Genomic DNA, 267,611 nt, shown 5'->3' with positions numbered 1-267,611 from the left:
ATGGAATGCTACATTTCTCCAAATCTGTTCTGATGAAGAAACAAACTCTTGGATGACCTGAGTATGAGTATATTTTTTTGTTTTATTTGTATTACTTTATTATTAGTATTATTTTAAACTATTCCTTTAAAACAGATTTGACACTTGTTGTGAACTTTTGGTAGGTATTGGGATCAGATGCATGTTTGATTTTTCTTCTCTGAGCAGCTCGTTTAAGCTCAATGTAACACAAGCACATTGCCTGGACAAAAGTGCGAGTCGTTTTTGTTGGAAAGCCTGTTTGAGGAGAATATCCTGGGTTTCTTCATGACAGCTGAGTATCTGGGGCCTGGGGGAGGAATGTTTTTGTTGTGGGGGGGTGTTCAGACAAAGCCGTGACCTCTGGGGTCAAGCAGCACTGGGGGTTTCTCTCACGCTGTGTCATCGATTGGTTGTGTAGAGAAGAAACGTTTGACATGACCGAGTTTAGCGCTGACTACTTCACTAAGTCTGTCCAGGTCATCATTAATGATGTAGTTTAGTATCAGGCCACATTTGAAAACAGTTCAGTCTAATATAGCACAGTTTGAACAGTACAACTGAACACAAACTGAACACAGACATGTTCATTTTATTTTTAATCAATTACAGTTTAGCTTTAGACATTTTATATTCAAGTCCAATGGTAAAGCAGGGTTAATTTTAATGTGCTTTAAAATATATAATATAGTGGCAAATACGCACATCCGTATTATTTTATTTTATTAATTCAGACCATAGTATGTAAAAAGACAGTAATCTCTAACTAAAGTAGTATCATTGTTTGTTGTTCATATTTTGGGGAAAATATTTTATTATTAATATTATTATTATCATAAATTATTTAATTTATTAATATTTTTTTAAGTGGGATGTTCCATGACTTGTATCCAAAATCCACAATGTTTAATATGATTGTTTATATATATATATATATATATATATATATATATATATATATATATATATATATATATATATATATACATATATTATTATTAATCAAGCACAATATTTGTACTGTTTTACTTCAATGCTCATAAACCAGGTATATTTCAAACATTTCAGGCCAGTGATGAAACAGGATATATCCAAAAGTCCATCATATTTAATTTGAATAAAAATGTATCTAATTAAATCTGAATTATAATATAACTTAATATTTTATATAAAAACTGTATAATTTTCTGTTGCTCAAATATTAGACCATTTTGATTAGTATTAGTAGTATTGTGAGCTTTAAGTGTACCACAGTTCACACTGTTTATCTTTAATGTTTTTTAATTGAATTCCATTTATTTATTTGTTATTTTTTAAATATTACTTAACAATTTGTACACAGATGTTACATAGGCTATATTTAATAAATCTATGTAGGCAACATTTCAGACATTTCATTTTGGCCCAGTGATGAATGTACCCAAAAATGTATGTGATGTATTTTAAAATAGCATAAAGTAGCCTTTCAAAATGTATGAGCTTTGAGTAGGGTGTGATATTAATATTCTCCAGTGCCGCTATGTTTAATTTCCATGTACTGTTTAATAATACAATGGGGGAAATTTTGTTTAACATTATTTCCAGACTCAAGACCATTAGAAAAAAACACAACACAAAACCAAAAACACGGCTAGACCAATTCTTTGTTTACTTCATTAAGCCTAGGATTTGACAACAACGTTATTATATTATTATTATTATTATTATTATTATTATTAATATAATCATCCAACCGACAAATAAATATAAGTTAAATATAATTATAATCTTAAATTAATAAATTATATTCTTTAAAAAAAAGAATTCTTAAATATCATTGCTCCTTTGCTGATTTGATTGCTTCCACTGTCCTCATTTGTAAGTCACTTTAGATAAAATCATCTGCTAAATGACTAAATGTAAATGTAAATGTAAATATGTGACTCTGGAGCACAAATCCAGACAAAAATTTGCACAGGCATATTTGTAGCAACAGCCAACAATACAGTGTATGGGTCAAAATAAAATTTATTTATAACAAAAAGACCATGTTCCATGTCGATATTTTGTATTTAAAAAATAATAATAATTAGCAATATGCACTGCTTCTTCATTCAGACAACTTTAAAGGTGATTTTCACGTTTTTTTTTAATCTATCCTTATGACTGATTTTGACACATATACTAATTATAATTTAATTAATTACATAACGAAAATATTATAAGTTATTACAACATTATTGTTCAGGTTTATAGGATAATTTGTTTAATATTTGATAGATATATTGTTTTAATGTAATTTAAATAGTTATGTTACAATTAATAAGAAACTTTTTATCATTATTCCTCTCGATCGCTTTCATCGGACTGATGATAAAGCAGCAGTGGGTCCCCAGTGGCCCTGATGAACATCCGGGTTTCCCGCTGGCACCGCTGCTGTGGCTCTCAGGAGCCATTTTGGACGCCGTTCAGGTTTTCTCATATCAATCCCTCCTTCCACCTCCAACTGGCCCGACAGAGGGGGAGAAACACGCTCCAGGACACACACAGGGGGACTTCGCTTCTTCTCCAAGCGCCCAAACTCTCGCTCTCACCGCTGCCGCCTGGTCAGAATGAAAAGCTGGATGTTTGCGGCATCAGGGACTTTGTTTCCGATCCTTGCGCTTCTGAGGGAAACACCGTGTTGTTGTGAAGAGCTCGTGTTGTTATTGTAGCGGGTGAAGAATAGCGCGCAGGCCTTCGCCTTCATCTGCTTCATTTCATTCTTAAATGCTTTCGCGGAATAAAAGACACCGTTTATCGCCAGGATCCTCGAAGGAAGAATATGATTGTTACCTGGCTGACTTTTGCACTCGTCTGGTGCACAGGTAAGGCGCTCATTTACAGAGATTCTGTTCAATCAAATCGTTAGTATCTGATCATAGTGTCACTGGCTGTGTTCCTTTCCCCAGTCAAGAACCTATCTAGACAGCGTTCTAGTTCTCACGTGAAGCCCACGATGCTAACTATTTAGGCAGCACACTAGGATTTGAGACGCATCCAGAGTGTTACCAAACCAATCCACTGAGCTTTGGCTTCAATGGAGCACGAATTAGACATTTATTTTAACTCCGTTTGAGATATTTCGTTATTTAGGTTTGATCCAGCTCTAGCAATCTGTTTTAAAGTTGTTTGTGTGATATTTCTGGTTGTTGAAAGGCAGCGAGGGCACAACGAACAAAAGTAAAACAGCTGGTGGTTTGTTGAAACAATCGATCTCCACAAAACAACTTGTTTTCATGTAACGTTTGGTTTGCCAATTTAGTGTGTTTTCATTGCAGGTTTATAAGACACTTCAAATATAAAATAAGCATTTTTCATATCTTTAGGATGAAGTGTTGCCTTATATATTGTCAGTGCGTTTAGTTCTTGTGATAATTTGTGGACTTACATTTGTTTATTTATTTAATTTAAACCTTTTTTTTTGTCATGAGCTGCCATAACAGATTAAGTGTTTATTGTTCAAAACAGTGGTGTACTTTGACACAAATTAAAATTAGTGTTGTATATTTTATGCATCAGGTTCAGTGCCAGTGTTGTCAATTTAATATGAATAATAATGGGTTGAGCATTGAGTTGAATTAAAAGCAAGGCAAATAACAATTAGCTAATAATAATAACATGTTGGTTTAAGTGACGAAGTTGGTTAAAATGTTATTCAAGTGTGATAAAAGCATCAGGTTAGTGGGTTTAAAAAAAGAAAAAAGAGAAACAAAGTTTGACGGGAAAATATATCCTTTTTATTTTGTGTATATATTATGTAATTTAATAAGTGTATATAAATAGATAAAAACACACACATATATATATATATATATATATATATATATATATATATATATATATATATATATATATATAATTCAAAACTGTCCTTTTATTTATTGTGCTTTGTCCAGTTGTTGATGTATTGATTTTAATCATTGTTTTAGGGGAACAGTGAGGAAATCTTCTTATCCTGAAAGCTGATTTGTAATGTAGTCCCTTACAGGTCCCTGTGAGGAGGAAACCCCCTCAAAACAAAAGAGTCCTTGATACAAATGTGTGTGTGTGTGTGTGTGTGTGTCAGCTGCGGGGTGGTGAAGGAAGGTAAAATCTGGGCACTTTGGCGTGAAAGTGCACCACAGGGGATCTTAGAAATACACTTTTTCTGTGTGTGTGTGTGTGTGTGTGTGTGTGTGTGTGTGTGTTTGTGTGTGTGTCAGAATGAGGAAAGCGGAGTGCTGTGGGTTTTAAGTAGGGGGCTGCTGATGTAATTCAGTCTTATCATGTGACGCACAGTATCAGTGACAAAGAAGCCATACATTGATCTGTTAATGTGTGTTTAGCCAATAAACGCATGATGACCATCAACTCATAACATGAACCCCTGTGCTAAAGCTTCTGTTGCCCCGTCTCTCTTGATCCTGGGGGCTTCAGTGAGTAGGTGGGCTCATGTTTGCAGGGGGAAGGGTGGCAAGTGGATATACGTCAAATTTAAAGGGACAGGCTTTGTTTTTTTATGCATGTAATGTGCATTAACCTCCTTACTTATGTAGCCTGTCAAACATTGTCATAATATGCAGTTTTTTCCCCTAGAAACAGACACTTTTATAGTTTTATTTGTAATGCTTTTCAAGTGACAAGCTTTCTTTAAAAAAATAAGGGGGAAAATATTATATATATATATATAAGTTATTTGTTGACTAATACCTGGATAGATAACAAATGCAAAACCAGCCACACTTTTTATGTCTCATGGGTCATGCATAAGAAAATATCAAAACATCATATATTTAAAAAATGCACAAGCAAAACATTTTTCAATTTGTTTGCATAAATTGAGTTTTCCAAGGCATTAATGTAAATACTGTGCATTAAAGGCATCGTTCACCCAAAAATGTAAATTCTCTCATCATGTACTGTCCTCAGGTTGTTCCAAACCTGTACGAGTTTCTTTCTTCTGTTGAATACAAAAGAAGATATTTCGAAGAATGTTGGTTATCTTGACAGTACCGTCAACTGTTTGGTCAAGGAAATGCATTTCAGTCTCTTCCTCTCTGTGTTTTCTGTCAGGAGGCAGTCAGGCGGAGGTGGAGACTAGAGAGTGCGTCTACTACAATGATAACTGGAGGACGGAGAAAACCAATCAGAGCGGTTTTGAGAGGTGTGAAGGGGAGAAAGACAAGAGGCTGCACTGTTACGCCTCCTGGTTGAACTCCACTGGAACCATCCGTCTGGTCAAAAAAGGCTGCTGGCTCGACGACTTCAACTGTTACGACAGGTAACGTCAAAACTTCCTTTATATGATGTCACTGTTTGATTCTACTGCTTTTTGTCATTGTTGTGCCAAAATAAGGTTTAAGGATATGCAAAGTTAATTAATTTATTGTGTTATCTCAGGTTTCTTTTAATATAACAGTCAGGAGTTAATTAAACATACAGTTGTTTTAAAAGTGTGGGGTCAGCTAGATTTGTGTATTTTTTTGATGCTCTCATACCCATCAAGGCTGCATTTGTTTTGCAATAAATACAGTAAAATTGTGAAATATTATTGTAATTCAAAATAACTGCTTTCTTTGTGAATATATTGTAAAATGTAATTTATTCCTGTGATGCAAAGCTGAATTTTCAGTGTAACACGATCCTTCAGAAATCGTTCTAACATGGTGATTTGCTTCTCAGAAAGCATTTCTGATTATCAATGTTAAAAACATTTTATTCTTAATATTGTTATAGAAACTGATGATTTAAAAATGTTAATCTTTTGTAAAATTATAAATGTCTGTACTGTCTTTTAATCAATCAGTGTTGATTTATTCAAGTATTCAAATGTAACTGACTCCAAATGATAGAAATCAATAGATATCAATTATTCTAATGTTTATAAATAAAATCATTTTATTTCAAACTGTTAGGGAAATTTAAAGTGCTTGAATAGCTTTGGAAAAAAAAACATGTTTGTTGGGTATAATAAAAGCTTATGCAATTATTGAAGCCAAGAGCCATATTCTCTTGTGAAAACATGCAAATGAGTCACAGACAGTAGATATTGATCAGTGAGGATTGGAAACATGTAAACTGTTCTGAACGGCTGAAAACAATAGTGTTTTTGCACATGTGCTTTCCTTGCAGACATCACAGTTGCTACATTTAGATTTATCGCTCTAATTTAGCAATTCATTCAGTTAAGAATTCAACAGTCCGTGCCATTTTACTATGGCTAATTTTAGATCTACCCCTTTAATCACTGTCTTCTCTCTCTATGTGTGTGTGTGTGTGAGCAGACAGGAGTGTGTGGCCACGGAGGAGAGTCCGCAGGTGTTCTTCTGCTGCTGTGAAGGAAACTATTGTAATGAGAAGTTCACACACCTGCCAGAAGCCATCACTCCTGCAGGTAAACCAGTCTCCATATGTCCCCTCACAGCCGAGTGGCCCGGTCTTTAAAATATCTTCATGTGAAATGTTCTTCGATTAATGCTCTTTGGCTGGCATGTGAATAGTCATAATTCTCAGTGTTTTGTTGAATAAAGCAATGTGTTGTATGTTACACTGATATTACCATGGTTAAAAGGTAAAGCTTTAATGCAAAAATGTCAGTGATTGCAATAGCAATCTGATCAATATTTGCATCTGTTAACAAAAAATATCTCCTAGTTGTGTAACTGCAGGTGATGGTAGATACAAGAGTTAGTGCATTAATATAAAATTGAGGTTTACCCATTGCTTGTTTTTTTTCATAATTGAGTGATTTTTGTCGTTTTCTTTTTTACACTTCTCTTATTGTTATTGCTGGCGTTATGTTGTGTGTTTTCTCCCAGTAAAGATCCAGCCTCCTCAGCCCGGGCCGTCTCTGTGGGGTGTGCTGGTTTACTCTCTTCTTCCTTTGGCCATTCTCTCTCTGGCCCTGGTGCTCGCCTGCTGGACGTACCACCAACGAAAACCACTCTACAGACACGTCGACATCGGCCAGGTCTGACAGCCATGTATATGTTTGCTTCACAGTTTCCTCAAATCTGTAGGCAGCACGACTGTTTTCAACACCGATAATAATCAGAAATATTTCTTGAAGCAATATAGCATAAGTATACTTACAATATATGATTTCTGAAGGATTATGTGACACTGAAGACCGGAGTAAGGATGCTAAAAATATATATTCACATAGAAAGCTGTCGTTTTTTTGTTTATAACAATATTACTATTTTTACTGTATTTGTGGTAAAAATAAATGCAGCTTTTGTGAGTCTTTTCAAAATCTTACCGACCCCATGTTTTGCATATCCTGAGATTATTACTGGGTTATGCTTGTAGTTTTCTTTTAGATGAATGACTGTTGAAAAGATTTGAAGGATTGTAATTTCGTCCTAAAGATTGCATTTTTTCCACACTATATGTCCTCTTAAGTTGATTTACTTTGAATAACTTGTACTATTCATTAGATACAGTTTCTTATCTGTGTTTTTGTGATTAGGAGGCTGGTCTTCCTCCCCCGTCTCCTCTGGTTGGCCTGAAGCCACTTCAGTTGCTGGAGTTGAAGGCCCGAGGGCGTTTTGGCTGTGTCTGGAAGGCCCAGTTACTGAGTGAATATGTGGCGGTGAAAATATTCCCCATCCAGGTAAATATTCTACTCATCCACTGTTCAGACTGGATTGTTTGTGTTAGATTTTTTCCCAAATTAAGTGTGTGTGTGTGTGTGTGTTCAGTGCTTGATTCTGAAATAATGTGTTTATTAACAGGACAAGCAGTCGTGGCAAAATGAAAGAGACATTTACCTCACCGAGGGTTTTAAACACGAGAATATTCTTCACTACATCTCAGCAGAAAAACGCGGCACAAACCTTCAGATGGAGTTGTGGCTGGTCACAGAATTCCATGAACGGGTAAATGAGAGTTTATTTTTCCCAAAAGGTCCCTAGAGAAATGACAAAAGCCTATTGTGGGGTATAATGGACCAAATAATGTTTTAAACGTGCACCAAATAAAAACTGCGTATGTTAAGATATGCATATACATATTTGGTGTTCAGTTAACCTCCACATTATAAAAAGTCAAAATATAATGGCAAATGTAAAGAAAAACTAGGCTAATCTATCTTATATTTGAAACTTGCCATTGTGCATTGTAAATGTTGCTCTTATGATAAAGTGTTTGTGATGATCAGTTTTTGTAAGTGGCTTTGAATAAATTTATGAATGTAAGAAACATTAAGCTTTGAGTCTCAAATCAAATCAGTTTTACTGAAGAGTTTTAAATTAAGATTATAAATTAAATGCATATCACTACATATCAGCATTGCTTCAAAATGTTTTATTATTTTTTACATGTTCCTAGATATGTAACTCATGCTTTTTAAGAGGCAAAATGTCAAAATATATTTTTAATATGCACCAAATAAAAATGCTGTATCTAAAGATATGCATAGACTGTTTTACCAGTTAATTTAGTATAAGTGAGGGGTTTTATTAATAGTTTGAATTCATTGTTTTATAGTTTCTGTCTGTCTTCAGTTTTAGTTAAAATCTTTTTTTTTTTGTATATCAAGTAAATAATAAAATGAGCAACAATTCCTTAGCAAATAGTTGAATTATTATTTTAATTAAATTAAATTCATTTATTCTTTTATTTTTTTCTTTATTTAATTTCAGTAATTTCAGTAAGTATTTTATTTCAATATTGCATTTTAAAAAAAAATAAAAAAGCCATAATCTTTATCAAAAGCCCAAATTGAATGCATTGCAGGGTTCACTAGCAGATTACCTGAAGGGAAACCCGGTGAGCTGGCCTCAGTTGTGCCATATTTCTGCAAGTATGTCCCGTGGCCTGGCGTACCTTCATGAAGACCTTCCTTACCGAGCAGAGGGACCCAAACCCGCCATCGCACACAGGTACATGAAGTGAAGCCAATCAGAAGCTTTTACAACATCAGTACAGATCTTACAGGAAAGTGGTTGATATGTAATTTTAAAAGAGATTTGCAAATATTGTGCTCTTGCTGTTAAGTGATGAGCAAGAGGAAGTCTGTAGATACTGGGTGATTTGAGGTCTGTGATTTGCAGAGACTTCAAGAGTAAGAATATCCTGCTCAAGACTGATTTGACCGCAGTGATTGCAGACTTTGGGCTGGCTGTCTGCTTCGAGCCTGGGAAACCGCCTGGAGACACACACGGCCAGGTGAGAGATGAGGCCAAACCTCAGTCCATATGCCTCTTCATATCCGTGCTAAATATGGGAATTAATGCACTGAAGCTACCTAAAAAAAAAGTAATATTGTGAAATATTACAATTTAAAAGAGCTTTTTATACTTGAATATGTAATTTATTTCTGTGATCAAAGCTGAATTTTCAGCAGCATTACTCCGTGTCACATGATCCTTCAGAAATCATTATTTTATGCTGATTTGCTGCTCAAGAAACATTTCTGATTGTCAATGTTGAAAAAATATGCTGATTGATGTTTGTTGAAACAGTTACACAATTGTGATCCATTTAATGCATCCTTGCTGATTTGCCTTAAAAAAATTGCTGACCCTAAATGTTTAACTGGAAGTGTTTAAAAACATTGTTTGTTGGTGTTCTGGTGCATCAATTCAGATTGAATAGATGAAGACCAAATAATAATCCACACACCTAGTCAAAATAGATAATTTGTCTTATACTTGGCACTGTGTACTGTAAATATTGCTGCTCTTATGATGAAGTGCTGGTGATGTTCCTTATTTGTAAGTGGCTTTGAATAAAAGCATCTGTTAAATAAATAAATGTAAGAAATCTGTTGCTTTGAGTCCAAGATCAGGTCAGTTTCCCTGAAAAGTTGTGCAGTTACAACCACAAAAATGACAAATGTTTTACTCTCTTACGATTATCCAGCTATATTTAAGTTAAAATAAGTGTCAATTTGAAGCAGGTCATTATAGTCCCCAGACTCCACTGGGATGGCGATGAAACTGTGTCTAGTGAATCACTGTTTGTGTTTTCGGTCCCGCCGCAGGTGGGAACTTGGCGTTACATGGCTCCAGAGGTGCTGGAGGGAGCCATTAATTTCCAAAGGGATGCTTTCCTAAGGATCGACATGTACGCTCTAGGACTGGTGCTGTGGGAGCTGGTGTCTCGCTGCACCGCCTCTGATGGTGAGTCCACACAAACATACGGCTCTCAGAGTGTGTGTGCGCACCATCGTTTACATTTAGGAAGTAATGTGTTTATATAATCAAATACACACCATATTAATTGAACTTTGAAGTACAGAGCTGTTAATGTTTTATATTTAATGATTGACTACTTAAATAAAAAATCTCTGGCTATAAATTCAGCAAAAGTTATTTTTTTGTTTCATACAAATTTACTTATTCTGACTTGAGAAGTATGACCAATGTGAATTTTAAATTGCACAAAAAAATTGCTAAACATTCAGCCCAAAATGAGCAATAATAATCTGTACAATTAGGTACAGTTCAGCTTTTCATTTTTTGTTTGTCCTTAGCTGATCACACATGACTGTGTATTGTGTGTTTTACACAGCTAATGCTTTTGCTGTCTCACTCAGGTCCTGTAGGCGAGTATCAGCTGCCCTTTGAGGAGGAGGTGGGCCAACATCCTTCACTGGAAGACCTTCAAGATGTGGTGGTCCACAAGAAGATGCGGCCGGTCTTTAGAGACTGTTGGATCAAACATCCGGTGAGAATGAATGTACTTTTGAATAGACGTTAGAGCCAAACAATTACCTACTAAATAAAAGAAAAATTGCATTTATGGTTTAGTGTGTGATCTATAATACTAATAATTTTATGCACTGATTGTTTCAGAGTAACATGTGAGCAGCTAATGATGCAGTGTTTGAAGCTGCTCTGAAACACTCAAATCTAAACTCTGCGTCCGCTTTGAGTTTGGGTCACTTTAAAGTGCTTTTGGGAATACAGCATGCACCAAACATCTTCTCAAAATCAACAAAAGGCTCCCTGCTGTTTTCTGTCCAAATAAATATTTGATCGTTTGAAGTTAAGACGGAGATAAATATTAGTATTGTAATATCTTTTATTTAGTTTTCATTTTAGTAATTTACTGTAGTTATAATGGAGATAAGAATATTAATGTTCTTACAAAAATGAAAGTAAATTTATAAAAAAAATACATTACTGTTGTAAAATGATTCTCAATTTAATTACATTTTTAATTGTTCTTTAGTGCCTGATTAATTTTTTTACAGTGAAATATTGAAGTGTTATTTTTTTTACTTCGTAATTTATTTTGTAGATTAGATTATAAAGTCAAATCTATAATTATCTTATTTTAAACTAGTTACTTTTCTAATATTTATGGATTGCATTCTTTCCTTTCAAATGTTCGAACCGTCAAGCTTTAAACATTTCACATTTATGAGCTTTTATTTTAAAGGAATTCTACTGAAATGCTATAAACTTTTGCCCACAAAGATGTTGAAAATTGTAAGGTATGTTGTGTTCCCAAATGCACATTAAACTCCCAGCACATTCAGAGATGTTTTTTTTTATTTTTTTTTACAGTTGTTAAATTGCCACCTTTTAATTTGAGAACCACATTTTGATAAGAAGTATTAGGAGGTTGCCCATATAAATTTAAATAGGGCTTTTTATTTCTCATAGCCAGTGCATTCTGATCCAGCATGTGATACCTTCCAGTTTTGAAATCGAAAATTCATATTGCAATTTTGATTCTCAAGCTAATTTTGTCCTCTTTCTCTGCGGTTCGCTCAGGGTTTGGGCCAGTTGTGCGAGACCATCGAGGAGTGCTGGGACCACGACGCAGAGGCGCGACTGTCAGCAGGGTGCGTGGAGGAGCGCATCTCCAGCTTCTCCAAGACCTCCAACACCATCAACACGTCTACCTCGGAGTGCCTGGTCTCCATGATGATGACGTCCCACAGCGACATGGACCTTCCTCCCACCTGAACGCTCCTCTCCAAACATCAGGGACTGCCGACCACTGCGTTCATCATCCAGTAAATGTGAACTTTGCTGCTAATTTGATCTCTGGATCGTCATGTATTTAATTTCTTGGATGGCTTTCACCAGCACATTCATCTACTGTACTCTTCCGAGAGGAAGGCATACACAGAAAAACCTCAACCGTGAGAAGCCTGAACTCTCAGAGGGTGTTCAGGGGATCTTTCAGACTGCTGGGAAATGAGCACACGTTACCTCATCGGATTTAATGCCATTTTTATGTTGTTGTTTTGCCTTCACTCCATGAATACCTCCATCTGAACCCTCAAAGCTACGAAACGATCTGATGACTGTTACACAACCTTCCAAGAGCACACAAGGCCCTTTTTGTACTCAGTGATTTTTAGTCTAGTTTTACTGTACCCTTTCTTCCTCAAAATGTCTCGTGGGATGTTGTTATTTGTCGTGTTTTTCCGGGAGTTGTCTGGGACACTGGAAGCTGAAGGCAGCGGGACTGTTATGATTCGAGTTGCCTTTTGCAGCATCGGGATTGGTTTTAATGTAGCATCCGCTTGTGTTGAAGTATTTAAAGTCAGACGTGCCATCAGTTCAGCGTTCGTGGTTTCCGAGTGACGAGTCGCAGTCGAAGTGTTAGTGAAGAGCAGCGCTGCGTCACAGGTTTGATTTCAGTCACGAGTCAATGTTTCGGTGCATCAGGAAAGCGCGTCATGTTTATCCGCTACACTACTCAGGTAAACTCTGTGCATGTGATTGTGTGACCGCTCACTCTTACAGCAATAGTTCTCAACAGTAAGGTGAATCTCACCGGGAAAAATCTGGGTCATGAGTCATCTGAAAATCAAAAATACAGAGTTAAACATTCATGAAAATGTAGTGTGTTTTCAGGGCCAGAATTTTTTGCCCATCTTTATAGATTATCATTAGCATAATTCAAAACCAGTACTTTAATAAAGATACCACAAATACGTTTTTATTTTACTTCAGTTGTTCCTATTATGCTCTTTTAAAAGGTCTCGATTTTGTTTTGGGGGTGTACTAGAACAGTCTCACATACTAGATTGTTCAAAAAACACATTATTTTTCACATATTTTACATAATAGCTCTCTATCTAGTCTGGCATGTACAGCTGGAATAGTTCCTGTATCAAATGAAGGCCCGCCTTCTGAAATAAGAAATGTGTTGTGATTGGTTAGCTGGGCCAGTGTGTGTTGTGATTGACAGCACTCGGCGCCTGGTCGGGAAATGTAGTATTTTGTTTTCTTACATGGCACAATATAAAACATCATATAGTGGTCCTAAAATAGTTTTAATTTTCTTTTAAATGTTGATTTTAGATACACTTGTGTTTAACAATTTACATATATTTTTCTTGCATCAAAGTAAACTCAAAAAAAAAAATTCTCCTCCAAAATTTATCATTACTGTAACTGAAAAATACAGATTTTTTTAAAAATGTTTATGGTAAATACAACAAAATGTAACCAAAAATATACTTTTTTCATCACAGTAATAATAATTCAGGAGTATTTTTTGCTTTTTAGAATAATGGGAAAAAAGTTGCTGGAATATCATGAAAAAAGCACAATATTAGAAACTTGTCCTAAAATAGGCTTTGTTGTTTTTCTGCATCATTAGATTTGAGAATTGTGATTTATTTTTATTTTTTAGGATGTACTATGACCCGGATGTTTCTCGGTTTTCATCTCCATACTGGCGATATCTCGTCTGTTTCCTGCAATAACGTCAGCATGGAAGACTAACTGTCTGTAGTGCTGTACTCAGTCATCTCATGGACTCCAGTGTTGTTCAGAGACGGGCAGCTTTTATCAGAATCACTGGTCAGTGTAACACTAACACCATCACTGAATCTCCTCCGTCAGGCTCTCAGTGATCAGATATACCTCAGATATGGTGACTTTTTTTTATATATATATATATATGAATATATCTAAAGTATTTTATTCTGTTTTGTGGTAGCAATATGATTTAATATCCAGCTGCTTTTCTGTGATTTCTGGAGATTTTCTGCTGTTTTAGTTTTGAACAGAAGGTGCTCTGAATTTGATTGCCAGGTGCTCGGTGCGTTTCACAAAGTCTTTAGCTTTGAGTCTAGCATCCGCAGGTTCAGTGTCTTCTGAGGTTCAGATGAACTGTTCTCTGAGGACGTGCAAACCTTCCTCACTTCTCTTTGATTTAGGTTATGTTTGTTTGTGTGGTACATTTGTCTTCTTCCCTCGTCTACATCTTATCAATTGAATTAAGTTGGAATTTCTCGATTATCAAATCAGGGATTTGAAATATGATTAAAGTATTGCAGTGCAAGTTGTGCAAATTTAGTTGAAGCCAAACTTTGTATGCTATCAGGTGTTGATGTGTGATGTATATAAATGACGTCTGATGTAGTTTAGCATCTTTTATTTCTCTATTTCACACAAATAAACCCTGAAGAAGTGTTCGTACAGAAGGACTACCTGAGGAGATTTCCCATGATCCTTTGCTGGCTCCGTGTCGGCTGGCTTCTCGTGAAGGATCAGGAATGATGGAGGTCTGTTGATGTGGTTTTATTTACTGCTGCTAATGTAGTAAATGTATGTTGTGTTACCCCGGTTTGGGAAATTTCAGATTCTGCTGCCATGTTCAGTATTTTGTTGAATTATTAAACATTACCAGTGTTTATCACTTACAGGTCCTGTTTGCCTTTTCTTTTTATTGATAACATTGTGATTTTTTTTTTAGTGAAAAAAAAAAAAAGAACAAACTAATAAAAAATGCATAACACAATTGAAAGAAAAGACCATAACTGCTCGTCCAGTTTGAAAATATTTTTTATTTTATTTTTTATTCAAATATAAGGCCACAATTGCTGGTCAAACTTGACCTATTATTGTATTTTATTCCATTTTCTATAGTTAATTTATTTTTAAGTGTTACATATGTACAAATTTTTTTTTTAAATAATAACTTAAAAAAATAATAATACTTAAAATACCTAAAAACTTAATTTTTTTTAGTTTATTCAAATGTAAGAGGCCATGACTGCTGGTTAAAATTGCTTAAATATTTCATTTTATTTTAAAGACCTTGACCACTGGTCAAACTTGACCTCTAAAATGTGTTACATTTATTTACATTTTATTTTTTATCTAAAAAAAATTTGAAAATTTTATTTGTATTTAGATATTTGGCACTTTTTGTTTTACATACCAAACCATTTATGTCAGTGAATCATATCTTGTTTAGACAAACACCATTTTTTTCTGCATTTGTTGAGCAGCGTATTGATTACATAAATTCTTTTTTAAAATAGATTGAAAATTGACTGGGGTTCTGAGGCTTTTGGTGTTGAGTTGTTATGACTCTGTCCAGCACTGGAGGACAGTGTGTGTTCAGCTGATCTCAGCACACACTCATGACAGATGTTGACTGCAAGGTTAGGAGACAGGACATATTGACAGTCCAGATATTTAATACATGCAGTTATATCTCGTCTGAGTCCTCTGTCCCTGTAAGGATCGAAAACAAGCCCTCACTTTCATTACTGTATGAAAATAATCATCTATGGATCATTCATACCTGGACCATATACAAATTAAAGGCCTTAAAAGCTCTTAAATGCATAAACAGAATTAAATATTGCATGTAAAAAAAAAAAAAAAAAAAAAAAAAAAATCTTCCTCAGAATTTTTGTCATGTTTTTCAATATCCAAATATCTTTAAATCAATAAATTTACTTGGAATGTGAACTGTACACATGAAATCTTGTTTTCTGTTAAATTAAGCACAATTAATTCTTAAAACAAAAACAAATATATTTGTGAGGTATGAAAATGAATGAATATTTTGATACATTTCTCGGACAATAATCTATATATAACTTTCCCTCTCAAGTAAATGTTTTTGGATTTAAAAATCAGTATTCTAGTTTTGAAGCTGAGCTATTCAAACTTAAATATAACCAAAATTCATCTGGCTTGACGTGTTAACAGCATGACTGTGGGCAGAAAGAAAACACCTCTCAGGAGAAAAAATAATGTTAGTAATTTACGTGACACAGATGAGATGAGATGAGAAATAGACTGCAACTATGTAAGCTAACAATTTACATTATAAAAAGATCAAAATTAAGGCTTTTGTTGCAGGGTGGAATACTTTCAACAACTATTTAATAGCTATAGTTCATGCTAAAGTCATGACTTGGTCGTACATTGTTTATTAGTCATGAACATTCAAGATTAAATAATGGTCAGAAAGAAAAATGGAATGAATTAAAAAGAACAACAACAACAAAGTGCTTTTTCAGGAAAAGTCTCTTTCTGAGTTCAGTGGAAATAGTCAGGTCAGGATTTCTCCAAACCTTTCTAAGCCAGCACTGCACTGCAACAGATGGATGGCGTTAATTGCATTTTTCCTTTTTTTTCCATGGTGGATTATTATGATCATATTTTTCTTTTCTCGGAAAATGGTGCTGCATACATTTGCTTTTGTTTTTCAAGAATTGGAATCACATTTCCGGCTGAAGTGTTCCATGATGTCACCACATGAATGTTTATTCATTCATGCATTTGTTGAAGGATTAGTTATTATTTCCTATTCCTCAACATACAAATATGCATTACGCACATATATATATATCTCACATGCTGGCTGATTTGGTGCTTTAGTGTTGCTAATTGAAAAACCAAATTCATAATGTAATATTATATATAAAATATAATTTTATGTTTATTGTGCATACATAATATAAGTTTAATATATGATGGGGTGTGCATAAATTATCAATAGTACCATTTCCTACAGGCTTTGACTTATTTGTCATTTCTTTTTTTTTTTTGCTAACTTAATCATCAGGCGAGACCAATCAAGCGGAGCTTTTTGATTATTAGCACAGGGTGACCATGGCAACGGGAACAAAAACACATATATCCTGATTAAAAGGGGTTCACATCCTTAAATCCAGGAAGTGAACAAACTTAATCAGTCACTCTGGGACTAATCTAGCACTAATCACATTTACTCGTTGATTGTGTTCTTTTGTGCTCCAAATCAAAAATACAAAAGCACTTTCTGTTTTTTTATTTTCTTTAAAAAAAATGTGTTAATTTAGATAATTTTTTATAGAAGATGACAAATGTGCATGCACGTGTGTATGTAATTATTTATAGTGCATTTTAATCTCTAATAATGGGTTTCCTGTATTCGAGCTTAATCCCGGCCACATGTTCAGATGTTTAAACATCAGCTCAATTACGCAGACACATTCATTAAAGTGGATTTCTTTAAAGCGATATAGAGACACAAAGAATTCAAATGAAAGCATGTGCAGAAACTGAATAGAGAAACCAAAAAAAGTGTCTTAGCATGAAGTACCAAATAAAATGTAAAAAAAAAAGTATACTTTTTAAAGCACTTGAAGACATTTTTTCCCCAAGAGAATGTAAAAATCATTGAAAATAAACTGTTAAAACATCACCTTTCCAAAATGGAAAAGGCAGCTGCATTTGTTAAATGAAGCAGTTTCTGTAGATCTGAGACTGAGCAAACTGAAGTATGAGTGCATTTGTGTGTAATTAAAACAAGTGATTATTTTCCGCTGAGATTATCCTGGAAGTCCAGCTGGTCTGGAGGATTTGAACACCCTCACCCTGCCCTGGAGAAAGGGCAAACTCCCAGGGGACAAAGCCAATTTGGCTCCCTAACCAAGAGCTGAGAGTACAAACTCTATAAAATCAACAAAATTTAGAATGCAGCGCCCATTTTCTGGTCAAATGGTGATTAATGTTCAGAAGACAGACAGTAGCTGCTTACAGACCCATATTCAGGTTGAGAAATTATGAACTTAAAATGGGCCAAGAAAGTATTGTGTTTGTTTGGTGACACAAAAATATTGAGGATTTCTATTGTTTACAGGACTGTATAAAATATATACAGTATGCATTTAAATGTGCCCTAAAATAACAATGTCCCTTCTAACTACTTGTGTAGCAAATCATAATTCATTGGATCTGTAGGACATTTAAAACAGGATATTCATTGTCATACCACAACATCCTGCTTCATGGAAGCACCACAGGCAAGAACAATGTCAATCTACCGTATTCTATCATTCTAGGCTTTCAGCTGCAATTTGTGTGTCAATGTAACATGACAAAATTAGATTGCAATCTATCCCTCGGTCCATCAGGATTTTATTCAAATGTAGCCATGATAATTATTATTTATTGTGTTTCATGTTCCATAAATGCCCCTTGAAATAAAATACAACAGAGAGAACAATTTGCGGAAAGGACAGCAGTGTTTCATAAAAAAAGGAGTTGAACACAGAAACTGGTATACCTGTACATGAATGTTGATGATACATCTGTACTTTTCTTCCCATTTGCTTATGTATATTATATTAGTTAATATATAGTTTCAAATGTCACAGAAATGCATTTAATGCTTGTAAATTCATATTCCTGTCTTGGAAAAAAAAAACATTGATGAGGTTATGAGTAATTAGAACCCTCTGAAAATCTTCTTTTATCCAGACTTAAGTATTTCAATGTGCAAAGCTCTTAAATAAAACATAAGAGCTAAAGGTAATTTCAAAGTTTGTATTAAATATAGTAGTATATCCATTATATTTCAGTTAATTCAAAATTTTACTGCTGTAAGTTTAGTGAAACAGGATATTTAACCCAAAATAATTTAGGCAATTCTGGATTTTTATCCATTGGGAATTGATTGAATCATAAAAAGTGGGTGTTGAATGTCAAAATGGAGCTAAGCTGTTGGAGAGAATGGGTTGAGAAATACATAACATCAGCCAGGAAAGTAGTTTCATTTTGATGAAAGATTACATAGATTCTTTCTTTGGAATAACGCACTACTTGTGCATAACAAAATCAGGAATATGTATACATGTATTTACTTAAGTAGTCCATTAAACCATTTTAAAACACAGTTTCCTACTTGTGCTCAACAAGAAAACAAAAGTTCCTCAAGCGCTGATAAAAATGCAAGATTATTCACTTTGTAAGAGGAAATTTCCACTGTAGTCAATCCAACTGCATTTAGGGGCTTTTTGTGGTACCATTGTGATAGTGATAACATTTCTCACTTAATCCTGAAAAATGAAAAACTCTGGGGAAAACAACATGTGGCTGTTAAGCTTTATAGCAAACAACCAAAATAACATCTGTGCAATATTACAGTTGCGATATGTGCAACAAATCTGAGCTCAAATATATTCTCTACCTGAAAAGTTAAAATTTTCGCATTGATATGTCCATGTATTTTTTTCAGTTTCCAATGATACCATGCCATATCTTGTGACAAAAACAACCGGTTGTCCAAACATTTTCTTACAGATTATAAAAGTGAAATCTTGTTTTTGCATTTGGATTCCTCTTGATCGGACACTTACACATCCAAACATGGTAAAAAAAAAAAAAGCAAGCAAAGATTGGTTACTTAGAAAAGAGTTCCTAAAGAAAGGTCTCATCATATGTCTCTTCTGATTTATGAGGCTCACTGGATTGCAGGTCAGGTTTTAACATCTTCAAACGGTCACTAGGATCCTTTGTTACAGCGTCATTGGACAGCAGCCCCTTCTTGGGACCATAGAGCTCTTTAATCATTGATGCTATAAGTCCTTCCCGCTCCAGAGCGCTGTTCTCTTCCAGCCAGTGTGCGTCTTGGTTTATGTGCCTGTACAGGTAAGACGCCTGCTTCATTTGCCGTCTAATCAGGTGCCGCCGGTAGGCGCGCTGGATCAGGAATGCCGAAATCTCCTCCTGCTTGCGCCGCAGCGTGGTGGTGATGGGCTCATGGGATAACTTGGAAGGGTTTGCCATCATGAACTTTTCCTCCATTTGCTGCTTCAAAGCGTCCATTTCTCCTGTCTCCCCGAGGACCCTCTTGGTGAAGGCGAACAGGATGTCCAGGCAGTGGATCCTGTCGCCACTGACCATAGGTAGATCCATGTTGATGAGTTTGATTTTGTTGGGTTTGGCGATCCTCAGAGGTTCTGAAAGACTGTCTGCGAAACTCGAGAGTTTTGAGTACTCAATGAAGTGCGTGGCTTCAGCGTCAAACTTCTCCCAAACCTCGTAGAACATCTCAAAGTCGTCCTCGCTCAGAGGTTCAGAGCTCTCTTCGGTGGCCACGCTGAAGTTCTCCAGAATGATGGCGATGTACATGTTGACCACGATCAAGAAGGAAATGATGATGTAGCTGACGAAGAAAGCAATCCCTACCGATGGGTTGCCGCAATTGCCCTTGGTATTGGTTCCGGTGTTGATGTAACTCGAGCTACATTCTTCCGGAGAGTTGTTGAGAATGGGATCCAGTAGGTTATCCCAGCCAGCCGATGTTGTGATCTGGAAAAGGCAGATCATACTGTTCCCGAAGGTTTCAAAGTTGAACATGTCGTCAATCCCACCCTGCTTCTTTACATAGGCGAAGTTTGCCATGCCAAAAATGGCATAGATGAACATGACCAGGAAGAGCAGGAGACCGATGTTGAACAATGCCGGCAGCGACATCATTAAGGCAAAAAGTAACGTCCTTATTCCTTTAGCTGCTCGTATTAGTCTGAGAACTCGTCCTATTCTTGCCAACCGGATCACTCGAAACAGAGTTGGGGACACAAAGTATTTTTCTATTATGTCAGCGAGGACAATTCCTATGAGGAAGGACAAATTAAAACCAGATATCAACACACAGAAGGTGGACTCGCTTAAAAAACTCTTGAAGAACTGAGAAATGGCTCTATGAACATCTCAGATCACAACAACCCAGTTGAAAAGACAAGCTGGTGTCTCTGCTTGTTTCTTAACTAACTCAACCAAACCAGCCATCCTTCTTTGGCTTCACCTTAACGGTGACCAGATGGACCCGTACCAAAGAGCTAACCAATATAAACCAAGTTGGTCTTTTCAGCAGGGAAGTATCTTGAATTAGCCACACGTATCACTTACCAGAGTGTAAAGTCGTGCACTTACCAACGATGGACAGAATAACGACTACAAAGTCAAATATGTTCCAACTAATGGTGAAGAAATAGCAGCGGAGGGCAAATATCTTGATGAGGCATTCGGTGGTAAAGATGACAATGAAGGCCAGGTTGATGTTATTGAGGATAGTCTCTTGGCGAGCAGATTGTTCATCGGTCTCGACCATCATGGTTATCATGTTGAGAATAATGAGCATCATGATAGTGATGTCAAAGGCTTGCTTGGACACCAAGTCGAAGAAGAATCCTTGTAAAATGTTCTAGATGGAAAAGTGTTTATGGTGAGATATTTGGAAGTGAACTTGGTATGAGATTTGTTACAAAGATATTCAAATACTTCATCTTACCACTGGTCTTGGAATTGGTTTCTGTGGCTTTTTCGATCCGAGTTTCTTCATTGCATTGTAGTACTTTTTCTGCTCTTCAGTCATGAATATATCCTGACCACCTTTAGTACAGAGAAAAAGCGGCTGTTATTTTTTCATGGAACACAATAAATATAAACGAAATGCTTTTAGAAGAGAAGTTCAACTTAATCACCTATCATTCTTTTCTGTTGATTGAAGTTATCGATGATGACACCGATGAACAGATTTAAGGTAAAGAAGGATCCAAAGATAATGAAAATGACGAAGTAGAGGTACATGTAGAGGTTTATCTCTTTGACGGGCTGCTCCTCAACCTGACAAACAAGAACAATATAAATCTTAGATACTCATAAATATGGTTTTCTGGACAGTCTAAAGCTCTAAAATGAACTTTCTTCAATGGGTTTTTGCAACACCTTGTGTTGAACCCTCAGTATTTGGTTCTTTGTGGCACCTTGGGTTTACCCCTGCTCAGGGACTAGGGACTTTTTACCTTAAACCACATAAACACGTTACATTACCCCAAATACACAAAATAATGTTCTTTTTAGCAACATCATATGACCCCTTTAAAAAGTTCTAGGCTCTCTGAATGGCTTTCTCGACAAACCATTATTTTTTCATTGGAGAACTATCTTTTAATTGGAACTATTATTTTTAAAATAATGATAGTTTGTAGTTAATAACTAGGTTATTTTGTGAATTTGGATGCAAATCATTAATTTTAGGAACGAAATGAACATGCTTACTCCACGGGAATCGACAGCAGCGTACATGACTTCCATCCAGCCTTTGAATGTTGCCTGAAAAACAAAATATTTAAGAATGCTTGAATGTCCATCATAAAAGAGAAAGATTGTCAGTTTATTCAAATATATGTTCTGCTTCTAGGTGAGCACATTTCTTTTTATGCCTGACCATAGCGAAACTTGGCTTTTTAGTCTGAGGTAATTACGCATTTAAGTTTCATACCTTCTGTGAAGACAAAGAGTTGTGACTCACCAAGAGTCAGCATGAACGCCATTAAGCTAGTCCATTTTTGGATGTTGTTGCCTTGGTTACAGAAATTATAACCTGTGGTGATTGAGAGACTGTTCCTAGAGGTAAATGATAGGTTAAAGCCCAGCGAGGAGTTGCAGGCCCATGAGAAAACTCGGGTCGCTTGCTTGCCTACCTTAACAAATATGATGATTCTACAGCACACTCACTAAAAGTCCTTCTTAGACTGACTAAAACTGTTAAAAATGCCCAGAGTTCAGAATTTAAGAATTGGCTCCCTTTACATAAATGATTTGAATTGGAATGGAACAGCGTCAGAAACAAGCTTTTCCCTTTTTTGGCAAATTTCCTTAAATGTATAATTAGCAGAATTTCCTTCAGTTTTGTCTTTTATGTCAAATACTTGAATTTAAACAATTACTTCAATACAGTTTTAACAACATCAACAAAAAGCCACCTTTACACTACAAAGATGGATGAAGCTGCATAACAGATATACTTTAAATGTGCATGAGCATTTTTTGTTCCTTAATTTTGAATTTGGGGTTCATTTTTCCAAAACTGACATAATCCTAGATTCTTAGTTCAGTACTAAAACTATCAATACTAGTTCAGTATTTGGTGACGTACGCAATTAGGAAGGCCATCAAAACAAGATGCAATGGTTTAAAATTAAATGAAAAATAATTGTAAAATGTTCTAAAAACATTATGTTTTATGTAATGTAATACATAACATTATGTAAACAATATGTTTTGATATTTAATTTCTAATAATAAATATTGACATCAAAATATCTGCAGAAAATGTTTCTAGCCCAAGTTTTATGTATGATAATATGAACGAGTAACTAATAAAAAAAGGGTTTCTGAATGCATTATTTAAAACTTTAGTTTCCACTATAATTCTCCTCAATACTTAATGTTGTATTCCAGTCATTTTGATTTTTGTTTTCTAAAACATATTGAATTGGCCCTGTAGCTCACATGGGGAAGAAGAATACCCTCTAAGTTTTTATACTTTTTGGGGAATTGTTTTCTTACCTTATTATACTTGTTGTATGACAAATCTCCAAAAATGCTTATAAATTTACTGTTTCGCTACATTTTTACCAAATATTGGATTAAATATTTTTTTATATTTAATCCAATCAATTTAATGATCATCGGTCTCATAGGTCTGAGCTTACATATGTATTGATATTATAGCATAATAAAAGAGATTTTCAATTAATTATTAAATGACCGGTCTTTTTTTTTACTGGGAACAAGGGTTAAATTTGAATTTGAATTATAGTTATGCTTCCTGTTTGGCAGCTCGGTAGAATCATTCTGAGGGCAATTCTGAATGGAGCACAGCCCTGGAGACACTCACCACCTGCAGAAGTGAGAGGTATCCAAGACCCACATTGTCAAAGTTGACTTTCACTTTGGTCCAGTAGAACTGGGTGTCATTCATGGCCTGGCAGTCACTCTTGTTGTTGACTAGGGTTAAGCTGTGAATGTATCCTGTCCTGTTGACACATTTCCCAAATTTTCCAGCGAAGAGATTTACACCCATGATGCTAAATATGAGCCAGAAGATCAGGCACACCAGCAGTACGTTCATGATGGATGGGATGGCCCCGATCAGTGCATTCACCACCACCTGGATGACAGAAAATTAGGAACGTGATACCATTCAGGAAGCAATCATAATGTAACTTCATCCAAACACAGTGCTAGATCACCAAAGCAAATAAAAAAAAACATATAAAACTTTCTGCATTTCTCAAGACATGCAAATGTAATAAAAAAAAGTCTGGCAGAGGAAGACAGGAATCATGTCTTTGTGGCAGTTTTTCTGACGACTTCACCTTATTGCTGTCACAAAAGCAAAAATGCAACAAAATGCATCATATTTTATGAAAGTGTGATGTGTTCGAGCAAAACAGACACTACTATTGCAATCAGCAGTCCAACATTTTTAAGAAATGTATTGGACATTATTCAACATATACAGGGTGGTATAATCTCAGTGAATTTCCAGTAAACCTGACATGCTTTAATGTGCATCACATTTAGAAAGTTGAAGCGACAGAGAAGACAGGATCTTACCCGCATGCCTTCGAATCTAGACAGGGCCCTCAAGGGCCTCAGAGCTCTGAGAGTCCTCAGAGATTTAATGGCCCCAAAGTCTGAGTAGCCAAGAGAGTTAGCAACCAAGCTAATCAAAGACACCTGCAAGTGGAGAGAAATAAATTACTTTTTAATAAAACACCTTAATAAGAATGTTTAAGTTAATATTTATAAAACGCCTGAATGGATTTTTATGTTCAAAACTATAATATGTAACTAGATGCAATTTATGTATAAATATTTTTTTTTTTTTTTTTTTTTGCACTTTTGGGACATTCCATTGGAACACATTTCTATAGGATCAGTTTTACAAATCAGTTTAAAACCACAATAGGTTTCCACTCTATTCTACAGTCAGAGAAGGCAGACAGTGTAGAACAGAATGGTTTTCTGTTGTCATGGCGGGTTGTGGTCACAGGGACGGCAGGAATGTGTTCGATGAGGTGAAATGAAGACAAAACATGGACAAGTATGCATATTTACATCAATGTATATACCTACATACTCAACTATATATGCATAAGCAATATGCATATATATAAAATAGAGTGAGGTTTTATAAAGAATTTGGGTTTTTCTTAAAAATCATTTATTTTGATCAGATTGTCTTTTGCTTTTTTAATAATGTGATTTTCATCAGTCCAAACAGCGTTTAAGATTCATTTTATAGATTCCATCTATGGATTATCAAATGTAGTCCCAAGAATGGTCAGTTCTTTATAAAAAACAATTTCTATAGTTTTCCTGCAATATATCTAAAGAAGATACTTCTGTGCAATTTGCTCTCAAACACAACTTTAAATAAAATACATATAAAAGTACAAAATTGAATAATAAAATAATATAAAAAAATGTAAATACAGATTTCAGCTTAAATGCTCTTTAAATGTATCATAATAAGACGTCTCACTGTAATGTACCTTTAAAATATCAATTCTTGATTTTATTAAAACAACACTATGTAATTTTTTCTTTGTTCAAAATTTGCTAAGTGTATAAATTAATCTACCAAACCGCCTTTTTCTCTCCAAATCTCTACGGTACATTTAGAATAAGTAATTATTTTTCCGCTGTGGAGTAACACATAGCTGCGTGAATCGCCATAGATATACATTTGTAGAAGTAGCTCCGGTTAGAATGTTCTTCCGCGGGACGCGTGCGTTTGTGTTTATTAGCCGCTAGCGCGCCAAAATGTACATAGTGTTGCTTTAACAGTCCTAAATGTAACGAATCTTCTCCAGATAATTATTTGATACAGTGAGTATATTCTGATATAAAAGCCAAGGTCCTGTGGGAATAATTAACATTAAACATATCAAGCTTGACACCATGTTAAATTACAGGTCGAAATGAATTGCTGACAGAGAGACGGTGGCATTTATATCTCGGCGTGGATGAGAAGAGAACCTCAGCTGAGACACATGTGAACTGTGAACTTACCCTATGGTTAAAGGTGTGTGTGGAGATCTGTGTGGGTCAGATGAGCATCAGGTGAGACACACTTGTGTTTATTTGAGCTACTCCAGATGCTGTGCCAGCTGTTTTATCCAGTGTGTTCATTTGTAGTCGTTTTATGTGTATTTTGTGCAGTTATCTCTGTGTCTGGATGTTTGCCATAAAATCTTAATTCTGATTTCACTCTGAATACACCATACATTGTGCCAGTAACACAAAACCAGAATGATACAAAACTAAAACTTGCAAACAAAAGTCAACAAATTCAAAACTTCATACTGAAACTGTATTATCATGTCTTTAATCTCAATTATGGATGGCTTAGATAGATACTAAATTCTGGCTAGATTAAGTTACATGCTTGTTATACATAAACAGTCTACAGTTTGACAAATGAAATTTATTATTTGTGGATGAACTGTTCTAGAATCCAACATTTGTGTTCAATCAATAGGCCACGTCTGTTTCCATTTCACCAGTTTAGCATGATAAAATTAGTTTTAGACACTCATTCATTCATTCATTCAGGATTTGTGCTAAAATTGCTGTAATGAACAGCCTTCGCTACAGCAAATGGTTTTTACAGTTTTCTAGCCAGAAATGTCCTCATTTTAAACCAGTCGAATTCGTTTTACTTTTATTTCTTGTGCAATAGCTAAATATAGTACACTGTCAAAAACATTTTTTTGAGTCACCTTAAAAAGCTTTGTCACCCCACTGGCTTAAAATGTTTTGTTATTTTATTTTTTTCTGTGTTAAGCAGTTGTTTCAATGTGTTTTTTTTTTTTTTTTTTTTTTTGAAACAACAGTGAAGTACTTTCAGCTTAGTTAAGGGGGGAAAAACTTTCTTTTTCTTTTCTTGTTTTCTGGACAATTTATATATATATATATATATATATAATTAAATTGTCTACCAAAAAAATATGCAGTAAAATCTCAGTGTATTATACTAAATAATACACTTAAATGAATACAATAAAACATTATTATTGTGAAATGTTATTGAATTTAAAATAACAGTTTTCTATATATACATATATATATATATATATATATATATATATATATATATATATATATATATATATATATATGTGTGTGTGTGTGTAAAAGAATAATTATTTATTTTCATTCTCAATGTTGAAAACAGTTGTGCTACTTCATATGTTTGTGGAAATTGATACATTTTCTTTTTCAGGATTCTCTGATGTAAGTTCAAAACAAACGCATTTATTTGAAATAGAAGTCTTTTGTTGCATTATATACAGGTGCATCTCAATAAATTAGGCCAAAAGACTTCAACCAAAGACTTAAACTACTTCAGTCTGTGTGCATTGAATTTATTTAATACACAAGTTTCACAATTTGAGTTGAATTACTGAAATAAACCTTTCCAGGACATTCTAATTTATTGAGATGGAGCTGTCCGTCTTTACTGTCACTTTTGATCAATTTAATGCATCACTACTGATTTATTGTTACTGTAAAATATCTATTTCTTTTTTTTTTGTACTGATCCTAAACTTTTGAATAGAAGTTTATTACAATTTTGACAAAAATATTAAGCAGAACATCTGTTTATGGACGTTGATTATAATAAGAAATGTTTCTTGAGCAGCAAATCAGCATATTAGGAAGATTTCTGAATGATCATGTGACACTGAAGACACTGAAGAAAATTCAGTTTTGCGCCACAGGGATAAATTACATTTTAAAAATGTAATGTAAAAATGTAAAATGTTATTCCAAACTCTGCCTAACATATCAAAGTGCAACCGTTCTACATCGCTCCAGAGAAGATTCTTCTACTCACATCCACAATCAGGAAGTCCAGCCAGCACCAGTAGTTAGTGAAGTATTTCTTAAAGCCATACGCGATCCACTTCAGAAACATCTCCAGCACGAAGATGTAGCTGAACACCTTATCAGCATATTCCAACACCACCTTCACCACCTTCCTCTGTTCAATGTAAATGTCTTCAAATGCCTGACCACAAGAAGAATATCATACTACAGTGAGACCAGGACTAGCTACACATTCAATTACAATATGCATGAATTACATTAGTATTTGACTTCACAGAATGGAATAGTTAAAGTTCACTGTTCAGCATGTTTCCTCACCAGAGCTCCACTGCTGAGGAGGATCATGAAGATGATGAAGGTCTCAAACCAGCTGTGTTCAACTATCTGATAGCACGTCTTCCTCAACCTCCACCATGCTTGACCAAGACCTCTCGTCGTGTTGATATTGCAACACTTACAGCGCTGTATACAGACTGGAGAGATACAGAGAGATCAGCTCCTGACAAGATACAGTATGTCAAAGTGGAAGCAATGGCCACATGTGTTTCATTATATCCTTACACTCAGGGAAACACTCTTCTGGATCCATGCCATCATCTGCCATCTCCGAATATTCCTCCTCATCTTCCCCAGGCTTCCTCAAGTCCACAGTACTTCCTTCAGAGAGGCTGACGACTTCCTGTTGAACAAGACCGCAAAGCTTGCATTGAGTTTCAAATAAAAATGTACTTCAAAACCAATCATTTTAAATGGAAGAGGTCTCATGCTCACCAAGGCTTCATTTATTTGATGAAAAATACAGCACAAATATGAATATTGTGAAATATTATTACAATTTAAAATAACAGTTTTCTATTTGAATATATTTTAAAATGTAATTTATTCTTGTGGTGCAAAGCAGAATTTTCAGCAGCCATTACTGAAAGGATGTTCTGTGTTTATGTGCTCAAATCCCATGCAAAGTATATTCATAGTCCCATATTCCATCATATCCCCACTACAACTAACAATTAATGTGAGGCATATGCTATCATTTATGTTCTTGGCTTCATATAAACTAGTACTGAATATGTTAGTTAAATATTTTAGTTGTTAAATGCACAATTTTGGTATATATTTGTACATATGCTGTAAAGCCAGGAAATCAGCATTGATTGAAAAATCCTCAGGGTTTGGCATGGAAAATGCAGTTAATAGAATGCATGCATCCCAAGTTACATATGGTGCAATGCTAGCATATGCATCTAATCCACTAGCGCACAAGTCAAGGTCTGTGACCTCCAGTATAATCTGAGATGGTGATAGTGAGAGAGCTGTTCTAAATCTGCCTGAATGCACACTCATTCTTCTTTCTTTTTCTACGTAGACAGTGGGCCTTCTTAATACAATTTTGATGGGATTTTCTCTGCATGTAATGGCAACATATTTAAAATGATTTACAGAGATTACTGGCCCAAAGGTGCCAGCACAATCCAATAGCGCTGTTTATGTAATCCCACATTACGAGACGGGCAGTGTGTGTGTGTGTGTGTGAAGCTGGATTACTCTTAATTTTCTGTCCCTAAAATGTCAAAATGGTTTTGGTAGAAGTTTGCAACCAGACAAATTAATCAAGTTCATTCTGGGATGGATTTTATTCTGTATTGAAAAAGTTTGCATGTCTGATGCACACTTGTTGGCTGCTTTTACTTCAACCCACCCTACTCTGACCTATTTAAAAATAATAATAATAATAATAATAAAAAATTAAGGGAAAAATTTAAATTGTGGAAAAACTCCTACATAGGCAAAAATGAAACTAAAAGCTATACAGTGCAAACTACAAAATGTTTAAGCCTTTCAAACTTATTCAGTCGAAACTAAACTTATCTGATGGAATGTATGTAAAAATGACCTCCTAAATCTATGCTTTATGATTAAAAAGGACTTACTCTGTATCTGTTCATTCTTCATCTAATAATTAATGCAATGCATATAGCATATGCTACCATTTAGGTGCTTAGCTTTGTATGGTGCAGTTGTTTTTGCACACAAATGTTGAGGCATTTTTGCACTGATCAGCCAGATTCAATCTCCCAAGTAAATGCGTAGTAACATGTTAATATTGTAAAAAGAAAAAAAAAATCATAATAATAATAATAATTACTGCTGTATTTTATGTTATAATGTTGTTTTCATTTCGAATTGTGCATATATTTAAAGGTTTAGTCAAAAGTGGTATCTTGAGGACTCATTAAGACTTTGCTTGCATGCCTTTATAAAGTCCACAAGGACTTTTTGCAGCAATATTTGTACATTTCGAATGAGTCACAACAAAATCTGTCACCAGGTCAATGATTCAACATCATTTTGACAGGCCATAAAAAAAAAGTGCATTTTTAGTGAATTGTTGGTCTTCTGGAAAGAATGTTAATTTACTGTACATGTACTCAGTACTTGGTAGGGGCTCGTTTTGCTTTAATTACTGCCTCAATTCAGCGTGGCATGGAGGTGATCAGCTTGTGGCACTGCTGAGGTGGTGTGGAAGCCCAGGTTTCTTTGACAGTGGCCTTCAGCTCATCTGCATTGTTTGGTCTCTTGTTTCTCATTTTCCATTTGACAATAGCCCATATATTTTGTATAGGGTTCAGGTGTGGCGAGTCTGCTGGCCAGTCAAGCACACCAACACCATGGTCATTTAACCAACTTTTGGTGATTTTGTCAGTGTGGGCAGGTGCCAAATCCTGCTGGAAAATGACATCAGCATCTTCAAAAAGCTGGTCAGCAGAAGGAAGTATGAAGTGCTCCAAGATTTCTTGGTAAACAGGTGCAGTGACTTTGGTTTTCAAAAAACACAATGGACCAACACCAGCAGATGACATTGCACCCCAAATCATCACAGACTGTGGAAACTTAACTCTGGACTTCAAGCAACTTGGGCTATGAGCTTCTCCACTCTTCCTCCAGGCTACTTCCTCCAGACCACTGGGCAACAGTCCAGTTCTTCTTCTCCTGAGCCGAGGTAAGACGCCTCTGACGTTGTCTGTGGTTCAGTAAATCTCGTGACACGTCTGTGTGTGGTGGCTCTTGATGCCTTGACCCTTGAAGTTCATTCAAATTCTTGAATACATTTTTCTTGACAATCCTCATAAGTCTGTGGTTCTCTCAGTTGGTTGTGCATCTTTTTCTTCCACCCTTTTTCCTTGCACTCAACTTTCTGTTAACATGCTTGGATAAAGCACTCTGTGAACAGCCAGCTTCTTTGGCAATGAATGTTTGTGTCTTACTCTCCTTGTGAAGGATGTCAATGATTGTCTTCTGGTCAACTGTCAGATCAGCAGTCTTCCCCATGATCGTGTATCCCAGTTAACCAAACTGAATTTTGAAGGCTCAGAAAACCTTTGCAGGTGTTTTAAGTTGATTAGCTGATTGGCATGTCATCATATTCTAATTTGTTGAAATTGGTAGGTTTTTGTTAAATGTGAGCCAAAATCATCACATTTAAAAGAACCAAAAACTTAAACTACTTCAGTCTGTGTGCATTACATTTATTTTAATTTGAATTACTGAAATGAATGAACTTTTCCACAACATTCAAATTTATTGAGATGCACCTGTATTTCCTTATACTGAGATGTAATTTGGAATTTAACTGTTTCACATGGACCTATATTGTTGTAGTTTTATAATTCACTGTCCCACCATTTTATACCGATATTCCCTGCACTCCTCTCCACTGGCCGTTTCTCTTATATAACAAATATGGCGTCTGGTGGGTTCACCTTGTCTGCTTTTGCAGCTTATCAGCTTATGAATCTGTATGCCCCCCCGCCCTCCACGTCTACGGCCGCTGGCTCGCTCACTCACATGTGACATCATATCATCTCTCTGACCTCTGACCCCACTTGCTCGTTTGAGCTCCCGGTCACTCACAATAGGGATAAACCAATGAACCATTATATGCTGTAAATGAAGGATTTAGGGTTATATAACTAATTGGTCCTGATGTTAAATTGAACAGTAGAAAAGCAAGTCAGATGGCATTATATCAATCTAAAATATTATATGATGTCAAACCACTGTTAATTTCAAATTGTAGTGCTTTTATTATTTTTTTTTTTCTTTATCAGCTGCACCACACTAATTGGGGATTGTTGTCAAATTATGAATTTTAGATCCACTTCACAGAAGCAAAATAAAAATTATGGTAACACTTAATTATAGGGTCCAATTCTCACTAATAACTAGTCACTTATTAGCTTGTCTATTATTAACATATTGGCTGTTTATTAGTGCTTATAAAGTACATACAGTATAATGCATGACATCCATAATCCTACCCAGTACCGTAAACTTAACAACTACCTTATAAACTACTAATAAGCAGCAAATTAGGAGTTAATTGAGGTGAAAGTCATAGTTAATGGTTAATGGTGCAGCTTAATAGTGAAAATTTGACCTTAAAATAAAGTGTGACCAAAATGATTCTGGTTTCCATTAACAGTTCTTTTTATACTTCTATGTTGTCTGTAATTTGACATGACAAAAGTAGCAGCCAATCAGAGTGAATTACCCAACCGATTCAAAACAATAACTCATGAATTTCAGACTAATTTGTTTTGAACAATGCAGAAATGGTTCATATAGTCATTTTCTCATGAACCAGACTACACAACAATATTTATTTTATTTTTTTTAGTATTAAATTTAAAGTACTCATTTATTATAAACAAGAGTTGCAGCGGTTCAGAGAGTGAATTGACCAACCTATTCAAATCAATATCTAAGGAGTTTGAGATTCATTTGTGAATTAATGCTAATCCATTAAAAAGAATAATCTCATATGAGTCATACAGCCTTACAAACTAAATAAATGACCTCATAAACAAAAAAAATGACTGTTCTATTTGTGAATTTCAATTAAATTTATTACATTAACAATTCTTTAACAGTTTTAAGAAAGCAGAAATAGTTGGTCCTGACTATCCTAAACAACAATGACTTTGTTCAAATAATAAAAAAGAAAAAGAAAACTTTTTATTTACTTTACATGATAAAGTTTAAGTGAATCAGAGAGTGAATTAACCAACCGATGTGAATCACTATGTAACTTGTGTTTTGACCAGTGCATTGAAGGGATAGTTCACCCAAGAATTAAAATTATGTTTTACTCACCCTCAAAGCATTAATGCATATATGATTTTCTTATTTCAGACGATTTCAATTGAAGTTACATTTTTTTTAAAAAATGTCCTGGATCTTCCAAGGATATTTTTTTTTACAAAAATGCATCAATTCATTTCAGGAGCTCTTTATTCTCTCCCCGGAGCCATGTGAGGCACTGTTCATTATGGATGGATGCGCTTTTATTGGGCATCTTTTTGAGTGTTGAGAAAAGCACCCACCAACTCCCATTATAAAGCCTGGAAATATAACTCAGATTGTATTCGTCTAAAAGTCACATAGACCTACATGCACATAGGATTCCTTAAGGGTGAGTAAATCATGGGGTAATTTTCATTTTTGGGTGAACTATACCTTTAAAAGGAGTCGGCTCATATGAGTCATTTGCTCATTGATCGGAATAAACAACCTCAAGGACCTTATGAACCAAACTAATAAATCACCTCTAATAACCTCTCACCGGTTTTTGATCTTCATCCTCTGATGACTCTGTCTCCTCATCCTCGTCCTCCTCAGTGAATTCCACATCTGACTCTCCTGGCGCAATGGGGACACAGATGGTGAGGTTGGGATTGGTCATGTAACTGTCCTCTCCTTCTGGAGTAATGTACTTCCCTCCATGCCGCTCTAAACTTCCCACGCCGCCGTTGCACTCAGTGTGGTTCTCTTTCATTGACACCTGCACCTCTTTGGCCTTCTGTCTGTGCCGTGCCAAGTTCCCATTGAAGAGATCTTTGATGGCATCCAGCAGCCAAGAGAAACCAAAGTGGATTCGACTGATGGCTATCTGAAGGTTGTTCATTTCTCCGTCATCATCGGGTGCTGACAGGTTATCAGAGCTGAAAGAGCTCAGCAACAGGGCCAGAAACAGATTCAACACCTAAAGAGAAACCAAGAATACAGATCTGTAAGCAAATGATATGGTTTGGATACAACACATTTGGAAAATGTTTTGATGAACAGTGGTACATTTACTGAAATGGCATTTACTAAATCTTTATATCCGACTAGGATATTGTAAGCGAAGCAACATATTTTTGGTTGATCTAAAAACCTTCAGTGCAGTCTGTGTTTCTGGGAACAACAGTCTTTATAAGATAAGCCTTTGTTCAATTGCAGGAACGTCAACAATTTATCAAACAAAAAAAAAACCCCTGTTCATCATAACAGGCTTTTTTTCTTGCAGTCTGGTCTATTGTAAGAGCCACTTTGTGGGTTGCATGGAAACCTGATTTGTTGCACTCTGACCTGTAATCACACTACACAGCGAATATAATCCCAAACTGACTTGTGCCAAGAAAGAAGGAGAAGTGATAACAGATTCCTGTAAAGCTTGATAGAAGTGGTCACCATGAGCTATTGCTTTCAGAATATGTAAAAACAACCTAATGTAATAAAATATATATTTTTAATACTAATCAATATCTGTTTGACATTACGTCAGATTCAAAAATGTATTTTACCATTGTTGAGGTCATCCAACTTGCATCATTGTAAGATTCACTGCTTCTAAGATTTAAACCGTGTATTAAAATAGTGTAGACAGAACACTAATCACATCCTTTCAACTACACTGTTAGAAATGTCTGTAAATTTAACAGTATTTAACTGTAAAATGAACTGTATTTTACTGTAGGACAGTTATACAGCATATTACTGTATTTTAAAGTAACATTTTGGGGAATACCCTCTTGGCGACACTAAATTACAGTATTTTTAATTTACTGTAAATGTAAATACAGTAAAGAAAAAATGAGCGCGAAACCTGACCAATCACAGATCAAGTTTTATATCCCACTTGGAGAAAGAAGAAAACAAGACACACAGATGCGAAAAGAACCAGTCAGATGCAAAGGTGGGTACAAATATTACTTCTTTTACTTTAAATATATTATATCTTTGGTTTAACTAAAACAAAAATATAAATAAAAAAAAACGCTGCCACTGTATGGCGCGCAGTCACCTCACATTTATGCTGTGAAGAGAGCTAGAGAGAGTTGTGGTGACACTGTGCAAACATTCATATTTCTTTCCTTTCTTTCCCCTTTCTGAACGTTTCACCGTCAAAATATGGACATTAACGGGTCTCTGCCTTGGGTTTGACCACTCCAGGAGCTGGTGAGTGTTCATGTGAACTGTTAGCCGAACAACAAAGCTTTCGTGGATTTAGCTTAAAGTCAGTCGGATTTTTTCCCGCTATTATCGCTTGCTGTTAACTGATTACCCCATATACGTTAAATGCACGTCATGCTTGTAGTGCTAGAGTAAAACCCGCAATGTTCGTGTCGTGTGCAAACACTGGCGTCTCTGTGGAGACATTATACGCCTTTATTAATCATGCCAAAGGGCATAAAAACACGGCGAACTTAAGGTTTTCGTGTGCAGTTCCTGAATGCTCATACACTTTCCAAAGCCTCTCCGCCCCTCAGTCTCACATTTAACGTTACTGCAAACACATAAAGTTAAGGAAACTAAACAACCAAGAGAAAAATATGTCTACTTCAAATGTAACATTTGTTCCGTACATCAGCATCGGGAGAATAACATAATCTCGTTCGCGAAAATGCGCCGCAAATGGCACAGAACACAATGGAAATGTTTTCAGGGGACCCCAATAAGTGACGAACCCGACTGTGTACATCCAATGCGCGATCAACGGCTGTCCGAATTCATTCACAACTTCAAGTGAACCGTATTAGTGGACTAATGTAGAAATGAGTGAATGAGTGTTAAGGGGGCGATTTCGGATTTAGCCAACGTAATTTCCTCATTATTTTAACCTGGGATGTTCTCGTGACAAAGCAGCATGGTGTCTATCAGCTTAATAGCTGTACTTAGGACATAAATGTCTTATTATTGCTGTTAACATAACTGTTGCAAATAAATACATTTTATACAAAAAAAGTTTTCGTAATATGCTTTATTTATCTGTGTGTGTCTCAACTTTAAAATTAGCTGTTTCATCTTTGGACCCTACATTACCTTACATTTCTTACCTATGAAACTTATTTAAACATAACATAAATTTTTTTTTTTACAATGTTACTAATGTATAGATTAATATCTCACCCTCATGTTCTTTTTACATTTTTTATATTGTATATAAAGTTGTATGTCATAAATATGTAATCTCTGTATTTTTTGCAAGAAAACAAAAGTAGACATTGAGTACTAAACATGCTCCATCCGGGTTCGTCACATATTGGGTCCCCTGGAAATATTTCCGTTGTGTTCTGTGCCATTTGCAGTGCATTTCTGTATTTGGTTGTGTTGTGAGTATTTGGTTGTTTTGTTAGACATTTTTCACATCAAATGATCTAACTTTTTTCTCTGTTATGTAAAGGTTAAATGATAACCCTGACAACAGCAAGTGCTCCTCAAAGTTCCACGTCATCAAAAGAAGTGGGAAGATGGTGCAAAGGAAGAACTCTGGTCTGAACCCTCATGTATCCTCCTTCATTAAAGGGATAGTTCACCCAAAAAATTAATTCACCCATTAATAACTCACCCTCATGTCGTTCCAAACCCGTGAGACCTCCATTTATCTCCTCTGTCCCTCCATTGAAGCTGTGTGTTCGGTCTGCTGTCCATGTCCAGAAAGGTAAGAAAAACATCATCAAAGTAGTCCATGTGACATCAGAGGGTCAGTTAGAATTTTTTGAAGCATCGAAAATACGTTTTGGTCCAAAAATAACAAAAACTACGACTTTATTCAGCATTGTCTTCTCTTCCGTGTCTGTTGTGAGAGAGAGTTCAAAACAAAGCAGTTTGTGATATCCGGTTCGCGAACTAATCACTCCATGTAATTGGATCCTTTTGAACCAGTTCACCAAATCGAACTGAATCATTTTAAACGGTTCGCATCTCCAATACGCATTAATCCACAAATTACTTAAACTGTTAACTTTTTTTAATGTGGCTGACACTTCTGAGTTCAAACAAACCAATATCCCGGTGAACTGCTGTGAGGAGAGAACTGAAGATGAACACCGAGCTGAGCCAGATAACGAACAAAATACTGACTAGTTCACGAGTCAGCCACATTAAAAAAGTTAACAGCTTAAGTAATTTGTGAATTAATGCGTATTGGAGACGCGAACAGTATAAAACGATTCAGTTTGATTTGGTGAACTGGTTCAAAAAGATCCGGTTACATCGAATGATTCATGAACCGGATATCACAAACTGCTTTGTTTTGAACTGTCTCACAACAGACCCGGAAAAGAAGACAATGCTGAATAAAGTCGTAGTTTTTGCTATTTTTGGACCAAAATGTATTTTCGGCGCTTCAAAAAATTCTAACCGACCCTGTGATGTCACATGGACTACTTTGATGATGTTTTTCTTACCTTTCTGGACATGGGCAGTATACCACACACACAGCTTCAATGGAGGGACTGAGAGCTCTCGGACTAAATCTAAAATATCTTAAACTGTGTTCTGAAGATAAACGGAAGTCTCACGGGTTTGGAACGACATGAGGGTAAGTTATTAATGACCTAATTCAGATTTTTGGGTGAACTATCCCTTTAAGGAGTTTCTGGATTTCAGCTGGCAAAACTATTAAGCTACTAAGAGCAAATACATTCTACACAGGAGTTTTCTGAATTAGTAAATTTTTAAGATTGTTCTTATGACTGAATCTGTTCATGTCTGTTGTTTTAAAATGCTCTTAATATGAAACTTTTATGTATAAATGAAATGTATTCAAGTTTTTGGAAAACTGAAAGTACAATCTGCAAGAATATTAAAATGTTATTTCAAGTATTACAATTTAACTATTAAACCAATAAAAGAAGTTAAACAGTCTTTTGTTTCTTTTTATAGTTTTTACTACTGAGACATGAGACCTGTTGAAATACAATAATTTGTAAAGTTTTACAATACATAATAAAAGTGAACCAAATACAGTAAATTTCACAGTGTAAAGTAATATTTTATTGTATTAAAATATATAAAAGGAGAAAAAAAACATAATTGTGTTTTACAGTAAAAAAATATATTACTGCAAATACATTTACAGCAAGTTAAATGGTACTGTAAATATGAATACAGTATTTTTACTGTAAATTTAATTTACAGTAAGTTACTGGCAAACTGCTGCCAGTAAGTTACTGTAATTTCTACAGGAATTTTTTTACAGTGTAACTAAAACTAAACAAATTATTAGTGAAAATATTTATAACCTTTTTACTATACAAAACCATTTAAGTGCTCGGAATCTGTGTTGTACTCGATGCGCATTTCTCACACAGAATGAACCAACTATGTGATTCCCACTAAAAATGTAATGTTTGTTACTAGAAAAATATCCTCACAAGTAATTATCTAAAATACATTGTTGAATGCTGAGAATTTCACGAACTAGAAGCGCACAAGTGCACTTCATTTTGAGACTGCCAGTAAATATAATATGCAGTTGAGAAAAAATTGACAGATGTTGATACAGTAACAGCCATGACCGATTTAGTGAGCCATAAGTGAATTTGATTCAAAACATTGTGTTTGACTGAGTTTTTGCAAGAACCGATTCACACAAGTCATTTATTCGTAAATCGGACTGCACTGGTTACGTGTAGCCCACCCTACTTCAAACTCATATCCACAACTATTCGACCTCGTTAATCAGTTGTTGGTGAACTAGTCGACCATACTGATCCATCTTTGGAATGACATGATTGTGAGTAAATAAATATGTTCTGGGTGAACTATTTGTATAAGGCTCAGTTTAGATTTAGGGTAATACCTTGAATACTGATGTTTGATGAATTATAGCACCAAAGCACCAAAAACAGACAGTACATATAGTATACTACAAAAACATACAGGACATATGTATGTTTATTTCACAGATCAGACTCTTTTTTTTTTTTTTGTCTATTTCAGAAAGAACCAAATCTAGTGACAAACAGCTATTTCTGATGTGTATTACAACATTTCTAGAGTACATAAGTTGCTAGTTATGATTTGGAAAAGCCAGAAGAGGATAATAATGTATACTTAGTGTACTTAAGCACAAGCCTGTGCACCTATTCCACAAATGTGTCTCTAAGCAACACACAACAGGGGACTTCTGGGTAAAATATGGAGGTAAAGCTAAAATTTGCTGATTTATTTTCTTGGAAATGACCTTAGTCAGGGAAAAACAACTGTATAGCCAATGAACCCAAACATTTCTATCCCTCACTCATCAGCCTAAATATGGTTAATTTATTTTATGTTTACAGTTATCTGCCAAATACATTTGAGAATCTATAAATACAGTGTGATGATAAATGTCAACTATGATTCACACACCTTTTGAGAAGAATTTTCTGGTTTGTGCATGATGTCTTACTATTTTAAAACTTGTCACTTTATAGAACAAAATTGCTAACATGACATCATGTGCGCTTTTAGAACAGTCGTCATGTGAAAACAGGAAAACTTAGGAAGGGAAGCTTAGTGGCATCTCATTTTCCGGGAAAAGACCCTCAGTTACTCTTCTTAGAAGTATTTTCTGGTCACGACTGGATCATAGAAGAACATCTGGGAGAATTAAGCAATATTTCTCTAATTCCATCTTGTGTATCCTCACAGTCTGAGATTTTTCTTTTTCTATGATGGTTTATCTTCAAAATATATTGAAATGTAAAGAATAAGAAACCAGGCATCCAAAAACTATTCGACAATTGAGAGATGCACAAACTGACATGCATATTTATGGCGATTGAATATTTCAAAGCTGCTTACATATTATTTTTATTTATAGTATTTAACAGAATATGTAAAGGGTTAATGAACAGTCAGCTGGCTACTGTTGCAAGTTCTAAATTATTTATGGTATGCCATATAAATAATGTATTTTTTAAATAACGAATCAATGAATGGACATGAAATGTTGATATGAGATAAGATTATTTTATTATGTGAGAATAAATCATTCTTACCACTAGGTTTCCTATGACCATGACCAGCATGAAGACCAGAATGCAAAGCGGCTGTCCGGCCACCTCCATACAGTCCCACATGGTCTCGATCCACTCTCCGCACAAGACCCTGAACACGATGAGGAACGAGTGGAAGAAATCCTTCATGTGCCAGCGAGGAAGCATGCAGTCGTAGCTGATCTTACACACACAGTCCTGATAGTTCTTTCCAAACAGCTGCATGCCCACCACAGCGAAGATGAAGACGATGATGGCCAAGACCAGAGTCAGGTTTCCCAAGGCACCCACAGAGTTACCGATGATCTTTATCAGTGTGTTGAGGGTGGGCCATGACTTTGCAAGTTTAAAAACTCTCAGCTGAGGACAAAATACAGAATACGTTTCATTTCAACGTGAAATCAAAATTTATCCTATTTACTTTCTTAAAGGAACAGTTCACCCAAAAATAAAATTTGCTGAAGTATTCACCCTCAGGCCATCCATTGTAAATGAGTTTGTTTCTTTATCAGAACAGATTTGGAGAAATTTAGCATTACGTTACTTGCTCACCAATGGATCCTCTGCAGTGAATGGGTGCCGTCAGAATGAGAGTCCAAACAGCTGATAAAAACCTCACAATAATCCACATCTTGATGTTAAAAGCTGCATGTTTGCAAGAAACGAATTCATCATTAAAGTGTTTGAACTTCAGTTTGTCATTTCTGGCCTAAAAACACAATAATCCATAATAACGCTTCATCCAGTGAAACAGTCCATCCCCCTGTTCTCTCTCACATCGAAATCCACTGAATTAATTGTTTAGAAATATTTGGGACTGTTTTAAAAGTATTTGGATGATAGATTTGTTTCACTTCACAAAATGTTGACTAATGGACATATGGATTATTTTTATGTTTTTATGAGCAGTTTGGACTCTTATTTTGACGCCACCCATTCACATAAGAGGATCAATTGGTGAGCAAGTGTTGTAAAGCTAAATTTCTCCAAATCTGTTCAGATGAAGAAACAAACATGCATGCATCTTAGATGGCCTGAGAGCGAGTACATTTTTGGTCAGTCATGTAATTTGACACCAAAAATAGTCTTTGTTTTCAGTTCACTGTTTTTCATTCTCATTTTAGTTTAGCTAAAGCATGGCCTATATTCAGTTTGCAGTGTGACCGATGTTGAACTAAAAGAAAGCGTAGCCCACTTTTTGAGATCTCAACTCCAACATATTTAATCTCACTAATGGATAAAGGATTAGCGCTCGGCCAAATATGCACATGTGGGTGCAGCCATGAAAAAAGTCATTTTTAATATACATACACAGTGCTACTTAACAACAGTATTTATCGCAATACAAAAGGATGTTAAAAGCTCTGTGCAGCTTTAATCTGATAATAAATAGCAAGACACTCAAGTTTAAAGGGGTCAGACAAATTCAGATAGACTGCATGCTGCGTTTTTGTCACACAAACTGCATTTTACATCACATAAACACTGATGTGTTGTTATTTAAAACTTTGTTTTGAGTATATATTCTAATGCCATCGAATTGCAGACTATACACTGATGTCAGTTTAATAGGTAAGTTTCAAGATCATTGCAATACTGAATTGTTTAAAGCTACCTTTTTTTTTTACTGTGCTGCAAAAATAAACTAAATTGAATATTGTGATTAATGCATTTTTTTTTGTTGGCCATAATGACATCTAGTTTTACAATCCTTGCCTTGGGATTTGTGTTTATTTGAGTGCATTTAAACAAAATAAATTGTGCTCATTTCTGTGAAACAGTTCAAAGACACTGCTTCAGTTACTTCACTGATTCCAAACTCTGATTCAATGATTCTTGTATCTATATGGCATTTTTTCATAAATTGCACATGTGGCAATCCTCTGTGTCCATTCTAGTGAATTTACTACAGTATGTCTATTTCCAAGCAGAGTTGACGCTTACCAGTCTGAACGAGCGGAGGACAGATAGACCCTCCACGTTGGAAAGCCCCAACTCCATCAGACTCAAACAAACAATAATTCCATCAAAGATGTTCCAGCCTTGCTGAAAGTAATAGTATGGATCCAGAGCAAAGATCTTCAACACCATCTCTGCCGTGAAGATTCCAGTGAACACCTGGTAAACAAGAACAAAACTTTACAATAATATTAAAGAAGCAAATAAACAGGGCTGTTTGAGATGCCATTGTTTGTCCTCACCAGGTTTCCAACACTCAGCATGCTGTTGAATTCATCAGTCATGGGGTAGTGCTCCAGCGCCATGAACAATGTGTTCAGAACAATACAAATGGTGATTGCAAGGTCTAGGAAAGGGTCCATCACCATGACTTTAAGCCCTTCCTTCACTCTCAGCCAGGCAGGAGAACATGTCCAAATCAGGTACTTCTTCGCAAATTCATACCAGCATGGAGGACATTTCTGATTGGCCTCTTCTAGTTCTAAGAGGAGAAATTCAAATCATTAAATGAGACGCTGAAAAGAAACATGGACATTAAGGTAAGCTGATGTTTGATACTTCGAGTGTTTTAGACTGATTTTAAATTTGAAACATCCTTTCGTAGCTAAATTATTTCTCCTCGTTAGCCATAAGATTAAATGGAGAACAATCAGAAAGGTACAAACATCAGCAATCAAAAGTGAGAATTCTCAAACATTTCTCATTAAAATCTTCTGAGATTTTATAGATTACAGCATATCAACAGTTGTCTCATTTGTGTCTTTTTTATTTTTTTCGAAACAATTTTAATCCGTCACACCCTCTATAGCGTCACTGAAGAAGCTGACAGAGCTCAGTCCTCTCTTCCTGCGAGGGGGCGGGACTTCCTCCTGTAAGTCGACGGTCAGCTTGGCAGCTGGAGAGCTCTGCTCATTCTGAAACACTGGCTCCTGTCAATCAAAGTGGACATCAATACGTCAAATCTTTTCCAAAACCTACAGTAGTAAAGCTTTATTCAAACTAAAGTGGGACTTCGTAAGTGACTGATTTGAAACGTTCCTCAAAAGCTGCTACTATTGGCACGATACTTTAACAAGCTTACACTCTGTTGGTTAACCCGGATATGTGAAATAATAGTTAGAAAATAGTTTTTTTTTTAAGATTACTGTATCTTTAGATTAAATATAAAAAACAGTTGCTGATATTTATATGATCTAAAAGTACAGTAAAATTCTCATAACTTCTAATGTAAATAAATGAAATTTAGATTGACACTTTTGAAATTATACTAAAGGGCCTTTTACAATCTAAAAAAGTATGAACTATCAATTAGAAGAAGTGTTAGATTGCATACAACAGGATTTTCAGCAAAGTTTTGATCACTGATAACTTAGAGTCCTTAGAAATGTGAATATAATACAATAAGCTTTTTACAATTAAAATAGTAATTTTTTCATTGAAATGCTTCCTTATCAAATTATCATTAATCAAAATGTTTTTCATTTTATCCATCTAGTAGCCATCCTCAACTCTTTTCCAGCATGCCTTTTTACATTCACATTATCATTTACATTTACATTTTATCATTAAACAGATTAATCATTTAGCACATGCTTTTATCCAAAGCGCCTTGAATAGAAGCAAGCAGAAACAATCAGACCTATGAGAGAACAACAATATAGAAGTGCTCTCAGTTAGTCTAGCACATTGCACATACAGTAGAATAGAATAGAATAGAATAGAATAGAATAGAATAGAATAGAATATGTTAGTGTTAGTATTAATTGGTCAGGGGGTGATGGTGAAAAAGATTTGTCCTTAGATGTTTTTTGAAAATGAAAAAAAAATTTTTGTGTTCTTTGGAGAACAAACATATAACATTCCAGTAACATGACTGTGAGTAAATGGCATGTAAAATTAAATTTTACATGCAAAAAAAAAAGTTGTAATGAGATAAGACCATACCGTGTCCTCCCTGACCTTCTCCATGCTGAACGCTGGAACAGAGGTCAGGGTGTGCGGGCCGATGCTGGTGATGCCGTTCTGGTCCAGGGAAAGTCTGCCGTTATGGGTGAGGCTGGGCATGAACACCTGCGACGAGTGACTCTTGATGCTGCCCATACGACGCTTGTTCCACGGTGTCGCCATGGAACCCGCTCGGCTCCGCCCATCACCGTGGATGCTGTGTTCGTCATCTGCAAAGTCAGCCTCTGAACTGTTGCGTGGCCGGAAGTTAAAGGTACTGAGCTGGCTTCCTCGACGGGTGCTCAGAGGATGGGAGGAGAGAGTGGCTAGGAGAGGGTGAGCTGGCTGGAGGACGGGAGTTAGAGAGATCAGGGAGTAGATGATAAAAAGACAAGAGGGTTATTATCGTTAACTAAAACTAAACTCATAAAAACTTTATAACAAAATGTAGACAAACTTAACATTTATTTCAGCCAGTTTGAAAATATTTTTTTTTTTAAATATTAATAATTATTAATAATAATTAATTAATATTAAATATTATTTTTTATACATTTTTATTAAGTTTTATTTTATTTGTATTTTATTTTTTGACTATAAGCCTTTAAAATCATTTTAGATATTTTTATTTTTGTTGTGATTTAAAATTGGTCCTTTTTCCAAATAAAAGTTTTTGAGACTGAACTGTTTTTTTGTTTGTTTGTGTTTTGGAAAAAGGACTGAGTATAGCTTAAAGCCACATTTAAATAAAACTGTTGTGAAATAATACTTACTTTTTCATCAAATGGGTCAAATTTTGGAAAAAAGTTGTCCTCCATCTCCTCTGAAAGCGTTTGGTGGGATCTCGTTCTACTTCGGCATTTCACAGAGTCTTTCCGTAAGAAAGGTGACGGAGATAAATCTGCATTCAGGGCCATCTCAGCCTCCTTTCTGCGCTGTTTTGCTAATGCCTAATACCAACAAGATCAGAAAAATCAGATGTGCTTGAGCCTAATTAAATGTAATGAGTTTAATAATTCTGTATTCTGATAATATACATATTTTTGCAGTGTAATGCAACCCATTTTATGTAGGTACTGGGAAAAAAGCATAATTTCAGTATTTGAATTTGCTTTCAAAATCAACATAAAATGTTGTTTGCAATCAATTTTACTTGCTTTTATCCACTAGGAGCCGTAAAAGGAATGGAAAAATGTATCAAGAACTACAAGAAGTTGAGATTCAGCTAATGATTATTTCAGACAGCGAGTTATAAAGTTTAATTACTCTCTGTTCCTTGCGCAGGTGTTCCATCGCCAGCTGAAACTCTCTTTCTTTTGCCCAGGCCTCTGCGATGGTGGCTTGGTTTTGCTCTTCATATGCCATGGCCACGACAGCCAGGATCAAGTTCACCAGGTAGAACGAACCCAGAAATATCACCAACACAAAGAAAATCATGTAGGTCTTCCCTGCTGACCGTAAAGTCTGTCATGGAGAGGAAGAAAAGACATTTGTAATAGTATTTAGATAACCGATGATTATTCCTTCGGTGTCACGGCTGGTACCTGATGGTAAAGGTTTTCCCAGTAGTCTTGTGTCATCAGTCTGAAGAGAGCCAGGAAAGCCCAGCCAAAGGTGTCAAAGCTCGTGTAGCCATAGTTTGGGTTCCGGCCTGTTTTTAAACAGTCAAATCCATCAGGGCACTTCCTGTTCATGGAGGAAACACAAAGACACTTAACAATGTGACAATGTGATTCATATAGGAATATAGCATATAAACATGAGTTTAAAATAACTATTTTCTGTTCTAATATACATTTAAAGTGTAATTTATTCCTGTGATGCAAAGCTTAATTTTCAGCATCATTACTCCGGTTTTTAGTGTCATGTGATCTTTCAGAAATCATTGCTGAAATCGTATGCTGATTTGCTCCGTTCTTGTTATTATCAAAGTTGAAAATGGTTGTGCTGCTTCATAATGGACTGATATGGACTGCCTAATGTGTTAGGAACGAAATGATGCCACATCGTTTGATTGAAATGAAAATGATCAACCTACAGAGGGGTGAATTCAAAGACACCCAGAAAATCAAAGTGAAAAAATGATGAAGCAGGCTAGTCCATTTTGATGAAATTTAATTGCAAATCAGTAGTTTGTATTGCCCCCATGCACTTCTATGCATGCCTGACAATGTCCTTTTGAGACAACGGATGGTGTCCTGGGGTATTTCCTCCCAGATCTGGACCAGGGATCTCAGACAGTCTGAGGTGCAATATAATGTCCCAGAGGTGTTTTACTGGATTTAGGTCAGGCGAGTGTGGGGGCCATTTCATGATATCAATTCCTTCATGCTGCATACTCTAGCCACCTGAGGCTGTCATGCACCAGGACCAACCCATAACCCACTGCACCAGCGTAGGGTCTGACAATGGGTCCAAGGATTTCATCCTGATATCTAATGGCACTCAGGGTGCCATTATCTAGCCTTTAGAGGCCTGCATGCGTCCTTCAATGGATTTGCCTCCCCAGACCATCACTGACCCACCACCAGACCGGTCCTACTGAACGATGTTACAGGCAGGATAACGTTCTCCACGGCTTTTCCAGACACTTTCACGTCTGTCACATGTGCTCAGCGTGAACCTGCTCTCATCTGTGTAAAGCAGAGGGCTCCAGTGTTGGACCTGCCAATTCTGGTGTTAATGGCAAATGCTAATCCAGCTCCAGGATGCTGGGCAGTGAGCACAGGGCCCACTAGAGGACACTGGGCCTCAGGCCACCTCATGAAGTCTGTCTCTGATTTTTTGATCAGAGACATTCACAATACTGGCCTGCTGGGGATCATTTTGTGGCTCATCCTGTTCCTCCTTGCACAAAGGAGCAGATACTGGTCCTTCTGATGGGTTAAGGACCTTCTACAGCCCTGTCCAGTTCTCCTAGAGTAACTGTCAGTCTCCTGGAATCTCCTCCTTGCTCTTTAGATTGCAAACCTTCTAGCAATGGTACGCATTGATGTACCATCCTGGAGGAGTTGGACTGCCTGTGCAACCTCTGTAGGGTCCAGGTCTCATCTCATGCCACCAGAAGTGACACTGACCCTAGCCAAATGCAAAACTATTGAAAAAAACAGTCAGAAAAGATGAGTAGGGAATAAAATGTCAGAGCCCTCCACCTCTAAAACCATTTTTGTTTTGGGGGTCATCTCATTGTTCCCATTTAGTGCACCAGTTGTTAATTTCATTAACATCAAAGCAACTGAAAGTGATTAACAACCCCCTCTGCTACTTTACTGACCAGATCAATATCCCAGGACTTGATGCTATACTTTATTGAGCAGTGTATTTATTGCATATTCAAATATAGAGAAAACCATTTCCGTTCCAGTAAGAGAGCACACAGTCACATGCATTGAGGCCCAAAAGGAAGATTATAAGTAAACAGATGGGTATCGAGTTGCAGTTATTTTTTCCCCTCCCATCCTCAGTCCACCCTCTCTTTCTCTGCGTTACTATGGTGACATTAAGTTTGAGTGACAGGGCAAGCAGAGGACAGATGCATGTCAATCTGACAGAGGGATCATTTAGTAATGGAACTGCCAACAGCTGGACAGCAGAGCCGCAAAACCAGGCCATCTGTAAATCTCTCGCCCAAAGGCAGAAAGAGAGAGAGGCTGTGCAACCATGATCTGCCTAACAATGTGTTCAAACACACACAGGTTTATATAATACAGTCCAGCACAATACCACGCTCATAAAACCTGTGTCATAAATCTAGAACATTATTTCTGATGATCCTCCTCAAATTCTCTTAAAATGAGAATTGATGACAATTTTATATTTGAAATATCTTTATGCGCTACTGGTTAAAAGTTTGGGGTCAGTTTATTTTTTCATGTTCTTGCAACAAGGCTTTTATGTTCACCAAAACTGCATTTATTTGATCAGAGCAGATAAAAACAGTAATATAGTAAAACAATTTTTTTAAAAGAACAGTTTTCTGTGTGAATATATATAAAAAATGTAATTTATTTCTGTGATGCGCAGCTGTATTTTCAGCATCATTCCTCCATCCTTCAGTGTCACATGATCTTCAGAAATTATTCTGATATACTGATTTGCTGCTCAAGAAACATTTCTGATTATAATCAATGTTGAAAACAGTTGTGCTGCTTCATTTTTTTGTAAAAACCATGATATTTTTTCATAAGTTTTTGATGAATGGAAAGTTAAAAAGCTGAATTTATTTGAAACAGAAATCTTTTGTAACTTTTTAAATGTCTTCACTGTCACTTTTGATCCATGTAATGTGTCCTTGCTGAATAAAAGATTAATAAAAAAACATGTTGGCCCCAAACTTTTGAACAGTAGAGTTATATATAATTTTCTATCTCTGCAGCTGATGCTAAAATATTGCTTACTTAAGAACTCAATTATGTCTCATGAGCTATACAAGAGCTTTCTTTGAGCATTAAACTTTTTCTGTAAGACACTGAGATCCCTGTCTAGGCAAGTCTGAGCACAGTTTGAGATATCTTCTGAAACTCTAGTTTTAGTGGAGATTTAGTACTGAATAAGTATCCTCTCTCTTTCTCTTTCCTGTAGATCTGTTCCAGTTCAGCATCAGTTAACAGGTTAAATCTGTGCATTAGTCTCAGGATTGAGGTTGCCATGAGGATGGAGGAGCTCAGGTCTCTATAGTAACTGTGTCCTGGAGGAGAATGAAACGATGGTAATAAGAGTGTCTCTCGGGATCTTCCTACTCACATGTAAGTGCTGACCTTTCATATCAACTGCTGAAGAATTTTGAGAGTATGTAAGCATTTAACAGCAGGCTATTCACACGTATATTTGTGTTTCTGTTAAATAAAACTGTGGGATAGACACAGGTGTACAATTATTATTTATCTTATAAGTGAGCAGGCTTATGACTCTCACTTGGTACACTATAAAACAACCAAACTAATCTCAAAGACATGCATTGAAGAAACTTTAGCAAAAATAAGTGCACACATTTGGAATTAAACCAAATGTCATGGGTTAGCATATTTGAAGGGACAAATAGCCCATCATGTTGACAGAGGATATTTACACTAGCTCCGCCCACAAATGTCTAGTGGAATAGACAACATTAAAAAAGATGCATATCAAGCAACAGGAACGGGGGCATAGGATATGAGGCACGTGGCTGTAATTTTTGACACAATCGACCTGATTACGAACCCACATTTTGCCAAAATCGTTCTTCTCTCCTTTCCAATCACATAGCATAACCTATAAAAACTGGAAACATTTTATTAATAAGTTTAGGAGGATGTTAGACACCAATGCAATTTTTACCCATTTGACTTTTTTTTTTTTTTTTTTTGAAAATACTATATACAGTATAATGGCATTTTGACTATGTTTTTGATTAGTCCCCAATTCCTAAAGAAGTGGTTTTACAACAGAAAAGCCAAATGAATTTAAGCCGTATTTAAGCCATACAAATAAGCTCTCTTTGCACATTATTACTTTAATTCCATTCCAAGAGTAATTAATTGGTCTGATTTTAATGCATCTAATGTTATATACTGTAGGTTTTCTGTTTGTATCTCATTACATCTAATTCTCTGTTTCTCATACAGAAAGAGAGAGAAAAGATCAGTGCAAATCCACTATGTTCTGTTGTCGTGAAAACAGCCATTAACAAACCTACAAAAGGGCTTAGGAGGGATCAGATGTGAATGTAGAGGGGAAATCCTCTCTGGGTTGTGTGCCTTGAGCCGAGGAGAGCACTGATGGGAACTGAAAGTGTTAAACCCTGATCACAGACAGACACACGGATCATTGTTTCTTCTTACTGGGTGAGGCTGATATGAGCTGTAAAGGCTCACAGGATGAGGTTTGAAGTAGTGAAACTTTGAATAATCTTGAGAAATTACAAAACACTATGTTAAGTAAAGAATGCTTGCTTTTTGTGCATTTTGTTTGTTTAATTCAGCAAGTAAATTAGTTGAATTTTCAAGATAAATGCAAGGAAATTACATCTTGCAGTTTATAAAATGATTCCCTCAATTGTTCTGTTTTTGGTTTATTTTTGTTTCAGTTCCTCATAGTCACTAATACCCCTAACAGTGCAATATTTCACATTAACACATGGTATTTAGCACAATAAAATCCTTGAACTAGCCCTGACACCACAAATATCATCCTGTGGCTCTGGCATGAACAAGGTTGGGATTTGCAGGATTATGTCTCTGCACTGTGGAGACGGAGACGGTTAGTGAGACCCACAATGAAGGACTTTCACTCGTAATTCAGTGGATTATTGGTGTGGATTGTTTATGCACAAACAAAATAACTCTCAGCGTTCATGAACTGAATACATTACAGTGCTTCTTTTAAAGTGGAATTCTTTTAATGCAGACATTTTTTTAAATAAGTAAACAGAACTTTTGCTCATTTTAAACCTTTGCAGTAATTGCAGTAATTTAAGAGAATAATCAGGTGTTAAAAAGGTATAAACTGATCACTCTTCCACAAATTAAGACACTGGGGTTAAATTAATAGTGCATTTTGGGTAAACCATCTAGCAAACCATCTTTTTGTTGATGTTTTGCAACGTATAGCGACAACTATATTAATCCATTCTGATGAGTGTAAATGCTGTGATTTATTTATTTGATCATCATGGGTGTGTTATTTTAGGGACACTAATATATTATTGCTTTTGTCAATATTATAATTTAGATTTTATTTTTATTTTTATATTTTCTTTTAACTTTTCGTTAAAGTTTTGGTTATTTTGTAGTGTATTTTTGTAATTTTTATTTATATAACTGTAAATGTCTATATAGTTTTAGTGCTAATTGTTTTAGTACTTCAAATTAAACTAAATTAAAATGAAAATTGATGAAGAAAAATCTTTTTATGATTTTCTATATTTTTATATTCTATATTATTTTTTAGATTTATATTGTATTCATTTATTAGATTATATTTTATAGTTTATTTTGTTTCAAGTAATGACTTTTTTATGTTTTTAGTTTGTAGTTAAATAACTCTTCTTTAGGAAACCTGTATGAAAACTCTTATTTTTATTTTATTTTATTCATTTTTTGCTAAACATTTCCTAACATTATAATAAAGCTTTAAAGCTTGCTCTCCTAATGACAGCTGCTCATTTTGTCATTGTGGTTAACTATCACAGACCTCCGATTATAAGCCACATGTCACCATCCTGACCGCTCAGTGTCCTCACACGCAGAGACAGTGCTGTGTGTTCTCAGATAAATCATCATCCCTTTTAGGATTTATGGAAATTATTTTACCATGGCTGTGTTTCATTTCATATTAATGACAATGGGTTTGATGATCTCATGGTACACTCATACTGAGTGATTATGTATGAGGCTGAGCTGAAACCAGCATAATAGATCTACATGGTCACCTTGTACAGAAATCATTAATTAGACATTTTATATACACTATTTCACATTATTTATCTAAATGTAATCAGTGGGATGGCTTACCCAGCATCACTGCTGTATCCGCATATTAAGGCATCCTTGGATCCTTCAATTTTGTAGAAATTGTCTAAAGGAAGAATTAAAAAATTATTAAATCTCAATTACTTTTGCAAGACACTTTTGTCAGACTGAGAGTTGTGAATCACTGAAAGCATGATTCAGGGTTATATTATTGTTAACTCAACATAAAGAGCGTGGAATTGGAAGCTTGTGATTGTTGAGAGGATACATTTAAATATTGTTGTAATGTGTACTTATGGTTTTTTAAAATTCGGAACCTTCGTTAGTTAAGAAGTCCTTGATGGAGAGCCAGGTCTTGTTGTTACAAACGAAGCTCCCGTTGCCAGGGTAGGTGGAGTTAATGCAGAGGGCGGGGCTACGGACACACTTCTGTCGTAGGATTCCCATAAAGAGCTGTAGACCAATCAGAGCGAAGACACTGAGACAGAAAACAGAGAGGATCATCACGTCCGCTAGCTTTTTAACCGACTGGATGAGAGCACTGACAATGGTCTTTAAACCTGAAGAAACAAACAAAACAAAACAAATATTACATTCAAATGAACAAGTGAATTGGCTTATCCAGTGCCTGTGTGAAAGTAAAGTGGATAACAGGACTGAACACATCCCTCACCTGGGATCACTGATATAGTTTTTAAAGCACGTAGAACTCTGAATGTCCTTAATGCTGATACATTGCCAAGGTCCACAAACTCAGTCACATACCTGAAAAAAAAAACAGTAGTCAATCTCCAAGAGAGCTCAGCTCTTTAAAATAGTGCAAAAAAGTGTGTGCACTGATTTATGTTCATGCAACGTTATGATCATTTTGACTCATGCCTCAGAAACGTGAGACTTATACACACAGTGAACTCTCCTCTATTTAAAATAATGTTCTATTAATTGAAAAAAAAGTGAAAATAATTAAAATACATATTAGATGAAGCAATTTAACTAAAAGAATAGAAATGTTGCTCGACCAACTAACTGAAATTTTAAGTTGAAGCTTCAGGAACTGCAATAAAAAAGAAATACATTTACATTTATTCATTTAACAGACGCTTTTATCCACAGCGACTTACAGATGAGGACAGTGGAAGCAATCGAAATCAACAAAAGAGCAATGAAATACAAGTGCTATAACAAGTCGCAGTTAGGTTAATGCAGTACACTTAGCAAGGGCTTACATAATATAATAAATAAAAACAAAGCAGATAGAATAGAAAAAGAATAGAGCAACCTAGTGTTAGAGTTCTTATATATACACACACACACACACACACAATTGCAAAATTGAAAAAATAGAATACAAAAAAGATTAGAAAGGTAGTTAGATTTTTTTAAAGAATACAATTAGAATAGTGAGTGCTAAAGTTAGATGGTCAAATAAAGATGGAAGAGATGGGTTTTAAGCCCATTCTTGAAGAAATAAATAGAAATGTTTAAAGAACAAAAACTGATACATATGCACATAACAAAATTACTAATAAATAAAACCAAAAATAAAATTGAAATATAAAAATAAAAATAAAAGCAAAATATGAATAAAAACTATCATGTATGTATGTTATAATATATCATATATTAATAATACTAAAACTAGTTTTGTGTAATTCACCTTGTTAATGTGGTTGGAAAAGCATCTTTTTATATCTTTATGCATATTGTGTAAACTCCTTCTTTACACAGACAAGGCAAGTAATTCATTTATCACACTAGTTTTATGTTAACAAATGCAATGGTTGTCTTGTGGTTTTGAAACTATGTAATTTTATATATATTTTTACCTCACTGCATTACCCCATAGACTTCTACTTTAACTGCTTATTGTTCAAAATATTCCCAGTGATTATCACATTTCACACAAGCTGTATTAAACTGCATAACTTTGTCAAAAATCGTTATATGCCGCCTCCATCTCCCCACAGTATTTCACTAGTTAACGGCTTTGCCAAAGGATGTGACATTTAAAATCTACTCCATCTCCTCGGGCACCACAATAATCTAATCAGCTGGGCTTTATGAGCTTTGACCATTTTGCTTAATTAATAACAACCAGAGTTGATATTTTGGTGTCTGTCACACACCGTTGACAATATTTAGTATATAAATAATCATATAAAGTTAATATATTTTTGTAAGAGCCACAAATTTCAAAGTTTCTTCTGAAAGACCACATCTGAAGTTTCTCTTACCCCACAAAAGTTCATATGCTCAAAGCATGAGAGGAGATAAACCATTTAAACTTTGAAAACAGCTTGGAAGGACAAACTAGAGCAGTTTGTTAATGAGGGGAAATGTTCGTCCTGCAGTAGTCTGTCTCTCTCTTTCAGTTAATCCAGTCCTCTGATTTGGTGGAGCTTTAATGCTGGATATTTAGGTCACCTGACAAATCCCGATCTGGATACCTGCATCCCTTGATTTACATCATTCTTGGTTCCTCTCTCTTTAGACTCACACTCAAATGCAGTCCTGGGTCTCATTGGTTTGGTGTTCAGCACCATGGACAGCTCCATGAATAACTGAATCTCATGGGAATATAATCTTTTTAAAGAACAGTCTGTTTTTGTTTCTAAACCCTAGTTCATATTTCCAGTCAAATAGATTCACGCACAGCAAATCTAAATTTGCACAAGAGCCTTCCTTTAACATTTCCAAACATTTCAGTGTCTGCTGTTTACACAAAGGGATCATATTACTTCAGAAAACATGAAATTCAATAAATAAGTAATTTGAACTATTATAATGATAATTTCTGGTGGTGTTTTGACTGAACTGATATGAGGACTGATATGAGGGTGAGTAAATTATGACACAATTTTCATATTTGTGAACATTGTTTCAGAACACTCAGTACTTTAAGAACTTATCCAGGATGAGACAATTAACCATTTCAAGTCTGACATATACAATAATAGTTGGACATTTTTTATTTTTTATAAATGGAACAGTGAATCAAACATCTAGACACATGATTTTTCTAAAAACATGATGTCTGGTTTATTAAGTAAACCTATAGTTTATATTGTTTGTCTTGAAATATTACTAACACTATAAAAGTTATTCTTGCATTTATTTTATAAAAACTCAGTAATGATTTCTCAGCAAAGACGCCACAAGCTGAAGGTGGATGTTTTTAGAATGATACTAAAAGGACTTTTACTTGCTAAAAAAGAATAAACAATCAATCAGAGGACAGAAGCCATGTAGTCAATTGTATACAACACTGTGTACAATCATTCCAAGTTTTAAGAAATTTGCTATCAAATATGATATATGGGGTTAATAAAAGCAAATGGCAAACTCACGCCATGGAGATAACGCTGAAATCCAGCCAGTTCCATGGGTCTCGGAGGAAGGTGAAGGGCTCTACGCAAAACCCTCTGGCCAAGATCTTTATTAGAGACTCAAAGGTGTAAATGCCAGTGAATGTATACCTGCATGAATACAAAACAAACAACTATTCACACTGAGTTGTGTAGCTAGCTGTGGACTTGTCGTGTAACATGCATTAAATTCGCTCAGTGATTGTTTTGATGCAAGTGGTGAATCAATAACATGCTGCATGCTCAGATTCAATCTACTAGAAATATATTGCATGCATGCATATGATGTTTGATTGGAGCTGGGTCATCGTGGCCTTGTATTATGATGTATAATCAGTGAATATGGAAACTCTGGTCATCTGTTAAAATCTAGGCCATGGCTTGGACCCCAGAAACCTGTGTTATGTAGCTTTAATTTAAATGTAACACTGTCACGCTCCCATGTGAATGAGCTGCAATGCTATAGCTCTTCAAAACATAACAGGAAGTGACATCATGGGAATGTGGCATTCCTGATGCTGCAGGCAGAATGGTTAAGATGTGACTCTTACCAATGCGGTCATCGGGACCTTAGCAAAGCATTAAATTAAGATGGAAAGTCTTTTTAGCATTTTAGTACACATTCTGAAGCACTTATGAATGCTAACATTGCATGTTCTTGTGCATTAAGTCAACAATAATGTACATTAGAATAAATGCACAATTATTTCTCTGTAAATATCCTATTTCACTTGCATCATTTTGGAAGTGTTGGGAAAAATTTTTATATATATATTCGAGTTTAAAATGGTTCAAAAACAAATATTAATATCTACACAGACATATTCTAGAGATCACCAAAATGATGATTAATCCAATATTTTCTACAAAACATCATTTGTGTGTGTGTGTGTGTGTGTGTGTGTGTGTGTGTGTGTGTGTGTGTGTGTGTGTGTGTGTGTGTGTGTGTGTGGTTGTGTGTGTGTGTGTGTCAGTTACTCTATGTTATGGTAAAAATACAAAAAAAAATTATTACTGTATTATTTATTAAGGTTTTTCTGATGAGTATCATTATGATTAATTATTATTTTTTGCGTTTGTGATGTTATGGTAAAATGTATTTAATAATGCATTTATTTTAAGTATTTTTTGTCAACACAAACAGGTTGATTAATAATTATAAAAAACTACAATTTGTCGCAACCTTCTTTGAAAAAAATTTCAATATTATTTAATGGTGAACAAATAAGAATATCTTAAAATAAATATAGAGATCACCAAAATGATGCGAAAGTAAATACCTAATGTACACTGTATTTTTAAATATGCATAATCATTTAAAAATAGAATAATGGTATTGCTCACTCTAGGTATTTGGTCCACAGCGGAGGATCTGACATGGCCATAAAGCAACAGTTTGTCAAAATTGTGCACATGATGAACAAGCTAAACAAAGTGAACAAGTTAAGGAAATGAGCAGCAGTTCAAGGTTGAGAAATACTTAAATATTACAGTTACATTTCTCAAACTGAATTAAGATAGCAAAAAGCATAAAGACTAGTAATTAGAACTTTGACCGAAGGAAGTAGAATTAAAATGATATGGATTTTTAAACAATTAAAACTGGTGTGTTTTAATATGCCTTTTCAGTACATACTCTATAGCATTTTTCTGGACTTTGCTGTTATCCAGGTCTATGTCATGTCTTTAAAGAAGCTTTGAAAGAAGTTGCTAGCCTATAATATTCATGATGTCATTTCTGTTTATCATAACTGAAAATATGGAAGGATTTTACCCTAGTGATAGACAAGCATCTGTTCCTTCACTCTGTTTTCTGTATTTTGTATGTGAGGTTTTAATAGAGCTTGAACATGGACTCAGCGTGGGGATTTTCAGAGCCTGTGGCATTTGGGGATAACACAAGATATCCGATAGCTGAACCTGTCTGAACTGCTTATAATAAACATCCAGTCAGAGGACACGGCATAGATTTTAAACTACAATTTAGTATGGACCATGTTCCTAACATCATGATGTTATTAGCACTTTTGAAAACTTTTTTCTTTGTAAATTGCTTAAATCATGAAAATCTAAATTGTTAAAAGATTATATAAAAGTATTATTAAAATTCATTTAGCAAGAAAATCAAAATAAGGTTTTCTACTTCAAATTTTAATGTTAAAATCAATGTTATTTGAACTTGAAAATAGTTTCTACAACTTTTCTTTTTTTCAGTGTAGAATATGGGCTGGGATATAATACATTTTATATTTATACTGCATAAAACAACTGATAATGCTTTTTATTTCAGATTAATTAAATATTTCTTACAAAACAGTATTTTAGTGTCAGTTATGTTATAATAATAAATTGATAGAAATAATAATTATTAAAAAAAATTGTCAATGTTAACAAATAAATGGGATAATTATTCATGTTACCTTGTTTGAAATTATGTAAAATGTCAGTATGTTAATATTAAAGTTAACACTTTATTCTAAGCTTTTATGTATTTTAAAGGTATTCATAGTCTATATTATAATGCATTATATATTTTAATAAATAATTGTATACAATGTTAAAATGCATTATAATGTCTGCAGATTCCTTGTTATGTCGGAAACTGGTTGTTTGTTCATGTGTTTTAGTGCATTATACTTACTAATGTTGCCCTGTAAAATAAATAAATACATAAATAAAATAAATTAACTTAAACCTTAAGTTCACTTGCAGTATAAGGTTCATTAAAATGCACAATTAATTGTGGCATTTCATAATGCATTTCACTGTATATAAAGGCATTTAGTAAAGTGTAATACTTTTTAGTATTAAAATTATTATTATTATTAAAAAATAAGAAAAAGCGTACTTTGAAATGTCATCAGAGTTTAATGTAGAATTAAATAATAATTTGTACTGGTAAAGCATGAAGACAGTAACTTGGAGTGACATTGTGATACAATAAATACTCTGTCCTTCTCTCTGCCTAATAGGTCTGAATTGTTTCAACACAGAACCGACTGCCACAGGACCAGACACCTGCGTGCATCATGACTGCAGACGCTCAAAACATCTGTGCATGTGGTGCGCTGTAATGTGCAGCTGTCACATGATGCCAAATCACTTTCATTTGGGGAATTAGAAGAGGAATCTCAGCGGATTTGGTTGGCAATGCCAGAGAAGAACATTACAGCGCTGTTTCAGAAATGAGACCAAATCCAATAGAATTCTGATGATAAGCATTTTAGATTTGCCTCAAAGTGTGAGCAGCTGGATATCATTGTGCTGTTGGGCCAGATTTTGGGATTTTGATGCCTAAATGATTAGTTTAGGAGGCCTTATGTGAAAAATCAAACTGCTTTTTGCTATATTTTCTGATAATATATGTGGTGTTTGTTCATGAAGAAGCAACCATAATGATACTACAACGACTTTAATGTTTGGATGGTTGCTAGTGCATTGCATTTGGTACACCCTCAGAAAAAAGCTACAAAAGCTGTCATTTGTACCTTTTCAAAAGGTACAAATACACACCCTTGAGGTTCTAAAAAGGATACCACCCTAGTGACAGCTTTTGTACCTTTTTTTCTGAGAGTATATGGTATTTAGATGTACTGCGTGGTTGTATACTAGCCCAGGCCAAATACCTGGCTTTTAAAATGATGCTTTGGGAAACCAGATTTATAAAATGTCTCGCAAATGAAAAAAGAAATCAGTGTAGCTGTGTTTTTAGAGAAGTTAGAGGTCTTAGGGTCTGATATCTGTGCAAAGCTAAACACAAATCAGAAGCACGGCTGTAAACAGACCAAATCTCTCCGTAATTCTCCAAGCAATAAACATGCACACATAGAGAAAGAGACAGTGGAAGGATATGAATGGACTAGGATTCTTATGGCGATTCTTCTGATGCAGTCAAATGGAGTGAATATGTAGAGCGCAGATGTGGCACTGAAGCGGAAGATGGCTTTTCCCTTGTTTAGTACTATAAAGGTCTGTAAAAAGAGAGACAAAAAAAGGAAAACAGATCAAATGTCACTTTTCTGCTGTCATAGACACATAATACTGTTCAAAAGTTTAGGGACAATGTGTTTTTTTTTAAGTATATTGATACTTTTACTGAGCAAGGATGCATTCATTAGATTTCTATTTCAAAAAAATACTGGTCTTTCAAATGTCCTATTCATCAAAGTTTCCACAAACAATATGAAGCAGAATACTGTTTTCATCATTGATAATAAATGGATGTCTCCCAAAACTTTTGAACAGTTGGTTTTGAACTGTTTGATGGTTAAATAATCCAACACGGCAAGGTAAGACTAAAAGAGAAAGTGTAAATGTTCAGTTACAGTAGGTAGAATATTTCAATCATACCAATATATCATAATACATCAGTGACCATATTGACCTATATTTTAGTTTTTAAATCATATGCATCAGACATGCAATTGCAATTCTAATGCAATTAGAAGTAGATAATCACATGGCTATCTGTAATACTTGATTCTGATTGGTCAGTTAAAGTCTTCAACTGGCAATTGTGATAGTATGGTAGTGCTAAACTGTATACACTGTAAAATAAAAATTTCCTCTGTACGAATATATAAACATTCTTCAATCAAGATACATTTATTTGAGAGTCAAATATCTGCCAATGGGGTTAACAAGATTATTTTTCTTTCCCCAAAACCTCACATCCATTAGACTTCAGTTACAGCACTTACTCCTCCTTTAAGTTGCACTAAAACATCTGAAGGGTGCTTGTGACCTCAGACTGACTCACCCTCTGATTTTTGAAGTAGAAAGGGTCGATGTCCTCCAGTGGGACTCCGACCAGTCCTGCGGGGATGTCACCAAAGATACGAGGCAGCACTTTCCCGGCCTCCAGGTCAGCGCGGGGTTTGGGCTCCTCTGTGTTCCCCGGATCCGTCTTGTTATCCTTCGTGTTCTCGGTCCGCTCTTCGCTGATCCTCTGCTCGATGGCCGCCAGAGACTCTCGAGTGTACGGTCGCAAGCCATCAGGACCCGCTGGCAAGAGCATGGTCGCCATCTTTTCATCCTGATCGTCCTGTACTAGAAGTTACTCAAAGCTAGAGAGAGTCAGACAGAAAAATAAAGAATTAGTAGTCACTCTTTGAAGCTTTGTTTACAGCCCAGTGTCTGCGGGTTCAGTCCCTCTGGAGTCTGTAGGTGCTGTACTCAAGGGCTTGATGCTTTTCCCTCAGTGACTTTTAAGTTTACTGGATGTACTTACCAGGGATCAGACCTGTAACATCTAAATTCCCAGTTCACAATGTAAACCTCCAGACGACCACAACCACCGGTCTCTGAGTGCTTTATAAATGTGTTCTTCATGTGACTTCAGAAACTATTTTGGACTGTTTACAAGATGCAATATGTCAAAACAAGTGTCATTTATTGTAAAAAAAAAACAACTCCAGTGGGAAGTTGAGGAAAACTGGCTTCGAAAATCCACTCAAAATCACCAAAAACAACATCTGGTTCAGTGAAAATTAAGAAAAGTAATGAGAAAAGATCCTGCAGAATGTAAGACGCATATACAGACAGTTGATCTGAGATTTTATGTGATGCTAAATATTATCTTCAAGTACCACCTGAGATTTTAAGCTCAATAATGCACTTGTATGTTCATCATTCTCTGAAGTCAGTTAATGATGACCTGCAAGTAAACAAATCAAATATTTAGGAGTGTATTTTGAAAATACTAAAACTTAAAGTGTTGTATATTATTGTTTTTATTATTTTTGATGATTTCATTAATCAATATCTTTTCATCAACTTACAAACCCCAGATTAAGATACCCTGATCTAATGCAATGATTATTTTTTTTTATTATTGATTGATTTATTTATATTAGTGCTGGCCAATGTTTGTGTTCTGTGTATATTTGTAATGTATATATAATACAAATACATACAGTATATATTTTGAAAATGTTTACATGTATTTATATTTATATGCTTATAATTTATATTATAAATAAATATATAAAATATATAAACATAAAATATTTTTCTGAAATAAATTCATGAATGTGTGTGCATTAAAATGTAAATAATAAATATACACAGGACACGCACATATATTATGTAAACAAAAACTTTTATTTTATATGCAATTTATCATTTGACAGCACTAATTTTTATACACTCCAATGTTCAAATGTTTCAAAAGTCACTCGTGCTGACCAAAGCTGCATATATTTTATCAAAAATGGAGTAAAAACAGCAATATTGTGAAATGTATTATTATATGTAATAATTTAAAATATATTTTTTTTTTATTATTTAAAATGGATTTTTCAATCAGTTTAATGCATCCATGCTGAATAAAAGTAATAATTAAAGATTTAACTGACCCCAAACTTATGAAAAGTAGTGTGATTTTTCTTCTTCATTAAAATCTGAATAAATTATAGGCAATATAACAAATACAAAATGATGCATTAATAAATATTTAAAAAAAAATTGTTTTTGCAATAGTAAGAGTTTAAATAGGAAAGTTTTCATGAAAATGCATGCATTTTATGCAGATATTAATGTCCTTGACATGTTCTTGACAGGTTTATGTGATTTATCCACATAGTTCATAATGACACTGAAATTCTAGTGATCATGTGTAAAAAGCGATTATCAATTCCATCTAGCAATTTCTTGAATGTTCAGTTCATAACATTCAAGAAAACTGCAGATTCGTGACATTCCTTTTAACCAGGACAGGATTCATTTAGTACAGTTTTATGTTGTATAAGGAATCATCCACTAAGTCCAGCATGAATAAAAGCTTATCCAGCTTTGACCTTCTCAGCTTCCTGCTTCATCTTTCATCTTGAATGGAACATTAGACTAAATTAGTGTCAGACAGGACGTCTATTAGTCAAACTGATGACTAACAGGACTGACCTGCTCTCATTAACAGCCTGTGCTTTTACTGAAGCTAAAGAGAGAGGAGAAGGAAGTTCCTGTTCCTCTTCTGGCAGACATGTTTTGATTTCTTCACCAGAAAGTGTTATCTAACCCACAGCCTTAAAGTGGCTTACAGCGGCTTGATCTGACCCACAATTCTTAGCTGTAGAGAATTACTCAGCTGTCAGTTTAGACACATTAATGTGGGACATGGCTTCTGATGTGCGTCTACTGAAAAATTTATCATCAATTTAGCACCACTTCACTTGCTCACCCATGGATGCTTTTCAGTGAATGGGTGCCGTCAGAATGAGAGCTGATAAAAACATCACAATAATCTACAAGTAATCCACACCATCCAGTCTAATATTGTTTTGTGATGTGAAAAGGTGTGTTTTTATCAGCTGTTTGGACTCTCATTCTGACGGCACCCATTCACTGCAGAGGATCCTTTGGTGAGAAATTGATAGAGTGCTTCTCCAAAATTGTTGCTATAAAGAAACAAACTCATCTACATATTGGATAGCCTCATGGTGAGTAAATGTTCAGCAATTTGTTCATTTTGGGGAGACAAAAATGAGGGTAGACAACAAATGGGTAAACTTAAAAATTACCCTCATGCATTCTGAGCAGATGTTGCATACAAACGCAACATTCTTTGGGATTGAAACCCATGACCTTGCCGTTGCAAGCACCCTGCTCTACTGTTTAAGCTACAGGAATGTTGCATTTTACATATGAATTTTGCTTTTTAAATCTTGGAAAGAGACGGCTTAGTTGCCATTCACTGTTTTCAGTATGACTTCATGTAGCCTAGTGACTTTTAAGTTGGCTTGAAATGGAAGTTGTCTGACTCACTACTGTACTGTGACTCATCAACACATTTCAGAGTGAAACAGCTTATTGAGCAAGAAAATATGTGACCCTGGAGCACTTAAGTTGCTGGGGTATATTTTTAGCAATAGCCAAAAAAAAAAAAAACACTGTATGGGTCAAAATTATTGATTTTTCTTTTATGCCAAAAATCATTAGGATATTAAGTAAAGATCATGTTCCATGAAGATACTTTGTAAATGTCCTATCAGAAATATATTAAAACTTAATTTTTGATTAGTAAAATGCATTGCATTTGCACAACTTCAAAGGCAATTTTAAAAAAATTTGCATCCTCAGATTCCAGATTTTCAGTTTTCAGTAGTAGTTGTATCTCGGCAAAATATTGTCAGATAAAATAAACCATGTAAATAATAAACCTCATAAACCATACATCAATGGAAAGCTTTTAACCATTGCTTGTTGATTGGACTGTGAAAAGTAAGCACTGCATACCAGAATGGAGACAGATGTGAATGTGAAGTAAAAAATATATAATAAATAAATGCATGGATGAAACCTTCCCCATAATCTTAATAACATGCATTAGGAAAATAAAGAGGACCATGAAAACTGGATAATTATGGCATCAAACCCAGCTAAATGTTGATTATTATTGTGTTTTTAAGCAACACACTTTTAACCTCAAGTTACTCCAGGGGCATTGAACCTACAATAAGGTGTAGCATACTGTAAGTTGCAATAAACATTTCTAATGTTGAAAACGATGGTATCGCTTTAAATTTCGGTGGAAACCATAATTACATATGTCAGGATTCATTGATGAATAAAACGTTCAAAAGAAGAGAATGTGTTTGAAATACTGTACAAACTTATTTTTGTTCCAACAACCTATTTTGTAGGAAACCAGACGCACAGATGATCTGCCATATGACTTGTCTCTGATCTCATTTAATAATAACAGGTCTCTGTCCTTGTACAGTATTTCTGAAGCTCTACAGCCATAACAAGGTCCATTCAGAAAATAAAAAGAGTTATTTAAATTACAAATGTGGCATATGTCTGATTTCCTGCCCTTTGATCAAGCTGATTAGTGTTCAAATTAATGTTTGAAAATACCTGTGTTCATAATATCAAACCATCTTCAACTAATAATGCAAAATCAGTGTGATGTGAGTGTGTCATAAAGCCGTTTGTTTGCTGATGTCAGTCGAAATGACTCACATTCTCTCAAACATAATGTAATCAAAGTAAGTCAGGATTTTGTTAATCGTCTTAACAAGTAGTACTTACACACACACACACAGAGAGAGAGGTTTTTCTCTCTCTTTCGTGCCACACTCTTGTTTTCTCTGGGTTCTTCATCTATTTGTATTGCTTCGGTTGACTGTATTAACTTTTTCAGCAGGTTATTCAATATTTTATAAAACTTAGGCTGATCATTCAGTGCAACTGATTTAGGCAGTCCTCACCAAAATTCTGTTGAGTAGAATTATTGTTTTTGATGTATAATTTATTTTAATCGTATTTTTATTTATTTCATGATTCACATTATATTTCCATTTTTGTTGACAGAGGAGAAAACAGTCAAAATTGTTGACCATATGTACATATTCAATACAACATCCAGCTTGTGTTTTTTTTATTAATTGCACAAAGCCAATTGTGATATTTCATCCAACAGACAAAAGTCACCTGACACTTTTTAATCAAGTTCACGCAGGAATTGCTTGTTCCTTCAGAGTGGAATCAATGCCAGCATGCTGAAGCACAAATATTTCCCCACAGCAAACAGAGATTGTATTACCTATTTAGTCACTTTTATTGAGACATTTCTGAGAATTAAGACAGGCCTTTGAGATCACTGCAAACACATCCATCCATCTATTTTCTGTGCCCATTATATCATTTTAAATTTATTCATAATGGTGTATAATGAATAATGTTATGCATTCTTTTTGCATCATTGATTCTGTTATTGTCCTGTTAGCTGTTTTAAAACAATCTGTACTATATAAAACACAATATAAAATAAGATGACTTTTAAATAAACAATTAGTGATCAGTCATACCGATAAATCATTATTTGCCCATTTTAAGATTGTCAGCATCAACTCTTGTATTCAGCTTGCATTCAGAAGTTAGTCATTTTTTTCATTACATTAAATCAGTTTTATGTACATTTCAGTTCCTTATTAACTGTATAATTCAAACGGTTGGTGTTTTATTTGGCCAGACTGCACTCTAGATAAAATCATTAGAATCGACATCTGTTTAAAACGAATCAAAACTCAGTAGCCTATAACGCTTTGCAATCCATTCTTACACTGTTTAAAAAAAAGCATTATAACATGCTCTAACTTTATAAATGAGTAAAATATTACTGTTTAAAATTAATGATGCATTGTAAGGTATAATGAATCATTTTAATGCATTAGAAAACATAGAAAATGCATTTTATTTTTTTTTACTGTGAAAGATATGACAGTCCTTTCCTCTAAAATGTATTAAACTCGCAACAACACAATTGCTAGCTTTCACTGATTCACTGTTCTGACTGGCATGATAGAACGAACAGATCCATACAGGATCATTAAATGGGAGGTGTCATGTAGAGTGCTGTCCCATAATGCATTATATCACTGTCCTCCCTGTAGGCCATCTGAATTAGCTGCTAAACTCCGACCGATGAGAGACAAGTGAGGGACAGAGAGGACCAGTTGAGTTCAGACACTCAACACATATATATCCTGCTCTACATTAGTGTATATAGCAGATTGTTTTGTCCAAAGTGCATTCAAGGTACAGGGATGAAACCCACAAGCTCAACATCACAAGGGTTTCTGCAGCGAATAGAAGGACCATTTTAGTTCCCCAAAGAACGTTTTGACTTTACATTTAAAACTCTAAAGAAGCTGTTTTCTGCTGTAAACAAGGATCGTTTTGGCAATCTGGTCTTTGATAATGTTCTCATGAAGGTAACACAAAAATGTTAATTATATTGTTCATTGAACTTCCTATGAAATGAATTTTAATGCATTCACAGAACATTCAAAGGTAATAATCACAAAATGTCTGTAAAATGATTAAATGGATTCACTGTAAAAAATAAGTGTAATTTTAACTGTAAAATTTTGTAAAAACGCTACGGAAAAAAACTGATAATAGGTTAACAGTAAGTTCCCGTACTATATACAGGGAAAAACTGTAAAAGATCTAACAAAGCATTTAATGTAAATTTACAGTAAAATTATACAGCTTTTAGAAGTAAAAAAAGAACAAATCAATGTATAATTTACAGTCTAAAACTGTAAACTGATATTCCCAGAATTCCCTGCGTGACACTCCACGTTTGAAAGTATTTTGTTTAAATAATCATGTTTTTAAATAGTTCTTGTTATCAGTTATGTACATTTGAGCTTTATGTTACATCTTCTGTTGCTTAATGAAAGTTTTTTGCATTATTTAAGTATCACGTGTGTTACCATGATGGTGTTTTGTGTTTCCATAAATGTGCACCTTCTATATGTTAATATATACTTCTGCTTGTGGTGAAGCTACTTGTGATGAGCTTTGATACTTCATGTGGCTTTCTCTTATACAGTACCATCTTTATTATTATGGTGGTTGTCAGTATTTTCAAGGTACAAAACAGATTTAATTTTGTGTGTTGTTGAATTTACTGGTTTATATTCACATTTTCTTGTTTGTAAATTACAGCTTTATATTGTAAAATTAACAGTTTTTGACGTAAATGTGTTTACAGTTTTCTGTATTTTTACAAAATTATTCTGGCAACCACAGCTGCCAAAAAGTTTTTGTAAAAACAACAAGAAATTTTTTACAGTGTTGTTCCCCCAGCATTCGTATAACCAAGAAAAAAAAACATTTTTAAAATATAAACTGGACATTAAACTGGGTTTTCAAAACTTCTCAGGCATTCTAAGAACATTTTGTGGAATGGAAAGGTTCCATGGATGATAAATATTCCCTATAGAACCACAGATGCCAATAAAGAACCTTTCAGAGTGTAAAATCAGGCTCTGTTTTGCAAAATGTGAAAAAGTCACCATAAGGTCAACAAACAACTGACATTAGTTTCCAGGTTGCATTCACTGTTTAGACTTCCTGAAACCAATCAGCACTGTAGTTTTGCAAATTAAGATGAATTTGATACTGTCTCTGAATTTGGACTGAATCTGGATGGAGCAGACATGAACAAACTCTCATTACCCATCAGAGCATTTTTTCCCCATCAACATGCTTTCCTATGTTTTAAATTGTTCTAAATACTCAGATCTCTCAATTTATTTGCAAGTTGAATTGAAAAGGAAATCCAGCATTTTCGATATGGACTTAATATGTGCTGAGCACCGATAAGATTTTCTGTGTTAACAGAAAAAACTAATCTAAAGAACCTATTAAAACAACTTTTAATGTCCAAAGAAACATATATCCACAATGCATCTAAGAAAAGAATAAGGTTCTCTGAACCATGAAGAATCTTCACTTTTAAGAATTTCTTTCTGTTATTTACATAGTTTAACATGCATTTCCCCTTTTAATGTATGCATTAAATTATTGCATGTGTAATTATACCCTCCATTTATAACATTTATACCCTAGAGATATATTATCAACTTTTACCCTTTTTACTGGTAAATAAAATATTTGTCTTACATGTAAACTCCATTAATCGCAGCACTGCGTCCATGCATTTTCCATTTATTGCGCTGATGTAAATCCAAAATCCCAATCTGATCCATGATGGGTAGGTAACCACAATCCAAGAAAAAAATATATATATAGCCTATTTATATATATATTCCGCAAAGGACTCTGGTAGATTTTTCAGACTGTCTCTTCTGGTGTAGGTACATAGATTTTCACTGAAATCTGGATTCCGCACAAATGCATCACTCTCAAATCCCACGCAACGCTCATTTTACGCGCTCCGAATTTAAAGTTTAACTCTATTTTCCCAGCATTCATATAAAAAGAACTCTATATCCCAACGTCGACCGTGATTGCAGAAGACCAGAGTGCATTTTAGCCCATTTGCTAATTTCTCCAGTTTATTTGGCGCACAGCAGCAGTTTGCGCGTCTCTCTGTGCGTAGGAACTGTTGCCAAACCCCTGCGCGCGCCCTTGAGCTGCGCTGCCGGATTACGCACATCATAACCAAACATTTGCGCACGCCAAATGAGTTAAACCGCCAGAAAATATGACTCTGCGACTCTTTTATTACACGTATCGATTGTATTATGTGTTTATCGACTGCTTTATAACTGTGTACACTTCGGGCGCAGCTGGTTAGACACAGAATAGTTTAAACGTAAATCTCTTGTTTACATGTTCTTAAGGTTTAAATTAACTATTTAGTCTATTTTAGTACAAATGACACTTCTGATTTACTTTCCTCCATGATATGAACATTACATCTTGTATTTTAATAAGAAGCAACATTAAAACTCTTTCCTTTTTTAAGAATTGATTTATTATAAAGCTTCTCCCTCTAGTGGCCTCGATGTATAGTTCTATTTTTAATATCTAAATCACCTTTCTCTCCTTAGCACCTTCCGGTTTATAACAAATCTATATACTATTCATAATTTAACCCTACTTGTATTCTATAAATATGTACTTCTTTATCTCGTCTGCACTTGCTTCCTCTGGTCGCGTGTAATACCTGCGCTCTGCCGGCGGTGGCAGCACCGTGGCGCATGAGAGACTGATATACACACAGCGTATGACGTCGAGGAAGAAGAAGCGTAGCGTACAAGCGTACATTTGAGCAGTAATTTGTCGTTTATTTGTTTACATTTTAGTCATTTAAAGAAAACAATGTCGGAAAGAAAAGTTTTGAATGTAAGTACATCCTTATTTAATTATTATATTATTGTTCTGTATCTTTTTTTAAGTAAGATAACGTTAGTTCTTTGAGTAACTTTAGTACTATCCGCATGCTATGAAGTAGCTACGAAATATAGGCATGTGAATTTGTTTTTCTAATTAAATGTGTGATGTTTTCGATGTTCATAACGTACATAAATTATATGTTGAAATAATCTTGAATACACCTCCTGAGGTAAACCTTTAAATACGTTTCTGTTTACAAATGTCATTAACGTTTCTGTGGTAAACTGTCACCTTACAGCATCTTTTCTTGTTTTGCTTTTGTTTGTTTTTCTCAGAAATACTATCCTCCGGATTTTGATCCGTCTAAAATCCCTAAACTCAAACTGCCCAAAGACCGTCAGTATGTGGTCAGATTGATGGCACCCTTTAATATGAGGTATGTTTTATTTTATATTTATATATTGTATATATATTATATATATTTTTTTATTTTTACAGAATAAAAGTGTAATTCAGTGTAACAATAGTTAGTATAAAAAATGTCAGTCGAACAAGAGTTATTAAATGAAATTAAAAGACTTTAAGGATGACAGCGCAGCCACAAAATGTAAATCTTTTGCCGCTATATCTTTCAAACCACTAGGTTTTTCCCCATTTGTCAGTGAGAAGATATTAATAAATTAAAATATAATATAATTTACTTTTTCTTTTTTATATTTAAGTAAGTGCAGGTCAGAAAAAGTATGTTATTTAATTTTTACATAAATTTATCTGTTAGACTGTATTATGACGAAACATAATTTCACCCATCTTTTTGAGTTTTACATTTTTTTTTTCCCACAAAAGTTATTTGAAACATTTAAGTAGACAATTTATATGCATTTAATATGCTTCATATATATATATATATATATATATATATATATATATATATATATATAAACTAATTAATTGCAAAACTAATTGATTTAATTTGATGTAGACACAAAAATAGGATCTCTCTTCTTTGACCAGTGCATATCACTAACTTTATTAAATGTGAAACGACACATAGAAAATTCTCTTGATTTCTCTAGTAGTGAGGACAACATCTGGATTTTAATTTCTTAGAGATTATATAATCTTTGAGAAAATAATGCTTGTTGGTACACAGGTGTAAAACATGTGGAGAATACATTTACAAAGGGAAGAAGTTCAATGCCCGCAAGGAGACTGTTCAGAACGAACTGTACCTGGGGCTTCCCATTTTCAGATTCTACATTAAATGCACCAGATGCTTGGCTGAGATCACTTTCAAGGTACTAGAATAAACACGCACGTCATACTCTTAAAAACACTTAAGGATTATTTTATTATTAATCTTTTGTGTTTGTTTCGTTGCATTTAATCTGATTGCTGTGTTTCACAGACAGATCCAGAGAACACAGATTATGCCATGGAACATGGTGCAACAAGAAATTTTCAGGCCGAGAAACTGATCGAAGAAGAGGAGAAAAAGATCCAACAAGAGCGAGAGGAAGAGGAACTCAATAACCCCATGAAGGTCTGCTAGAAACGTTGAAGACTGCATGTGTGTTTTATAATATTAGTAGTTTTGTTATGGATATATAGTTGTATTCTGTGCTTCATGAGTCTTTTTTTTTTTTTTTTGATAAAAACTTTATTTATTTATTTATAAATGGTTTTCCCATTTAATACATAAAGTCTTAAAAGCATCTTTGTAGGGAAGCAAACAAAAGCCCATACCGAGTTAAAACCTGATTGTTGTCACAGGTCCTGGAGAACCGCACGCGGGACTCAAAGTTGGAGATGGAGGTGCTGGAGAACCTGCAGGAGCTGAAGGAGCTGAACCAGAGGCAGGCGCAGGTGGACTTTGAGGGCATGCTGGACAAGTATAAAGAGATGGAGCGGAGACAGAGAGAGAGAGAGCTGGAGGAAGACGAACGAGAGACCAAGTAAGAAACTTTTGAGCTATTTGAAGTAATTGGCCTTTTTGCTGCATACACTATATTTTGGATTTTTAAAACTGCATTGGTCACATTACAGGTTCATGTAAAGTCAGTGTGAACCGGAAGTTGCTGCCGACTTTATTTCAGTCTGGTGGCGTATTTCCAACTAAAACAATATATTTAATAGAGGGCGGGGATTTGTTTTAGTGCTCCTCCTCTCTGTCTCTCGCTCACAGCAGTTAGAGGGAGGGATGTGGTTAAGGATGACGTCATCAGAGAAGGAATGCCATTCCAGAGTGGAAGCAAATGTTCCTATTTTGATTAAATATTACCAAGAAAAAAAACACAAAAATGGCCAGGGGAGGGGGTTAGTGTGACTTGTAATAAGCACTTATTTTTTATAAGTGGTTCCCTGTAGTTTCTGTCAATAGAAGTTTGATGATTAAATGTTCAAAATGTTAAATCTGTGAGAATATATATATATATATATATATATATATATATATATATATATATATATATATATATATATATATATATATATATATTATTATTATTATTATTATTATTATTATTATTATTATTATTATTTTTTTTTTTTTTTTTTTTTTTTTAAGCCCTACAAACATGCAAAGCATTATTTTTTTTATTGATAAAAATAAGATTTTTTCACCTCAAATCGTGTGGCTGTAAATTGCTGCATCTAAAATATGCTTCATGCACAAAATGTAAATATTCCTATGCATGTTAACCTAAAAAGTGTCCATATTGTTTACCATGTACATTTGCATATCATAATTACTGCACCTTTATGCGGTCGTATGCATTCACAGTGAAAGATTTTTTTTCCCGAAGCATTTCATGTCAAAATTCAGAAGCATAAATGACTTCTCTTTTCTCTTGCTCCACATAGAGAGATGTTGGAGAGAGCTCTGGTCAAACGACTGAGGGACTCGGACTCTGAAGAAGAGACAGAAGATGCAAAAGACCAAAGCAGGAAACACGTGGCTGATAATCCCACAGATATCCTCACCACAGACAGGAGCACAGGACCACAGGTGGAAAGAAAGACAGCAGCAACTTCTCGCATAATAATTTCAGCTCAAAATGATAGTTCATAACCATTTGTTTATTTGTCACCAAAAATATAAACCAGGATAAAGGTCAGCCAGACATTGCTGCAAAATAAACACTCACAAGGGTTGGTGACTTTACAAAAATCAATTGTTCTTTTAGCTTACATGTGTTTTCCTGATGTCTTTCTGTTCATCAAACGCCCGTCTGTTTCTCTCATTAATGTTTATGCTGTTCCTGTTGATCTCCACAGGGATCATCGTCTGTGGGCGTAAAGAAACAGAAGGTGGAGAGCTGGGAGAGGAGTGTCGGAGGTCTGGGTGTGAAGGGAGCTCTGGGGTCTCTGGTGAAGAGGAAGAAACCGGCAGATTCTGCCTGTAAACCTGCTGCCGCTGCGCCACGACAGACCACTGACACACAGACAGGTCCATGATGATATGATTTGCTGCTCATGAAACCGTTCTGGTTATCAGTAATGTTGAAAACCATTGTGCTGCTTCATATTTTTGTGGAAACTGTGATCATTTTGTGAAAACTTTTAATGAATTGAAAGTTCAAAAGAACACCATTTATTTGAAGTAGATTTTAAATGTCTATTCAAAAAAAAAGAAAAAAAAGTCCATTAAAGTATTAATCTCTACAAAAAAAGAAAGAAAAAGTTTCCCCAGATTATTGAATGATGGCGTGTATATATAAATGTAATTTTATATAATAAGCATATAAACAAACAAAAATAATAAATAAATATTTGTTTTATTAATATTTTGTATTATTATTAACTTTTTTTTTACTGTTTTACTAATGTAAATTGTATTAATATAACTAATAAATAGACCTTTTAAATATTATTAATAAATCTAAACTGCAATTTTGTTTTATTTATATAGTTAATAGATAGATATTTATTATTTAATAAACCAAAATGGCAATGGGTCTATATCAGGATGTAAAGAGTTATTATTATGATTATTATTTCTCTAGATTCAAGGAATGGTACAGATGTGAAGTACGCAAGCCATTTTTTTATTATTAACTGGTGGTGCAAAAAAAATTAAAGGGATTTGGTACCTATGATAAAACCCACTGCAGTTTCCAACATAAACCTTAATGTTTTTTTTATGTATCAGACATAGTTCAGGATTTTGCCATCTTTATTAACCTGTGCTTTCTCTGTCTTTCCAGATCATTCAGGCGCAGGTGCTGCCCAACCTGAGTCCTCCAAAGCTTCAAATAGACAGCCAGTCGCATCTCAGAACGGTTCTTCTCTCAGCCTCTTGGGGGCGTATACAGACAGCGACGACAGCAACTCTGATTAGGATCGAGGGAATGCTGTGGCATTTTGAATTTGTTTTTAGACCAGCAAAACTTGACCACCATTCTTTTCACAGACCACTTTAAGTTTTATTAACCTGGTCTCTTTCAAAGTGCAATCCAAAAGATTAGTATTTTTCAGTGATTAACTTTTTAGCTGGAGGAGCATTGTTTATGAGAAGCTGTTTCCATTGCCTGGATTTCATTCGGTCTGTTAGATCTGCATCATCCCGCTGTCTCTAATGTTCTCTATAATGTGCTTCTAATGTTTAATGCACTCTATAATGTAGTATATGTTTCTCCATGTTAGCTCAATCAATACGAGGAAATGCATTTGAGGGAGATAAGTGAATCTGAATCTAATTTCCACTGATCATCTCTAATCCCTCTCTAATCTCATTTCATCTTCCCAAACATCCAACAAATAAAACGTTCCTCGTGTTTTGTTTCCGAGCACAGAATGCTTTTTCAATTGTGTTGGTTTTAGCAAGTATTTTGAAATATATTTCAGATATATTATTGTTTATCAAATATTTTCTGTATTGTAAGCTTCAGAAAGGGCATTCTAAAACCGCTGAGTTAAGGCTGCTTTGTGCCTGACCAAAATTCAGTGTAGGCACAATGCAGCATAACAATTAGACTAAATTATGTTGTCTCACACCCACTTCAGCCCCTAGTATCAAAGTATATGCATTGTATTGATGCATAGTATCATTATAATGCATCACATTGTATGCCGTCTTTGAGCAGCATTAAACTATGAAAAGCCATTTCTGCCATGGAAAAAAAATTATAAGATAGGAATTTGCAACTTTTTATGTGATGTCTTGCAATCCTCAAATTTCTCACAATTCTGAGGAGAAGATCAGAAATTTGAGATTTAAACTCGGGATAAATATAATAATGATAAATTTTATGTGCAATTCTGATAAAGAAGTCAGAATAGTGAGGATAAAAAGTCAGAAGTATCTGATAAATACTTCCGGGTCATTTTATTATTTGAAATAGGCTTTCATATTAACGTATTGTATAGAGACACTTAAGCGCCACTTCAGAAGTGCTTCTGTGTAATCTCTGCAATGTAAATTTGGCAAAAGTTACTCAATTTGACATTCAGCTAATGGCATTAGTGGCTTGTTTTGGTGTTAAAGGTAACACTTGCTAATGTGACGTTAACGCAATCCATGTGTGGACTAGCCATTATTTACCATCTCCCATATTGATCCACCAAAGTGCCGGTGACCCTGCAGTTTGACCTCTGTATGCTGATGGAGAAGGTGTTAATGAGAGCTGGTGTGACAGATGGGGCATGCATTGATTTGTGGGTGTGTGTGGTTAAATCGAGGCCCCTGCTTACATGCATTTTATTGCACTTATTGCAAATATTTTTAAATATATTTCAGATATATTATTATTTATCAAATATTTCATTTCAAAACCTGCACTTTCTTACTCACTGTGCTTTGTAGACACGTGCATCATTTTGCACAGTACAAGCCAAAGCACGAGTCAGCGTGAGAAATGAAATGCCTCAGCAAGAACAAAGACAATGCAACTCTCCATTGGGCTTCAACAGCAAGCTTATGTGTTGTTCATCAGCTGAGCTGCAACAGCCGATGCAACTCGTCCAGCCATCTGCACGTGCACACGCTCGTCACTTCTGAGACTCCTCTCACAGCTGCTTTATATATACAAACTTCCATCCGTCATCATTGAGAGGTGAGTGTTTTGCAAATGTTCTGGGGCTTTATGAACTGTTTTTATGAGTTATAACTGTCGTGTTAGACGAACAATTTGCACACACTCGTCTGCGAGTAACATTATCCATCGGGATCGCGTTGCATAGTTAGCCAGCAAGCAAACCGGCTAGCAAAATGCAGCTTGAATTAGTTGGTTTTTACTTTTGTGCTCCAAATGAGTTCAGCATTCGAAATCGGTGTTGAATTTATTGGAGTAATCATGTATATAATCTCATTTATCGACAAACAAAGGGACTATACTATGAGGTAACGGAGTTTACAGACGTTAGCCTGGCTGCTAACATTATTTTTAATCTTTAATGACAGTTTTTGTCTATTGCAGTCTAAGAAACATCCAGATCTCTGTTATGTGCTGAATTAAAAGGGGAACAATAAGAAAGTGGGTGTGTACAGTTGGTGCATGTTCATATTTTGACAGGATTCTTTACAAAGATTGAGCAGTGAGAGTAAAACTTTATTTTTGAATAATATTGATTTATTTGACGATTTTAAATAAATAAAACACTTATTTAAAATAATCGCCAACACGTTTAATTTATCACCCAAGTGCAAATACGTTAGTTTAAAGCTTATCAAATCATATTTATGACGATAACCGTTTGTTTAAAGGAACCGCTCGCCAGAATTTTAAATTATGTAACGTTAACGGTTCACTCACGTGGAATTTGTTCCAAATCCTATTGTTTTCCATCGTCCTTGAAACACAAAAGCAGTTATTAGGCAAAATGTGAGCGGGACTGACAACCTCAGTCACTATTTACCTTCACTGCATCATTTTTTATCCAATGAATCGTGTTGTTTAAACAGTAAAATGAGCATCATGAAAAGTTGCTTTTATAACTAATTTGGTTTATTCTAAGTCATATGAGAGCTTTCTGTGAAGATAAATACCTAAATTAAGTTATTTTTGACTAAATTCTCGATTGACAGACATAGTCAACATTCACTTTCATTTTGAGAAAAAGAACTGCTTAGTCATTCTGCTAACTAATTACTTTAGTGTCCCATGGAAAAATGTAAGTCATACAGGTTTGGACCAACACGAGGTTGAGTAAATTATGACAGTGTTTTGAGTTATTACTGTAATATGTCTTTTCCAGTGGGGCTAAGGGTGAAGGCTTAATTAAAATACCCCACATCTGCCTTACATTTCTAATGCTTTTTTAATACATCATGGCCATGCTTTTGCTTTCCAGATCAATTTATTCCAAGCAAATAGGTGCTGGATATTCTATAGCATCGATGCATTTGGGAAACTGAGGTGAGGTATTGCACAATATCATATTTGCCATTTATTGACAATCTGTGAGTAATAAGTGACTTATTGGTTGGGTGTTTCAGGATTTATGGATGGTGTTCAATGGAAGAACTAGGATAAAGTCCTTTAAGCGTCTCCTTTAGCGTATTTTTGGATCAGTTTCGTTCTTGTCTTGGTCGTAGACCCATGGCAAAGTGGTTTAGAGATCACCTAAGTTTTGGCAGCAGGAAAGGACCGCCACAGCCCCCGAAACCCGACTACACCGAAAGCGAGATCCTACGAGCCTACAGGGCTCAGAAAGAGCTGGACTTTGAGGACCCTTACGAATCCTTGGAGAACCGGGTGCTGAACCGCTCCGGGTCGGTGAAAACATTCCCAGCGTTTGGCACGGTGCTGTCTAACGGCGTGGAGGTGAAGATCGTGTCTCCCAAACACAGACTGATAAAAGTGGAATCTCAGGAATTTGGGTGTAGCAGAATACCACTGAACATCGTGACCTTTGAGGAACCGCAGGCCCCTGTAAGTTCTTGTTTTCTTAACACAAATAGAGCTTAACTGGGTCTTACTGGTCGCTTATCAGTAAGATTGATGTGCTTTAAAAGGTTTTCTGTGTTGATGTTTGGAAAAATGATTGAGCTTGAGCAAGAACCAATCCCAGAAAGTGTAAAAACATAGTTTTGTACTTTATTTCTTCATGGTAAGTAATTGTGATTTCATGCATTTTTCCTCTTCTAATGTGTACTTGAATGACAAATGTTTGTTTCAATGCACATTAATTATGTGGTTGTTTATCTTGACGTTGAGACCCTCCATTTAATTTCTTTCATCAAGAATAGGTCGGTATATCATAAATAAGGTGGTTATGAGTCGCAGGCATTGTTTTACTAGAATTACATTAATGTGTGATTGGTTTAGAGTAGATTTGTTTGGTGCACGTTTTATGGATGGGTTTTGTGGATGTCATAACAAAGCACCCAGTCACACAACTCGCTTGTGTTTCCTGAACTGATTGTCTTTTGTCATCAGAGGTGAAGGGTGGGAGCATTGGGAATCAATTTCATTAACCCAAATACATTTAATCCCAATGCCTGCGGGATTTATAGACTCTCACACCAGCCCCCCGTCCTCTCTCTTTCTTGCTTGTTTTGGTTCTTAAAGGCATTGTGTCCAAAAATCAAAATGTTATGTCACTAAAAAATTTGGTTCATATATCTCCTTTGTCTCAGTGAAAGAAAAAAAGAGCAAAATGTTATTTTCTGTGCAGTGTAAGCATAATGCAATGGCTGGACATTTTCATACTGGGCAAAAAAAAATTATAAGAATAATTTTAGTGTTATTTATGTACTATTAGGCCTATAGTGTACAAATATTGTCCTATCCTAACAAACCATACATCAATGGAAAGCTTATTTATTCAGCTTTCAAATAATGTATAAAGCTCAATTTTGAGAAAATCTCAATGACTGGTTTTGTGGTCCAGGGTCACACATGTAGTTAGTTCATTTTATATTTCAGGTTACGTTTATTTCAGTACATCAAGTTAAACTAAATTAAAATGAAGTACTAAATGTTTATAATGGTTTTAGATTAATTTACTATGTGTCCCTTATGGATTAAAATGCTGGGTTGAATATGCTTCATTTGTTTTTGCTCAAAAGCTGCATTCTGTGTAAAACTCTGCAGCTGTCTTCATTTCTGATCATCATGATCACTCATCATGCTTGTTCTTTTTCCCCAGGTGGTTCCCTCGGCTCCTGCGGTCGGGGAGACTGATTACTCGGACCCGTTTGACGCCAGGCCAGACCCGCGGCCCAGACCCGGCTGGGAGCAGAACGCCGTGGAAGCCTGCAGTAGTTACATGGAGCCGTTTGAGGCCCAGCGATTCATAAGCGGTACAGCAGCTCACCACTGGATCTCTTATGATACCAAAGAGAGCATTTATTCAGCCACTGGTATTCCAGTCGCTATAATTTATGGTCTGGACTGTGGTATGTGGTAATTTTGTGTATGTTTTTGAAGCTTGACAACTCCAGTCCTCATTCAGTGTCTTAATACTCATACGTAATGTAATATTGTGTCGTCTGGTTCAGTTGAGTGTGTCTGTCGTATGTCAGGGCTCCAGCACAGCTCAGATCAAGGCAGAAACAGCCCGCAGCTCTACGACAGCCCGTACGAGGAGAGAGTTTGGCCCCGTGCGGCCCCTGAGGAGGACGAGAGAGAGAGCCGTCTGCCCCAGGACGATGAGAGACCGGCGGATGAGTACGACCAGCCCTGGGAGTGGAAGAAAGAGAACATCTCCAAAGCCTTCGCCGGTAAGACTAATGTCGCTGCTGGATAGAGAAGGGCTCCATCCACACCAGTACGTTTGCGTCCTCTTTTGAGATTGTAGTTTACACACTATAAGAAGGGTCTGAAATAAACAGACAGCAAGTGGCAAATATGAGTAAATCAAACAGTGATATTTGACAGTCAGCCGGTGTTTGGGGGCAGCTTCATTTAGTTTTTTTGCCAAAATAAAAGCCCTTGAAAGCAAAGTAATAAAGATGGCCATTAATACTAGTAATCAAATTGACTATTGTTCTGTAGAAGACTATTATATATAATTGATAGTATTATAGCAAGAGTTACAGTTATTTCTTTATTGATTTGTGTATTTTAAAACAAATAATTGTTGTAATAAAAATAACATATTTTGAATAATAAACTTATTATTATGCATTACATGTTTACTGTTATAACAATAATATTTTTTCTTTAGTGATTCTTTTATTGTTAGATTAAAAAATAAATATTTATAATTATAATAAAATAATTGGTCTACTCAGCAGTGTTATATTAATGTATGTATTTAATGAGTCTTTATTAATATTTTTTTAATATTTATAATATACATTTTCTTTATATGTTCATATAATAATTTAATGTAAAAGTGTATAACATTTTAAATATAAATAAAATTTGAACCTTTTTTAATGTTTTGTAGTAACTTTTGAAGCCAGAGACCGGGATCAATGCACGCTGCCCCGTGACGAGGCATCGAGGAAGGCAGGAGCGTCCAGAATCAGTCCTTCGTCCAGCAGAGCCACCAGCCTGCACAAACCCAACAACACGCACGGCATCCTGGGAGAGAGAGTGGATCCCACGCTGCCCCTGGAGAAGCAGGTGTATGTATTAACCCATGAATAGCCTGAGCTGTGCTGCTAACAGGAAACTGTATTAAATACTTCAAAAGTGATTTAAAGCATTATTAAATATGTGTAAAGATGAGTACACGTGTGATGTGGTCTGGTGAAACATTTAGGGAGGTTCTGTGGTGTGCATATGTAGCCAGTTGAATTCAAGAGAAGAGCATTCTGCTAAAATGTCATGTGCCATCACTATTTATTACACCACCCAGCCTCATATTTGCAGAGTGAAACCCAATACACGTTGATTCCAAAAATAGTGTCTGTTTTGCTCGATCACAATCCATTTCATTGCATTTTTGCTTCCAGCAATCATTTGTAAGGTGGAGAAGTCTTGTTCTATCCCTTTATCAGCAGAACAACTGCCACAAAGACACGATTCCTGTCTTCCTTTAAGCCAGATGACTACTATTTTTCATTTCATGCATGTTTGAATGATTGCGAAGACATTATTTATGCCTAATCCTGACTTCAAGGATAAAATTAAGAAGAATTATGCCCGGTTACTGAAGAAATTACAAACATTTACCAGATGTTTCCTTCCACATCTGTGGGTCTTTAGTACATGCAAACAGCCACATAAAATGACAGTTTTTGTGGGAAAATGTTTATTTATAAATCAGTTTTTATACATTTCTTTGACATTTAAATGTATGAATGAAATCCGTTGCAGATTGTAAGTTAAATTATACATTTTGAATACTACTTTTTGTCACCAAAAGGTTTGATATTTAACTTTAGTAAGTGAATTGCTTATCTATAATTTGAACATTTGTTTGCTGTTTTTGTGAAAAAACTATATTTGATTTTCCTTTGAGATTCATGGCTGTGTAATACTGTCAGTGAATTGTATGCAATCACTCTCCATTTTTTTTTATATAACAGAAGTATTGATTCTCGTGATACTTCCCCGGTGTTGATATCAGCTACTGAAACCCTAATAGATGGCCATCTGTGTGTGTTTCAGATGGTACCATGGTGCACTGACTCGCTCAGAAGCTGAATCTCTGCTCACGCTGTGTAAGGAGTGCAGTTACCTGGTGAGGAAGAGCCAGACGAGCCGAAACGACTACTCACTGTCTCTCAGGTACACAACCTCACAGTCTCGGGTGTACTCTACAACCCCAAAATTCTTCAGGAGCATGGTTTACAGTCTTTAATGTTCAGTCATTCAGTCACATGTGTTGTTGTTTTGATGCTGCTGCAGTTCAGAGTCATGTTGTTGTGACTTTCCTCCGAGCGGTTTGGTTTGGTTCAGTCCCTGAGTACAAATTAACATCTTTGTAGAAACAAGGCCGCTGATGACTTAGTGTGCTGTAAATGTCCATTAAAGCGCCAGCCACTGTTTCGTGCTGTGAACTGTGATTACTTTCAGATGTACAATAATTGAAGTATTCATCCCACATTCACATTTGTTTCGTCAAACAGTCTATAAATAGAGCAAACTGTTCTTGCTAAAGTAGGTTTCTCTTTCTGCATTTTTATGGGAAATGTTTCTGTGGTTATTTAAAGACGTTAAAATAACTGTTAAGGTTTCATGTTTCTCTGGACACTAAATTACCGCCGATATTAACATGATTATGTACTGTAACTAGTCTAAATGTACATTTTTATATACTGCTCCAGCTATTCTAAGTGAAGCATTTAATATTTACATTCTTTTGTAATTTTGAAACCATACTATCATAGAGACTTGAGGGATGTTTTGATTAGTTTTTGGCAAGTAAGAAACCAATTAGTAACCAATCTGAACACCCTAGCAACCATATAGCAACACCCAGGCAGCCATCTGGTACTTTTTTGCAGCCTCTTTCTATTTCTCTTCATCTAGAACTGCTCTCATTTATTGATTTAATTTTATTTTATTTTTATTTTTCATGCTACCTACATATTGTACTGCTGGAGGGCAGTTACGTCTACCTATTCTAGTTCATTGCAACCATTTTTATGTGTAAACATCTTTTATGTAAAAGATCTTATTCGGGACACTACTAAATAAAAAATAACATGCATTTTGTATGATTTTGTTAAAATTATTTAAATTTTCAAAGATTCTGCAAGGGGTTCACAAACTTTCGCATTCCTGTGTGTGCGTGTGTGTGTGTGTGCTCTTGTTTTTGTGACCTATCAGGACACAACTCTGTATAATGACATGGGTATGACACAGGTATTACAAGGAGAGGGTGACTTATGAGGACATAACCCATGTCCCCATTTTTCAAAAAGCTTATAAATCATACAGAATGAGGTTTTTTTGAGAAAGTAAAAATGCACAAAGTTTCCTGTGAGGGTTAGGGTTAGGTGTAGGGTTGGTGAAGGACGATAGAATATACAGTTTCTACATTATAAAAACCATTACGCCTATGGGATGTCCCCACTTTTGACAAAAACAAACTTGTGTGTGTGTGTGTGTATCAGATGTCTCTCTGAATCTCCCAATAATGTCTTAAGATGGGATTTAAATGCTTAGTTTGATAAGTTGATTAATATTTCACAGCAGAAACACATGAAGCACATGATATCAATCAGATGACAGAATGCATTTAGCAGATTGTTTTCAACAGCAAAGTTTTATGTTTATCTTTTAGAGGCCTTGTAAATTGTCATATGAAACTGTAAGCTTTACAGGGTTAATATAATATATTTTAGCTTATTCAGTTAACAGTAACAACACCGTTTCACCTACTACTATTGTTGTATAAACAGTATAGCAGCGTCTCTGCCGTCTGACACATTTCTGCTGTTCCAGGTCGACCACACAAGCTCAGTGACTTTCTCTCTCCCCCACCATCTGTCTGTCTCCGTGTCTCTGCAGGAGCTGTCACGGGTTCATGCACATGAAGTTCTCGCAGTCTCGTGATGGGAAGTTCATCCTGGGAGAGAACAGTCCTCCGTTTGACTCCATCCCTGAAGTCATTCATTACTACACCACCAACAAACTGCCCATCCGCGGAGCCGAACACCTGTCTCTGCTGTTCCCTGTGCTGGTCCAGACGCTCTGAGACCACACACACACACACACACACGGTTATCACGCGCTCGCTCGCACGCAGACACACTCAGGGCTTCACTCAGACGGCTACTACATTCCTTCATTTTCAATCACATATCACAGGCTCTTCCAGAGTTTGATTCGTGTTTGGAGTGGGAATATGATTTTTCAAGCGTGTGATCAAATTCATACCTGGTGTGAATGAATACACAGGTGGCCTGTAGTGACACTGTATCGATGAGCGACACGCGTGTGAAGAATATTTTCCACACCACTGGACTCTAAAGTGTCTTCGTGTCACACTGGGAACTGCAATATTATTACTCTCTCTGCTCCAAACTCTGCACATGATAGATTTAACATTTGAGGATAAAATGTAGCCCGACCAAAGTATTTCTAAAGACTTTGCTAAATACTAAAAAGCAATGATGTACAGTTAAAATCCTATTCTCTGTAGGATTTCTTGATTTTAAAAAGTGAAATAATTCACCTGAAGAGACTGTTGTCATCATTTGCTCATTCTCATGTCAGTCAGAAGAACCTGTTTCTTTCTGTTGAACACAAAAGAAGATATTTTGAATGATGTTTTTTGTTTTTTTTCATGCATGCAGTGAAAGTGGATGGTGACCATGGTTGAAATACTCTACAAAGGACAAAATCTGCATAAAAGTCTTCTAGAGCCGTACATTAACTGTGTGTGAAGAACATTCTCATTTGTGTTTTTGCATATCCAAACTAAGGCAGAGGGAAATACATATATAATAACTTAAATTCTGGTATGTTTATATCATTATTAGAGCATGCTGTTGGTCACCATCCTCTACATTGGTATTGCAAATTTAGTACTGCTCTAGTAAATTTCTCTTTTTGTGTTCTGCTATATAAAATCATGCTGGTTTGGAATGACATGAGCATGAGTGAATAATGATTGGATTTTAATCTTGGGTGACTGTTAGGGAAAACGAGGGTCTCTTTTTAGGTACAGGAAGCCAGCCCTTAACTTCCTTTTGTCACTAACTAGAAGCAGTGAATCATTGTTAAGCTGTAAGGAAGTGAATATATGACACTGGAATGTTCCCAATGTGACTTTCGCTTGTCCGGATGTCCATCTGCAAACATGGATTTGTTCTGCTCCCAGAATCCCGGGCGGCTGAGGATGATGGAAACAGGAAGTGATGTCCTCTGACCATCTAAAGCTGCACTTTCATTCGCTTCAGTGCTTGTCGCATGACAGAAAGCAGTCATTACTGTGGCATTTGGCTTCACTTAAGGCAGCTGTCTCAGTGCTACCCGTCATTTCACTCACGCTTAGTGTCGCCGGCTCGTTTCTGAGGACTTCTTAGCAATGCTTAAAGCTTCATGAGAAACCTTACATGAACCGTCTCTTCTTAGTTAATCTGGGTTTACGTGATATTTGAAATAAGGTCACATATAATCATATGCCGTGTTTGTTAATGCAGATGAAACTGGAGCATATTCCTCTGAAGAAAAACACAATCTTCTGCTGTGCAGTGAGTGTTATAGTAAACCGCTTTCAAATGAATTAGGGTTTGGGATCAGTTTACTTGCACGTCCTCCGAACACACACACACACACACACACACACACACACTACTTTGTTTAGACACAGGGTTTCTATTGCTATAGAGATCCACACGGTAGCTATTGTTTGTTATAATCACTAATTTTACTGTGTTTTTGTTTTTTCTATTTGCTGTTTTCCAGCTTTTCATTTCTTTGGAATAAATTAGGAGTTGTTTTCTAAAAATGAAGTGTGTGTGTGTTGAATTGTCGTCAGATCCTGATTGGATGTGACGTTACTGGGCTGAAGGGTGAACCGTGTGTCTCAGCAGAAGGCAGCCAAAAGGCTCCTTCTCATAAAGCCTTCATGCAACACACTGTAAAAAAAATAGGTCAGACCTCCTCCATGTGACCGAGCTTTTACACACTCTGTTGGTGACTGAGCGCTAGTGCTTCTAGGTGTGTGTGTTAGTGGGAATCAGATTCAGTACAGCTGATGTATGCAGTCAAGACCATGCTCATCTGAAACCTCTCATATATCACTCGGTCGCAGATGAGAACAACCAGCTTGGTGACTTTTGTAAAGCGCTGTTCTCATAATGCTCTCGTTTTTGTTTGTGCCTTTCTCTAAACCAACAATTACTGGTGTTTGCTTCAAAACACCAAGCCTAAGGTCAGAAACCTACTCTTATGTATGCAGATGTTTGACCAGGATCTTGAGGATTTTTTGTATATATGTGATATGTGTTCTCATCCTACTGTGGCTGTGATTAATCTCTCCCTCCCTTCCTCCCTCTCTCTCTCTCTCTCTCTCTATATATATGTGTGTGTGTGTGTGTGTGTGTGTATACACAATACGCTAGAAATTCAGGTAGTCAACAGTCTTAACTTGCTTATCAAGATTCTCAAACTGTTGCTCTACCATGACAGTAGTTGATCTGAAACAGTTTCCATCTATAGGTAGATGCCAGCAGAATGCTATCTGGCAGTGCAACAACATACAGTTATCTTCTTGTGATTTACACTACGTTTTACCAGTGACCATTTTTGACTTTTGACCATGTGACTTACACAAGTTTTTCTATCTATAGACTGATAGACACATGGCATTTATGGCTCAGCGTGATCGAATGTTTCTGAAAAGATGGCAGCATGCAAGTTGCATTCATCTGGACACCTCGTTGTCAATGTCTTCACGCTGAGCATCTCAGGACCATCTAAATGTTTTTTGTCTCTTTGCTTTCTAACGTGTTATCCTGAGGAAACAAGTGCCAACATTGTCCTGAGTGAGTCACACTGTAAGTAACCGACCGTCTTGCATCCTTGCATTGTGTTATTGTCGGTATGTTGATTGCATGTGTTGATGCAATACTATGAGTAAGTGTCAAGAGGAAACAGACTGTTTATTGTTATAATATTAATACTTATAATAGTGTTTACATTTGCATAGTTGTGACACACTATGCTCTTATCAAAAACATTTTAACCATCATTATTATTTATTCTTAAAAATGATAAAAGACATGGTGACAGTCACATAAGCAAAGATTTAAACATTCATGAAATGTTCATCCTAAAATGTTGATGGGTGTTACACTTCAAAAACCCGTTTATGCAGTGTTCGTGCATGTGCATACAGTGTGTGGAAGACAAATTTAGGGTTGAGATCGAGTTATTTTTTGTTTGATTTGTGATGAGTGTGTTTTTGGCTGTAATTGTTCGTGTGTGTGTATGTGTGTCAGTGTACTAGCTGTTCACCGAAGCAGGAACATTTCATCAGTGTCGGGTCAAAGAAAATTCCTGAACAACCACCAGGGAACCATTCCGGTCACCACGGCAACAACTGATCCTGGAATCCAGCCTCCCTTTGGTCTGGTCCAGTAAGACCTTCACGTTTCAGAAAGCAGAGAAGGGCACCTGAAGGGTATGGGCAAGTTAAACTTCCTGCAGAATTACTAGCATATATACACGTTAACACAAGCACTGTGATAGTTTTTGCTGAAGGATTAGTTCACTCTAAAAATGAACATTTGCTGTAAAGGTACTCACATTAAAGAAGTAGATTAGATTCTTCATCAGAGAACAGATTTTGAGAAATTTAACATTGCATCACTTGCTTACCAAAGGATCATCTGCAGTGAAATGGGTGCCGTCAGATTGAGTTCAAACAGCTGATGAAAACATCACAATACCACCACACCACTCCGGTCAGTCAATGTCTCGGATGGCCTGAGGTTTCTAGCTATTCCTCTAAGACAAGCATCAGTTTTAATTATTTTTTTATTTCTGTCGTTAGTTTTTTTGTTTGTTTGTTTGTTTGTTTTTTTAAGTTACACTCAATAATACTATAGTGAATCTTGATGATAGTTAGTTTTGTACATTCAACCATGTATATTTAACCCCATTTCTGTATATGAAATGAAAAAGTATTTATTTTAAATCTAAACTATGTGACTTTTTTGGTTTAAAATGAACAGAATTTAAATTATGAGTGAGCAATACGTCATAAAATCATCTATCAAACCATATTTTTACTCTGAATCACTATTCTGAATTTATACATTGTTATGTAATTAATCATATTTTTGTCGAGACATAATTCCTGAAAATCTGCATCATTCATCTCTGTGTGTTTCTGTTAAATGTTTAAATGTTGTATCAGGCTACCAATACGCAGCGAAACTTGAAGTGACAACAACTGAACCTTGAACCGAAAAAAAGGCAACGCGACATCCGTAATAAAACAGGAATCAACAGTATCCAGAGCATCACATCTGCTGTGCATTGAGATTCACAAACAAGTTTTTGTTGCTAAAAATGGCAGCCTATAAACCAGTCACTTTGATCTGTTTGCAAAAATACAGTTTCCACCATTATTTGATAAGAATAACAGTGGTTATGTCGAAAGACAGCATTGTGAAATATTAGTAACATTAAAACTGATTTCAACAGTCATAGCAACAGCATATAAGCTGCTTACCTGCTCACAAGGCAGGTAATAATTTATTCATTATTAATGCAATCATCCGCCTCAAGCCATCAGAGCCATCCACGCAGAACAACTGCCGTTTTCTGCAAATAACATGTTTTGAGCTTGAACCGCCAAAGGGACAAATTCAATTCATTATTTACCTGACCCAAAACTCTCAGAAGACATTACAATTATCTGTGCAAACACAGGGTTAATTTTTCTTTATTTTCTTAGAGCATCTGTGAAATGTATTGGGCAAGACCAATTCTGTGGTAACTTCTTAACTCGTGTCTAAATGTAGGGTGAATTGTGCTCATCTAAGCATACTTCAACATGTTCAAACACACCTATGTTCAGGGTTTTGCCCTGCAGTGATATTCACCTCTATTCTTTAAATATCTTCAAGCTTCAGCAGGGTTTACCTAGCTTATGTCTAACACATTTTAAGATGTCGTAATTATATACTCACCGTATGATTCAGCAAAGAACCCTCTTTGTTATAAGAGCCATTTCTTGCTGTAGGATTCTTGCTTTTTCATTGTGTGAACTTGTTTATATTTTGGCTTCTTGCTGTTTTATAGTTGAATCAGCATGCACTCTTAGCCCATATTTTCTTCAATTACATGTTGTGCAGATACATTCAGAATGTTTTTATCTGTTGATACATGTTAATACACAAGCAATGATGAATAAAGATGAACTACTGATAGGACATGACATTATTTTATTATGTGAGAAGAAAGTGTGCTATGAAATTGGTTATCATAAACATTACACACTGCGTTTGGTCGATCAGAAGTGAGTATGGTACGTATTCATTTCAGGAGGGTAGGTCATAATACATTTAACAAACTGAAAGTGCACCAAGCCAGCAGCTGCTGATGGGGGTATTCTCCGATGCATTTGTTTTTTTCTAATCTCCAGCATTGTTCTCATGGTTAACCCTCTCTTATGCTCAGTATTCAAGCGTAGCTCCGGCTCCCATCTGCTGCCAGTCAAGAGTCTTTCACAGACTGAGGCCCTCAGGGGTCCGACACAGTGTTTCTCATCATTTATCTGGTGTTCTTTTTTCCCCCACCTGAGGAGAATTATCTTAATTTCATAAAATTAAGTAGATTTTTATTATTATAGTTTTAATATATTGTATATTAGGGATTGGAACTAGTTTTTGCATAGGCTGTATCTTGCAACCTAAAGCTTTTTATTTATTTATTATTCTATTTTTTTATTTTTTAACCAGTGGAATGGTGGTTTCACTTTTTTTTTTTTTTTTTTAAATATTCAATTTTGTTCAAACTAGAGCTACAATGTCATCATATTTTGTTAAATCTGTAATCAAGTGAACACGATGAAACTACACTAGAATGAATTCAGACAAGATACATTATAATTAAGATATATTGTAATTAAACAGTTGAATTTAGTTTTTTAGGACACGGTTTATATTTACATTTTCCCTTTTAAATATCGCTTTTAAATGTTATGTCTATGCATATGCCATATGCCTTTTTAAAAACACGTTTATTCGACTTTAAACCTCTCTATATGTAGCATGTTTACAAACTAGGAGTTTTTTTAAACACAAGATCCTGGTTAATTAGAGCGCGCGCACGTGAGCTGTTGCTGTGGTGACACGTAACGCGCTGCAGCGCACCTGACGCTTGGATCGGTGAGTGAGTTGTGGAAGCCTCTGTTTATCTAATAAAACGCTATAAAAGTGATTTAAATATGAAAACAATACTTGCTTTTACGTAGTCTGAACATGTTTAATAACAAGTGTTTTATAATTCTGCATTAAATGATTAATAGGGCGTGGAATTCATTTGCAACATTCACTCTTATGTAATGTCTCATTTAATTAATTGTTTATGCAGATACATTTAGGCTCGAGGAACCTGTAGTGTTCAGTGAGCAGTGATGCCTGCACGGATAGAGCAGCTCTCGAGGCCCAAACCAAACCTGCTCCAGTTCCCTGACAGGTACATTAACATATGATTCCTAATATAGATCAACACAGAGGGCTATGCCTTATATATATATGACACTATTTTTAAATAAAGCCTCTTACTGCCAGTTTATTCAGTGACATGCTTATAGATACTAAAGAAATACATTTTATTTTATTTATTTATTTATTTTTGTAAATGAATGCAAAAATTAGTGTTCCAAACAGTAAACAAAATTTGTTTTTTTTTTGGTGTAACTTGTAATGCATGAAAATAGGCAACAGCATAAATGAGAGAGTAATAACAATCCAGAATATTTTCAGATAAATATCTCCATGTGAAATATGAAAATGCATGTACAGCATCCTATCCAGAGGAGAGGACATGCATGATTAACGTCTTTCATGTAAAAGGAAATCATACTGGGCTTTGAAATGTCACTTTAAAAATCAGTTAAGAAAAGATATACTGCATATATACTGTGGCAACATCCTCTACAGAGGACAACACTGAACTGCTGCATCCCAGGAGAGTAAAGACTCATTCTCTCACACATGGTCATTACCTCAGTCAGTGTTTGACCTAGTTTTTTAAATGAACTCGCATATTTCTCCACAAGGGGGCTCGTTGACTCATTCAAACAGAAGATAACTTGGGCTTCCTTTTGTGAATCTTCAATGCTTTAATTCATCTCAGCCATGTCCCCGGGCATAACACTGACTCCAGAAATACTTTTGTATATTTATGATGAAATACAGCAGTTATACGTGTTCAAACCACCCATTTATCTTTCTGCATTGATGCAATAATTATTAAATTTTTTTTATATTTATAGGCGCTCAGTATACTGGCTTGATGAAATACCAACCAGGTCAAAGAACAACACTACTGCCTTTGGTATGAGAATTACTTTATTTACTGCCTTTATGCAATGTGAAAATGTTATTGTTTCCATTTTTCCGGAGTTTCAAGTCATGCATTGAAATTGTTTCCACAGAACTGACTCCTCGCTTGGAGCAGCTGGCCCAGAGCAAAGAATCAAGCCGTTTCACCGAGGCGAGCAGGTGACTCCATTAAAAGTGATCTCCATTAAAACTACTCACTTATTAAAGCTACAGTTCTTCAAGAAATAGTTCACTCAAAAACGAAGATTAGCTGAAAATGTACTCACCCTAAGGCTATCCAAGGAGAGGAGTTCATTTTTTCTTCAGAACAGGTTTGGAGAGATTGTATTATGTAGTATTGCATCACTTGCTCACCAACGTATACTCTGCAGTGAATGGGTGCCGTCAGAATGAGAGTCCAAACAGCTGATAAAAGCATCACAATAGAATAATCCAAAAGTAATATATTATACAGAATAGTCCGTTAATAATGTCTTGCGAAGTGAAAAACTTTATGTTTGTATGAAACAAATCCATAATATTAATTTCTCCAGGAAAAAGTCATCTCGTCTGAATGCACATATCAAACACTGTTTACAACCGAAAACAGTCCGAATTAGTTTTAAAGAAATACATTGGTGGATTTTGATGTGAGAGGACAACAGAATATGGACTTCAAAAAGTGGCAGTTAACAACTTAATGATGAATTAGTTTCTTACAAACACACAGCTTTACATTTCACAAGATGTTAACTGATGGACTGGAGTGGTGTGGATTATTGTGATGTTTTTATCAGCTGTTTGGACTCTCATTCTGACGGCACCCATTCACTGCAGAGGATCCATCGGTGAGCAACTGATGTAATGCTACATTTCCCCAAATCTGTTCCTATGAAAAGGGAATATGCACACTGTACTGTACATGTATATTAAGTATTTATAACCACTTTACACATTTCATTAATGTGAAGATGCAATAGGCAGTAAGAGTTTTACATTTAATCATTTAGCAGACACTTTTATCCAAAGCAACATACAAATAAGAACAATAGAAGCAATAAACTCTATTAAGTTAATTTAAGAATAAGTTAAACTCTTATTCTTTCCATTTTATCTTTGTTAAAAGATACAAACAGTGATTTCACTTCCACAGTGTCTCCTGATGCACATCTCATCAGTTCAGTATCTGTTTAGAGAATCACACAGCAGCACAATGACTGACGTCTTCGTGTAATAACAGCTCTCCCTGTCCGACTGTACTCACTTGTCCTCCTGGTTTCATTCAAACCCTAAACTCAGTCTCAAAGCTCATCACAGAGCTTTAATTGACTGCGTTCTTCACTGAGGATGGCATCTGTAATAAGTTCAAATTAAAATATGAATCTGGCTCTCTCAAGTGAGGTGTCATCTAGTTTATTTGAAGTAAAGAAAGAGGCTGATGGCAAATAAATCAGAATCACAGTCCAAAACAGAACAAGGTTACTGCATACTTCATTTGTTTTATAGCTTCTAGAAAACATAATGCAAAACCTGGCATTTTATTCCACAGTTAAGTGCTTTGCCTTGCATTCGGAATATTGTGCTCTCGTCTCATCCTACATTGCACATTTGGCAACTGGAGTAGGCCACAAGGGATTTTTTTTTTGCATAAAGAGAATTTGCATCCTATGCACAGTGTGCTGCAGAAAAAGCATTATGGGAGTGTGCTGTTCTGAACATAGCTCATATGTCTGTCCTTACAGAAGGTCACCGGAGTGGATGATTAGTGCAGCAGCGCTAAAAGCATGTCCTTCTGAAAGAGTGTGTTCACTGGCACTGCCTCGAATGCCAGCTGATGGATGGCAGCCTGAACGCCCTCTGCTTGCCGCTGTCAGTAAATGCATTACATATTATGCACTTTTGCAAATGAATTTGTGATCTTGCTCTCTTTAAAAAAGTTCTTCACTGGTCCTATAACTGAGCCAAAATATGCCACTTGATGCAATTGCTGATATTTAGATGAAATTCTGATAACTTTTAAATCAATGAAATCTGAATAACAGTATAACAGACTCTGAGGTTACAAAATATATAATGCAATGCAATGATGACTGAGAGATGAAAGAATGCTAATTAAATTCAGTGGTCTACATGTCAAGTCAAGTCAAGTCACCTTTATTTCTATAGCGCTTTAAACAAAATGCATTGCGTCAAAGCACTGAACAACATTCATTAGGAAAACAGTGTGTCAATAATGCAAAATGACAGTTAAAGACAGTTCATCATTGAATTCAGTGACGTCATCTCTGTTCAGTTTAAAGAGTGTCTGTGCATTTATTTGCAATCAAGTCAACGATATCGCTTTAGATGAAGTGACCCCAACTAAGCAAGCCAGAGGCATGTTTATCTTGAAATATATTTTAAGTATTTAAGTATTTAAATATTTTAAGTCTATTTTATAAAAAAATCTGTAAAGATTTCACTGCAAAAAGACACATAAACCACAAACTAAATGCTTCTACAATTGTAAAAGGCATTTTACTTGCTAAAAAAATATACGATCAATCAGATAACAGAAAGTTGTTTTTGCAGATTGTGAATTTTTTTTTTTTTTAAGCAAAGATTTTATCATGTTGATCATTTAGAGGCATTAGAAATGTGTGTGTCAGATATGACTTTATAGGGACCCAAAAACCAAAACAGCAAAGAAGTCTTTTCATCCTAATTTCTGTTCTCGTGCACATTTTGTCAGATTAATGTTTGGTAGTATTTAAAATCGGGTGAATGCATCATTTTTTTTTTTTATCATGCAATCTTCAAGTTTTAAAAAGCCCACAAATATCAAGAGCTGAGGCAGTTCTGCAAGGATTCAGAGCATATGTAATATGCTTCAGTTTGCATCATCATGTCTGTGGTCTGCACTACAAGCTATTTTTAAATGTCAATGGCTCAGCGCAGGATTCTCTTCTTATCAGTAAGTGTGGAAATGTGATTTCCCCCTCAGCATCAATAACGGCACCCAAACACTTCCTGTAGTTACTTACGCATGAGTGGTTCTCACCTCTGTGGAGGAAGTTCCACTCCTCTTGGCAAAAGTGACATTTGAGGGTTTTTTATACCTGCAGATGACGGAAGTAGTCCTATCATACACTTTATCTCAAGTCTTGATGATTTATTACCCTGATTTATGGCCTGATTTATGGCCGTACAGTCCGTGTAGATTGACAGGTAGTCAGAAGTGTGCATGGTCAGTTTGGATTGATGTATGACTATAAGGCCTGTCAGTCAAAGCGGTTGCCATGCCACTGGGTCCTGTGACCCTTGATTGACATGGCAGAGGTGTGTAAATCAAAAGATCAAAGAGATCTCAGATTTGACTTGTGTTGTGTTTATTACTGGATATATGATGGTTGTATCTGTAACCAGAGCTGTGGGGGGGTTTCTGTGAAGTTCCTTTCTGGCTTGTTGTTCACACCTAAAGACAGTGGGAGGTGTTTGGGTTCTTCCTGGGGAAAAAAAAAGGCTGTGCAAAAGTGAGGGTTTTGACACCCTGACAGGATCAATGTTTGTTTGATCTATATGGTGTTGATACCTAGGCACCGACAGGCCACATGCTCCCCATCTACAAACACATTTGAAAAGGAGGACGATGTCTGGTGTCTTTCCAGGTGAGAATTTCAAAGAGTGAGAGAGACAATTATCTAAATCATCAACTAACCAAGCCGCTGAAGAGATAAATAATTGAATGTTATCTGGAATTAATAAAATCAAACAGGCATTCCTTAATGTTATGAAAATACTATCCATAATATGTGGTGTTTAAAAGGAGTTGAAATCTCACGTTAATTTTAAAACCAACTCTAAACACACACACACACACACACACACACACACATTGGTTTTCCATGTTCTATGGGACATCCCATAGACGTAATGTTTTTTAGACTGTACAAATTGTATTTTGCATCACCAAACATCAACCTTACACTTAAACCTACCCCTTACACAAAATTTCTTTCATTTTAAGATTTTCAAAAACACTTCATTCTGTATGATTTATAAACGTTTCCTCACGGGGACAAAAACAATTCCCAAGGATTTGGGATATTGCCATCATTGTTCCCCATAACATGGGGTATACCTGAACCACACACACACACACACACACACACACACACACAGTAAAACTGAGTAAACTAAATTTGAATTATGAGCAAAACCTTATTTGTTGTTTTTACGTTGTGTTATGTACATATTTTTTCATTTAATAATCTAACCTGTAGATAGTATGTGTACTGTAAATGAACAAATATACATTTGACTTAAACTCAGTAAAATAATTACACCTTCCATTTTAAACATGTTTAAAAGATTACACATTGTGTGTCACTAAAGCAAGGCACACTGTCTATTGTCTTAATTATTTTTTAAATAACCTGATGACCAGCATTGTTTCTTTAGATCATTTATGCACACAAGTGCTTTTTTCACACGACTAGAAAACTCTTAGGATGTGTTTGGCAAACATCATTTCTACATCTTAAATGCATGACTGAACTTTTCTCATTCGACAGAAATACTATTTTCTAATTATTTCCCCGGCCTATAACACGTGGTGTAAATGTTCTTACCTAGAACAGAAAACATACACTTTGACTATTTGATTATTTTGTAGGCATCGTGTAATGTTAAATGGTTTACAAAAAAAATTTAGCACCAGCAGCTGTGATTTTCAAAATGAAAGAAATGTACAAGCTAAGGATGTTTCAACTATTATCATCATTTCCTTTTGACTCTGATAAACTGGTAATGAATTTTCTATGCAAGTGACACGATATACAGTTCTCATACTATTTGTGTAGATAGCTGTGCTAAAACATTTATGACTATTTTTGCATGCCAGCAGATTATGTCAAGGGTGTTTCACATCTAAGAATCACAATGTTTTTTAAATGACATTTTTCTTACACCTCAAGATTTAGCCATATCAAGATTTTGGACGGCCGTTCACAATTTGTTTGTTGGACTGTACGTTTTTAGGTGATCTCTGTGTGGTGTCATCATAATAGGAATAAATGAAAATTAAGAACTTAAGTTACAGTTTTTCTCTTCGAGATATTTCTTTTAGTGCAACTTTGTGTCTGTCCAAAAAGTGTGATCACATGAAGCATCGACACAACAAAAAATTAAGTCTAGCTGTTTTACACTTAAAACTATTACAACCTAAACAAATGAAACGGTTCCACTGAAAGATGCCCACTCGTTTAAGTTTGAGCATGTTAAAGTTTCCACACTCCTGTGTAGAGATAAATTTTATCCATAACCTTTTGTGTATTCACGTGACCAAATCACTAAGAAAGAGAGTATAGCAAGAAAGCAAATGTTTACAATGCATATAAAGTTCAGAATACAATTGTTAAAAAAAATCATGTTGATTTGTAAATGGTATTTTTTATTAATCCACTAGATTAAGTCATCTTGTTCAGATAGCAGATGAAACTATTCACATTTTGTTTGTTTGGCCGTTTTTGTTTGAAGACTCCTGTTAGTTCATGCTAACTCTCGCGTGGGAAAGAGAGCAGGGTGAGCACATCCTATTCATTTAAGAAAAAGTATTAAACATTTGACCAAACTTTTTTATTATTTTGACAAAACACAACAACATTAAAGAATGTTATCCGTTCCTATGGCCATCTTCTTTGACTCAAATAAAGCAACATCTCTGGTGTACGCAAGCATCTACAATGTGTGTATGTGCTAAACATCTGTTTCTCCCACTTCTGCCAGATTTGTTAGATGGGCTTTTGTTGTAATACAGACACATTTGAGAACTACGATGTTCTCACTTTTGTAATGGTTATAGAAAAATTCAAAAATAACTCTTGCATACGTAGCAAAACTGACTAAAAAAATCACTGAATTATGAAATGCAAAAGTGTGTACGGCATTTGACAAAACAGGATTTTAGCTGTAATGAGCACATAAGACAAAAATTGTCAAAGTGTGACTTGTAAATATATATTATTTTATTTTATTTATTTATTTATTTTTACCAGAGATAGTCGACTGATCTGTTTACATGTTGTTTTGCCGTTTTCTGATGAAGAGTTTTCTCTGACTGTGGTCAAACATACAGTGCCTGTTCATAGGAATTTTTACAGCATAACTACAGCATAAAAATATCGCCCCTACATCTAGAGCTCTTGTTCATATAGCTGATGATGATGTTCACATTTTTATTTGTCATACTCGTTAGTTTCAACATTTCTACTGGACATTAAAGAGTAGGCCTATTTGTACTCCCTTTATGTCAGAAGCATTAACATCTACTGTGTGCTAAGAATTTTCTGCTTTCTCCACTTTTGGTGGATTTACTAGAGGGACTATGTGACCTTGTTGTAACGTGATTACGTTTAAGATCCATAAGATTGCACTAAACCCCCTTGAATAGGTTATAGACATACTCTTTTATACAGGAAATGTTTACACAACAGCAATATGTATCAGAATAACAAATACCTAATTTGAAAATATGAAATCCTCTCTTCTAAACTATTGTGAAAACTTTCAATGTTGATCCGGCCCACCAGCCGTGTATCTTTTTCATTGTTTTTTAGATAAAGACTATTCTCAGAGTTTGGTAAACAGGCAAAAACATGAACAAAATGTAGTACAAGATGATTAAATGATTGTCAAGAGACTGTTTAAACTGAGATTGTGATGCACTTTAGAGCTTTTTCTGGTCTACCAGTGTCACAAAGACACAAAATTTTCAATCAACTTGAAAATGAGTCCTGCCATTTTCTGTTCTGACTGTTACACTTAATACAAACCCATCTATTACACTTAAAGTTAGACATTAAAAGTCATGGATGCCACAGGAACTATTTCCTTTCTCTGTTTCTCTAAACATCACACTAAATAAACCAGAGATCACATGTAGAAAGAATTCTTTGAAAGGGGCATGTTTTAGTCCATTTTAGATGGTCTGCACCAACACATGTTTTAGATGTTTTAGGTATTCATCAGACTAACAGGTTTGATTCGGGAAACACACACAACTGGAACTAAGTTTTGTCATGTCTTTATAATTGATCTACTTTTACTTTTAAAACAACACAGTGTGAAATTATGGTCTTCGACAGCATGGGCCCCTGAAATGTTGTAGTATATCTTTGTTTTCTCAAAATATCTAAACATTTATCTATCTTAAAATATTAGTTATTACATGTTTACAAAGTTGTCATGTCTGACGTTTACATTTTTAAGAACATCTGATATAGTTTATCATCTTTAAAATTGTATAACGTATATTTCACCAAACCTTGACGCCTGAAAAACGGGTTTAGCATCAGTCCACATTTCAGTTGTTAGCCAGAAAATGCAAGTGAGCCGAGATTTCATTACTGAGATTATCCACATGATGTGAAACTAGCTCACAGTTACATTAGAGTTTTGGGGTTCTAGTTTATGTTGAATAGTGTTTGTTACTGTTCCACATGTTTAACACCACATTACTCCATTGTGAAGATATGTACTGTATAAAAGGTTTTTCACTGTAGTAGTCCAACTCTGAAACCAGACCAAACAAAAATGAGCTTGAGCCTTAGTTGTAGCAGAATTAAAATGTTTTCTTTTTATCTTTCCATGATTTGTGCGTGTTGTTCTGAACCATGGTTTCATTTTAAACATCACAATCGTATTGTATTGTCCCGCATGATTGTAAAGAGTTTTGTGTATGTCAGTCTCTGGATTTTTTTTTTTTTTTTTTTTGCAAACAGAACTGCTGTAATGTTAGCGAGCTCTTTGTGTTGTCTGCTTTACTGTGTTTATATACGTCAGATTTCTTTAAATTTGCTCGATTAAAGTATTTAACACAGTTTTGGGTAATGTGAGTGTGTGTGAATATAGAGGATCTTTACAAATATTTTTTCTTGAAATATCCATCTAACACTCTGAATCGAGACTGCTTCTTTTAAATATAACATTAACACATTTTTCATGAGCTCAGACCCATTGTTTCATAAACCACAAAAGATTAAAATGTGATTCAACTTTTTATTTCAACAATAGATTTTTGAATATACATTCATACCTTGAAATAGTGAAGAAAATGGTCAAATTGGCATTACTAACAAACAGTAATAATGACATTACAGGTGGTCTAGCCAGAAAAGAAAATCTCTACAGGCCAGCATGTTTTGTTCTATTATGTAGTTGATGTAAGTTTGAACAATTTCACATGTCATGGAACCATAATTTTTTGAAACCAACAATGTACATAAATCTGTTACACATGTACACAGACGGAGAACCTCGTTAATGTCCATCTCATCGTCACATTCAGACATCACATCCAGAATTTTTCTAGTCGTTACACAGACTGATTCTTTACTGGTAATAAACATACTAGTCAAATCAGGCCATGGGTTATTTTTCAGGCTTCTTACAACATTCATTTCATTCTTAAGATTTTTTACACACTTGGTATCTCCGGTACAATCATGATTTGGATTCTCTATGACCGCATGCATCAGTTTGATCATTTGTTCTCGGTAACGCTGTTTAAACATAGTGTCTATGTAGTCTGTTACATGACACGCTTCACCCAGGGTGCAGTCGCACTTCAGCTGATCATCCGTAGTGGCACCAGAACTCCAGTTGCAATCCATCTGCTTTTGCCCAGCGTCAGACATCCTTTTCAGAATTTAATTCAAGAGATAAACTTTGTACCCTAATCAATATAGAATGTTGTCACCATTTCCCAGAATCTGGACTGACTGTATTAATCCATGACGATCCAGGCCTTGTGCAATTTCAGTTTCAATTTCTGGTTCATGGTTCAGATCTGTCGAAGCCTTATTATTTGAAAAATTAGAGAGTGCATCAGTTTCAGACAAATTTGATTGTTGAAGCTGATTCTGTCAGTCCATGTAGATAATGTTTTGATCAACAAGATGTTGCAGTAGCTCTGTTGACCGTGCTGTAAAACCCCTTGTTCGCAGATCTAGGAAAACCTGCGATAACTGCAGAGTTTATGAGGTCAGCCACTCACAGGGGAAGAAGACTAGCCATAGTCACGAGGAAGTAGTGGTGGATCTTCTGTACATTTAAACAAAAAAAAGGGTGGCCTTGTTTGTACGTTTCAAATGTTGCTTGGTTGGTTGTTGAGATGGGGGTGTTGCACTCTAAAAGTGGAGGAGGGTGAAGGGGCCTAATTAGGGATGTGTTTTGACCGGCGAAGCCTAGCTTATGTCACCAAAGAGAATTCTGTCATTTTCACTGGAAGATATTTTGATTATAGATTACGAGGTTTATTAGGATTTTTGTTAAGACACTTGTTTCAAGTAACAGTAATGTATTGTGGCTTGGGAAAATTTAATCCAACAGCCATTTATTAAACATAGAGCAAGGAACACATAGAAGGGTGAATAAACACTGAAAAAGAAACATTACAACATCATTGTTCAGGTTTGCTATACCGAATACACTATTATCTGACTGATCATTCGGTTTTAAAATAAATTTAAATTGACTGAAACAGCTTGTTTATCATTGAAAAAATTGTTCTCAACATGGACTGTTTGGAGCAGCGGCCGCCATTGTGACAGGAGCATGCAGAAAGTCTTCTGTGGTTAACTATATGCCCCTAAAGCTTTTTTAAGTATCACACTTGGAAAGTAGGTAGGAGCCCACAAGTGTGAAACAAACAAGGATGTGACACCTTCAGTAGTCATAAAACATTGGATGCTTTAGCACATTCAGTGAGATTATTTTCATCTTAAACAATGTATGTTTTCCTTGCGAACAAAGCATCAAAATTATCTTTCTAGTAAATCTAAAGTACACTGTTGCATGGTGGTTTTGTTTACACCTTAAGTTTGTGATGACCACTAATATAATTTAATAATGTACAAATCGGCCGAGAACTATAATTATTATGAATGTGTTAATGTTATATTTAAAAGAAGCAGTCTTGGTTCAGAGTGTTAGATGGATATTTCAAGAAAAAATATTTGTAAAGATCCTCTATATTCACACACACTCACATTACCCAAAACTGTGTTAAATTCTTTAATCGAGCAAATTTAAAGAAATCTGACGTATATAATGGAGTAATGTGGTGTTAAACATGTGGAACAGTAACAAACACTATTCAACATAAACTAGAACCCCAAAACTCTAATGTAACTGTGAGCTAGTTTCACATCATGTAGATTATCTGGGTTATGAAATCTCGGCTCACTTGCATTTTCTGGCTAACAACTGAAATGTGGACTGATGCTAAACCCGTTTTTCAGGCGTCAAGGTTTGGTGAAATATACGTTATACAATTTTAAAGATGATAAACTATATCAGATGTTCTTAAAAATGTAAATGTCAGACATGACAACTTTGTAAAGACGTAATAACTAATATTTTAAGATAGATAAATGTTTAGATATTTTGAGAAAACAAAGATATACTACAACATTTCAGGGGCCCATGCTGTCGAAGACCATAATTTCACACTGTGTTGTTTTAAAAGTAAAAGTAGATCAATTATAAAGACATGACAACACTCAGTTCCAGTTGTGTGTGTTTCCCGAATCAAACCTGTTAGTCTGATGAATACCTAAAACATCTAAAACATGTGTTGGTGCAGACCATCTAAAATGGACTAAAACATGCCCCTTTCAAAGAATTCTTTCTACATGTGATCTCTGGTTTATTTACCAGTGTGATGTTTAGAGAAACAGAGAAAGGAAATTGTTCCTGTGGCATCCATGACTTTTAATGTCTAACTTTAAGTGTAATAGATGGGTTTGTATTAAGTGTAACAGTCAGAACAGAAAATGGCAGGACTCATTTTCAAGTTGATTGAAAATTTTGTGTCTTTGTGACACTGGTAGACCAGAAAAAGCTCTAAAGTGCATCACAATCTCAGTTTAAACAGTCTCTTGACAATCATTTAATCATCTTGTACTACATTTTGTTCATGTTTTTGCCTGTTTACCAAACTCTGAGAATAGTCTTTATCTAAAAAACAATGAAAAAGATACACGGCTGGTGGGCCGGATCAACATTAAAAGTTTTCACAATAGTTTAGAAGAGAGGATTTCATATTTTCAAATTAGGTATTTGTTATTCTGATACATATTTCTGTTGTGGAAACATTTCCTGTATAAAAGAGTATGTCTATAACCTATTCAAGGGGGTTTAGTGCAATCATATGGATCTTAAACGTAATCACGTTACAACAAGGTCACATAGTCCCTCTAGTAAATCCACCAAAAGTGGAGAAAGCAGAAAATTCTTAGCACACAGTAGATGTTAATGCTTCTGACATAAAGGGAGTACACATAGGCCTACTCTTTAATGTCCAGTAGAAATGTTGAAACTAACGAGTATGACAAATAAAAATGTGAACATCATCATCAGCTGAACAAGAGCTCTAGATGTAGGGGCGATATTTTTATGCTGTAGTTATGCTGTAAAAATTCCTATGAACAGGCACTGTATGTTTGACCACAGTCAGAGAAAACTCTTCATCAGAAAACGGCAAAACAACATCTAAACAGATCAGTCGACTATCTCTGGTAAAAATAAATAAATAAAACAAAATAAAATTTTTGTCTTATGTGCTCATTACAGCTAAAATCCTGTTTTGTCAAATGCCGTACACACTTTTGCATTTCATAATTCAGTGATTTTTTTAGTCAGTTTTGCTACGTATGCAAGAGTTATTTTTGAATTTTTCTATAACCATTACAAAAGTGAGAACATCGTAGTTCTCAAATGTGTCTGTATTACAACAAAAGCCCATCTAACAAATCTGGCAGAAGTGGGAGAAACAGATGTTTAGCACATACACACATTGTAGATGCTTGCGTACACCAGAGATGTTGCTTTATTTGAGTCAAAGAAGATGGCCATAGGAACGGATAACATTCTTTAATGTTGTTGTGTTTTGTCAAAATAATAAAAAAGTTTGGTCAAATGTTTAATACTTTTTCTTAAATGAATAGGATGTGCTCACCCTGCTCTCTTTCCCACGCGAGAGTTAGCATGAACTTACAGGAGTATTCAAACAAAAACGGCCAAACAAACAAAATGTGAATAGTTTCATCTGCTATCTGAACAAGATGACTTAATCTAGTGGATTAATAAAAAATACCATTTACAAATCAACATAATTTTTTTTTTAACAATTGTATTCTGAATTTTATATGCATTGTAAACATTTGCTTTCTTGCTATACTCTCTTTCTTAGTGATTTGGTCACGTGAATACACAAAAGGTTATGGATAAAATTTATCTCTACACAGGAGTGTGGAAACTTTAACATGCTCAAACTTAAACGAGTGGGCATCTTTCAGTGGAACCGTTTCATTTGTTTAGGTTGTAATAGTTTTAAGTGTAAAACAGCTAGACTTAATTTTTTGTTGTGTCGATGCTTCATGTGATCACACTTTTTGGACAGACACAAAGTTGCACTAAAAGAAATATCTCGAAGAGAAAAACTGTAACTTAAGTTCTTAATTTTCATTTATTCCTATTATGATGACACCACACAGAGATCACCTAAAAACGTACAGTCCAACAAACAAATTGTGAACGGCCGTCCAAAATCTTGATATGGCTAAATCTTGAGTTGTAAGAAAAATGTCATTTAAAAAACATTGTGATTCTTAGATGTGAAACACCCTTGACATAATCTGCTGGCATGCAAAAATAGTCATAAATGTTTTAGCACAGCTATCTACACAAATAGTATGAGAACTGTATATCGTGTCACTTGCATAGAAAATTCATTACCAGTTTATCAGAGTCAAAAGGAAATGATGATAATAGTTGAAACATCCTTAGCTTGTACATTTCTTTCATTTTGAAAATCACAGCTGCTGGTGCTAAATTTTTTTTGTAAACCATTTAACATTACATGATGCCTACAAAATAATCAAATAGTCAAAGTGTATGTTTTCTGTTCTAGGTAAGAACATTTACACCACGTGTTATAGGCCGGGGAAATAATTAGAAAATAGTATTTCTGTCGAATGAGAAAAGTTCAGTCATGCATTTAAGATGTAGAAATGATGTTTGCCAAACACATCCTAAGAGTTTTCTAGTCGTGTGAAAAAAGCACTTGTGTGCATAAATGATCTAAAGAAACAATGCTGGTCATCAGGTTATTTAAAAAATAATTAAGACAATAGACAGTGTGCCTTGCTTTAGTGACACACAATGTGTAATCTTTTAAACATGTTTAAAATGGAAGGTGTAATTATTTTACTGAGTTTAAGTCAAATGTATATTTGTTCATTTACAGTACACATACTATCTACAGGTTAGATTATTAAATGAAAAAATATGTACATAACACAACGTAAAAACAACAAATAAGGTTTTGCTCATAATTCAAATTTAGTTTACTCAGTTTTACTGTGTGTGTGTGTGTGTGTGTGTGTGTGTGTGTGTGTGGTTCAGGTATACCCCATGTTATGGGGAACAATGATGGCAATATCCCAAATCCTTGGGAATTGTTTTTGTCCCCGTGAGGAAACGTTTATAAATCATACAGAATGAAGTGTTTTTGAAAATCTTAAAATGAAAGAAATTTTGTGTAAGGGGTAGGTTTAAGTGTAAGGTTGATGTTTGGTGATGCAAAATACAATTTGTACAGTCTAAAAAACATTACGTCTATGGGATGTCCCATAGAACATGGAAAACCAATGTGTGTGTGTGTGTGTGTGTGTGTGTGTGTGTGTGTGTGTTTAGAGTTGGTTTTAAAATTAACGTGAGATTTCAACTCCTTTTAAACACCACATATTATGGATAGTATTTTCATAACATTAAGGAATGCCTGTTTGATTTTATTAATTCCAGATAACATTCAATTATTTATCTCTTCAGCGGCTTGGTTAGTTGATGATTTAGATAATTGTCTCTCTCACTCTTTGAAATTCTCACCTGGAAAGACACCAGACATCGTCCTCCTTTTCAAATGTGTTTGTAGATGGGGAGCATGTGGCCTGTCGGTGCCTAGGTATCAACACCATATAGATCAAACAAACATTGATCCTGTCAGGGTGTCAAAACCCTCACTTTTGCACAGCCATTTTTTTTTCCCCAGGAAGAACCCAAACACCTCCCACTGTCTTTAGGTGTGAACAACAAGCCAGAAAGGAACTTCACAGAAACCCCCCCACAGCTCTGGTTACAGATACAACCATCATAAGAAACCCCCCACTGCTCTGGTAACAGATACAACCATCATATATCCAGTAATAAACACAACACAAGTCAAATCTGAGATCTCTTTGATCTTTTGATTTACACACCTCTGCCATGTCAATCAAGGGTCACAGGACCCAGTGGCATGGCAACCGCTTTGACTGACAGGCCTTATAGTCATACATCAATCCAAACTGACCATGCACACTTCTGACTACCTGTCAATCTACACGGACTGTACGGCCATAAATCAGGCCATAAATCAGGGTAATAAATCATCAAGACTTGAGATAAAGTGTATGATAGAACTACTGACGGAACTGAAACCTTGAACACCAAAGACAATGAAGACTTTCACCAATACCTCTTACAACCGGTGCCTAAATACTACTACAACCCACAATCTGACAACATGCAAAGACCTTTTATGTACACCACTACATAAGTTTGACGTAAGAGAAAAGTTTATGCTATGATATGAGGCATTACAATCATTTTTTGAATAATTTTGAGATCTATAGTAAATAGAAAATGTACCGGAATAAATGTAAGAAAATGTAATAAAGTATTATTTATTACAAATTATTAAAGACAAATACTAGATTGTAAATAATACAAAGTTATGCACTTTTGCACTTTTGCAAATGAATTTGTGATCTTGCTCTCTTTAAAAAAGTTCTTCACTGGTCCTATAACTGGTCCTTCACTGGTTCTATAACTGAGCCAAAATATGCCACTTGATGCAATTGCTGATATTTAGATGAAATTCTGATAACTTTTAAATCAATGAAATCTGAATAACATAATAACAGACTCTGAGGTTGCAAAATATATAATGCAATGCAATGATGACTGAGAGATGAAAGAATGCTAATTAAATTCAGTGGTCTACATGTCAAGTCAAGTCAAGTCACCTTTATTTCTATAGCGCTTTAAACAAAATGCATTGCGTCAAAGCAACTGAACAACATTCATTAGGAAAACAGTGTGTCAATAAAGCAAAATGACAGTTAAAGGCAGTTCATCACTGAATTCAGTGACGTCATCTCTGTTCAGTTTAAAGAGTGTCTGTGCATTTATTTGCAATCAAGTCAACGATATCGCTTTAGATGAAGTGACCCCAACTAAGCAAGCCAGAGGCACGTTTATCTTGAAATATTGTAAATGATATAAACTTTATTTTTAAGTCTATTTTATAAAAAAATCTGTAAAGATTTCACTGCAAAAAGACACATAAACCACACACTAAATGCTTCTACAATTGTAAAAGGCATTTTACTTGCTAAAAAAATATACGATCAATCAGATAACAGAGGTTGTTTTTGCAGATTGTGAATTTTTTTTTTTTTAAGCAAAGATTTTATCATGTTGATCATTTAGAGGCATTAGAAATGTGTGTGTCAGATATGACTTTATAGGGACCCAAAAACCAAAACAGCAAAGAAGTCTTTTCATCCTAATTTCTGATCTCGTGCACATTTTGTCAGATTAATGTTTGGTAGTATTTAAAATCGGGTGAATGCATCATTTTTTTTTTTTATCATGCAATCTTCAAGTTTTAAAAAGCCCACAAATATCAAGAGCTGAGGCAGTTCTGCAAGGATTCAGAGCATATGCTTCAGTTTGCATCATCATGTCTGTGGTCTGCACTACAAGCTATTTTTAAATGTCAATGGCTCAGCGCAGGATTCTCTTCTTATCAGTAAGTGTGGAAATGTGATTTCCCCCTCAGCATCAATAACGGCACCCAAACACTTCCTGTAGTTACTTACGCATGAGTGGTTCTCACCTCTGTGGAGGAAGTTCCACTCCTCTTGGCAAAAGTGACATTTGAGGGTTTTTTATACCTGCAGATGACAGAACTGAAACCTTGAACACCAAAGACAATGAAGACTTTCACCAATACCTCTTACAACCGGTGCCTAAATACTACTACAACCCACAATCTGACAACATGCAAAGACCTTTTATGTACACCACTACATAAGTTTGACGTAAGAGAAAAGTTTATGCTATGATATGAGGCATTACAATCATTTTTTGAATAATTTTGAGATCTATAGTAAATAGAAAATGTACCGGAATAAATGTAAGAAAATGTAATAAAGTATTATTTATTACAAATTATTAAAGACAAATACTAGATTGTAAATAATACAAAGTAGAAGCAATTTAGTGGCCTCAGACAATCTTTTTCCATTGCATTTTCTAAATTATTTTTTGGGCTAATGGTCCCTAAGTAGTAAATTAGGTGTGAACTCAACTAAAGGCTATTAGCTATTTTTAAATGGGGACAATCCCTTCAATCTGTCCTGTTTCAATATGAAATTTGTTATAGACACGGGGGGGAAATTACATGCATTGAGCCATTTCCTGTTTGTTTTTTTCTTTTCACACTTCATGTAGCAGGATGCTAACACATGCCAGTGCAAAGACAAATGAAAATCATATCTGTGCTATGATTTAGTATGTCTGGGTATTTTTTGCTGTCTCATCACCATATACTCGAAGTATGAAGATTCTATTCATGAAGGAAGTACATACTTTTAGAGTAATAATAAAACAAAAACATAAATTGATATAAAATAAATGTTATGAAGCTAACTTATTTTTTCAAGACAACTTATACAATTTCGTTTAGTTTAAGTTGAAGTACTAAAATAACCATAACTAAATAAACAAAAAATATTAAATAAAATTAAAAAAGTATATACTGTATATTAAAAAATGAATAAACATGACAAAACACAGCAAAATATCTGATAGTTTAATTAACCTTAATTAACGTGAAAACAGATCATAGAAATTATATTTACTTCAGGATATTAACATAAAACTGTTATAGTATATTTTATGCTACAAAATGTGACCCTGGACCATAAAACCAGTGATAAGGGTCCATTTGATTTTTCTGAAATATTTTGGCATAAAATAAAAATCTGATATTTTGACCCATACAATGTATTTTTGGCTATTGCTACACATATACCCCAGAGACTTCAGACTGGATTTGTGCTCCAGAGTCACAAATGACACTCAAAATGTTATGTCAGACCTGCTGATTTCTTGCTTCTAAAGTTTATCATTGTTCATCTGGCTTCACCTGCTTTCTTTTTATTACTGGGTTTGCCGCCTTGCATAACAGGTTTAAAACATTGCATCAGACTTGTATTTGGCCCTCGAGAACATTCTGCAAAATCATGTGTTTTTTCAATGTTACTTGTATGACTTGTGGCACCATCTGGGTTCTTGTGATCTTACAGTTAAGTGTTGCGGTTAAAAATGCCAAGCCGAGTCCAAGAATCTGTCAGCTGGCACAACCAAAGTAGGTGAAGACACTATTGACGTACTGCAGCGTTGATTCAAGCACCCAAACGATCAGCGCTCCCATCACACCCTCCTCACGCATACTACAGCTGGCCTGTGAGTGCACATCACCGCCTTTTTAAACTGTAAATGATCATCTGCTGTGTATACAGTCTACAACTGCTCAGAAAGTAACCCTGAGAGTTCCTGACACGGGTTCAGTTGGGTTTGAATGGTAATTAGTTTTCTCTTTTCCGTCATTATTTTTCACTCTCAGCTCCTAAGCAGGTCCATGCACAGCACTCTCTCGCGAGGCCTGTTTCGTGGCCGGTTCCAGATCATGTTCTGAAGGCCGTAGCCGGTGAGAGGCTGCAGAAACTGGCTCGACCTAAGACCCGTCAGGCCCTGTTTGAGGGGTACGACCCCTACCAGGTCTGTCCTGCGGCTCGGGCCGCCACCGCATCCCCCAGACTGCTGGAGCTGTCTTTACCCTTACCACGCAAATGTAAAGGCCAATAAGCAATCATTCCACTATCCTTAGTCAAGCTCTTTCAGTAAATGATTTAAAAAAATGTTTTTTAAAAAAGGCTTAAATGCTCTGCATTTAGTTTATTAAAGGGGGGGTGAAATGCTATTCCATGCATACTGAGTTTTTGACACTGTTAAAGAGTTGGATTCCCATGCTAAACATGGACAAAGTTTAAAAAATTAAGTTGTACGTTTAAAGGAGTATTTCTTTTCCAAAAATACTCCTTCCGGTTTGTCACAAGTTTCGGAAAGTTTTTTTCGAGTATGGCTCTGTGTGACGTTAGATGGAGTGGAATTTCCTTATATGGGTCCTGAGGCACTTCTGCCGGAAGAGCACGCTCCCGTATAGCAGAGCACTGAGAGCACAACAGACTTCACTGATCAGAGCGAGAGTGTCGCGAAATGTCACAAAAGAAGTGTGTTTTTGGTTGCCAGGGCAAGACAACCCTGCACAGATTACCAAAAGAGAAACAGCATTAAGGGACCAGTGGATGGAGTTTATTTTTACAGAGCATCAACGGAGTTGTGCAAGTGTTTTTGTTTGTTCCCTGCATTTCGAAGATGCTTGTTTTACAAACAAGACCCAGTTTGACGCTGGATTTGCACATCGTTTATTTCTTAAGGATAATGCAGTCCCAACGAAAAAGGGTCACGATCGTGTGTTGGAACCGCAGGCGGTGAGTAAAGCTGCTTCAAATATCTCTGTGTTGTTAACTTAGCTATAGCGTGTAAGCACATCAAGTAAACAACAAGCGATGTTGTCATCAAACTGCACTTTCCACATGTACAGCTTAAAAAAAAAAAAAAAAAAAAAAACGACAAAGTGGTACTTAGTCATTTTCCAAAACCGCTAAGCAAATATATACAGTTTCAGTACATACCACATAGAGACGTCGTATTGAGTGAAAACGAGCATTTCATCCCCCCTTTAAGATACGAGAAGTACACTAATTATGTTTGTCTAAAATAAGCATGTTTTGAGTTCTGAAAGTCAAAGTTGAAGTTCAAGCTTTCACATTTACCAAAACATGTAAAGTCCATTCTGAAGGCACTTCATTTCAACATGAGATGTATTCATGTGTGGTAAATGAGATCTGCTCAGTGCTCAACAGGTTACTACAGATCTTAGGCTTCAGGCTAACATAGTTCTGACAAAAAAGATCACAGAATGAGAAATCAGCATTGTTCATCTTTCAGCAATATTTAAAGCCATAAATCATCAGTGTTTTGACTATAATAAATTCAAAGCTCTGTAAAATGACTTCAATATATATTTATATTGCTACCAAACTTCAAATAAACCTTATTTACAGACTGTATTGTACATCTCTTAACCTAGAAATACCCAAGTCATTTACAGCACACAGGTGTTGCTTCTGTTTGCTGTGTGTGCGGTTTCATTTCAAAAAGACCCTGTATATTGAAATGAATCTGAATTCTCAGTAAGTGTTATTTTATTATCACAAATTGGAAAACAATATCATGTTTTTGCAATATCATTTTAACGAATGATTCATTTTGGTATTCAGCAAACAACAAATGACTCGTTTGAATGTATTTACTAGTGTTTAATTGTATGTTGTCTTTGATATATCATCTTATGTTTTTCTCCATTAATTCTTCATCGCGACTGAACCCATGAGAGACATGGATTAATGCTGATACGTTTGTGTTGAGCGAGGGAGTAAGTGGTCATTATGGAGACTGCATGAATCATGCAATATTATGTGCACAGGCATTGCCACTGGGATATAGAAATAATAATTTCAGAATAAAAATAAATGTTGCATTATATGCATCAAAGCAACATTTAAGATATGTACATTTGTGGATCTAATAAATATCATTAAGCAAGAAGTGCCTCCTTTCAGGTCTTCTTCCAACAAAAACATGATATGCATTTTTGCTTAAATACAACAATTTTGGAACACAGCACCAATATTGACCCCTCAGTGGACATTTAAGGTTTTTTTGCCAGTGTGATTACCTTTGCATGGTATAGAATATACTATATTACATGAATATGTTTGAATATGTTGATGCTTCACAAATACATGCAGTATACAGTGCTCAGTTTGCAGCAGGCATACTGTGGATCGCTTCCTTTGCACTGTGTAATGTTACAAGTTAGTAAGTTGAAAGTACTGTAATGTTTGATGAGCAATAATTGTGATGTTTCTCCTGCCTGTTCCACAAACCCCATATTACAAATGTTAATGTTACATCCGTGCTGCACCCCAAAGGGAGGTAAAACATTCATTTGCATGTTATTGAAAGAGATTCTGCAGTGCACTGTACGCATTTCAATAACCTGTTTAAATGGGACTTTAGGGAAGACGATATCTGAAATATGTGCTTCCTCTGAGCCTTTGTGATTATTTAAACTCTGTTTATGACAGGCGAGGGGTTTAACAAAGTTGTTTTACAGTTTTACATCTTCAGGTCCATAACTCATTTGATTCTGTATTCTCCAAATGTTTTGTTTATTTCTCTGTACTCTGTTTATCACTCCACATGGTAAAAATAAATTGCAGAAACATTTATAACAAAATGCATTACCGTATGAATGGCTGTAGTGAACTTACGCTGTTAAAGAAATATAGTTTATCCAAAAATGCTATCCAAGATGTAGATGAGTTTGTTTCTTCATCAGATTTGGAGAAATGCAGCTTATCACTTGCTCATCAATGGATCCTCTTCAGTGAATGGGTGCCGTCAAAATTATACTTCAAACAGCTGATAAAAACATCACAATAATATAGCTGTTCTGAACGGATTTCTTTGTGAATGCTGCTTGATCTGCGCATATTTCTCTCCTGATCCAGAGCAGATAACATTTTCACTGGAGAAAGCAATATTATGGCTAGGGACTTGCATCAGAAGTAACGGTTTAAAGTTAAAAATGTCTTAGTGATGGACTTGTAACTTAAACATGCAGCTTTTCACATCACAAGATGTTAGACTGGAGTGGTGTGGATTATTTGTGCATTTGTCTGTTTATTATTATCAGCTGTTTAGACTCTCATTCTGATGGCAAATATTTAGCACATAATTGGTTTTAGTTACACCGTAAGGCATGATTTGAATCAGCTTTTTGTGACATATTGTTCATGTTTTGTTGTTGTTGTGTGCTTTGTAAGTCATATTGCAACTCTTGTGTTAATGAAAGGATGTGGCAGTGTCATTTGGTGTGTTCATGGATAATAGCAGTGTGAGAAATGTCCCCTCATCACAGTATTGTGTGTGTTCTGTTTGAATCTCCACAAGGGTGCTATTAGGATTTTGCCTGAAGGAGATTTGCAATTACGCGATGAATGTTTTCCATCTGATGCAGTTGAATTTTAAGCACAGCCCTAAAATAACATATGATCTATAACAAATATCCTGCAAAACTCATTATAATATTCTTAACATCACCTGCCCATACTGTAAGAGGATTAGATTTCATTTGGTTCCTGTTTAGTCACCATTTTCAATAAATTCAAATTGTACAGGTGCATCAAAAACAATTTGAGTATCATGGAAAAGCAAACTTTCTTATATTCTAGATTCATTGCACACAAACTTAAATGTTTCAGTAGTTTTTTTTTTTTTTTTTTTTGTATTCTGATTGTTATGACTTAAAGCTTAGGAAATAAAAAGTATAAAAAAGATGTGAATATTTTTTCTAAGATCAATAGAAAAAATATTTACAAAACAGAAATGTTAAAGATCTCCAAAGCAGGTTTAATTATGCACTCATTAATTGGTTGGGGCTCCTTTTGCACAAATTAGTGCTTCATTGTGATGTAAATGGTATATATGGTATACATGGTATAAATGGTATAAAGTGCTTCAAAATCTCCTGGTAGATGGCTGCATTGACTTTGGACTTGATAAAACACGATGGACCAACACCAGCAGATGTCACGGCACCCAAATCATCTCTGACTTCAGAAACTTCACACTGGACTTCAAGCAGCTTGGATTCTGTGTCTCTCTAGTCGTCCTCCAGATCTTGATTTCCAAATGAAATACAAAATTTTTCTAAATTTTTTAAATACTTTACTTTCATCTGAAAAGAGAACTGTTGATCAGTGGTCCACAGTCCTCTTTTCAGATTAAAGTAAATAATATATACTTTATAATATAAGAAATAATACACTTTTCAAGCCAACTTAATATACACTTCAAACAGATTGCACCACCACGCGCTTTTACGCATCACTGCGCATGTCAGTTGTTGGTTGAGCGCGTGATGTCGAAACACATCAGATCATCACATCAGATCCCCTACCATCATAATGTCATCAGCATCTGCAGACATTTAATGTCTGTAAATATTGGAAAGATTTCAGCTCTCTGCAACTTTATCCGTACAGGTACAGCACGAGTTCATGTTGACTTTACGCGGTAGTTCTTTCGCTTTTGGCAATCCACTGTAATAGCCATTGTTTCATTTGCGTTTCATTCAAGCAATATGTTTATGTAGAATTTGTTTAGACGTCGTGAATAGAAAAGGTAGAAACGAACTTATGTTTATGACTTAACTGACCAAAAAGTACAAGTAGTGTTTTTGCGCTTTATTAAGCCACTGTGTCTTAGTTTAAATATCAGCCTATTATTTATTTTCTATTTTACATTATGTACTAATGTGTTTTTATATATGAATAAATAATATTTTATTTATTTAAAATTAGTTTTGTCTGTTTATTGTTTGTTTATATATATATACTCTGAAAATGCACTTTTTGTCTGGTGGATACAATGTGCTTGCTTGGGGAACATTGCGCAAGAGTTTGGCTGTGATCCTGTGGTGACTTGATTTGTGAATATTTCAGTTGAACCATCCGGTTTTACATTTTCAGCAGTTGACAGCCTTGAAGCCAGAGATGAGCCAAATGAAGCTGCCTCGAGCTGGACTTCTCCTCTGGATGTGTGTAATGAACAGGGTCCAGGACACAGGTGAGCGTTTATGATGAATCTAAACACACTTTTTTCTTTTATTTAAATGATAGTTTTGGTTGTGTCAAAGCTGTAGTGGTTAAAGATCTGGGTTCGTAATCGACAGGTCTGAGGGGTAAAATATCTCTGTTGTGCTTGAGATTTTTAACTAAACATTCAGAATTATTTCTAATGTTCATCCTTTTTTTCTAGAATATTATTTTATATACAAAGTCTGTATGAGATTAAAATACAATTCTCACTACAATCCTCATAACGTACTCTTATTGCTTTGACCGCTCTCTATAGATCCCGCCTTCTAGCACACTACGATTGGTTGATTATTTGTAATGCGTGCACGCTATTGGTCAAACTACTTTTCAGTCATAACTCAGAAGTAGTTACGCAAACAGTCGCTGCTATGTAAACAGTGAATAGCTACTTTATTTACTATCCTATAGCTTAAGGGTAACATTAGAATTTTTTTTTATCCAAAGATGGCATCAACTAAAACCTTTACAAGAATATGTCACCGCTCACAGCAGAAAATAACAATAAAAATGAAATCTGTGTCTTATTTATTATATTCAATCATATTTCAGCTGAATCTGTGATTTTACATTTTGTATTTGGCTGAACTAGATAGAAAAACAAAACTGTGGTTCAGTTCTCACCCATGTTACACTTTAAAGGTCCCGTTCTTCGTGATCCCATGTTTTAAACTTTAGTTAGTGTGTAATGTTGTTGTTAGAGTATAAATAATATCTGTAAAATTCTAAAGTTCAAGGCCAAGCGAAATATTTTATTTAATAGAATTCGCCTACAAAAAACGACCCGTTTGGACTACATTCCTCTAGTTCCTGCAGTAATGACGTCACTAAAACAGTTTTTTGAATAACCTCCGCCAACAGGAATACACAAAAAGGGGCGTGGTGTTGTTGCGCTCTGACGGAGAAGAAGGAAGAGCTGCGTTTGTGTTCGACATGTCGCTTGTAGTCCAATCATCTTTGTTTGGGCTTCCCAGGGACGCTGTACTAAGAAGATTAATGGTTACAATTTATGTTTAACTCGGTTCCCGAAAATTATAATCCACATGTAAAACTATGTGCAGCACATTTAGCTGAGGACAGCTTGCTGGGGACAGCTTCGTCAATCTCAATCAGTTTTGCCGGATTCGCACAAAGATTATTCTTGAAAGATGGAACAGTTCCCTCTTTGTCTGGAGAAGGCGTTGTTTATGGAGTGTATTTTATTATGTAAGTTGGTCCGTTTAACAGTTTCTGTAACTTATTACTTAAAGGGCAACGCTGTTTAGCTTTGTTAACTAGATGTTAGGGCTGTGCAAAAAATCTAATGTGATTTTCATGCGCATCTCGTCAGTAAAAACACTCCTGTGATTATAAGTACATCTCCAGCACGTGCTCCTGCCCACTTGCTTCTCAAAACTAGCCCAATCGCATTTCCAGGAGGGCCGCGTGCGCTAAGCTGGTGTCGAATCACAACACAGGAACCGCTGGCACAATCAGAACTTGTTACGAATTTTTGAAGGAGGGACTTTATAGAACAAGGAAGTCATCAGCCCATTTTTAATGACATTGAAAACAGAGGTATACAGATAGGTGAATTTTGTGAAAAATACTGTTTTTTTATATGCGAAACATAAACACATGTTATATTGAATACTGTAAACACAATCAAAGCTCCAAAAAAGCATGAAAAACGGGGCCTTTAGAGTAATGAGAAGTTTCAGTTAGTTTTACTGAGTCATCTCAACAGCACAATATTGTGCACTACTAAAATGCTAGAAAAAAAGATACACAGCATAAATACTTCCTTCAATTCATGTTGTAGACGTGACATCATTTATGCGTCCTCTTGAGAGTTTCTGTATGATTCCCGGCACTGGATTGTTTCTTTATCTGAAATCTGATCCAAACAGCTGGTTGTTTTATGGTACAGGTCACTCACATACTGCTGCTAAACACTGATGAATTAGGCTGTATAAGACAGACTGGGGCTAAATGTCACACTGAGGGCTAATCATTATTACCCAAATGCTTAAAAATATATGTATCATCATATAAATGTCAGGTGCTGGAAACATGTAAGTTGTTTTGTTATGCAATTTTAATTAGCAGTGAGGTTTGTGTTTGTGTTCAGAAACTCTCTTAGACTTTTTCTATCTACATGTCACGACCGTCTCCACAGCAACAGCAGCAGCAGCACTGTCAATCACCCACTGTGTGATCAGGCAGTACGTCGACATCACCTGTTACTGGGAAACAACCGACCAGCACCTGAACATCAACAGCTACAGGCTTCAGATTAACAAGTGAGCTACATCTATCTATCCGTCTGTCTGTCTGTCTGTCTGTCTGTCTGTCTCTCTCTGTCTGTCTGTCTCTGTCTGTCTCTGTCTGTATGACTGTCTGTCTGTCTGTCTCTGTCTGTCTGTCTCTGTCTATCTGTCTCTGTCTATCTGTCTCTGTCTGTCAAGTTCAAGTTCAAGTTCTAGTTGCTTTATTGGCATGACATTTGAGTTACAGTATTGCCAAAGCATTCAGATAAAGAATAGAATATAAAATATAATTACAATAAAAAACAATGCAATAGCAGATAATATTTCAAATATTAATAATAGTAATTATATACAATTAAGAATATCAAATAAAACTCTGTCTGTTTCTGTGTGTCTGTATGACTGTCTGTCTGTCTCTGTCTCTGTCTCTGTCTCTGTCTCTGTCTCTGTCTGTTTGTTTGTCTGTCTCTGTCTGTCTCTGTCTGTCTGTCTGTCTGTCTGTCTCTGTGTGTGTCTCTGTCTGTCTGTCTGTCTGTCATGGATTTGATTCTATAGGTTTCTTGTGTTGTAGTGGTAGACATTTCTTCAAATGCTTACGCTTGCAGTAGCTTTGATTGGCGTGACTATAGTCAACCAATTTGCAAAATTGTACTGATCAGTGAAACTGATACTTACTAAACATTGATGTTTCAGGAAACATTAAAGCAAATAAACCAAGCCTCACATATTGGGAAGTCACTTCACATTTGAATTGGTTTTTCATTTGAAATACATTTACATATGCATCAGTTAACACAATTTTTTTTGCATTTTAGGGGATTTACAAACTGATTTGTTTATTAGTTTTAAGTCTACTAATTATCCAACTTGTTTTCTTGATTCGAAAGTACTTCCCAATCTGTTAGTACAGTTTTGAGTAGCCGGAGAACAGATAAAAGCAACAGGTGGTTTAAATCGCTGAGCTCAAGTTCTGTTTTCATATTGACTCGTTGCAATGGTTTTTGAAGCAGTTTTATTTGCTATGAGGTGTTCATTTGCTATAGACGTCTTTGCAGATAAAACAAGTTCCTGATGTTGCATTATAGGTTCTTCAGATCAGTGTTTTGGTTTGTGGGATCTTTAAAGCACCATTCCTTTTATTTGCAAGCATAAAAGTGAGTGTGATATTCCTGTGTTATTATATTCCTGCACAGAAGCTCTTGTGAAAGTAAACACAGCTTCTTCCAGGTGGGTTTCTGTAATACAGCAGGCTCTGACTGCTCCGTTCAGCCCATCGACTCAGCGTTACACTGTTTCTGTGCGGATGTGCTGGCGTCCACACGCACCGGATCAATACGATCACCGCCGTACTTCTTCAGTGGGGTCAATGCAGGTATACTACACATCCCCAAACAATATAAATGTACTGTATAACTCAAATAATGTTTACCAGCAGTACATATAAATCACTAATTTCCATCTATTGTAAGGTTTAATGTCATTATTCATCATGCTTTGCACCTGTGTCCATTAAGCCAAAGGCATTTCATTCCTTACCGCAGAAAATAAAGAGTCTTTTCTTCTCAGTATTTCTGTAGTCTCAGTATGTTTTCTATTTTTACTGCAGTGAAACTTCGTCCTCCACAGATAACAAATCTTACGCCAACAAAGACAAGGTCTGGGTGTTTGCAGGTGACATGGAAAATGGTTGAGAGCTTTCTCCAGAATGAAAAAATCTACATTCGGCTCCAAATAGAGTACACGACACACAACCAGGTTTATACATATATGACTAAAATATAAGAGCTTTAAGAGAGTTCACCTAAACATCTATATCCTGTCCTCATTTACTCAGCCTCATGTCTTTCTAAATTTAAACTTATGATTATGACTTCTATTTTGGTCTTTTTAGCACACAAAGCTGTTGTTTGACTTCAGATTTAGACAGCTTTTGTGCACTAAAAGCCTCTTCTACAAAAGAAAGAAAGACTATGACATAAGCTTCTCTTGGAGTGCACTTAATTGTACTAAATGTGCATTCATATTGTACCTGTATGTCAAGTCTTGACAAGCATATTTAAAAGCTGTACTTTCAGATATTATAAAATTATTTAAATAAAATGGCACTTAAGTGTACTTAAAAGAGTACATTTTTATGACATACTTAAGTACACTTTTAAAAAGTATCAAAAAGTGTTACCCTCAAAGTACCTTTTAACTTATTGTTAATAATAATCTTTATTTATTTGGATATGTTGACTAACATAATAAAACACATTAAACACTCTGAAGTACTTGAAAAATTACTATAGTAGATACATTTTGAGGTTACATTTGAATTTACATTTAAACTGTACTAAACTTCGTCATTACAAATGTGATTAAAAATAGGTCTATTTAACTGACATGATTCAATATAAAATCTGGTATAACACAAATATATTTTAAGTACCATTAATGTTTGTCAGTACATTTGCCAATACACTTTACCATATTAAAAATAAATATTGATTAGGAAATGTTCTTAAGTCCTACTTAAGTGTCAAAAAAAGCATTCTTAAGTTAAAGTATAATTCAGTATAATTTAGTTGTAAATAACATTCAGTTGAGTGTATGAAAATATTACATTCTGTGTATGTTTATACAAAGTATGATGATCCCATAGAGTACTCTTTTTAAAAGTATGTTGGTGTAAACTTTAGTTGATATAAAACTGATATTTATTTGGACCATATACAAGATTAGACCATTAATTAGACCATTAGTGAAACTGTCTCTTATGTTCCTGTAGACCAGATCCCAGACTACACAAGCCTTTTCCAATGAGACATTGGAGCTGTGTGACTTACACCCAGGATCCAAGTATACGGTGAGACTGAGAGCTCAGGACAGTCGAGCGCATGCTCACTGGAGCTCATGGACGTCTCTAGACACAACCACAGCAGAGAAAGGTGAGACTTTGACATTATTCTCCTTGAACTCTTAAAATGAGCATGCATTTCCACATGCCTACAAACAGACAATTAGTCAAAGCAATGCAATTAAAAATTATACTTTCAAAAAGAGCAATTGTTACGAAAATCTTATGCTTTAGAGTGAACTTAATGTGATATTTACATAGATTTAATTGCATGTTGTTAACAATTAAAGTAAACATGTATTATAATTTAGACATATATTACATGTAATTAGTTGAACCTAAAAGTGCGTTTTCGAGTACATCTCTATGTGTAATTTCATAATTGTACTGCCTCTGAAATATGGTTAAAGCATATTGTAAAAATAACTGACAATCACTTATGGTACACTAAAACATACTTGAATGTCATTTCTATTGATACTTGTATGTTATGCTTTTTTTTTTTTTTTTTTTGGAGTTTAGTAGTTCTAAACTATGTTATCTTTAATTATAATTATACAGTTAGGTTTGATGGTGTAATTTTGTATTTGCTCCAAACACATGTCAGTTTTTCGTTCGTTGTGAAAAATAAGTTTGCATTAACATACTTTTAAAAAGAGTACTCTATGAAAATAATATACTTTATAAGAATATGCTTAAATGTGTACGAATTTAATGTTTTCAGGCACTTAATTGCATGTTATTTGCAAGTAAAAGAAAAGGAATTAGTTTAAATCGAATTTATTATTAAAAATACAGTTAGTTGAATTTAAGAGTGCTTTTTGACCCACTTAAGTGGGACTTAAGTAGGACTTTATATGTAATTTTATTTTTGGTGAAACCTATATTTGTGGAATTAAATATACATTTCTAATGATGAATTTGCAATTTAGTATATTAAAAAATATAATAATTTTAGTATCAAATACTTCACATGCGCTGCAGTATGGTAGTCAACACATCAAAACTTGTCCTTTAAAGCATGCCAAAAGAGTTTTAAACAATGATTTAAGATGTACTTGATACTAAATCCTCTAATTTTACATTATCACCGACTGCAAGTGTAAGTGTGTCAAGAAAAAGTAATGAAAGTGTACTCTTTAAGTACTTTTTTTTTATTTGATTAATATTATAATTTCTGCAAGTCCAGAAATAGTATTTGAAGTACACTACAATTACTTATTTTTATGAGTAGTTTGCAGTTTGAGTTATTGAGTATGTTAGTGTTGTTAAATAGAACTGTATGGATGAATATGAGTCTGGATTGATCTTTCCTCAGCTCCGTCTGCAGCTCCTCGGCTCTGGAGACTCATCCATTCTGTGGAAGAAGCTGGAAGGAGACGCCTCATCCTTGTCTGGAAGGTCTGCTTATGTTCTTAAGAAATCTCTTTCTAAATATGCCCAATGAGGATGTGATTCAAAGAATGGCAGAACGACTGGAGGCAAGAGAAAAACAGGAACCTCGTTATGCCAAGTGTGTCCTTCGTAGTTCTCAGTTATATGGGTCAGCTTAAAATTAAAATGACTCACTTAAAATTAATTGAACTGAGAACTGAAATTAGACAAGTGAATCTGTTGACAGACTTTAGATACATCAGACTTTGTTATCTTGCCGAGTTTGAAAACAATCCCTTTCACTAGGGACTTTATCACAGGAGACGCATCTGTATTTAAAGTTACTGAGATGTCAAAGTGATCTATTTTAAGTGATTTTTATTTTCTTTGAGATGGCACAGTCAGGGTGTATTCACTTGAAAATATATTAAAACTAAACAATGACTCAACCATCAATATTTAATTAATGTTTAATACAAGTTTCCACCTGCTATACGAACCAAAAACAAAGCAATAGCATGAATATAGATATGTAAACAGATCCGTGACAGACATAAAATATTATTTAGGCTTGTGGCTCCAGGCTCTTCCTGTTTTAATAACACTCTTTGAGATTTTCCTCAGTCAGCTTAAATCTGACAAACAGCACGACCACATCCTGCCTCCCCACCCACGTATCAACCACCTCAATTTAGCACACTTAGCACCTGATTAACCGATTAAACCATCTGCACATCTGATATCTTTTTAAAGGGATAGTTCACCCAAAAATGACTCATGTCACTCATGTTATTCTCACATCACCTGTATGACTTTCCTTCTACTATGGAACATAAAGGTGGAAATTCTGAAGAATTTCAGTGTGTTTTGGGGGATCTGCAGAAGAAAGAAAGTCATACAGGTTTGGAACGACATGATGGTGAGTAAATGATGACTAGCCATCTATCTATCTATCTATCTATGGACTGACAGATGGAAGGAAGGAATAAATAGATAGAATGGTAGAACGACAGATTTTATGCTGCGCACTAAGCTGATTGATTTATCTGAATGTTGTGCAACTTTCTTTCACAAAGGTGTGATGTACTGAACACTCAGCACCTGAGTTTGTGATTATGATGTGGGTTAGATTTACTCTGTAGGCACAAACACACACTCAAGATTATCATAAAAGAGAAATGAATTCTTCTGGCTGGTCTGTCTGCTCACTTTCTTGTTTGTCTGATTTGTTGATGTTTGATCTTTCTTTCTTTCAACAATTATATACCTGAAGCGCCCTCTGAGATTTGATTTATTATAACGTTCCAAAAAGATGTAATGCAGAATAATTTTAATGACTAACTTTTGCATATTAATCCATATTCAATTAATATGACACAAAAGTCTAGCTGTGATTAAGAAGTTAAGGTTTGTCTGGTTATCCAGGTCGATCTATCTGGTCGAACTACACCATCTGACTGCAGTTAGCATCTTTCTCCACTGGCCTGCAATAAAACGTGACAAATTATTCATAACATCTAATATCTCTTGGTTTTATTTGTCTGTTTCAGCCTGTGTCCTGGCCTGAGGTCAATGGTGTAGTGCTCAGTTACTCTGCAACATGTCGCAGTGATCTGGATTCATCACAGTGGACTTGTGGCACTATGGACGCATCCAGACGCTCCTGCATCCTTAATATCTCTGATGATCCCTGTCACTGCAGCCTGACAGCCACGAACTCTGCTGGGACGTCACCTCCAGCTCACATCTCCATACCTGCACATACACATGCAGGTAAATCACTGAAGGGATGCTTCAGTGTGTTTAGGATTTTCAGTGGAATTCATGTGCAACTTATAACAACTTTTGAGATGGTTTCTAGGTGGTCCAGGTTAGAGCTAAATCTTGAATAGGAGTCCAACAGATATGTTTATCAGGGCTTATGCTGATAGCCATAATTTCAGATAAAGTAGATTGAATGCCGATATTTTGAACCGATATATTATGTCTGGTGTAAAAATGCAAATAATGTTATTAATAACAAGGGCTCTGACAAAAACTTGCTTTAAAATTATTTAAATGGCAAATCAGTTGTGAAAATGATCGATACTAGCTACCATAAACATGCTTAATATCGGCACCGATAATCAGTCGACCCCAGTCTTAATTCAATTATATTATATTATATTATATTATATTATATTATATTATATTATATTATATTATATTATATTATATTATATTATAAATAAATTATTAAATGTTATTAATTGGTTTGAATATTTTGAGAGAACATAAAAAGAAAAAGTATAATCAAATGATAATAAGTGCATTTTAAAAGCTATAAAAATATATATCTTTTAATGTATTATTGCAGAACTCTCCCCTTAAGCAATTTCATTAAATTTCTATCTAAATAAATATATTTAAATGTATAAAAATAATTACCTAATATATATTGCTTCTTGAGATTTTAAAATATATTTACATGACAAAACATAATACAAATATTTTCTTTAGATTTCCAATTTTTTAAGTGCTATGTATTTGTTTATTAATAGTATTTTAAGATTGTATATATTTACATAAAGAGAAAAAATATTACAGTCTCAAAATATAGAATAGAAAATTATCAAATAAAAATAATACAACTTTTAAGTATTCCCCGATTTATTTAATGATAAGCATTGTTCCATTGATTTATTGCAAATAATATATACATCCCAACTGTATTTCCAGTAAAGTCTTATTTTGTTGTGTTCTTTACTTCCTTTTTCTCTCCATTGTTCTGCAAAACTTAATCAGGCAGGTCAAATCACGTTTTCAACCAGAATTGAAGACTAATATCCTGCTACAAACACAAAGCAACTTTCTTGTGGTTGTTTAATGAAATAGTGATGATTTATGGGAAACTCTAAACAAAGTTTCATCAAAACAACATCGTTATCGAAAACCATGCGGTCATTTATTCTAAATTTATCTCCCTTTTCCTGTCCTAGAAGAACTCCCACCCCCTCAGGCTATCAGTGTCACCCGATTGGACGACACTAGACTGGTGGTGGAATGGACAGCTGCACTGAGCCAATCAGAGAGCGGCTTTGTGGTGCAATGGGCTTCTGTGCCTTACACTGAACCAACTAGTTTGGACTGGGAACATATAAATGAAACTGCAAGAAGCTTTATTGTCTCAGGTCTGAAAAGACACTTTCTTTCCAATTGAACAGTGATTCTTGATAGGATTTTTTATAATAAAATTTTTTTAAAAAGAATGTCTTAAATAGTTGTTTTTGTAATGAATGTTTATTTAGTATTTATTTTTGTATAGTCATATTATCCTTCACTTAATAATAATGTGTGTGTTTCAGGTCTTCTGCCAGAAGTCCCATATAATCTGTCGGTCGTGAGTCTGTTTGGGCCACTGGCAGGAAGTGGCATGTCAGTCATTGCTTTCACACGGGAAGGAGGTCAGATATTACACTGAAAGTTGTGCATTTGTGCAAAACTGGAACAGACAGTGTGGTAGTATTGCAGTAGTACTCACCAGCTCTTTTGCCATAAGCCATGCTCAAAAAATTAAACAAAATAATATAATACAGAAACATTATCTTTAGGGGAAACTGTGGTGAGTTGTCACACATGCTACAGTACATACATTCTGGGTGATTTGCTTGTCAAATGATGGCAGAACTATCCCTTTAAGCAATTTCAACAAGCGTCATCCTTCTTCTAGAAGATCTATACTTTTAAATATATTTAATACAAAGCAATAATTACCGACATATATTTCTTTTTAAAATGCATTTGCATAACAAAACATAATCAAATAATTTTACTTAGATTTCCTATATTTTAAATTCCATTTGTTTGTTTAAAGTTTTTCAACTATAGATATTAATTGTAATTAAAGAGAAAAAAGTATTTCAATCTATATATGCTATAGCAACAGTACATAAATACTAGCAGATATGCACGTCAAGTCATAACTTTACTGAAAAGCCATTAAATATGTTGTGGAAGATGTGTGTCTGTCTATATAAGTATTTTATATTTTTTTATATATGCTTTATATAGTATAACATAAACATTTTTTTTTGTCTTTTCTTTATTTTCCAAACATTTTCTTACCAATGAAGATACAAAGATACAAGAAAATATGTATAACTATAGAAAGGCTGTCAATATAATAATAATTATATATATATAATATTATGTGCAGCTTTACATGGATTTTTCGATCCAGCTCATGGCAACACCTATATTTAAATATATATACAGTATATAACAGTATGAACACATTTTAAATAAAGTTAGTCTGTAAATAAAGGCATGTTAAACATAGTAGGTTAGGAACATTTAAAGGGACAGTTCACCCAAAATGAAGACTCATCCTTAAGTTCTTATGAATTTCTTTGGGTATCCAGCTGATGGTTGCCATTCATTTTCAAATTATGGACAGCATTACTATGAAAGTCAATGGCTACCATCAGCTCTTTGGTTACCCAAATTCTTTAAAATATCCTCTTTTGTGTTCAACAGAAGAAAGAAACTGGTTTGGAACAGCTTGAAGTTTAATAAATTATGCCAGGATGTAATTTTTTTGTGAACTGTCCCTTTAATGCATTCTCATATGGCGGCAGTGATCGATGTGTTCCTGTGTTTCAGCGCCCTCTGTCGGCCCAAATATAACAATGCTGCAGACGAGCAGCAGCGGTGTTGTTCTGAAATGGGATCCTGTTCCTTTAGAGAAACTTCACGGCTTCATCCAGAGCTATACCATACTGTACAGCATAAATGGCAAAGACAAAAGTAAGATGCAAGCTTTCTTTGCAAAACGTTGGAAAGCAGTGTAAGGCAGGTACATGATGAAAGAACTCTCATGTTTGAGTCTGATGTCTTGTGTTTGTGAAGGTGAGAAGGTAAGCGCTCATGATGAACAGAAATCTCTCAGTGGACTGATGGAAGGAACCTATAACATCTGTGTAATGGCTCATACTGCAGTAGGGGGCGCCACTGGGCCCTGTCAGCAGGTGGTTGTGGGTAAGAATGAGGCCATTTGGAGTGATTTCTTTTTTTACATTCTTGTCCGTATAAACACAACGTTATCTTTAAACCTGTTTGTGTGTGTTGACAGGCCTTGAGGATGTACAAGTGATTCCCATACTGCTGTGTGCACTTCTGCTGTGTTTTCTGATTCTAATCATCCCAGTATGCATGAGGGTGAGGTAAGACGACTAGTACAATCCATACTCATTAAAGGAGAACAATAATAATAATGGTTCTCTTTCAAAGAACGTGGATTACTGATAAAACTAATCTCAGTATTTATTTAATATGACATCATACACTGACATGCAGTCTTTATAGTCACTGTTTATCATTGTGTTTTAGGATTAAACAGTGTCTGTGTCCAACTGTACCAGACCCTTCTAAAAGCAGCCTGTCGGTCTGGTCCAATGCTAGAATGTGTCAGGTAAAATCAGATATAGTTTTATATTTATTCAGCTGTTTCAGTGAAACTCATTAAAACCCACATGCTGTAGGAGGAGGTACTTGCACCTCAATGGATCAATAATGCAGTTTTTGTATGTAGCAGATTTGTAGCTGTTGCTGCCAGCAGGGGGAGATGTTATGTCTGGAAAGATAATTTCTTCCAAATAAATATCTTCAAAACAAAGATGTATATATATATATATATAAAGCCATGAAGTTTGACCCTAGAGTCAGCTGAATCAGTTTATGGGTGGTTCTTTAACATTAGCACTTTTACATCTCATAGTTTACTGCTTAAAAATGCATTAATTGTTTTGTAATATTTTGAACTATTTTTATTATTTTTTATTGCTTTATTTTGAATTATTTCTATAACTTTTTTAAATATGCGCTCAGTTGCCATCATTAACTACACCGCAAATATTTTTTCCCATAATAAAGTTTTATTTGAAGTTAGTGTACTTGGTTACCAAGAAGATATTGTGTCAGTAACTGTATCAGAAAAGAGCACGCATGAAATGAAATGTAGGACACGTGATGTATGAAAAAAACAAACAAACAAAGCAAAATCCTGCTAAATATCACTAATATTTTTATTTATTAATATTTCTAAAATATATGTTTATTTGCTAAATATGCATTATCAGACTTTTTTATCTAAACTAATTTGCATTACATGAATCCATTTATGGCAGTATATATTTTAGCAATTTAGAAATGTTGTTTTTGTTATCAATATTAATGTGAAAATTATTATTATTAATATTTTGATAATATTTTTATATAAAATAATACTTATTATATATATATATATATATATATATATATATATATATATATATATATATATATATATATATATATATATATATATGCAAACAAGCAATGCAAACCCGGTGTTTTTTCATCGCAACAATTTTTAAATAATAATAATTATAATAATTCATTATATGTAAGATTCATGCATTTTATGAATTGTCATTTAATTCCATTTTATTTAGATTATTTTGTGTTGCATATGTACGTGTGTGTGTGTGTTGTGTGTCTCTCTGTGTGTGTGTGTGTGTGTGTGTGTGTGTGTGTGTGTGTGTGTGTGTGTGTGTGTGTGTGTGTGTGTGTCTGTGTGTGTGTATGCTTGTTTATGCTACACTGTGGAGACCAAATGTCTGCACAAGGATAGTAAAAGCTAGGGACCGGCCTTCAAAAATTAAAAAAATAATCAATTATGTTTATATGAAAGTGTAACAATGCAAACAGGTTTTCTGTAAGGGGTAGATTTAGGTTTATGGTAAGGGTTTGGTCAGTATAAAAATAATAGAAGTCTATTGAAAGTGCCCACAATTCACAGAAACAAACATGTGTGTGTGTCAATTTCATTCAGTTTTCTCTTCAATGTTCAACAGCATAAGCTACCATCCCTGTCTGCCATGAACTCTATCATCTCTATGGGTCAAACTACAATCTTTCAGGATTATGGTGAGAAGGACTACGTCCCTGTCCAGGTTTTCACCTACCACACTGTTCCACAAGACAGCAATGAGACCAACATCAGCACTTCTGCTGTAACACACCAGGACTCCACACTCCCAGCAGCTCAAGCTTTCCCCACACATCTCCTCAACCACAGCTACACCAAACCAGGCCAAGTCACTCCTGCCGGATACAAAGAAGACCCACAGCCCTCATCTGACCATCTCTTGTTTGAATCGTTCTTCACCAACAAAAGAAATCAAGCAGATTTATGCGACTACATCCACGTGTCCCAGAGCCATGAGCCGGTCATCACGACCATAGATGAGTACAGGACTCTCGACCTGAACGAGTGTCCGCATTTCCGACAGGTTTTACCGGAGGACACCAGCACATAGTTCACTGCAGCTTAAACAGTGAGACCTACAGTATGTGACTGGGGTTTCACAATCCCACTCTCTCCAGCAAACTAAAACATGAGCCCTCGTATCAACCACCATCTCTGTGTGCTTTGTGTTTGGCAGATATACACAGGTTTATGCAGTAACGGGAGAGTTGGAACGGCATAAGGCTGGGTGCAATTAAAATCAGAAACTTGTCTACTCTGTAATCTGTTTCCAGTGTAGACATCCGCAGTTGATCATAATAGTTGCACTGGATTTACAATAGATTCATGGGCTGGTTTAAGAGATTGCATCCGATTGCTGTTCTGCCCGACACTTGAATATGAATTGTGAACTTTTTCCATCAGTCTTTTTATCTGAGAACCTCCTGTCAGATCTGGTCTAGGTCAAGGACGCCACAAGAGCACCGCTACTCATTTCCACACGTGACACCTCTCTCACAAAACCTCTCTGGTCTAGAGTCAAATCTGCATAACCACTGACACCAGTTGCCAGAAGAGAGGAAAATGTGAATTTGCTTTCGTTGCATGGAAACTTGGCCTATATTTGATAGTTCTGAAGTCAAACAGTGCCATTTTATTTGTGACATAATATTGTTTTCTAATTTTTTATTAGCAAATGGTGCTTGGAAAATACCAGTATCCATATTATTTTAATTTTTTATTTTGATATTTGGTTTAATATTACTTTTTTTATATACATAATTTGCCATCTTAAAGCTGCAGTAGGTAACTTTTGCAAAAATATATTTTTTACATATTTGTTAAACCTGTCATTATGTCCTGACAGTAGAATATGAGACAGATAATCTGTGTAAAAATCAAGCTCCTCTGGCTCCTCCCAGTGTCCTATTGCCATTTGCAGAAATTCATCCGCTCCCGGTAAGAAACAACCAATCAGAGCTGCGGTCCGTAACTTTGTTTGTGTTCAAAATTTACAAAATGTATATAATAAGCGAGTACACCATGAATCCATTTTCCAAACCGTGTTTTTAACTTGTCCTGAATCACTAGGGTACACCTATAATAAGTGTTTATATTCGGACTATTTTAGATTGCTTCGGGGATACTGCGGCGGAGTAACCCAGTACCTTTGTGATTCTTCATAGACATAAACAGAGAGAAGTAGTTCCGGCTACGATGTTCTTCCACAAGACGCAAGCAGTTCTGTTTATTAACCGCTAGAGCATCAAAAGTTACCTACCGCAGCTTTAAACCCTCTCATTTCTGTTAACACAATAAAAGACAAATATACCTGGACAGCACAACATGTTTCCCAGGTTAAATCATGGACACAGCTTGGAATTATGAAAAACTGGATTTTATTTTGTTTTTCATTAGTGAGTATTTCTGACGAAGCACTGCTGTTTGCGTTATACCTGCTGTCTCCTGCTGTCTGCTCTGTACAGGTTTCCTCTGTTGTCAGACAAAATATTGTGTTAACTGGTTTTGGACATCTGACAGAATTTCAGTCTGTGAATCAGACGGACTGGTAACCTGGAAAGCTGTAAAAAAACAACGACGACATAACCCACCTGATCTGCACTAAATATCGTTTCGTTTCCTTATGAAAAGATTTGAGCAATGCCATTCCAAAATAATGTCAAAGGTTTATTTTTGTGAAATATTTCTGAAGATAAATTCTGTGGAAAAGGAAAGGACAGTGAGAGGGAGACTTGACACTCGGAACATTTTGTTGGGAATGCTGTGGCTTCAGGCCAGAGTTCACCACCGCTGGACCATCTTTCCTGCGACTGGAATTCCCGATAAAGTCCCTCTTTGTTTGGACAGAGACGGGCCAGGGCAGTGTCAGACATACATCCGGATCCAGAGAGTTGATCTTTGGCGACAGGAGTGCAGATCGGCCGTGTGCCAGAGCTGGTGCAGCAGTATTTATTGGGGATGAAATGTGCTGTTGTTGACAGTAGATGGATATTCACACTGACCTGCCCGAACCGTGTGAATCCCACCATTCCATCAGGAATTTGTCAGCCTGTAAATATAACTAAAAAAGGGAATGGATTATTGCTTAGCACAATATTTGTCATCCCTGTAGTGATGCGGAGAAACTCAAGGCACGGTTCAGTATGTATACATTCTGATAAAGCACATGCCATTGATATTTGTTTAATAAACAGATGCATTAACCCCCCCCCCCCCCCCCCCCCCCCAAACCCACCCAGGGGCAATATCACACTTGAACAACACATAACACCTCATTATAACTTCATCTGTAAAAAAACACATATGCACAAAATTCTGTCTATGGGAATTTTTTCTTTTTCTATATATTTGTATTACTATTGTTATTTATAATTTATTGTATATTCTGTCATTTTATGAATGTCTGCACTTTCTTTGTATTTTCTGTACCAGAAGCTCCTAACACAAAGACAAATTCCTTGTGTGTGTGTGAACACACTTGGCAATAAAGCTCTTTCCGATTCTGATTTTGTTAACTTTGGGTATTTCTGTATTTAACTTCCCTAATGTCAACAGAACAATAGCACAACCTGACAAAACATCCTTGGGAAGAAGGAAAAAGGTTCATAAAAGGGCATAATAGTTAAATAAGTTTTTTTTTTTTTTTGTGAATTGTGTCCTTCATACAAAATATCATAGGATTGTTGCTACAGCTGTTGTAACTAGTGATGACAATAAAACATACATTCACACAGTGTAAAGTTGACTGCATAATGAAAGTAAAAGCCTGGTTTATGTTATTGGGAAAATTATGTTTTTCAGAAATAAAAGTTTGGGGCAAGTTGCATTTTAAATGCTTTATACAATTTAATAATTATAAATTGTCATTTTTTTTCTATTGAATCACTGTATAACTGTTACACAGTTTACATTTGGACCTTAATAAACTTTTTTTCTTAGAAGTTTTCATTGTGACAACTTGCCCCATCACAAAGAACAGTGTGTTAAACAAACTGCAATAGTGTATTAGATTAGATTAACTAGGATTACTGTTATTACATTTGAAAAAATATTTTAATTAAAAAAATGTAATATAGAATTGTTTTACATAGTTACTTGTAATTAAGTATAAGTTTTCTTGACATAACATAACTAGATTTATACATCTTTGTATAAATTAGATAAAAATTATAAATTATAACGGAGATCTGATGTAATAATGAAAAAGTCATTAATTGTCATTTATGGATACGTTTACACTGGAAATATTGTACATACTGTCACATTTGTGTTTGCCTGTAACACAATTCTACTCTAGTTTGAATGGGTTAATCTTGTTTTATATCTTAAACTCGTGTGTGTGTGTGTGTGTGTGTGTGTGTGTGAGCGAGAGAGAGAGAGAGAGAGAGAGAGAGAGAGAACACCGTCAGCAGTGGGCGTGTACCTGTGAGAGTAAAGTCGCTTCAAACTTTTCGGAATCGTGGTTCAGTCTTCACTCTTTACGCGTCTCGTTCACTCGCGTGAAATTACGCAGCGCAAGCGCGGACGCGTTACATCATCAGCGCACCTTGACACAGGTAACACAGGACACCCGGAAGAACATTGACTATCACACGAGTCACTTGAGTTTCAATCTGACCCAGAAGAGCAGAGCAGAGCACAATCATGTCAGAGCTGAAGAAGAACAAGTTGTTTATGGTGCTGATGGATGTCGTGTGTGTGCTCGTGGGTAAGTCTGATCTTTTGTTATATATGCATTTCTGCCTTGCATGATCTCAGCAGACGATTGTGAAATCCATCTTGGGTTCACCAAAGTTCACCTGCCACCTTTAACTTTCCACCGGATACAAGCACGTTTAACCCGGGGTAATGACTGTGACAGTGGGCATTATTAGAAGAAAATGTTATATTAAAATGTAATTTGACACCCATGTTTAATCTGAATAATTATTTTGGTTTTAGAAATATTTGAAAATGTCCATACCATTTTTTGACACAAATTATTTATATATAAGTAAAATCCAAGCTTCCAAACTGTGTCTCTCTAATTTACTCTAACTGTCTGGTATACACAGTATATATGAGGTAAATATTGAGCAAGATAATGCCTGAATTGTTACATTTATGTCTCAAGTATAACATTCCTCTCAAGTGCATTGTCATAACTAGGCTATGTGTTTCATCCATAAGCAACAAATGAAGAAATTGCAGAATTATACCAAGGATGTGATTGAGACTGGGTGGAAAAATAATATTGTGTCTTACTCACTGTTTATGATGTTTGCATCCTGAATAATACTGCAAGTGTTTTTTTGCTTTTTGTTTTTGACACAGTATTGTATTAATACCATGGTTTTTGAAAATAACAATCTACAGTGGAGTCCAAAAGTCTGAGACTACTATTGAAAATGTGCTTCCTTCTCTAACTATGATGTCCAGTGAGGCAAGAAAATCTGTGCCAGTAACATGATCAGTGCCACTAGTTCGATTAACTGTTTAGTGACCTAGAAATATATAAATCTGGACACTTTCACTTTTTAACACTCTGATCTTTCAAGGGGTCTTTATGCTTTGGTTTGAGCTGTTTGTTGTGAAGATTCTGTTTTATATCTCCCCACTAACTATTATTTGCGGCAGCACATAATAACACCTGTAATGTTACACTGGGGAAATGAAGCGTGCAAGCATTATCTGATACACTCAGCTGTATCCTTTGAAGCGTAAATCTTCACCGTAACAATGGCGACCTTTAGGAGTGTCTCCACTAACGCATGGTTCTAGCAGAAGTGAACAATGCCTTCTACGTACTGCAGCTCATATACAGTATGCTCCACTTCATCTGTGTGGTCTGCCCAGGTGACTCAGCAGAGAGTGAATAACATTCGGAAATCAGCTTCACTTGGTTCACTTAGTGTGAGTCAGATATACATTACAAACTCTCTCACAGATGAGGACGGATGAGTCTCGAAATCTTGATGTCAGTGCCAGGATTGGTGTGTTGGGATCTGTTTTCAGTTAAAGCAGTAGTTTACTCAAAAATTGTGATTTTGTCATCTGCCGTTTGCGTTCAAAAATGCAAAAAGAGTTATAAGCACCAAACTAACCATCCACAAGGTGGATCACAACATTGCAACTTTGCAAATTTTTTTTTCTTTATTCTTGGAAAACTTTTATTTTAAAAAACATCTTAACAAGTCAAATGTCTATATAGAGAGCAGAGATTTTCTGAGGGAATGACATTTCCTGGCAGTGTGGGCGTGGCCTACAGGTAATGCCCACCTGTGCCTTTTATTGGGAAAGACAAACTCAGACAATGTGGGCCATGTAATGAATCCCATGCTTGTGTTTGTCTGTGCGTTCTTGCTGTGCTGTTTGCATCTGTAAATGTGCTATGACGCTGCATGTCAAGGCTTGCTGTAGAATCAGGTCTGTGCAAGTTCAGCTTCAGCAAAGTCTCACGCTATTCTCTGCTGTCAACATTAGAGAGGGACTGCTCTCAAATCATCCCCATTTACGTGTCTGTCCAGATGAAAGCAAATATTTGTGCATGTGTCTGGATATCCGGACAGGCCGATGTGGCAAAAGGGGAGAATTAGTGTGCCGTTTAATGCAAAACTGCCTCATATGCTTAGATTGAAGAAGGGGTGCACAATTACTAGAAATAAAATTGCGATATGGCTTAGTGAGATCAGATTAAATCAATAAATGGGTTGCATGTTTCAGAGTGATGTTTTTATAAATCAGCAGCTTGTGATCGTTTTTTTAAGCATTTCAGATGGACAGAAAACTGTCTTCCCAAATTAAAAAGAAGTACTTATAAACTAAATCCCCATCTCAGGTGCTACTGTTCCATGATTATGGTTCAGCTCTGCTAGACAAGCTGTTGTAGACCAGTTCACGCCTCAATAACAGGCCTTTGTGGGGTTTGCTATTGGAAAATCTGCAGCGTTCAGACTGACAGGTTGCATTGTTTGTGACATTTGAGCAAATCCTTGTTTCCACACCCCTCAGAAATTCAAACATCCACAACAGTGGCTGTAGTAACGTTTCGAAGCCTTTTGGATTTCGAATGCTGAATTTTCCATTAACTAAAGCCTCACTCTTAAAAATAAAGGGGGTTTTCACTGCGGTGCAATAGAAATTTTGGTTTTTCAAAGAACATTTCAGTGAACAATTCTTAAAAAACAAACAAATGCAATTTTAATAATCCAAAGAGCATTTTTCCAGTAAAAAGGTCCCTTATGTGTAATGGAAAGATTACATGGATATAAAAGGATGATCAGGGGAAAAAAACTGTATTTTTAAGAGGTGAACATGGATCCGTGGCAGTGAAGCTTCATCTCTATGGCTGAATTTCCTCTTCCCTTTGATGCATCAGCAGTTTTGAAGAATTCATGAGTTCATGTTTGTGCTTGGCTTGGAAAGTCCTTCTCAGGATGCAGAGGTTGAGTCTCTGCTGTTGCCTTTCCGCTTTTAATTTCCCATGATTCCCTCTGGCTTATTCTATGCATGTATAGAATTTACAAACATCCAAGCCTCCTTGAAGAATGCTAATTACAGGATTTCCTCAAAAAATCTAGACTATAGAGTTTAATTAGAAGAAAATTGATGGAATGCCATCATTAATTCCCCCTCATGTCGTTCCAAATCTGTGTGACTTTCTTCTGTGGAGCACAAAAGTTGTCGAGGTCCAAAAAGCATTGAGATGTTTTTGAAATATCTTCAATGTTCTGCTTAAGAAAGAAGGTCTGCAGGTTTGGAATCACATGAGAACAAATGACTGAATTTAATACTCGGGGAAAAAAGTAATTCCTCTAATGCTTCAGATGTGGTCTGGACCTTAAGTTAGCGTTCCTCCAAAACTCTCAGCTTTACACCCTGTGAATGTCCGTAAAGAAGGTCTGTTTGTGATGGTCCGTTACAAGATGTCATCAAGTGAGTGTGAGCTTTTAACATTTGATTTGGAGTGTTTTGTTCTCTTCTCTCTGAATTAGCTTGGGACGGCCCGGCCAGATAACATCAGAAAACATGCCAAACTGATTTAACCCAAATCCTCTGATTTTCAGAGAAGCTGTTGTGCTAAGTGCTTAGAGGCTCCTAGTTAATTCATATCAGATGCTTTCCTTCCTTTTCTTTTAAGCCATGCTTCAATTTCCTCATCCTGCATCTCTGCAAGTCTCTCAGATCGGCTCATATTCTTCACAGATGCCCATATTCCCTCATTGAAATGTTCAAGTAATTATGTTTGTGGGCGCAAATGACCGATTAAAGATAAAATAATAGGACATACTGGAAGCATTCTGGTTTTCGTGTCACGCAGCTCATTTGCTGTGGCTCCATTCCAAATTTTGCAGACTATAGTATCTATACCATATTGAGAATGCAAAATTAGGACGCCCACCAACGGCATGCACATATGGTAAATGATGTCCATATATCCAGGCATGCTTTTTGCAAAAAAAAAACATTATATTTTTGTAGTAAGACCAGGAACAGGTGTTAAGGAAGTAAAAAGTCAGTTTAGAATTCAAGTTGATTTAAAGTATTTAAAAACATTTTACAATAGGATTTTTAAATGTTTTCTCTAATGCTTAACAAGGCTGACTTTTTTGTTTAAAAACATAGTAAGAACAGGAATTTTATTAAATATTATAAAATAAAATGTAATGTAATTTACTCCTTTGATGCGCAGCTGAACTTTCAGTGTCATTACATCATTCAGTGTCACATGATCTTTCAGAAATCATTCTAATATCCTGATTTGCTGCTCAAGAAACATTTCTGATTATTATCAGTGTTGGACACAGTTGTGCTGCTTCATATTTTCATATTTGTTTCTTAGGCTGACAAGTGCATGGCCAAAACCCTTTTAAAACTAGCCACCCAGACCAGCCAGACCAGCTTACACTGACGTCACAGAAGTACATACTTGAATGTGTAGTATACAATACATATGCAGGCTGTGTTTTAGGGTTAAAAGGATCTGTGTGTGTGTGTGTTGTTTAGTAGGCTGAAGAGTGAATGAATCAGATAATCAGGTCTGTCTTCACTCTGCTGAACATTCAGAATGCATGAAACAAAACCACAGACCACATGACAGAGCGAACGAGGGATCAGAAGATGTGTGGGTGGTGGTGATATTTGGAGACGAGGGAAAAAAAGAAAGAAAGGAGCAGGCTGAGGTAAGGAGGGAAAGAAAGAAGAGGACTGGAAGAAGGAGGGGGTCTGTCCTGTTCTGTGTGGCTTGGATTTGTCAGGTTTAACGGCCAGTTCTGTGAGCACATACCACTGAGTATTACTCACTCACACACACACACACACACACACACGTGTAACTGTTGAGGCGCTAGTACAAACTCTAATCACTGTTTCAAAACCTAGTGAGCAGCCTGCGTAGGCAGCATTTTAATAAATCATACAGGTGGTAAGAAAGTTCAAGTTAAAATCTTGGAACCGAGCTAGAATACAGTTCTTCTGAAGGTTGTTTATGGAGCTCTCTTGATGTGTCAGTACAGGTTCTTTAGATCAGCGCTTCGGTTTGTAGGTTATTTAAAGCAGCAGCGTGTTAGATGCTTTTCTAAAGACCTGGGATAGAAAGTTAATGCCTCATTGGTTTAGATTGGAACTTCTTTTTGGCAAACTGCAGTGTGGATCTGATGTTTCAGTAGGGCTGCTGATTTATTTGAGTCATGTGATTTTAATGAAAAAGATTTGGGGGTATTTAATGGTTGTCTTTTTGATGTGTTTACTGTGGTCTGATGAAGAGCCATGGTGCTCAACACTCCCAAGGCGAGAACTGAGTGTGTGTGTGTGTGTGTGTATATGTGTGTATATGTGTGTATATGTGTGTATATGTGTGTATATGTGTGTGTATGTGTGTGTATGTGTGTGTGTGTACGTATATGTGTATGTGTGTGTATACATATATGTGTGTACGTACGTATCTCTATCCATTACATATTAGCAACTACCAAGGATGCGTTAAATCGATCAAAAGTAGCAGATAAAACAATGTTATTACTAATTTTTTTTCAATTAAATGCTTTCTATCCATCAATATCCCAGGAAAAAATAATGGTTCCTACAAAAGCAGCACAGCAGTTTTCAACATGTTTTTGAGCAACAAATCAGCATATTAGCATGATTTCTGAAGGATCACGTGACACTGAAGACTGGAGGAATGATGCTGAAAATACAGGAATAAATGACATTTTAAAATATATTAAAATTTAAAACAGTTCTAATAATAATTGTCAATGTTGCCATTTTTACTGTATTTGGATCAAGTAAATACAGTAATCATGAATGACTTCCTCACGGTTTCATCTTTCACTCAGTCCTCTCTGTTTTAAGCAGCAGAAGTTCAATGTCGAAGCTGTGCTGAAGCAGGTCACAGACTCGCTGTCTTCTCTCCAGCTTGTTCTCTTCTTGCTAAACAGCAACAGCTGCAAAACGGCTAATATTCATCCAGGGTCACTGAAGGATGTTTGTTGTTTAGTGACCGCTTTTAAAACCCTCCTCTCTGATTGGTGCAGACACTCTGTAGGGAGTTTGTTAGTTGCTCAGCGTGTCAGCATGATGGAAATCACACGGATTGACCCTCTAAGGATATCCGTTTCTTAAGTTTATTGAGAAGTGCTCTGTTTTGTGTGTGTGTGTGTGTTTTCTCAGAAGTGGGAATCTTCAAAGAATGCACACATGAATAATCTGAGTGAAGAGACGACTTCAGTTCAGTTTGTTCTGTTCCTGTTATTTCCTCTTATTTAGTTTGTGCATCCTTATAGACCCTGTCTCTTCATATCTTGTGTTTTCTTTCTTGGAAAAAAACAAAGTCCTTTATTTTTTCATTTGACGTCACATATCAGAGTCAGTCCTGGGCAATGTTTAGTACTACAGGAATGAATGATTCCTCAAACCATGTGTTTTGTTGAGAAAAGTAATTCCATTTCAAATATTTACCTGTTAGTCGTTATTATTTACAGTGACATACCACTTGTATTTTCTTTAATACATGTGTGAACTATTGAAATAGTGGATGCAGATTCTGTCATCATATTTTAATATGATGCAGAGACCGTACAATGTTCTCTTTGAGTGACTGTGGTCAGTGTCTGCAGTTTTGTGATAAAATGACACTGATTCCAGTCCAGAGAGACAGTGAGATTTCACAAGCACACATCCAGCTCATAACTCAAGGGTTTTACAATCAGGGCAGCCATGTGCATAGAAAACATTAAATATAATGGTATTTTAAAATGGTTATTTACAAGCATTTAAAATGGTCATTTACAAGTTATTTACATGTTCTGTTATAAATATATATATATATATATATATATATATATATATATATATATATAGTACCTGATAAAGAGAACAGTTTGAAAGTTTAGGGGTTGGTATGTTTTTTTTTAATCTAGACGAAGAAATCTCTTTTCCTCAATCAGGCTGCATTTATTTGATAAAAAATACAGTAAAAAAGGCAAAAATTTTAAATATTTTTAGCTTTCTCAATCTAATAATATTATTGTTTTCTATTTGAATATATTTTAAAATATAATTTATTTCTGTGAATTTTCAGCATCATTCCTCCAGTTTTCAGGGTCGTATGATTCTTCAGAAATCATTCTAATACGCTGATTTGCTGCTCAAAAAACATGCATGAAAATTATCAGTGTTGAAAACAGTTGCGCTGCTCCAAATTTTTGTAGAAACTGATACATTTTCCATTTTCAGGATTCTCTTATGAATAGAATGTTCAAAAGAACAGCATTTATTTGAATTGGAATCATTTATAACATTCTAAATGTCTTTACTCTGACTTTTAACTGATTTGATCAATGCATTCTTGTTGAATAAAATAATTGGGGGAAAAAATCATATTAAAGCTAGAGTTTATTAAAACCAAGAAATGCCAAAATGATGAATGCATTTGATTAATTCATGCGAATTAGAAGCTGATACAAGAGTCATGGCTCATCATATTTTGCAGTCTTCCTCAAGTTTTTATTATCTCTGTCTCAGCCAACATTCCTCTTAAAATGTTGTCATATCACTTTATCATTCCAGCGTGGCAACACTCGTTTTCCATCATTGTAAAGCCTTCATTTTGGCTGAATGCTGCCACATTCTCCAAGTGATTGTGAAAGAAAGTGAGCAGTTTTTCTGTTAACTCTGAGACCTGTACATCTGTCTTTTTAAAAATCTTTTTGGCTGCTGTTAAACACTGATACTATTGTGATATGATGTGTTTTTTGGCTTTGTTGCGCTTGGGAAGAACAATAACATGTATAATTTCAAATTTCTCTGGCCCTGGGAAACGCAGAGCAGAGTCAAAGGCCAAAAGCATAGCAAACCGTGTCCAAATGTGAATTCCTGGCCGTTTATTTTCTCCAGTTTCATCCTGGCTGAAACACGAGAGCCAGATGACATTGCGACAGGCCCCAAGACAATAGCACTTCTTATTCTGTAAGTTCGGACCCACGCAAACATGAAGACAAGCGATCCTTTGGCGCAGCTCCCGATCACTCGGCACTGTAATAACTTCAAAATATGCCTGCCATGCAGTCCATCCATTATAAGACTAGCGCGGTGCGTGGCTTTTACTCTTCGGGGAGGAATTTGAGCTCTCGGGATTACCAGGAACTCAACGCATCCCTGGAATTTTCAGCTTTGCAGGAGAGGAATAAATTGCATTTGAACATATATTAAAATAGAAACATTAAATTTGAATTGTAATAGTATTTAACAATATTACTGTTATTTTTGATCTAATAAAAGCTGCATTGATACTAATTCCAGACTTTTGAACTGGAGAGCACATAGTTAATGTGAGTGAGATGTGCTGCAGTGAGGTGCTTAACTTAGTTCTTCAAGTGAGTGTTGCATGTTGAAGTTTTGTGTCTTTAATACAAAATGATCGATGCTTTTCTTCGTGTAATGTGAATGGACAGGTTTTATTTTTCTGCGTGGAAAGAGCAAAGTTAAAACAGATGTACGTTCTGAGTCAGCAGCTGATCTCAAGCATCATTCACTTACGGTAAATGACTTTAGATGCCAGTATCATAGCAGTAGGTTCTGATTGAAAAGACATGTGAGGTGTGTTTTGTTTCGTGTCCGCTACATTTCACATGCATTTTGGCAAGTTTGGCAAGTGGATTATACTTTATCATAAACTACCACAGAGAAAAGAACCCAATAACCCTAAAATCTGATTGGTTGAAATGAATGTTGTTCCAAGAACATGATTATAATCATTGTAAGAATCAAAACTTTATGCAGGTTTGGAATTGCTTGATTTCATGCATGCATGTCAGGATGCCAATACATTCTGTTCTCATTAGCATAAACAGTTGGCAGTATTTTAATGCAGCATGATTAAAATACTTACTCATGTACTCATCCTCAGGCCAGCCAAGATATACTTTGTTTCTTCATCAAAACAGATTTGGAGAAATGTTGCATTACATCACTTGCAGTGAATGGGTGCCGTCAGAATAAGACTCCAAAGAGCTGATAAAAAAAACCTCACCCCTCCAGTCGATCAGTTAGCATCGTGATAAGTGAAAAGATGAATGGTTTTAATTCCAAGCCTTTGTTTCACTGAAGGAAGCGTTATTATGAATTATGGACTCTCATTTTGGCCAGAAGTGAAGGTTTAAAGTTGAAATCGTCTTAATGATGGATTTGTTTCTTACAAATATGCAGCTTTTGGCTTCACAAGATGTTAACTGATGAACTGAAGTGGTGTGGATTATTATGATGTTTTTATCAGCTGTTCTGACGGCACCCATTCACTGTAGAGGATTCTCTGCTGGTTGATGTTAAACTTTTCTCCAAATCTTTTTGTATAAAGAAATAAATTGTACATTTTTGGGTGATCTGTTAAGTCTGACCTGTGGCTAAAACCCAAAGACGTAAGTTTGGACACAAGTGTCAATATTTATCTGGAACACCATTCCCTCACAAATGAGCTCAGAAGAAAATTCCAGAAATTATAAAACCATTTTATCTGGTATGTGTTTATTTCAGGTGACATTAAACACACACACAAAAAAAACGAAAAAAAAAGTGAGCCACCTGTTCAGATGGTGAGACGGGAACCTGTCTTTCCTCTACTACACAGACATTTACTGATGCTACAAAGATACTTCTGTAAGCTGAATGTCATCATTTGTTGACATCTTGAAGAGCTCCGGCTCTCTTAGACCTTCTGTTTACCACCATGGCCTCATATGGATGGGTATGGTCCATCAAATATAATATGAGTATGTTCCATATTTAATATAACAGGACAAGTTTCTTGCTGGACATTTAGAAACCATTAGCCTTGTGGAGCTGTGGTAGAAAAGAAATAGTGTTACCAATGTACTGTGGTGTTATGGAAATATAATTTGTTTTATATCTTGATGTTACTGCATATTCATGCAATACTAATACTTTATAGTATTATAAATGGTAAAAAAATTAAAACACTATTGTCATGATTACCATACAATTTTACTGTTTTACATATAAATATATATATATGTAATATTTTTTGTCATTTTTTATTAGTTTTCTTTTTATAATTTAAATCTATAAAAGCTTCATTTACCTCTGTTTTAGTAATTAAATATTTTATTTAAAAACCTTTATATTTTTATATATATATATATATATATATATATATATATATATATATATATATATATATACACATACATACATACATACATACACACACACACACACACACACACACACACACACACACACACACACACACACACACATATAATATATTGCAACATTCATTCTATAATGCAGGTTTTTCATGTAATATTTTATTTTATTTACGAAAATGATTATTATTTACTTTAGTTGAAACTGTAGGCTATTTTGAACACGGACAGTGGATTGAACAAGTTCACTTATTTAGACAGATAATTTTGTGTGGTTGGTTCATTTACAGTAAACTGATCCCCAAATATATGATGTAAAATATAAATATTAATATTTGAGTCATCATTCAGCAGCATTCCCAGAAGTCCCTGTGACACATTTTATGTTGGTTAGTTTTTTTAACACACAGTTTTTGTTAATCACTCAGTTATATTAAATACTTGACTGGATTTAGTGTGAAATTGTTCACATTTAATGCTTTCACTCTAATTGAGATCCTCACTGTATTTAGGACATGTAAATACAGATTGTTCTTTACATAAATTGTGCAATCTAAAATGTTATTGCCCTTTTAAATTGCTTCAGTATGGAGAACAACTTTTTAAACTGCCTTTTAAAGGGTGTTTTCCTGCAGTTGAACTACTTGAAGTGATGAGCAGTTTTTAAGTCTGAACTCTGTTGTTGAGAGCGTGCTGTGATCCGCCTCCTCTGAGTTGGCAGCACCTCTGCCAGTGGAAATTTCCCGCACATGCACTCTTATTAAAAGCCAAACGCTTGAACTCTGGCATCTGACTGCAATTCTCCATCGAATCCTACCCTTTTTTTCTAAAGTGCTCAGTTTGAGATCTTCAGCTGCTCCTATCTCAGTTCTCTAAACTACATCAGTGATCTTCTCCGAGAGTTTCACATCGCTCAGGTTAAACCAGCATTCAATGCATGCTATAAGTGTGAATGTGCCGGTCTGAGACCATCCATGTCACATTAACCATTGGGATCTAAAAGGAAGAACTGACCCTGTTTGAACAACTTTTTATTTCCCGTGCTGACATTTAGACCCTTCATGCTAAATAATCAAGAGCTGCTCTAGAAATGTTTACATGTAACATGGCTAGTGCATATTATGCTTTCTTTAGGAGCAATCCTAGGTTTTTACATTAGTACTTTTTAATCATTTGGTGTAAAAACACCTTTGCATAAGTTATTGCACATGTATAATATTGTCTTGAACAACATGCAAAAACATGACTCAGGATGCCATGCCATTATGTTTGTTATCTGAAACCTTGCCAAATTTGTTTATCATTTAGTACATAAATAGACGAAATGTCTTTTATATTTTTAGTTTTTGTTTCAGTAATTTTATGTGCTTTGTCATTTTTATTTTTATCTAAATGTTCATTTATTAATTTCAGTTTCATGTACTTCAATTATTATACATCTGAAAGCAATCACAGCACGAAACATAGACATTTACAGCACACTAAAGTCATCAGCGGCCTTGTTTCTACAAAGATGTCATTTTGTACTCAGGGACCGAACCAAACCAAAACGCTCGGAGAAAAAGTCACAACAACATTTCAGTTTTAGTTAACAATAGTTAATACTGTTTGGACTGCTACATCAGCCATTCATATTTTATTTCTATCCTTGATTCTGAATTGTTTCTTATAAGCACTTACAGTAGCTTGGATGGTTAATTTTCAGGGAGTTGATATAAAAAATATTAAATATAATATTTGAGTAATCTGTCAACCGCATTCACAGATTTTTTTTTTGCAAAATATGTTAACATATTACAAAGTAGACAAAAAGTCCTTTGGTATTTATTTATTTGACAGTTTTCAGAATTGTCTATATTGGCTTTATCTAGTTCGACTAAACCTTTTACAAAGTTATAGATTAATGTTCTCTAAAAAGTGCAGAGTTTGGCCACATTGTTTTAAAGCAGCTTTACAGAAAACCATGATGTCTATGTTTATAATATCTCAATATTTCCATGCCTTATAGTTACATTCAGCAGATCAGGGCTGGGAGATAATATACAGTAGTTTTACATTATGCTATGATTTAAAGAATCAAGCAGTTAAGACTTGCTAGTTATGTCACTTTAACTGCTGTCCTAATGTACACAGTGTTTGCCAACAAATTACAAATTGTAAATTTACTGGCTATTGTCCCATCAATAAACACTTTTTATGACCTCAACAGACTGTTAAATGTGAAGTGAGTAAGTTTTAGGCATTAGCATCAATAAAAGAAACAGCAAAATAATGATTGCTTTCAAACAGGTTTCCTCAACTTTAACATTTTCGTTATCTTCTAAAACTTGTTATATCAGACAGGTGACGTGAATGTTTTTAAACTAAGGACAACTGATATATGTCGGAAGAGGAAGATGGCCGATAATGAATAGAAGGAAGGGAGAGAAAATACTTTAGTAGAATGAGGTTAAAGGTTGTTTTTGTGTGTTTTTACAGTCGTGACATTCAGATCACAGAGATCTGATAAAGACTGTTTACCTGCCTTCCTGAGTCTTTAAATCTCTGGATATCCTGTAATAGTGGACAGACAGTTTTCCTTCACTCATATGATTTGAGAGTCTCGTGTGAAGTAACACTTAACATGTGTAAATGGTTACTGAAACTAGAGGTTCAACCCTTATATAACCCTGTTGAATGTTATCAATCTGAGTCAGAATGTGGCTCCAATCCAAAATGGAGTAAACTACGTAAGAAACGGGTTACGCACGCTCCCAGTGAAAGTCTGGTTATGCTACTTTCTGAAATACTAGCCTGGAAGTCTAATTCCCATGTGTGTGTTTTTTTTTACTTCTTTATTAAATATTTTTGAAAGAAATCTCTTATGCTCCCCAGAATTGCATTTATTTGATGAAGGACCGTAATATTGTGAAAAAATATTACAATTTCACATAACTCTTTTGTATTTAAAAATATTTTTAAATGTGTTTTATTCCTGGGATGAAAAGCTTTATTTTTTTGGCATTATTACACCAGTCTTCATGATCAGTGTCGAAAACAGTTGTGCTAAAAAATCTGAAGTAAAAAAAAAAAATGTATCTTGGTTTCCACCAAAATATGAAGCAGCACAACTGTGATGAATATTTGTAATAATCAGAAATGTTTCATGAGCTGCAATTTAGCATATTCGACTGATTTCTAAAGGATCATGTGACACTGAACTGTATGCTGAAAATGACACTTTATGACAATTACTTGGTAGTTTATGTGTAAATGAACTCACACGGCAGCTGCTTATGTAGGCAGTAAACAGCTACTGTAAGTTGATGGTCACCGATGACTCTACCTTCACTGACACAGTAAAGTTCTAATTAGAGTTCCCAACAGACCACCCCCAAAGCTCACTGTCATCTCCTTGCATCTGTTAAAAGACAGCTTTATAGTCGAAGTCATTGTGAAAATGTGTGTGCTTGCTGGTGCTATTGTGTCAATGTTATGAATCTAGTTTTTTTTTTTTTAACAGCTCTATCCGGGTTTATGACCATTTCCTTTTGAGCTAGAAAAAGCTTGTATTCTTTGTTCCTGAAAACAATGCATGCTCACTCATTTTCTTGCTGAAAAGTGATTATGGAAAAGAAAATGTAAAAAAAAAAAAAAAAAAAAAAAGACTATGGGAGTCAATGGGGCCCATCAACAGTTTACCAGAAGAAAGAAGTTCATATCAGTTTTAAACAGCATGAGGAACTAGTGAATGATGACAGAATTTTCATTCTGGGTGAACTATGAAAGCCGAAAGAGCATTTGCTAAAACCCCAAAATGCACTCTGACATAAAAATATAGTCGTCATGAAAGTACTTAAACACTTTTGAACTTTAATTTCATTGCGTTAGATAACAAAGTATCGAAGTAAGTGACATTTGCAAACAAATGATCCAAGAGTTTGTACCTGAAAATGTTACAATATTTTGTCATTATAAATATTTTTTAACTTGAGAAGGAATATTAATTAAACATTTTTAGAAAAATGTAAAATCATTTTTATTTCGTAACTTAAACAACTTTTATCAGTTGCTTATGCTTTTGTAATTCATTGAATGTTCCTTAATTATTTTATCATTTATTTTTTGTAATTTTTACTTTTTTTGCCTTTTATACATTTTTATTAGTTTTTTTTCTTATTAATTTTATATTTTTACATTATTTTGTAATTGACTTTTTATATATTTTTTTATTTTTCTCTCTCTCGTCTACTTTTTGTAAAATTACTTTTTGCTAGTTTTAAATTACCTCTTGTTATATAAATATATTTATCACAATTGCCTCTGAAACATAAAAATATTGTTATGTGAAATTTTTAGCTTGAAACATGCTAATTTTATGTTTCTTCAACATAAATGCCATTTGGTATGATATATATAATGCAATGACAATGCAGAGTCATAAGTGGCTAAATATTTTTGGCTTTTTGGAGCACATCTTTAAATTGTCTCTGACTCTGAGCGCTTTGAATCTGTCATTTAGTTAAGTACATCTGCTTCAGTGCTCGTGTATGGATCCAAGTAATATAATATGTGACTGGACTCCAAGGTCCTGATCCTGGGAAAGTTAACATGGCTTTGGGAATAGAAACTATGTTGATGGACTTCTGAGATGAAGCAGATATATTTCTTCATATTCTGAGATTATTTTCCCTCGGCAGTCCTTGATAAATCTGATTGGCATTTGTGCTGTCCGATGGGAAAAAGAACTGTGCGGAATATTTAGGCTTTGAGATACACAGCTAGGGTTTATAAATATTCCCTCTCCTGGTTCTCATGACCTCAGATAAAAAACATAATAGAGTTGCACATGTTGGAGAAATAAATCAGTGTTTTCCTGGTTAAGAGATACCATTGTGGGCATCTGTTGAAATGAAATCTGGTGCCGTGACCCTGCCAATAATTCCCACTGCCTTCCTGTATCTGGACAGCAAGCGGAAGATTATCCAGCGTCACTGAATCCAGAACATGTGTTTGACGTTTTGTGATTAGTCAGTGTCTCTTGATGTGGAAACCCTTCTGATGTGTTGCACACTAGCTGTGTTGATTTTCATATTCATAACTGTGTATCGCAGAAGTACTGATGAACTTGCACATTGCCTGTTTCCTATTATGAAAGCCTTTTTGTTCCCACAGAAAACTCAACAAGAGTCATGCATGATTTGTTTTGATGTGTGTTACCAAGCCAACAATCTGGGGCCAATAATAACGCTGTTGTTTGTGTTTCAGTGGCGATGCCATACATCATACTGACCATCATATACCAGCCGTACCAGCGTGGCGTTTACTGCGATGACGAGTCCATCCGCTACCCCTACAGATCAGACACCATCTCTCACAAAATGATGGCGGCTGTTACCATTTCCTGCTCCATCATTATCGTGAGTCTACATCAATCAATCAGCTGAGCAAACCCTCAAAGGAGTATTTCACCCAAAAATTTACATTTGCTGGAAATGTGTTCACCCCCAGGCCATCCAAGATGTAGATGAGTTTGGTTCTTCATCAGATTTGGAGAAGTTTAGCATTGCATCACTTGTTCACCAATGGATCCTCTGCAAGTGAATGGGTGCCGTCAGAATTGGCGTCCAAAGAGCTGATAAAAACATCACAATAATCCACACCACTCTATTAAATAATGCTTATGAAGCGAAAACCTGTGTGTTTTTTTTAATAAACAAATCCAAACTGTTTTGACTCCAATTCTGAGGACACACTCCCTATAGAGGAACCATTTGTGAGTAAGTGGTGTAATGCTACATTTCTCCAAATCTGTTCGTATGAAGAAACAGAGTTTTCTTCTACATCTTTTAATCAGATTTAGATTTTTTGACGATGTTTTCCTTTAGATGTCCGTGAGTGATGCGAAAAATGTTAATACTCTATTGCAGGGGTGTCCAAACCCATTCTTGGAGGGCCACTATACTGCAAAGTTTAGCTCCATCACTTATTAAACACACCTGAACCAGCAAATCAAGCTCTTCGGAGCGTGCTGTAGCTGGGTCTATCTAAAATCTGCTAGTCATTGGCTCTATTGAACACCCTGAAAATGTAGCACCTATACACTAAACCTAACCAACAGTGTTAACAAAAGCAAATGTATGATAAACCACTTTTTATGAAGCAGCATGCTTCTGCTAGTCTTTGAGTGTTGTGTTGTGTTGTGTTGTACCAGGTGAGATACCAAGCAAGCTTACTATGTCAGAAAGGCCGTACATATAAGGCTGATGAAGTGATGCAAATGTCAAAATGTACTTGTATTAGTTTGTGCAAGTCATACTCTATGGTAAAAGTGTTTTGAGTTCATAACATAGTTTTGTGCAAGGAAGCTCATTAAAATAAGTCAAGATTCTGCCCCTTTAAGCATTATTTGTCTGAAGATGAATACGAATTGCTGGTGTTTTACTGCCACTAGTGATTATTCATCTGGAAACTGGAGTGAATTATGTATAGGCATGTTTGTGGTGTTCTGAAACAATTAAGTAGATGTTCTTATGTAATGCTTTTCCAGTGAGCCTATGTTGGAAAAAGTGGATAGTGACTGTGTCTGTCAAGCTTCAAAAAGAACAAAAAGATACCATAAAAGTAGTCTAGAACACCAAAAGTATCAGACTTACTGCACGTGTTTCATGAGTTCAACTCAGTGGTTCACTGGAAGGTTTTCTCTGAAAAACAATTTAAATATCTGTCTGTTCCTAAAATATCTGTCTGTTACTGAACTACTATTATTGAGTGTGACAGATGTAACCTTAATTAATAGTGGCCACATTTCTACCTTTATGTACTAAAGATGAAATAAAGAAACAACACAAGGATGACTAAATAACCACAGAATTAACATTGGTGTGTGTGAACTGTTCATTTAAGAAGCGTCATAAACAAATGAAAGGATTTGATGTTGAATTACTCGTGGGAACCAACCAGTTGCTGTAATTCTGAAATGAATTTGATGTGAAGTAATTTGGTTGCGAAACAATGCAGGTTGGTTTGGTATTGTGTCCACATTTTCTGAGAGAACACTGTGATTCGTTCAACATGAGAGTACAATTCAAAACATGAGTCATCTACATCAGACAGATCGCGTTATTAACAATGAGTCTTAAGGCAAGTTTATGGAGCACAATGGCAATTCACGAGTGTGTTACATAACACATAGATGCATACAAAATTAAATGAATTCAAAATGTATGAACTATTGCAATGTGCCAATATTTAGTCATGCATTAGTGTTACTACAATCTTAAAAATAAAGGTTTTGCACAGAAGAACCATTTTTGGTTTGCCAAACTGTACGGTTCTCAAAAGAACCACTTTATCCACTGTAGAGAACCTTTCATGGAATTCAAAGATTCCATGGATGTTCAGGGTTCTTCATGGAAACATATACCAATATAGAACCTAAATTTTTAAGTGTGAAGAAACTTTTGTGTAATGGAAAGATTCCATTCATGAATATTAATGAGTGTTCATGGAATGCCAATAAAGAAGCTTTATTTTTAAGAGTGTATTATACTCTGGGTTAAAGGTTTAAACTATTAACCCTAAGAAATGTTGAACTTGAAAATCTTGTTTTCTCACTTGCAGATCACTTCTGGAGAGGCCTACCTGGTCTACACCAAACGTCTTTACTCCAATTCGAACTTTAACCAGTACGCTGCGGCGCTCTATAAAGTGTTGGGGACCTTTCTGTTCGGCGCGTGCGTGAGCCAGTCTCTGACCGATATGGCCAAGTACACCATTGGACGCTTGCGGCCCAACTTCATGGCGGTGTGTGCTCCAGAAGTGTGCAAGGGCTACGTTCTGGTGATCAACTGTACAGGAAACCTTCGTAACGTGACTGAATCCAGGTACAGAAGCAGGGGACGGGAAGGTCGTACTACTTCCTGTACTTGTTTATATTTGTCACCTGTTGTTTCACATCCTGTTTGTCCAGTACATTGGCGCTTTCTTAGGATTTGACCTTTGCACTGCATTCATGTTCTCAAATGCCACATGTCCTCAAGAGACCTGAAATAAAAATAGATTTGATAATACATGCACTTGAAAATATGATGTGTGCACACTGGCCAAGAAATATTTGAGTCCTTAATTTGGTTTTGAAATATATTATTATTAATCGTAGTAGTAATCCTTCCCATTTTAAAGTATAGATTTAAATAGATAGGTTTTTTTTTTTTAAATCTATTTACTTTCTCTTCATTTTTTATTTTATTTTAACTGAACCTAATAAAAACATGTTTTTGAAATAAAGCTGGAGTACATATAAATATAATACATAAATATTAGATGAAATACTTTTTTTAAAACTTGAATGAAAATTAGAGATGTTATTTTGGCAATTAGCTGAAACAGGGCAAAATTTACATAATTACCAAAATGGCTAAAAATAAAATGAAATAAAGGCATATAACACATTGACAAAGACTTGTGCTTAACTGAAAATAAAAACTGAAAATATAAAGAAAAAAGGTCATTCGAATTATTTATAAATACTATAATAAAAATATAATAAATATGAATATAATAGTACATATAATAAATAATACTTAAATAACCCCTTTAACCAAGAATTTGCTGTCACAACCAATGTGCTGAATATTAGATAATAATTTTTAAAAAAAAAAAGTAACAATAATATTTGATTATGATATAAATGAGAAAAGTGCCATCTCTCAGAGTTTGAAGAATTCTTTTTTTTTTTTTTTTTTTTTTGACATCACGTGGCAATTATTCCAGAGTTGGTTTAATGTTAGTTGGTTTATGTTTTATTATTACTTTTATTTGAATTTATAAGTATTATTACCAAACCGATCAGTAAAAATTCACATCATCTCACATCATACCAAAAGGCACATGGAGGTCAAGGCTATTATGAACATGTGATAAATCTTTTAACACAGATGAAATCCTGAAATGTATTGTGTAAGTAAAGAATAGCTCATAAATGTGTCACTCTATATGACTGGTGGACTGTGAAAATGATTCTTTTTCCTTTCTCCTTGTTTCTGTCCGATCTGCCCTTCCTCCGTGGACTGTGCTGCGCCAGGCTGTCGTTCTACTCCGGTCACTCCTCCTTCGGGATGTACTGCATGTTGTTTCTGGCGGTGAGTTGTCACAGTCGTCTTCCTCTCTCCTGTGATCATGAGGACACAGAAGACTTGTGTAGACAGATAAAGGAGAGCTCTCAGAGCAACAGGAAACACTGTGGAGACAATAAAATACAACCGCAAACATTCCCAATGTCTCAAGCATCAAATCATGACAGTATACAGTGCTCAAAGGAACAGCACACCCAATAATTATAGCTCTCTTATTGTTTCCTCACCCTCTTGTTATTTCAAACCTACAGGATGTTTTCTCTTCACAGCATGCACAAATCTGAGATTTCTCATTATGTGTTCCAAAAAAGTAAAAGTCATACAGGTTTGGAGTGGCATTATGCAGAATTAATAGTTTTCGGGCTGCTTCGCTCATGTTCAGACGTGTCTATATTTGTCACAAGGTGCTTTACTGTAACTTTTAAGGAATTGCAATGGTTTGCATTCGTTTTCCTGTTACTGAACACGCAAGACTGATATTGCATTTTCTCCTCTGTAGCTGTATGTCCAGGCACGTATGGCATCAAAGTGGGCCCGCCTCCTCCGGCCCACAATACAGTTCTTCCTGGTGGCCTTTGCCATTTATGTGGGATACACGCGTGTGTCTGACTACAAGCACCACTGGAGCGACGTGGTGGTTGGTCTCCTGCAAGGGGCGCTGGTCGCGGTCCTCACGGTGAGCGCTGAATCTCATGTTCGGGTCACATTTCAGCACAAAAAAAATAACAATTTATCAAGTTTTGCATATAAAGAAAATAAATCCTGTTTAAGGATACTGTGAAATAGGTCCATGATTAAGCCAAAACTAAGCTAAAAAAAAAAAAAAAAACATATATATATGGTACGGTATGGTAAGGTATTTGCTCAAGAATGAGAAAATTCTAAAGAAAATTTTATTTTAAAAAATAATTTATAATTTTTTTTTACAGTTATAGGGATAAAAAGTTCTATATCTTTTATTATTTATGCCCTATTTATTTAGAAGTTCTTCACCAGGAATTTGAAATAAAAACACTTTTAATGTTCAAATTTCAACAAATAGTAAAAAAAAAAAATATATATATATATACAAAATGGAAATTATAATTATCCTAAATACATTGGAAACATGCTCTTTATGTAAATAAAATTGATATCAATGATTTTATGTTAAATTTAATTTAATTTTAAATTATTTGGTTTTTGGTTTTAGAAAAGAGATTTTATTAAATTTTTTTGTATAAAGATTAAATAAAAAACACATTATAAATAAATGATGAATAATATTATCAATGAATAAACCTAATTAGAATAAAGTATATATATTTAAATATAGGAAATACAATATAATAAACTGTGTATATTTTATCTGTGTGTGTGTGCAAATAATATTTATTAAATTATACATTTATTTAACCTTTCATCATTAAAAAATAAAATATACAGACATATATTTAATATACTTAAATATAATGTTTTTTTTATAATAATAAAATAAATAATAATAAAAATACAGTATTTATATAAATATATATAGCTATTTTTTTAATATTTATTTAAAAATATTTATTTTATTTATTTATTTATTAGCATTCTACAAACCCACAAGTTACATAAAGACATTCTCCTCTCTGTCACAGGTGCGATACATCTCTGACTTCTTCAAAGAGCGGCCCCCTCTCTGTCCAGATGTTGAAAATGCTGAAAACGAAGACAGCGAACGCAAGCCCAGCCTTCAGATTGCAGACACGGACAGAAACCATTACTCCAACAGCAGGCCTGTATGAGGCTGACCTTTGACCCGTGACAGCACTGGATGCTGCAGCACGTCTCCTACAGACAACCACACACTGTACACTGGCACTGACTCCGCTCTCGTCCACAATTTCACACCGAGAGAGAGAGAGAGAGTGCGAATGAATGCATGAACTAACACTGAATATTAGATTTTATACTTCTTTATACCCGTCTTTTGTCCTATGCACGCTCATATACGCCAAGTGCACAGATCGCCTGACATCTAATGAATTGTGAGGGACTTTATTGAATCAGAGCACAAAGACGAACTTCTCTGAGGGGAACTGGTCTTTTCCATGACAACCTCAAAACCACCGGCTGACATTTACTGACTCGCAGTACTTCTGCTGTTGGAAGCGAAAGATAGTGAACTTTTCTAAGCCTTTAGAAGACAAGAACTGATGTTGCCCTGAGTAAGAAATCCAGGAAGAGAAGTCTGAACATGGAACATGTGCCAAAAAAAAGGTCTTTATCACATTGGCAAATAGATTTTGTATGGTTTTATACTATATATACATATATAGAAACTGGATTTTAGACACTTATTACTTTTTTTAAATTAACATTTTGGTGAACTAGGCTAGTTATTATATCTGCACACGTCTTGAAGAAATTCTGCATTACATCAAATTTTTTTTGTTTTTAAATAATATTTTTTATGCTTCATTTGTTAAAGACTACAATGAAAACTCGTGATTTCAATCATGTTTTGTTGCATCGCTCGCTCACATGACTGTTTAATGAAAACCACTAGCTAACCGAGGCACGTATATATCGATGTATTTGATGGTAAATTAGTCTTACTAACCATCCTATCCAACAATAAGGATTAGGAAATATAAACTATCAGATGTAAAATATTAAACCGCTGTTTATCTCTGAATATTATCACCGAGTCCAAACCAAGTGAACGAATGCTGCTGGTAATGTTGAAGTCACAGCCAATCAAAAAGCTGTGTGCTGATTCTAAACCAATCATGTTTCACTAAGGGGCGGAGCTACACAACATGACAAAAAAACTTTGATTCAGAAATGGATTTGCAGATTGTAGTACTGAATGTTTCCACAGCATCATGATTGTTTCGTTTTATGTGAATATTTTCATTGAAAAACGCCTGTCAAGATCACCAGCGAATTCAAGAAGCAGATTTCTTCACCTCACGCCTTTGCATATGACGAAATGACGATTTAAACAGGTTTTAAACGTAAGGTGCTTTAAACATTGGTCCATTAGCTTTCGCTCGCCTGTATCTCTCCAGAAACTTTCCGTTCACATTTTTTACATTAAAATCCTTTAATTTACCTCGTTTTATCTAGTTCTAATTGAGGATTGAGCGCCTCTTTCCAGGAAAATCACATTTGTTTGTCTGGCAAAAAAATTACAGATTTGGTGTTCTGATTGGTCAGATCGCCTGCCAATCAAACGGCAAATAATCTGGATGGACGGGTCATGTTAAAATATTCATAATAATAAATTGGAATACAAATAAATGTAGTTTGCCAGTGGAAAAAGTATTTGGGCATGCTATATTATCTTAAAATCCTCCAACCCCGTTTGTCGTACAATTTGCGATAGAATTTTGAATTAATTTCCTTTAGGTTTAGACACTTAATGTTGTTCTACAGCTAAAAAAGTGAATGTGACATAGGCTATTCCTCCTCTTCTAAAATAAATCATGTATCCTGGCCTACATTTAAACTTCCCCTCTCACATATTTTGTTATTCGTGTGGAGAAACTTTTATACAAATTAAAACGTTCCCTCGTGTTATATATGGAGGAAAACATTTTTTTATTATTATTATTTTTCTGTTCCCCACTCAACTATTATGTTGTTAACGTTAAAACACTCCATTCCTGTGTTAGTTTGAAGTTGCTGATTGCCCGTGTAAACCCTGCACAACAGAACCTGCTCTCTACTGTGAGTTGCTAATGCTGCAATTTTTTATGGACACTATATTTAGTGAATATGAATGATGTCTCCCTCTTGTTTTGCTTCTGTGTGGAACAGAGACTCTCTTGTGACTCTAATGTAGTCACAGAAAACCGGACGGCCTTAAAATAAATGAGGACTGAGCTCACAGAGTGACTTACGCACTGAATGTGAAGAAGTTTGTGGCTCATGCTTACAAGTGTTGTTTAGTTGAAAGTTCCAGAGCAAAGATGAGTGTTTTTACAGGATTGTTGCAAGTTTGTGCATATGTGTGTGTGTGTGTGTGTGTGTGTGTGTATAACTTTGAGGATAATACATCATTTAAAAAAATGTATTGGTTGTGAAATATACATTATAAAGTATGTGCATTAATTTGCATGAATGAACATATCGCGTATCAAAAAAAAAAAAAAAAAATCTATATATATATTAGTCTGATTAAATTGAAGCTACTGAACTTTTTTTTTCCTTTCAAAAAATGTATCTAAACCACTTATGCTTCGAGCTTCAGACATTATATATATATGAATCAATTATTATTTAGCCCAATTATTATTTTGTAGTGATTGGCATCTGTGACTTTATAAGAAGTTTTGTATGTATAGCATATAAATGTTGCACGTATAATTGGTATGTTTTGTATTGGTTTATACTAATTTCAAAATAACAATAATAAATACAAAAAAAAACGTGTACAGCTTCTTCTGTCATTGCTGTAAATGAACTCAAATGGAAACAAATGAAAAGTTCTGAAACTGTTCACAGTGCGGATGTCTGTAATAGTTTTATCTTATCAGTTGTTTCAATGTCCGTTATCTGAATAACATGTTTGCTGGGCCAAGTATTATTTTTGTTCTTGCTCATACTTGATGTTAAAGGTTTCTTCCAATCCCTAACCATTTCACATGCATTTAAAAATATGATTTCATATTCAATATGTCTCCTTAACTGGAGGATTTTTTTGTGGAATTCAGTCCAGTGCCGTTCAGACAAAAACTCATCTTTATCTAACAAAGAGACATTTGTACAAGGGAATCATGGGAATTGAAGCAGCCAAATATGTCACATACAAATCCTGCTTCTTTTCATCAAAGAAGGACGGTTGATTCGATCAGCTTCAGTGTCTCCAGGTAAATGATTCTCTGCAGGCAGGTCTGGAAACATCTGAGAAACACTGACTTCACATTTATCATCCTCAAGGCACAGCGGCCAGTGTATATTAAACATGTATTTATGGAATTGTCTGCAGGTGGGACTGATTTCAACCGATTTCTACAAAGAGCTTGGATTTACACTCCATGAGATCCAGCAAAATTAGTTTCTCCATTCAGCATGATTCTTCAGATATGGGACAAAACACACAAAGAAGTTTACCAAATGAATGATCATTTAACCATTATCACAAAAGTACCATTTCATACAATCCTCCTTATATGATCAACAATCACTTACTATCCTTAAAATCAGCAATCCTCAGTTTAATATTTCAATACTTCTAAGTATATGCATAATATCAGTAATTTCGAAAATATCCTTAAAAAAATATTTCAACTCAAGGGGGTTAAAGGTTTATCAAAAACAAAAACAAAAAAAAAAACAATGTTGCTATCCCACAAGTCCAGAGATTTGTATTTCTCTTTTTAAGATCATGTTAGTATCTAACAAGTGCTCTTTTATATAATTATATAATTTATTGATATTTTTAATATTTTCATTTTTATTTTATTTTTCATTTTAAAGCTTCAGTTAATTTGTTCTGTTTAAATGTTTATATTCATCACATTTTTCTTTTTTATATTTTCCGTTTAAATTTCATGATTTTAGTATTTTTAATGTTTAAGTTTTTTATTATTATTATTGAATGTAGAATGTTTTCGTATTATATTTTCCATTTTCTATTTCGGTTACATATAGAAAGTTACATTTTTTTATTTTCTGTTTTATTTTATAATTTAGTTTTTGTCATTTTTACAAGTGTTTTTTTTTTTACAGTTGTAGTTTCAGTTATTTTAATGCATCAGGTTGAACTATATTTTAACTATAATTATATTTTATTTTATTTCAAGAAACATATTTTTTAACAACCCTCACAACACCAGAAGAGCGTGTACTGCACGTGAAAAATATGATCTTGTGAACAGTAAAACATTTTTTATTGTCATAATTCCAGAAATGGAGCAGAAATTGGTTTGTAACCAAACTGTTATCTCGATTCCTCAGTCATTATTTGAATCTGTATGGATCTCAACACATGCTGAGTGACTGACAAGAAAGAAAAAAGTTTCACCAAAATTCAAATGAAATGCTCTGAACATGTCAATCCAATTTCATTTTGCACTTCTGTCCCAGTATTGAAGAATCAGTGTTATGAGAACACGACCTAAAAATGTTTCCAGCGCTTCATCCTCAAAGCATTCTGGGATGCATGACCTGTGTTTGACCGGCGATATTTCACGATGCTGTCTTACATCAGTCAGATAAAACTGTTTGGCCACTTCAGCCAAAACATTAGTTCATCTGGTAAATGATTTTAGATGCACTAAATCTATCAGTGTTTGACGTCAGCTGAGCAGTCATTATTAACCGTTCGTGTTAATACCAGCAGAGTTTGCAAACAAACAGTCAAGCCATTTCATCTGCATAGATTGGCAGTGAAGATCTCATAACTAGCTCCACATGGAGCAAAGCAGACCCAAACCTGATCAGACTGATGTGTGTTTGATTATAGCGCAGCCTAGTGTTCAAATCAGGCAGCACACACATGAATTAGTTTAATAAAATGATATTTTAATCAACCTTTGTGTACTTAATGTCTTTATTACGCATTAACCATAAGATCGTGCTGTTTTGTGAATATAAACACATTAACAGCATCCTTTGCTCATGATTTAATTCACAACACAGCACAGATTCTCATGCTTTATTGCTTCATTTAGCATCATAAAGAGAGTATTCCTATATGAACAACAGAAGCATGTTTAGTACAAGCAAAAACAGCATGATTTCTCTTGGACTACTGTCTGAAACTAATGCTATGCACTCAAATGAGTCTGCTTCAGTGAGGGGAAAGGGTGAATCCAGCTCTTCACTGAGTTAAAAGCTCCGGGGAGAAAGTGAAAAGGTGCTATAACAGGAACACCTTAATGTCCATTGGTTTAGAAGTTCCCATGTCTTTGTTCTGAACTCGTTTTGACATCAGATTGGCAGTAAAAGCGTGCGTCTCAGTCCATTTCTGTGTGGGAGATGACACTGAAAGACCAAACCAAGCACACAGGGTTACACAACAGAAACTGTTATTGTGCACTTTAACACTGCTGGACATGTTCAGCACAGAGCTAAAGACATACAGTACCATGTTAGGATCTTACATCATCTTCAAATAAACAATAGATTTTGATCAGCAAATGTCATGAAGAGATAGTGCTCATACTGTATAACAAACGCAGTATCTCATGTATACTAACAGCTACAAAACTAAGATCTCAAAAATTGTCTTCACAATCTTTTATCAAATTCTAGGTATGCCCACTTGAAACTAATTGTTATTAAAATTCCATTTTAATAATTACAAATGAATAACTAATGGAAAAGAACCCAAACTATATTTTTTCCTCACTGAATATGTACTTTACTCAGAAACCTGTCACATTACCAAAGTAAAATGGGTTACAATTGAGACCTGGAGCACAAAACCAGTCTTAAGTCTCTGGGGTATATTTGTATCAATAGCCAAAAATACATTATATGGGTCAAAATTATCCATTTTTCTATTATGCCAAAAATCATTAGGATATTGAGTAAACATCATGTTCCAAGAAGATATTTTGTACAATTCCTACCGTAAATACATCAAAACTTCATTTTTGATTAGTAATATGCATTGCCAAGAACTTCAAACTTCAAATTCGATTTTCTCAATATTACTTTTTTTTTTTTGGCACCCTCAGATTTTCAAATAATTGTTGTCTCGGTTGTATTCAAATGTTGTTAGATCCTAACAAACCATAAATCAATACATAGCTTAGTTATTCAGCTTTCAGCTGATGTATAAATCTCAGCTTCAAAAAATGTGCCTCTATGACAAAGATTTTTGAAAGTCTTTTATATTTTCATCATAAATGTATTCATTAAGAAGTTTTTTAGTAAATATATTGTTTTAGGCAATCTAATCATTTAGACAAATTTATCATATATATTTAGATGTTGGCCTGAAGAAAATTTAATTTAAATATTATTATAAAATATTTATTTATATAATTTATCTTTTATCTTAAAATGCATATATATATATATAAAAAAAACATGATAATATGAAATACGAATACATTATGTGACAATAATAATGTGTAGTATATAAAAGATTACAAACACCAGCAGATATCACTCACCAGAATCTTCAGCTTTCTTTCTCATTGGCTGACAGAGCTGTCAGACAGCTGATTGGCTGATTACGCCCGGCGCGGGAGAACACAGATGCGGTTCTCTCAGAGTTCGGCTCGGAGGGCCACGAGGACGGATGAAGGGCTTCTGACAAGGCACCTGATGCCCAGGCCCGAGCATTCTGGGACTGGCCCTGTGCATTCTGGGAAGGGTGGGTTGGGGAGGGGTAGCGGCTGTCTTTCACTAGTCTCACTCCATGGGTTGGAGTGGGTCCTGGGAGGAAAACCAGACGTCAAGGTGTATAAGCATTCATCACTGGAAATGAATTGCAGGAATTGGAAAAACCATTTGGAGGCGAGCGAGAGATGAAATCACATCCGACTGAAAACCATCCCCCAGCCGCCCACGCTTACTGTAAGCTGTAAAAGCATGAGTCAGGAGTCAGGACGTACCTAGTGTTTGAGAGCGGGAGACGGGCCGCGGGCGGAGGATGAGAGAGGTGCTGGGGAGCCAGGAGAGAGTGATTCATGGGACGCTGGAGGAGACGGAGATCTCACTTTCTCCTGAGAACACAGAGAGAACAACTGAACCACGGCCAGGTCCACACAAACTGCTCTTTTTACTTTATTTGAATAATACTAATTATTAGGGCTCTGTCAAATCCAGTAAATTTTTCCCCAAATTTGGTGGTTTTATTGAAAAAAAGACATGTAATCAATTGAAATCACAAATATTTAACAATGTAATCATTTAATAGAATTTTAACAGCACAACAATATGAAATGCATATCCCCCCCCTAATATTGTTTTATTATGTGTGGTTTGAATTCTTCTGGATTATGCTTTTAATTAAATTTTATTAAGACAAAAGAATGTCTAATTAGTTGAATCCAGAATATTTTAATGCAATCATTTACTACAATTTTATCAGTAATAAAGCAATAAAATGCTTTTTTACATTTACAACAATTCCATGTTATTAACCCAAAATTTCCGTGTTTTGGGTTTTGATTTTTCTGGATTATGTTTAAAATAAATTCTAAATAAAATTTTAAAATTCCAAAAGGATATCTAATCAATGAAAGCATAAATCTTTAACAATTGAATAATTTATTATAACAAGACAACCCTATAAATTGTCTCTCTCTTTTTTTTTCAGAAATTCCATGATTGACTTTTCATTCTGGATTAAGTTTTTAATGGTTTATTAAAACTGTATTAATCAAAAGAGGATCTCTAATAAATTGAACTCAAAATAACAAAAGAAATATAACATAATAATATATAACAAAATAATTTCTTAACATTTTAACAATAATAGTTCCCTATGAAATATGTCTGTCAGTCTGAAATCTTCTGGATTCTGTGCTTTATGACTGGATGAAATTTCAACATTTTTAATCTTTTTAATAAATTGGAACAATTTTTTTGCACAACAATGGTTTACGGTTTAAATGAAAACATGGTTGAAAACTGTGTAATACTCCTTTAAAAAATAATAAACTATATTATTAAGAAAACCAAACATTTATTTTGGGGAGTTGTAGAGTTGATGATATTTTCTCAGTGAAATGCTGGGAAAGAGACTCTCACCACTTCATATATTCAGTACAAGTCTTTTGCAGTTTAATATCACAGATTCTAGTCATATTGTGATTTGATTAAGTGTACAGCCCTACTTTTGGTCTGTTAACTCTGTATCATGGAAATAATAGAGGTCCTAGATATTTCTGATAAGCTATAATTTACCAAATCATGTAAATGGCATGAAACGGACAGAGTGAAACACATCAATGGTCTGTTTCAGACCCTATTTTAAGGAAAAGGTGGAGTATTTGTGTGAGATGATTTCCTGACGATGTGTACCCGAGTGGGGCTCCTGCAGAGAGGCGAGCGCGGCTGAGAGCGAGGGGAGGAAGAGCCTTCTCTGGATGGATTCTTCCGGAGGACCGGAGAGCCGCTCAGTCCGTTCCCTTCCGTCGATCTGGGAGAGACTCCTGCGGGGGACGCGCTTTTCTGCAAACACAGACAGCCCAAGAAGTCATCAAAAACTGCAACTACAGCAGTGTTTGCCCATGCAAGTATCGCCGAAGTATGACTTCTTCAACAGGAGGCAATGGGGTTTAAGAGTAGAATCCACAGTAGAATTTAAAGCACAGACAATCGATGCATGAACTCACTAGCCCTATTCATGAACATTTTAGTGAAGCTTTCCTTAGCAAACAAACATCATTTCTGATCATATTTAATGCTTTCCTGGTAAAGTTTGTCATGTTTTTTTTTTTTTTAATAACATACTTATTTTTCTTTAGGTTTTACATGCATTTGGCTCAACATATTACTTTTATTAAAAAAAATTGATGTTTCTGTTTACCAGGTAAACATGTTGTGATGCCAGCTATCATGACTTAAGTTTATGATTTTTGAACCCGGATAAATTGTACAATAACTGTCATTAGGAATTCATTAAAAACATCAATAGTTCAAACAATGAACATGAAGATGAAAATATAAGAATTCAAGTATCTTGTGATTTCTAGAAATGTGAAGTATTGAACTAATGATCTATCAAACATTATATAATGAGATAAAACGAATGCTGTCAATGAATATTACCAAGTTAATAAATGAAAGCATAATGCATAATGAAAGAAATAGAAAGCGAGAACTGTTTTCACCTCTTTAGTGCCGTCTCTTCTGAGCGCGTCTTCATTTTTACCACCACTTTCCTGCAGGGAACACACAAGAACAGACCAACACAACCATGAGCGTAAAATAACCTCAGCAATGAGATGAACTCTTTCTCAAACAGTCCTCTGATTTGTCAAGATACCAAAGAAAAGAAAAAATATGATAAAGAAAGAAAATAGTTTTAAGCTGAAGAACTGACATAACTGGAAATAAATACAAACTAAAACTGAACTAAAGCTAAAAACCAAAATAATAATGAAAGCTAAATAGTAATATAAAATACAAATATTAATAATAATAATAATATGACAAAAGCACATAACTAAAGATTAAACAAAATATAAAGATAAGAACTGCTTCGAAATATTAATGAAAGCCTGGAACTGTTTATAAATAATACTAAAATAACAAACAAACATTTCGCATGACATTTCGCCGTTCTAACGACATTAATGTTATAGGTTAATAATCCTGCTGTATGACAACTTTTGACTCATTCATGTCTATATTTTATTTCTCCAGGGGAACAACGGGAGATTTATTGATACTTAATCTGATACTGAAAGCTGTGTGATGTCTCTGGAGCGACGGAAGAGCAACATTTGAGCAGTTTTCCTTTAGTTTGGTGAGTGAATTCATAAGTCAGTAAACCAGGGATGAAATGATAGCACTTTAAATAAATAATGAGCATTAATATTCATTGGCAGTCAGCAGTCGTGTGATGCAGTTTAGCTGAACATGGAAGCACCAGTGAAAATCACACAGACTTCAGGATGAATGATTTGAAACTGTAAAGCGAGGAAGCAGTGCGTTTCACCCGTCGTGTTCGTGCCGTGCTGCTCTGGTCTGCGCCGCCCCGTTTAGTGTCCATATCAGCGTGAGAGGATGAGGAAGAGGAAGGAGGAGGAAGACCCAGACGCAGGCCTGAAGACCGATGGCTCACCGGAGAGCCGCTGCCGCTCTGAAATATACACACATCACATAAACACTAGCATCTCACACTCTCAGTCAAAGAAGTGTAAAGTATGAAACGTCTTCATAAAATAAAAAAAATAAAAAAATCATATTCATTTACACATTAAATATTTAAAATATACAAATATTACATGATCTCCTATTTAGAAGATTATTAGAATCTATATTATGGAAATATTTGATTAGATTAGATTAAAGTAGATTCAACTTAATTTTCATTGTGCAGATATAGCTGTGATTTTAACACATGATTTCATAACACAGTAATAGTAATTACAGCTAAATGGTTCTTTTTGCTGGAAAATCAACCCAAAAATGGTTTTGGGAAAGTTAAATAAATTATTTAACAATTACAAAAAATGTATAAGATTTAGTTCTATCCTTTTTATTTGCAACTTGACATTAGCATTCAAATAAATGATACTGCCTCACAACACTTGCATAAAGATTACAGCTCTCTGTTAGAGCCAGAAACAGCAAACAGGTTTATAATAAATGTGTTTATAATACATTTACCTGATATTAAGAATGATTATGTATATTAATGCATATTTTAAACCTTTAAAACCTGTATCACATGACTTTTCATACAAAATGCATTTTGTATATGTAGATAACCATTCATTTTTTAATTAGAAGGAAGTAAGGAAGGAAGGAATGGGTTTGGAATTGTTTTTTTTTTGGATTGCTGAAACAGTTAAACATCATATATATTTTGAAGCTTGATAAAATGCCAATAGTTCCTCAGTCTGATTTTTGAGAAATGAAAAGTAAAACTAAACGACTGCAAGATTATGTTTCTATGGGTCAAATCCACAAATGCACAGTTTCTATGGAAAAGGTGGAGAATGGAAAATGCTATTCTATACAAAAATCCAATTGAACACATACAATCCAATCAGCAGTGCAGTCCTTACAGAAAACAAGAGCATGCAAACACATGAATAATAGACTTCTCTAATGGATGGACCAATGAGAAGATGAATATTCCTGAAACGCCACAGAACACTGAGGTGTAATACTCACTCTGTTCGGAGCTCCATCTACAGAAATGAAGAGACACAGAAGGATTGACTCACTGAGATATGATGATCCGGTTATCTTGAGCATATAATAATATCAGGAATATTCCAGAGTAATTTTAGTCTAATATCTATAGATCAAATCTCAGGCATGATGATGTCACTTATAGAAAAAAATACTCATTTACAGTAATGTCCATGTACACATCAATAAAATACATACTTGTAAATATTTTCAAAATATATACTATATGTGTGTATTCTTCTATACATAATAAATATACACAGTACACACACATTACATAAACAAAAACATTTATTTTGGATGCGATTATTGGTTTGACTCCGGCTCACCTCTGGAGTCCAGCGGCTCGGGGTGAGTGAGGTCATCTTTAGGCATCAGGTGCGGGGGGAACGGGAAGCCCCCGGGAAGAGCCATGAGGCTCGCACCCGCTCCCAGAGTCAGTCCTGAGGGGTGTGGCGTCAGAGGGAAGCCCGAGGCATGATGGGATAGATGCTGGAACTGCTGCTGCTACAAAGAGGGAACGGAGAGAAAAATGTCAAGTCAATGTCAAGTCAAAGCATGTATGTGACCCTGGACCACAAAACCAGTCATAAGGGACAATTTTTTAGCCGAGATACAACTATTTGAAAATCTGGAATCTGAGGGAGTAAAAAAAATCTAAATACTAAGAAAATAGCCTTTAAAGTTGTCCAAATGAAGTTATTAGCAATGCATATAACGAAAAAAAAGTTTTTTATATATTTACACTAGGAAATTTACAAAATATCTTAACGGGACGTGACCTTCACTTAATATCCTAATGATTTTGGCATAAAAGAAAAATCTATCATTTTGATAGATAGATTTGATCTATATAAAATGTCCAAATGTCTAAAGATTATATTACCACATCTGAAAATCAATTGTAGTATAAATTATAAACTATAATATTATAGTTTGAATTAAGTTTTTATTTTTATATTTAATGTTTTTAATGACACTTTTCCTTAAGTTTTACTATTTTTGTACTTTTTCTCATTTTTATAATTTTTTGTATATATTATTAATATTAATAAGTAGTTTTTTTATCATCTTTCACTTTTAATTTTAGTTCTTCTAGTACATAATTTCAACTAAATGAAAATTAGTAATGTTTCTTTGAGAGCAGGTTTTCTATCTATCTGTCTGTCTGTCTGTCTGTGTTTTAATGAACTCTAATAACCTTCCTCATTGCTCAGACTGAAAGCTGTACTGAAGTTTGATTGATTAGGAGGACAGCAAGGTAAACAGACTCACCCCGATGATAGCGTTGAGTTCGGCCATGCTAACATGTTTGGATCTTTCCACTGCTTGAGCGACCTGATGCTGATGCTGCAGGAACACACACATTCCCACATGACGCATGAATAGAGAAGATATTCAAAGATCAAGAGCAAACATGCAAAACTACCCCCGAAGCCAAACCTGCTACACGACAGCACCTTTCATTGTGAAGAACCACAAACAAAGCAGAAGCGTGTGTGCAGCAAACAGCAGGTCAACTGAAGAGAGTCTCTGTGGCAGACCTGATGTTCCCAGAGGGCCTTATGATTACAAAATAACCAAATCCACTCAGCGAGGCTTAGAAAAGAACAGTATGAAATATTGATCTAGGGAGAGGTGGGCGACTGGAAGCTCTCTGTTGATGACCACCTCTGCTGTAAATAATTCATGTGTGAATAGTCACGGGGGGAGAGGATGAGCGTGTGTGTGTGTGTGTGTGTGCGTGCGCGCTCACCTCCTGGGACAGCAGTGGAATGATCTGACTGCATATAGCACTGAGCCGCTTTACAATCTCTGCCTGCAGAAACACACACACAATTCCCATCAAACAACAGATACTGAACCACATACTGAAGAAAAGAGTCCGGCTAACTGAGCTCAAACGGGTTGTTTCTCTATAAAACAGTAGCTAAAGCGTCACTATATGCTCTTCCTTCAGGAACGGTTCCACATTATATATTATATTTAGAGAAATCTTTCTTTTAAACCTTGTATGTTTGACACAGTTTGGCACAGGTTTTCATATTATTAACAAAAATGTTATATGATAGACAGATAGAACAATAGAACAAAAGAACGATAGAATGATAGATAGAACGATAGATAGAACGATAGATAGAACGATAGATAGATAGAACGATAGATAGATAGATAGATAGATAGATAGATAGATACACAAAGGAGTATTTCCTAGCTACCAGAGGTGCTTTTAATATCAATACACACACACACACACACACACAGATCACATATGTACACACTTCCATTCAGGCTGATCCCACACACTCTGACCCACATACACTCTCAAATCCAGGCATTTCCAACAGATGGCCTGGAAAACGAGGAGATGCAGGGGTCTTATCTGGATTAGCCCACTCTAGTGTGTGTCTGTGTGTGTGTGTATGTGTGTGTGTGTTTGTTCATATAGAGTAGTCAGGCTTAAACCCTGCTTCAGAGTAAATACCCAACAAACACTGAATCAGGCACATTGCATGTATACAGCACATCCCTCCTAAAGATGACAAAGACAAATGAAAACAGACAAACCTTAAACCTACTTTGAAATATATTTAAGGAAAGTGCTTCTTGAGCAGCATATCAGAATGATTTCTGAAGATCATGTGACACTGAAAACTGGAGGAATGATGCTGAATACTCAGCTTTGATCACAGGAATAAATTACAAAATATTCAAATAGAAAACGATTATTCTACATTACAATAATTCCTCACAATATTACCGCTTTACTATATTTGTGATCAAATAAATGCAGCCTTGGTGAGCAGAAGAGACTTCTTTCAAACCCAAACCTTTAAACAGCTGAACTGAATGAATGTAACAGCTGAAATCTAAAGTGTAAACGTCTGTGCTGCTGATACGACAGTCTGAGGTTCAATCCCTGCAACTGGAGACCCTGTTCCATCCCTATCAAACACTAAATCATGTAGTTTCAGCAGCAATTAGTGTTTGTTCATCCCGTGCCATCACTAACCTGCCACCCAGACCCCAGAATTCCCGCACACAAAGACACCTCGTACTGTAAAGCTGATTACACAGAGATCACGCTGATCTGTAATGAAATCAGAATGCAAAGGCACATCCGTCACTCACCTGCTTCTGCATTTCAATGTTCAGCCCGTAAGACATCTCATAATACTGTGGAAGGAAACAAGGGCAGTTCAGTTACACGACATAAATCACAACTACATCCACCCAAGTGACAGAACTGTTCTGCATGTGTTACCAGAGGCCAGAAATCACCCATATTCACAGTCAAAGACCTGACATTCATTTCTCTTTCATATTAATGTGTGTAGATCATCATTTGCATCTATGCATTTGACAGACGCCTTTATCTAAAGTGATTTATAGTGCATTCGTGCTATTGATCAACTGAGCTGCAGGATCTTAACGTCATCATTTATCAGCTTTCAGTACTTTACAGACAACTGTATCCCAGTTTTCAATGAAATAGTGTTATTTGGTAGGGCATAACTATAAATTGAGCATTTTATGTGTATTTTCATTTTGCAAAACATCTTGTATGATAAGACTATATGGACTTGCACTATGCCTATATCAATAACAAATAAAAGTGTATGGACATACACATGCACTATGACACTATGCGCAAAATAAAAATACAATGCATACATTTTTACTTTTGTTATTTATTTTTATATTGGATCTAATTCATGCATTACAAAATTATAAAATGCATAATGTTTCAGTACTTAATCTAAAAGCTGTGAAAGATATATGTGCCTATGCAATTAATTATCCCATTTTTGGCCGATTTGAAATGATTTGCATCAACCAATAATTGTGCAGCTTTGCCAGTTGACAGAAAAGCTAGTTACTGATTTTTTTTCAATTTCGAAATGACTAAACGCCTTGAGGACAGATCATTCATCTTGTACAGTCAGTGTTGTTCCAATGAATTTCAGATACAATACAATTTAAACTACACAATTTGATATACACAGCTGAGGATTATGGGTAATGTTGTTGAATGTCACTCTTACCATGATATAATGTCTGTGCATCTCGGTTTTCTCACTCGCCAGCTTCTCACATTCCAGCTTCAGACTGAAAAACAGAAAACCACGCACGTTGTGAGGTCATGTGACACTGTGCCCTCGTCATGTGACAGTGGTCTATCAGTCCTTCCAATATAAAACAGAACCACTTTTACTGAAGCCGATCGCATTTTATAATGTACACTGATGTTTACCATTCTAAAGAAAGACGTTCAGTAGCTTTTGTAATTGCTCCTAATGAGACTCTCAGGATTAGCTGGCTAATAGTCTGTATCGGTGAACACCGGCGTTTCTAGTGGCTGGGGTGATTTCCAGCATCACAGTTAGATAATCTCATCAGCTCAGAGAGGACGGAGATCATCATACAGATCTAAATCACAACATAACTGAATCAAATCCAGATGCAATTAAAGGAAATGAAGTACACAGCAGTAAACGTCAAGGAACGTGGGAAGCTTCTGAACATCAGTTTAATTTGATGAGTCTGTGTGAATGGTATTGTGCTGAATCGTCCAGGATGAGGTGTACCTGTGATACTGGGCCTGGAACAGCTGGAATTCCTCTTTTATATGGTCGAGAGTTTCCAGGACGGTGAATTTCACTCCGGCGTGGCCTGACACCAGCGGAGCCTGAAAACACACGAGTATTGTCACTGCAAAAAGAGCCATCGGTTAGCCTATTATTCACGATTTCTACATTGTAATAGGATTATATTGCTAATTACTCTGCATGGAGGAATCACGTTAGGTGATCTCAGGAGGACAATACAAAGATAAATGACAAACTGTATTTTCAGTTCTTCATTTAACATAGCCAGTGTGGGAAAATGTGGGTCTGCTATTATTTTCATGATGATTCAATGTCAAATTCATGTTTTGTGTTATGTTATCATGTTTTCAAAGAAATAGTGTTCTTTGGTGGGGTTCAACTATTTTCATTTTGTGAAACATCTTGTATGAGTAAGCTGTATGGACTTCCCCTTATGATAAAAAGTTTAATTAAATTAAATAAAACACTGTATTAATATGCACAATAAAATAAAACATAATAACATGCACCTTTTTCATTACAATAAAATTATAGAATGGCAACAAATGACACAGTATGGACTTGTGTGTGTGATTTAAATAAATCACTTTTTTTTTTATTCAGTGTTTTGTCATTTGTGTAAGTGGGAATACACAATCAAATCCTCTGACACACACACACACACACACACACACACACACACTGACCGCACAAAGGAGGTTTCACTGCACGAGTAGAGAGACACTTTATATGGCCCTGCCGTTGACAATAACTGCTTTGTTTTATCAGCTTTATCAAAAACACGAGACTGACTGCAGGCACATATTCAATATTCACCTTGATACGACCCCTGATAGAAACCAGACCATCACTAACAGCACTTCTCATCACAACAGTCGTGTGTTAGATGATGCCAGCAAATCATGATTCATATGGACTTGCACTGTCTTTTGTTATTAAAAAAAGTTATAAAATAAAAAAGTAATATATATATATATATATATACACACACACACACACACACACATTATATATATATATATATAATAAAAATAAAATTAAAAATAAAATAAATGTTCCTGTTAGAAAATGCCAAACAATGAAGATTTATGGGCTTGCACTATGCCCTTTTCATCATTTTTTTTTCAAATAAACACCTCAATAAATAAATGAATTGAAATAAAATGACTTGAACTTTTGCATCAAAATAAAATGAAATAAAAAGAGCTAGTTTATTAGTTTGTTATAGACTATTTAGTTGATTAGACATGCCAAAAATGATACTCAAACTGTGCCTTTAGCATCAAAATAAAATAATCTTTTTTTCTTATAGACCATGCCAAGAAATTCTGTATTGAGATATATATGCTGGGATATGGTGCAGAGCAGATATTCAGAGGAATGGAGGATCTGGTCAGTAAACAAGACAAGAGTGTGTTGTACGGTCCGAGACCCGAGTACAGCCGGACAGAGCCATGAATTGTCACACAGACTGTTCCTCTCACACCAGCCCTGAAAGAACGCAGTCATCTATCTCACACTGTTTACTGTGCAGGGCACTTTCAGACGAGATAGAGACGGAGAGGGGAGGGGAATCACAGAGCCGTGAATAACCGTAGGCTGCTGAAATATTCAGCACATGTGGCACAAATACAAGAGCGGTAACAGCCGTGTGTGTGTGTGTGTGTGTGCAGACGACACATGAACCTGCTGCGTTCCCAATCCACGCTTCCTGTGTGGATTGCTGCTATTGGCAAAAACACAACTGTTCGGGAGGAAAAAACACGCACATCTGTTTGGAGCGATCGTCTCATTCCAGGAGACTGAATCTGTACATCAGCTCTGATGAGCGGCTTGTTAAGGCCTCGATACACAATACTGCTCTGATGAGAACTGAGACCATGCACCGCCGCCTCCAACACACACACACACACACACACACAAACACACACTTTATCTGTTTATCAGGGCTGTTCATTTTACATCTTCATTTGATGCCACTAATTATCAAAAAATAACAAAACTAAACATAAATAATGATTGAAAGAATTGTTCAAACAAACATGAATATGTGAGTTTTTTTCTTCATCTGAACAGATTTATAGAAATGCAGCATTGCATGACTTGCCCACCAACGGATGCTCTGCAGTGAATGGGTGCCGTCAGAATGAGAGTCCATACAGCTGATAAAAACATCACAATAATCCACACCACTCCGGTCCATCAGTTAATGACATGTGAAGTGAAAAGCTGTGTGCAAGAAACAAATCCATCATTAAGATGTTTTTATTTCTGTCCTGCATCAGACCTCTTTTCTGAATCAGGAGAGAAATATGCACAGATCAAACACCGTTTACAAACACAACAGTGCAAACAGTTGTAAACAAACATGTGGGTGGAGTTTAATGTGAGAGGACAACAGGAGACAGACTTTTTCACTGGAGGAAGTGTTCATTATTGATTATGTTGACTCATATTTTTGCCAGAAGCGACAGTTTAAAGATAAAATGCCTTGATGGATTTGTTTCTTACAAACATGTGGTTTTCACATCACAAGACATTAATTGTTGGAGTTGAGTGGTGTGGATTATTCTGATGTTTTTATCAGATGTTTAGACTCGCCTTCTGACGGCACCCATTCACTGCAGATGATCCACAGGTGAGCAAGTGATGAAATGATTGCCTTCTTCAAATCACAGTCTGGATGGCTTGAGAGAGAGCCTAATTTCAGCCATATTTTCATTGTAGTTGAACCATTCCTACCATCTGAGAAATTCAAGCTTGAAGAACCACCTAAATGCATTTTGTGTGTGTGTAAATTCTGCAGTGTGTGCAGTCACAGCTTCTAATACAAGCAATATGTTTCATCAAACCACATGCACTGAGAGCAGAGAGCGTCTTCAAACCTGAACTTTTAAAGTTGACACAACAAAGTCAGTGTCTTGAAAACAGTGTTAATGATTCGAGACCGTGAGACGTCACATAAGTCCATCCAGTGCATGTGTTCACGGATAGAAAATAAGCACAGATCGAATCCTACACATTCTGTGTAAACAGATCCTCCCTCTCAACAGTGAAAACCATTGCTGTCAACTGTAGGTCAGTGATGCATTGAATGGGCTTTTCTCTATTGATTTTATATTACAGGTGTGTTATTCATGTTTTGAATGGTGCATTGGATTGTATTGCGTTTGAGACAACAGCAAAAAATTATGTTTGGACATGGATTATGCCTTTTGTAATACAATGCAGTAAAGTGCAATAATTATATATTTGGAGAAAATACCTGTAGAAATAACAGAAAAGTTGGTCATTTTCTACCAGGAAATTATTCATTCTGAATTTTTTTTCAGTGTGATTATGTTGTTCTATTAAAAAGTGCAAAAAATGCAAAAAAGCATGTACTCCAATGTACTCTACAAATCATACTGTAAGTATTTCTATTGAATTCTTTATTTTAAAAACGTGCACTTAAACTGACAGGATGGGGTTTTGAGAGATGTTCAACTGTGTGTGATTTTATGTAAAGTGTTAGTAGAGCTAGTGTGTCCTAAAGCCAGATCTGATCATTAACACCATCAATGTAATGACAGTAAATACAACACAGATGGTGTAAGATACACAAACCACACACACATATATATATATGTGAAGAACACACTGCACTGCTTCGTGTCAGAGGCTGCTTACGTCTGGTATTATCATCACACTCGTATGAACCGAACATAAATAACAGTGCTGAGTAGAGTGCAACTGTATGGTTTACATTCATTTCCCCGCAGTAATTGATTAGTAAAAATAGTCTATGAGATCCACCAAAAGCAAAAGAGCTTAGTCATCATTTCCTGAGCAATTCTTTCACTTATGAATTTAAATGCACAGTAACTATATTTGTCTTTTTAAAAATTTCGAATAATGTTTATTATGCATCCTTAAACAATAGCAAAGGATTGCAAGCTCAACTGTCAATCATCTGGGTTTTAAAATGTTATATTTGGGTTATTATAGTTAAACTAAAACTTAATCCAAGACCATAAAAAAGAAAGAAAGAATTGAGTTGGCTGACAATATAAACATTAACTTATAATAATAAATAAAATAAACAACTTTTTTTCAGCTAATTGCCAGGGATATGCTGTTTACTTGATGTACTGAAACTGAAATGAATAAAATATAGTAAGACATGTTTATAAAAAATAAAAACTGCACTATAACTTACTACAATTTTAAAATTATAATGCTATGAAAATTATAATTTAATTAATATAATTCAAATTGAAATAGAAAAATAAAAACTAATTCAAAATACATACAAACATTTTTACAATGTCTCAATGATACTAAAATAATAATAAAATACAAACCTAGACTTGCTTTTTCAGCTAGTTTCTAATGCAAAATTGAATTTAACTTGTACAGTAAATGTAAAAAAACATACTTAAAATACTTTTAAAAGCTTTAAAGCTTTAATGGAAATGAAAAACAAAAACTAATAATTTAAATGACAAAAATTACAAAAATGTAAAAATAAAAACAACAATTAAAATGATTTATAAAAACTACAACAGTATGTGACTGGTTGAGACCAGAGAGGCAGATGTTAATCCCAGGTGTATAGCAGGGACGAGCGTCCTGTATCAGATCCGACAGGGTTTTGAGAGCAGACAGAAGCTGCCCACTGGACTCAGATCATCAGCAGCCAGCAGGCAACAGCACACACAGACATTACGTATTACCAAACCCACAGATGTAAAAACAGCACACACTAACAAACCAAACCACATTTGCACACTCTCTAAAGGTCATTCATTATACACACGAAAATTCCTCACTTTAAAGCTAATGCATGCTACCACAAAACTGGGTCTGCATGGGCCTGTAATAACATGCCATCATAGCAAAGGTAGCTTTGAAGTGCAGCTCAGTGTGTGTGTGTGTGTGTGTGTGTGTGTGTGTGTGTGTGTGTGGTATCGTGTTGCCCAGTGACGATGATGGAACATGACATTTGCAGTGGAGAGTGGGGTGGCCTGGATCCATATGTAGCAACATGCAGCAATAACTCGAACAAACCATTCATTCAGCCGTCCATCCATCTGTCCATCCCTCCACCACACAGAGCAAACACAAGCCACAGATCTCTCCCTGTGTTCATGAATGTCCTTCTACTGTATTTATGCCTTGAATAATGCCTCATTACTCCTCTTCTGCAAATGCACATCTGCCAATCTCTCACATTTCAAAAGTGTTTTATTGGCATGACCTTTTGATATACAAACAATTATTAAACATAATAACTGAAATAGATATTATTGTTTTTTTATAATAATTATATAATATATTATATAATATATATATATATATATATATATATATATATATATATATATATATATATATATATATATACACACACACACACACACACACAAAAACGATATACATACACACACATATATATATACACACATACATACATATATATGTGTGTGTGTGTATGTATGCATGTATAAATATGTATGTATGTGTGTTTAGTATAATTGTGTTTAAATGTGTGGCAGCTTGAGAAGGGCTTCCCCGACTATGTTGTGGTTCCTCTTGAGGTTTCTTGATTGTAGATCAATATAGATACAGATTCATGTCAAGTACAGTAACATAGGCTTTTCAAATAATACGTGTGTGTGAGTGTGATATAAAATAACTATACGTAACTATATATAAATGTAAAATTAAAATATTGCAAGTAAAAAGCGTAGCAAAACTGTGTATGCCATACAGAATCATGCATAATCTAAAAGACGCGCAGTTTAATAATAGGCTCATTTATATATATCTAACAGTGACTGTAATGGGACTCCAGGCCTGTGTGTTTTCTCAGCCCGTGAATCAATCACTGAGCCCATAACGCTGTAATTAACTCTTCATCGTGACCTTAACCCTGACCCTCCTAACACTAAACATAATGCACGTTAAAACGGGCAACCGCGCGCGACTCAGCGGTCCGCTAGAGACGATCAAGGAAGGGAAAGTTGATTAGGCTGCGGTACCTGAGGTCTTCCGTGCGGATACATGGTTCTGGAGGTCATCCACGGGGATCTCGATGGTCAGGACCGACACCGAACCCCCCCGCGTCCGCTGCGGAAATCAGCTTCGCTCCTCCGCGCTCCAAACGTTCTCGAGCAGCTGAAGAATTTCAAGGTAGCCGATGAAAAGTTTAAAAACGTTCTAATCGCCTGATACAAACGCTCTTCCTCTTTATGACGCACAGTTACGCCGCGCTACAGTGTAACAAGATCATCCTGTGCGGGGCGCGTGCACGACGAGCGCGCGTCGGAGATCAGAGGAACATAAACAGCGCTGACCTGCGCGCACACGCGCTCTGAAAAAAAAAAAAAACAGCGAATCGATTCGCTCGAATGATTCACTTGAGTCTGCTTTAAAATGTACCTTATTAACAGCCGAAATATTACTGGTTTTTGACGAATTTGACGCCGCTTTGATAAAAAAAATTTCACGATTTAGTAATGACTGTCTGTTGAAGAACAAAACAGTCTCTTCAAAAATGTTAACCACACGTTTTTACATTCAAATTGAAAACCACGAAAACCCGTAGGCAAATCCTGAGGGAGCATATGGCTCGAAAATGTTAATTATCTTCTGGTTCTGACTGCAAAGTGTTCTTATCTGTTGTTTGTAATGTTTGCTTTTGGATAAAAGCGTCTGCTAAATGACTGAATGTAATGTTAATTCTCAAACGTTTTTAACAAACGTTAATATGCTTATAAAATGAAATATAGCTAGCTTGGTGAAATCGTACAATAAAGTCAATTTACGAACGCTCTGCGAATCGGCTCGGGCGAATCACTAAAATGATCCGGTTCAAACGAATGAATCACTCGCGAATCGGCTGTCAACGAGCCAAACTGCAGCCAGCAAGGGGTGTATTGGATTTCTGAAAATCTAAAATAAATATATGAGAGATTGAGAGGGAGAGAGAAAGGGGTGAAAGATCAGAAGAGAAAAGAAAACGCACAGCAGCTCTTCTCAGCGGTGCTGCCTGTAATACTGCGCCTGTGAGATTGACATTAACTGCGGAGAGCCAAAGCTGCTTTTAAGGTCGACCACTTACATTTGCTTATGAAGATTATATAAATAGGATAAAACGGGGGGGGGGAAACCCCGTAAGTGATAAAACAGTTGAAACCAAATTATATTGGTATATGTTATATTAGTATTATAAACTCAGCTATTTTAAATGAAATAATGTTTGAAAGAGAACAAAGCGGGAAGCCGTTCGTATCGTAAGACAGAACATAATGTACAAACATTGCGGCCTTAACGTCTCTTTTCAAGACTGGACTCTGATTGGCTAGCGAGGTTAAAGTCAAGGCCAATGAGTGACACCATTGCCCACGTTGGGTCTTTACATCTGCTTTGATCTGGACCAATAGTGAGGGCAGAACTAAAGCGCAGGCGCGTCTGTGTTGCATTATGGGTAATGAAGTTTTTTTTTTCAACCGCCGCATAATGAAGATGGAGAGCCAATCGGCGTTCAAGAAGCGAATTGATATTGTGAATATTCATGAGATTATGAGATAACGATTCACATTGATAATATTTAGGCTAATTAATTTTATTTTATCACGAAATCACATTGAAGTGTGCACATCTGCTTAAAGGAAAATTAAAATGCATTACAAATTAAAATTAATTTTTAATTTTTGTGCAACTTAAAAAACTCGTCTCGACTGAATCACTAAAAAGAACCGGTTCGAGAGTATGATTCGTTCAAGAAGCCAAACTGCAGTGAATAAAATGTTAAAATGTGAATAAAATGTTAAAAATGATTTAAAGATGTGACTCATAATAATACATTTTGTTTTAAAGCGAAATCACAATGTGAACAAATCTGGTTAAACAAAATGAAATTAAAATGCATTAAAATAAAAAATTTAAAACATTCATTTTAATTTAGAATTAAACTGCAACTAAATAATAATAAATAAACCCTGAATATAGTTGTAGCCTAATAATTTTTTTCCCTAAATATTACTATTTTTTTTTTGTTCGTTTTTTTTTCTTTTCTTAATCCCATGTATAGGTAGGCCTAAATTATGTGTTTACAAACACACACACACACACACACACACACACACAACATTTATTATCAGATATAAAGATAAAAAAAAATGAAAGGTGGAAAAAGGGAGGGAGAGCTGCAGAACCTAAGAAGAGAAGGAGGAGTGGTGCATGAAATAAAACAGCAATGGGAGGATGATGACAGGCTGAGGAATGAAAAGTGAGATAGTGACAGCACACACACACACACACACACACACACACACACACACACTCAGCCTGAAAGAGTTTAATGAAATATCATGTGAGAGCTCCGCCACAGGCCACATCTCCATCAACCAGAGGAAATGAACAGACCCACAGAATGTACGCATACAGTTTGGATTGTATGCAATGAAGAAAGATAGAAAGAAAGACTAGTGTATTGTTAACTTCATTCAGCAGATCAAATCAGAACTCTATAGGCTACACTCATCTAAATGCAAATATTAAACCATTATCATTATTATTATTATTTTATTATTCGTCTGTATAGATCTGCAGAGGTGAAAATGCATATATCAATCATACTGGTTTTCATACTTTTCCACTGGGTGAAAATAATTATCCCAGGCTGAACATGTTCATAAGAATAATATATATATATATATATATATATATATATATATAATATTTTTATTATAAATATTTTTCCAAATAACAAAAGAAAGAAACAAAAGTTGCTCTGGTTCAAAATAATTCAGACAAACTGAAACTAGCTTGGCTTACTTTGGTAAACTTGTTTTATGAAACAGGTCCCAGTTCACTTTACAAATCAAATAACAAATAAAATGTAAAAGCATAAAAAGTGCATCACAAGAGCAATAACATGGTAAGTTCTGTGTGATGTGTGCTGTAATGCCCGATATGCTAATTAGTCGCTGACACAGCGCTGATGAAGCGCGCAGCTTAATGGTGTGTTTCTAAAGCGATGCTGTCGTGCAGATGAAAATCAGATCCTCTGATGACTGTAATTTCAGCTCGTTTTGGACAGACTGCTCATCATAACACAGTAATGAAGCTGGACAAACATAAACCATTTCTGCTTCATAAGCGATTTAGACTATAAACAAATATGCAATTTAATAATCTTGATGGCATGTTTAATGTTGACACTCACATGATCTTGCTCTCGCATTAATGAAATATCACCACCCATTCTGTGAAAAGCATGCATTACTGTGAAGCAACAGCAGCCTCTGCTGTACAGAACAGAAACTGTCTCCTGAAAAACAAATTGTTTACATAGAAAATATATTTTTCATTACACATCACTTACCCTTATGTTGATCAAAAATGACTTTAGTCTTTCAATGAAACACAACAGGAGTTTTCCACAATCTTCACGTGGCTCTTTTCAAAACACTAGAAAGCAAACCGTGAACAGGAGCTTTCAAGCGTAAGAAAGGACATTATAAATCTGGACGACTCTGCTGCTGGAATACACAAATACAGCAGAGGTCAAATATTACCCTTTACATGTCAGGCACTAGATTCTCTAGCTCCTGTTTTAATGAAAATGCACGAGCACTATGCTTCAAAGTTTAGAGTCGGTCAGAATTTATGTATTTACTAAGCAGCATTTAATTAATTAAAAATATAATAAAACTGTAATATTGTGAAATATTACTACAATTTAAAATAACTTTTCTATGGGAATATATTTCAAAATGCAATTTATTCCTGTGATGAATTTTCAGCATCATTACTCCAGTCGTCAGTGTCACATGAGCTTTCAGAAATCATTCTGATTTGCATGATACATTTTATTTTCATCATATTCTTTGATGAATAGAAAGTTAATAGGAACAGCATTTATTTAAAATATAAATCTTATTATAAATCTCTTTACTGTGACTTCTGATCATTTTAATGCATCTTTGCTGAATAAAAGTATTTATTTATTTCAAAACGAAGTCAATAAAAAAAAAATAAGTTCAAAAAGAATGGTCAAAAATTTCATTCTAAAATGTTTATTTTAATGTTTCCTAAGCAATGATATTTGAGGACTTATGACTGATTATATAAATGAAATGAAACCCAAACAGCAGCACTGATAAAGGTCCAATGAATCTTTTATTTGTAAGGCACCATAAACACTTCCTTACTGCTCAAGCTCTCATTCTTAGTACACGTTTAACCTTTTTCTTCCAACAATCGTCTTTAAATGAAGTATAATAGCAGTTTATCAACACAAACAACATACATTTCCATCAAGTACATCATGTCACAACACACACACACCTTTTAAAAAACTACTACAAAGCTCCAAAATGTGGCAAATATCAGATGAGTCCTCAGAAGAAGGAGGCTTCAGGAATCGCTCGAGTCAGTGGATTTAAGTAACAAACTCCACCTTTACGGCTGATGTTCATGAGACTGAGACCAAGACCAACCGCTGAACGAATCATTTCTCCTTTAGCAGCTAGAACTAGTCGAGACCAGCCAGTGCTACACTTGATTATTAAATGATCAGAGATTTCTGTAAATATAACCTGCGCTAAATGTGGCCACATACACCATAAACATAGCTTTATACATACAAAGTTAAATGTATATTGATATATTCATACATGTATATAAACTGGCCGTTGGTTTCTGAGCTCAAGCGAAATAAACTGGGAAAATATCTAGAAATCAGAAAACTTCATTTGTAGATTAAAAGAAGCGATCCAGGGCTCAACGGTGAGCGTTTCTTAGCATACACATCATGGGACACAAAAAACAAATGTCCAGGAACACACAATTAGAAAATACCCACAATGCACCCGTGCATATGTACAACCTTAAGTAGTCTTGTCTTTAAAACATCCTTGAATACTAGCATACTACTGAGTGAGCAGTGTGTACTGTGTGCTACACTGAGCATGCAGCGGCCATTCAAAATAAAACAGGTTATTTATTAAACTGCCTTTGAAAATTATGACAAAGATGAGATTTTATCTGTTATATTGGTAATGCTTTACAAGATTGTTTTATTTGTTAACATTAACAATACTTAAACAGCATTTATTAATCTTAGACAATGTTAGGTTCACCATTTAGGCTATTAATACAAAGCATGAATTATTGTATTCATATTCACTAACATTATCAAAGGTTAATACGTGCAGTAAAAATACATTGTTAGTTGATGACATTCACTGCATTAACTCAAGTTAACAAACGAGATCTTACTGTAAAGTGTGATTTTAGACATTTCAGGAGCTTACTAAAATGAATAGTTGATTGGTTTTTTATTTGATTTTTATTGTAATTACACAAGACATCAGTTTTAGTCTTAAGTCTCGATTGTTTTTGCATTTTAGTTTAGAGTTCAATAATTTGAATATTAAAAATTACATTTAAATGCTTTTTAGTATCCTGATTGACTAAATCGCCGTTTTAATCACTAACAATATACTTTCAGTCATTAATAACAGGAAGTGAAGTTTAGTATTAACTAAAAGCAGATCAAATCAAGGGTCAAGACTGAAATGTGCTGAGAACACTGCTCTAGTAGTAGTCTGATAGTATCACAGCTGCACGCTCACTCATGGAAACACATGCACCGCAAACAGAACAACTAGCATGACATGAACATCCCTGTTTTCATCTGTCACTGTCCTACACACAAACACACACACACACACACACACTGGGTAAGGCCTTCGTAAGGCATTTAGACCTTTCTGAGGGCAATGTAGACAGTGTTGTCTTATGTAAAACATGTATATTAATTCCTGTGACAGGTTCACCAGAGTGTTAAAACTCTTAACTAGATATGCCCAGAACAGAATATGATGAAATATATTGACTAGTATATAGAGGACAACCGTGGTTATGTTTGGGGTGCTTGAGAGGACAACCGTGCAATTACTAGGTTGTTGCCAGAGCATTGCCAGGCATTCTGGGTGACTCTTGAGAGTCTCTATTATAGTCAGGTCTCTGGATAAGGACCTTGATACATGCTGGAGTTCAAGATTTAGGGATAGGGGCTTGTTAAAATCACTAACCCCAAGTATGAGCAATATTAATAGAGCCTTAGCAAACACCACTAATGAAAAGAAAATGAATCAAACAGAATAAAGATTTGCTGTAGTAACAGAGAGAGAGAGAGAGAGAGAGAGAGAGAGATTGAATCAGACCCAATCGGGTGAGACAGGAGCTGGCTCTTCTTCTGCACAGAATCGAAGCGTCTGTATGAAGGCTAGTTGGATTTGTCTGCGTCGTCCTCGCGGTGGCCCTCGGCCCCGTCGCGGGAGCTCCTGTCCTCCTTGGCCAGGTGTGCGTGAGACGCGAGGATGCTGGACAGAGACAGGAGGCCGGAGCTGGAGGTGACGGCGGGCATGGTGGGCGGAGTCAAGCCCAGGGGCAGAGGGGTCATGGGTAACGCCAAACCCTGAAGCTGAGAGAGCTGGTGAACCTGAAGCTGCTGCTGCGTTTACACCAACACACACACAGACAAACACCCGTCACATATAACGCATTCTTTCTGAAGTTCATGACACAGCCACATCACGTTTAGCTGCATGTTTGCTGTTACCAGAATATTTCGCAGAATAAATGTAGTCTGTATTTACAACGTTCACTGATGAGAATATAAACATTTCAATTTTACTTTTTCTGTCATTTTTTGTAATTTTGACACGGTTTTTGTTTTCAGTTTCAAAAACTGTTCATTAATGATGCATGTAAACATGAATCTATGATTCAATGATTCGCTTGTGCCATCATGGAAGTAATATATATTAAAAAAAAATCATCCTTGACTTTGTTCAGAGCAAAAACAGTTAATAATAAAGCAGTAATAGATAATAATTAACAATAAAAATAATATGAATTGTCCCTTTTTTAATAGAGATTTTTTATAGTGTTAAAACACTGTTTTAATTGGCTATCATTTAAACAATTTACTGTGAAATAATATATATATATATATATATATATATATATATATATATATATATATATATATATATATATATTTTTTTTTTTTTTTTATATATATATATCTGTATATAGTTATAGATATACAAATAACGAGAGGCTAAAAGTATAATTTAATTGTATAAATGTAATTGTTGTCTAGCAATAATCTGCCAGTCGTACACAATAACACATGAAGTTGAATGGTGTGAGGTTCCTACTCGAATAATAGAGTTCATCTCAGGAGGGGTGACCTGTTTGGCTCGCTCAATCGCCCCCAGGACCTGCTGCTGGTGCTGCACACACACACACACACTTATGTCACTGATGAGGCCGAGTGTCATTACAGAGAGTGTGTCATCAATAAATCACACGGTCTGACCTCTTGAGACAGGTAAGGCAACACCTGAGCACAGATTCCATTCAATCTCTTCACAATCTCCGCCTGCGGACAGAACACAAGCACATCTCAGGGGTTTACATCCATTAACAAAGCTGCTGATGTTGCACAGAAACACACAAACAGCAGTCAGTCATGATAATGTATGCTGACCGACCGTGTTTGAAAGACACTTAGGACGCTGTGTGTGTACAAACCATACAAGTAAGCCTGTAGTTTAAAGCAAACTGCACAAACACAAGTCTAAAGGTTTATATATCCTCCTGCTATATTTAATACATGCATATTTTTTTTTACACAAATATAATAATGCATTAACTTTCCCCCACATTTTATGTAGATTTGTGCTGATTCTGGCACAATATTTCGATTCTCACCTGTTTGTGCATTTCCATGTTGAGTCCGTATGACATCTCATAATACTGCAGTCCCAGAAACAGGAAAGAGACATAAGATCAGAAATTCAGCTTTGCCATCTCAGAAAAACAAACAGCTATTTTAAATTGTAATAATATTATATAACATATATATATAACATATGACAGCTGCACGTGTAATGATTCTTATTTTTATACATTTGGGAGAAACACGGACATCTCAAAATGTCCAAAAACTCTCCAGAATCACTCTTCATGTGTCTCAAAGAGGCAATACATACGGAGGCAGAAAAAACAGCAGAGGAATAATCAATATCATCTTTAGTTGACTAAAACTGAAGCAATTCTAACACGTTTGTTATTTATAATAAGGCTGAAATTAAGCTCAAATAAATAAGCATTGGATGAAAATCTGTAGCTAAAAACTATTACAAATATTGTCTTGAAGTAAAACAAGTTTGAAGCACTAAAATGAAATGAAAAACCTGGAATTAAATGAAAACTGAAACTGCTTGAAGCTAAATAGTAATATTAAAAACGGAAATGACAAAGCACATAAAATGACAAAAGTTAAAGTTTTAACTAAAAATATATATATTTTTAATGGAAAATATTAGATTACTGCAGACACACACAGCCTTACAGACAAGATCCAAAAACATTCAAATCACATGACAAACAACCAAAACTGAACTACAGCCAAAACAAACCAACACAAGTAAGAACTGCACATATAACGAAACTAAAAAACAGCACAATTCTGTCATTTCTTCTTAGAATTAAGAGTTTATTTGTCTGTTTTATTGGCAGTGGAAACCGCTTCCATATGATCTGCACATCATGCATGTTTTACTCACCATTATGTAATGACGCTGCATTTCAGATTTCTCACTCGCCAGTTTATCACATTCCATCTTCAGACTGAAACACAGAGAGACATGAGATCACTACTCGCTTCTTGTTAAATATGTGTATATGTTGTGAATTACATGATGCATCTTTAAATAAAGGAAATGTGTTTTAAATGACCCAGTCTGTGTATGATGGCTTCAATATTTACATTTCACCCTAAAACACACACACACACACACACACACACTTCATTGAGGCAGTCAGCTGCACTTCACCTCAATTTCTCTCTCTCTGTCTCTCGCTCTAGAAGCAGGGTTAAAAAAGCCAGAAATAATTCAGCAACCGGTTTCCTGTCTGGACTGCCTCATGGAGGATTGTGATTGGGCTGGCCATGTGTTGAGACGAAAGTAATGAAGGAATGTAGGATTTATTTTCTTCACATAAAACTTTTTTATATTAAATAGTTACACACACACTACCCTTCAAAAGTTTGGGGTTGGCAAGATTTTTATTTTTTTTAATGTTTTGAAATTCGTCTCTGGTGCTCACCAAGGCTACATCTATAAAAAAAAATAAAAAAAAATGAAATATTACAATTTAAAGCAACTGTTAACTGTAATTTATTCCTGTGATAGCATCATAACTCCAGTCTTCAGTGTCCCATGATCCTTCAGAAATCCTAATATGCGGATCTGCTGCTCAGGAAACATTGCATCATTATTAATCATTATTTAGAATTATTATGTTATCATAAAGAATACAGTAGCATATACCTACAATTAAATACTATGAAACAATGTTTATGCATTTAAATATTTATATTTTCTCTGCCGAGAAAACTGTTTTCTTCTGGATCTAAAAAAATAAATGCACTCTAGAATGAGAAGCCCCCCCCCCAACTCCACCTGCCACGACTAATAGCAAGCAGTAAATCACGGTTTATGACTGTGACGTGAACTAAAGACGACTGACTCAGCCCATCCCCACGCCCTAACATCAACACAGGAGAGGAAATTGCATTTGTCAGACCATTTAATGAGGTCTTTAATCACTAAAGCAATAATGATAACACCATTATGCAATCCCGAGCAGCTCCACAGAATAATCACTCATTCATTAGCATTACTTGTGGAAATACTCAGTGACATGGAGCTGTAAGGTGAAGTGGCCGTCCATTGTTTTAAGATGTTACGGTCTATTGATGTCTAAATTAATCTAAAGCGCCGCAGTGCAGTCTCCATTTCCCTCTTCCTTCCTCGGCCCGTGGTTTCTCTGATGTGTGATGGCCGGATGTCCTCGTGATCGCGCTTATCTCTGGTGCTGACAGGAAGCTTTTCCATGAGGGGCTGCGTTCACACTCTTTGAGCGTCCCGGAGAGGGTGTTTTTAGGGTGTAGGAGAGAAACTTCCTGTGCTCCTCAAGGTCTTGTTAAATAACAGTTAAACTAGTTATGCTTTTGGTATGCTCCTGCTTAATGCTTTTAAAGAGCAAGTCTCTTCTGCTCAACAATGCTGCATTTATTTGATCAGAAATAAAGCAAAAAAAAGTCATTTGGAAATATCATTACATTTTAAAATATGCATTTTAAGTGATATATTCCTGTGATCATTCCTCACGTGATCCTTCAGAAATCATTCTGATATACTGAACTGCTGCTCAAGAAAGTTATTATTAATAATGTTGAAAACGGTTGTGCCGCTTCATATTTTTGTGGAAACTGTGAGGAATCTGTGATGAACAGTAAGTTAAAACAATGTTTCAAAAGATTTCTGTTTTTAAATAAATACTGTCTTAACAGTCATTTCTGATCAATTTAATGCATCCTTCCTGAATAAACATTCATTTCATTAAAAAAAAAATGATGCTTTTGAAACTTTTGAGTAGTATTGTGTATGTATACCTGTGATATTGTGCCTGCAGGAACTGAAACTCATCTTTGATGCGATCACAAGAGTCTGACGTGGTGAATTTGAGCGGCTGGGTCGACTGAGACGAAGCCTGAAAAACAGAGACAACAGATGAGAGACGGATTCAACATCTAAACGTTCAGATGAACAACCTAGGCATCGGTTAGGAAGAAGTAGGTACACACACTGAATCGTAAAAGATATTCAATTGGTAAGACTCTTCCCTCTGTGGTTATCAAGCTAATTTTAGTCTTAACTGTTGCTAAAATAAAGTGCATATAATGTTTGACTCGGAAGAAAACAAAAAACCTTTTGATCAGAGTTATGACAATAACATTAAATTACTGCAAACAGCCTAAAACAATTCTGACAAACACCACAACAGAGCCAGTGATTGCACCGCGTGTTTGAGGTCAGCTTGTCAGGTCAGGCTGGAATTAAATTGGCTTTTCACCTCCAACCCGCTTTACCAGAGGTCACTGGCCTCTGACCTTTTAGACCAGACAGACAGGAACAAACCATCACACATTAGAAAGAGAGAAACAGGATGTGCAACTGTGTTCAGTGTGCTTCACAGACAAACAGCTGTTTGAAAGCAGACAGATATACATAGAAACTGCTGGATAAACGTGTGTGTGTGTGTGTGTTTACACACAACTGGCCCCCAGGGGAGAACCACAACAAAACATCTCAGCAGGGAATTCTTGCTTTACACACACACACACACACACACGCTGAATTCTGTTTTTAACACGATGCGGTGTGGACGCATCGCGACCGCGTCGCTTCCATTATGAGCGCTCGGACTTTTGCACGCAAAAGACACGATATGTGAACGGCCCCTGAGATAATATAAGTTAACGTAAATGTAAACTAGCGTAATTATTAGAGGTCTGTAAATGTAACAAGCAAACGTTTCCAATCAGTCCTACTTCTATCCTATTTTAAGTTTTCTTTGTGATTTCAATCCAGATGACTTAAATACATAAATACATACATACCATACACACACGATTCTGGAACCTTATTGTATAATAATATATAACAATTATCATTCTAATAATACTAGTTAATATTTTTAGAATGGAGTAGAATAAAATAAAGAAAAACAGAATTATATATTAATATATAATTGACTTGTGTACTTGGGTGCCTTATTGCACAATTCAATGAATATGCATGTTTTTTTATTTACCATTTTACAATGTCTTCATAAGCAGAAATATGTTGCATGAAAAGATCTGAAAGTTTTAAACTGAAGCACTTTTCCCATCTCCTCCCTCACATACAATCCCCGCAATTCTGTCCTCCTGAAGATAATGTGTGTCCAGGGGCAGGAGAGACGTGTGTGTGTGTGTGTGTGTGTGTTTCAGTAAATCCCTCTAGTCTCTTCCTGCTATTAGTAATCAATTAGAGGAGAAACAGGAGCCTCCCCTGTGAGCGCTGTTCCTCCTCCAGCATCCCTCACTAGTGACACTAAACCCCAGTCAGAACACCTTAAACCAGACACACGCTTCAGGACAGGTCATCATCCTGCGCACACTTAACCCTCTGGGGCCTGGAGAAGTTTTGACATGCCCTGACATTTGTGCATTATAAACATATAACTGGCTTTAAGTCTAATAACACTAATCAGACTCAGAACACATTTTTACACTAATTTGCACAGAACAGCTCAAATAAGAAAAATTTTGTGCTTTGTCTATTTTTCTTTGCTTATGCTTCACAATGCCTTGCTTTCTTTTGCTTGCAGAAACTCTGCAGAAGCGTCTGCTACTAGTGTGCACACTACCAGATCTGTGACTTGCAGAGTAAAAAAAATAAAATAATGCTGACTAGCTGGAGCCTTGGCATTATCACAACACTGTGATGTTTACACAAGCAAGCATCACTCATATTCTGTTAAACGTACTCCAAATCATAAAACACACACACACACACACTCCACACACAATAAAAGAAAAAAATTTGAAAAAAAGCTTAGAATATCAAGTAGAAATTCTAATTAATAAAACAAAGTTACTAAAATAAAACAGAAATCAAAAGAAAAGACTCTAGAATAGAAAATGAATTAGAGAAAATAAAATAAGACAGAAAAAAATAAAAAGCCTTTAAAATAAAAAAGATAAGCCACTATATTTAAAACAAATAAAAAAATAATTAAACCCTCTAGACTGAAACTGAAAAAAATAAAGCATCTGCAAATAAATATATAAAAAATAACAAGTAAATGAAATCTTCCTGTCCTCTGGCAGCTGACGAGGCTCTGCTGTTGCCCCCTTTGTAATGCTAATGAGTGACTTTGGCCTGAGTGACCCAGACATCTGCTGCACACACACACACACACACTACAGCCCTCCGGCTCTTATCTACTTTTTTGTGTCGCTGAAATTGTGGCTGGTGTGTGTGTGTGTGTCTTGTAGCACAGGAAGTGAGATGTTTGGGGAGGGGAGCTGAGCACGCAGAAAAAAAAAAGTCTCACAATTACACTCAAGCTCATGTGTGCAAGCATATATATAAATGTGTGTGTGTTTTCACAGTATGACTGATCTTCCAGCAGTTCATAAACACATTAGCAGCAGTGATGGTGGCAGCCGCACACACACGGTTAACGGTGTGTGTGAGCACAATTTTTTTCTGAGAAAATGAAAGCTTGTGTGTGTGTGTGTGTGCCGGAGGGATTAACCTCTCTCTCTGTTGGGGGTCTTGTTAATTCAGTTGCCCTTAATAATGTCTACCAGACCCCTGTCCACCCTCACAACACAATACACACATAATGAACCCAGACTGCTGTGCGCGTGTGTGTGTGTGCACGTGTCTGAAAGAGTCTCATAGTAATAGATTCAATTCTAAATAGACGTTTTGCTTGTAAACTAAAAACTACACTGCTACAGTATTACAGATACAGCAAGGTGAGCAACAGGCTAATATGTTTGTTTAAATAAATATACTTTTTTTAAATTAAATTGATATAAATATTAGTATTTAAAATAATATTTAAAAATGATATAAATTAGTAATATTTTTATTGTTTTCTATTTATTATCTAATCCATTTAAAAAAAGTTAGATATGAAAAAATATGATAATTAATAAAAGTAATTATTTTACTATTTTATTATTAATACCAATTGATTTTTAAACGTCAACTTTTTTTAAGTGAAATATTAGCAATATTTCTTTTTTTTATAATAATAATAATAATAATATCATAGCTAAATGAAATTATTATTATTATATAGTCATATTGATAAATCACAAAATGTTTCTGCAGTTTTTTTTTTTTACACATCATAACATGAGTTGAGAACAGTATCAGTTACATCTCAGCTATAACATTACAAGAAGAATCTGAAAGAACATGAATCACTCGCATCCAATTACCCAGAAAACGACGACTGACCTACAATCAGTGTTTCTGTGAATCTCCTGATGAATCATCACACTGAGAATAACGGATATTCAACAACCATGTGCCGTTATATGGTTCTTTACTTCTCTTGATGATCCGTCATAGGGTTCTTCAAATCAGTGTTGGGATTTCTTTAATGCACCAGTATGTAGATGATTTTCTAAAGCACTAGAGTATCAAAGTGGTATCAGACTGTGAAATCCTTGTAGTGTTTGCCAGGTCAAGCATCACTGTTACTGCTCAAACTCAGGGCCAGAGACTTGAACAAACCCTTAACACCAAGTACTTCACTTTGGCACATAACCACAGGTAAGGAGGAGCCAACAAACAAGCTGAAAGTAATGGTTTCACAAACACTTTATTCCAAGTGGACTGTTTTTCACTCTCGATCCTGACTGTGAGCATAAGCGCTGCTGTTTGCAGCAAAATATCCTTCCCTTCCTTCTTCTGTGAAGGATTTGACCCATAACAAGTTATTAAATCTATCAACCAAAAGCCTGTTTTTAAGTAACTTTAGAGGTTTAATAAATCAAACTGATCCCAATGATCTGGAATTCCAGAGAACACAGTAAATCTTTGAGGCTGGGATTAAACGGAGCAGTCGGCTGTAACTCCTAATCCAAGATTTGGGATCCCACAGTTAATCTCCGGCTGATTCCCACTTCTGATGAAATCTCAGAGATCTAAGATCAACGTTTGGCCAGTGTAATCAAGAATTCATCAGCAGCAGTAAGACATGTCAAGTTAAAGACTGTAATGGGATCATTTTCCACTGCTGAGGTATTAATCTGTTGTTTAAAGAAAATATAGAGCCTTGTCAACAACAACAAAACATGATGCTAAAGAAATGTCATACTGTGGAATACAATCCTAATAGGATTAAACCAAGATTCTCTAAACAAACTGACATTATATGAAAAAAGAAAAAATATTTATTTTTATAATATATTATGATTATTGCATGTAGATTATGATGCATTGTCTATTTAAGTATGTTTAATTAATATTAAACCAATACATAGATAATAATAATAAAAATAATAATAAATTAAAAAATAATATTTATACACATGTGAATCTCAAATTAGAATGTCATAGAAAAGTTCATTTTCAGAAATTCAACTCAATTATCACAATTAAAAGAAGCAACTACTTCAGTCTGTGTCCATTGAATTTATTTAATACACGAGTTTCACAATTTGAGTTTGTGTATATACTATTTTCACTATATAATATTAATGTATATTTAGGTTAATAATATAAATAATTATATAACATTCTATAATTTAAATACGTAGAATATTAAGCAATATACAAATATAATATTAAATAAATATATACATTACAAAAATGAATTCTTTAAATGCGAACTCAATAATTGTAATAAATTATATTTAATATTTATAAAACATGTACTTGGATATACCACGGCACATAGTATACATATACTTTTTGTAATATAATAAAATATATAAAGCAAATAAAAAAATTCTACAATGAGATCTTAATAGTATTATTTGTTTGCTCTTATTAGGACTATGTTTAAGATATGAACAAATTTCATTGGAATTCAAATTCTGAGAATAAACAAATGCTTTGAACATGCTATAGGTAGTTTTAAGTGTCACTTCATGAAACTGCTTAAGGCTTGATTAATAACAGGAAACACCAACATTAACATACTTCAAAATCAAACATGAAATATAGGAATCAGGAAATGTTTCAGGATGTTTCTCAGACTCAAAATTGAGTTTCATGTGTTCAAGTGTCAGAACGTCCCGTTCACTTCCTCACACACATCCCAAGCTGAAGCTGAAGACTGAAATGTTCTCCTAAATCTACGCTCTGAACAGCAAAAAGTACTTGATAAAGGAAACCCCCAAATCCACACACTTGTATCCCATGTTTATGTGTTCACATATGTCTGTGGGCCAGGATTAGGCTTGAGTGCAAACAAAATAATGACTGGGGACTCATTATCACAAGCTGCCCACTGTGTGCACAGGAACAATTCATGGAAACAACACAATTACACCTCTACAGGGACGGAACCAGGCAACTAGTGTGCAAACAAACATCTCTGACTCTACCTGAACCAGAAACACTATCATTTACACATGCTACCTGCAAACCTGACATCTGAATCATGAGATGAAGACCATATATCTGAAAAAAATCTGCCAGAGAACAAATAAACATAGTAAGATGCAATGGAACAGCAATGCAAAATTAATTAATATACAAAGACGTTGTCTCATATGTCTCTGAGGAGATCTTTGATGCAAATTGGCATGCAAAAATCTTGCGTAAATTAACATATTCCACTGGAATTAATGACACTGAATTGATTAAGATTAGTAAATTGATGCATTCAGAGGCTCGTTTTCAAAATGCATTCAAACAATATGCTTTGTGTACGTCTTTCAGTAGTGGTGTTCACAAATGTTCATGCATTTCTACCAAAAAAAAAAAAAAATTATTTATTTATTTATTTGTGCTGGGCAACTAATCGGATTGTTATGCACAAAATTCAATAATGCATTCAAAAGTAGTGTATTGTGCACTTTCTTCATTCAAAAGTACTGCTATATGAACAAAAGTGGAATAACAAGTTGTTTGCAAACTCTTTATACAACTAAGGTGATTTTTTGTTTTTACAGCAGTATTCCTTAAATAGTAGCAGTTAAAATATTTTTTGTAAATCCCAGAATAAAACATTAATATAATCAAATTAAATATAAAACCAAAGCTATTTGCCACTGCCAGGGCATTAAAGTTGTTATAGAAAATATTTTATAAGTTGTTATAGAAAAAAAAGAAATGCTCAGAGTCCAAAGCCTCGAACATAACATTATAACAGGCACCTTACGTGTAGAGACCTGCATGATCGCGGGACACAGTGCAACAGAGTGTAGCACGGGACAACACTTGATGTGTGGGTAGAGACTCGTGTGTGTGTGTATGTGGGATGTGGGAGAAAAAAGGTGCACTCAACACTAAGCAATCTAAACTGTGCCTGAGTGCATTTGACCCCCAAAGCCCACCTGGTTCAGTTGACTAGTGTGATCGCTCCCTGGTTCGTTTAGCCGTCCCTGGCCAGACCACTGTTCAGTTATATATAGATCAATGAGTGTGAGTGCTAACTGTGCTGGAGTGCAGATCTTCTGATAAGTGTTGCATGATTGGGTGTACATTTCTGAGCAGCAAAAGCAAAACATCTGCCAAGCAATATATCGTGAGAGGGCCGTGTGTTACAGCCTTTCATACGACTCAAAATAATAAACCACAAAGTTAACAAAACAATGCACTCCACTGTGTTGATCGCTTCTCTGCTCTCTTCACCTGCTAATAGAGATTTCAGAAAGTTACGATTGCGAGCTCATTGCATTCTTTTTTTGTTAAAAATAACAGGGAACAGTGGTTTGTGAATGTTGATGCTTAGCCTAAATAATTTTATCGGGAGCATTCATGATGTGAGCACTGCTGCAGTCTTAGGGCCATCTCCAAATGCTCTCATTGGTTGAGAAGCATCATTACACCCATCCCAAGCCAGTACTGATAAACATCCCACCCCTCCTGTGACCCATGGTTTGTCTGTATGTGGAACTATAATCTTACTTTGTAATAGGGCTGGTGGATATGGCTTTAAAATCCCAATTTTTTTCACAAAAAGTCATACATCTGATTTTTAGATGACAAAGAAATTGTTCAAAACAAGTTTTAACTTTATTTTGTTTTGGTTTTACCTTCTGGGATTTGATCTGGATTTCCCTCTTGCAATCAGAAACAACAAGCCAAAAAGACAAGATGGCAGGCCCTGTTTTACCACTTTGATAGTAGCCTATCAAAAGTTACATCTAGTCATAAACACCATATTTTATCAGTCTGTCATCCCTGATATGCAATGCAATACAAAAGGGACTATCATTCTTTATCATTCACCAGTCAAATTTGTAACTGAGACAAGATGATTCATTATTATAAAAAAATAAAGAAAGAAAAAAGATTTCCTGCCCTTTTTTTTTTTAATTAATTTAATTTTTTTTTATACTAGCCCATCTTGCATTTAACCATCCAAGTGCAAACTCAACATTTAGAGCAGTTAAGATTAAAACTGGCAACTCCGGAGTGAGTCAGGGTCATGGACGTAGGACAGAGCAAGTGTAAATATATTTTCTAGTCTATATTTATATATATATAATTATTTGTAAATGGAGTAGACACTGTCTAACTGTCTACACCAGTAGCAAGAGTTGTCGTGCCACACTGCGCTAAAAGCGTGTCTAAACTTGATGACGCCACAATACAGTTGCAAATTATCTGATTCGTAGTGTCAGTACTTTTTGTCATAAATAGAATGAGGCATCAGTTTACTGATGGGGATCGTGTTGCATCACACCACATTAGGGCACGATTATTTGCATGTTATTGTCATGCATGTCTCGTCAGTAAAGCCGGTTCTGTGATTAGCAGTAAATGTCCATCACCTGCTTTCAAATAGAGCGGAATTTACTACACAGAGTCGTATTTTGCTGACAAGCTACGCAATATCGTGTTCATAACCGCATGCGATTCATCTGCGATTATGGCGCGGTATTGCGTAGCTTTTCAGAGAACTACGGCTCTGTGTAGTAAGTGCTGATCCATTATTGAACAGTACATGGAGGCACATTTTAATTAAAATATTCCTATTAATCAAGGTTTTATTGACTTTCAATTTACCTTATTTCATAATGTACAGAAATACGTGCTTTTATACGTCATTTAGTTATGATTATTTAATTTATTCACCATACTTTTTATTATTAATGTCAGTTAGTATTTCAGTTTGGCTCTAGTTTTGTATTTATTCCAGTTTATATGAAAAGGTTCATGTTACATGGATTAAAATTAATATACAGAATAATTATATATTAAATTCTTGTGTTAAATGCAAGTTTGAAAAAGTTTGACATGTGGTGCTGTAGTTAGTTTCTAGCAAGTTTAGTTAATTCATTATTTGTTAGTGCATTAAAGCTGTGGTAGGGAACTTTTGATGCTCTAGCGGTTAATAAACATAACTGCTTGTGTCTTGTGGATGAACATCATAGCCGGAACTACTTCTCTCTGTTTATGTCTATGAAGAATCACAAAGGCACTGGGTTACTCCGCCGCGGTATCCCTGAAGCAATCTAAAATAGTCTGAATATAAACACTTATTATAGGTGCACCCTAGTGATTCAGGACAAGCTAAAAACATGCTTTGGAAAAGGGATTCATGGTGTACTCGCTTATTATATACATTTTTCTACATTTTGAACACAAACAAAGTTACGGACCGCAGCTCTGATTGGTTGTTTTCTTACCGTAACTGCAAATGGCAATAGGGAGGAGCTTGATTTTTTTTCAAAGATTATCTGTCTCATATTCTACTGTCATGACATAATGACAGGTTTAACAAATATGTAAAAAATATATATTTACAAAAGTTACCTACTGCAGCTTTAACTTGCTCAGGCCTTATATATATATCCACACATAGTTAAACTGTATGTGTGCGTTCATCGATTATCATCAATTACCAATCAATTGTATACAATAAACAGTTGTTATTATAAGTTAATAGTTGACTGGTACAACAAAAAAAGCTCAGAATGACCCCTTAAAAAAAATAATAATTACTGCCCATACTGTGGCAGTAATAATGGTACCACTGTCCAAATTATAATTTCATGACACTGAATCAATAGCATATTTAAATAGCATGGTATTTACATGTAAAGCCAGCATATTTTAAACAAAAAAACATGCATTTCATACACAAGGATATTATGGTACTGCCAAAGTACATTTTTGTAAATTAAAACAATGGTATTGTCTGGCCATGGCACGTTTTTCCATTGTACCATTTCCAAAAACATGTTATTATCCTGGTGCTTGTCAAAAAAACATGGTATTATGAGGATTCGTGTCAACAGGACATTATAGATGTAAATAAAATGGTATTTTTGCGTTGGTATCATCCGTAAGATACATCAAGAGATACAATGTCCGTGTGACAATCAGCATGAATGAAGGAAAACAAGCTACTTACCGAGTGCCTGGCTTGTGGAAACATCATATCAGCCTGTTTTTGTGCTTTATTCTCTCTCTGAAGATGAAATGAAAAGGCTTTGGGTGGATTTTCGGCCTTGGTTTGGTCTAAACTGATTAGTTTGAAGGCAGAAAGGGCTTTAGTCTGCTCTCCTGAACAGATTTCCTCGCGGTGATCTCCAGTTTTCCTGTATTTTACAAATCTAAACCAACTTCAGACAGCTCTGCTTTTAGAATAACAAAAACAACGGGCTATATTTACTACAGTATGTGACATTGCGGTTTCACAAGAGAAAAATGAATCTTCTGTTGAGACAGGACGATTAATCCACAGCCGGGCTGATCATACTTTTCCAATTCCCAAATACAAGCTACCTGGCTAAAGCTAATAAACAAGTTTATACTGCAGGAAATAAGCAAAAATGCGTTTGAAAATGAGGAAAAAACGTCTAAATCTGGCCGTGTGTTCGGTAGTCTTGCGTCAGTCTGGTTTAAAGCGGTGAAAGAGCAGTCTGCGTTTGGAAAATCATGCCTCAGGACTCGTATGGACGGACTCGTGTGAAGCAAGACGCCATATCACGGATTCTACTACAGTAAAGGCGCTCCTCATGAATATTAATTACGCCCGTTGCCTTGCAACTTTCCGGGAGCGTATATTTACATCACCTTATTAATATTCAATGAGTGGTCTGGCTTGCTACTGGGTCTTCAATGCTAAATATTAAATCTGTTGTTTTTTTATTTGTGAGAGATTTTTTGTGTCATTATTTTATTTTGCACTTCTTTGGCGACCCAAATATATATTTGTGTATATTTCTGACACACAAGATTTTAAAATAAATGTGTTTTACAGTATCTGTGTTTGTAGGTAATATTATGCAATTACTATAACTGCTATTATTTGTTTTAGGAAGGTTTATATCGGAAAATCAACAAGTTTGTTACAATTAGTAAACTTTTTTCTAGTTTTATTTTATTTTATCATAAATCCAGTTTAAATTGCAGCCAATCCGATTGGAGTAACGGGTGAATGTCACGTTGCGTCATTAATATTCATGAGAAATCCTTCATCGTAGTAGGATCCGTACTTCGGTAAATTCGTATGGGGGGATTTAAGGTGGCGCTCAGGAGGCCCATTTTAAGATGTCAAATGGATGAAATGACAGTAGCCGGAAGTGGAAGGTGTTGGAAATGCCTTGCTTTTGTTCCTGCCAAGTGTACAGCGACTCCAACCTGCAATAATAGCAACTGCACCCATGGGAGCATTTCCACTGTATTGAACATATTATTTATTAATACCTCTAATAGAGGAGATATTACAGGTGTATGTTGAAGATGACATCATTGGATTATCATCCTTGGATTAATATAATAAATATTAGATATTTTTCTCTATGCTATTTCTCTTTGCTCCATTTTGGACAAAAAAAAAAAAAAAAACTAAACCATATTTGGCAAAAAAAATGTTAAATAAAGGGCATGAGAGACTTTATGTGCTGAAAATATAATGCAAATAAAACTAAATGACTCTTTTGAAACCTCTTTTTAAAAGCAGGTTTTTAACACCAGCATTCCAGGCACTGCAAAGAAAACAAATTACAAGACCATCAGCAAGTATAGGAACAAATTTATTTAAATTTAAAACAGATACTTTATAATTGTAGTTTTTTTTAGAAGGCGGTTATGAAAATCATTTCCATGTTTGAATGAGGTTCAGGCAACAGTGGTTGAAATGAAACAAATACAAATAAAAACAATAAAATAATGGCGAGAATGTTGTAAAAAAAAAAAAAAAGATTTCCACTGTGTTTCTCGTCTTGAGGATTTCGATGTTTGTCTGAACCCACAACTCCCACATGGACAAAGAACACATGCTTTAATAAATCACAAAAAGAAAAACAGCAGTTTATCTTCTAACTTAAACACAAAGTAAATCTCTTCTTTAGTGTTTTACTCATTTTTAAAAGGGGACTGTGTCTAATTTCACAGTCTGCATGTGGACCACAATTGGCACTTGTTACGAGTCAGTCTCAGAGAAGGGGATTGGCACGCACAATATTATACAACATTTACATTTGGTATAATTACAAATTAAAATGGTACAAAGAAGCAGAAAAAGTATGAGTGCGAAAACCCAAATAAAATGTACATGATCAAGTGGTCCTGGAAAAAACAGCTTTCATGCAATGCATTACAGAGAAAGAACAGGGGGTGAAAAGCAGATATCACATTTTAATGACTCTTTCATTGGGTCAGGACGTCAACCATTCGACTGTCCACCACACAGATTCACCTAGCCATACCAGTAAACATCCTTTCATGGAAATACCAATCGTCTCTCTCTGTTGTCTACAATGGGCCAGCAAATCTGACTACATGTCAATACGCTTGTGTGTTCATTGCATTTCACTAAGTGAGTTTTACAAGCACTCAAATGCAAAGAGTCATTGAACTGAATCACAACCATCATGAGAACTCAAGAGGCAAGCGACCTTATGTTATGCACACTACAGAAAGATAGGAATGCATTCATTTTTTTTTTCTTTGAGCTGATTAAGTCAAAAGTGAATACAGTGCAATTGTCGGCCACAAAACCAACATCCACAGCCAATCTTTCTTTTTTCAGGAATAATAACTTTTGGTATATTGGCACAGACACTTGAAGGGAACTCTGGCGCCCTCTTGAGTACGGAGGATAATCAACAAGACACGTTTCCAATGCTTTGCTCAAGCATTTATGCATTTTGTACATGGATTTTCTAGCCTAAGTTATATCTAAACTGTTACCCAGAACAGCCAAATCCTTCAAGACTGATATGTCTACTCACTTGTCTGCTACAGAAATTAAACAAAAGCCGTGGGACAGATACTATTTTCCATGTACCACTTGGCGGACCTGTTAGGAAGATTGTTCTGGCCTGAGAAAGGTGTTGTTTTTGCCGTGTTTACACGCGGGTTATTGGCAAGATCTAGTAAATGAACAAAGTTTGGCCTCCAAACCTCACTGACTGTACCCTACGGACTGAAAAGTGTGCTTGTCACTTGACTACCGATCCTAAAATGCCCGAAAAACATCTCACGGCTCACAGAGGTAGAGGTTTTTGAGGGAACGTCGAATACGAGATTTCTGGGACTGGCACGTTTATAGATATGTGTAGCTTCAATTGTCGGCCTGCAGCTCGCAGCATTCGCCTTGTGGCACGGAAAAAACAAAAAGTGCATTAAGAAGAATCAAGCTGTGCCGAATAACGCCCCCTGTGTCTTGTCTTGATAAAACAAAGCAACACGTTCTCATAGTGAGCATACCTCAACTCGAAAGTCGCAGTAAACTAACATCCATTTGAACACTTTAGAGTAAGACGTACATCAAAATAATGGTGTTTCAGTTTGCTTCGATTCATCGGTTTCTTCAAATCTAACTCACTACGAACAGCGAAGAAACACTGTAGGATTTACAACCCCACTTAAACACGGACTTACACGGGTTCAGTTTACAAATAACACGTCAGGTTTTATTTCCATCAAGAAAGCGTTTGGGAGTTTGTTTCTCTAGACCGTGGCAAGTGATCAACCAAGATGCATGGCAGCAAAAGTGATAAAATAATGAATGAGTGTTTGGTGATTGGCTTCTCGCAGTATTGAATCACACTCTAAACTGTCCAATCATTTCTGGTTTTCATGTGGCGTGTTTGTCGTAGCCCTTGATGAAAATGAATGAAACGTCACCTTTATAAAATATCTACTGTAAAAGAACTGTAGAACACTTTTTTTCTATCTGTGCATCACATACACAATGAAGGAAACAAGCTGTGAATTTATAAAGAAATCGAAATGAAATCAGAATCGAAAGAAAAATTCACTACTTGCAAGCGTCGACCAAATAGATCTTCAATCACACAAAAAGCTGTCTATTTTCATATCTTACACGTCCTATGTTTGTTTTTAAGCACGTCACCTAAACATAATTTGGAAATGTAACAATTAAAAAAAAAAAAATCTGTAGGAAAGTGAAAAGTGTGGTTAGGGAAAATATTCATAGTACAATACATTGTGTGTTTGGGGGAAGAAGAAGAAAAAAGGCTGATAATTGTATCCATAACGGAGGTTTATACAGCAGTACAGACACTAGTCTCCTATTTCTGTCTCATAACATGGGAGTGCTTCAAATAGGAAAGCGGAAACAATAGCATTCAAATTATCAACAACTTCAGATCTGGTCTATAAATTATATAAATAAAATGTTCTGTATCTTACTTTTTATTTTGCTTAAAAATCATATTTTTATGTTATATAACATTCACACAGTGGAGGAGGCTGTTTCCCCATTCGTCTCCGAAGTTTCCAAATGCTTTCCAAAATCTGCTATTAGTCTATTACTCATAACCTCCGTCCTCCACACGTTACCATAAGGAACAGCTATGTGTATATCATTTGACGTATTCATAGTGACCAAAAAAATCTAAAATCAAAAATTAAAACAAAGAATCACAGTCTCAATAATATTGTAATTCATAAGAAAACCAACAGAACCGTACACAATTGCGATTAAGTGATTTTTTTTCTTTTTTGCCAAAGATAGTGTACCACAGACGTTTTGTACATAAGCAATAATGTGTATACGTATTTACAAATATAAATATACACAATCAATTCACTTCAGCGCATAAATGCTTTCCTGTCCCCCTGACCCCATCCTCCCACGACCCTCCCCCGCAAAATTTTTGAAATTGTCGACCGAAGAAGTTACATTATGACAGTTAAAAAAACTGCGTAAACAAATAATATATTGTGTGCATCAGTGCCGCTAGACGACGACGATACCCTGACTGTGAATTAATAAAGTATCTGTTTATGAGCGGAAAAAGATAATCGCACACTCCGGAACTACTTTTTTTAGATTGCGAAATTAAAACGAAACCAGGAAGGAGGATAAAACATAACAACCATGGGGGAAGGAAGCAATGCAATCATTTTCAATGTTAAATGTGGAAATCTGCAGAACAATACCTTTCGTAAATGTGTAATCCTGTTTTGCGCACATTTAAAAATCCTTAACGTTGTCTCTTACCCATCTATAATTCGACTGCTGTTACAATTCACTCTATATTCGATAGCAGTGGAAGTAGCTATAGTTACTTATCATTAAAAAGTTTTTAAAATGATCATCTCAGCAATATACACAGATTTAATTAGTTTCATCACTCCCTTGCGTGCGTTGTATCGTTTTGCTTATATAGGCATTCTTATACTATTTGCGTTCATTATCTTTTTTTTTTGTCGTCTTTTTTTGCATTTGCGATGCTCTCACGTGAAGTTTACATTCATCGATACGAGTTGAAGACTAGGCTCGTCGAGAAAATCATCTCTGCGAGTGAAAGGTTCTCCACACTATCAGTGGAACCCGCTGGAACCCACTGGATTTAAGAATCCGCTGGAATCCTCGGAATTCTAGAAGGATCCATTTCGGAAGTTCCTGCACCACAGCACTAGTCCATGTGTCCATGTACAAGTATGTAAATATGTTGTGATTTTTTTTTATTAATATTTTTGTCTTTTTGCAGGGCTGTGTAAACCAGATTTTTCCATCCATCCAGGCAGAATTCCCGAGAAATGCTCGGAGCAGATGACGTGTTTGGAGTGAGGACCTTTAATGGAAAGGGGAAGGATCGTCACTTCCAGTTTTTCAGGCCAGCGTATCACAGGTCATTCTCATAGTAGCTCTGCCAATACAACATTTCCATGAAATACGTGAACGTTGGAGTGGTGAGTCAGAGGCTAACGCGCCCTTTGTCAAATCCGAGCCACTTTATATCGGTGGTCAAATTTGATAAAAGGGAAAGATGCCTTTGACGAGAGCTGCCGGGGATGAGCGGACAGACTTTGGCAAACAAATCAAAAACAAATGACGAGCAGGATACGTCCGTAATAATTCCACTGGACAGAAAGAGAAAAACTCTGGAAGCTGGGAAAGAGAAATCAAAAGATCTGTGTTTCTGAAATAGTACATGATGCATGTGTGTGTGTATGTGTGTGTGTGTGGACGTAGGTGTGCACACGCTCTGTGGGTGCCTGTTCTATGCTGATTCATGTGTCGGACTCGTTGCACTTCTCACACCAGGTTGTATTCCTTCAGGTTTAGCTGCAGGATGGTGTCTTTCACCGCCGCGAACACGAAGCGGATGTTCTCCGTGTCAGTGGCGCAGGTGAAATGCGAGTAGATGATCTTGTCGCTGTCAGGGTTCAGATCCACAAACATCTTTAGGATGAACTCCCGTGCAGCCTGGGCATCCCTTTGGGGCCCTAAAAAACAATGTGTAAATGGAGTTTAGAAAAGCTTAGAAGACTTTAAAAAACCCCAAAAAGTTAATATTTCCTTAATTTGCTCCCCACGAATCAAACCAACCAGCTCCAACATGAATCACGTCATTTGTAAATTCAATGAGAAATTTCTCAGTTAAGACATACTTGTGTTTAAAATGGGGCTTGTAAGATTTTTAAGATTCTGAAAGAAGTCTTTTCTACTCACAAAGGTAGGGCTGCACGATAATGGTTAAACTGATAATCACGATTATTTTGATTAAAATTATAATCACGATTGATAATGATTATTCTATCCTGCTGGAAAAAAAAAACCCCAAACTGCTAAAACCAGCCTAAAATAAGCTGGTTTTAGCTGGTTGTTCCTAAGGAATTAGGAAAGTAGTCAAGACCCCTCTAAAACCAGCCTTCTGAACAGCTTTGACTAGCTAAAATCACAATTTTAGAAAATCACTGTTAAAAAAAACACAAAAACAAAAAAAAAAAACAACAACATACCATCGAACTCTGGGAAATAGTCGACCAGGTGGGAGTAGGAGATCTTCTCCTCCAGCAGGTCCTTCTTGTTGAGGAAGAGGATGACAGAAGAGTTTTGGAACCATGGATATGTGATTATCGTCCTGAACAGAGCTTTGCTCTCCTCCATACGATTCTGAACACAGACACAGAGAGTGGATCGCCATTTTTGTCAAAATGCACAGTGAAACTCACCAACCAATAATATAAAAGCTTTTAGAGCTTTGAGTCCACAACTAGCATTTATGAAAGATGTAGAAATGTTTACATTGTTGGTCTACATGCAGCAGCTATATGCGGTTTACTATTCCAACTAAACTCTACCTATTCTACAATTTTTTTTATCCATTTTTTATTTCCAAATTTTTTCAATTTTTCTATTGCTTATGTATTTATGATTATCTTAAAATCCCCTTTAAAACACTTTCTTTTATCATTGTGTATGAATGGTGCTATATAACAAAAGATGCTTTGCATAGAAGAGTATGTGAAATAGTGTAAGGATAGAGTGCAGTGTAAAGATAAACACATCTATAATAAATTAGTCGCTCACCTCGTTGTCCGATTCCACCAGAACCTGATCGTACTCGCTCAGAGCCACCAGGAACATGATGGATGTCACATTCTCAAAACAGTGGATCCACTTCCTGCGTTCTGACCTCTGACCTCCTACATCAACCATCCTGAAAGACAAAGAGAGCAAGTGTTTGAATTATTAATTACTGACATTATATGCATTAATAATTCATGCTTATATTGTGCACAGTTTGCAAATCTTCTGTATGCATGAAGCACTGTGTCCCATAATGCAAAGACCTCACAGTTTCTAGTGTTCTGAATGCAATGGAAGCAATATCAAACACTTGAACTCATATTTGACAAACTATTATGTGCCAGTTAAGAACTTTTAAAGCATATTTGGATTAAAATTATTTGGATTGAAATACAATATACTGAGGTCATGTGACAGCAACATAGTATTGTTTGTTTACCACTACATAATGTATACTTTACATATCTTAAAAAGGCAATATATGGTAAATGCACACAGCATATAATTCAGGCACTTGGAACTGAAAATCGGCCATTTTATGCATTCTGTGTATTATTAAAATAAAATCATATATATATTTATTATCAGTGCGGTCAAACGATTAATCGCAATGAATCATATACAAAATAAAAGTTTTTGTTTACATAATATATGTATAGTGTGCATATTTATTATGCATATATAAATACACACTCATACAGTATATATTTTGAAAATGTTTACATGCATATACATTTATATATTTATAAGTGTGTTGATTTGCTAAAATGGACATATCACCTTCTGTTCACAAACAAGGCGCTTGTTCAGCTTCGGCAGTAAAACGTGAACTCGCGATTCCTTGAAAGTGGACACTACTGGCTATTTTGACAAAACGTGTTTAGGGTTTAGATCGCACTTTATGTGGAGAAGAGTGCATGGCATTTTTTTAAAAGTGGAGTTTAACGGTTTTTGCAAATAAACTCTTAATATATTACATGTTAAATCCAGCCAGTCCAGGAATCCTATTCTGAATAATACATTTGAAATGCAATTTGACGCAAAAAAATAAAAAAATAAATTCTATTTACCAACCATTGCATAAAGCATACTTTTTCCGTTTTACATGTGACTTACAAAACAGTAGGCAATATACATTATTTCAAACGATGTTATATGCATACAATGTAGTATGCATTATGCAAGCATTTAATTTTGAACCAATATTAATCGCTATTTGAACCAGAAAGTATTATGCAAATGTTTTTATGTAGACATCTGACACATAATGAGTCAATAAAGATAAATATTGTGGAAATATTTGCACACTAAACACAACATGCATACTGAATTAAGAGTAGAAGTAGTATTTTATCATTCTTTTCCGAACATACTCGCAGCCCTAGATTTCAGAAACATGGTAAATGTGCTGTTTATCCAGCACTCATTTCAGGATCTCTACACTGCCCCCTAGTGGAGTCAGCGCTCCAGTCCTGAGCCAGCAGTTCACAGAGGGGCCTTTGATAAATGAAGCCCTCTAGGATTGGCTGCCCAAAATAAAGCTCCTTCAGATAGAAGCGTCCTCATTTCCTTCAGCCAGGGGCTAAGTGACCTACTTCTGAACATACACACGCTCTTTAATGTAGGACAAGTCTCCACGTTCACTCCACACTTAGCGAACTTTGGCAGGAGGACAGACAGAGAGAGCGAGAGAGGCCGTGCACGCTCACTTTTACTCTTCCAGGAAGCTAGACGTGAGATTCGTGAGGGTTTAAGTAGGGCTGGGCAAAAAAACCTATTTTTTAATTAATCGTTTTTTTTTTTTTATGACATCGATTCAATATCGTAAATCAATCTTTTCCGATATTTATGCAAACATTTAAAAGAAAATTTAATTAATGTGAATCTTTTCATTAGTCTTCTTCACTAAATGTCACCCTCTTATATCACAACAGAAAGCCTGCAATATTTAATGCTCATCTTGTCAGTTAAGCCGGTTCTGTAATCAGCGGTAAATTTCTGACAAGCTGTGCCAAACCACGATCATATTTATCGCAGCTTGTCAGTGAACAACGGCCCTCTGTAGTTAATGCTGCTCCATGTGAAATCAAGCACATGTAGAGATTTACCACTGATTACAGAACCGGCTTTACTTACAAGATGCGCATTTAATATCTCAAGCGATTTATCATGGAGCCCTAGGAGACACGGTTCACAAGAACAAAGCGTGATTTGCAATGTTCAGGTAAAATTCTATAGTAATACTAAAAATCTGTGGAAGCATTTGACATCAGGCGTAAAGGCGCCATAATTTCCGCATAGAATGAATGAATGGTTTTGTCTACACAAGCGCGGACGACGCTCGCGGTGTTTTCAGCCTCTGTCGTCTCACTATGATGATATGAATACACACATTTTTTATCTCCACCTGCTTTGAGAGTCACTTCATTAGCATTATATTGTTTAATTTGACAAAACTACCGTCATATCACATACACAGGGGCTGCAAAGTCCTCACGGCAAATCGTCAAAATAAGTTTATTTAAATGTGAAGAAACTGTATAATAATAAAAAAAAATAAAAAAAAGATTAATATTTAGCAGTCTTAAGACTCAATGTGACAATGCTACTACTACTAATAAATAAGAATAATTCTTTATTTTTAAAAGGAATAATCACATTTGTTTTATTTTTAATTTTAACCGTAAACCTCTAATGTGCAGCACTGTTTGCCAAAAAATAAGGGTTTTTCATTTGATTAAGAGGCCATGAATCGATTTTTTTCCATATTTCTTTCTGCAGACATTGAACATAAGATTAGCCTTAATCTAATTACAAATCTCACCCTCTTATGTGCCTTGTGCGATGTTACCAACGAACCTGTCATTCATTCATTCAGTGCTTAAAGCAGTGGTTCTCAACCCGCTGCCCGTCAAGAATTCAAATGCGGCCCACCATTTGATGAATACACACAAAAAAAACTTTGTTTCATAATTTAAAAAAATGTAGGCTACTACAAATATAAGCTAAAGCCTAATGTTTTTATGTGAAATTATTTTGTTTTTCATAAATTATTTTCAGACATGAGCAGACTTCCATAACATTATGAACACATACAAGCTCGCACTTTGACAATTCAATTCAAATAGTCATCAACAGCAGTTAGTTCGGTAAAAGGCAGAAAAAAAATAAATGTGGAGAATGCTGGCGACTGAACACATACAAAAAAGAATAGTCGCAATATCAGCAGTGAAGGAGGATTTTCGGTTTGCCCCGCAACTAACTTGAAGTTCAAGCAAATGGAAACACCTTATACTACGCAGCAATCATCCTAAATTAAAGAAATGTGACAAAACATCTCTGGAGAGAACCTCATTATTAAATTCAAAAGTGCTTTCCATATTTGGATCAACATAAGCTACATTTGTGAACGCACATTTTCTGCTATGTCGCTTGTCAAGTCATGCTCCCGTGCGCGTTTTACAGACTGCATCTTAAAGCCTCTTATACTTTCTGCGTCGCAAGTCCGCTATGGACCGCTAGCTAGCCGTGACGTAAAAATCGCCATCGGAGAGTGTGTGCCGAGGCTCTGAGTAGACGACAGTGCGGACAGGTGCGCGTGGTCAGTAGTCTTCAAAAGCACAATTGCACATGTTCAGGCAGTGTGAAGAAGCCCATTGCCAATCGAACCTGTGCAATCCATCAATAAAGAATATAAAGACAGTGATGTGCAATGATTCTGGGCAATTGTTTGTTCACATGTTTGTTGCAGAGCGGACCATCAGTGTACGCTTTCAGAAGTATAAATGGAAGTCCGCGCTAGTGCTGCCCGTGTCTGCGTCCGGATTGCTCATGAGGAAAGTAAGACACAGGTTTTGTAATCATAACTTCATTGGGCTGTTACTACATCGAGTCGAATTTCACAAAATTGTTCAGCTCCCGACAGAATCAGGTGTTTTATTTATGGGGAGTAGAATTATTTATTTCAATGAATTGAATCCAATAGATTTCATAATATTTAGGCTATAATATTATAAATCAGGTTGGTTTGTATTGGTGACGTAATGTGTAAATTATATGCGTGCGACGCACGAGACTTGTACTTGGACCATAATGCGGCCCGGTGGAAAAAAACGGTTGAGAAACACTGGCTTAAAGGGTTTCAGGTGCTTTGTCGACGTTGATGCCACCTTCAAATAAAAAGTCAGAGGTATGGAAGCATTTTAGGTTTCGTAAGAATTGAGTATAGAAAATCGAGAATCTAAAAATCGAATCGATTTGAGAGCTTGTGAATCGAAATCGAAACGATCTGGAACATCTGAATCGATACCCAGCCCTAATCTGTATAAAAACTATATTCACTGAATGTAATAAAAACAATTATATTAAAAAAATTGAATCGAAACCCAGCCCTAGGTTTAAGACAGTTTTACACAGATTAACAAACACAGAGCTGATGGTAATCATTTATATAGTCAATATGGCAGAGAGGGCAGAAATAATCTTGTGTGTTTTCATAACACGCTCAAAAAAAAAAAAAAAAACTATGTAAATCTCATCAGCGTCTCTCCATAATCATGTTTTAAATGTGTAGCCACGTACCCATTTCCCCCAGGGGAAGTGCTGCCACACATTGAGTGCAAGTCTTTGGGAAACTGCATGAGGGCAGTAAAAAAAATAAAATAAATAAATATAATATATTATTCCCTAGTTGTGGCACTGCTACTTTGTTCATTTAATATATTGTCGAAAACGAGAGCATCAGTGTGAAGATGATGATGTTTACGTCAAAAATGAAACCAAACCGTTCACACAGAATGCATATTTATCACATTTTGTAGAAGGACATCTATCAGCGTTGCACTCGCATCTTGCATGTTTAGAAAGCCATGTAAAATTACTGCAAGTTAAACTTCAAAGTCTCAACAAAATTCACGGTTTTTCCCCACTCCATGTTTTCAATGAAGAAAGTAGCCTACTGTTTTTGATTGGTTTTCGGTCTTTTGTATTAAACTATACCAACTACATGCATGGTGCAGTTTTTCTTTCTAATTATTTCAGCAACTTTATTAATAACATATGGTTTATAAGCATTATTTTAAACATTACGTACTTTTTTTCCCCCAAAGAATTTGAAAACTTTTTTTTATTATGCTTTGAAGAAACGTACATAATATTTTGCACGATGCGCCCTCTTGTGTCCTCAGGAGAGAAGCCAAAAGGCTTGTTTTTAGTTTTTCAGTCATTTTGACAGACCTACACTGTATTTCTTTCAAAAGCATTAAAATGCTTTAACAACCCCAAACTTTTTGAACATTGGTGTACATAATATCCATTTAAATGTGTGCTTCCGCTCATGACAGTGCTCCTCTTTTAAAAGAAAATTTGATGGCTCAAAGACAAATGAAGAAAAAAAAAAATTCAGCAGAAGTGCAGTATAGACAACTTTGACTGATGTGGGGTGTGAAGTGGGCTGTATCTTTGTAGGTCACACACTAGAAAGTCATCTTCAGCTCGACTCAGAAAATATTAATAACTCTCCTCCATGGATGTATTTTCAATGCTAACCTACATTCAGTGCTAAGTTCCTCAATTTCAAACGAAAGCTGACGAATAATTGTTCTGTGTCCTCTACCTGAAAATGATGCTTTGAAGGTCGAACGGGTATTCAATAATCCCTGTGGTCGGGATTCGAACCCTCAGAACATCCTGCTGGGTGGGAAGGTAGGAGGACTCGGCGATACGATCCAGATCAGTTAGATAGCTACAGAAAGACAAGGAGACAGAGATAAAAAACATCATTAACCCCTTTATATCACAAGCGGGTGGTTCAGTAAAGGATGTTTCCAGCAGAACCCTCGAGAGTCAGACGTCGTCCCCTGTCAGCAGATCTCAGAGGATACTCATTATGCTGTCTTGTGAGACAATCTAAAAAAAAAAAAAGACAATGGCTAAATAGGGAAGACAAATGTTTTGTGTGTCTGGTCGAACTATGGTAGACTTATCTTGCATTCAGAATGTACAATGCATACGGTCTAATGTTTCTGAAAAACATTATAGTTTTTCTAAACTATAAATACTATAAACATTATATTATAATTTCTAGAAATTATATTCTGCATAAAGAATATTAAGGTGTTTTTACAATGATTAAGATTTTATAGCATTGTGACATTATTATCATGCAATTAAACCCTGGAAAATTTAAAATATCCCTAGAAAAAAAAGATAAAAGAATAAAGAAATTATTGTTAGTCTTTATTATTTTTACTTTCTTGCATACACACAAATAAAATAATATATATTACAAAATTAATACTTTAAAAGATATTGTGGCCATATACACCCCTGATCTTCATTTTACCAATGAAACTACAATATATTTGTTTTTTTAACCAATTAAACTACAATATATTCAAGAGAATATTTATTTACAGAAAATATCTTTTTGTAGAACATCCCATCTTCTCATATGTAGTGCTGGAAAAGTCTGATTGATTTGATTGAAAATGGTTCATGAAAATTCACTGATTCATTTCAATACATTTGCATTTTGAAGCAAGATATTCAGTCAAATTCTGTATTCTGTCACGGCAGATTAACTATACATTTATATAAATAAAGAGTCAAGTTGTTAAATGATTATGATCTCTAATGTGTGTAAAATCTCTAAAATGTATTTGTCACCCAGATATTCCTACTGCACTGATGTGACCTGTTTTACCACAGAAAACCAGCAGGGGGTGTGATACACATGATGCCAATGATTCTTGAACAGACTCCAGGCTTCATACATCTGTGTGTATTAATGTGGTGAAATACACACTGCCTCTATATTTTATCGGGCCAGTAAAAGAAATAGGACAAGACTGACTGCCGCCAAACTCTTCAATTGGATCACCAGAGACACATGGACACCAACCCATTCAGAAAAAGAGCCACGAAACACTAAAACACAGTCTTTGAGACATTATTTAATTTGTATGTGTTGCACAAGATGAACAGATATTGATTTTCTCCCTTTTCCAGATAAAATAACATCTTGGATATCAGTTAGCATGAAAGTAATAGTTTATCCCAAAATAACAAAGTCGTTTACTCGACCTATCATTTCATATTCAGGAGAATTTCTTAGGAATTGTTTTTTCATTTACAAAGAATAGGAGCGCGAATTTTCAAGCTCTATACAGGACACAAAATGCATCATAAAAGTAGTCTATATGACTATATGTGCGATATTGTAAATCTGTCACATGATAGCATTGTGTGAATTATTCAGTGAAAGTTGTTCTCGTTCAGAGGTCATGAGAAATAGCAATGTGGGATTCAGAATTCAAACGAACCTTTTGAAAGTTTTTTTTTTTTTTTTAAAGAATCAGTTATTAAAGTCTCACATTTCAGTCTAGACCACGTGAGTCAAATCAAACTTCTGCAAGCCGGAAAGCCTCAGTTCTAATTCACTGTAATTACATGGGGGGGAAAAAATCCCCTGTAGTGTTCCAAGTAAAAAATATAGTCACACGGGTTTGGAATGGGATGAGGATAAGCAAACAATGACAAAATTCCAGATGTATGAATATTTTACAATGAAAAAACCATGCACCATTTAATCATTCACAATATCACCAGGAACACATTTTTGGAAAGTTAACAGGGTCGTTTTAGAGTCATGTAGATTGTGAGGATACACAACAGTGTGCATATATAATTGTTATTTATAAATAATCACACTATACTCAATACAAAGATGATGACAGATATACTCACTATTTTGTGGAGTCTGACAGCTGGTACTCTCGGCGTCTGTCGTAGGCCTCTTGAATGCCTGGATCTGTCCACAGCATCTTAATGGCACTAATGTAGGGCTGGTCGAATGACGACACTTTCTCAATGTCCACCTCCTTCACCAGCATGGCGTTTGCCTGCATCGCAGAGCAAATGAACAGGTTAAAGCTGCAGTAGGTAACTTTTGTAAAAATATATTTTTTACATTTGTTAAACCTGTCATTATGTCCTGACAGTAGAATATGAGACAGATAATCTGTGAAAAAAAAAAAAAAAAAAAAAAAAATCAAGCTCCTATTGCCATTTGCAGTTACGGAACTTTGTTTGTGTTCAAAATGTAGAAAATGTATATAATAAGAGAGTACACCATGAATCAATTTCCAAACCGTGTTTTTGGCTTGTCCTGAATCACTAGAGTGCACCTATAATAAGTGTTTATATTCTGACTATTTTAGATTGCTTCGGGGGTACCACGGCGGAGTAACCCAGTAGAGCTGCAACTAACGATTATTTTTTCGATTAGTCGACTAATCGAATGATTATTTTTATTACAATAAATAATTATTCTAATGTTCTTTTTTTTTTTAGCTAATGAATCCTTTCGATAACTTTACAAAAAAAATATGAGTACAACTTCTAATATAATATTTCAACCTTTATTCATTTTTGAAGTTTTTACAGTATAAAATAATAAAGAGGCAAATAAAATTATTTTACTATGGTAAATATGAGCTTATGATAGCGTTTATAATTAAACCACAGTAGCCATAAATTTACAGTTGTCTGAGACGTCATGAAATGTTCTTTAGCATCACAAACCATAAAATGTAGTCAGGGTTCTGCTATGGTTTAGCATGGTTTCCAGAGATCTGGAGCTGATTCGGGGTGGCTAGGTGGTTTGTGACTGTTGTCTCGCGGCGCGCTGTCTTTTAAGGGGCAATTCCACTGATCTATGTATGTATATTATATATATATATATATATATATATATATATATATATATATATATATATATATAAAACACGTTCTATATTATAGATCAGGGGACAGTTCACACATCGCGTCTTTTGCGCGCTCGAGTTCGTTATTTCCAATGTAGGCGTGCGATAAGCGCGCTCATAATGGAAGCGACGCGCACGCGGTGCAACGTGTGCTTGTTTTTTCCAGGCGCGTCCGCACCGCATCGAGTTAAAAACATCTCAACTTTTCAGAATGCCGCAAGTGCAAGAATATCAGACCTGAACCAGGAGGTTGGTCACCAGATCACACGGTAACCAGTTAAACCGTAACACCGGAGAGCGCCAAGATGTTTTCCTCTGAGATGCTCGCGCATCGCAGTTGTGCTGCTGTGGTACACCATATCGGTTTTGCAAAGGGAACAAAGGGCCATTTTATTTGTCCTCTGTTTAAAGTATTCCCATACTTTTGATAACAGTGGTCTCTGTTTTTGTGATAGAATGCAACTTTCTCCATTCCCAGTATGCCATTACTCGAGATGTAAACAAACTGTGTGACGCGTCGACGCATTTCACGCATTTCATGCTGCAACGACGCGTCGACGTCATCGATTACGTGGACTACAAAAATACGTTGACGCGCCGTTGCAGCAGTATAACCCAGTACCTTTGTGATTCTTCATAGACATAAACAGAGAGTAGTAGTTCCGGCTACAATGTTCTTCCGCAAGACGCAAGCAGTTCTGTTTATTAACCGCTAGAGTGTCAAAAGTTACCTACCGCAGCTTTAATGTAAAAGCAATAAAGAATATTGAGAATCTACAGCAGTGCAGATGTGCACCTATTTTCAACATGCTCTGGCCCTTCTATAATTATGGAGCTTCTATTATGCATGACATCTTATTAATAGTGAGCAACGACAACCAGTTACATCAGCTAAAATCTAGACATAATTTGAATCTAAATCTTTTTAAAGATGTAGATGAGTTTGTTTTTTCATGGAGCAGACTTGGAGAAATTTTGCATAACACACACTTGCTTATCAATGATCAGTGAATGGGTGGCGTCAGAATGAGAGTCCAAACAGCTGATAAAACATAACTAGGGCTGGGTACCGAACTTCGATGCCTTTATGGTATCGAACGAAAAACTTCGATACTATGAGTATCGAAAAATTATTTTTCTTTCGGTGCCAAATTTCGGTTCCAAAAGCCAAGCGGCCGGGGATTTTTTTTTTTTTTGCCAAGCGGCTGGGTCTGTGTGAGCTTGTAGCATACGTGCATGTTAAGGACCTAAATTCGCCGTGAATGGCTGTCGACCACCACGTGACTTGACGGGGAGGATTTTTGAAGATACTCGTAGTCACACAAAACAAGTGTAGCTGTTTTTTCTCAAAACGTTTTCGTTTTACAATGTCAAAAAGGTCTAAAGTGTGGCTACACTTTATAAGTGGATGCCGAGTCAGCAAAGTGCAACATATGCGATAAGAGTATTGCAACCAAAGTTGGCTTGCCCTCCCTCCCTGTTTAGTTTGGTCTACTCCATTGCGTATCTTGAAACATGCCCCTATCACGTTGTCTAAAATACAGAGAGAGAGAGAGAGACAGATTTATCAGCGAATTTCTCTAAGCAGCAGGCCACTGTATACGTTCACGTAAAACATAACCGACTGTGTTTACGAGAATACTTGCAGAGACAATTATTTTGCTAGCGATTTTGCGAGCCCTGCACCTCAAATCTATCCAGTTTGTGAAATACTGGTTTCCACGCTGGTTTCGTTAAACAAAATAAATTATTATTTCAAAAGATTGACTCAAAAGAATCATCGGTTCACTAATCGGATCATGAACTTGTATTACCGAGCCAAAGATTATCTGTTATTGAATATCTCGAATGAATAAAGACTTCAAGTTCATCTGTAAAGCACATAAAGCTATCGTTTGAGTTTATAAACTTCAATTTCATGCATGATTTGTATGGATCTAATAACTGAATGCAAAGTGTGAGTTCTAGAATAATGTTTGTGTCTTGATGAGCATGTATCGCTCACTAGGAGTCGCTAAATGAACAGCTGCTTTCCTTTTTTTTTTTTTTTTTTTTTTTTTTAACGGAGGATCAGTTGCCATATTGGTTAAAATCCCAAAACTGTTTACTTAAATATTAAATTAATAAATGACATCAAAACAGGAGCGTTTGCGTTATGATGTGGTGGGCTGCTGTGGGCCAGAAAGTCCAGGGCCACTTTTTTGGTCCCAGTCCGCCCCTGAATGGCTCACCCCTATCCAAAAAGCACAACCAGTTGTATTAATAATGTTATCCTGATTGTGAAGTGTTACCAGAATTTGTTTTAATTAAGGTGAAAAATAAAGTTTTGTGTTTCATGTATTTGTGTTGATGTTGAAATGGATTTTACAACATATGGTATCGAAAAAAGTATCGTTAGGAACCGGTATCGAAACTGGCACCGGATCGAAAGATTTTGAACAATACCCAGCCCTACATAACAATAATTCACAAGTCATCCACAGCACTCCAGTCCATCAGTTAACATCATGTGAAGCCAAAACTGCATGTTTGTAAGAAACAAATCCATCTTTAAGACTTGAACTTCAAACGGTTTCTTCCAGCCATAATCCAGAATGATGCTTCCTCCAGGGAAAAAAATCCACCCCATGTTGTCCTCCCATGTCAAAATCCATCTACATATTTGTTTAGCTTATAAATGAGTCTTGATTTGAGCAACCTGATTCAGACGAGATAAACTTGAGTTGCTTAATGATGTATTTACTTCTTAGAAACACAGCTTTTTGCTTCACAAGGCATTAATGCACTGGAGTGGATTTTTATGTTTTTGTCAGATGTTGGTCTTACATTCTGATGGCACCCATTCACAGCAGAGCATACATTGGTGAGCAAGTGATACGCAGCTAAATTTCTCCAAATCTGTTCATACAAAAAAACAAACTTGGAAATCTTGGATGGGCTGAGGGTGAGTACATTTCATTTTTGGGTGAACTATTAATTTAAAGATGATGAGCTAAATTGTTTCTGGTAAGTTTTTTTGCAATAGAGCCTACTAGTGGAGCAGAAATACAGGTTTTTTGATTTAGGTGTGAAACATGACCTAGACATGTTTTCATCAGTTCCTAACTTCAACAGTCAACATTAATGTTTTTTACCTTGTTCTGCTCATACTTGAAGCCGATTTTCAGGTTCTCTGTGGCGCGGATCATCGACTGCATGGAGGTGAAGATATTCTGGTACACTAGCTTGGTGAAACCACGTTTGTCTTCTTCTGTGTACCCGGTGCCATGGATGATACGCATCTGTTTGATGAACGTACTCTTGCCGCTCTCACCCGTGCCTAGAACAGAGGTAAGGGTCAGAGGTCAGGTTTACCTTCAAAATCTGATCATTTGTACAGCACCCTTCATTCATGATCATCTGTTGGGCTTGGTCACAATGTGGGAGCAAATCAGGACACTTGAAATTATTTAATTAAACAACAAAACTCTAAATTGTTCTTTTGAGAGAAAAGAACCTCTTCTAATTAATGAGAGCAAATACGTGCCTGTGTTAGCTGCCAGTCAAAAAAAAAAAAAAAAAAAAAAAAAAAAATTCTATGGCATTTATTTTACTCGTAATTGTAAGCAGCACACTTTTTGGTTAGTTTTATGCTCTTTTTGGTTACATCAGCATTTCCCAAATGGCAGTTTGCAAACCCGTGGGGATTCATGAAGGAACTGCACAATTAATCAAAATGAAATAAAAATCCCAATATAATTAACAGTGGTTCAATTCACAGTAAACACTTCTTCTCACAATCTCTATCTCTGTATGCGCTGTGTGTTTAAAGCATGCATTTTGGTAATGTAATGTGCAATGTCATTTTTAAATAAAAACAATTTTACTGAACTGACATTTACTGAAAAAAAAAAAAAGAAACTTACATCTAAAAGTTTCAACTGACAATCAACATTGGGAAACTCCTGGGTTACATTAATTCAATGCATTTATATATAAAAATAAATAAATCTAAATGATGTAACTTCAAAAGGGCTCATATGATCTGTCACACATGTGAACTTGCGCGTACACATACACACGTTTGTTTTTGTGAAACGTGGGTTCATCCCATAGGCGTAATGGTTTTTATACTGTACAAACTGTATATTCTATGGCCCTACACCAACCTGACACCTAACCCTAACCGGAAACTTTGTGCATTTTTACTTTCTCAAAAAAAAAAAAAACCCCACTCATTCTGTATGATTTAGAAGCGTTTTGAAAAATGGGGACATGGGTTATGTCCTCATAAGTCACCCTCTCCTTGTAATACTTGTGTCATACCCATGTCATTATACAGAGTTTTGTCCTGATATGTCACAAAATCACACCCACACAGACCCTCATATTGAAACACAGATTAAAGCTAACATAAAATCACACTCACATTTGAAACGAAACAGGGTATTCAATGGTTAAGTCCTTTAAAATAGCATGAATCCCTTAAAAGAGCACTATGATCAGAACATAGTGAAAGTAGACAGAGTACATTTTAAATGTCAAGTTGAATGTTACAATCTTTATTGGCATCTACGGTTCCATGAAGAACCTTCAATGTCCAAAGGAACCTATTCATTGTATAAAATTTAATTTCCAGCAAAAACAAAATGGTTGTTTACATTTTAAAAATGTTCTTCACACTAAGAAAAAAATGGTAAGAACTGTTCTCTGAAAGGTTATTTAGGGGCAAAATGGCGCTTCCATGGTGTGTAAAGTGGCTTCTATTAAACAGTAGCCACAGCAGAAGGAGGTGAAACCTTTGCGTAGGTTTTGGTGGGAAACCACAGAGATTTTCTAAAGCGCAACACCTCCAGCAACAGAACAAACCTATCGAGAGACCATGACAATTTCTAAAGATGCAGTTTTCTGTCGAACTGTAAACCCCTCAAACAAAACAGTCCCTCTGTTTTACACACAATTAAAAGCTCTTTCTCCTTCCCTCTTGTTACATAACACTCCCAGTTCAGCTGCGTGAGGATTTCAAATGAAGGCCATTTTTTCAGAATGAGAGGAGTCCTTCATCCCCTTTGTGACTGCAGGAAGTGAACCGATCAGCGAAGGGCCACGAACATATCTGTACAAATAAAGCCAAATCCTACTCAGTTTTTGGAAAAAACGCTTAGGCTCTGAGGAATGTAAATATGCTGCTGCAGTTTAAACTGCTTTTAGAGATTTTAATGCTACTTGCAGCACAAAACCACCTAGATTTTTCTGCCACTTTTATTGTCCACCAGGCAATACCAAGCACCACTGCTAACAGGTTTCCCAAACAATTCCCCATCTGAATTTGTGACTAACCACAAAGTTTTGCAACTTCAACCACCTAACTAAAGTATGAAATGTTCCGTTAACATTTTCCCATTTGCATCACACTCATTTGCTTTTTACATGGCACAAATGTTATATTTTGCTTCTTAAAAGACATTGCTGGTCATGTGCAAAGTGGTTTATAATATTCTTGTTCATAACCTCTTAATGGAGCACTTTATCTTATAAAAGAGCAATAAACATTCTCTTTCAACAAAAAAGGCTGCATTTAATGCGCTGGGTCAACCTTTTACAAGCTAATATTTTCTTGGTCTGATATGTTGCTTTTTAGTTGGATTTATTTTATTTTTTTTATCAATTAGGGATGTTACCACAAACAATATTTAAAATCTTTTTAGAAAACCACTGGATGCTGTCATTCAACTGTCTCTCTGCAGATATTATAAGTACCAAACACAAACTACAGAAATCAGGTAATTGATCTTTTAGGAGAAGCCAAAAGAATGTTATTTTTCTCTTTACTCTCAGTGGATTCATGCTAAGGGAGATACCCGTTAAACACGCTGATTGTGTAGCAGCTCCAAAATGGAAATACAGTAAGAAGCGATGTATTAGACAACTGAAGTGGCAACACCCGAGGTTTAACCAAGAGAGATAATAAAGGTGCACAATGCTTCTTAAAAGCAAAATGAAGAGTTCAACCCAAGCTGGTTTTTAATGGGTCAGTGCTGATTATCTTATGACAGGACTGGATCCCTGGAGAGTCAATGTGCTTCATATCAAACAGGTCAAACAGCAAATCCAACTGCATCAAATTACAGCATCTATGGATCAATCAAAACTTACATGCAACCCGCAAAACATGCATCAGGTCTAATTGTTGCGGCTAATCTTGCAGCTGAGCAACATGCCACAATGTTTCTTACTGCATCTTTGCACAAAAGCAGAAAAGATGGCTTTGTTGCCCGCACAACCAGGAAATGTCCTAAACGCGGAAAGCATGTGAAAAGGGGATTTTCCCGATCACAAAAAAAAAAAACATCTTATCCAAATATAGGGATACATTAATGCCAAGAGACTCTTGGCTTATTATAGGATGTCCATCAAAACAAACCGCAAGCCTTTTTGGGGAAGAGATAGATGAGATTGAGCTCTAATGGCTTATGATTCATTTCAGGTAGCAGGGAATTTTCTAGAAATGTCTGATGCCGAATAGATTTGTTGTAGCTCTTGAAAGTATCTAATGAGCATGTGACTCATTCTCATCTCTGAGCGTTTCAGCCCTGTCCAGCAAACCCAAAAGACCCAAACCCCAAAACATAAATCCAAACTTGTTTCTCTATACAGTAAATTAAATGGAGATTTTTGCAGAAGGGTTCTGCTTCTAAGATCTGTAACCTGATTAAACGACTCCAGATCTCATCTACATCTCAAGCTAAGATCTGCCAAAGCACCAAAGTCTGCGATCAAAAGTCTAAAGCTGCTATAATGGTCTCATTCAGTCACATTCCATTACTGACATCGTCATTAAATCTCAAAAGAAATTAAATTTTAATACACAATGAAAATCGAAGGCCACTCTTCACTCTGTGCACACCTTTAACCGAAACAGATGATGTCACAATGCTTTCAATGAAGTGGGAAATCTTAAACTCTTCTACACCTTTATGAACTATGATTATAAAGAGTGAAAGTTTGATAACAAATATTTGCAGTGCTTTGAAGAAAAAACAATCTGCATTCAAAGTTCAAAGTGACATTCACTTGGTTGCAGTAGAAACTCCCTTTTGTTTGTTTTAGTGCATCCAGTTTCTTTCCATCACAGAAATACTACACGCATCAGCATCTCTCGCTGCTGGATCTCGTGTGAATGAGTGGTTACAGTAGGAAGAATCTAAAAAACACCTGCTGCAGTACAACATGAACTTTGGCACATCACATTTCTCTTGGTCAGTCAGCTGACTACCTGCCTGAATAGATTGGATAGATGAATAGACAGACAGACAGATGACAGAATGATAAAGTACTATAGACAAACAACAGAATGAATGATGGATGAACTGACAGATGGAAGGAATGAATAGAATGGAATGGTAGAACGACAGTAGATAGAATGACAGAACAATAGAATGATAGGTAGATAGACAGACAAATAAATATGGACGGAATGACAAATAGAATAATAGAACAATAGATAAATGGATCGATTGATGGAATTAATAAATAGAATGATAGAATGACAGACAGAATGATAGGAAAATTGATAGACATAGAACGATACATGATGAAAGAGAATATATGAGATATAGAATATATAGAACGACACATGATGAAAGAGAATAGATGATATATAGAATGTTACAGAATGACAGAAAGAACAAAACATACCACTGACAAACAGATAGACAGAACAGTTAGAGCGAGACAACGATAGAATGATAGCTAGACAGATGGAGACTAGGGTTGGGTACCAAAACCTATGGAATCAGTTTACACCAAACCGAATCAGAACGCAGATTTCAGTGCCTCATTCGGTGCCTCTTAAATGCCTGAGCGATCGATTTAAATATTTGTCCTGGTTCTCCAAAATGTCACAAGAAGCATGGACATCGCTAGGCTTTTTTTTAGCGGGGCCATAGCATTTATCTCCATAAACTGTGCACAAATTCGCGATTGCTTCAGAGTCAGTCTGCTTACAGTCGGTTTCCTTAAGAAATACAGTAATATAAAAACACCTGCAACGGGTTTCGATTTTGAAATGTAAAAGCACGTGTCTTATGCTTTTTAATGATAGAACAACAGATCGGTAGAACGACAGATAGAATAATAGAACAATAGTACAATATATAGATGCATGGATGGAAGGAATAAATAGAACAGTAGAATGACAGAATGATAGAACAATGGATAGACAGACAGACAGAAAGGACGACAGGAAGAACAACAAAAACAATGGTAGAACAACAGATAGATAGATCAGTTAGAGAGACAGACAGAATGATAGAACGATAGATAGAACAACAGAGATACAAAGACCTATATATAGAACGATGGATAGAAAGATAGAACGATATATCGATGACAGGTATAGATATTTTTTGTCACAGAATAATGGTTGACTTAAATTGTGTCGATTTTAGTTGTGACCTCAGGCCAGTATGACACAGAATGGCCTGTACTCCTGTCTCTCACAGTGCTGTTTTCATTCACATCAAATTAAACATGGCGTTTCCTCCAACTGAGCTCTAAACACACTCATTCATTCATGAAGCAAGCGGTTCCTCCTCCAAACCCTTCCCAGACGAGCCAAGGAAAAGAAATAGAATAATTTAAAGCGTCTGATTTATTTCTCGTGACCCTGTCACAAGATTACAACACCCCCCAACATACACTCCACCCTTCCAGTAGCCGGGCTGCTATTATCTCCATCCTCTCGCTCCCTCTCTCCTTCTGCTTCGAGTATGAGGACAGACAGCCGCTCCTCTTAAATCAGTTGTTTAGCTACTCTGAACAGCCAGCCCTCCTCCTTGTCCAGTAATGTCTCCTCAAATGTTTCTCTATGCTATTTTTTGAAACTACCTAGAAATAAAGGGGCAGCTATTATAGGTCTCCAGGTCTGGAGTCACACTTCAGCATCAGTTTCCTTACAAAACCAAAGGCAGGACCTGTCAACTGGACGAGCAGCTCAGTTGGAGCAGATCTAGGGAGCGAAAGAGTATGTTTGTACTTTTTATGGGGAAAAGTACAGCTATGACAGAGCAAAAAACAATGTAAATGTAAACAGATACATGACTTATCAGTTGACTTATCAATTTTGTAAATGTACTCACCCCAATGACGGTAAATGGTGAATTACACTCACACAGCACCATAAGTGTTTTCAGTCAACCATACAAGAATAAAAAAAAAATCAAGCAATTTCTAAACCCTAGTCTTAAACCAGAACCAAAAATGGTTAATGTCAGAGGTCAAGGAATGGGAAGACTAACAATGTTAAGTTGCAAAACTATGACTCAGTCTTGAGAATGAGTCAAAGAATCCTAAAAAGTATGCATCATAGTTTCCACAAAAATATGTGTTCCACAGCACAAGTGTTTTCAACATTGATAATATTAAGAAATGTTAAGCAATTTGTTTAGTAACCCACTGTTTAATAAATAATAATAATAATTTAAGTTCAGTTTTTCCACCTGCTGTACCAAAACCATATCAAACAATGACGTCAAAACTGATATGTGCCGAACTGTTATGTTTGTTAAATCCCTAGTAGTACACATAATATATTCTGAATAAAAATATATTTGTGAATATATGAATTTTCATTCGTAGTTCAGCAACTTAGTTAAGTCAATGTTCAGATTTCAAAACTCTGACAGCAGTAGATTCTAGTTCAACATTGTTCGTCCTCTAACAATAACCATTCTGAGTGACATTAATCGGGGAAAACTCACAGAATCTGGGCTGAACAGCATGCCAAAACCACTTCCCAATTCTCAGGCCCAATAATTACTCCAAGAACAGTGGAAATAGGGGAGCAGTTTGGGATGTAGGATATGGCGGCACCTCGGGCTACAGCCCAGCACGAGTGGCATGTATAACACCAGAGACGCTGGCAGCATTTGAGTGCGCGAGCCAGAAAAGTCACTCTAATCTAGGCTACAACTGTCCCTCAAGTCCTGCAGAAGTCTCATTCAGAGACCGGCCTGAAACTGTGGGGCTATGTGGGGGGAGGCAACACGTGCACTGTGAGCACCACATGGGCGGACAGAGCCGAAAAACTGTGTTGTTGCCATAGTGACAGGCCAAACCCCCTCCCCCGCTACAAATCACCATCAGTCAATCAGTCAATCTCTAAGTGTACATATAAAACAAGAGCACTTGTCTTTTATCAATTCAGTGTAGTTAGCCGAGGCGATGATTCTGGGAAGAGGAGGAGCGACAGAAGCAGAGAGATTTGCTTAAAAAAAAAAAAAGAAAAAACGGGTCAAATGGCAAATGCGGCTCCATTTTAATAACGCATTTCCTGCTTTGAGTAGCGTGAGCACACAATAAGCAGCACCCACTTCCACTGCGCTCCCTCTTCTGTACATTACACTGACTTTACGGTCAGCGCAGGTTTTGAATCACTGCAGACACGGAAGTGACATGGCTGCTCTTAGAAAGCATGCAAATCTAGCCGGTAAGCCATTTGCATCGCATAGTAACCACATCGAGCTATTTGAGGTGAGCTTATCAGATAAACAGCAACCACAGAATTTGCATGAGCTACAGAGATTACCTACTGAGGTTTACATGGTTCAAAAAGGAAGTGCTCAGTTACTTTATTTGACCGTATGACCTCGAATAGCACCAGCTGCAGTAAACTATCTCCTTAAGGCCAAAGAGTCTCACAGCTTGACTCGTGGATCTGCAATGGATCTTATTCTGCAGAGATGCAATATTGGATGTCACATGACTGAAACAGTTCAGCCAATAAAACACTTCAAGTATGTCTTTATAACAAAATAAAAAATTCCCATGGATCAAAAATCCAGATATATGGGCGGCTGTTTTGTTACCAATATTACGTTTTCCAGCAGGCTAACCTAGAGCATAATAATAATTATTTCTTGAGCACCAAATCTTAACAACTTCGAAGATCATGTGGAGTAATGGCAGCTGAAAATTCATCCTTGCCTTTGCAAGAATAGATTACATTTTAAAATATATTCAAACGGAAAAAGTTTTTTTTTATTGCAATAATATTGTATTATTTTTTATTTAAAAGCATTACCTAGAAACTTGAAACTTGAATACCGTAAGCTGTTTTAGTTCATCCTTATAGTACCATTAACAGCTGGTTGCAAGTAACAGACACTATATCAAATGTATGCTATATTACTGGAAGTAGAAACAAAATTTAAAGCCCTCCAAAAATTCAAACTTCACTTCAACATGCTTCTGACCTTTGACACTTGATCATGTGTTTCAAAATGATGAGCAGAAAGACAAAAAAAAAAAAAAAAAAAAAAGGCTCTCTAGAGTAATGGCTGATGTCGAACTCCATAAAACAAATATTAAGATGAGCAAAACGTAAGACAAATAGTATTAGAAGAATCTTAATGGTGCTTGATCGCACAGAAGTCATAGCCACAAGCTGTTTCGGGGTTTTGTACGTGTTACTATATGGCTGATAAATAAAAAATATGAAATAATTATTTAATAATGTACACAGAAATAACATGTAATGTAATAATATGAGCATGACTTCACAGACCCACCCTGTCTGAAAACATATGATAATACATAGCCATATTTCCACAATCCCATAAATCAATATAATTTGAAATATAATTTTTTAAAACAAAGCTCTCAAGAGGTCAAAATGAGTTGGTGAAACTTGTGTAAATTTGTGTAAGCACCCTTTAATGTACACAAGCACAGCTGCTCTTATGTCAGGCTGACATACTGTCCACAAAAACGTCTCGGCTGCTTTATAAAAGGTTATTAATGGAACCAAAAACTACTTCACCAGCCTTAAAAAGTGCTCATTTTGGAGCTGCCTGTCATCTCTCAAAACAAAAGTATGCGGTTCCTCACATTAGTTGCCTTATGATTCCTAGTTAAAGCTGCCGTCTGGATGGAATGTAATGTTAATGAATGGCTACTTGTAGACTGGCAGCGTTGCCTCCCATTCTCTCTGTGCTCTTTATGAGTGACGGAGGGAAATGCTGAAAAACAGGGACGCTCCATGCCTCAACGATACTACAGGAAAACAGGAAATGCTGCAGGGACAGAGCCAATAACAATTTAAAAACTCTTTCCCGTCTACAAAGAAGAACAGTAAATGACATCTAAACAAAACACTGAATCGAAAAAATTCATTCTTTAAAACAAAAACGTGAAAGCATTATCAATAAGAGATGTGGTTAAAAAATGAATGCTTGTCTGCACTAGTTAAACCTGGACCAGCAAAATTAAGATGTTTGGCTTATCTGTAAACATATCTTAACATCCTTTAAACAAGTTTCATTTAATTAAGAATCAAAATTATGTAAGTCTGATTTTCAAAGGATTCAAGCATAATTTAATGTTCTGTACGCATAAAAGAAAGAAGAAAAAAAAACAATGGGGTAAGAAAAATAAACTTAATTCAAAGGGAAAACAAGTTTATTTTTCCAACCCCGCTGGCAAATAGTTTCTGCGTTTTAGTTCTTTTGTTTCTCAAGAAAATGCATCTTGTTTAAAATGTTATATTTACTGGAAAACAAGACCCAAATACTGAAGAAAATGATATTTTCCATGCACCAACATTCAATGCTGGAGATCATCATCCAAAAGACACCCCATGCTGGTAACCAGCAGGACTTTGCAAAACTCAGAATTGGCTCCTTTCACTTCATAAGTGCAAATTTAAATTGAATTGCCCACAACACAGGATGCTGGATTAGAATGACAGGAAGAGAACTTTACTGAACTGTAGAAATTCAAAGAAATTAAATACAGGTAATGCATTCTCAGACAAGAGAGTGTTCTCCAACTATGGAACACCAAAGTGAGTTTATTAAATATGACGAAACATATAAAATGTATAAACTAAAATTTTTTATAGGTGGGACTTCAACTTTTTGAATACACCGTTTTATCAAGCCAACATTCAAACTTTGTGTTGACAAACTTAGCTTTTTTTTTAAAATACAAACGGCAGAAACATACATTCTTTGAATTTCAAATCATTTTAATTCTACATACCTTCAAATTCAAAATGACAATGCTGCATCCTGTTTAAAATCAAATTCACAAACTGAACTAGAAAAGCCAGTCTCAATTCAACTCTTAATGAATCACAACCCTCGAAAACAGATTGTTGACAGGCCTTGCCACCAAACCTGTAGATCAGTGGTTTTCACTAGTGGGTCTAAAGGCTAGAAATAAAAACGTGTGAGAATAATTAATATCTAGCACATGAGCATAGAGAGAGTTGTGAGTGCACAGGACGCAGTTTAAGTGAGAAGAGACATTCTCCAGGCGAGAGCAGCGTGTATTTGAGCATGCGCGACTGGTTTTGTGACAGAGCAAAGGAAATCTGCATGCGAGTGGAGAGATTTGTGCTCGTGCATTATTTTAATGTGCTTTCGCGTTACATTAATGAGCTATCGCTAATGCTTCTGCACCGCATACTGTAAACACACTGCTAAAAGAGAAGACTACATGTGAACCTGTATAATGTATAACAAATCTATTTCAACACCTGAGGCACAGCTACAATTAATGAGCTCTATTAACAATGCATGGCAAAAAATAAAAAAGTCCCTGGGCACCGGATTTATTTATTTTATTTTTTCTGCCATAACTCTATACATTTTGTTACTACTTTACAACTTTTTGATAAAGCTCTAATTGGTTTTCTTTTGGAAATATATTTCAAATTCATCCTGAGTGCATTTATGACTGTAAAGCATATCTGTGTGTCAAAATTGTGATTAAAATCGAAATCACAAAATGTATCAAAGAAATCGCAATAGTTTTTTTTTAGTCTATAATCGCACAACCCTAGTTCATTCAATAAATACATTTAACAATCTAGTTTCTGAGTACTTCGTTATTAACCCAACAATAGCGGGGTCAGTTAATTTTTTTTGCAGTGGGCCGCGCAAACATATGTGTTTGGTTGGATGGGCCGGGAGTTGAAAAAGGTTGGGAACCACTGCTTTAGATGAACACCAAGTATTCTTTAAAATACACAAACAATAAGCCAACGATTGACAAAGAGGAGGCAAATCATGCCAAGTTCAAATTCTGCATTATACTATAATGATTGGGATGTGAGCATGTTTACAGTCGAGCATCTGTGACCAAGTGTCAGCAAACTAGAAACTGAACGTTCGCGACCAATGACATGGCTAGGAGACTGCCTGTATTCTTGCATTTCTTTGGCCTACTTTGCAAGGAAATTGATCCGTTAAATGTGTCAAGGATAAGAAAAGGAAAAGCGTGTATGCATGCATGCAACACGGCTGACAGGAAAGGCCATTCAAGGTTTGCTGTGTATAATTAGATGCATGGTCACCATACACTCATATTTTTCTGTTTGTCACAAAGCGACTGAGTAGAAGAAAAATGATAAAAAGAAAGGGAGAAATAAAGAATGACATGCGTGTGCCATCCATCGCTTCAGGTCTCTGTGGCATGGTTGGAGAATGGCACCTGTTCTATAAATACTGCCACAGGGGGAGCAGCGGACGAACTCAGGTCAGTTAACCTCCTTGAAGAATTTCATCAAGGATAACAGAGAATACGTCTATTAATACATGCGTGTCAGTGAAAACGAGGATCTTTACATAGAAATCTCACTGTAAGGTGGGTTTGGGATGAAAATATTCACAAATTTCTTAGAGCATTGTGTGGGCAAGGCACCACAGCCTGCATCACTTCGATTTCACTTAGCTCTCCTCCGAGAGCACCTGGCCCCGTTTGGCTCTAGGTGCCGTGTAGCAGCATGTGCATTCAGACAACAGCGCTTTCTATAGGCCGGTTAGTATGCGGAGCTGCTTGCTTAACAATAACAGCAGGGAATCGCAGCCAATTAAAATCCAGCCTCATTAAAGAACAGATCACCTAACTCGCCTAAAAGATCATGTTAGGGACACTTCAGGATTCCACTTGCAAAATTGCAAAATTATGATACAGGACTTGATGGACTGATAGGAGAGTGATAGGAGACTTCCCCCAATCCCATTCCCCTCTCTCTCATCAACTCAACTTCCTGCCCGATCTAAATAAAAAGGCATAAAAATAGAAAAAAATACATTATTTTTTTTTTTTTTATATATATATATTTGGATAAATGTGGACCCCCCCAAAAATCTGTGCACACCTACAGTGAGTCCATGTGATAATAAAAATGTTGACATGACTATGCTTGGCAAGGAATTGCTGAAACCATCCCACAAAGCATACATCAATTGAAGTTCCTTTATTCCTGATGTCAAACAAATATACAAACCACTTCCTAACACTTATAAATGTCATCAAACCTACAACAGCTGACAAAAAAAAAAAAAAAAGAAAAAAAAACCTAGAGTCCATTATCACAGTCAAAAACTATTTGTCAGATTCAAGCATGCTCAGTATTAATAAACAAACAGTGTTCATGATGTCAATGTTGTCCAAAAATGTCAGCATTTTATAAATTCTTAACTTTTGAAGCTATCTTCAAAAACCTTGATTTCCGGTGTTTACATTGTGCTCAGAAGTGGTTTGTAGATTTCAAATGACGTAGCAAACTGGATACAGATTTGAAATTTGATTTTAAACAAGGCATATTATAATGAATTTCAATTTACTGAAATGTACCAAATCCAATAATGTAATTATTAACAAGAAAAATGAGAGTTTGTCAAGTCTTATTTAAAAGTTTAAAATCCTTTATAATCCTTATATTTACTCACCAAACAACATTGAACCCATTTAATTTCATTCTATAAAAAAAGCAAATGTAATGCATATTTGATGAGTAAATTATGGCAGAATTTAAAATCTATGAATCTTGAATCTCTTGGAATTCAATAAATTCTACTTCCTGTCATTTGTAAGTCAGTTGTTTAATTCTGAAATTCCCCTCAACTCTGCTGGACGTAAGGCTAAAATGCAAAGAAAACGCTTGAAACATTATACTCAAATGGACAGAGAGCTTAGCCAGTCAAACAGATTGAATTGTCTGACAAAAACATGATAATGCCGCAATGCATTTAGCTGCAGCATAAATGTAGATCTTGGAGATTTTTATTGAATATCATTTCAATGACTAGCACTTAACATTCAGCAGAGATCCACCACTCTCTAAGCAGAGAAAGCGGGTGGTTCTGTGATAAACTCGGTCTATCAGCTCTCCTAACATGGACAGGAGTGACAGGAAGCAACCCTCCAGCTCTAGACAGGGCCTGTCACATCAGCTCTTCACAAAGGCACAGTCATGACTGCATTGCCTTATTTGATCATGACGGATGTCACAGCATGTTCATATATCCATTATGCCCTGCGACAGTGGGTCACAATCAAACAAAAGCCCTGCGCAGACACCTGATGCACACGCCGGCCAAGAGTTTCGTCACCTGCTAGGTGGAAGTCCAAAGTGCAAATCCTCTTGTTTGCACTGGCCATGGAAACCACCTTAAAGCCTTGCTTGGGAGGGAGTGGAAAGCAGGACGGCGACTGATCGGAGAACAGTTCAAGTGTTGATCTGAAAGCAAAGCAGGCTTTCGTTAAAGGATTGCTTATGAAAAAGCAAGACAGATGTGTCCTGGGAGCACCATAATTGAAAGTGTGCAGAAGCCAAGGCCCTTACTGAAACATGATGTGGTCGTCAGAAGTGAAGTTTAATCCTCAGTAGGACAGCTAGGAACAGAACACTCCAAAACAACTGCTGCCAATGCGAACACGCTGTCAACAATGCAGACTCACACCAAATCACCAGGCCATTTTTGGTGCATAAAAATCTGAAATCAAATCGGCTGGTTTTGACATGCACATTTATCTGTGACACTGGCCAACCTACCCTTAAAGTAAAAGGTTTAGCACGTTGAAACTACACATTGTGCTCCACTCATATGCACGCAAACACAGGAGAATGAAAATATCACATTCTGTGGCAGAGTGAAGTTTAAAGTCTCAACTGTGAATCTGTAAGACAGAAAGACTTGTGACCAACATAGGATCTAAACGTCACAGATTGACCTCTTAGCTAGAGCACTAAAAAAAGAGACAATATATAAACTAACTAAATCAATAAAATGTTATACATCACAGAGATAAATAGCCTCAGGCTCTGTCTCTCAGTTTCTGAAGTAAAATAAATTATTAGGCAAATTACTTAAAATTAGAAATGTTGCCGTGGAAATGAACAGAAATAAAGTTGAAGTTGAAGTACTAAAAATTTCAAAATCTAATACGGAAACAAAAAGCTAATATAAAACAAAAATATAAAAATAAAAGCTAATTAAAAATACGAATGAATACTATAATATGTAAAAATTATTAAAATTACACAATTGTGATGTTGCATGCTTGATTGATGTTTAAAACTGGCTGAGCAGTCATTCAACTCATCCTTAATAAAATCTTCAAGGCTTAAGACAATAGCGTGAAAGTACGTCACCAGAGACCCTTATACAAATTCTGACCTCAAACCATTAACTAGCAAGAAAAATATGCAGCCCAATGCAAGAACCTCTGCACCAGTAACAGACAATACCGTCCATTCCAATAGAGGTTACTTAATTTTGGGGGACAAATTCTAGCTTTAATCTGTTTTGACCAAGTACAGAGAGTGACAAGCCCCAGTGCATCCAGCCCTTCCATAACCTGATAAGGGCTTCAGGGCAGACCAGGGGCAACACAGACCGCACGGACAGCGGGAAAGGGTGGAGCGGGCAGATCATTGAAGCGAGAGATAAAATGAATGGCACTGGCAGGAAGTCATGGCCCTGTCAAACGAAGTCATCGAGAAGCTGGATAAAAGGAACTCTTTACAGAGCGGGGGACAGACAGGTGAAGAAGCGGATTAGGATGAATTAAAATACAGTGACTAGAACAACGAGTTTGTGGATGACTACTGAACGAAATAAAAACTGTGCCAAACATCTTATGTCCATATGATAGCAATACATACAATAATGAACAGTCCATTAAATCCATTAGAACATGCTTGTCAACTTATGTCGAAGTTGCATGGGTGAAAGCATCTCATAAAACGTGGTTCATAAAACGCACTGTTAACATCAACAGTATGATTATATCAGGAGAACATCTCCATAATTGAGAGAGTGCATGAGATTACAACTTAGTGAAGATCTCATACTTGGATCCCATCAGATGACACCAAGATGCAGCATATTTTGGAATGCTTCTTGGTTACATACCGTATTTTCCGGAATATAAGTCACACTTTTTTTCATAGTTTGGCCGGTCCTGCGACTTATAGTTAGTTGCGACTTATTTATCAAAATTAATTTGACATGAACCTAGAGAAATGAACTAACAGAAAACATTACTGTCTACAGTCGCGAGAGGGCGCTCTATGCTGCTCATCGCTCCTGTAGTCTACACTGAGCAGCATAGAGCGCCCTATCGCGGCTGTAGAGGGTAAATGTTTTCTCTTGGTTCTTGGTTCTAAATAAATGCAACTTATAGTCCAGTGCGACTTATAGTCAGAAAAATATGATAATTAGGATTCTCTGGGAATTTCTTAAATGAGCAATCATGCTTAAGTGAAAAGGCTACACACACACTAATAAGATGTGTATATGCATAGGTTTTTTGCTGCTACCAAACTTTTGAAGGTGTAGAACCCAAGACTTCTGAGAAGATCCAAGAAGCTAAACACAGACTAACCTCTTAATAGACTTTACTAAATACAAACTAAGAATGCTTAGGGCTGTGCGATATGGACAAAAAAAAACTATCACGATTTTTTTATAAATTTTGCGATTTTCGATTTTAATCACGATTTTGACACACACAGACATGCTTTACAGTTATAAATGCATTCAGTATAAATTTTAAACATATTTCCAAAAGAAAACCAATGAGAGCTTTATCAAATGTCTCTAGAACAGACATAAGTTAAAATAATCACCAAGTAAAGATGTCAAACAAAATGTCTAGACATATGAAAAAAAAAAAAAAAATACAACCATGTTCAGAGATTTTTCTTCATTTTTTTTTTCTCCATGCATTGGCCATAGAGCTCACTGTAGCGGTGCCTCAGGTGTTATATGTTTTGCCCAAGGGTCACACGTACTTCATCTGCAGTACAGTTCAGAAGCAGCAATGAAAGCGCATTATTGTAACGCGAAAGCACATTAAAATAATGCACAAGCGCGAATCTATCCACTCGCACCAGTGACGCGCGGGTCAATGTATTAATAAGCCGCACCCGACCGACGTTTTCAACTAACCCGCCCACTACTCGGACGCAAAAAAAAAAAAAAAACGCATTTTTTAAAAAGCAGTAAATGCTCATCCTAGCGTCATTGGGTCATAGGAACGTAGGCAAAACAAAAAAAATAAATAAAACAACAACAAAACTTAATATATTATAAAAAAATTGATCAAGAATTATAAAAAATCGTCAGTAAGCTCATAATTTGTACTAAAATAGTCTAGTCTGGCTATGTCTATTTGTATGTTTCTGCAAGGTCAGCAGACACTGAGGCTCAGGTTTGTACCGATCAGATCTCGTGAGCGGAGAGCGCATTTCTGAATATTTTGATCCGCTCGCTCATTTCGTGGGGTCTCGCTCAACCCAGAATGGCCTGCTTGTGCGAAAATATGCAAGGAGTCATTTTATTGTTTAGTAATAAACTGGTGTTTTCTGTGTCATTGCAAAGATGAAGTTGACAATGCAGACTCGCCATGAACGCCAGAGAGAAATGCACATTTCATATGGATTACATCATCAGAGAGTAGCCCATTTATTTCGGTTTGAATATTTTAGTTTAAAAGACATTTAAAGCTTTCTGTAATATATAGACTATATTTCTCAAATCTGTGAGGCACACGCTGAGTTTAGTTCGCATGCAATGCAAGTGATCGTGCCGGCGCCTTATTACATTGTCTGCTAGGCTATATATTTGCTTCTTATTTATTAAATACGGGCAACTGATTGATAAAACATTGATCAAAATTAAGATAAAATTTATACAAAATGAAAATTTTAAAAATAGTTTTCTATAAAACAAAACTTAATGAAGTCGTCAAAATCATGTTTTACCAAAAACAGCGACGTTGCTCCCCATGCAGTCTTCTTTGCCGCCTCCATCTCTACGTGCAGACTGAGATCGTGCGTCATCTTCACCAGTTATTCAGCCAATAAAGTGTAGGCCTATGTATATAATAAAAAACTATATAAATGACAAAGGTTTAATTGGCATTTTTATTTCGACCCGAATATCATTACAAATATTTTTGGATGATTCGTAATCGCGGGCAACTGCAGGCACCCGCTCATTTTGGATCAACCCACACATCACTGACTCGCACGCAGATTTCCTTCGCTCTGTTAACAAAACCAGATGTGCGTGCTCAGATCATAGACTGTATAAGGCTCAGATATATGCTGCCTTACAACGTGTCTCTTCTCGCTCAACTTGTGTCCTGTGCACTCACAACTTACAATATATTAAATCTTTTCGCACCTTTCTATTTATAACCTTTTCTGTTCTGATCTTTTACCGCATGCAGTGTGAACGTCCTGTTCAAGTAACATGGGCTCGAAAAAAAATGCTACACATCACAGACAGTGTGTGTGAACCTGGAGTTAGACATATGCCCAGTCTGCTCTGTTCTCGTGCTCCACTTAGGTGTGCTGCATCCTGATTGGTGACTGAACTCAAATCGCAATTTTATTTCGATTTCGATTAATCGCATAGCCCTAGAATGCATGGTTTCCAGGGAAGTAGACCAGCACATTTTAACACTTCCAATTTCTTATTTATTAAAAACACAGCTTTGTGGAATATTTGATTCTGATTGGCCAGTCACAAAAATCCGGGGAATGTTATACCTCGATAACAACCAGTAAAAGCAAATAACATTTTTTTTTTCTTGGAACCTTTGCGTTTGTTTAGCCAATAAAATATTAAAACTCGATGGTATACAAAATGGTATACAATTATTTAATTATGTCATCCTGGTATCGCGGACTCACTCTCATTTCATACACAAGCAGCTGCGTCCACTTTACTACAATTGTTTTGGGTGCTGTAATGGATTAGAAGATAATTATCAAACTGTTAAGGTTTTAAAAAAAAAATTGGTCTTTATTTTATTGCCTTAATTATTTTTGTGGTGAAATGTTGTGTAATAAGTGGTCTGTCTGCACCGTTTCCCTTAAATTCAATACCCGCTTCGCATCTGGGTCCTGATCACCCTGTTGAGGTTTATTCTGAGATAACAAATGGCTGGATGTACATTATCCCTTACATATCATAACATATTTTTGCAGGGCTAACAACCCTTTACAGTATGTTACATCTCCAGAAGGCCCAATCTCCTGTTCTAGTGTTAAGGTTGGATAAATGCAACACTACTTTGATATCAAAGGTCATACAGAAAATATCTTTCTCTGTACAACTAAAATTATTTCATATATCACATTGTGAATGACATAACATATCCATATTTCAGTTCAAAAGATCACAGCTACTTAAAAACTCTCTGAGCTTTCAAACAACACACAGCACATTACTAGAGCGCTGACAGCAGGAAATTCATACATTTCATTTTTAAATAATGCATTTTTTTGCAGTAACATTTAAACAATTATTGTTAAGCCAGTGACCTCAAAATAGAAAATCAGCAATTAAAATGTTTGCATCCAGTACACTTGCTTTCCATTTTACAGCCCATTGAAAATAGAACACTGTCCTAGTATGTTTCAGAGTTAAAGAGTTCAATGAAAGTCCTTAAAAAAATAGGACAATTCTACATTTTACTGAATTCAACAGTGAATCTGCATTACCTGTAGCCCAATCAAACGGTAAAGCCACAAAGACCTGATCCTAATGAAACCTGAATCAGACTCAAAACGGCACAATGTAGGATTCTTTCTGGACTAAAATAAAAAAAGCTCTAGATGATAAAAATTACTTCAAAGCGTTTGTAAGAGAATATAAGAAAATGCTCACTCTTATACAAGAAACTTACATTGCATTTTATCAGTTCGTGCATTTCCTGGGAATTAAACCAATGATCTTGGTGCTGCTAGCACCATGCTCTACTGTTTGACTACAGGTAGATCATAGCGCTGTTAACGCCAAGATCAAGGCGTTTGAGTCTCAGGGAATGCATTAAAGGTGCAACTAACGATTATTTTTTCTGTCGACTAATCTAACGATTATTTTTTCGATTAGTCGACTAATCTAACGATTATTTTTTTTTACAAAAAAATAATTAATCTAATGTTCTTTTTTAATTAGCTAATGAATCCTTTGGATAACTTTACAAAAAAAATATAAGTACAACTTCTAATATAATATTTCAACCTTTATTAATTTTTAACCAATGTGGTTGAAGTTTTTACAGTATAAAATAATAAAGAGGCAAAGAAAATTATTTTACTATGGTAAATGAGTTTATGATAGCGTTTATAATTAAACCACAGTAGTCATAAATTTACAGTTGTCTGAGACGTCATGAAATGTTCTTTAACATCACAAACCATAAAATGTAGTCTGGGTTCTGCTATGGTTTAGCATGGTTTAAAGAGATCTGGTTGATTCGGGGTAGCTCGGTGTTTTGTGACTGTTGTCTCGCGGCGCGCTGTCTTTTAAGGGGCTGTTCACATATCACCTCTTTTGCACGCTCAAGTTCGTTATTTCCATTGTAAGCGCGCGATAAGTGCATTCATAATGGAAGCGACGCGCACGCGGTGCTATGCGCTCGTTTTTTCCAGGCACGCCTGCACCGCATCGAGTTAAAAACATCTCAACTTTTCAGAATGCCGCAAGCGCAAGAATTTCAGACCTGAACCAGAAGGTTGGTCACCAGATCACACGGTAACCAGTTAAACCGTAACACCGGAGAGTGCCAAGATGTTCTCCTCTGAGGTGCGCGTGCATCGCAGTTGTGCTGCTGTGGTACACCATATCAGTTTTGCAAAGGGAACAAAGGGCCATTTTATTTGTCCTCTATTTAAAGTATTCCCATGCTTTTGATAACAGTGGTCTCTGTTTTTGTGATAGAATGCAACTATCTCCATTCCCAGTATGTCATTTATGCGAAATGTAAATAAACAGTGTGACGCGTCAACGCATTTCACGCACGTCGACGTATTTTTGTAGTCGACATAATCGATGACGTCGCGCGTCGTTGCAGCACTAGAATGCATGAACGAAGCAAAATGATAAAAGAATCCTACATAATACAATCTTTGTATTTTGGATAAAAACATCTTCCAAATCTATACATGCAAGACATTTTTGTGTTATCAATCTATCAAAAGCACAGCTATCTAAATTTCATATAATATGCCAAATTTGAAATAATTAGAAATGGGCCATATTGCAAAAACAACGACGACAACATCTAAGACTTCTGCCAAATATATATATATATATATATATATATATATATATATATATATATATATATATATATAGTTCCAATCAGATAATCCATCATTTTGACCAAAGAACCACTGTGGCCAATTAAATGCATGATATGTAATGCATGACATAATAATACATAACAATACAGGGGTAAAAACACATAGGCAGCAATATTTACAATAAAAATGTTTTCCAGAAAAAAATTCACCACAGGAATATTGCCACATAGTGACAATGTTCTCATACATCCAGGCCGCAAAACAAGATAGCACAAATTTGTCCAAAAATCACTGCATAGTGAATATCTGAAATATCACCCAGCCTTACTAATAACCACAATTTCTCAAAGCTTAACCATCTAGACTAATCTGTTTACAAAGTGAGACGCTGGTTAACACAAAGCAGCTATAGTCTCATCAGCAATGGAGCAAATATGTGTTGGCAAAGCCTATTAAGGTCCTGGCTCATCCAGACTAGCCAAGATTTATCCAGAGTTAGCTTGACAGTTGTAACTTATTCAGGATGGGCCATTAATAGGATGACTGAGCAGTAACAAGCTGCTTTTTTTTATTCTTCCTTTTGTGGCACACGAGAGAACTTTAACTTATTAATTCTCTCATAGCAGTAAAGGTCAATCTCATGTATTCACATGAGAGGTCACAGAGCCACATAGGAACCACTGTGTCCTCAGAATCATTCACTGTTACAGAACTGCTCCTGTTCCTATCCAGCATTCAAGAACAATTATGCAAAGCTTGGTTTGCATTGACAAGCTTGCGTGGTGGCAACTTCAAATAAAATGTAAAATAATCCTGCATACATGTTCACCAGTGTTTCAATTGACCAGTCAACTAAAGTCTTGTTTGATATTAATAAGAAGAGATATATTTGGTTAAATGAAACAGAACAGTTGTTAAATTTATCTATGTCTAACACATGCAACCTCGTTGGGAATCCTGAAGACCTTTAATTTAAAAGAAAACATAATACCAAAAAGAAGTCATATTGTTGGAACTTCATCATGGAAACTCAAGTTATTCCAAAGGGATGTTCTGTAAAGCTTCTAAGAGTTGGCAACCGTTACCAAGGTGGGTGGAGTTCAGCGAGGGTCAATTGGTCTTCTTTTCCACATGATTTCACCAAAACTCACACTTCTGTCCATCTCCCTTTCTGACTTTGTCATCAGCACATGGTTTCATCCTACTGTATGATCCAGTTTTAATACAAGCAGCTCATTTTGTGGTTTTAAGAGGATAAACAGTCCTGACTAATAGGAAATAAATGAAGGCTGTCCGTGTCAGATATCACTGCGTCATAGACAGAACAGCAACCAAACTTCACGACTTGATAAAGCATCCAATTCTCCTTCCTTGGGAGTAACCAGAGTCCAGTGTGCAGAGCCCTCACACCCTCATAAGGCAATAACTCTCCACCATTTTGAGATAATTCAACCCAGGAATAAATGCTAAAAGTGCAACACGACCCAAATTTAACAGGTGGCACAGACTGACGTGGTAATGCTCCCAAGATGCCCAAAATGATTGATGTGTTAGCACTCCAGGCTGATACTTACATACTAATTGACTTTTTTATCATTAAAAAAAAAAACATTCAAACAAACATCATTTGCATTTACTGAAAAGCATTTACCTTCATCACTAAAGCAATAAATGCTCAGCTCACATGCTCACAAACCTCAGCCTGATTTCTTTAAGATTTGAATACTGTAATCCGACAGGATTCATGCAATTGCACAAAGCATTCTCGTTTAATTTGCATTTACAAAACAACTCTGCCATATAGTAGTCCTCCTCGGTTGCACATTTGCACATATTCTTCTCTAACTGCATGCAAACATGCAATATCATACAACAGACCACTTGGATTGACTCATAACACAAAACTGACAGCTACAAAAACAAACCAGACCAGTGTACAACCATTTCGCATCCGATGTACACTTACATGGAAGTTACGTGTATATGCACACAACAGAGAGCATGCTGAGATTTGTGTGCTGTTGCATGCCAGGCCCTGTCCAGCATTCAGCCCGCATATGCTAACGCGCTAACGCCTTAGCACTCTTCACTAACGCAGATAGTAATCAAACGATTTACTTGGATTTAAAAAACACAAAAAAGACATTAACCGCAACCACCTCAAATCGCGATAAAACGGAGGTGGCGTGTTTAGCACCACTGAAAACCACAGCGAAGCCTGTCGACTGACTGTATATTATGTGTGTATGAGTGAGTTTAACGGCAGAACTCTTACCGAGCAGAAGCAGCTTCAACTCCCGTCTAGCGTTGCGTTTGTCTCGACGGAGCTCCCTTTCGATCTCGGCGTTGATTCGTTTCGACTCCTTGGCCTCTTCGCTCAGGCAGCAGGCCATCATCGACTCTAAAGTCATCTCCACTCAAACAAGAAAATATCACTCGGTTCGAGTGGCCGTTGTAAAAAGGCGGGTAAAAATCAAATAGTCTCACAATTCAACTTCTCTGAGGAAAAAAAATTAAGGAAAAAATGAGAAGGGAGGTGAGGAGATGATCTGACGGGGTTTGAGAGTGGGGGAGGGGGTCGGGGGCCTCGCGCGCGCTGTGTTCAGTCTTCCCGCGGTGAGCGCGAGCCTCTACCGCGCGTGCAGACCGCGACAAAATTACGGAGGTACCGTTAGGAGAGGAAGAAAAAACCGGGAGGATGAGGAAGGGAGGGTAGCGTCGACGACGACGACGACGACGAGGAGGAGGAGGTCCAGGAACCTTATCTCGCAGATGATTGAAAAATCCAGGGCAAACTATCCTCGCGTGCGTGCGACACTCCCACAACGGCTCACCACCGACACGGGTCCCGGTGAAAACGGGACAGATCACACAGTTGCAACATCCACTGTTCCTGTGTCCCCCTCTCCAGCCTTATCCACCCCTTCAAATGATGGGAAACCAGATTTCTTCTCAGAAAAGGTGGTGAATGAATCGTCAGTTTCACTGATAGTGGTCAAAAACATTCCCTTTCGCGTCGTTTGGGAGCGCTCAGTCACAACACTTGTAGAAAAATTTAAATTCCTTGAAGGGAAAAAGCCAGCTGCTTTTAAAAATGGATTATGCCATTTTTTTCATTTTATTTATTAATTTTTGCAGATGACAGCAGCAGCGTCTCCTCCTACATCAGCGGAGCTGCGGCGCACACTAGCTTGAATCCAAACGGATGATTGACAGGGAACGAGGGCTCCAGCAGGAGAGGGGAGGCGGGAACTGTGAAGAAAATGTTCTGGAGGCGCATTTCTTTTATCTGTCTATGCGGATAACAGGAAGAAACTGTCAAGTTTGGTCGACGGCACAAGTCAGTCAGGCGTTCAGAAAGTGCTCGCTTCCCGGGGTGTGTCTCTTATTCTTATTGCATTGAAGTCTCGCATTATAGAACACATTTATACATATAAAGCTCGCTCTATATAAATATACTTTAATGGTTCAAAAGGGAAATTGTGAATACGATTTATAATAATAATAATAAATAATAATAATAATAATAATAATAATTGTAAAAATAATAATCATTAAACGAAATAATTATGATTTGCTGTTTCACTTACTGTATCAGATCAAGTACTTTATTAATCCCGCGGATAAAAAAAAAGTGAATAACGATCATTAAAGTGAAAATATGAGATTCGATTATTATTATTAGGATTGTTGTTGTTATGATTACTAATGCTACTAAAGTATTTTTTTTTTATATCTGAATAGCCACATGAAAATGTGAAATCTATTGCTAGCATATCATTCTGGAATTACTGTCCCTCACAAAACGATAGTAATGTATACTTCTTAGTTATGAAGGCAGAAATTAAAGGAGTAAGTTATGAAAATCTTGTGCATGTAACAAGAAATATGACAAGGCTATATTTTGATATCGCGTGTGACTGTAGGTAGGATGTTAATAATTTAACGGTGTTGTAATTAAACATCACAATTGTTAAACTCTGCCTACATCTAGTGGGCACATCTGGAAGTACATGTTGAAAAAATTATATTAATCTTAATCAAGTCCTCCTGGTGGATGCTGTATGTTATGCAGGCATTTTATTTTTTAAGATTCATGGAAATATATAAAATATAGCAGATAAATCTATACAGAACACCTGTAGTGCTATCATGTAAATCAATGATTGTGATGTAGACAAAAATATGCCCATATTTATTTTTGTCAATACATTATTCCATTCTTATGATGACCATTTTTCATATGATTAATCTTTTATGAAAATCAAAAAGCAAAACGACTTATCTTTTTAATTATGAATTATATCAATCACGTAAATGGCAGTCTATATTATCAATTCAAAACAATGACATTTAACCAAAAACAAAGAAATAAAAGGAATGAAAATAAATAAAGGGTTGTATGCATCCCTTATAAAAGTTGTCAACTTGTTTAGATATTTACATCTTACCTCACACTTTTTCACCATTAAAAACAGATTCTCCCCACTGAAGCCCACCTTCTTTGATTTGATTGGTCATCTCAATCATTGAAGAGGAAGATATTTATTGTCAAATATTCAAGGGACAATTTGGCCATTTCTTATTACTGTCCCCCTCAGACAAAAAAATCCATTTAGCTCTGAAACGACATGAGAATGAGTAAATTATGAATTTTCAATGTTGTGTGAACTAATAATACTAATACTTTAATCTTTAACTCTAGTCTTAAATATGGGAAATAATAGTCTCATATTATATCATGTCTTTGCAGTAATACAATACATTCTTTTTGCTATTTCCCCCCCAAAAAACTTTTTGCACAACAGTAGCCTAGTGATTTGTAGAGTAGACTCTGACAGCAGAGGGCAGCAGATGTTTGTGATCAATAATCCGGTTATTCTGTTGTTCACGTGTTGTTTCTTCAAACAAAAAGAGGGCACTGTTTGACTACAAATGCTCTCAGACATGCATCTACTTATTCAACCGTGTACAGATCCATTTCAAGTTCCATAATTAATCTAACAAGTCTCAAGAACAGTTTAATCATTTACATTGCTATCAGAACTGGAACTTGCTTCACATATCATATTAACTTAGAGCACATTGCTCATTTCAATGGCAATGTTGTGTTTGCATACTTCTTCATTTTGCTCTAGATGCAATATGGGCTTCTCCACAGCTGTGAATCCACAAAGGCAAGCTGTGAGTAACATGCATGGCCACTGACAATTCGAGAGAAGATGCTTCAGCATTGCTGCCACTGGCAGCTCATACACAAACACACTCCCAAAGTGTCCCTATGCAGACCTTTTGAGATTTTCGCCCGCCTTTAGGAAAGAAGCACTCAGGGGCTTCTTACTCCTTTGTTGGTTGGTTTTTCAGACTTTTAATTTAACCCTCCCCATTATCACAATTTTTTATAGGAAAAATTATTCCCACAATTTACAATGAGCACAATGTACTAGCCTACATATATATATATATATATATATATATATGAACTAGCCTATATATATATATATACTGTATATATATATATATATATATATATATATATATATATATATATATGAATGTACGAGACTTTGATTCATTAGATCCCTATAAGTAAATAAATAAATTAAAGAAATATCAAAATGCAGTCAACTAAAAAACTATTTATGATAATAAATGAAAATGATATACCAGTTTGCAATATCAAGCTGTTTTTGCACATTGGAGCCAATGACGCCAGAAGCCCAACCTATTCAAGCTACAAATGGGCATCCCTCTCTCATATTAAAAATAAGGTGGATAGAAATAAAAGCAGTATTGATTTTAGTTCTGATGTTTGATAGTGAAGGTCTCGTCCTGGATTTATGTGCTTTAAACTGGATCTGAGCTGGGAGCACCCGAGATCACTTTATACCCGCCAGAGCTCTTCCAAGCCTCTGTTTCCAATAGCAACCATATATGTGCAGCTCAGCGCAGCGACCAGAGAGTTCCACGGGGAACGCAGAACTTTCTCTCGTCATCTGACTGCACAGCGGGAAGTTTGCGATCTTACCACCCGACCAGTAATGGCAGAAAATGTGCTGAATGCCAGAACTCCGTACACAGAAATGAGAGCTCTGTCATCATTTACTCACGCTGAAGCCGTGCAAAATGCATTTGCTGTGAGAAATTTATGCAGGGATTCACTGAAAATCTTCCTCTCTGCTGCAGTTCACAAATCTTATTTTCAGGTGTGCTTATGTACACTCTTAGAAAAAAAGGTTGAAAAAAAAAGTTGTTTCTGGAGTGGTGTAATTTCAAAAAGTAATAATATGTACCATTAAGGGACTAAAATGCACCCTTTATGGGTAAATAGGGTAAAAAGGTGTACATTTTGAAAAAGTGCCTCCCCAGTGATAGCTTTTTATTCTAAAAGTGTATCTTTGACAATCGTGGATTCTGAATTATTACATTCAACAGCATGAATGGTTTAGAATGACACGAGGGTGCAATTTTTGATTGAATGCTTCCTGCGAGCTTGCAGTTTGTGCCAGACATCACAACCTTGGATCGTCTTCCCCTCAGAGAATAGCTGTCATCCCAGAGCAAGCAGCTTTTCCCCCCTCACTGCTTGCTCTGCTGTAGTCAATCTCACAATCCTTTGCTTGTGCCTGCTGTCCAGTGTGGACACACAGTAATTGTTCAGGATCAATGTTTCTGCTATAAAGGTCAGATGATCATTTATGAGAAGGGGTGACCCATGAAACTGAAGTATTATTAAGACGTCAGTTCTGCCTTCTAGTCATTATACACATGATTTGGGCACATAACCCTGGCTCTTCCTCAGGGATTTCCTCTACAATTAATGCATGGACATTCACCATTGTTATCGGGGCCTTATTATTTTGGGACACAATAGACATTTCTGTTCCACTAGCCTCGCTAAAAAATTAACCATAACAACAGTATCAAGAAACTATATGTATGCAATATTTTATCAACACTGAAAAAAACAGTTTACAACAAATGATCTATGTTCTATTCTATCTGCAATAATAGGAAGAGATGTAAAGTTATAATGTAACTCTGTGATAGTTTTGCTGGAATGATGGCATAGCCTACGGTGCCAAACATTAGTAATTTATCAATCATGACACAAAGAGCGTCAGACTTCAACAAAACAACAAAACCTCATCTATGTCAGCCAGCTTGATCAATTTACCTCGCTTACAGAATTGGCTAAAACAATATTTAAATAAAGTTGCAAAGTATAAAAACAAATGTACACGTTCATCATTGATGCTAATTATTGGACCATAAGGACATAAATACTGGCATGTATAAAAGGATTCAATAATAAGGATGGAAAGAGAAGTTGGGACTATAGTTGCCATCAGTGCATTATCAGTATTTTACATAAAATCTTATGCTTTGCAATGTGAACCTTTCTATGTATTGTGTGTTTTCAAATTGTGCTGATTTAAGAATATGTTGAATCAACCAGTCACTACCACACTGTTGCAGTACAGTAACATTTGCATCATAATTATTAAGTTAGGATAGCTACAATTTCCAGCTTACTATATATATTTGTGTATCATTTTTTTAAAAAGTGGATAAAAACAGCACGATTTACTTAATCAGGCAAAAAAGGCCAATATTTTCAGATCTGTCAGGTGTACGCACGTACACATACACACGTGTTAGTTTTTGTGAAAAGTGGGTTCATCCCATAGGTGTAATGGTTTTTATACTGTACAAACTGTATATTCTATGGCCCTTCACCAACCCTACCCATAGTCATAGTGAGTAATAATGCAGTTGCTATATGGGATTGTTCAAACTGCTATCGTTAAACTGGCAATTACTACACCAGCTGTTGCACAAAAAAAAGTTGCTTAATGCTTTTGAGGTGCTAGCATAGCAGCTCAGTGTTTTATTAGATTAAAACATTCATCAGGATTTGAAATATTCCCAAATGCTTCAGCAGAAAATGGCCACACAAATACCCAGAGTGCTCACTGTCTTCTGTTCTTGATGTCAGGATTACTAAGACAGTTTCCACATCAGGGACTGTCACCGCCGAAGACCAAATTGCTTCTTATTTCATTGCATAAATCACATGCAAGAGAACTTTTCATCCCTGTGGTTCTACAAAGAACACGCACGCTTACAAATCAGCTTCCAAAAAATCCCTGACAGCGTGTTTTTGACAAGTTTGCAGTTATCTATCACAGAGAGCTCGGTGTAGACGGGGTCCCGTGGTGAAGGAAAACAGTGGGATATCTCTGGTATCTTGCCTTTTACAAACCTAAGTCATTAATTAAAACCTCCTTCCTTCCACATCAGAGTCACAGATTGAAACTAACCAAGAGGCCCTTTGCCATTAAGATGCACAGATCCAATTAAGAGAGTGATTAATTGCCAGGGAGGGGATTTAAATAGGAGCGGCTGTAAACGAAGGCACAGCGGTCGGTCCTGGAACAGGTCCGCTGTCGGCCAGGATGAGAAATCAAGGAAATAATTGTCCAGCAACAGGAGGCTGAAGGGTTATGGTCTAAATCAGAGCTATAAAGGACGGCCAAAATCATACTGTTCTGAGTCCACTAAAATTGTTTTATATTCCTTTTTGACTTTGACCAGGAATAATTTCACAGCCTTAATGAACTCTCTTCAAATTCTAACAAGAACTAATGATGAGACATGCCCACTGATCTATAATAGAAATCATTATATATAGATCAGTGTCTATGCCACATTAACTTTATAGCTCTATACTCTTACTGTATATCACATATTGTCTTGTTTGCAACCTTTTTTTTTTTTTTTTTTTATTATTATTTCCCTAGGGATTTTGAAAGTAACATCCGAGACAAAACTGATAATTCAACAGAGATCTACATTAAAGGCTTGTTCACACCAATGACAATGACTGTAATGATAAAGATTACTAGAGAGTTTTACTAATAGTTATAATCCTGTAAGAATAGTAAAGTCCACAACACAACTATAACAAATAAAGACAGAATGTAATGATGTAGTTGGAATCAATTTCACAGCATTTATTCCCCCCCAGCTGACCAACAATAAAAACACTGACAGCCAATCGATATCCATTTTGCTCTGAAGAGCTCAAGAATTTGAAGACAATAAATTGCAGCATGTGCTTATAATAAACTAAATGTTAGCATGCACTGATGTGGGTGCTAATTTAATTATCATTAGAAATTTTAGAAATTTTAATTGTTCTTGTTGTGAATGGCCTCAAGTCTCTTAAGCTGCTTAAATCTATAAATTACCACATTTCTGACTCACCATCCTAATTAACAGATGACTTCTGTTTGTAAATTTGCATGTATTTAATACATTAATGAGAGAACTCATTTAGCCTAAATAAATGACACATCTGTACTCACACTTGTACTGAATGATATGATCTACTTTCATTCTCTCTTTTTTTACCCTTTTATACTCATACTATTATGTAAAAAGCTACTGTAAATGATGAAGAAACTGGATTTATCACACACATGTATGCATAACATATATATGTTAGAGCATATGCACTAACCTCAAAGCAACGTTTCCTTAAGTTAAATGTTTCATAAAGATGGTCTTCTCCTTATCTTCAGTCACTAGTCACCATTTCATGTTCATGTACTCAGATAATGAGAGTAAGTTGGTGTTCCTGTGACTCAGTGTACCATTAAACTGGAAGAAGCTTGTCATTTTGGGTCCCTTTCATTAAAATAAATGAACTGAATGAAAGACAGAAAACATCAGATCGTACTAAATATTTAGGGGTCAAATCACTGACTCTTAAATGTGAGCACTAGTAATAATGATGCAAACAAACAAGCGTCATCGGTTATGTTAGAAATCAGGATGTGAAATATAATGTCAAAGTAGTTTGTCATCACCATGGAGCTGATTATCCACACAGAGAAGTCATACCTGCAAATAGAAACACCATAATTACACGGCGGTCTTGGCACAGCAGCAGGAAGAGGGAAACTAAATAAAAGAAAGTGTGAACTAAAGAAACTAGCTCATACTCTAAAGAAAGAGAACACATACTCACCTGAAGGCTGGCTTATCCCTCTTACCTTTAAAATGCTATAATGTACTTTCCCACCGTTCCACCTGTATTTCCAGGAGATTTCATCTATGCTTTATGATAGCTTTTAATAAACTTCTACATCAATTTCAACATTGTTTCAGCTGTTTCTCCTTAAATATCTTTAATAAGCAAAAGAAAACAATTGTTGAAATTGTATGGGTTGTTTTACAAACAATGTATGAATATGTCTAAAGTTTTAGTTGTGTCGACTCTTATTTCTTGATTTAGACTTGATTTACCTACTTTGGTATTAGGCTATCTGTGTGTTTTTGGCACCCCTTACGAAAAAGTAGTATACGAGTTAATTTGACTAAATATACTACTTAAGTAAAGTTCAAGTATACTTTTAAGTATACTTCATGTAGCAAGTATACAAATATCAGTGTTCTAGTAGTATTCTTGTAAGTGTACTCCTTGGGACTAAATTGGCCCACTGTCTAGTATGGGTTCCATTGGTTAGATACAACTATTTGTATATTTTAAATGAGGTTGCAAAATAAAAAAATAAAAATACTGAGAAAATATCCTTTGAAGTTGTCAAAATTAAGTACTTAGCAATGCATATTACAAATAAAAAATTAAGTTTTGATATATTTATAGTAGGAAATTTACAAAATATCTTCATGAAAAATGATCTTTACTTAATATCCTAATGATTTTTGGCATAAAAGAAAAATTTATAATTTTGAATCATACAATGAATTGTTGGCTATTGCTACAAATATACCCCAGAGACTTCAGACTGGTTTTGTGCTCCAGGGTCACATAATGAAAAAGGCACAGAGAAACAATATCATTGGAATCACTTTCTTCAGTTTTTTCTTTAGAGCTGATGAACCATAAAAACATCCAATCCTGCTATAGCAAGCTAACAACTTAAAGCAGCAGACAAGCTTGGGCTTAGAATAAACAGACGATATTATCTGCTGGTGTGGAGAATAATATACAGGTGCTGGTCATATAATTAGAAAATCATCAAAAAGTTGATTTCTATAATTCCATTCAAAAAGTGAAACTTGTATATTATATTCATTCACTACACACAGACTGATATATTTCACATTTTTATTTCTTTTAATTTTGATGATTATAACTGACAAATAAGGAAAATCCCAAATTCAGTATCTCAGAAAATTTGAATATTACTTAAGACTAATACAAAGAAAGGATTTTTAGAAATCTTGGCCAACTAAAAAGTATGAACATGAAACGTATGATCATGTACATCACTCAATACTTAGTAGGGGTCCTTTTGCCTGAATGACTGCAGCAATGTGGCATGGCATGGAGTCGATCCGTCTGTGGCACTGCTCAGGTGTTATGAGAGCCCAGGTTGCTCTGATAGTGGCCTTCAGCTCTTCTGCATTCTTGGGTCTGGCATATCGCATCTTCCTCTTCACAATACCCCATAGATTTTCTATGTGGTTAAGGTCAGGCGAGTTTGCTGGCCAATTAAGAACAGGGATACCATCTTTGGCACTGGAACTGAAATCTGCATCTCCGTAACGTTGGTCAGCAGCAGGAAGCATGAAGTGCTCTAAAACTTCCTGGTATACGGCTGCGAAAATTGACTTTCATCAGAGAACATAACTTGGGACCACTCAGCAGCAGTCCAGTCCTTTTTGATGCGTGACGCTTCTGACACTGTCTGTTGTTCAATAGCTGTTGTGACAGCTGAAACCCATGTCTTGCATATGTCTGAGCGTAGTGGTTCTTGAAGCACTGACTCCAGCTGCAGTCCACTCTTTGTGAATCTCCCCCACATTTTTGAATGGGTTTTGTTTCACAATCCTCTCCAGAGTGCGGTTATATTGCTTGTACACTTTTTTTTCTACAACATCTTTTCCATCCCGAGAATTTGGGATTTTCCTTAGTTGTCAGTTATAAATCATCAAAATTAAAAGAAATAAAAATTTGAAATATATAATATACAAGTTTCACTTTTTTAATGGAATTAGTGAAATAAGCGGCAGTGGCTCAGTGGTTCATGTAGGTTGTCTACAAACCGGAAGGTTGGTGGTTCAATCCCCGGCTCCACCTGACCAAGTGTCGAGGTGTCCTTGAGCAAGACACCTAACCCCAGCTGCTCCCGACGAGCTGGATGGCGCCTTTTATGGCAGACACCGCCGTCGGTGTGTGAATGTGTGTGTGAATGGGTGAATGTGAGGCAAATTGTAAAGCGCTTTGGATGGCCATATGGTCTGTTGAAAGCGCTATATAAATGCAGTCCATTTACCATTTACCAAATAAATCAACTTTTGGATGATATTCTAATTAAATCACCAGCACCTGTAATTATCTTTACAGTTATTGTTATTGGTGTGAACAGGCCTTAAAAATGAATGAAAACTAATAAAACTATATAGACATATTTACAAAAATAAAATAAATTACAGAAATTAATAATAATAAAATTGACAAAACACAAAAAAATTAATCATACTTTAAATACCATTAAAAATAATTTCAGAATACTAATAAAAACTATAATAGTACATTATCTCAGTGGTACTAAAATAACACTGATCAATTGGTTTTGAAAAAAATATATTTATATTTTTATATAATTAACATTGAGATCTCTGAGGTTTGCTAGCAGACTTAGATATTTTTATTCATTCATTTAGTTTGTTTCAGTATAATAAAAAAAGCCAAAATTATAAAATGAAAAATAATATGTATAGTACATAAAGATTTTAGCACAATGCTAATTTGCAGATAATGTCCCTGGACAGGGCTTCAAAACAAAACATAAAACAAATAAATAAAAAAAAGTGTCTGTATAGTGAAATGGATTAATGTATTAAAAAAATCAGCATTATAAAATAAAAAAGATGTATAGTACGTAGATAATAATAATAATAATAATAATAATAATAATAATAATAATAATAAAGTGTTTGTATATCGAAATAGATTAGCCAAAATGTATCTGCTTTTTCTGGTGCAGTCTTTTCAGAAGAAGAAAAAAATATTTTGAAAGTTACAAAATAAAATCTCCACTTGCTGTAAAGGATCAACAATTGAGACATTAGAGTGAACGTGATTTTTTATTCCTGTAGGTGTTGTTGACGAGAGTGTGGGAGTGTGAGATGCTGCAGGTGATGCGAAGAGCCGTGTCAGGCCCTCCAAAACACATAGCTGTTCACTGTCCACATTGTCATCTCAGAATCTAGAGAAAAACAAAAAAGCCTCAGCACCTGTTTGGATCTGAAGCCATATTTTATTTTTTTGCAGGAACAGCATTCGATCATTATGGTTGGTAATAACCTCTAAACGCTGAGCCTTTTTTCACTGGCTGATTCCAGAGACCGAAAAGAAACTTTACAGCCACGTCCCATCGTAAATTACCATTACTGCAAATTACTCTGCGAGCAAATTGTACTCGGTGGGAGGTGCGAGGTTGAGAAATGTGATATATTTTGTTATTTTCCCTTCGTTCCCATCTCTCCACAGCACACACTGAGTGCTGAAATTGAAAGTTGCCCCAGCGGCTGATTCTGCAGTTAAAACCGCTGCTGTTGACTCTCTTTTCTACCGTACGTCAATAAATGGGAACACAACAGCTGTGCTTTGTACGCTCTGAATGAATCAGTCGTGACTAAAGTGGCATTTCGGAGTAGCTTTTGTTTCCGTAATTGACTTCAGCGCCGGAGAGTGGCGTCGTCTGCCGTCTCTAGTACAGGGGTCAGTCTGAGATGTTCAATGCACCATTGACCAACAAGAACTTATCAAAAGAAAGGAAATATTGATCACATGCTTCCGCTTTCCAGAGCCAAGTTCATTGGTTTTAACTAGTGCTATTCCTTTGTGAGGTGGCATTTAGATGGATTGATCCCTCTGTAAGTCGGTTGTGAGAAAGAGCCACATAATTGAGATGGTATTATATAAGAGTCCTGTGAGCTGAAGAAACACATCACAAATGTTTTAATTATGTGCAACATGTGCACTGACACCCATCTAGAGACTGGTACACACACACACACACACCACATGTTCCAGCAGCGCCGGCGGTTTCAGCTTCATACTGGTGTTCAGAGGGCTAGAAACAAGAAAGAGGTGAAGCGGACCAAGATAAGGCTGGGTAAATCTGTTCATTAATCCATGCTGTGTGGAAAGAGTGTGTTAACCGCAGAGGTTTCCTTTGATCATGAAATCCTCATTGCTGAGAGAGATAAGTGGGCGGAAAGGTAATGAGAGCGTGCCTGAATCAACTGGACTTTGAATCAACTCACGCTAAAGACCTTTCGCACTTCTGCCAAATATTCTTGTTAAAAAATCTTGTTAGAGCCAAAAAGCGAAGATTTCTTGGCTTTATCAAGGGCACGAGAGCCATTTCCAGATGGCATGAAAGTCACAGTGAAACAGTGGGAAGAATCATTTGTTTGCTCCAATATGCAAAAGCAGCCAGAAGGAGCAATAACTTTAGAAATGTGATTTGTTTCAGATCTCAAAACGCTTTCTCATATCCCAGCCTAACTGAATAATGGAAGATTAGGGGATCTTTTTTTTTGTACGTTCATTGTGCAATATAAAAAAAGTGGATGTCATCACATTCAGCACAATTCCAAATAATAATACATGTAGACAGACACAGACAGACAGACAGACAGACAGACAGACAGACAGACAGACAGACAGACAGACAGCTAGACAGACAGACAGACAGACAGACAGACAGACAGACAGACAGATAGACAGATAGATAGATAGATAGATAGATAGATAGATAGATAGATAGATAGATAGATAGATAGATAGATAGATAGATAGATAGATAGATAGATAGATAGATTTGGGGCTTTACCCTGGTAACTCATCAGAGGACTTTCCTCGTACATTTTCAACATTATAGGGTATAGTTTTAAACACATTAACCATTCTTAATTCAAGCAATAATGCAACATGGATGTTTTAGTATCTCTGAAATGAAGAGAGTGTCTTCAGAAAAGTTTGGATTGCGTTTCAACTTTATCTGATGAAGCGCCTCCTACTGGCAGAAAATCTATTTGGATTTTCAATAAGCCTGGCTGCATCCGAAAGCTTTAAAATGCTGCCTTCAAAGGCAATCCTCTTGTCTCCAGAGGTACCTTCTTCTGATCTAATTTTGAAAGCAGCATAGATGTATGCTTCACTGCCTTTGATATCCCACAATCCTGTGCGTTCCATTCCTCAACGGTTGAGCTAAAAATACAGATGGTGTCTGAAAGTTGCATTTGGTGATCAGTTTGTGTATAAATACATGTTAATTATTAACTTTTTGCACTTTTGAAGTTATTTCTAGCAAAAGAAATAAGTATTATAGTAATTAAATATTCCTTTAGTTATCACCAAAACTTGTTCTATGTTCCACACATTGCCAACACCTAGAATGATTTTAATCAGCATTTTATTGTTCACACAGTAACAGTCTCTCTCAACTTATTATATGTTACAGTTTGTCAGCTAATATAAGATTTTGTAGGCTTTGGATACACACGTGCAGCCCTCAAAGGCCTGAAACCACAGACCCCCTGCATAATAAATCCCAATTTAACCCCTGAATACAATGAAGCAAAACATTTCATAAATGTGAAAGTATAGTCATACTAAAAACAGCTTTAAGTGCTGTCTGCTTGGCTTAAGTTTTGTCTCAGTATTATGTTGTTGCAGTCAAAACTGTGTAGGGACCCTGAGAATTAACACAGCAATTATTTTCTTCAATTCCATTTGGTGCCGTTTATGACCAAGAAATTACACACTTCACATTTAAATCACTGCCACCAAGGGGGAAAATTGGATTTCCAAATAGAAATCTTGAAATAAAATAATAGTTTAAAAGATTAATTTTAATTCCTTTTATAATATATTAGTCTGTTAAATGACTACGGTGTTTCGTTTTGATATTATGTGAATGTGATGAAACCAGCACCAAGCACCACTTGACATTTCCAAAAATGGCTGCATGACTCCATAAAAACAGCTCATCAGTGTCCTAGACAAGGATATCAGATACAGGTTAACATTAGTTATATGTACGTCAAGAGTGTAATTTTAAGAAATGTTTCCTAATCCACTGCAAGTTTTAATTACCAGATCAGACAAATCGTCAGAGAATTATGGAAAAAGGCAAGAAAATCCTTGGAAATCCTGACTACTTACATCAGGAAAAAAGTCAAACTGATAAAACGAATGAAGACGAGTGTCAAAATACATTAAAGAACTAAGATCTCTTTAATATTTCAATGTTTCTCCTGACAAGGTGAGTCTCTCAAACTGAGATCACACATACCAAGATGCCGAAGTCTGCAAAGAGCGTCAAATTCAAATATTTCTCATCGAATAATATAATTTTATCCACAGTATTTTTGAACTGCATGTCAACAACTGCATAAATTGTTACTATTTTTCCAAAGAAATTTCAGAAAAAATATCTGAGGTAAAACTTGAGGTTTTAAATGAAACTTCAGAACCATGCAATTTGATGAAATAAACAAAAAACATTCCACTATTCATTATCCCTGTTCTTGTTTATGGATTTTCTCTTTTCTGAATTGCGTCCTCTTTTGATAGCATGGTTAGTTCCTTTTTATTTTTCTTGTTGTTACTGATCAGACTGGTGTATGTAAGGCATCTATGAGCTATTTTCATTATTAGTGCCAAGAAATATTACATGCAAACAGTGGCCAATTAGAGCAGGTCTGAACTGGAGAGACGAGCCCCCCACTGAGGACAGTCTCTTAGCGCTCACATGCTGCACTGGGGTGACAGCAATAAAGCCAAAAGAATACAAGGCAACAACACATCTGAACTCCAGAGAGGGCTCTTAAAAGCAAGGGATTAGCCTTCTGCACCGAGAGGCTTTCATCATTTATACATGCAAAAGTTTAATGATGCATCCGAATGTAGAAGGCTAACGAAGACCATTTAGAGCTGAACTGTGAGTCTGTGACTCACGCTCTTTACAATAACGCAAAGCATGGAGAATTTGAGTCATGTAGACGGAGACCGGGATTGAAAAGGCGTCCATGATCAATGCATTTACAGTAGCCTAGGTGATGTTTATCATTACATTTCTAGATGATGCATTTCTTTTTCATTTAAATGACAAATGATCAATATTATTTTTATTTTTTACTTAAAATTGTGACTTTTAAAAAATTGGCATTAGCTAGCACTGAATACAAGTTAAAGAAAGTGAAAGAAAGAGATCCTGTCATAAATTAGTGTTTTTACAGTATTCAAATCATCTACAAAAGTTGTCACTGGAGCGGTACCTTTTCAAAAGGCACATTTTTGTACCTAAACAGTCCATATTGGTACTTTAAATGTACTTTTAATTAGGAAAGTGTACATAAAAGTACCTAAAAGGTACAAAAGTGTACCTTTTTGAAAAGGTACCACCCCAGTGACAGCTTTTGTACCTTTTTTTTCTGAGAGTGTATAGTAAATATGATACTGTGGTGAAACCATAGTTTCCATGTTAAATTCTGTGTACTGTATTTTCCAGACCATAAGTAGCACTTTTTTCATAGTTTGGCTGGTCCTGCGACTTATAGTCAGTTGTGACTTATTTATCAAAATTAATTTGACATGAACCAAGAGAAATTAAGCAAGAGAAAACATTACCGTCTCCAGCCACCAGAGGGCGCTCTAAGCTGCTCAGTTCTCCTGTAGTCTACACTGAAGACATAGAGCGCCCTCTCGCTGCTGGAGACGGTAATGCTTTCTCTTGGTTCTTGGTTCTAAATAAATGCGATTTATAGTCCAGTGCGACTTATATATGTTTTTTTCTCATCATGACGTATTTTTGGACTGATGCGACTTATACTCAGGTGCGTCTTATAGTCCGAAAAATATGGTAACCAATGTTAACATTATGGTGGCAAAGAGAGAAATTATGAATATAAATAGATCTGTGATAGAGCTGTAATTTTATCTTTCTTAATTACTTTCCTCAACAATATTATAAAATTTCTTATGTACTTATACCGTGTGATTTCTTAAACAAATAACATTGTGCACCACACAGTTCGGCGACGGGGGATGCAATTTAAAAAGTAACACTAAAATCAATGAGCAGAAGCTAAAATTAGCCTGAAGAAAACATTAATTTCATTGAGGGGAAGCGTGTGGATGCTGAGTTATTGTCTCAGTGGGTCTGACTGCTTTTATTGCACCCCGGCACCTCTCTCTGTTTCACTTCCACATCACAGCTGGGGTCTGTTTCACACCTGTCTGAGCAATTAAAGCATGCACTCATCTTCCTCACTGTCTCAAACGAGACGTAGACTTCTGTTGTCTTTGTATAAGGCAAATAATAATAGACGCTCCCCCTGAACAAGTATGGACAGTCCTGCACACTCTCCACAGTCCACTCACTGTAATGAAAGTGTTATTTCATATTGTAAATAAAACTTTTGCATACTTTAGAGACTAATTTAACAAAATTCGAAAAGCTATTTGGACTCTAATTCTGATGGCACCCATCCACTGCAGAGGATCATACAGATCAGTTATGTTTAATATATTGCAAAGGAAAGCTAAAGTAAGCTAAGTAAACACACACACATATAAGCAAATATTTAGTATTCAGCATGGAGCTTTTTGAACAGTTTTATGACTCCTAATTGTCCTTCTTGTTATTTTAAATATCTTGGACAAACCACATCCTAAATTCTAAGTTTTATATTGCTCATTAGTGCAATAATGAAATCTCTTAGTAACTGTCTTGTTCACCAGTTGCATGAAGGTTTTCTCACACATTAATTTATGTCCCAGGTCAAATGACTGACAGGAAGCCGAGATTGTGAAGTGAGGTTCATCTGAAAATCATTTTTATCCTTTGAAAAAAAACAGTTGCTCACCTCCCATAAGAGGCTGTGATATCTCATTAAAGCTGAGATTTTGCTCTTTATAAAACCTGTGAGTTCATGAGAGAAAAGGAGTTTTATAATGGCTTCATGAGAAGGTCTGGCGATATCCAGCAGGTCGTTTCGAGACAATGCTCACGTTTTCACAGAACCACATGTTTCTATTAATCTGCCATTAGAAAAATATCACCTCTCCACAATATCTCTTGAGCACATGGGGTTTGGCAGAAAGTATCAGACTGTTTCACCTGTTTCTGACAGATGGTTTAGTTTGTTTGGGTGTCTAGCTGTCTACATAATTTTCTACATACAATGATGTAACTGTAGCAAAAACTGTGGTTTACCATGGTAATATTTTGTACCATACGAGACACAAGAACAGTACAGGGTAACACTTTAGAATAAGGTTCCATTAGTTAATGTTAGTTAACTACTTTCGTTAACATGAACTAAACAAGAACAATCCTTTTACAGCATTTATAAGTCTTAGTTCATGTTAATTTCAACATTTACTAATGCATTATTTAAATCAAAAGTTGTGCTTGTTAACATTACTTAATGCACTGTGAATTACCATGAACTAACAATGAATAACTGTATTTTCATTAACTAACATTAACGAAGATTAATAAATACAGTAATAAATGTATTATTCATTGTTTGTTCATGTTAATTAATACATTAACTAACATTAACTAATGGAACCTTATTCTAAAGTGTTACCCAGTACGGTAATACAATAAACAGAATGGAAAAAGAGAGAATGAAAGTGAGAGAAACAGAAAAAGGATTGAGAACAACAACATGTGAAACATGTGATACGTGTGGGTGAACGCGATTCATCATCTTTAATGCCTACAAGATCTATTTTTTCCACACTGATGAAGAAACCCCATCTGTCTTTATCATAACAAGACGACAGTAAATACAACCACTGACTGACCAACACGGGGAGAGAGAGAAAGCACCAGAAACCTTGTTCGGTTACAGATAAAGATGTAATTAAAACCATCAAAAATCACATCAATCGACAAGCGCATGTTTCAAGAGTACGTGCTTCATGAATGATGAGTCATGCACCAGTGTTTAACCCTTTATCATATTTGATACATACATTTCTAAGACATCTAAATCAACATGATCAAAACATGCTGAAAGACCTGTTGTAAACAGTTTACTACACGGTTAATACTTTCTAGCAAGAAAAAAGGCCTTTTAGTATCATTTTATAAATAACTGCCTGTAAAAGCTTGACTCATTTTATAAAGTATTTGTTAGAATAAGATGAAACCTTACTGGATCGAAGCAACTTCAGAACTTAGATTTACTTTATTATGCATACTTTTTTTTTTTGGATTTTACATCTTTTTTTTTTAACAAATGATCATCAGGCTTTGGAGGAGCATTTATTCAAGAATGGCTTCCATTGCATTTTTGAAACTTCAGAGCTTTGAAAACTAAGCACTTAAATATCATCTTCCAAAACATTTCACTTAAAGATATATTCATTTTATATACAGTAAGTAGTCTGCCATACTGATTTACATTACAAGCTATCACAAATTCATCTTACTTTTAGGCTATACATATATCAGCAACTACACCAAATTTGAATAAAAACAGATTTTTTAAAATGTTTTTATTTATTTATATATATATATATATATATATATATATATATATATATATATATATATATATATATATATATATATATATATATTGTATATATCCTTGAGTATGAGCTCCTATTTTCCTACACTACGGTAGGCTATATGATGTTTGGCACAAGCGACTGAAACATACTATTGACAATAAGTGCAGCTCAAGCATTGCTTGTTGCATATCTTCCATTACTGCATCAAGCAATGGATTTCTTCAAAGTAAAATGAAATTGCTAAATAAACCTCAGCAGTTAAAGTATGCAAGTCTAATTTCTTATAATCTCATAGTGTTGAACTTAAATTGACGCAGTTGCACAAGGGCTCCTCTCCATCTGTGAGAAAACAGAAAAGCAAGAAAACAGCATAAATGCTCTGCGAAGCTGAAGTGGTCTTTGGAGTGCTCACACTTTCACCTCGATGACAAGAGGAGCAATTCCCAGAAGAGTGAATTAGGAGATCATCATCTGTGAAATTCTCCAGCTGGGTGGGCGGTCTCTTGTGGTGTGTGAGGGGGTGTCGCTCTTTAATCCCTGGACTTCTGAATCACAATCGTGTGGTGCCAGAGCGTGCAGCGCTGCAAACTCAGAAACCAAGCTTCAGTGGTTTTCCTGATAAATCTGCTGATGGAGTTCATTTTTATCTAGATTTTCACATTTTATGAAAAAGAAAAAAATGCCACCAGGATGTGTTCTGTGTGGTTGCTAGGGGACATGTGTGCAGTTGTTATGGTGTTCAGTGTCCAGTTGCAATAGTTTGACCAGAGAGTAGTTAGTCTAGCTAGTCCACCTAGTCTAGCTTTCTGTCATAGACTTTAAAAGAAGGCATCTTGAAGAAAGCAATAATAGATGACTAGCTTTCTGGGGCTCTGGGGTCTATATGTTAAGACGGAGTCTTAAAGTCCACATGAACCGGAAGTTGCAGCCGACTTTATTTCAGTGTAGAGACATATTTCCAGCTGAAACGGAATAATGAATAAAGGGCTTGGTTTTATTTTTGGGCTCCTCCTCTCTGTCTTTCACTCGTAGCAACCTAACGGTTGGAGGAGAGTTTAAGGATATTCTGCCCAAGCCATCAAACCAACGTCATCACAGAAGGAATGTCATTCCAGAGCGCAAGTAAAAGTTCAGATTTGATTCAATGTTAGACTTAATCTAAAATTAATCTGATTATTTGATCAGATCAAGACTAGCAATTTGGGCTAAAAAAAAAAGTTGATAAAGTCAATTTTGATTTAATGCAAAGGAAATTCACGGTTTGATAGGAGAAACAGGAAAGTAGCATCTACCTCAGTTACTTACAACATTGGATAGTTCAGTTAAATCCAAACTTAAAATAAACATTTTTCATGCACCTGCACTTAGAGTGCATCTGCACTGAAGTACATCAATTTGCCCATAGCTGTTGTTCATTTTATGGTAATTATGCCCAGCTCAACAATGCATCAGTGTCAGTATCATATAATCTCATGAGATATGGTAACTTTGCTCAACCAGTCACATTAGGTGGCCACAGCTCTTCTCCAGTTTCTCCAGTCATTTCGGTTAGCTGGGGATTATGAGCACACACAATAAGAAGAGAGCTACCAATGATAGACACTTTCTCCAATTACTGTATGGAAGTGAATGAGCAGTGAATATGTGGAAGGGTGTGAGGTTAGCTCTACAGCTCTGACGTTAATCAGCAGTTCTGCGTTTGATGAGCTGATGGTGAAACTCTAGTAATGGCTGATTTGACCTGCTGTCGACTTCACTGGTTGGGGAAGGTCTCAGATTTGGAAAGAAGTCAGTGTTTCCTGTGCTGTGTGGATGGTGAGGGATCGCTGCACCTTTCTAATTGCACCCAAACCAACAAACACTGAAGCTTTGAACAGGTCCAGTATGTCTGTGCACTGACAGAGCTTCCCTCCCAATACTCTTTCTCTTTTACCTCCAATCTGCATTTCATTCTCCCAGTCCTCCTCTGATCTCCCCGTCCGCCTGCCCTCTTCCTTTCCGCACAGCTTGTCATGTGCAGATGTTTCAGGTTCTGCTCCTTTGTTCTGAGACGTGCTTTGACTGGTCAATCTGCCTGAAGCTGAGCATAATTGACAGTCTTCTCCTTGTTCTGAATTCAGTTAGCAGCGAGAGCCGAACCCAACATCATATATGCTGGCATACTGGCAGTTCTCATGAATGAAGATTTTTTTTTTTTTTGATGGGGGGAGAGTGGAGACAAAAATACCATATTTCTGTTGGGATAAGACAACTAGAGACTAATATCTGTATTATCATATCTGCTTTTCTTAACTAAATAATAACCTGTTGTTCCTTTAATATTGTTTATGAATAAATCGCCTTAAGCCCCATTGTGTCCTATATATAAATTGATCCATTCTCTCAAATGAAAAATTTGGAAATTGCTCATTAACCATTAGATAGACAAAACGTATGTGAGTCTGTGGACAAAAATAACACTTTAATAATAGTTATTATTATTATAAGTTATAATATGTTATAATAATATAATTATAAATATTAGTTGTTGTTAGTATTATAAATAAAATTATAAATATATAAATAAATAAATTATAAATTATAAATATATTAATAATAAATATTATTCTGTTTTAATTGTTTGTATTATTGTGTTTTTGTCTGTTAATAAGTGGAAAAAAAATCAATGCAACAATATTTTGTAATATACAAAAAACATATGGTTTTATTGCTTGTAGTGTAATGACTGGATATTGATTTACAGACACTTCAACAAATTAAAATAAACAGTATTGAACACAAAAACAGCATCAGTCAATCTGTTAGATAAACTGTTATTTAATATGAAATGTTTTCATATGAAAAGCATGTAATTTTAAGTGCATCAAACAGACTGCATCGCATTGTTGTCCGTGTTTTCTTGTTTACAGATATGAAACAACTAAACGTAACGGTTATCAACCACTCCATTTCAGTAGTGACTCTTTTATTCTGCACACAAATGGATCAGTAATTTAGGGGATTCATTATTGTAATTTTCTGTTCAATATGTGCACATGGCATTAATTTACCTTCCTGAGCAGAACAGTATCCATTTCTACACGTCCTCATTTCATGCGGGGCAGTAGACTGAAACGAAATCAGCATGAGCACCCACAACAATTCAGTTCAATTAGGTGCTTGTATGTTCATCACTCACTTGCTTATTAATTCACCCAACATCTCATCTCAAACTACAAATGAAAATATTTACCAAGACAGTTAAATCCATTGTTATGGCTCCATAAAATGAACTCCTGGACTTCTTGTGTCAATATCTGAACGGAAATTGGAAAATGGATTGTCCTCAGCACTTATTGACAATAGAGGAGAAAATCATGGAGAAAAAGAGCATCTCAAGGTCCACCACAGTTCACTGATGACAGCATTCATTTCTTAGTAGAAGAAAAGCTCAGGACTGAGGAGACTGCAGGGAGATCTCCTATAAGCAAAGATCAATTACATTTCTCAGATTTTGACATTTTAATTGAATTGTCATTTTGGTTAAAAAAAAAAAAAATCCAAATGGCACCAGAATGATGTTTGCTTGAGTGACTTATATGTGAAAAAACAATAACAACATTAGCATGCAACACTGAAAAAAATGTACAAAAACAATTCATTACCATTGACCGCAACACTAGAATTCTAATGAAATGTTAATGCTTTTGCTATTTGTGTAGAGCTGTAGAGATCGCCCTGACCAGCCTTCCTCCTAATGTTCACGTTTCGCTCTCGGCGGCACATCTCAACTCATTAAGCTGGGAGCCACAGGTAAACGCATTCTCATTAACATACCGGAGGAACCCATCAAACATCATAAGAGTCATATTTGTCTGTAATTGTCAGTGTCACATGTTGGTTATTTTTACACGCTGTTTTTGTCCATGTCCTTGCCTAGAACAGAAGATTCAGATGCTTTTAAATCTGGTACACGTCTACACACTTCATTAGCAGAACTGTTTGTTTGGAGGATAACCATTCTCTCATAAATGGTTGTTTCAGACTTTATAAAAACTGATGTGTTTTCACTATCTTCAAATATCCCCAATGAGAAGAAGAAATGATTCATCTGAATGATTCGACCAGCACAAGAATAAACTTGAATGAAAAGGCAAAACAAAGGTTTTCATGATTTTATAAAGAGATGAGCAGATGAAGACAGATTTATTGATTCTATATGCTTTAAAAATGTAAAACAACAGCATTTGACAGGGTGCTTTCATAATATAATTGCGTAAACGTTACGGTCAATACATAAATGAACTAGTAAACTGAACCAGTCATTGAAACAAACCGTCTAAAAGAACAAGTTTGCAGAAAATAATCAAATGTCTTTGTTGCCTGAGGCTGTTTTACAAGTAATAATGTTGTAAATAATGTTCAGTTTCGTGCACAAACTGATCTTTGTGTTTCATAATACCTCAATATTCGTCAGGAGCCATAGCTATTCATTTTTTTCTTGATATGCTTTTTTATTCTCAAAACTGGCAGCCACTGACTTGCATTTTATGAATCACCAAGGACCATAGTTTGAGCTAAAAATCTCCTTCACTGTTCTGCTCAAGGAAATAAGTCATCTACAGTACATCTCAGATGGCCTGAGGATGAAAATATTAATAGCAACTTTTAAGGTTATATTTTGTATTATTGTTTGTCAAGACAGTGACAGACTGAGAGAAATGGACACCTCTAGCCAATCATGAAACAAATCAGTATGATGCACTCTCAGCTGGTTTAACATCCTTTCCCAAACTCACTGAAGTCTGTCTTCTCTGACAGAACAATACACTCTAACATAAAAAATTCATGTAAAAAAACAAAAAACAAACAACAACAACAAAAAAAATACAGCATGAATACCAAAGCAGAACGAATAAAAATAATTCGACCTCACCCACACACTGCAGGGTTCAGGTGACCTCTGACCCTCAGCCTCAGGATAAAAATATAGTTTCCTGCCAACAGAAAACTTTACTCTACTGTTCATCTACTAACAACTAGCACTACCGACTGACAAAATATACAATACCGTATCAAGCTGCAATTTCCATTATTTTGTATTTTTGCAGTCTTATTATTATTTATAAATATTCATGGTGTTATTTATACTGTACTGTGGGGTATGATGTACATTTTGCTTTTCAGTATGTGGGTGCAAGTCAAAAACTCAGCTGCAGCTCCAGAAAGCGAATAACTTGATGGAACATGACCTGATGTTGCTCACAAAGTGATTATTAATAAAGCTCAAGCTGTTTCTTGCCAAATAATATGACTACACAATATCACTATATTGTCCAAAGCTTTGCTGGTTCAGTTGGCCGCACACCGTATGTATATATATATATATATATGAAAACAGTGAAGCTACTTAATTATTTTGTGAAAAATGTGGTACATTTATATTTCAGGATTATCTGATGAACAGAACATTCAAAATGTATCTGAAATTGAAATTATAAACATTATAAAAATTCTGACACCTTTGGTCCAATTATTGCATCCTTGCTGTATAAAAGTTCAAAATATAAAAAACAACATTTCTTATTTAAACAAATAAAATAAAATAAATTAATTTCTTAGCTATGAAATTGAATGCTATGAATAATGGTGCTGATAAATAAGATGTGGTGAAAATGACATTTGTTCATGATGGGTCGAGGGGGAAAAACAAGCAAAACTGACCAAACTGATGCAAATATCCACAGTTGGACATTGGTAGAAAACAAATTAAAAGAGGTATGAATGTGAATATGTGCTTTAGAAAAGTTTAAATTCAAAAAGTATATGCACAAGGCCAAAAGTGCCCATTAAAGAAACACCCACGTATGTGACCTTCCTGACCTGTGAACCTTACACATTTTTGGTGCACCTTCACCTGTTTACTTGCTTCACGTTACACCACAGACATGTCTGGTGTAGACAGGTTCTTACTACTGCAGATACAAGGAATAGATCACAATTATATAGGCTAATTAATAGTGTTTGATGTTTCTACATTTTGCACCAAACACCCACTCACATTTCATTCAGCAGAAACATAGTTTCCCTGAATGTTCTAGCACACAACTTACCACCAGCAGCTTTACTACAGACAGAACACTTGCTGTAAGTGAATCAACTTCCTGTTTCTGCTCAATGTTCTCCTGAATGAGGACATCCCTCAGGAACGAGTGTTAGTGTGGTGGACAGGTCTCCCTGCGGACCGGACCTTCTCTGCAGAGTGAGAGACAGAGAGACAGCTTTCATCTGAGAGGTGTTCACCCACAGGTCTAGAGGTCAGAAAGTCAGAAACCATCCGATTTATAAAAAACACAGACCTGCCATCTGCATCCAGTTTAATGACTAAAACTACTGCTACAAGCTGCTTTAATTATCAACAGCTAAAAGTAAAGCATAAAAACATTTTCATTGCTTAAAAAAAGTCAACATTATAAATAAACATTAACTGAAATATAAATAAATATAATTTGATTTCAGTTAATGTTTACTTAATTTTAAGTAATGAAACATTTTATTTCAGCGAGCTTCCTAAAACTAAAATTAAAAACTATATTAAATCTTAAAATATTGTTTATTTGAAATCATTATTATTATTTTATTTTATCATTAAAATCTATTTCTTTATTTTATTGCAGCTAGTAGCCAATGCTACATTTCTCATTTTCATTTAGTTTTAAGTACTAAAATAACTAAAAGTGATGTAGACATATTAAATTTAAAAGTAAAATATAAAATGTTAAATATTAACAAAAACTATAATAGCATATCAGTGATACTAAAATAACCCTGGCAACAACTTAGTCTTGCAAAAAAGGAAAAGCATTCAATTTTAAATATTTAAAATATATATTGTAATTATTATTTTTATATTACAATATATTATTAAAGAGTTTTAGTCAAAAGTCCAGTTGCATTAACCTTTTGTTTTTTTGTCTAGTTTGTAAACATTTTTCAAACACTTACTGGACGTTTTTTTTATTATTATGTAAATAATTAGAATTTAATATCATTAAATCCAAAAGAAAATTGCATAATAATTGCCTTGTTTCCACCTTCAGTGCACCCTACCGTGATGAAGAAAGCTGTGGAGAAGTGGTCTGAATTGGCAGGCATTTATGCCCAACTCATGTCTGATCATCTACAGTGATGAGGCCCCTGCAAATTTCTCTTGATGGATGACCATAAATACCGGAGCTCGTCCATAACACCCTTCAGCGCCGCAGCTCTCTTCTGACTCACTGAGTTCTTTTAATAGCGCACTTAGCATGCAGTCGAGGGCTGGAGGCTTTGGAACCCCACTTGTTTGATTAGCCACTTCACCCTGGACTGTTCCCTCACTTTTGATCCATGCTGTGATAATCCTGGTCATTCTGTATGAAAAGCGGCACTGAGTAATGTTTTGGTCAGCAGGTATACCGTATGTTGACCTTCCTTATGGCTTGCAATACTGTTCTAAATTTCTACAAAGACATCTTAATGATGTATTTTTTCCTGGCAAACATGCAGATTTTTGGCTTCAAAAGATGTTAACTGATGGACTGGATTACTTGAGGGTTATTGAGTTTCTCATTCTGACGGCACCCATTCACTACAGAGGATCCACTGGTGAACGACAGTAGTGATGTGATGCTAAACTTCTCTCCAAATCTGTTCTCATGAAGATCAAACTCATCCACATCTATTCCATTAGACAATCTTATTATTTAAGGTCAACATGAAATCAAAACATGTCCTGATTCAGTCAGAAACATGGTATGTTAGGTTATTAATTACTTGCTTACTGTATTTTTGGTCCTTTTGATCTTTGGATTTAATCATATTATTATAAAAAAAAATTGTTGTTGTTGTTGCAAATGTACAAAAAGTTTTTAATAATGCAAAACTACTGCTAGACAATGCAAGCGTTTGTGCAACTGGACATTTGACTCAAAACCTTTAATGATCAATTTTAATGATATCTCATTAAATATCTGCTCAAATATACACAAAATGCAATATAAGGCAATTTCCTAGCTGGTATTTCTACCTGGCTGTGCACTGCTCTTCTAAAACTAGTTAAGACCACCTTAAGAACTCAGACTCATTTGTAAGTCGTTCAGATAAAAGAGTCTCCTAAATGAATAAATGTAAATAAATGTGTCATGTTGATCTGAGGCTTCCCCAAACTGCTCTAACCTGTTCAAACAGTAAATGTTGCCATCTCTGAAACCAGCAGCCTTCCAGAATTGGGATGAAGTATTTTAATAGGGAAGATTGTTGTTTTCATGCGGCTAACTTGTACCAACAGCACTCAACGGCTAATTAGATAGCTAGCTGAAATGGAAGATAATATGGCCCCCATCCTATCGTCATAGCAACAAGAACAGTGTTTCAAAGTACATGCAGTTTAAAATAAGATCAACAAATGCATTTTTCACTATCTACCACTAGAGTAATGTTTTAATTTCAAATCATTTCCACATATGAAATAATGGGTTATTTTGGGTATACTTTAACATTGCAATGCTATGATAAAAAGAAAGATAAAATTATCTGTTATCCTGCGTCAGATTGTGTTATTTACTGTATTTAGTTTGACCTAAATCTCCTCACAGTTTCAACACTGAGCCAGATATCTCCGAGTTAAAGGGGATGATTATTTATAGTGCTTCAGTGCACGTAAGTGAAGGGTCACGCTACTCTATTTGATTCTGAGAGCCGTTAGTAAAAAGCTAACGGATCGAAAAGCCTCTGGATGCCGAGTGTAATTATTACACTCCATTGAACCTGGAAAACACATTGAAGATCCCTCCAGAGACCACAAAAAAAAAAAAAACCTTTAAGGCAAATCATTACAGAGAAAACCATGAGTTTTGGGGCTATTTTGCCTCCATAACAAAGGCTTTATTCAGTACACATACACATTTAAGGATACACATTTAAAGTACACATTTAAGGATTTATTTTGTTACACTTTATGTATTTGCTTCTGTATATTTCAATTACACACAAATCTTTAAAGGTTGCTTTCTCAAAATTATTTTTTCTTCACACCAGAAGCCCGCACTATTGTTCAAAAGTTTGAGATCAGCAAGATTTTGCTGCATTTATATAATAAAAAATACAGTAAAACAAGTAATATTGTCAAATACTATTACAATTTAAAATAATAATGGTCTTCTTGGATATGTTGTAAACTGTAATGTATTCCATTTCTGCAGTCTCAGTGTCACATGATCTTTAGAAATCATGATATGCTGATTTATTATCAATGTTAGAAACAGTAATATTAAATATTTACTCAATCCTTAACATTTTTAATGGAACCATATGGTACTTTTTTCAGGATTCTTTGATGAACAAAAAAGTTTATTTAAAATAGAAATAATTTGTAACACTAGACTTCGATTCAAATGTTTGCAGTCATACTTTCTTTTTCTCTGTTAAAAAATATGCATACCTTTGTTCAGCAAGCATATGTTAAATTTATTTTAAAAAGTAACAGTAAAGACTTACAAAAGAGGAGAATGAGGAAATGCTGTTCTTTTTAACTTTTAATAAATCAAAGAATACTGAAAAAATGCATTTTTGCTGTTTTTATTTTAATATTTTTGATCTAATAAATTCAGCATTGATGAGCATAAGACATTTTATTAATCATGCACTTCTGAAAAGTAGAGTACATGCATTCAGGTTTTGTTCCTAAATATATTCTGAAGGTTTTTACAGAAGTGTTTGTCCATATACGTTTTATATTGCATAACATTTTATTTCTGGTGAAAACTTGTGATTCAAAACTACCTTACTGTACTGTGGTTAATCAACTGGGGAACATTTTTACCCTACTGATCTGTAGTGTCCTTAAAAACGAGTTCACTTCACACATTTTTCAGCTGTAGCCTACATCCATGTTAAAGATTGCAGGAAGAGGAAATGGGTTTTTGGATACCAACATGTTAACTTCAATTTGACAAAGGCAAGCGAATGAAGAGAAAGATGGTGCAGAAACAAGATGGAAAGACAAAAAAACAAGCTTGTGATGCTGCATAGATGAAGGAAAACAAAGCCAGAGCTGGATATATTGAGACAGGACAGTACAAGGCTGCTTCAATCACGGCTGCACGTTACAATCCTCCAGGACACATTTAAACACACTTTACAACCACATGCCTAAAACTTTTCCATTTCCCCCTCATTTTGTTAAAACAAAACCAAAAGGCCTTGATTCAGTTCCTTACGCTGGGATTTTACACGTCTGTCTTCATGTAAGAATAAATAAATATTATTTCTCTGTGCTTTTGTGACAAATCAGTTTGTCACGTCCTCCTCGTATTGTTATTAAAGCTCGTCCTGAGCAGCTGCCAGTGGGGAGACATGAAAGAGAAATTATGATTCTGACAAACACCGTCACAATGTTCTCAATACTCTGCCATCACGCGGCGGATTGGAGCGCGCTTCAAAGGAAATGTCAGCGTGAGATCATGAGACTGACAGCGGCTCACAGCGCCACGACTCGAGTGTGTCAGTTTGACTCGCACACAACGTGAGGAGAAATAAAACCAAGTGACTTATTCTGCTTGTCTTGAGGCATTGATGGAAAACCTCATTTAGAAAAGGATAGTACAGAAGGGCAAAAGAACAGGACTGAGGTCTGCCTAAAAAGTTGAAACTTAGATATGTATGCCAATGGGTAGTCCTTAATAGTAATAGGTATAGTTTTTCGTTTTTTTAAGTGCATGCTGGCATTGCACAACCATTTATTAAGGAAGAGGAATTTCTCAATATACTTTTTCAGATGTAGAAAAAAATAGCAAGAGTGCCAAGAGTTCAAAGAATGCCACAGCAAGTTTATAAACACACTGAATCAAAGCAATACACTTGCAATATTTATTAAAAACTAAACTAAAATAATATAATTCAAATCCATGCATCCATTCTGCAAAGTGCTTATCCTCTGTATGGTCACAGAGAAATTAATACAAAATAAATAAATAAATAAATGAAAATAGAAAATAAAATAAAAAAATGTAGATAATTTTTTTTATACACAATAAAATACAAATAAACACATTTTATTATAATTTTTTTAAACTGGACATTTACAGTGAAAACAAAAAGGCTAACCTCAATTTGCAAATACTACTAAAAGAAATGGATGGACTGGACTTCATTACACTGAACGAGCATTTCTCTAACCTAGCTTAATTTACAATGGCAAAGGAACAGCTTTTCCTTATTTGAAGACCATACATCATACCAGAAAGACAGCCTAACAGTTGGTTTACATTTTTAGTGAATATTTGGGACACCATATCTGCATATCTAGCACCTTAGTGATATGTGACGCAGCCAGTGGCACAGCTGATGCTCTCCGTGTGACAGAAGCTCCAGCGCAGTCATAATTCTCATCTTAATATGAAAATATTATACAGCTAGATCTTATTGTCTAGGATAATTCATCTCTGGATTACTTCCAAATATGAATATATGAAAACATTACACCCTTTGAGCCTTGCATAATTTTATTTTCAGCCTTCATTCACTTCTTATGCAAACAGCAACAATCCCAAGGCAAACACATCATATCCTCCCAGGACTGAAAGATGGATCTAGATCGATCCCTATTCATGACACTTCAGCGTGGAAAATGAAGCACCAGTCAAAAGAAATATTGATTTATTTAACGCTTTTTAGAGACCAAGTTCAGGAGGAATATGATTCCACCAAATGTGTGTCTAAAGAGCTGCTTCAGTGTTTTAGTAATTCACCCAGAATGCCTCCACCACCCAAACCAGGAGCGTAGGAATGATTTGACAAGTGTGGAGACACATTCAAGACGTGGCTTTTGATTATCTGCACAGAAATGAGGGTGGCGAAATTGTCTAGTTATAACAGTTACTACGCCTCTGCCAAAACCTCCATCTGAACTTTTCATTGAGTCTTATGAACAAGCCTTTGTATTCAGAACAGCTAGTCAAACTTGTTTACTTTTATCACTTTTATGCTCTATATACCATCAAATCTTCTAAAATGGCTTTCATTTTCATTCTTTTGCTTTATACATTATCATATAAAACTTCGGGGTTGGCTAGATTTTTGAAAGCAGCATCTTACGCTCATCAAGGCTCCATTTAATTGATAAAAAATACAGTAAAATTTGAAAATTGTGAAATATTATTAGAAATTAAAATAAGTGTTTTCTATGTGAGTATGTTTTAAAATGCAATTTATTCCTGTGAGTCAAAACTGATTTTTTAAACATCATTACTCCAGTCATAATCCTTCAGAAATCATTCTAAAACGCTGATTTGCTGTTCAAGAAACATTTCTGATTTTAATAATGTTGAAAACAGTTGTGCAACCTTAGATTTTTGGGTATATTCCTACTTTGCTAGGGAGATTATTTTAAGAATTTAAAGTTCAAAACACCTTGCCTATGGCTTTAAAAATAAAAAGTTATGTCATTGTAATCATTTATGAAAATACGATAATTTGCTCTACCTCTAGAACAACTTTTCCTTTCCAATGACATCACAAATCCCTTTTACTTTTCCCATTATTCATCCATTCTTGTACATAACGCCCAGTTTTCCATTATTAATAAATTCTAGATGGATAAAGTCAAGTATCACCCCACATTTTTGGTTTCACTCTGAAATATGCAAGAATACACAGGTACAGTACATACTATACAAAAACAATGCTATAACCACACAATTCCCAGCTGCAGCAGTGTGACATGTTCTAGAAATCCGTCCTGACATTGAGTTGTTAGAAGCGCCGCTCTGCTCATATAGTCCTCCTGCTGTTTTTTCTAATGCAGCACATTACAAAGCTTGCTACAGCCAGCGAGTAAACAGACATAAATACACACTCAAATAGACACATAATCAGAAATGCAGAGCTGATTTAACAGGCACAGAGTAGAACAGCTGGAGAGAGGTACAGTTTCGTCTGATGATGCTGAACTTATTGCTTCAGCACCTGCTTCTGTTAACCTGCTAATTTGCAGTCAGGGAAGAAATATATTCTGTGCAGGCATGAAAATGTGAAAGCATGCTCAATGCCTTGAAAGAGCACAGCCTGTTGCACATATTTGACATGCATTTTGTCATTATTGTGTCAGGTGATGAACGTCAATAATTAAAAAAAAATATTTGCAACAAGATTCACTGATCTGAAAGAGAAAAATAAATAAAATAATACCATTTACCATGGGTGAGGAAATTTTACCCATTACCTTTGTCTAAAAAAAAAATAGAAATAATTTAAAAAGGGGAAAATTAACATTGATATTGAGAGTAAAAACAAAAAATATTATTTTTAGCACTCATTGAAAAATAAAATAAAACACAATAATAATAATAATAAAGCAAAAGTAATACAACAGAATACAAATAAATAAAATAATCAGTTTTACCACTGTTAAGCAGAAAACCATTAAAATGTATATTTACAGTAAAAACCATAATATCCAATATAGCGCTACTTGTTAATAATAATTATTAATAATAATAATATATTGATACAATAAATACAAATAATACATTTTCCCATGTTTTTAGACTTTTTCTGTTACGGTTACCCATCCTAAAATAAAAACATGAATAAAATATTGTAAATAAAAATGATAAAAACATGAATAAATTATTTCATGTGAGCATTGTGTTTTAACTATGTCTGTATTATTCACGCTACAGGACATCATTCCTTATCAATCTACAGTTTGACTCTTCAGAGCCATGTTAATATGAACAGAAAGAGAAATAAACTCTGAAGCTGGAAGCATATGAAGCTGAAGAACAAACTAAATGAGTTGGTTTATTTATAAATCACATTCAGACGCTACGTTTGACTGAAATAAACCACAAGAGCACTATTTCTCAACAAGACTTGGTGTAAACATATAGCATGTTTCTGGACACATTTAATTTCTCAACCACCTGTCTTAAATTCTAAGCATTTCTACGTTTTTCTTTTTTCAGGAGGGGAGGGAAAAGGATAATAAGGTAACCATTTCCTTTCTGTGGTTCCAGTCATCTTCAAACTTTAATTTCCTGGAAAACATTTACTGCTATGGTTTGCAGCATTGTTGGTGGTCGATTTACGAGACATGGTTCTTGCGTCCTGTTCTTCCTCCCGGCACTAATAGCTCAACTATTCATAACTCCATAAGTCCACATCTCTGGGAGAAAAAAAAAACTGCACAGAAGGAAAAGGAGATGGGGGGTGTTTTGAATACCAGCACTGATGTGCCACACACTCATTAAGAAAGGCTGGGAAGGTTAGTGACAGTAACACTAAATGAGTGTAAACGACATTCACACGTCTCCTAATGAGCACAAAACATCCCCTGAATGATTACGTGAACAATTTCTGTTTCACAGAGTGAACACGGGAAATACAGAGATAGGCCTTTACTTAATTGCTTCAGAAAGAAAGAGATTGTTTTTATGAAGCATGATTGATATAAGGACAAATCTGTGGAATTCTACCTTTAAAACTAATTTAAAAATACAATTTAAATATTACATGAAAATTTTAAATGAAAAATTAAACTGAAAATTGAAAATGAAAAATGTTGCCTGCTTGGCAACTAACTGGAATAAGTTTAAGCACTAAAATTAATAACTAGAATACATAACCACTCTACAATTGAAATAAAAAACCTAAATAGTCATATTTAAAAACAATAATAATAAAAATGACAAAGTCACTTAAAATATTAAGTTCAAATAAAAATGAAAATAGAAAAATAAAAGCCAATTAAAAATATGAATAAAATATATAATAGTATTTACATAATACTAAAATAACAAGAAAGTACTACGTTCTTACTGACAACTGGAAGCATAATCAAACTGTAAAGAAAAAAAACCTCATTATTAAACAAAAGCACATAAAAATACTCATAATTAAACTACAATTAAAATGAAAACAGAAAATGTAAAATACAGTTTTAAATCTGAATAAAAACTATCATATATAAATAATACTAAAATACCTCTGAAAAGTGCTGCACTCTTATTGGTCATTAAAAGCATAATTAAGAAATCTAAATGTGTGGCAATGGAACTGAGACTCAACCATAAAACAGACTATAACATAAAAACAAGAACGATAAGTCAATTAGTGAAGCGGACTCATTTATTTCTATAATTTCTAAATCCTCAGCTCATGAGGAAAAGCAGTAAAGCGTAAGTGAAAAGAGTGTTTACACACACTCATTAAGGCACGTCAGCAGAAATAGCCTGTTTATGTCTAAGGGTCAAAGAGAAAGTGGAAAACTAAACTGGTCTGGCACAAGAAACCATGACTTACATAGTCACTAGACCATGGGGAAAAATAAAATAGATAAAACTTGAGATACTACACTTCAAATTACATTGATCATTCCTGTTCATGCCACAGAAATAAGACCCAAATAAACAAGTAGATGTGTTTTTACTACAGATAAGGAAAAGTCTCTACACGGCTTCACAATAACAAGAGAAAACCCTGAATCCTGATGCCAAACTGTGTGTGCTCACACATATAAACCCTTTGGGAGGACACACTAGAGCAGTTACTGCTATCTGTGTGGGTTAATTTGGTGCTTTTGACACAACAC

The 267,611-nt window shown here is 35.6% G+C and overlaps 10 protein-coding genes and 3 long non-coding RNA genes across 18 annotated transcripts; 9 read left to right on the top strand and 4 right to left on the bottom strand.

The window, feature by feature from the left end:
• Nucleotides 1–2,314: 2,314 nt before the first annotated feature.
• LOC113079294 (activin receptor type-2B-like) lies at nucleotides 2,315–14,641 on the top strand. The gene is made up of 11 exons (XM_026251542.1): nucleotides 2,315–2,864; nucleotides 5,092–5,299; nucleotides 6,303–6,412; nucleotides 6,837–6,988; nucleotides 7,490–7,633; nucleotides 7,755–7,898; nucleotides 8,758–8,903; nucleotides 9,075–9,189; nucleotides 10,007–10,145; nucleotides 10,562–10,692; nucleotides 11,748–14,641. Exons 1-11 carry the CDS (start codon nucleotides 2,822–2,824, stop codon nucleotides 11,940–11,942), a joined length of 1,527 nt encoding a protein of 508 aa, XP_026107327.1. The 5' UTR covers nucleotides 2,315–2,821; the 3' UTR covers nucleotides 11,943–14,641.
• A 3,972-nt stretch (nucleotides 14,642–18,613) lies between these two features.
• On the bottom strand, nucleotides 18,614–67,004 carry scn12aa (sodium channel, voltage gated, type XII, alpha a). The gene is made up of 27 exons (XM_026251543.1): nucleotides 66,921–67,004; nucleotides 59,263–59,569; nucleotides 58,356–58,474; nucleotides 55,848–55,937; nucleotides 54,486–54,614; nucleotides 51,812–51,903; nucleotides 51,456–51,698; nucleotides 51,181–51,244; nucleotides 45,235–45,376; nucleotides 44,957–45,154; nucleotides 44,464–44,640; nucleotides 43,691–44,035; nucleotides 42,546–42,675; nucleotides 41,989–42,227; nucleotides 41,732–41,905; nucleotides 39,791–40,147; nucleotides 33,322–33,741; nucleotides 28,260–28,377; nucleotides 28,017–28,171; nucleotides 27,706–27,879; nucleotides 24,417–24,539; nucleotides 23,695–23,967; nucleotides 22,071–22,124; nucleotides 21,494–21,635; nucleotides 21,301–21,401; nucleotides 20,943–21,213; nucleotides 18,614–20,623 (listed from the first exon to the last, which is right to left on the bottom strand). The coding sequence occupies exons 2-27, from the start codon at nucleotides 59,527–59,529 to the stop codon at nucleotides 19,425–19,427; spliced, it is 5,796 nt and encodes a 1,931-aa protein (XP_026107328.1). The 5' UTR covers nucleotides 59,530–59,569; nucleotides 66,921–67,004; the 3' UTR covers nucleotides 18,614–19,424.
• LOC113079296 (uncharacterized) lies at nucleotides 25,515–39,879 on the top strand. Of its 2 annotated transcripts, XR_003281681.1 has the most exons (4): nucleotides 25,515–25,694; nucleotides 25,781–25,928; nucleotides 27,687–27,907; nucleotides 28,020–28,149. It is a non-coding gene; the product is annotated as an uncharacterized LOC113079296 (long non-coding RNA). The 2 variants fall into 2 exon arrangements; XR_003281680.1 differs by lacking the exons at nucleotides 27,687–27,907; nucleotides 28,020–28,149 and adding an exon at nucleotides 39,797–39,879.
• On the top strand, nucleotides 44,620–50,237 carry LOC113079297 (uncharacterized). The gene is made up of 3 exons (XR_003281682.1): nucleotides 44,620–45,085; nucleotides 48,272–48,435; nucleotides 49,294–50,237. It is a non-coding gene; the product is annotated as an uncharacterized LOC113079297 (long non-coding RNA).
• A 963-nt stretch (nucleotides 67,005–67,967) lies between the features above and the next one.
• yju2 (YJU2 splicing factor homolog) lies at nucleotides 67,968–72,889 on the top strand. 3 transcript variants are annotated; one of them, XM_026251535.1, is made up of 8 exons: nucleotides 67,968–68,108; nucleotides 68,435–68,535; nucleotides 69,253–69,397; nucleotides 69,508–69,642; nucleotides 69,873–70,054; nucleotides 70,962–71,106; nucleotides 71,376–71,499; nucleotides 72,305–72,889. In XM_026251535.1, exons 1-8 carry the CDS (start codon nucleotides 68,085–68,087, stop codon nucleotides 72,436–72,438), a joined length of 990 nt encoding a protein of 329 aa, XP_026107320.1. In that variant the 5' UTR covers nucleotides 67,968–68,084; the 3' UTR covers nucleotides 72,439–72,889. The 3 variants fall into 3 exon arrangements, 2 of the variants coding, with proteins under 2 accessions (XP_026107320.1, XP_026107319.1); XM_026251534.1 differs by having other exon boundaries at nucleotides 71,376–71,547; XR_003281679.1 differs by lacking the exon at nucleotides 72,305–72,889 and having other exon boundaries at nucleotides 70,962–71,249; nucleotides 71,376–71,517.
• A 554-nt stretch (nucleotides 72,890–73,443) lies between these two features.
• Nucleotides 73,444–83,396, top strand: shda (Src homology 2 domain containing transforming protein D, a). The gene is made up of 8 exons (XM_026251531.1): nucleotides 73,444–74,152; nucleotides 75,390–75,454; nucleotides 75,535–75,970; nucleotides 77,190–77,343; nucleotides 77,566–77,763; nucleotides 78,435–78,615; nucleotides 79,604–79,723; nucleotides 81,452–83,396. Exons 3-8 carry the CDS (start codon nucleotides 75,638–75,640, stop codon nucleotides 81,636–81,638), a joined length of 1,173 nt encoding a protein of 390 aa, XP_026107316.1. The 5' UTR covers nucleotides 73,444–74,152; nucleotides 75,390–75,454; nucleotides 75,535–75,637; the 3' UTR covers nucleotides 81,639–83,396.
• A 601-nt stretch (nucleotides 83,397–83,997) lies between these two features.
• On the top strand, nucleotides 83,998–87,186 carry LOC113079310 (uncharacterized). The gene is made up of 3 exons (XR_003281684.1): nucleotides 83,998–84,447; nucleotides 84,892–85,356; nucleotides 85,812–87,186. It is a non-coding gene; the product is annotated as an uncharacterized LOC113079310 (long non-coding RNA).
• Nucleotides 87,187–87,752: 566 nt separating this feature from the next.
• Nucleotides 87,753–107,021, top strand: spmap2 (sperm microtubule associated protein 2). Its single transcript, XM_026251572.1, is given in 7 exon segments — nucleotides 87,753–87,789; nucleotides 87,995–88,099; nucleotides 88,902–88,963; nucleotides 89,064–89,130; nucleotides 90,693–90,819; nucleotides 106,407–106,566; nucleotides 106,727–107,021. Coding segments are annotated over 6 exon segments (720 nt in total). The 5' UTR covers nucleotides 87,753–87,789; nucleotides 87,995–88,037; the 3' UTR covers nucleotides 106,969–107,021.
• A 4,193-nt stretch (nucleotides 107,022–111,214) lies between these two features.
• On the top strand, nucleotides 111,215–126,470 carry LOC113079320 (interleukin-6 receptor subunit beta). 2 transcript variants are annotated; one of them, XM_026251571.1, is made up of 15 exons: nucleotides 111,215–111,338; nucleotides 111,825–111,921; nucleotides 114,109–114,232; nucleotides 115,393–115,571; nucleotides 115,806–115,954; nucleotides 116,970–117,129; nucleotides 118,357–118,439; nucleotides 119,963–120,185; nucleotides 121,394–121,582; nucleotides 121,757–121,855; nucleotides 123,054–123,197; nucleotides 123,300–123,428; nucleotides 123,523–123,613; nucleotides 123,780–123,861; nucleotides 125,285–126,470. In XM_026251571.1, the coding sequence occupies exons 2-15, from the start codon at nucleotides 111,849–111,851 to the stop codon at nucleotides 125,747–125,749; spliced, it is 2,190 nt and encodes a 729-aa protein (XP_026107356.1). In that variant the 5' UTR covers nucleotides 111,215–111,338; nucleotides 111,825–111,848; the 3' UTR covers nucleotides 125,750–126,470. The 2 variants fall into 2 exon arrangements, with proteins under 2 accessions (XP_026107356.1, XP_026107355.1); XM_026251570.1 differs by having other exon boundaries at nucleotides 121,391–121,582.
• Nucleotides 126,471–129,158: 2,688 nt separating this feature from the next.
• On the top strand, nucleotides 129,159–152,427 carry plpp2a (phospholipid phosphatase 2a). The gene is made up of 6 exons (XM_026251555.1): nucleotides 129,159–129,406; nucleotides 144,588–144,739; nucleotides 146,943–147,205; nucleotides 148,405–148,462; nucleotides 148,956–149,132; nucleotides 150,076–152,427. The coding sequence occupies exons 1-6, from the start codon at nucleotides 129,343–129,345 to the stop codon at nucleotides 150,220–150,222; spliced, it is 861 nt and encodes a 286-aa protein (XP_026107340.1). The 5' UTR covers nucleotides 129,159–129,342; the 3' UTR covers nucleotides 150,223–152,427.
• Nucleotides 152,428–154,933: 2,506 nt separating this feature from the next.
• tle2c (TLE family member 2, transcriptional corepressor c) lies at nucleotides 154,934–172,197 on the bottom strand. The gene is made up of 14 exons (XM_026251538.1): nucleotides 171,891–172,197; nucleotides 165,847–165,947; nucleotides 165,304–165,367; nucleotides 164,390–164,434; nucleotides 163,014–163,076; nucleotides 162,533–162,607; nucleotides 161,587–161,764; nucleotides 161,237–161,253; nucleotides 160,053–160,196; nucleotides 159,223–159,273; nucleotides 158,411–158,560; nucleotides 156,997–157,107; nucleotides 156,553–156,817; nucleotides 154,934–155,413 (listed from the first exon to the last, which is right to left on the bottom strand). The coding sequence occupies exons 1-12, from the start codon at nucleotides 171,927–171,929 to the stop codon at nucleotides 156,997–156,999; spliced, it is 1,038 nt and encodes a 345-aa protein (XP_026107323.1). The 5' UTR covers nucleotides 171,930–172,197; the 3' UTR covers nucleotides 154,934–155,413; nucleotides 156,553–156,817.
• A 3,821-nt stretch (nucleotides 172,198–176,018) lies between these two features.
• chico lies at nucleotides 176,019–192,496 on the bottom strand. 2 transcript variants are annotated; one of them, XM_026251568.1, is made up of 7 exons: nucleotides 191,890–192,495; nucleotides 182,399–182,496; nucleotides 180,504–180,567; nucleotides 179,647–179,691; nucleotides 179,252–179,314; nucleotides 179,091–179,165; nucleotides 176,019–178,378 (listed from the first exon to the last, which is right to left on the bottom strand). In XM_026251568.1, exons 1-7 carry the CDS (start codon nucleotides 191,914–191,916, stop codon nucleotides 178,151–178,153), a joined length of 600 nt encoding a protein of 199 aa, XP_026107353.1. In that variant the 5' UTR covers nucleotides 191,917–192,495; the 3' UTR covers nucleotides 176,019–178,150. The 2 variants fall into 2 exon arrangements, with proteins under 2 accessions (XP_026107353.1, XP_026107354.1); XM_026251569.1 differs by having other exon boundaries at nucleotides 178,151–178,375; nucleotides 191,890–192,496.
• A 1,002-nt stretch (nucleotides 192,497–193,498) lies between these two features.
• On the bottom strand, nucleotides 193,499–234,564 carry LOC113079298 (guanine nucleotide-binding protein subunit alpha-11-like). The gene is made up of 7 exons (XM_026251544.1): nucleotides 233,693–234,564; nucleotides 211,175–211,359; nucleotides 207,022–207,176; nucleotides 204,890–205,018; nucleotides 199,276–199,405; nucleotides 198,705–198,858; nucleotides 193,499–198,188 (listed from the first exon to the last, which is right to left on the bottom strand). Exons 1-7 carry the CDS (start codon nucleotides 233,826–233,828, stop codon nucleotides 197,998–198,000), a joined length of 1,080 nt encoding a protein of 359 aa, XP_026107329.1. The 5' UTR covers nucleotides 233,829–234,564; the 3' UTR covers nucleotides 193,499–197,997.
• Between the last annotated feature and the right edge of the window lie 33,047 nt (nucleotides 234,565–267,611).

This window comes from Carassius auratus, unplaced genomic scaffold (genome assembly GCF_003368295.1).
Source record: "Carassius auratus strain Wakin unplaced genomic scaffold, ASM336829v1 scaf_tig00027603, whole genome shotgun sequence".
Lineage (NCBI taxonomy): Eukaryota > Metazoa > Chordata > Actinopteri > Cypriniformes > Cyprinidae > Carassius > Carassius auratus.
The sequence above is the reverse complement of the archived record's forward strand: the minus strand, read 5'-3'. Positions and strand labels throughout refer to the sequence as shown.

Coding starts and splice junctions, on each gene's coding strand:
- LOC113079294 (XM_026251542.1), top strand. CDS start 2,822: ATGATTGTTACCTGGCTGACTTTTGCACTCGTCTGGTGCACAG. Junction 5,300..6,302: donor GACTTCAACTGTTACGACAG/GTAACGTCAAAA, acceptor GTGTGTGAGCAG/ACAGGAGTGTGTGGCCACGG. Junction 9,190..10,006: donor CTGGAGACACACACGGCCAG/GTGAGAGATGAG, acceptor GTCCCGCCGCAG/GTGGGAACTTGGCGTTACAT.
- scn12aa (XM_026251543.1), bottom strand. CDS start 59,529: ATGGCGACCATGCTCTTGCCAGCGGGTCCTGATGGCTTGCGACCGTAC. Junction 42,228..42,545: donor CTTCAGTGACGCTATAGAGG/GTGTGACGGATT, acceptor TTCTCCTCTTAG/AACTAGAAGAGGCCAATCAG. Junction 21,636..22,070: donor CTGCTGTCGATTCCCGTGGA/GTAAGCATGTTC, acceptor CTTGTTTGTCAG/GTTGAGGAGCAGCCCGTCAA.
- yju2 (XM_026251534.1), top strand. CDS start 68,085: ATGTCGGAAAGAAAAGTTTTGAAT. Junction 69,398..69,507: donor TGGCTGAGATCACTTTCAAG/GTACTAGAATAA, acceptor TGTGTTTCACAG/ACAGATCCAGAGAACACAGA. Junction 71,107..71,375: donor ACAGGAGCACAGGACCACAG/GTGGAAAGAAAG, acceptor TGATCTCCACAG/GGATCATCGTCTGTGGGCGT.
- shda (XM_026251531.1), top strand. CDS start 75,638: ATGGCAAAGTGGTTTAGAGATCACCTAAGTTTTGGCAGCAGGAAAGGA. Junction 77,344..77,565: donor GGCCCAGCGATTCATAAGCG/GTACAGCAGCTC, acceptor GTCGTATGTCAG/GGCTCCAGCACAGCTCAGAT. Junction 79,724..81,451: donor GACTACTCACTGTCTCTCAG/GTACACAACCTC, acceptor GTGTCTCTGCAG/GAGCTGTCACGGGTTCATGC.
- LOC113079320 (XM_026251570.1), top strand. CDS start 111,849: ATGAGCCAAATGAAGCTGCCTCGAGCTGGACTTCTCCTCTGGATGTGT. Junction 114,233..115,392: donor TACAGGCTTCAGATTAACAA/GTGAGCTACATC, acceptor ATTCCTGCACAG/AAGCTCTTGTGAAAGTAAAC. Junction 118,440..119,962: donor GCCTCATCCTTGTCTGGAAG/GTCTGCTTATGT, acceptor TGTCTGTTTCAG/CCTGTGTCCTGGCCTGAGGT.
- plpp2a (XM_026251555.1), top strand. CDS start 129,343: ATGTCAGAGCTGAAGAAGAACAAGTTGTTTATGGTGCTGATGGATGTC. Junction 129,407..144,587: donor TGTCGTGTGTGTGCTCGTGG/GTAAGTCTGATC, acceptor TTTGTGTTTCAG/TGGCGATGCCATACATCATA. Junction 144,740..146,942: donor TTTCCTGCTCCATCATTATC/GTGAGTCTACAT, acceptor TCTCACTTGCAG/ATCACTTCTGGAGAGGCCTA.
- tle2c (XM_026251538.1), bottom strand. CDS start 171,929: ATGACCTCCAGAACCATGTATCCGCACGGAAGACCTCAG. Junction 161,765..162,532: donor AACTCAACGCTATCATCGGG/GTGAGTCTGTTT, acceptor CCCTCTTTGTAG/CAGCAGCAGTTCCAGCATCT. Junction 159,274..160,052: donor GCACGGCACGAACACGACGG/GTGAAACGCACT, acceptor TGTTCCCTGCAG/GAAAGTGGTGGTAAAAATGA.
- chico (XM_026251568.1), bottom strand. CDS start 191,916: ATGATGTTTCCACAAGCCAGGCACTCG. Junction 182,497..191,889: donor TTCCACAAGCCAGGCACTCG/GTAAGTAGCTTG, acceptor TCTGTTTTTCAG/GCTTCGTCTCAGTCGACCCA. Junction 178,379..179,090: donor AGATGAACTCTATTATTCGA/GTAGGAACCTCA, acceptor GTGTAAACGCAG/CAGCAGCTTCAGGTTCACCA.
- LOC113079298 (XM_026251544.1), bottom strand. CDS start 233,828: ATGACTTTAGAGTCGATGATGGCCTGCTGCCTGAGCGAAGAGGCCAAG. Junction 211,360..233,692: donor GTTGAAGCTGCTTCTGCTCG/GTAAGAGTTCTG, acceptor CCTCTGTTCTAG/GCACGGGTGAGAGCGGCAAG. Junction 207,177..211,174: donor TCAAGTATGAGCAGAACAAG/GTAAAAAACATT, acceptor TCTGCGATGCAG/GCAAACGCCATGCTGGTGAA.